The following is a 243,650-nucleotide window of genomic DNA, read 5'->3' on the forward strand; positions in this document are numbered from 1 at the left end:
TATGTTCTCTACATAGGCCATGGGATTCCCTAACGATGACCAGGTATCCCTGATTCACTGATGCTAACCTGGGGACCTGATTTGAGGAACAGGATATTGCTTGTAACCCAGAATCGTGAATCTGCTAAACTCATTCATAAAGATTTCTCTTATGACCATTGCCCCTCGCCTGGGCTTCTACAGGTTGACCTCCCTTTGAGGAGATGGTCATTGAATCTGGGTTTCTAGGAAAACCATGTTTTCCTTGGTGACTACATGTGCCATCCATTCCACCTGGACCAGAGCCAGTGAGTAAGATACACTTGGGCCCTAATGTTTTCAGAAGAGCACCAAGTCCCATGGGGCTGGGCTTAAGATGGGAGAGGGCCTTCTGCATACCCTGTCCCCCTCTTGAAGAACAAAGATGCTTATTAATTAGCATATGAAAGAAAGGCTCTGATAAAGCCTACAGTAAATGGTATTTAAGTCTTCTGAATGCAGTGCTTCCCAAACATATTTTTCCATGGGACCGTTTTTTTGTCCACCCACCCACTATCATCCAGGGGCACATCACCCTAACCGTAAAGTCCAGAACTTATGACTGGCATTTGGGGCCCACCCTACAGATTTCACTGGTCAACCTCTCTCCTCTCCTGCCACCAGTCCTCTCCACATCTTGCATGTTCTCCTCCAAGGCATAGCCCACAGCTGTCTCCACCTGCTGGAGCCACCTATGCTCTTAAACACCCAAAGACCCCTTTTCCCACCTCATACCCACTGTTGGCTACTGCTTCCAACCTTGAGTATCCTTGAGTACCCCTGGATGCCTGTCCTCTCTCCCTCCTCCTTTCCAGGTCATTCCTTGCTGCGTCCTGAGTTGCCCTTGTGAGGTTATGGGCATGGGATACCACACCTGACAACAAACCAAGGGGGCAGGACTGGGTCTAGAAGAGTTCTCAGAACCTGAGCCCCCTCACTCAACTTCCTACCCCACAGGGACTCTGCCTCAGGCAGCAGAAGAGCAGAGGGCAGGATCGGAGGTGAGATGGGGGTGGGGTGACAACCCAGTACCAGCTTCTCCCCTGGGCAGGGACCAGATGCTGTCCCCATGCCTGAATTTGACACTTGGTGAATGAACGATCAACGATGGTTCTTAGAGGGAAACCCCTACCCCCATTTCGGACACATTTCCCACGTTGGAACTGGCCAACTTCCCCAAACTCAAGACACATCCTGGCTGGAGCTGGCTATGGGCCGGGCACCTCCGGGGTTAGCGGGTCAGGGCGGGGTGTCCTGGAGAGCCGCGGATGGGCCTCACACCCAGCCTGGGCCAGGACACCCAGTCCTTGGCGGAGGCCCAAACCAGCTCTGTTTACAGAATCTGTCAGCTCTGTTTCCCCCTCCCCCTCCCACCACTTCCCCTAGAGTCCAGGGGGCTGGGAGATGGCAGGCGGGGCCTGAGGGAGCCTAGGAGGCAGCCAAGTCCCAGGCCGGCCTCTCAGTACTCCTCCCCTTCTTGGCTCCTAGGGTCTATCCGCCCCGTTCTCCAGTCTTCTGGTTTCCCCTTTAAAGCATTGAGTGGGAATGCGCATTTTAAAAGAGAAATCTGTAGAAGACAATGCTTACTCCCAAGGCAAGTTTAGCTACTGGTGGAAAGAAAGGAACAGTGCCTGTAGGCACAGGGAGACTTTTCTAGGCAAGGGGCTTCCTGGATACCTCCAGACAGCCTGGAAGGAGGTTCCCTCCTTCCTCAGGACCCCAAACCTATGGGACCCTGGGAGTTTTTCCAGAACTGCCGGAGGGACTTGGTGCAAATTAGCTGTAGCCGGGCGGGTAGGCCGGGGGCTTTCGAGGGGCAGACACGTCTTGAGATAAGGCCAACGGCCGGCCGGGCCGCAGTGACTCAGCTGCGGCGGCTGCAAAGAAGCTCTGCGGGCCCTGAGGAACGGGACACAGGAGGCGGGGCCCAACCCGGGACGCCCCGCCCAGCCCCAGGGCTCCGGGAAGTTCCGGCCCACCACCCCCAGCTTCCCAGAGGCGCCCGGATTTCCCACGGGTTTCCCCATCTGCTGCAAATAGTAACAAAGGCTGGCACTTTCAGAGCGCTCACTAAGTGTTAGGCACTTTGCTGGCATCGTGTCTTGTTACCTCCATCAGGGCTCTGAAGCAGGCGCCACTATTACCTCCATTAAGAGACATGGAATCTGAGGTTAAGAGATGCCCAGCGACTTGCTCAAGGTCACACAGCTACTGAATGGTAAGGGCTACAGTTTCCAAACCCCCAGACACCTCTTGCCCCTTCCCAGCTCCCATGTCTCCTATGTCTTGCCCCTCCAGGTGCTAGCAGGTCCCCTGGGGGGTGCCTCCCTAGGCAAAACCAGAAACCTGGACATCCCCTGGCCTGGGGCTAACTCAGTTGAAATATTTATCATTTTGAGGCAATTGCAGTGGTCTTGATTACGTGTCTGCTGAACTCCCAGCCTGGTTTCAGGTGGCGGCAAAGTTTCCCAGCCCTAAGTTTCCCTTTGACCTCCACTTTGAGGGGAAACTCCTAGGAACAGGGCTATCCCCGGGGAACACTGCCGTGACAGCACCCAGCTCTGTCCTCTGGAGAGACACAGTCTCCAGAAAGCCCCTGCCTTGCTCACAGATTAGCTCCCCAAACCTGGGACCTTGCCAAGTGAGAAGCTGCTGGCTGACCCCTGCCTGTGTGGGGTCAGGGCCAGGACTGTGCCACAGAAAGCCAAGTCTGAGCCCCAGAAGGGGTGGAGGAACAAAGAGCACCCTGGGGCTGCCCTGGAAGGTAGTGAGCTCCCCGTTATCTAGGGTGGGGGAGCACCTGTGGAAGAAATGATTCAAAAAGAGGGTGGGATGAGATGACCTTTAAAACCCCGAATTTCTCTATTCTATGAGTCAGGCAGTGTCCAAGTGAATGGCTTGTTCTGACAGCTGCTTAAATGGAAACTTTCCCAGACTCTCCCACTTCCTTCCCCTTTGACCTCTTTCTGCTGCGCTCCATGATCTTCCTTCTGGAGACTCGGAGAATATTGGAAAGAAGATGACGCCCATGCATCCCTGCCTCAGTTTGCCACTCTGTCCCAGTGGCCATTGTGTGGGCTCTGGGAGGCTCTGATTCATGGGAGAAAGGAAGGAGGAAAGGAAGGAAGGAAGGATGGAAAGAAGGATGTATTTTAAAATGAATGACTGCCTCTGGTTGAGCTGGTTTGACCTGGGCCCTAGTCCCAGCTCCAACCTCTTCTCCCAGATATGTGACCTTGAACAGTGTCACTTTACCTCCCAGGTCCTCTGCAAAATGAGTGTATTTTAACATCAACTAACCTTCCTGTGAGGGTAGTTGGTAGCAACAATGAGTGACCACCGTGGGTAAAGTCTTCCCAAGCACAATTGTGTGATGGCGCTCAGCGGGCAGCCCAGCTCTACAGGCAAACGTCATTCTTCGTGATTCTGTTTGAGAAGGTAAGTCCGCAAGGACAGGCAAGTTTTGGTGGGAGAGAAGGGAGAGAGAAGGGGGCCTGAGCAAGGGCTGCAGGGGATGGGTATCCTCTAGTGGGAAGAGCTGTCCTAAAGATGCTACTGTGTATCACCTCTGTGTGCCATGCTTGGTGCTAGGGGCTTCACACACATTGTCACATTTAGTTCTATCTATACGGTAGGTACTAGTATTATCTCATTTTACAGATAGCAGTATCAAGGCTTAGAGAGGTTAAGACACTTGCCAGTAGAGAAGCCAGAATTCACAGCCAGGCTGGCTGACTTTGGAGCCCTGTCCTACCCAAGTCCTGACTTGGGTCTCTTGCCCCTTCCCCACAGTTGTCTTGGAGGCTGGTACCCAGTGGCCTGTCTGATTGTGCCTAGTCCTCCAAGATCCCTCCCCTTGCCTGGCACCCTCCTCTGCCAGCTGTCCTGTCCAGTCAGAGTAGCTTTGGCCAATGATGCCAGAGACAGTCTGGCATCATGGCTGTGTTGGACCTTGTACAGAGAGACAAGCGTTGATAGGGGCTAGGATCAAAGCCCCAAATTACAGGAGATAAATAAGATGTGAGGCATGGGTCCTGGCTGGTGCTGAATCTTGCATAGCAAAGGAAGAAAGGAAGACTGGGAGGCAGGCAGCCACCTCCGCCTACCCTGCACCCAGAACTAAGAAGTGACCTTGGGCACCTGAAACCAGCTCTGGTTCCATAAGGGTTGAGGAAGGTTTTAGACAGTTATTTAGGAAAGCTGTAAGACTTGAGGCTGCCCTAACTATAAGATGATATTGGAGGACCCCAAGATCTTCCCCAAACACTCCTGCACACATATACACACACTCTCCTGTCAGAGTCAAGTCTGGCCTGGGGCATCCCCTGGTCAAAGTGCTGCACTGCAGTCCTCCTGGCCATCCTGGAAAATCTCTGTCCAGTGGCAAAGAGCCCCCAAAGGGGGCCCCCTTCCCCTTTAGTAGAAGAGTCCCCTCCTTGCCCTCTCACCTCCACTCCCAGTCAACTCTTCATCTTTTCTTGGAAACAAATCGCTCCCAACTTCAAAGCATCATAATTCCCCCCAAAGAGCAACCTCAAGAATGTCAAGAGGAAATTATTGAATTATCCTGGTTGACAGAAAAATCTAATTTATAGCAAAGCATTTCTCCTGAAATTTTAATAGATTTTTTTTCTTCCAATGGATTTTAATGCTCATTTGTTTCCCGGGCTTGGAAATTTAGTTTGAAGCACTGACATAGCTTTTCAGTTCTTGATTTATTGCCAGCTCCCTGCTTTTGAGCCTGATAGTAAACCCAACATCCTATTTTCTCTTAAATGTGAGAGGACTGCTCTCTCTGTTCAGCCTGCTGGACCAGACATCTTATGGCACTGCCACTTCATTAAGGGTGTGAGGGGGTCTGGAGACCTGGCTGAACCTTCCCTGCCCTCCTTGACTGGCTCTCAGGGGCAAGTCCCCACCTTGAGGATTTTGCTAGCATGGAACCTCAATGCCATGTGTATGAGGATACCACTGGTGTCTGGGGACCAGTCGGGGCAATGGAATGGCTAACCTTCCTCTCTGCCCACTCCCTGCCTCCTAGCCTATCAAGGTGCCTGGCGCAAAATAAGGACTCAGCCAACAGGTGTCAATTGAAATAGAGGGTGGCATGGCTGAGTGTCAGAGTCCTGCTTGGGCCAATGACAGCTTAGGCTCCCATTAGCAAAGGAATGTTGTGTTGACATCTTTGCCCAGGCTGCAGTCCATTAGATTGGAATCATCTGGGCATAGCACAGGGTGCTGGCAAGGGTGCTGCCTAGAGGTCTCAATTTATGGGGGCATGGTCAGCACTGGGGAAAGGGGCTAGAAGGCCCAACGGCATCAGAAAAATGCATCCTCCCCAAAAGATGAGAAACTCACTGTGCCCCCAACCACCTTTCAAGAGTATTTGACTACATGGGGCTTCCCTGGTGGCGCAGTGGTTGAGAGTCCGCCTGCCGATGCAGGGGACCCGGGTTCGTGCCCCGGTCTGGGAAGATCCCACATGCCCAGAGCGGCTGGGCCCGTGAGCCATGCCCGCCGGGTCTGCGTGTCCGGAGCCTGTGCTCCGCAACGGGAGAGGCCACAACAGTGAGAGGCCCGCATACCGCAAAAAAAAAAAAAAAAAAAAAAAAGAGTATCTGACTACAGCAATGCTTAACCAGAACTCGCTAATAAGGAGAGCGGGCTTTTGGAATGAATGACTGGCAGAGAAGGGAGATATTTAGGAACAAAGCCAACTTCTTTTGAGCCCTTGGAATGATAATATCGATTTTACAGATGCAGAAACTGAGGCTCTCAGAGAGGGGCAGAAGCTCACGAAGCTCTGGCAAGTAGCCAAAGTGACACTGAAGCCCAGATGTTTGACTCCCTGAGGGTTCATCTAACAGCGTGGGAGGCTGTACCAGGGTTAGTAGCCTGACACTACAGGACCTAGCAAAGATCAGGATCCTTTGGGAGGGCAGGGGTTCCTCAGGCCCCTATGGAGGCTGCCCCCCATCCAGTTTTAGAGCAAGCTGACAGGCCCATGAGGACTCCATCCTAGGTCATGGTTGTTCTCTGGAGGTTACTTCTAGCAGTCCTCCTATCTCTGACCCCATCTTTCCAAATATCCAGAGACCCTAGAGACTTCAGCCTCTTTCCTCCCAGAGATTGCTGTGGTGGCAAGTGGGAGAATCACCTGGCCAGAGAAGGGTGGTGAACAAGGGGCAAGAAGAAGAGGGTCTGCACCTTTCTACTCACTCCTCTCGGTAATGTGCCCTTCTCCATCTCTCCCTGACTGCCTGACCTTCTGTCCTCAGGGAATTTGGGTTTCCTTTCCCAGGGCATTGCCAGGAACAGAGAGACAAATGGCATGGCCCCTGAAAAGCTCTGAGGGGTTCCCTAGGCATGGAGGGCACACCCTGGCCAGGGTCTGGACATGGAAGTAGGGGGAGCACTAATGCCCCCAGGAGAGCCACAGGACACAGTCTCATGGGCAGAAGGGGCCTGGCATGTGGGTTACGTTGTTTACCACACAGAGTAGGATGGCAAGCAGGGATGGGCACTTCTGTCCCATGCCCAGAACCTGAGGCAGAAGGGTGGTGGGAAGGGAGGGGGCAGTCCTGACTTCGCTAGCTCACCTACTGGCTCACCCTTGAGAGACCAGGGCTCTTGGCAGTGGCTGAGAATGGAGATGAAGGTGACAGTAGGATTTAGGGCAGCCCTTGGAGCCGTCAGAGGTGGCTGCTGGGAGAGCACACTGGCTGAGTCTCCCCTGATGGCCCACCCCTCTAGCCATCAGCCCCTCTCTTGGCACCTCTCACGGGTCCTGGGCCGGCCTCACTGCAGAACACTTCTGCACACGGCCAGGCCCAGCCCCTGCCTGAAGTGGACCCTGGACACTTAGTGAGGCCCCTCCTACCCTGTCCAGCCCTCTGGAGCAAATCTAGGAGCCCAGCCAGGAGTGCGTGGTTTGAGGGAGCTCACAGGATTGTGGGGAGGAAGATTGGGGGCAGGCGTTTCTGTGTGGCTTCAGGGCAGTACCAGGCCTGAGGCTGAGCATCCTGGAGACCCTGCTCCCATGGGGAGGCGTCCTCACCACTCAAGCTGCAAAAGCACAGAACAGGAGGCATCATGGGGAAAGAACACCCTGCCAAAGGGCTCCTCCCCTAGAGGCCTGCCTCTCAAGGCTACACCACACAAGCTTCTGCTCAGGAGAGGGGGAGCTACCACCCGGGTGAATCTACTCTGTTCCTCCAGATTTAATGGCTCCCAAAATGTCATCTCTGCTGGGACAACTCCCTGGCTCTCTCCCAGCCAGGTGGAGCCCCGGTCACCTCTTCCCTCCCCAGTGCTCATCCCTTTACCCTTTGGCAGGCCTTAACACCAGACATGGCTGTGAGCCAGGCCCAGGAGAGCTAAGCGGTGGGTGGGTGGACAGGAGAAGGAAACCTGAGTAGGCTGGTCATCTGATCCCAGCCCCTGGGAATGGGAAGCTCATGAGAGGCCAATACTGGGACCCTTCCCTGAGGGTGTCAGGGAGCAGGCTTCCAGGATGGGGGCCGCTGCAGCACTGATAGACACTTTCCAGAAGGGCACGATAGGGATCGGGGATAAGGAAGCCACTGATGGGACCCCAAACACATGGCAAGTCAGTCTTGGGTAGGTCTGGGGGCTTTGAGGGTCCCAACTGGTCAGCTGGGGGGCAGATCCAAGGGGGGTTCTGCCTATGGCTCCCTGGTCGCAGTTGTAGTTTGGTAAGATGAGGTGTAGGGCAGCCCAGCTCTGGAAGGAGCTGTGCCCGGTCAGGGCCTTGGCCCCAACCTTGAAAGCCCCCTGTGCCACAGCCCCTGCTGACCAGCTATTCCGATCAGACTGGGGCAGGGCCCTTTTCCGGCGGTTCTGAAGCTTTGAACTCTGATGAGTAATTTCTTGGAGTTTGTCTGGCATCAAGATCAGAGGTTTTGCCCTCCACCTTCTATTTCTGAAGGAATCATGAAGAAGAGCCCTTCTTGAGGGCCCTGGGGGATGCTTCTGATCTGAGAGAGGGCTCCAGAGGCAGGATGAGGGGCATGTACCGACCTGAAGTGCTTGGGGCAGGAGGCTCCTGTACCGGGTACTCCAGCCCACGCACCTTGGCATGGGCTCCCTGGGTCTGAGTCTGACAGGCACCACAGGTTGATATGCTTAATAGCGGTCATGCAAAAGGCACACCTGCCACCCAAGCCCTTGGCCGCTAGCCCATGCCTCAGTCCCACCACCTCTCAGCACCGAGAAGACTCACCAAGGGCAACCTGGAATGGCTGGAGCTCCAGTTGCAGCTGGAAGGTCAGGGTTAGACTCGAAGAACTTTCTGAATATAAGAGCTGTGATGTGTAACCAGCAAAGGTGAACTGACCACTCATTTCTCAGCAACCAGGTGCCAGACTTGTCCCTTCAACCTGTCCCACCACTGGTTAGAGCTCAGTAAATGGTATTACCATCCACCTATCCACCCAAGACCCCTGGGCAGCAAGCCCCTCAGCCCCATGTCCAATCTAGCCACAGGCCTTGGCATCTCTTCCTCCCAACACCTCAAGAATCTGTCCATAGCCCTCCACCTCCACTACCACCACCCAGGCCAAGCCACCACCACCTCTCCTCTGGATGCCTGCAGCAGCCTCTCACTGTCTGCCTGCTCCTACCCATGCCCCCTGCTGTCCATTCTTCACCCAACAGCCAGGGTGAGCATCTCAAAATGTAAGTCAAATGGATCTCTTTCCTACTGCAAACCCTCCAGGGCGCTATGATCCCCTTGGGTAAATGTCCTGCCCAATCTGACTCCAGCCCCATCTCCTGCTACCTTGACCACAGAACTCAGCTACAGTGGCCTCATTCTGTGTGCCCCTAGCTTGACTATGACCGTCCCATCTCTCTGGCCTCTTAACTGTCACTTACTCCTCTTTTAAGACTAGGAAGACTTTTCAATCTGCCAACCCCCTCCAAGGCTCTGAGAATCCCTGCTGAACCTGAATCTATCCCCCCAACACCTGTCACCTCTTGCTGTCATATTTCTTTATTCTTGAGTCTACCTACTTGAGAATGACAGTCACAATCTAGACAACACACATAGAACAAGACATGTGATATGACCACAAGTTAGAGAGGCAGAAATAAAGGGAGGTTGGTGGTAGAGGTGGGGAACAGACAGCCCCCTTCCTTTGCCCCCATCCCGCCCACTATCTCCTAGGGTCATGAGTAAGCTCTCAGGAGAGGACACTTACAGATTCAGGTGCCTACTCCCATTCAACTTTTTCTTTTTTTATTGTGGTAAAATATACATAACATAAAATTTACCACTTTAACTATTTTTAAGTGTATAGTTTAGTGGCATTAAGTAAATCCACATTGTTGTACAGCAATCATCACCATCCATCTCCAGGACTTTTTCATCATCCCCAAATGAAACTCTGTATCCATTAAACAACAATTCCCCATACCTTTCTCCCCCTAGCCCACAACCACCATTCTACTTTCTGTCTCTATGAGCTCTACTCTACATACCTCATACAAGTGGAATCGTACAGTTTTTGTCTTTTTGTGTCTGGTTTATTTCACCTAGCATAATGTCTTCAAAGTTCATGTATAGTGTAGTATATATGAGAATTTCCTTCCTTTTTAAGGCTGAATAATATTCCATTTTATGTATACACCTCATTTTGTTTGTCCATTCATCCACTGATGTACATTTGAGTTATTACCACTATTTGCCTATTGTGAATTATGCTGCTATGAACACAAGTGTACAAACATCTGTTCAAGTCCTTACTTTCAGTTCTTTTAGGTACATACCCAGAACTAAAATCACTGGATCATATGGTAATTCTTTTTAATTTTTTGAAGAACTGCCATATCATTTCCCACAGCAGCTGCATCATTTTACATTCTCACTGGCAATGCACAAGTGTTCCAATTTCTCCACATCCTTACCAACACATGTTATTTTCTGTTCAGTTTAGTTTTTTGTTTTTTAATAGTAGTCATCCAAATGGGTGTCAATTAGTATCTCATAGTGATTTTAATTTTGAATTTCCTAATAATTAGTGATGTTGAACACCTTTTCATGTGTTTATGGGCCATCTGCCTATCTTCTTTGGAGAAGTGTCTGTTCAAGTCCTTTGTCCAATGTTAAATTTGGTTGTTTGTTTTTTGCTGTTGAGTTGTGGGAGTTCTTTATATATTCTGGATTTTAACCCCTTATATGATTTGCAAATATTTCTCCCATTCCATGGGTTTCCTTTTCACTCTATTGGTATTGTCCTTCGATGCACAAAAGTTTTTAACTTTGATGAAGCCCAATTTATCTATTTTTCCTTTTGTCGCCTGTGCTTTTGGTGTCATTTGCAAGAAATCATTGCCAAATCCAAAGACATGACATGGAGATTTTCCCTTATGTTCTCTTTTAAGAGTTTTATAGTTTAGCTCTTATGTTTAGGTCTTTGATCCATTTTTGAGTTAATATTTGTATATGGTGTAAAGTAAAGATCCAACTTCATTCTTTTGCGTGTAGATATCCAGTTTTCCCAATACTGTTTGTTGAAAAGACTGTTCTTTCCTCGCTAAATTGTCTTGGCACCTTTGTCAAAAACCATTTGACTATATATGTGAGGATTTATTTCTTGTATTTCTTGTATTATATTTCTATTATATTTCATTTGTCTATATGTCTGTATGTCCATCTCTATGCCAGTGCCACACTCTTTTGATTACTATAGCTTTGAAGTAAGTTTTGAAATCAGGTGATATGAGACCTCCAAGTTTGTTCTTTTTCAAGATCGTTTTGGCTATTCAGGGTCCCTTGAGATTCCATATGAACTTTAAGATGGATTTTTCTATATCTGAAAAAAACATTGTTGGGATTTTGATAGTGATTGTATTGACTCTTGTGAGTTTGTTTAAGGAGGACCTGGGCCAGCTAGGGTGTCCCAAGGTGACCAGGAACCAGCAGTGCAGTAAGGATGAATGGTGGTCTGAGCAGAAGGAGAAGGCACAGAGCTAGCACATTGAAGAGTGGGGGCAAGGGGCTACCCTTCTTTAAAATACTGAAAGCTTTGGCTCTTCCCAGGTCTCCATCAGAGACAGGTCTCCATGGCAGGAGTTTACCCATTTGTATAATGGGCATTGCATTCCTAAGCCACTGAAAAGGCTCCTCCAGAATCAGATGCCTCCTCCTTTTCCTCGTTTAGGTTTTTCAGCTCTTGAAGAACCTTATTGATTTATTAGGACCTGGTACTCCCCATCCTGGCTAGGGATATTAGCGCAAATTTTGATGTGGCTGAGATTCTGTCTCACTCCAACCCCTGACCAGGTCATCCTTCCAGTCCAGCCAGCTACCCCTTCCAGGAGGAGCAAGTTCCCTCAAGACTGTGGGGAATAGGAATGTGTAGTTATGGGCCCTCAGGGAGAGGATGGCTGGGCAGAATCTCTTCGTGAAGATTATAAAGATGGTGTCCTCATCCTGGTGCATCTTATAAGCAGATCTGGACCTCAGCAGGTGAGGTCCACCTGCAGCAGTGAAAGCAATGGTGGACACAGGCAGCCTTCTTGTGCAGCCTAGACTCTTGGGAGATGATTCACTGGGCCCTAAGCCATACCTCTTGCTTTGCCTCAGAAAAACTCCTACACTCAGTCCATCACTGAAGACAGACAGAAGGATAAATGAGTAGACTCTGAGCCCCTGATGGGGCACCATTCCCAGTTCTGAGCTGTGACACTCATCCACCCTGCCTGCCGGGCCATGGGAACACAGGAGAGCCTTAACCACCCTAACTCTAGGAGGCATGGCTGGGGCTTCTGGCCACTCATCCTTCTCTGAAAGGGGCTGTCTAACTCCAACTCTGACAGAGGGCCCTGGGGTTTCTGGCACAGCCTGAATTTCTCTCTCAATATTCATATATATGTGACTAGGGGCCAGAAAATAAGGTCCTTGAGCCAAATAGGAACCTTTATCCCAGTTGTTTTTAAAGCATCCCAAACTTTATCAGACTAACTGGAGTCATTTTAGATACAGAAGTAAAGCAGCCAGCAGGGAACATTCTTCCTATTTCAGAGATGAAACGGTAGAGGCCTAGAAGGTTACGTCAATCCTGGGAAGGGTCTCATCCAATTGAGCTTTTGTTTTACCAAGTGAAATCTATCCATCTGTTCATTCATGCATTCATTCAGTACTTACTACTGGACAGGTCCCTTGCCAGGGCCTGGGGATACAACAGTGAGTAGGACAGAACCTCTCTCTCATGGAAGTCTGCTGGGGGAGGCAGATGGTAGCAAACAAACAAATAAACAAAAACCCCTAATGAAGGGAAAGAAGTAATGGAACATGGGTCTATGGGAATATTTAACTAAAGAATCTGACCTGGATCAGGAAGTCAGTGAGATGCCGCAGAGCAACTAAGCCCATGTGCTACAACTACTGAGCCTGCGCTCTAGAGCCCACGAACCACAACTACTGAGCCCTTGTGCCACAACTACTGAGCCTGCGCTCTAGAGCCCACGAACCACAACTACTGAGCCCTTGTGCCACAACTACTGAAGCCCACGTGCCTAGAGCCCGTGCTCCGAAACAAGAGAAGTCACCACGATGAGAAGCCCACGCACCGCAACGAAGAGTGGCCCCCGCCTACTGCAACTAGAGAAAGCCCACGCAGCAACGAAGAGCCAACACAGCCAAAAATAAATAAAACAAAAACATAAATTTATTAAAAAAAAAAAAAAGGTGTTCCCCGAGAAAGCAGAGATCTGAAGGACGAGTCAGACAGACAAAGGGGAAGGGGAAGAGTATTCCAGGCAGAGGGAACAGCATGTGCAAAGGCCTGGGGGCTGGAGGGACAGGCCCAAAGAGGAAAGGTCACCTGGGGAGCTGGAGACCATAACCAAGGGTTTGGGATTCCTACCTGTATTCTTCCACCATACCCCACAGCCCAATGCCCCCATGTTTCATGGCCTCAGATAACACCCTCAGCCCCTATTGGGCTGCTCACTGCACCCGCAGGTGCCCAGGAGAGCTCAAAGAAGGACCACAGAGTATAGAATATCAGAATTGTGCGAAGAACATATAAGGTGTATCCAACTTTGTTGAAGCCCCTTCAGGCCCTGTGGCTGGTGGAGGCCTCTGGCTTGAGTTAAGACTAGAGGCCAAAGATTGAGTGCTGAGTAGAAAAGTTTTACTGCCAAACAAACACTGTTCCAGCAGAGAGTCTAGGTTGGGGAAGGGGGAGAAATGGGGTTGGTCATGAACTATCTCTGTTCTGTATTCAAAAAACAAAGTTTCTGAGCGTTGCTGATTGACTAGGGATATTTGGCTTGTAGGTCAGGGGAGCACTGGGTTGGCTGAGAGTGGTCGGCTGTGGACCTGGGGTGTCTGCTTCAGGATTATGGTGTCTAGCAGCCTCTCTGTGTACATGATATGCCTGAATCAAGATTTGGGTGCCCAATCAGGTCTGCACTGATGTCAGCAGGCTAGATGGCCAGATTGGGGCTTATCACTGGCCACTGGCCTTCAATTCTTTACGTATGAAAGTATGTGGGGACCTCCAGATCCCTACACCCTGAGTCCAGTCCAGTTAATAATTGTTTGCTGAATGTGACTGTCGATCTGTGATCTATATCCTCAACACCTAAGCCAGGGTCACCTTCCTCTTCCTCACCCCCTTATGCTGTGTTGAATTCTATTTCCTCTCATCTTCCACTGTGCCTGCCCTAGTCTAGGTACCATTATTGCTCACCCAAAGGCATTCGTTTCCTCCAAACTTATCACCTCCAGCTCATGGTCTATGAGTCATCTGTCTGAAATGTCACTTATCTTCTTAAAACCTTTCCTTGACTCCCTTTGGCCACTGGGACAAAGCCCTGAGGTTTGCACACCCAAGCAGTCGACCTCTCCAAGCCCACCCCCTCCATGTCCCCCTCACACACTAGGCTCAGCCACAGTGAATTTCCAGTTTCTCCAAAGTCATGCTCCCTCTCACCGTTAGGCCTTTGCCAGTGGTGTTTCTTCTGTGTGGAATGCTGTTCTCACCTTCACCTGGCCACACCCTGCTTATTTTTTAAGTGTCAGTGTGTATGCCAATACCTGGGAGCCTTCCCTGACATCTCTAAATTGGGGTTAGGTGTTCCCACCTTGGTGTACCACAGTCCCTTCTCTTCCTTAAATATTTTATTTGAATTGGAGTATGGGGGAGAGATGTGGTACCTTGGGTTATTTAGGGAAGACATCTATCCCCTGTTGCTCAAACTGCCTAGAAACGTGGGCTGGAACCTCTGGAGAAGGAGATGCCAGCACAGCCCCGCTTCTTCCTCTAGTTCCTACTCTAAGGAGGGTGAGTAGTCCCTTGGGCAGATTATTCTCCTGAGCCATGCTGTAAGGAGACTCACTGCTTCGCCAGCAGGGCACACGGCGAGTAGAGGGCTCCAGGCTGACCAGCCAGAACATTGGACCTACAGGGGCCAGGCAAGGGCCCAGGCTGGAGAAAGGCAGGCCAGCGTTCAAACTCTGCATCTCTCCATCTGACCGAGTGACCGTGCCGTTAAAGCTGCGTGACTTCCCGCTCAGCTCAGCCGGGGCTTATAGTGGGGGTTGTGCTAGGCCAAGAGGATTCTCAAGCAGCCTGGCTGCCTTTTGAACTTGAGTTTCTGGCTCTTGGGTGAACAGAATGAATATCTTCCTGTGAACTAGAAATGCCTCCCTGGGGCTCTGTTCTTTGAAAGGAATCAAGGGGTCCCACAGACTGACCTCGAGGCCAGTGATTTTTTCCAAAGTCAACACAAGTCACAAACTCTGCTCCCCACCACCACCACCCTGCCACCACCATGTCAAGTGGTGATGGAAAGTTCTCAAGGGTCCCCTCTCCTGTTGTGTAAAACGGGCACCCATGTGCATGCCTGACTGTTGACTGGGGTGAGTTCTAGGGAAAGGAGAGCTGGGATGACACAGTCATTTTACTGTGTATGCTTCTATAATGTGGGAATGTTTTTACAAGCATGTATCACTCCTATAATTAACGATACAAATCTAGTAAAAAGTTCTATCTTGTAGGCCATAGGGTCGGAGGGCAGAGGGTGACAAGGAAGACTTGATAGGTGAGACGGCACTGGAGCTGGGCCTGGTCAGGAGGGCATCAGTGGCAAGGGGACCTTTGGGCCCCGTAAAGGCAAGATCCAGGGCTCAAAGATGAGAGAGCTATAGGGGAAGAGGGCAAAAAGGATGGGCACACACTGGGCTGGAGGAGGAGTTTATGGAAGACTGGTGAGAGGTGAGTTAGTACTGTAGTGGGTAGGGCCTTGGATGCCAGACCAAGGAGTTTATATTAAGGGGTTTTTGAACCAGAGAGATGTGACCTGAGCTAGGCCCTGGGGCTGGAGCTGGCATAGGTGAGAGAAACGCCAGGCCTGCCATGAGGCTGTTTGCATATCCCAGTGAGAAGAGCAACAGTCAGGGGAAAGGGGTTCCTGGATGAATGAACTGGGCTGGCCAGGACATCAGCACTGATGACCCACCCTCCACCTGCACCACAAATCCTCCCAAAGCCTCGCTGGGCACTGGCGGCTCTGCCTGAGGTTCCTGGTCCACCTGTAGCCAGAGACAGGGTGACATCCCAGTGTAACTCTGGTTCAGTCTCACTTGCCCACCTTGACCCAGAAAGGAGGTGGACCTCTTGGGGCCTCCAGTTCCTTTTGCCTTCACAGAAGAACTCCAGAGCAGCTGTTTGATTTTGGGTCACCTGGTGATTCACTTGCATATCACGTTTTCCTGGGTCCTAGAGGAAAAGCAAGCCTGTACACCACCAAAAAAGTTACTAGGATGTGTCAGCATGAGCCAGATGACGATTCTCACACTGTAGGGCCAACTGCAAGATGCAGGACGGTGCTTTGGCAATGCTGGGGGTTCCCAAGGGTTCCAGAGAGGGCCAGATACCTCAACGGACTGGGTCTGACAGCAGGGAGGGTAGGTTAGAGTGCCCCACCCGGTGCACCTCCCAGCCTTGCCTCCTGCCCCACAGAGGCTGCTGGGGACAGTCATGCCTAAGGGACCATCCAAGGTCACTTGAGGACCTACATAGAGATGGACTGGGCCTTGGGCAGGTTCTTCAAGATCAAAGAACCCTTCTCCTCTTCATAATTATGGTTCCCCCGCCCTGTTATGACCAGCTACCAAGGACTCAAAGTTGAAAGAAAACCCAACAAGCAGGGAGGGAGCATCTTCTCCCCTCTCTGACTCCTCTGAGTTGTTTAATGGAAAGAGATCAAGGCTACTGCACCTTGAAAGGGCCCAGAAATTTCAGAGTCTAATGAACACATCAGGCAAGGAAAATCTCTTCCTCTACCGCTGGTGGTCTCACAGCTAAGAGCTCTGGGGCTTGCTGTTCCCTTTGCCTAGATTCCCTTCCTCACCTGGCCCCATCGCGGCTGAGGAAGTCCTGTTCTTTCTTGCAGGTACCACCTCTTCTGTGAAGTGAAGCTTCCCTTTACCACTCTACCAGCACATTCCCCTCCTCCATTGTTTCTGTGTCTTGTATTTAACCTATCACTGCATATTGCACCCTCTACTGTTTTGCTTTACTTATGGTCTGGTGTGATGTCATATGAGCCTTCCTCTGCTCCGTGTACCCAGGGGGTAGCCAAGTGTCTGCCTCATTGAGCAGGTGCTCACTAAGCATTGCTGCAACAGAGCCAACAAAGCACAGTCCTGGATTTCCCAAGCCAATTCCAGGCCACTTTGGGATGCTCTACCCTTCCTAACTAGCCCCTACCAGCCCACCCTTAGCTTCCAACACCCCCCTACCCCCACCTGAGGTTGGAGCCCGATGTCAGCCACACCTGGAGGTGTCTTTCTTGAAAGGGTCCTCAAACTAGCAGTCTGTAGAGGTCCCCCAAATTCTCGGTGACCTTGGCACTCAGGCCAAGGCAGAGTGGGGAAGGCTGGAGCTGTGGTGATCCCTTACTGCTCTGGAGGTTGACCCTGGTGCACAGCAATGTGGTGATGATTGACAACCCACGTACAATAAGGGGCATGGGCTGTGACCCGAGTGAGTGAGCATCCTGCCTACCCAGGGTGTCCTGACACCCCATCTGGAGATGGCCCGGTGTGGACTCAGGACCCAGGACGTTACCCAGATTGGGCTACGGGCAGGGCACACGAGGCTAGCCAGGCAGGTAGGAGACTGTAGTCACCCTCCATGAAGCGAGCACCTCTGAATCCTCAGTCCACCTCTTCCACCCTCAAGATAAGGATCCAAGGTCTAGGCAGGCCTTGGCAATGAAGAGAAAGCCAGCTCCTGCCACAGGGGCCTTGGCAGTACCAGCTGCCCCCTTGGATGCCCCAGCTGTAGGCCTCTTGCTCCAGACTTTGCATTCCTCTAGGCTGACAGTGCCCTCTGTCACCAGCCACTCAGCCAAGTCAGAGCCTTGCCCTCCTTCTGCCAGGGCAGCTTTTCTGTGGGCTTCTCAAGCCTTAGAATCCTCTGGCTGGCTGATGGCTCATCTCCTGCTTAGCTAGGCTCCAATGTCGGGCTCACTCCCAGCTTGAGTCAGCACCCAGCTGGCTGCTCAAGCCTTGGCTCTGGTCTCTAAGAGGTCTGGGCGAATCTGCAGCTCGGCTCTAAACACTTTTGCATTTGGTCTCCTTGGTTCATTGATCAGGAATCATGCGATCTTTTAAAAACACAGCTGGTAGAGTTGCCCATCTGGGCTTCTGCATTGGGGTCATAAGTTGGGCTACCTAGAATTATTTAAACCTGCATGTCTGGGTGCAGAATGAGGCTGCTCTCACAGTGTCTCCTGCGATGGTCTTCTCATTTTCTGGATCATCTTAATTCTTGGGACCACTCTTGGCTGGGTTTCTAGGACTCAGTCTGTTTTTAATGTTCATTTGTCTCCTGAGTTCTTCTAAGGACTATTTTCTCTTGACACTGAGATTCACTAATTACAGGATAAAGCACTTATCTGCACTCCTCCCCTGTCCCTGCAACACACACACACACACACACACACACACACACACACACACACACACACACACACACGTTTCCCAGACAAGATGGGCCAGAAGTCCTTAGCCAGGTCAGTAACCCAAGATAGTGATGTCCTCTGTGCTCCCCTCCCCACACCATCCTTTGAAATATACACAGGGACATTGCTGATGTGTCAGAGACTGCCAAGTGTCCCCCAATATCTGGTCTAGCTGAGTACATGGCACCCAAAATAAATACTAAATTTCCCAGCCTCCTTTCCAGCTATGTGACTGTTTTGGTCAATAAGCTATAAGTAGGATAGTGTATGCAACTTCTTGAAAGGCATGCCTTCTTCCTTTCTTCTTTTTTCATGCCAGCCAGAAAGTACCTTCTGTGATGTGACAGCTGGAGTTAGAGCAGCCATATTAGAATATTGGGATGAAGCCACTCTCTGAAGATGGCAGATATGGTAGCCCAACTTCCAAGATGGCCTCCAGTAATTCTCAACTACTGGAAGGTCCTTGTTTCATTCTCTCCCGTATTCAACAGGACTGACCCGTGTAACCGACAGGATATTGCAGAAATGATAGTGTGATTTCTGAGACTACTTCATAAAGGACACTGCAGCTTCTGCACTTGCTCTAGGCTAGTGGAAGCCAGCTGCCATGTTGTAAGCACACTCAAGCAACCCTACGGAGGATTATAGGTGGTGAGGAACTGAGGCTTCCTGCCATCAGCCAGAACCAATGTTGCAGTGCCATTCAAGCCATCAAGTGACCACAGCTCCATTCTGACATCCTGACTGCAACCTCATGAGAGAGCTTAAGCCAGAATCACCTAGAAAATTACTCCTAAATTCCTGACGCACAGAAAGTGTGAGGTAAGAAAAGCTTATTGTTGTTATAAGCCACTGAGTTTTGAGGTAATTTGCTACACAACAATAGAGGGAAAAAAACAAAATAGAAGGAGCCTTGACCCTCTGAAATTGTGGAGGGCCATAGCAGCCCTTACATTTACATCAGACTTTTTTTTTTTTTTTTACATCAGACTCTTTTTTAAGAGACATAAACTTCTCTTATTTTCACAACTATTATTTTGAGTTTTCTGTCATTCCTATTCCTAGTCTTATTTTGGAACTACTCATTCAGAAACTCTTAAGAATTGCTAGCTGGAAGTGCCTTTGGAGGCCATCCCCGTCATTCCTGCTGCCAGGGGTGTGTTGAGGCCTAAATCTCCCCAAGATGATGGGTAGTTAATGTCTAAAAATGTCTGTAAAAGGGATTTTATAATGAGGACCACTGGCCAAGGATCAGGAGACCTTGGTTCCACTCCCTTCTGAGTGCTATCATTTATTTAACACTTTGGTGACCTTACCTGGCACAGAGGGACACTGTCTTTAATATGGGATGTCCATGAGGCTCAAACAGACGTGTAAACAAGCAATTTGGAGAGTGCCAAGCTTCTCTACCAACTGAAGAAAGCACTCTTGCTGTGGGTCTGGCTGTTTCTGTTGCTGGATGGAGTTAGCCTGCCTCAGCATTTACAGGTGTTCCTTTTCATGGACCAGCTTTCAGGTGTGCATCTCTGTGGCCTAATGAACAAATCCTCACCAATGATGAGACACCCTGCTCAGATCCATTCAGCCATGGCAGCTGACGGGGCTTAGTGATGGCAGTCCTGATGGTTAGTCTAGTTTTTAACTAAAGCACTTCTTCCCATTGCCCTGGTTGCAAGACAGTGGCCAGACCTCTGACACTCTCTCTCCACCCCATGTCCTGCTTTGTCACAGACCACAATTTCCAAGTGGACTAACCATCCAACATGATTCCTGACCCCCAGCATCACAGTTCCTGGACCTGCTTAATGTTCCTTACCTTTTCCCATTGGCTCTTGCCACACTGCAGGATAGCCCCTCTCTGAAATGTTAGCCTCCTGAATTCTACCAGAGGCCTTGACCTCCTGCTTTCTAGATATTTCCAGTCTGCTCTCCACTCCTGCTCTTGCACTTCAACAAAGACTTTCTGTCCCAAGAGGCTTCAATTGATTCTCCAGTCTGGCCACATCAGAATCATCTGAAGAACCAACAACTTTCTTAAACCCTGTATTAGTCAGGGTAGTGCTAGATGCTGTAACAAACAAATCCCCAAATGTATATTGGCTCAGACAATATAGCTGATTTCTTGTTCACAAACAACTCACGTGGGTGTTCCTGATCAGTGGTGTGTGTCCTCCAAGGGATGATTTAGGGACCGGGATCCTTCCACCTTGTGGCTCTGCCATCTCCAACATGTGGTTTCCAAGGGGGCCTTAAACTAGAAGAGGAAAAGAAGGGTGGAGAAGGCACATCTGCTTCTTAACTATTTGGGGCTGGAAAATACATGTCATCCCTGATCAACATTCCATTGGCAAGAACGTGTCACTTGACTCCTCTCAGATGTAACAGATGTGAGAGGAGGGGTATATGCTGGGAAATGTAGCCTCTGCTGGGACGCCCCTTCCTAGCCTCAACTCTGTTCTATGGCAGGGCAAGGGATACACTTTTTTTTTTTGGTGAACAGTTAGCTGTCTCTGCTACACACTCAAAAGGAAATGAACCTTCTGCCACAATTGTCTTGTAAGACTGCAGCCCAAGTACTACAGGCCGACCAACCTTCCTGCCTTCTATGTCCTGGAGAAGACCCTGAGGAGGACAGGTCAGTGCTAATGCAGATTTATGACCTCCAAAGCCACCAGGGCCCCTGTATTGTTAGGCCTAGGTCAGATTCTCTGGTATTTCCCCTAACGGGTGTTCCAAGCATCCTCTCCTTGCCCTTAGCCCCTTCCCCACCCTCATTCTCAGCAGGTGAGAATTTTAGGGCCGAAGGGCATGATGCCCCTCCACTTCTTCCCCTGCCCTCTCCTCCCCAACCACACTCATGTAAATTTGTCTGTGCCCACATTCCCTCCAGCTTCACAGCCTGAACTGCTCCCTAGATTTCAGACCTGTGTGTCCATCTGCCTCAGAATGCTTCCACCTGCATGTGCATAGGTCCTTCATACTCACCATGTCTCAAACTGAACTCACCATTGTCCAGCCCATCCCCCTCCCCCAAACCTGCTTCTCCTCCTGGGGTTTCTTTCTCCTGTGATGGCAACACCCTAACCACATGGTTGTCCTTGCTTAAAAACTGACGGTCATCATTGTCTCGTTTCTCAGGTTAAATCCTGGCCCAAACATTTCTTGAATCAGTTCCCTCCACTTGTTTTACTAAGTTCAGGTCATCACTTCCTGCTCAGATGCCTGTAGCCACCTCCTAACAGGTCTTTATGCCTCTAGTCTGTTCCCCTCCAACCACTCTTCACGGGCAGCCAGAGTAACAGTTCTACAGTACAAAACTGGCCACAGCACTCAGTTTCTTGAGTGAAGTATGGACTTTCTCCTGAGGCCCCCGAGTCCCCACATGACTGGCCCCACTGCAGCCAGCCCCTTACTTTCCATGGCACTCCAGCAACACTAGACTTTCCTCTGGCCATGCCCTGAGGATCCTTGATGCCACACTGGGGTCATGGGTGAGTGCTGCTAGAATATCCTTTGTTTTCCTCTCTCTGTTCTTATCACACTCCTTGGTAAAGCTCGTTTTGTATGTCTGCTTCCCAACACTGCAAGGGCAGGAGCTAACTCTTTGTCTCATGATTTCAGTGTCTGGGACAGTGCTCATCATACAGTAGGTGCTCAGTACATGCTCAGTGAATGAATGAAGATGGTGGAAAGGAACCCGTTGAAGGTATGGAAAATCTTGATTTAGATACGCTTGCCTTATGCTGAATGAACATTTCCTTCTCAAGAGAGCCAAAGCGTGTGTGTGTGTGTGTGTGTGTGTGTGTGTGTGTGTGTGTATTTATCTATGAAATCTGATCCTTTGCCTGAGAGCCTCCCATCAATTAATCATGACTGGCCATTCTGCACAAAACCTCTTCTCCCAAAGCACTTTGCACAGAGGGGCTGAGCTCTCCCACCCTGCCAGTGCTGTGGGCTTAGTTCCTACCACATGACTGGCCTGGGCAGTAGACTCACACCCATGCCTCCCACTGGACCTCCATGGGGACCAGGGAAGAAGCCAGAAAGGAGCATGGTGCCCCATTTTTAAGATAAGAAAACCTGTTCATAGGAGATGAGGTGATTGTACAAGGATGCAGATCACTCTACTGTATCATAGAGTGTACTATGTATCATAGACCCACTCTGCCCCCTGCTCTCTGCAGCTGACATAATGCCCCGTGGTGCCAACACAGACCCTGGGCTCTGTGGGAAACTGCCTCAGACACCACCCCAGCTCCTTAGGTCATAATACATCTTGCATGTCAGCTACTCCCTTGGGTAAGGAATTATTGGAACAGACACCACCCAAGCTGACGCCAGCATAAAGAGGACTCTCACAGAATCCAAATGCACAAAGTCATCCCAGGAACTGGAAGCTCATTAGACAAACGTTTTGTCTTTTGTGCTGGACTACAGGCCCTTTCCCCCTGCATTTCTAATTTCTTCCCTTTTTCACAAAACCCTTAACCATCTTTTACAAGGCCCAACATGACTGCCAGTCCTGAGTCACCATGACTCACAACTCCAGGGCCCACAACCAAAGAAGCAGAGCGTCAGGGCCTTGGGAGCACTTGGCTGGCTCAGCCTGGGTGATTGTTGGTTCTCCCAGGCTAGGCTTTCAGCCCTGGCCCATCACCTGGAACATGTACAGCATGTCAACTGGTACAAACAGGGCAGCAGGGGTTGTCGGCAGGGGAATTCCAAGGAGGGATGTAGGTAGGGAGCCAATTACAAGTGTAGGGAAAACTGTGAAAGATGTTGAAATTTAGTGGTTGTCCTGAATAACTTACCCACCTAGGTTCTTTCTGCCTTTTGTGTCTTTGACTAGGTATTTCTCAGCTCTAAAGATGGAAGTGAAGCTGTAACACCTTAATAGTAATGCAAATAATTCCTGTTCACAGTTACACAGATTGTGTCTAGTGGAAGGCAACTGACTATTGCTGTGTGGATTCTGACCAATTTTGCATCCATTTCTGAAATGATTTCAGCATTCCTTATCTGACTATCATGTGTGATAGTTTTGAGTTCTCCTTTGAATTGGTTGTAACGTTTTAGTGGTTCTCTCGTTAATTAATGAGTTAAACTAAATCTTTGACACATATTCATTTTATATCTTGGGACAGACATGAGTATATCCTCTTTTAAAATTGTTAAATACAGACAAATCTTGTGTGATCACATACTCCAGAAATATTATTGATGCAGAGAAAAAAATTTAGGATACACCAGAAACTGTTAGTGTTCACCTGTGGGGCAGAGGGATGGAGGAGGCACTTACTTTTCATTTTATATCTTTTTGTACTATTTTAATTTTTAAACTATGTTAAAAGAATTTCAGTGGAGGTTGGCCAGGCAGAGGTTTAAGGGCCATCTGTTTTCTTTTTTTTCTCTATAAAAAAAATAACATTAACTTTATAATTATTTGTTACGTTGTACATATGGTTGTTTGGACTTTTCTGATTGTATATTATATTAAAAAAAAACCTGATACATGTTAAAATTTAAAGGAAAAAGCAAACCAAATAGGAAAAACTACAGCTTGGCATATTGCTCCAAGCCAGCCCAGGGCAGTCAGTGGTGGTTACGATGTGCTGCCTGTCCTCGGGGAAGAGGATAAGGTTCAGGCTCCACCCACAGGCCAAAGGGTTCCAGGCACCCTCCCTCCACACCCACCTTGTGTCAGGGGCTGTGCAGGTGAGGGACCTTCCTCACTGTTCAGTAGCTGTCGCATCCCCTCCCTTCTGCCTTCCTGGCAGCCCAACTCAGGGAACACTGATGGAAGATCATTCCAGAATGGGAACATTCCTTCCCCCTTCCCTTCCTCTCCTGACAGCTGAGAGGCATCCCTCCCTCCCTGGCTTGCAGCTGAAAGGGAATAATGACTGCCAAACCACTGCTTACACAACAATGCACTTCTGAGCAGGGTACACACAATTTTTGTCAGTTGAATCCTGTCTTCCTCCTGACTTACATGATGGTCTAGATATGCTCTGGCTCCCATGCTCATGGGTGGTTCAACCACTAGTAATGGCTCCCAACACTTCATATTCTCTGTCTTCATTAACCAACCTATGAACTGGCAGATTTTTAAGTTCATTAGGATAGAACCTTCCTTCTAGGGAATTTCCCCAAGCTTGGGTATTTGTCTCTGCTGTTTTCTTAGTGTGTGTGTGGTGAGGGAGGCAACACCCACAGGCAGTGGGACCGTTTCTCAGCCCCAGGAGCCTCCCCTGACCTTTGGCATGAGTGTGTGCAGTCCCTTGCATTTGGCACATCTGCACACAGGTGCCTCATTAATGAACTCTGGCCTAGGAGGACCAAGGAATAAGGCAGGCATGAGCCTCCTCTCACGTGCTGAACACCTGCAGCTAGCCTGACCAGAGCTGACCCTTCCCACACTTACCCACTAAGCACAGAGTCAGTCAGCCCTGAAATCCTGGGGCTGCTGCCCCACGCACTCCAGAACACCCTCCTACGCAGCACACCACTGCCGTGGGGAGGGGGGGTCTTTACGCCTAGTGCCACTACTTTGGATGTTTGAGCGCAGACGCTCAATGTCGTATGACTACATCACTCTCTCCCTTAAGTACTTCAGTGGCTCCCCGTTACCTGCAGGATCAAGTCCGAGCTCCATGGCCTGGCCTTCAAGCCCCTTGCTTCACAATCTGGCCCTAGGTATACCTCTGGCACCATCTCCCTACACCGTGTACCCCACTGTCTAACTACTCATTCAGCCCAGGCACACTGGAGTCCAACTTCCGTGTAAGTCTAAAGGCTGTTTTCCAAGCCCTTGTAGCTGCCCGAAATGCCTCATTTCAGAACTGCGTGATGCAGATGCAGATGTAGGCGTGCCAGGGTCTGTTCTAATGCAGGGCCTTACCCTGGTGCACACACCACCCCTAAGGCTGCACCTGGCTGAACACTGCACAGGTCACTTTCCGGAACGGCTCTCTCCACGGGAGCAGCTGCAGATTCCTCCCACCTCCCCAGAGCTCACTGCCATGGAGCAGAGGCAGTGGTACTAGGACACATCACAGCGTCTTGCTGCCAAAGTGACAGCTACAATTATGTTTTGGCTGACAGCTAGAGAGGAGAGAATGTACAAACAGCCAAGGCCTCGTGGGCCTTCATGATTCAGCAGTTTGTGCTGTATGCCCAGCTGGTAGGTGAGGTGGGCCCAACCTGTCTGCTGTCCAGGCCCCCCCTTGGTAGGCAACCTGCTGGCTACAGACCTCAAGTTAATACCTGGGGCCCTCAGGTGAAGTCCTCCACTGGGCGGTGATAGTTAATGCCCCCAAGGGCCACCCCAGGCCCAGAGGAGTGGAAGAGTAGAGTGGTCAAGCCCAGGCAAGGCCCAACCCAAAAGATAGGCACTTGCTTCCTAGGCAAGGGCAGGGGCAGGCAGCGCAAAGGGCCAAGCTGCCCAGGGGTGGACTCCATCATGCTGGGCAGCCTGATGCGGGCTGTGCTTGTGAGGGACAGACGGTCTCTCTTGAGGCTCAGGGCACCACCTCCATGAGGAGCCTCAGGGCCACAGGCTATGGTGTCAGTGTAGGGGCCAAGACGCTGCACCAAGAACAAGCACGCAGCAGCGGCAGCTCCCACTTACTGAGTCCTTCCATGTGCCAGGCACTGCGCTGACCGCTTCACATACATTTCTTCTTTTCATCTTCCCCACAACCCACTGAGGTAAGTTCTGTTATTGCCGCCACTTTACCAGGGAGGAAACTGGGTCTAAGAGAAGAATGTGATGGTGGCCACGTGGCTGGCAAGTGTGGAGATGGAATTTGAGCCCAGACAGTCTGGCTCCAGAGTTCAGTTATGCCTCCTTATCCTGGTTCGACCCTTTCAATCCAGTCTTGGTTGACAAAGCTAAGAGACCCCCCAGCACATTCCTCACCGAGTGTGAGTTGAGTTGGGGCCTCCAAGTATCCTTTGGCCTGGAAGCCAAGATATTACCAAGGAAAATAAACAACAGCTATTTCAGGTGACAGGTACTGGGCTATGGAATTGGGGGGGAAAATTTAAAAACTACCAGGATTTCCTCATTGTACGTATTTGTATGTTCGGCAGAACAAGCGTCATCAGGAAGCTGCTGTGTGGCCAGTGTTGCCCCTGGAGACAGGGGGCAGGAGCAGGAACAGTCCTTTCTCTCTGACCTGCAGGCCTCCTGAGCCCAGGGCTTGCCTCTTACTCAGCCCTGACCTGGGCTCTGGCTGAGGCCCTGGGAGGGGTGGGCTCAGGGTCTTGGGGTTCTCTGAGGAGCATTGCTGCCCTTCTTAGGTCCCTTGTGAGGCAGAACCTGCCTGTCCTCGCATCCTGTCCAAAGGCATGAAGATTGGAGACGGTAGGCTTCCAAAGTGGGCGTCTGAAAGGCCAGCGGGGCTGGGACGCGGGAGCGTTTGTACTTCAAGTGGCTGCTGCCCATGAATCACCAGTTTCATTCTGTGCTCTCAGCTCCACAGAGGCATCATTTCCACCCAGCCTCACATGGAGCTGGCGGCCAGAGCCTCTTAGTGGGGCTATAAATAGCATATCATCAACTCACCTCTCCTGAGCTCATCACAGGCTCCTAGGTTTACTGTGTGTCTTCCTGCTGCCTGCACGTCACCATCACTCAGATTTCCCAGGTGAGGCCTGGCTGAGAGACCCAGGGCACACTCTGGGGGCTGCAGGGTTTGGGTTCTCAGAGCTGTTCAGGGTGACAGTGAGGGCAAGGGCAGACTTTTGAAGAGCTCGGCATTTAACGTGTCATAATTATAATCTCGGGTCTCTGAGATCCTCTCCAATTAAACGCAGCAGCAAGGGACTGTCATTTCTCCAGGAGTCCTAGAAATAAAAGGCAAAGGACTCATCAAGACACACCCAGAGAAAGCCACCCGGAGTGGATAGCAACAAATGAGAGGTTTCATGCCTTCCCGTGGACTTGTCTCCGAACACTGAATGAAATACTTTATGACTCTCTGGCTTCTGAAGTGAGATACACTGAATGAAATACTTTATGGCTCCTTGGCTTCAGAAGTCAGATCACATTTTTTTAGTATTACTCAGAGCTACCATTATGGAGTGTTCCCTGCGTGCCAGGCTCTGTGCCCAGACTTGGCATACAGCATCTCATCAAGTCATCACAACAACCATATCGAGTTAACTGCTAGCGTCATTGGCTTTCTGTCAGTGAGGAGGCTGAGGCTCCCAGAGTCACAGGGACAGGGCTGCTGGATTCCAGAGCCCAATCTCTGAACCACCACACTTTCTGCCTCCTGCTGAAGACGACTGTCTGTGTGTCCATGTCCGTGTCCACATGTAGCCATGCATGTGTCCATGTGCGTGTGCAACTGGAGGGATCTGAACCGTAGTCTCCTTTTCCCAGCTTCACATACCAAGTGGGAGCCAGATGCTTGCAGTCATCTTCCCCCAAGTCCCAGGCCCCTTTGGCATCCTAAATGTCCCCTGTCGCTATCTTCTCCTGCATCTGATCTGCTTCTAGGTTCTTCTGCAGGAGGGGCCCAGCCTCCATTTGGCTCTCCAGGCCCAACCTGATGGTCTTTCTCATGCCTCCCTCCGCTCAGGTCCTGAAACAGGCAGGGGTCAGGTGAGACTCCCTCTCTCCCCTTTGCCCTCCCCCCACTTCCCACCCTGAAGGCAGCCTGCCTCCAATCTGTGTCCTCCTTTGCCTCCCAGAGCCACAGTCCCGTGTTTGAGGTCTGGAGCCCTTTACTGGCATGTCTCAATAGCCTTCTAGGGCTTCCCTGGTGGCGCAGTGGTTGAGAATCCGCCTGCCAATGCAGAGGACACGGGTTCGATCCCTGGTCCAGGAAGATCCCACATGCCGCAGAGCAACTAAGGCCCACGCGCCACAACTACTGAGCCTGTGCTCTAGAGCCCGTGAGCCACAACTACTGAGCCCACGTGCCACAACTACAGAAGCCCACACACCTGGAGCCCATGCTCCACAACTAGAGAAGCCACCGCAATGAGAAGCCCGCACATTGCAACGGAGAGTAGCCCCTGCTCGCTGCAACTAGAGAAAGCCCGCGTGCAGCAACGAAGACCCAACACAGCCAAAAATAAATAAATTAAATAAAAATTAAAAAAAAATAGCCATCTAGCTCACTGCTGCACCTGATGAATGTATTAGAACACAGATTCTTGGTCCCTTCCCCAGAAACCTGAAACAATCTAGCAGGGTGGAGGCCAGGGTCTGGATTTTTAAAAAGCTCTCCCAGTGGTCTATGAAGCCAGGATTAAGAGCCACTTTGTCTAACTGGCCACCTAGACTCCAGCCTCTCCCTGTTCCAAACCCTCCCACCCACAGCTATCAGCTTAATTTTCTTAAAGCACAGTTTATCTCAGGTCACTGTCCTGCTCAAGATTCCTTGGTGGCTCCCCACTGCCTGTAGGCTGGTGCAAAGTCCTTAGTGTGGCATTCAAGGCCCTCTCCATCCTGATCTACTCATCCTGCTAACCCCTTGCCCCACCCACAGAGCCACGTTTCCCTGTGACAGCCTCCTGGCCCTGCTCTCTCTCCTTAGCTTGTCTGGACTTTAGATGTCAATTGAAACAGCAGTGATCCTTCCCTAAGACTTTGAGCCCTTCAATAAGAGGAATGAGGAATTATTGCTAAAATGCCCTCTTAATTCAAGAGACATGTGTGCAGCTTTAAATGAAGAGGGCTTGTGTGGCTGTAGATGAAAGGAGATCCGCCAGCAGATACAACACAATAGCAGTAATGTGTAAACACAGGATAGCAGGAGAGGTGGGGCTCATGATTAATTCAAAGAAGATGGTATTTCAGCATTCTCCCTGCTTTTATTCAAGCCCAAAAGACAGAGCAGGTCTGGTAAGCATTGGGGCCCGGGACCATGTTTCAAAGTGCCTCTCATGCTTTTCTGTCCCTGTTCCTAGACAAAAGCAGAGAAACCCATTTGGATCTTGTTCAAAAGGTCAGAAGTGTTTTACTAATATGATTAAACAATGTGTGTGTTTGGACTTTGCTCCATTTCCCACAAAGAAACACCTAGCCCCAAACACAATAAAAAGTGTGTTGATTGACAACAGGAGTTATTTCAGAACGTGGCCTGGAAATTGTTCCCCTCAAGTACTTCAGAGTGAAAGTGGACTCTAAAGAACTTCTGGCTAAATGTGACAAAAGAGCCTCTCATGAAGCTCCATCTGCTCCCTCCCAAAGCCCTACTACAAACAACCATAAAGGAGTAAAAAGAGTTACAAATCCACAAGGTTTATGCAGATAAGGGAGGACATGGCAGCAGATGAAGTATGTCAGCACATTTTTGGAAGGCAGGAAGCAGAGGAAGGAGTGGCGAGTCACATGGCAGCAAGGGGGAGGCTGAAGGCCTGATGCCTACAGAGGGCTTATGGGTGAGAAGTGAGCAGACTGCTGGGACAGGGAGGGCAGAGCTGCACATGGAGTGCGGAGCGGGGAACTGGTGGAGACTGCATGAGAGCACGGTCCCTGTGGGCAGTGGGGTCGCCACACCTCGCTGGCTCCTGCAGGAGACTTCAAGTGCCCATGGGGAATTTGGGTCAGCTCATCAGGCACTATGGAGGGTGAGTATGGAGTACAGAACTGAAAATATGGGTAATAAATGGAAACCCTGATACTAGGAGGTAAACTTGCAGCCCCTTTTCCTCACCCTGCTTCTAGGAAGCCTGGCAACCAGGCACACCGCAGGCTGAAGACTCAAGAACTCTTCTGAAGAAACCGAGCAGACTCAAGGGGAAGGCCTACAGATAAAGACATGATCCTGTTACAGACGCCCAATAGAAGAGCCAGCTCACCCTCTACAGGGCAATCCACTGGTAGACAAGCTCTACCCAAGCATGCTGACCATCCAGTCATCTCTTCAGCACATGACTCTTAAATATGATCTGAGAGCCAAGATCCCCAGACATTTAAGGGAAGCCTCAGGCATGAGAGATAGGTGTTGGGGAGGGAGAAAGAATGCATAAGTTTAGAGAGGAGAAGAAAGCTTTACAAATGCTATGAAATCTTCAGGGAAAGAAAAGAAGATTTCTCTCTCAAGTTTCATTTTCATGAAATGTCAGAACACCAGGGATAAAGAAAAGACCCCAAAAGGACTCAGAAAGGAAATACAGGTCAATTGAGAGGATCAGGAAAAGATCAGAAAGACACCAGACTTCTCAGCAGCAACACTGGAAGCTGGAAGATAATGGAGTCAGGACCTCAGAATTCTGAGTGAGAATTATTTATAGCTTAGAAATCCAAACCTAAACCATTAAGAGAAAGGGTAGAATAAAAGACACTTGAAGACATGGGAGATCACAAGTAATTTGCCTCTCATGCTCCCTTTCTCAGGAAGCTCTCCACCCAAATAAGAGAATAATCCAAGAATGAGGAAGACATACCCAGGAGAGGGCATAGGGATTCCCAGGATGATGGTAAAGGAGACCTGGATGCCAGGGGGGCAGTAGGCCTAGGGATGTCCCCCTTTGAGCCAGAGAACAGAGGACTCAGGATAGAGATGGGCCAGATGGATTACCTAACAGGTGTGACTAGGTGGAAAATTATGTTGAGGGGCTATTAGATGGTTGTGAGAATTAGTTGTGAGAATAAGTTTGTGAGAAAAAGTTTACCAAAAACTGAGTCAATAAAATATCTGAGGCAATTGCTACCTACAGAAAACCCCACAACACAAAAACTGTAAAAGAAGATAAAGGCAACACAAAAAAATTTACAGAGCCATAATAATGTTAACACAGATTATTGATTTAACCAAAGGCTGTGATACAGTGATGGGAAGCTGGAGGAAAGGGAAGGAGGATGTAGGTGGAAGAAGGTAAAAGAAACCAATCCTCATCTCCCATGATTGCAAGAAAATGGGTAATGTTTAAAATTGACAAATCAACAAAAGAACACTATAAATATATGATTTAGAAAGATGGGAGAGGAGGTTAAAACTGGGAGAAACAGCTGAAAGCGTTTAACTGGGTACCTCTGAGCATCAAACAGGGAGCTGGGGTTGGGTGGGATAAGAGACTGCTATTTTCACCATGTCTCTTTCAGTACTATTTAACTTTTTAATTTTGGGGGTATATATGTTATTTTTATGAAAATTTAAAAATTAAGAAAAATTAATAGAAAATATTTTAAATTGACAAAAACAAAAATTTTAAAAGTGTTAGACATGCATTAATTACACCTCTGTGATTTGTTTCTGTCCTATTGATCTTCCTCACCATTCATTCATTCATTTTTCTAAGTCTTAAATATTGATTGGAAAAATGTGGCAGATTGCCAGAGAAAACACATTCTGGATATACTTACACTAAAAAATTATTTGTTTATCTGAAATTCAAATTTAAGCTAGCTTCCAGTATTTTTGTGTGTGTACTAAATCTGGCACACTAAAATGTAGTTCTCTTTTCACTAGCCCCACAGGTTAATCCTGTGGCTAAAGAGATGGCAGAAGCAGAAAGTTTGTCTGCAATTAATATTCACAGTGTGGGAGAGTGTATAACAGGTGACAGAACTTCCTGGTTAGATGCTGAGAAGTGATCTGTTATCTAGTCGTGGTGTGGTGCCAACCAGTCCCTGGCCAGTCTTGGTGAGTCCAAAAGTATTAGAAAAGTGCAGTTCTTGCCCTGTGACTGGCAGCAGTGTCCACCCCAGGGCCCAATGCCTGGCTGCTTCCCTCCATCTGTTCCTCAGAGCACAGGAGATGAGCCCAGGCCTCTTGCCAGTCATCACCATCCCTTTGCTGCATTTTCTTTCTTGAGAAGGGGAGGGGCAAGATAAAAAATAAACTTAGCTAAATTCAGGAGTGGGACCACATCCATATCACCTCTTCTTGCTTTTTTAAAAACCCAAACCCCCAAAATTGCTAGTTTATTTTTTTTTTGGCTGGGCTGTATGGCTTGCAGGATCTCAATTCCCTGACCAGGGATTGAATTTGGGCCCAGCAGTGAAAGTGCTGAGTCCCAACCACTGTACCACCAGGGAATTCCCCTTCTTGCTTTTTATTGAAAAACTATCTCTCTCTCTCTTTTTTTTAATTGAAGTATAGTTGATTTACAATGTTGTGCTGGTTTCAGGTGTACAGCAAAGTGATCAAGTTATACATATATATGTGTGTGTATATATATATATATATTCTTTTCCATTATAGGTTATTACAAGATATTGAATATAGTTCCTTGTGCTCCTTGTTGTTTATCTGTTTTATATACAGCAGTGTGTATCTGTTAATCCCAAACTCCTAATTTATCCCTCCCCCTCCCCTTCCCCTTTGGTAACCATAAGTTTGTTTTCTATATCTGTGAGTCTGTTTCTGTTTTGTAAATAAGTTCATTTGTATCATTTTTTTAGATTCCACATATGAGTGATGTCTTGTGATATTTGTCTTTCTCTGTCTGACTTACTCAGTATGATAATCTCTAGGTCCATTCATGTTGCTGTAAATGGCATTATTTCATTCTTTTTTATGGCTGAGTAATATTCCATTGTACCATATTCCATATCTTTATCCATTTATCTGTCAGTGGACACTTAGGTTGCTTCCATGTCTTGGCTATTGTAAACAGTATTGCTATGAACATTGGGGTGCATATATTTTTTCGAATTAGAGTTTTCATCTTTTCTGAATATATGCCTAAGAGTGGGATTGCTGTATCATATGGTAACTCTATTTTTAGTTTTTTAAGGAACCTCCATACTGTTCTCCATAGTGGCTGTTCCAATTTACATTCCCACCAAAGGTGTAGGAGGGTTCCCTTTTCTCCACCCTCTCCAGCATTTAATATTTGTAGACTTTTTGATGATGGCCATTCTGACTGGTGTGAGGTGGTACCTCACTGTAGTTTTGATTTGCATTTCTCTTATAATTAGTGATGTTGAGCATCTTTTCATGCCTGTTGGCCATCTGGATGTCTTCTTTGGAGAAATGTCTATTGAGGTCGTCTGCCCATTTTTTGTTTGGGTTTTTGGAAGAACTAGCTCCTTAAGCAAATTTCTTACACAAAAAGTGTACTGTGTGCTTACTTAAGAGTTTCACTCTCAAGGGAGGATTTTGTTCTTGAACTGTGGGAAAATCCTCTACCACCACTGACTAACAGTAGGAATGTAATAATTTTCTCCCTTTTGTGCTGGGGAAACTGTTCTTTGGGGTTAATAGAATTAATACAAAGGATATGTGAGTCCTCCTGAAAGCTAAAATTATTTCTGGAATATATAAATACATAATTTGGAAATACATATACATAAATGTATATAGAGAAAGAGAAACAGCTAAAATTTAGATATTTAAAAATGAGGGAGGGGCTTCCCTGGGGGCGCAGTGGTTGAGAGTCCGCCTGCCGATGCAGGGGACACGGGTTCGTGCCCCGGTCTGGGAGGATCCCACATGCCGCAGAGCGGCTGGGCCCGTGAGCCATGGCCGCTGAACCTGCGCGTCCGGAGCCTGTGCTCCGCAACGGGAGAGCCCGTAGCAGTGAGAGGCCTGCGTACCAAAAAAAAAAAAAAAAAAAAAAGAGGAAGCATACAAATATAAAGCATTTTTGTTGTTTTGCTATTAATTATTCCTTATGTGAGTAGATGTCAAAGGCAGCCAGGCAGGCAACAGGTTTCAGAACTCCAATTGGGATTAAGATGACCAGCCACAGGGTCCTATTCAGCAAAACTAATAGAATAACAAAAGACTTTGCTTTTCTTAAACATTTTCAGGTCTTCCTAAAAACAAATAGCTGTGGCCACATTTTTTTTTTTTCTTTTTTTTGCGGTACGCGGGCCTCTCACTTTTGTGGCCTCTCCCGCTGCGGAGCACAGGCTCCGGACGCGCAGGCTTAGCGGCGATGGCTCACGGGCCCAACCGCTCCGCGGCATGTGGGATCTTCCCGGACCAGGGCACAAACTCGTGTCCCCTGCATCGGCAGGCGTACTCTCAACCACTGAGCCACCAGGGAAGCCCCCATATTTTTTTAATCATAAAATATTTAATTATGTATCTAGTTCAATCATGAATTTATGGTAGATGTGAGATGACTGGAAGCTCGGTTCAACCCAACGAAGCATTTTGTATTTTTCTGACATCTCTAATTGTTTAAAGTTCTTTTATTTAAAGATTAAACCTAATTGTATAGAGGTCTCACTCTTTGGCCTTATGCCTGCCTTGGAAAGCAACGAAGAATGAGCCGTATTCTAGAAAACAGCCCTTCCAAGATCTGAAGACAGTCCTAGGGCCTCTCCACTGTGTCCTTTGCTCCCATGTAACCTGGTCTCTGATTCCCCTCCTCCATCTCCTTCCCTGTGAGCACTTCAGTTCATCAGTGCTGCGCTTAAAATAAGGCACTCAGACTCAACTCCTGGTATGGCCCGAGGCGTACAAAATAGCGAAGAACTAGAACTTTCTGTGATCTGAGCGCTGAATATCCATTCAGTTAGGTTAAAGCAGCCGCTCAACTGCTGTTATAAGAATATCAATTTTAACGTTTCTGGCAAAGAGAAGACTTGTCTAATTCAACAGAAAACACTTAAGCTTAACATTTACAACAGGTTAAAACATTCATGCATTTTGATACAAAACACCATCTTATATGAATATAAATGATGGATTAACAAACTTTTGCAAAACAGAGGCTAACCTAATTTTAATCTTTACTACCTTTGCAGTAAGGAGCAGGGTAACTTCCTGCAGTAGGAAGCCTTTGGGGAATGTAATTTCCACTGCCTTGTGATGTTAATTTGAGACAATTATCATAAGCAGACTAAAAAAAGTTGTGCATATTATTTGTCCCTGTGAGAGCCCTCTGCTGTTGGCTAGTCGGGATATGGGAGAAGCCCTAGGAGAGGAATATCTAGCATTTAGATACTTCTTTAATAGCCATGGATCCCAGGGTTTCAAAACTTTTAATGTTTCCCACCTTTGGCTGGGAAAACCTGTACAAAGGCTTGAGAAGCCGGATCCAAGAGCTCTCTCCACTTGGTATTTTTAATGCACCTGCATTTTCAACTTTTCCAAAGCAGGATAGGCAAGAATAAAACCGCTTCTCCAGTCCATTTGGCTATTTTGAAATAGTTTTGTCATGTATGGAGGGGAACTAGGTATTTTTTTCCCTTTGAAACCTCCAGGACCGCTATGAATTTAGGTTATTTGCTGAGAAAAAGGAAATCCTGGGGGTCCATGGTTCAGTGCTCTCATCTGACCACCCACTAGGAGGCCTTCTAGAGCCATTTCCAGGAGTGTTTTCACCTGTTGGATTGACCCCCGCCCCCCCCCTTCTCAAGACCAAAATCCGAAGAGAAGAGCTGAAAGTGCTGGAAGGTAAATAATGACAAGCTCTTTTTCCAGCCTCAGGCCTCCATGCCACGGCCTCTGGGTGGGGGACTTCTACAGAGTGTCAGCCACAAAGTAGGGGCCTGCACAAAGAGAAGGAAAGTTTTGCTCAAGACAGTCTGGAAATATTAGAATGTTCGAGCAGTGATTGCAGTAACTGTTCACCGGCTTTAAAGAAGAAGCCTGTGGCTGGTAGATATGGAAACTTAGGTATAAACTTTCTAGGGGGTACTTTGGCAAAACATAGTAAAAGCTTTAAAAGTGTGCATGCCCTTCTGAACCAGGAATTTCACCTTTAGGAGTTTCTCAGAAGGAAAAAAAAAAAGACCCTGATGTCCATTGAGGTTTAGTTGAAAGGATGTTTTAGTGGCATGAAGATTTTTTATTATAATTTTAAAATAGGAAAATGTTCCATTTCAGAAGGAACATGGCAGCAGTTTAGTTCTGAACTGTCTCACACTCAACAAGGATGACAACAAACCTGCCAACTACACATGTGGTGAAACCAGGAGAAAAATGCAACCTCAAAGTGTTGTTCAGAGCAGCCAGAGGTGAAAATGAGCAGCAAAGCTGGTGAAAAACCTTGAGTGAGGAGGGGATGTAGAGCCTCAGAGAGCAGAAATCTCCAGCAATGATTCCCTTCTGGAAGGGAATGACCCTATTCTGAAAGGAAACTATGAGAACAAGGTCATTTTGAACAAAGCAAGATTACTGGGGACAGTGGAAAGTCTTGGAAAGCACTGGAAAAAAAGAAAACTTTTAAAAGTGGGTCCATTTTCCTAGAGACAAAGGCTGTAAAGAAATCTGGGAAACAGAGAAGCTCTCCTCAACCAAGCTCTGAAATCCAGAGAACAGGTGACTTCTCAAGGAGTCCATGTCAGAAGTCCAAGACTGTGGCACCGGAGAGGTCCCCCCCCCCCCACCGGCCCCACCTCTCCACCCTTCCACCACTTCTCCAGGGCAACAATCACTACCACAAACAGTGGAGCCACACCTCAAGACCAAGAATTCTATCCATCCGAACTGATCTTCAGGTGTAAAGCCTGCAGACAAACATTTAAAAATCTGTAAGAAGTCAGGATATCATTCTCATGAGCTCTTTCAGAGGAACCTGCTAGAACCATGGGAGAGCAGTCTCAGCACCCCTAAGCAAGCCTGGGGAGATCAGGGTAAAAGGACCTTCCTTGAGCACTGAATGTATTAAACTAGAAATAAAACAAATATAGAGATTAGGGTGACAGATCAGGAGGCAGACGTTACATGCCTTACTTAATATTGTAGACATTTCTCATTACTAATAAAAAATTGAAGAAGAAAGAGAGAAGATAGGAATAAGAATGAGTTTACTGATCACCTCAAATTACTTGATTCAAAGGATAGTATTTAAAGTTTCCAAATCAAGTAGAAGCTTAATCACATGCAACATAAACACTAAGATTGTTAATTCTATTGACTAAATGATGGAGGAGGGGTGAGGCAGAGAGGATGAAATTAAAAGATAATTTTATTGTTGCTCATAGTAGGGAATCAAGATACAGTCCCCAAAAAGAGTGGATTGAGGGTATTTTATAAAGGTAACTTTTAGACCAAAAATACAAACCTTCCTAAATATCAAAACTACATTAATAAAAAGGGCAAATTCAAAAATATATAATGAAAACACAACATAAAATAATATGACAGAGTTGAAACCAAATATATCTGTCAATTCAATAAATATAAGTGGGTTTAACTCATCTATTTTAAAAATGGTCTTCAAAGTAGATTGCAAAGCTTAATCCAACTCTAGGTTATATACACAAAATGATTCAGAAAGGTTAATAATGAAAGGATGGGCAAAGAAAAGCATACCAGAAAAATACAAACATTAAAAGTCTTAATATCTAACAACACAGAATTCAGGACAAAAAGCTTTAAACAAGGTAAAGAGAAGTACTTTTAAATGCTAAAGGCTATAATTCATCATGAAAATTTAAATTATGAATATCTATGTACCAAATAACACAGCAGGAACTTTCACATAATAGAACTATAGAGATACAAGGAGATTTAGACAAAGACACACTGTGGTAGGGCCCAGCGGTAAGGCTAGGTAAGAACACAGGACTGGAGATGTATGAAACAGCCAATACTCAATGCATAATCACTTGGTCTACTGCACACAATTAATGCACAACACAGGTTAGTCAAAGTAGTGAAAATAAAAAAGGGGTAATGAACCACTCCAAGCGGAAGTCCTCAGAAGGAGGCATCTCAGCAGTGGTCCCCAGTCCCTCAACAGGTCTCACAACAAGCCTGAGTGAGAAGTTGCCCTCTGCTCTGACAGTCTCTGGCAGTGTCAGTCTAGAACAGCTCTCAGCAGCCTGGAGTTGGGTCCTCCAGCAAAGAGCCTTCAGGTCACCTGACTAAAGGGTCTTATTTTAAGGAGTCCACCAGTAGGGTATAATGGTTACACTACAGGGAGTCTAGTCTCTATCTGATGTACCTTCTGTCCCAGTGAAGTCTTTCCAAAGATGTTACCAAACAAATTTCTTATCTAAAGTAACACTCTTAGTTTCTAACACTAAGACACTCACAATCCTACATCAGATGTTTCAAAACAACTAATATGGAAATTCACATTGGCCACTGTGACTCCATTTTGAACTACTTAACACAGCTTAAATTCTATGAGTTTCTCACAAGATGAGTAGGAATCATAACACAAAAGAAATCCCACCACAACACACAATAATAATAGAAGGCTTTGATTTCACCTTTCTCAATCCAAAACAGATCAAGTGGTCAAAATTAAATGAAGATCTAGAAGTCCAACAAACACAATAAAAAATGTAGATGTTATTGATATGCATCAAATATTGTGCCCTGAGAATAGAGAACATACTTTTTTCTCAAGTGCTCTGGGATATTCCTGCATACACACAAGATTATAAATAGGCCACAAACCAAACCTCATTAAATTCCCACTGTAAAAAGAATATAGATAACATCCTATAATAGCAACTCAATAAACACTGACATGTATAACATATTCAGAAAACAAACAAAAAGTGCCCTTCTATTTGGGGGTGTGTGGGAGGTCTAAAATAATTCCATGATCAAAGGGAAAATACAAATTCAAAACAGTAGAATTTCTAGAAAACAATAATAATGAACATATCATATTGAAGAATCTATGAATATAGCTAAAGTAGTACTCAAAGGAAAATTAATAGCCTCCAATGTTTATATCAACATAAATGAAAGAATTAAACAGCTGATTCAAAAATCTAGAAAAATAATTTAAAAGTAAACCAAAGGAAAGCAAAAGGAAAGTTAAGACAAATACAGAAATTAATTAGTTAATATAACAAAAATAAAGTAGAACTTATAAATAAATAAACTTGTTCTTAGAAAAAAAATCTGTAAATTAGGTCAGTCTCAAGCGAATTTAATCATTTAAATAAGGAGAGGAAATATACAAATACCTCAAGTAAGAAATTACAGGTGGGAAATAGTCAAACAAACATTAGAAAGTAAAAAACAAAACAAAAAACCATAACAGAATACATTATACAATTTTATGCAAATAAAGTTGAAAATCTATATGAAATGTACAATTTTATCAGAAAACTAAAGATAGAAAACCAAAATACACCAATCTGCATAAAATAATTTGTCAAAACAATTTCAATGAAATAAATATAGTATGGATAAATATAAGTATACAGATGTAATATATAATTTATAATAAATAATTTATTAGATAATTTGTCAAAGTAAATTGATAAAACTTGTCAAATACTTACCCTTCACCACCCCCAAAAAAACCCCAAGAAACACCAGGCTCATTGTTGCACAGGGGAATTCTAACAAACCTAATCTTTAAAGAACAAATGATTCCAATGGATTCTAAAAAAAGAAGAAAAGCTTACAAATTATTTTCATAAAGCAAATATAAGTACATTAATACCAAAATATAAAGATTATAAGAATAAAGAAAAAAAGGCCAATCTCACTCACAAATATTAATGGAAAAACCCTAAATAAAATTTTAGCAAACAGAATCCAGAGAAACACACTGAAAGAATATATACAGCAGCCAAATGGAGTTTATTCTAGAAATGGAAATAAGGTTCAATATTAGAAAATCTATCAATTCAAATCATCATATTAATAGTTCTAAATAGAAAATCATGTAATTACTTTATAAATACTGAAAATGCATTTGATAAAATCAAATATATATATATATATATATTTTTTTTTTTTTTTTTTTTTTGCGGCACGCGGGCCTCTCACTGCTGTGGCCCCTCCCGTTGCGGAGCACAGGCTCTGGACGCGCAGGCCCAGTGGCCATGGCTCACGGGCCCAGCCGCTCCGCGGCACGTGGGATCCTCCCGGACCGGGGCACGAACCCGCATCCCCTGCATCGGCAGGCGGACTCTCAACCACTGCGCCACCAGGGAAGCCCCCAAATACTTATTCTTGATTAAAAACAAGACATTCAGTAAACTGGGAATCAACGGATACTTCCTCAAAATGGAAAAATAGGTTTTTCTTTCAGCAGAAAAGCAAAACTTTACTTAACAAGGAAATACTAGAGACACTAATATTTAGGTTCTGCTATACTTACTAACCAATGCAATGTAGACATGAGAAATAAATTTGTGGTAAAAGAATTGAATAGAAGTATTCTAGAGTATTTTCTAAAGTATCTTCTAGAATTCTCTCAAGGTTTCCAGGCCCACGATTAAAAGAATTGGTGAGGAATGTTCTAGAAGATCACCTTAGGAGGAGGAGGAAAGAGGAGGGGTAGAAAGAGGAAGAAGAGGAAGGAGGAGAAGAAAGAAGAGGAAAGAAGAGAAGAGAAAAAAATGTTTTAAATAAAAGAAGATGTGGTAGTTTAAAATCCATTCACAGGGCTTCCCTGGTGGCATAGTGGTTAAGAATCCGCCTGCCAATGCAGGGGACATGGGTTCGAGTCCTGGTCCAGGAAGATCCCACATGCCACGGAGCAACTAAGCCCGTGCACCACAACTACTGAGCCTGCGCTCTAGAGCCCGTGAGCCACAGCTACTGAGCCTGTGTGCCACAACTACTGAAGCCCGCTTGCCTAGAACCCATGCTCTGCAGCAAGAGAAGCCACTGCAACAAGAAGCCTGTGCACCACAACAAAGAGTAGCCCCCACTCGCTGCAATTGGAGAGAGCCCGCGTGCAGCAATGAAGAACCAACGCAGCCAAAAATAAACTAAATAAATAAATTTATAAAATCCATTCACAAGTTCTTTGACGCTCTATTTAAAAGGTGGAGCCTAAAACACCTTGCCCTCAAATGTGTACTGGACTCAGTGATTTACTTCTTTTTTTTAAAAAAAGATTTTTTTGATGTGGACCATTTTTAAAGTCTTTATTGAATTTGTTACAATATTGCTTCTGTTTTATGTTTTGGTCTTTGGGTCGTGAGGCATATGGGATCTTAGTTCCCTGACCAGGGATTGAACCCGCACCCCTCCATTGGAAGGTGAAGTCTTAACCACCAGACCACCAGGGAAGTCCCTGGAGTTAGTGATTTACTTCTAATGAACAGAATAAGTTAGAGTGATGGTATGTTACCGATGAGTCCATGTCATACAAGATACTGTGGCTCTGCCTTACTCTTTCTTCGTTCACTTACTCTGAAGGAAGACCTCTGCCATGTGAGGACACTCAAGCAGCCCTGCGGAGAGGTCCATGTAGTAAGAAACTGAGAACTGAGACAAACAACCATGTAATTGAGCCATCTTGGAGGTGGCTCCTGTGGCCCTAAACAAGCCTTCACATAACTAAAGTACTCACCAGCAAATGTACTGAAAACTCAGCAGAGACCCTGAACCAGAACCACCCAGCTAAGTCATACCTGAATTCCTAATTCACAGAAACTGTGAGGGACTTCCCTGGTGGTTCAGCGGGCAAGACTCTGCACTCCCATTGCAGGGGTCCTGGGTTTGATCCATGGCCAGGGAACTAGATCGTGCATGCTGCAACTATAGAGCCTGCATGCCACAACTAAAGATCCTGCATGCCACAACTAAGACCTGGAGCAGCTAAATAAATAATTTTTTTTTTTTTTAAAAAAGGAGAAACTGTGAGATAATAAATGGTTACTGTTTTAAGACACTAAGCTTTGGGGTAGTTTGTTATGCAGTCATACAACTAATACAGAAGGCAAAATAAAGTCATTTTAAGTTTGACAAAAAGTGAGCTTGCCACTAACAGACCTGTACTAAAGGAAATGTTAACAAATTTTTCAGGTAGAAGAAAAATGATACAGATGGAAAGTAAGAAGTAGAGAATGAAGGAAGACCAAATAAAGTGGCAAATGTGTTTTAAATCTAATATTTCATCGGACTTTAAAATATACCATAACAATAAGACCTAAATACATGGAGATATACCATGTTTATGAATTGGAAGATTCAATATTGTTAAGATGCTAATTCTCCCCCAGTTGATCTATAGATTCAATACAATCCCAGTTAAAATCCTAGCAGCTTTGTTTTTCTAAAAATTGAGAAACTAATGCCAAAATTTGTATTGAAAAGCAATAAATTAAAATAGCCAAAACAATTTTGTGTAAGAACACAGCTGGAGAACTCAAATGATCTGATCTTTTTTTTTTTATAAACTTATTTATTTATTCATTTATTTTTGGCTGTGTTGGGTCTTCACTGCTGCATGCGGGCTTTCTCTAGTTGTGGTGAGCAGGGGCTATTCTTCGTTGAAGTGCACAATCTTCTCATTGCGGTGGCTTCTCTTGTTGCGGAGCATGGGCTCTAGGTGCACAGGCTTCAGTCGTTGTGGCATGCAGGCTCAGTAGTTGTGGCTCGCGGGCTCTAGAGCACAGGCTCAGTAGCTGTGGTGTATGGGCCTTAGTTGCTCCGTGGCATGTGGGATCTTCCTAGACCAGGGATTGAACCCATGTCCCCCTGCATTGGCAGGAGGATTCTTTAAGGGAAGTCCTTAAACGACCTGATCTTAAGACTGTATAGGGACTTCCCTGGTGGTGCAGTGGATAAGACTCTGCACTCCCAATGCAGGGTGCCCGGGTTCAACATGCATGCTGCAAATGAGAGTTCACATACCACAACTAAGGAGCCCGCGTGCCGCAACTAAGACCCGGTGCAACCAAATAAATAATAAATAAATAAATATTAAAAAAAAAAGAAAGACTATAAAGCTACAGCATGGGCCAAATTAGCCTGCAGCCTATTTCTGTAAGGCCCATAAGCTACAATGCTTTTTATGTTTTTAAATGGCTGAAAAAAGAAACAAGAAAAGTATACACACTAGTATGTATAAAATGGACAACTAATAAGAACCTGCTGTATAAAAAAATAAATAAAATTCTACAATTCAAAAAAGAAAGTATACAACAGGAATTATATGTAGCCCACCCTTAACAGAAGAAGCTTGCTAACTCTTGAGCTACAGTAATCAAGACACTATGGTATTGGTACAAAGATAGACACATAGATCAATGAAGCAGAAATGAGAGTCCATAAATAGATTCACACATATATGGTCAATTAATTCTTGACAACGGTATCAAAGTAATTGAATGGAAAAAAGGTAATCTTTCCAACAAATTGTACTGGACCAGTTAGACAACCATATGCAGAAAAAAAAAAATCTCAACCTATGCTGGGAAATAATTTTCCATGGGTTTCTCACGTATCTGCACATCTTAAGAGTTAGACACTAACTGCCCTTTTGTTCCAGACTGTCTTTTCAAGGATGTTTTGTCCATGAAGCATCCTAGGGATAGTGTCTACCTTCAGAGCAAAGGGTAAATTTGTTTACCATCCAGATAAAAAAGATAATGTATTGCTCTGGGGCAAAGGTTGAGCAGGTTTGCTTACAGTCCTTTATAAAAGACTGATGTTCCCTGGGACTTCCCTGGTGGTCCAGTGGCTAAGACCCCATGCTCCCAATGCAGGGGGCTCGGGTTCGATCCCTGGTCAGGGAACTAGATCCCACATGTCGCAACTGAAGATCCTGTATGCCACAACTAAGACCCGGCGTAGCCAAAAAAAAAAAAAGATTGATGTTCCTTAAACTTGAGGTTCCTCAGTGGTCATATAAACCCACTGTGTGTACCTGTTTGTACCTTATCTACCTGGGCCCTTTGGCATAGCCCCTGTGGGACTTACGGGACAAGGGGAACCAATACAAACATGAAACTCATGTTTGCTGTGCTCTGAGTCACAAAGTTCTTTGTCTCTGTTTTAAGAGTCTTAAGTATTTTGCCAGCACCCACTGAAACTGTGGAAGCGTAACCTATTAGCTTGTAAGTGGGATAAAATCTTATATTCTTTGTTGCTCTTGACAACTCATACCTTGCATCATATACAAAAATTAACTTGAAATGAATCACAGACCTAAAAGTATAATCACCAACCTATAACATAAAACTATAAAACTTCCAGAAGAAAACAAATTTTTAGGTCACTGAGTTAGACAAAGATTTCTTAGATAGGACAAAGATTTGTCCTTAGGACAAAGATTTCTTAGATAGGACAAAAAAGCATGGCTCATAAAAAAAATAATAGATTTGATTTCATCAAAATTAAAAACTTTTGCTCTTCAGAAAACACTGACAGGATTTTTAGGGCAGTAAAACTGTTCCGAATGTTAGTATGATGATGGACACATGTCATTATGCATTTGTCAAAACCCACAGAATGTACAACACCAAGTGTGAACTCTAACATAAACTGCGGACTTCGATGAGAATGATGTGTCAACGTAACAGATGTGTCTCTGGTGAGAGCAGTTGGTAGTGCAGGAGGCTGTGTGTGGTGGGGGTCAGGGGAGGATGGGATATATGGAAACTCTCTGTACTTTCCATTCAATTTTGTTGTAAACCAAAAACTGCTCTAAAAAATAAAGTCTTTTTTTTTTTTTTTTTAAAAAAGGGCAAGGGAACATTCCTGCACTGTTGGTGGGAATGTAAATTGATGCAGGCACTATGGAGAAGAGTTCCTTAAAAAACTGAAAATAGAACTACCATATGACCCAGCAATCCCACTACTGGGCATATACCCTGAGAAAACCATAATTCAAAAAGAGTCATGTACCACAATGTTCATTGCAGCACTATTTACAATAGCCAGGACATGGAAGCAACCTAAGTGTCCATCAACAGATGAATGGATAAAGAAGATGTGGCACATGTATACAAGGGAATATTACTCAGCCATAAAAAGGAACGAAACTGAGTTATTTGTAATGAGGTGGATGGACCTAGAGTCTGTCATATAGAGTGAAGTAAGTCAGAAAGAGAAAAACAAATACCGTATGCTAATGTACATATATGGAATCTAAAAAAACGGTACTGATGAACCTAGCGGCAGGGCAGGTATAAAGACGCAGATGTAGAGAACGGACTTGAGGACACAGAGGGGAAGGGGAAGCTGGGACGAAGTGAGAGAGTGGCACTGACATATATACACTACCAAATGTAAAATGGATGGCTAGTGGGAAGCTGCTGCATAGCACAGGGAGATCAGCTTGATGCTTTGTGTCCACCTAGAGGGGTGGGATAGGGAGGGTGGGAGGGAGGCTCAAGAGGGAGGGGATATGGGGATATCATACATATAGCTGATTCACTTTGTTGTACAGTGGAAACTAACACAACATTGTAAAACAATTATACTCCAATAAAGATATTAAAAAAAAACAGGGGCAAGGGATCTCAATAGACATATCTACAAAGAAGATATACAAATGGCCAATAAACACATGAAAGATGCTCAACATCATACAAAACAAAACCACAATGTGATACAGCCTTGTACCCACTAAGATGGCTATAATCAAAAAAAGGGAAAACAATAAGAATTGACAAGGATGTAGAAAAATCGGAACCCTCATACATTGCTGGTTGGAATGTAGAATGGTGCAGACACTGTGGAAAACAATCTGTTAGTTCCTCAGAAAGCTAAACCTAGACCTAGCAATCCACTATATACCAAGAAAATTGAAAATATATGTCCACGTAAAAACTTGTACATGAATGTTCACAGCAGCATTATTCATAATAGCCAAGACGTAGAAAAAACCCAAATGTCTAGCAACTGATGAAAAGATAAACAAAATGAAGTATATTCATACAATGGAAGGTTACTCAGCCATAAAAAAGGAATGAAGTACTGACACATGCTACAACATGGATGAATCTTGAAAACATTCCGTAAGTGAAAGAGCTAGTCACAAGAAACCATTACGTTAAACGTCCAGCATAGGAAATCCATAGAGATAAAAAGTTCATTAGTTGTTGCCAGGGGCTTGAGGGAGTGGGGAGCAATTGCTAATGGGTATGGAGTTTCTTTTTGGGGTAAGGAAAATGTTCTATATTCGTGTTGATGGCTGCACAAATCTGTGAATATACTAGAACCATTGAGTATTTTAAATTGGTGAATTTTATAGTATGTGAGTTATATATCAATAATGATGTTTTTAAATGAAGATGAAGTAGGAAAACTGATCCTTGTCTATATAAGTAAGTAACTTTAAGAAAACCTGAATCACAGAAACGAGTTAGAAACAATAAACTGGGCAGTAATTGGACTTGCCGCAGGGGCTGGTAAAATGTTAATATTATCTAATCATTTTAGGCTACTTTACGTTTTGAAAGTATAATGTTAACAAGATCATATTATAAAAAAAGAATACCTATTTGTGTACTTTTGAGTTGTTATAACCTGCATGCATGTCTGAATATGTTTGTATGTAGGTACACATATTCATGTCTCATCATTATCAAAGATGATGCTAAATGAGCCAGTTGCTGGATGACCTCTTAGCTTTTTCACACCCTAGGGGGCGGAGTTAGCTGTGTAGCTGCAGCTGTTGGTCACAAAGCCCAGGTTCCTATTTCTGGGTCAACCTCTCCACCATACAGTCAGGTGACCCAGAATTTGGTTCCAAGAACCCTCATCAACATTTTTCAAAGTTTGGCCAGCTGCAGATGGAATCAATTACCTGGAGCCTAGACTCAACATCCAGTGATGGGCCTGGGAGTCCACCATTTTTTTTTTTTTTTTTTGCCACATAATGCAGCTTGTGGAATCTCAGTTCCCCAACCAGGGACTGAATCTGGGCCACAGCAGTGAAAGCGCCGAATCCTAACCATTAGACCACCAGGAAACTCCCTGGGAATCTGCTATTTTAACAAGGCCCTCAGGAGATATAATGTGCACTCACTTTTGGGAGCCCCAGCTCTGGGCACCTCTTCCCGGCTGATGTAGAGTAGCTGAGTTTGTCTTTGGTTTCACAGCCCTGTTCACATTCTTCCTGTTCACCAGGGTGAGAGTAGTGTGCCTCCCTATTTTTAACCACAATGGGATGTCACTGAGCCTGATGCTGGTTCTACAGGCACAGTCTACTCATAAGACTGCCTGATGTTTCCATTCTATATGGGGTTTCTGCCTGTTGGAGACCCTGATGTCTCATCAGAAGCTGCAGAAGCAGCAGACAACACATAGGTGGCTCTGCCCCTTCGCCTCATTCACAATATAGGACCTACACTGGAATCCTGGATCCTGGATTCTAGGCTCAGCTCTGTACTCTGCCCCACATTTGATGGGGGATGATGGGGAAGCCTATTAGGTCAATAATTTCCCAAGGCTGATGGAGGCTCAAGTGGTTTCCCAGTTATTGTACTTGAATGGGATGGGAAATGCACCTCTTATGAGGAAGCTCTTCTGTTTGTCGATGGGTATCCCTGACCCTAGGACAGACGGCAGAGTTAGGCCAACTCACCTGCTCATCTCCTCTTGACACATCCATTTTGGCTCCTCCCAGCATCTTTTGGATACACCTGGTTAAAATCCTTCAGTGGCTCCCCATTCCTTTTAGGGTCTAGACCACAACTCCTTCCATGACCTACTGTTCTTGGTGATCTTTGCAGCCTCATCTCCTCCACTGTCCCCCACTCTAGGATCTGTCATACAGATCTTACAGTTCTCTCACCAGGCCAGGCTCTCTTGCAGTGCCCTACTCTTTTTCATGTAATTAACTCTTGTTCATCTCTCTGCTCTCCAGCATCATTTCCCTGACCTCCAAGTCTGGATCAGGTCTCTTGCTTATTCATGGTCCTAGCACTCAGGGCCTTTCTTTATTAAAAGTTGTCAACTTTGAAAAGTTACCCTTGAGCAATTAAATTTTCACGACTGTAAAGTTCGTTAGAGCAGCGCTCTGAATTTGCTCTCACTGCATCTCCAGCACGTAGCAAAGGGTCTGGCAGGTATTCAGTTGGATGGATTACTGGCTCCAGGAAGGCGGGCCACAACCTGGGTGGAGTGTCGAGACCTCTGGGAATCGATAAAAGTAGATCCAGAGCAGCTACACCTATACGTCCTCAGAACTGGGGTCATCGGTTTGCGGGCCGGGTGTCTGGGGAATTCCCAGGCCAAGGACACAGTACAGTCCTGGCTGGCATCCGGCTGCCGAATTGGAGAGGGCCGCCCTTACTCTGTGCTTGGGAGGGCCTCGGTTTCCCTACTGGTTCCCCGCGGGGTGGGCCGAGAACTGCCCCTGAGGCCCCGGGGAAGACCCAGTCCGGGGGCCGCCGCAGCTGCAGAAGTCTGAGGGGCCGGGCCGGGTGAGTCCGCCGCGCCCGCCGAGGGCGCTCCAGACCAGTCTTCCTGAGCAGTCGCTCGCAGCTGCGGCCCCTCTAGCTGCGGGGAGGTGGCGCAGTGCGTGTACGGAAGGCGGTGGGCGGGTCCGGCCCTCAGCGGCGGAGAGCGCCATGGTGGGTGGCGAGGCGGCTGCAGCCGTGGAGGAGCTGGTTTCTGGTGTGCGGCAGGCGACCGACTTCGCTGAGCAGTTCCGCTCCTACTCGGAGAGCGAGAAGCAATGGAAGGCCCGCATGGAATTCATCCTGCGCCACCTGCCCGATTACCGCGACCCGCCAGACGGCGGCGGCCGCCTGGACCAGCTGCTGTCCCTCTCCATGGTCTGGGCCAACCACCTCTTCCTGGGTTGCAGGTGCGGACCCCTGGCGGCTGGCTGACCCTGTCCCGATCCGCAGTCCTCCCGCAGGGCTGACCCCTGCCCAAGGCTGACCCTGCCCCCAAACTCCAACCGTACTAGACAGGCCTAAGGCAGGTTTCCACCGTAGCCAATCCTTTGGAAAGATACTTAATCTCTCTGAGCTTTAGTTTTCTCATGTGGAAAATTAGTTGTGATGACTACAGTCTTAAAGGGTGAAAAGCACTTAGCACAGGCTATCATCTCTCAAGAGCTCTATAAATACTAGGCGTTCGAGTTGCCATTGTTATTTATGTTATTATTATTACTTCAAACTGTCACCTTTGCAGAGAGCATTTTAAGTTCATTAGCTCCTTTCTCCCACATGGCAAACGTGCAGGGACAGAAACAGATCTCCAGTTTACATCTACGAAGCTGAGAGGGAAAGAGACATACCTAGGGTCATGCAGCATCTATCAGGATTGGTGGATTTTACCATTTATGGCAGGATGTAGTCTGCGGCCCTTGTCTTTTTCTCCCCGTGTCCTAGTCTGCTGGACCCTGTAGCAAGAAGCAGTCTTTGCCTTTCTGCCTTTCCTTTTATCAAAATAACAAATGCCTTCAAGGGACTTTTTGAAATGGCGCTCCCTCTGCCGCTCCATGTAGCAGGTGGCAAATCTTGAGGCTCCCATATCCTTTTATTTAGCATTTCCTGAAATTGTGTTAGGATAATGAGATGACTTGGCTTAGTCCTGGTTTCTGTGCTCCTTATGGCTGTCTGGTCACATGGTCCCTCCAGCCCTAAGCTGCTTGGTGGTGTTTTCAAATTTGGGGAGTTATTAGAACTGGATATGGGGAAGCAGTGCCTGCTGTATCCCTCCCTTTTCTCTGACTTCCAGGTTCCTCTAGTAAATTCTCGTTAACAGGATCCAAGATTAGGCAAATGTCAGAAAATTGGACAAATGAACAAATAATGTTATTTCGTTAGACCAATACTCCACATGTTCAAAAAAATAAGAATTTTGGCCCTCATATCATATCCGTGAATATATACTGCCAGAGGTACACTGCCTCTATTTTTGTAAGTCTTGTTTGTTTTGTAAATCTTAAAACACCTGCTCCATTGGCATCCCTAGTGCTGCTTCTGTATCCACACGCGCAAGAACTATTTTCTGACTTGATACTGAACATCTGTCAGTTTCCCCAGTAGTATCAAATCGTTCCTCTGAGAGTTGAGTTTATAGTCCAGCTACCTGCAATTTCTTTTTAGCCCACAGTGACAATAATTCTTCCACGGTTTTTATCTTACTACTTTTTATCGTGCAGTTACAACAAAGACCTTTTAGACAAGGTGATGGAAATGGCTGATGGGATTGAAGTGGAAGACCTGCCACAATTTACTACCAGAAGTGAATTAATGAAAAAGGTAAACAGGATTTCCAAGTGCATTTGAAATGGTATAGAGCTAACGGCCCCTGCCTTTATGATGATGTATTAGAGTATATTGTTTTCTGAATGCTCTTGTTTACTACCCCAATCTAAGCCCTTTCATTTTATTTCTCTGTAATTGGTATAAGCCTTTTCATAACTAGAGAACAACTCAGTAGATAAAGTATGCATTGTTGGTAGAGTAACACATAAACTCAACCTCTTCAGTTACTTTAGGAAAATTCTGTTTTGAGCTTTTTGCTTGAATTTTAAGAAAATGTTGGTTAGAGTGCTACAGTTGCCCACTTATTAAAAAATCTTGTTGGTAACATTAACTCAACCTTACCCCAATCGTTGAGGACCCCACCAGACCTGTTTGGACCCTCTGACTTGCTGATGGAAATGTAGATGGAGTAATATCGTCATAGCTTTTCCCTATTCTGCCAGGCTTCTTCTGATCTGAGGCTGTGGATTTTTTACATGGTGAGCTGCTGCCTGTCAAGCCTTGTATCTGGGTCCTTTGGCTGGGGCCATGGAGAGTGTGGCAGAAGGAAGCTCAGAAGATGGGGCTGGGCGTCCCAACTGCTTTTCACAATCTCCCAAGATATGGTTTTTCTCATTTGCCCTGGTCTTCTCAGGCAACAAAATTAATTGCTTCCTCATCTCCCATAGTTTATTTCCTTAGCACTTTACCCAGACCTTTTTAAGAGCAGATTGTAAGCTTCTTGAGGGAAGAGATGGTGCTTAAGATATTAGTCCTTCTAATTCCAAAACCTAGTATAGGCATAATCCAGAGAAGATGCTCAGAAAATGCTTACAAAATTGACCAAAGCAAAAGAGTAAAGACTGCTGGCCTCTCTTATAGTTCTATTGTCAGAAACATAGGTAAGCCCTTGCTTCACCCTAGTTGGTCTTTTTTGGGAAGCTGGGCATATAAAAAGGTTCCCTTTAGTGTGAGTGTCAGGAGCTAATCAAATCCTCAGCTGCCCAGAAAGTACTTCAGCCCCAAACAGCACACCCTGCATGATTTCAGATATTTTTCTTTAAAAAAGTATTGTTTTTTAATTGAACCTGGAATCAAAAGTTCAGGTTGTGTTCAAGGGCCTATTTTGTTTTTAAAATCTGGTAACAGGGCTATTGTTTGTAGCCCGGGAGCCGTTGTGAATTGGGAGTTTGTGACTTTTTGGATTCTCTTATATAATATTTTTTAAAAACCTCTAGGAAGTCCTTCAGTATCCTAGCGGTGAGGTTCCTGGGGCCCAGGCATGGGGCGTCTAGATAATTTCCGGCCACCTGATTGCACCCCATTCGTCAGGGCAGGCAGGGAATAGGATGAGCCTTTACTTCCTGAGTGCTCATGGCCGATTCTTTCCTCGGCCTTTTGGTCTTAAGAGGTATTCTGCTCTCCGTAAGATCCATTTTCACATAAATTTTGTTATACTTCTCTGTCTCTTTCCAGTCATACTGGGATATTAGAGGTCAGAACACTTCACGATATTTGGGCTTCAGACTCCAGAAGAGACTAAGGAGGTTTTGTAATTAATATGCATGTCCCTAACATTATCCATAGGCTAGTGTGAAGAAGTATATGTATGTGTGTTGAGGAGAAGAGTTTCTAAACTGTTATAAACATTGTAAAGGGGTCTTGAACCTCAGAAATATAGGGAGCCCTGTCCTGGGATGTTCATTTTTTTTTTTTGGATGTTCATTTTTGACACTTTAATTGCAGTGTCAGTCTCCAGAGAAGAGTCTTCAGAAATGAACTTTGGCATTCCTGAAACCAGTTCTGCCATCAGACTAATTAATGATTTGGCACCTGGCTACCTGGAAGAAGCCTACAGGGAGCCTGTATTTCTATAGCACTTGTTGATTATATATGTTTGAACTTCCTTCAAATAAGACTTATGTTTTCTTAGTAACCAAGTTTTAGACTGTTGATGTCACTGAAAATGAAGCTAAGTTGATCCTGAAAAGTGAGACAGAGGATGTGTAGAGTTTTGCCAGTTGGTAAGAGTCTTTTAGATAAGCTTGTCCTGAGAACAAGTCATCTGGTCTGTGTGCCGTGACAGAACTGTGTAGTGTTGAAGGCTGTCCCTTCTCTATTGAAGGCTGCCCTGAGAGCCCACTGGAAAGAGCGCCCTGGGAGCTTTGCAGCAGTTTTTTTTGTCTTCTTGCTGAGGTTTTTGCATGTAATAGAGGCTGGCAAACATTAAGCAACATTGCCAGCCCAGAAACAAAAAACAAAAACAAAAAAACTGATGTTGAGCCATGCACCTGAAAAGGTCAGTTATAGTTCTTTGATCCTTAGCTCTAAAATTATTTTAGTTGGGTTTTGAAGCTAGCTAGCAAGTGGAAATGAATCGCCTGGCATTATTGGTATCCTGAGACTGAATAGTGAAGATAACTTAGGGACATAAGTTCTTTAAAGTAAGATTTTAAAAATACTTTATGGTTATTCTGCGGTTTTAAGGCCAGTACACCTCTGTGGTCTGTCCAACTCTCTTTTTTTTGGCAGGGGAAGGGGGATGTGGAATCTGAGAAAAGAAATGAGCATTGGTCTCTGACAGGTGGTATTTGTCAGATATTTGCAGTGTATGATTTCTTTTTGAAAAAGGGAGATTCAGACACAAATATATTGAACAGTCTCAGTTATCTAACAGCCCTCCCTAGGTACCTACTAGCAGACTTTGTGATTAACCAACCAGCTTTACCCATTAATGAGCAATAATTAACAAAGAGCAGCAGCTCACTCAGGAATGATGTTATTACTAAGACTGTCAGAGTTTATATTTCCAAGGCATTGTCTTAAGGAGAAAGAGGAGTGATTGACTAAGAAGCTATCATTATTGGCTCAAAAAATCTGTCCACTTAATTACTTCATTTTTCCTAAGAACATTTTTTTAATATAAATTTATTTTTATTTATTTTTGGCCGCGTTGAGTCTTCGTTGCCATGCGCAGGCTTTCTCTAGTTGCGGCAAGCAGAGGCTGCTCTCCATTGTGGTGCATGGGCTTCTAATTGCCGTGGCTTGTTTTGCAGAGCACGGGCTCTAGGCGCACAGGCTTCAGTAGTTGTGGCACACGGGCTCTAGACTGCAGGCTTAGTAGTTGTGGCGCATGGGCTTAGTTGCTCCGCGGCATGTGGGATCTTCCCAGACCAGGGCTGGAACCTGGGTCCCCTGCATTGGCAGGTGGATTCTTAACCACTGTGCCACCAGGGAAGTCCCCCCTAAGAACATTTTTGTCCAAGAGGGAAAGTGGCAGTATGGAAAGTGACTAAATATGAAATGTGAAAGAAGTTGGAAACACAAGTGTGCCTGCCTTTCAAGAGGCTTTTTGTGCATTATATACGGTCTTGGCGAGCTCTAAAGTAATGGAGCAGCCACTCCATTGGTGGAAAGAGACGTGATTCTCATAAGATGGCAACTATTTGTGAGTATTCAAAAAAATTTTTTTTCAGCTTATCAGATTAGTTAAATCAGGTTTTGTCTTGTATCCTAAGATAAATGCTCCATGGAGCTACCTTTTCCCTTTATCCACAGAAATAGAAGAAGCCAGAAAAGCTCTGTCTGACCCCACAGGCCAGTCTGTTGCCTGGTGCCCAGGCTGAGTGAATCACCTGCCAGCACCTTGAGTCAAAGACCATACTTGCAGCAGCCAAAGCCAGTGGCAACTCTTCTGCTATAGCCTTGGTCTATCCTATTGGAAATTTGAGAGATGGCTTAGGGGTTTCTCTTTCCTTTTGGACTAAAGATGGTTTCTTTAGGTGATACTGCATTCTCCTAAAAAGAGACAGCCCTCTTATATTTTGCTTTTGCTGAGGAATTTCGCTTCTTCACTTCTCAAAGACTGGAGTGACAGGCTTAAGCTAGGAAATAGGTCATACCTTGAAAACTCTGCTTACTAAAAAGAGTCTCAGACTGATTCACTTGCACTGCTAAATGTTAAGGAAATCCATTCAAATAGAAGGTGACAGACAAAATGATTTCTTTGCACCCTGCTTAAAAGTTGTCTAAAGCCAAGTTTAAATTTACCAATGGTGCTAGAGAGTACCCAGAAAGAATATATCTGCTTCAGTTCACCACTTTTAGAAGACATGCAGTTTCTGTAGTTTCTAACAGTGTGAAATCCAGAAACCTATAACCTTCACATCTCCTAAATATCCTGACTCAATGTGAAATGTTGTAAATTACTATCTGGATTTAACTGATTTTAATTTAGAACAATAAGTGTTTATGTGATTCTGTTTTTAGAAGCCTTCACTGCAGAGCATGCCATGGAAAAAGCTATTTTTTAAGTATTTCTGTTATCACTTTAAATTGTGAACATTTATAGATCACAAGTGACAAGACAAAAAAATTAGACTCTGGCTTCCAAATGGATAGTATGGTCAGTGTTTTGCTGAATTTTCTGTATGTAGTAAAATCTTAATAATTTCTGAGTCTGCCTACCATCTGGGTAGTACATAAATATTGCATCACTGCTGTATTTTAATTTATGAATTTGATTCATTAGACTACATGGTTACTAACTTTGTCTTTTTTTCCTAGCATCAAAGCTAAGGCAGAAGATTCATCACATTTTCATCATTAGTTACAGGCTTGGAAAGGAGGCTGGAATGAACATGACATTGACCTCAGCAGCTCTCTTAAGACTCTTGATATTAACATGTAGGAAAGAGGCAATTGGAATGAAAGGGAATCTTGTCTAGATTGGCGTTTTAAAAGTTCTCATTCTTCTAGTAGCTATCATTGTAAAAGTATGCATGGATATTTATGTATTTATAAATCATGCCCTCTTTTTTATTTTCAGGTTTTGAATGTTGGTCAAAATGTCAAAAATGCCTATTTTTTTTTTAATGTTGATGTAATAATGGCAGGTAGTGAATTTTACACTTTGGATTTTTCAACAGTGTACCTTTATGTGTGATTCTGCTTTATGGTCTTTTTTTCCCCGCCGACTGAGGTAAACCATATCCCTTATTTCTACCTGAAGTTTACACCATCCATGTACCCTATTGCCACACACACTTCATCTTTTTTTAAAGAGTTGAGTGAAAATCAAATCATAGGCTTCAGGTATCTACCAGCTCATGGGAAGAGGCAGCCTATAAAAAAAGCCTTATTTTAAAACTCATTGACACAAGATTCCACAGCTTGTTCCAGGCAGCCAGTTGATTGTAGGTTCTCTACAAAGCCTTCCAGGCCGCTGAATAAAGCCCATATTCTCTTTTTCTGCAGGGAGCCTGAGGCTTCAGTATTCTAGGCTTGAGGAATTGCCTTGTACAAAGTCCCTCAAGAAATACTTGCTTATTAGTGCAGTGCTGCTTTGCTCTGAAATTCTGGTTTTATTAATTTCCCCCTTTCAGTTGATGTATGTTTCTTACCCCCTCCCTGTTCCTCTTTCTTATTTAGTACCCACTCTTAAGTACTTATCTCCAGGCATAAATACAGAGAGGGACTTCATTTGGGGGGGCAACAAGGTAACAATCACAGCAGGATTCACTTATCACTGTACCGGACAGGGTGGCAGAATACAACAGTGGACCTGCCTTAGCTTAATCTACTGGTAAACTCAGGTCACTGAAGTGCTGAAGAGGAGAGCAACTGTGGGAGTGTGGTATCTGGGAGCAGAGAAGTAGGATGACTCTCACCCATGGCTCAAGGTTAAGGCCAAACAGCATACCACATCTCTGTGCAGCTTCTAGCTCTAATCTGTAGTGACCACTAGGATGGGCCAAGTGAAGACCTCAGGACCTCTGACAGGCCACTTTTCTCCTATGGCCTTTCCTGGAAAATTAAGATCATAGAAATACCTACCACAAAGACCTATGGCAAGGATTAAGATGTTAGAGGGCCAATCACGGTGCTCAGTGAGCCTTGGCCTCTCTGTAAGATATAAAATAAAATGTCCTATCAGGAACATATCCATTGCAAAGTCTTTATATAGTTTTTGAAGACTTCTCTAGTTAATCAAATTTTCTGGTGCCATTTTCTAGTGAGTTTTCTCTATTTCCTCAGTTTAAGCTGCCCTTTTTAAAAAAACTTTTTAGAAATAAGCTTTTATTTAGAACAATTCTAGATTTACAGGAAGTCTGCAAAGATAGTTCAGAGTTCCCACATACTCTGCACAGTTTCCCCTATTACTAGCATCTTACATTAGTATGGTACATTTGTTATAATTAATGAACCAATATTGATACACTATTAACTAATGTCCACACTTCATTGAGACTCCCTTAGTTTTCACTTAATATCCTTTTTCTGTTTCAGGATCCCATTACTCTTCCCAGGATAAGCTGCCTGTTTTTCATCTTACCTTCACAACCTCTGTGGCTATCTCACCTATAAAATTAATCAGTATTTTAGAATTTTATCCTTTGTTTTTTCTGGAGTGGAAAGTGGCATAGAAATCTAAAATTTGCATTGCAGCACTCCTTGTGCAAGTAAAATGGCCCTCTCTTAGATCTGAAACTGGAGCTCACACCAGATATAAGCTGCAAGCTACTGGTCTCTTCATATATACAGCCCTCCCCAAGATGGGGTGAGGATCAAGTGAGATCACAGGAAGGGACATGGTAAAGTATTACTGCAAGTAATGACTAGGAGAGGATCTTAGCTGTTAAAAGACATGTCTCAAGACCTTTTGAGAAGCAAGTACTGTTGATCCTTGAACAACCCATGGATTCAACCAACTGCAGATCCTGTACATATTTATTGAAAACAATTTACATATAAATGGACCTGTGCATTTCAGACCTGTGTTTGGGTGACCTATACTAACAGTACAGTTTAGGGTTCTCAGTTAATAGTGATGCCCTTTCATGTTATCCAGAAAGTTGCTTTTTGAAACATTCCTCAGAGTCTGTGGCCCACCTGATCAATACTCTCTACCTTTGCAAAGGAAAGGATTCCCTTTGAACTTTTCCAGGATCCATTCGGACCTGTGGCTTACCTATTCTGTGGGCACTGGGAGGAATCACATTAACTACCACTGCCCGTCCTCTGTTGCTTTGCTATCTGTAGTAAGTGGCAGTGAAAATACAAATTGTTGTATCTGACATGAGATATATATACCCTAACCATCAGGTGACTTGTGTTTCCCAGCTGTCCAGCTCTAAAGTCACTGCCTGGGTACCCTTATGTCTGGAAGGAGACTGTCAACTTCTGGGGTCTGAGGCCTGTCATCTAGTTATCTTGTCATCTAGTCCTGGCTCTCATTCTTGACTAGTTTAGGGATACCTTTCAGTTCAGTAGGAATAAGAGTAAACATAATCCTTAAGAGGCGAGAATTTTAGAACTTAAACAGGTTGGTGGTCGTATGGAAATTGCTTCCTTCAACAAATAAATGCATGCTCTCCCTCTCCCTCTTAAGAAACAGAACCTCGCCTGGCTTGCTTTTCATTAAAATAAATAGCCAGAGAACCTATTTATTTAAATGAAAGGCAAGCCTGCTAATTTCTTTCCCAAAGTTTACTCTGTCCCTTCTAAGTTATGACACCCAGGGCAAGGGGTGGCAGTAGACTGCCTTTCTCATTTTGGTTTGGAAGGTTTTTTTTCACACCGCCAGCAGTAGAGGCACAGTCCTTTGCATGTGCTCCTATCAGAGATGGAGGTGGGCCTGAAGCCTTGCTCACAGACAAGAGTACCATCTGAGGAGGTGGGGTAACAAAGACTTCATCACCTGAACAGATTCCCTCGGAAATCAAACAAAGTAAAAGTTGAGACTCTTAAGCTCCTATTAGAAAGGAGCTAATTCCTACCTGTTCTAGACCTGGGTGTGTGAACCAGAGCTTTTTTTCCTTGATAGTGCTGTCAGACAAGGGTTACCTCTTTAGAACATAATCCAGGTAGTCACAGCCCAAGTCCCATCCTCCTTTCCCAGCCTAGTAAAAAAAAAAAAAAAAAGGCCAGTGAAGCAAAAGTATCCTTGAATATGGCCCTTCAACTTATTTGCCTAGGAGAAAGAAGCTGTTAGGGGCCTGAGGCGGGTCTTTTTTTTTTTTTTTTTTAATATTTTTGGCTGTATCGGGTCTTAGTTATGGCACGTAAGCTCAATAGTTGCAGCGCGTGGGCTTAGCTGCCCTGCAGCACGTGGGATCTTGGTTCCCTGACCAGGGATCAATCCTGCGTCTCCTGCATTGCAAGGTGGATTCTTAACCACTAGACCACCAGGCAAGTCCACTGAGGCAGCTCTTGGTCCACCCCTGCTTTAGTGGAGGGGCAATTAACAGTAAGGTCAACTTTGAACTGCATGGGCCTAGTGATTAAAGCCCTTGCTTTGCTGTGAATGCTAGCACCAAAATCTCATGCTGTTAGGGCTGCATTTTTCCTTCCCTTCGGCATTTTCTCTTAAGAATGTCTAATTATCCCCAGTAGTTGTGAACTGGTAGTGATTCCTTCCTCTTGAGTTCCTCGGTGTAGGGATCTGCACTGTGTGGATGATTCCTACCTTATTGGAGGATTCCGTAGAAAAACCAATGTCTGTATAAGTACCTGGCACTTAGTGAATTGCTTCATTTCTGCCCTACTTTCCCTTTGAGGCCACGCTGGGAAGATATGAAATGTTTCAACTAAAATTTACATAAAATAAAAATGACCACCCATAAACACCCCAGCAGACCAGTCTCCATTCCCAAAGCTGCAAAAGGGTGGACCTAACATGCAGCTTGGCACCCATTAGGTGCCAAGGTATCAGTAGTTATGTTGACAGAACAAATGGCAGCAGGCACTGAACAATGCAGCACAAATTAAATGCCAGGCTCTTTGGGACAGGGGGCAGAAGCAGGATGGGGAAAGGGGTCAGCACGTGGCCAGCCTTGGAATCCCTACCTCTAGGGGTCTGGGGCTTGCAAAGGCTGTGGGTATGCTCCTTTCTCCATGAACATAGCTGCCTGGCAGAAGGCTTACCCTGGAGTCTCATACTGTAAACTGACTGGATTCCTTATCACTTTGGGTGTGAATTTTGGGCCCCAGACTATTGGAAACATTTGGGCTTGGACCAACACCTACAGTTCTCACTTCCCCTTAAACCAGCTGTTCTCAACTTCTCAGGTGGTGAGAATGACTCATGCTTCCTTCTACCTTTGTGCTTACCAAATTTATTATGACTGGGTTCTACTTTTATAACAAAAAACAAAGCCGCTAATTAAAAAGTGTCCCCAGAGGATTCAGAGCTTGGACCCTTGGAGGTCCACTGCTGTCCTGTTGGCCTCCTCCCTAGGCCTGTGCATATACTGCCAGAGGTTATCTGGAAAGCAGTTCCCAGTGTTTGGCTCCAATCTTTGGTACTTATATTGTTGCTCTTACAGCCTGATCCCTCAAACTTAGGTCTTGAGAGGGTGCCATGGTGACTGCAGTCTGTTCTCAAGCTGCTCTGTGCACAATACCCAGCCCCTGCCAAAGAACCAATGTGTAAGGGCTAACGAAAGCTAGGAAGGAAACTTTCTCCCTAACAGATGGTATCATCAACTTACCACCAGGCCTCAGTACTGCCCTCGCTGATCTTTCTGGCTTGCGAGAGATCTCTTGTACCCACCTCTGGGATTGACAGTCTTCATTCTAAAGGCAGCTTTCCAGCGGATGTTCCAGGGAGTCTCCACCTGAAACCACAGTCTTATGTGTTCATGCAGGTACAGTCCTATGGCTGAGGCCCACTACAATACAGCAAGGTCACTAATCTAGATTTTCTTTGGAGGCGATATTCTAGGCCTTTAGCTGAAGCTGAAGCCATGAGCTAGCCTCTGGATTCTTTTCTATTCTCTGCTCAGGACAGTTATAAGAACAAGAAGCTTCCTGTTCCTGTTGTCTTTCTACTAGCACCAACACAAAAACATAAAACATAAAAGCTCCCAACTCAAGTTTTGTAGAATGACTTTATGCAGATGCCAGCCAAAGAGCTGCAAACCTCTCGGCATGTGACATTCTTCTGTTCAAGAGTGCTGCTAGTCCAATTTAGCTGGTGGGCTACAGTATTCTTGGCACAAGGCCTTGTTTGTAAAGGGGGAAGGGAAGAGGGCTTCAGACAGGAAGCAGCATTAAGAGGTCTGCCTTAAGTGTGCTTACATTTGCACTTTGGCAGCCCTCAAGACACCACAAAAGCCCTCCTGCATTCCAGGAAGAATGACAACTAAATGATTCAGGTTGGTGGCGCCTGAGGTCAGCTCTAATATCCCCCCAAAGGACTACAGAAGCATCACACTTGTAACCAAACGAAGACCATCACCACAAAAAGACCTAACCAGCTAAAAGGTTACTTGCTTTTACTCAGCAAAGTACACTCTATATTTAGTCTTTCCAAATATATGATTCCAGAAGTCAATGGTAAACAAAGCATCTTGTGGCCAAGCTTTAGCACTAAGTCAACGGCAGAGTTCCTGACAGTCCATGCAGGCTTCTAGCCCAAGTCTGAGTCCTCCATATGCCAAAGGGGAAACTTGGAGCTTTTCCTTCCAGGGCTCTTGATTTCAACCAGCAAGGAACTAATGTTGCTGAACTAAGAGAGTTTTGTATAGGGTGCACCTTGTTCATCTTTTGGGCCCATCTAAAAGAAAGCCCTAGTCCATGCAATGAACAGAAAACTTAAAAAACCTCAGGTTATTATTGACCAAAGTTGTTTAAAAACCTGTAGTGATGGTGGGGAGAAATTACTGAAAAAACAGCACACACATCTGTGTGTGTGTTTCTAATATATCTTTGTGCTCTATATCATATGTTAGAACAAGATAACTAGAATTTCCCCATATCAGACAACAGTTCAGTTTTTCCCCAACTAGATGGGAACTGAAGTACCATCTTTGCACAAGGCCCCTGTCCTATGGACAATTTCATTTACCTTTAATAGCTTTCCACCTATGACTTTTCTGTTTACATACATAATCCCCACATACCAGATTCCTTGGGGACTCTGCATTGCTGAATGCACTAGAAAGGAATTGTAATAACACCAAGACCTAAAAACTTGATCTCTCTTAAAACCTGGGAGAATTGGTTACCTTAGACATAACTCTAAATTGTTTTTGAGCCCCAGGCTTCTGTCTTTTAAAGAGCACTAAATGGGGCTTCCCTGGTGGTGCAGTGGTTGAGAGTCTGCTGCCGATCGATGCAGAGGACACGGGTTCGTGCCCTGGTCCGGGAAGATCCCACATGCCACGGAGTGGCTGGGGCCCATGAGCCATGGCCGCTGAGCCTGCGCTCCGCAACGGGGAGAGGCCACAACAGTGAGAGGCCCGTGTACCGCAATCAATCCAATCAATCAATCAAGAGTACTAAATGAATAAATTAAGACAGGTACCCTCGTTTACTGGGCACACAACAGACTTACTAAATAAGCCACCTTCAATAGCTTTCCTCTCCATTACCTTCCACTACATGAGGAAGAATTTTTAGATCAGTTTCAGAAGTCACTCATATTCATGGAACTTTTAAATTTTGCGGTGTGTGTGTGTGTCTGTACAGACTCAAGGATACGTCTAGGAAGGGGGAAAAAAATTGGTGTATAGTCAAGAGTGCTTTCTATCAGAGATCAGAGTGTTCCTATATCCAGACTTCACTTGTTTACATTACAAAAAAAAAGTGGAAAATGGTGAAAACCTCTTCACTGGATAGATTACAAGTCTATATAAACTCATCAACATGATATTTTCACAAAGTGGGATGAATATTTAAGTTCAGTAGAATTTTAAAACTAAACTCAATCCCTTAACATCTCTTAAGGGATAGTATAGTTATTGGCTAAAAGACCAGAATGCTTGGGTTCAAATCCCAGCTCTATCAGATACTGGCTGGTTGACCTTGAGAAAGTTACTTGATCTGTACCTAGTTTCCTCATCTGTAATATGGTGGTACCCACCTCATAAGATTACTCTGAGTTTGAAATGTGATCATGTTAAAGTGCTTAGAATAGTGCCTTGCACAGAGTTATGTTAGAAGTACTGTTACAGAGGAATTGCACATCACAAATGCACTTAATCTTTAACATAAATCCAAATTTGTACCAAAATAAATTAGTTCTGGCCTCTTGCCGTACCATACATTTATAAAATTTATGTAGTAAATTTTAGAGTAAACATTCTTTGCATGACATGACTTTGTAAATTGAAGTGCACCTGGTATTCAACCAAAGAAATAGGAATCTGTTCCAAGGTTGAAGAAAAAAATTGTGAAGAGTAATTGAGAGATGGAACATTCCTAAGAATTTTCTCCAATAGGAATGGGGGCTAGATATGAGTTTTATGCATGTGTTGAATTTAGGAATTAGAGCTCATTAACTCCCTGCGAAGTAAGATGTAACTTCCTTATAATTATCTATCAATACTTGAAATATTTCAGTTTTAAATAGGGAAAACAGGTTAAAGATAAAAATAGATTTTGAAGTAGTATCCAAATAACATTTAATGAAATAAGAGGGGAGACTTTCATAGCTACTGTATATTTAATCTAAGAGACAGTCACTGGAGTACATGTCTAAAGAAACTGTTTTAGGGCTGAATATAGAAGTATCACACATTTGATATGACCAAAAAGTACCTTTAAATAAAGCATCTTTTTTGGGGGGTGTGGGAGCATAATTCCAGTGAGTTAACTCTCAATTGTATCAAAAGTTCCCTAAGATCATACTTACCCCCAAATTTCCCAAGTATTAACTTTTAAAGGGAAACATCAGCACTTATCCTTTCTAAAATTTGCTTAATAAATAGAACCTATAGATATTGCCATCCTACAGTCTTCCAGTAGAGGAATCAGTCTTTCAATAGTAAGCTGTTAGCTTACTAAGCTAGTATGAATGTGTAAGAAACTCTTGGGGTTAATGAAATAGCTCTTTTAACTACTAGAAAGATTACACAGGTGGTTCAACAGAATTTACTTGTATATTTTCCATTTTCTATACTATCTGAAGGCATAGGATAGCTTTGTTATTAGCTTTCTTCACTATTGTGTTTTGTTTATCCAGTAAATGAAAATGCAGTACAAATTTTTTACAACTTAGGAGATTAAAAAAAAAAAATCTCCACAAGAGAAAGCAACTCAGCAGGCCCTGGTGTTAAAACATTTTTCCAGAATAAAAAGATAGGCAATTGCATTAAAAGGCAGTTTTCAAATATTTAAATTACACCAAGATTCCTTCCAAATATCTGCCTTGTTCAAACCAATGCAACAAGTTCTTATTTATTGTTAATAGTGGGGCATGAGTTTTTGGTAAATGTTGACAGTTTACTTTTTTTCATTATCAAAAATCTTTTAAAGTGCTATCAAGCAGCAAAATAAGTTGCATCAGCTCTCTGCTCATGGTAGAGGTGCCAATTCCTCGTGGTGGAGGTACAAATTGTGAAATCCCAAAAGGTAGAGTTTAACAGTAAGTAGTGCATGAAGAAACAGTAACAAGTGGCCTAAATACAGAGTTGGACAGAATCAAACCAGTTATGTCTATAATTGCTCAACTGAAACTAATATAGGTACATTCAAAATAAAGTTTGAGATTATAATTGGTGTTTAGAATCAAATTTGAAGAATTTCTTGATAAAATATAAATCTGTTCTTTTGAAATTAGAAATGAAACTATCAATTGATGGAGAGCTAGAGACTTATTAACCCCTCCTACTCAGATAAGGAAATAAGTGACAAAGTCTCTTGCACTGAAGTTATGTATTTTAACAGCTTTACATGTAATATTCATATATAAAAAACTTTAAGTGCTTTTCTCCAATTTAAAAATCTAAAGAATTCAAAAATAAGGCATTCAATATTTGAAAAAAGTACAGATTTACAAAATGTGTATATTCTGTCATGAAAACTCCACACCAACATTATACACTTGGAAAAAAATACAAACAGGATATATTACAAATTTATGTAAGCAATAACTTAGTTCACACCATGCAATAAAAAGTACATTAATCAAGATACACAAGCTTTTGTAGGTTCTAAACCGAAGGGTTTTTTTTCTGCAGAATCCTTAAAACCTGTGGCACTTAAAATTTGTTAGCCTTTCTACTGAGAGGTAAATTATACACAAAAATGATGAAAAAGATTAACAGACCAGTTGTCTATTATGAATCATTCCAGCTTTGTTCAACAATGGCCGAAACTCTTTTCTCATACTCTCGTTTGTTTTCCTGATAAAGCTGTGCTGCCTGGCTATTGGCTGGACTATTTGGATTTGGTTCATCCAGCAGAGACTAGAAGGAAAGACAGAGATAAAACATATTTGTGGAGTTATTCTTTATATTAACATGGGTCCGATATGGAGCACAGAAGTTGTATAAAGCAGAAATTATTCTATGAAGAAAGACAGAAATTAGTACGTCTTACATATTTTTAGATCTAAGTACTTTCAGAAATGGTTTGATAAATACAGTAAGAAGTTTCCTGCTGCTAGAAAACTTAAGCTTTCAAAACGGATAGTTCTTAATTGCCTTAAGCGCTCTAATCTCAAAGAAATTGGAAAAGAACAGTATTCTTCAGCATACTGAGGCATTAACCAGGAAATAAACAACTTGATTTGGTTAATACACAATATCTATAAAATAGCTTAGCAACTAACATTTTCCAAAGTTAAACTCTATTACTGAGGTAAGTTTGCAAATTTCTGACAGTAAGTTGGGTGGTGTACCTTGTTTCCTTTAATCAACAAAACATATGCACCTAGCAGCAAGGGAATGAAACAGGAAAGCCGAAAACACTTTATAAGATGACCTGAATTAAAGCAGAAGTGTGACAGAAAAAACTTTAAAAAGGTCATAAACCAAAAACGTTACTTCTGCTCCTCTCAAATCCATATAACTAAAACATCACTCACCCCCCACCCCTCCCTCAAACTGTCATTCAAGGTCAACTCTGAAATATTCTGCCAGAGTACTTTGGCAAATAGTTATTTACTTTCGTTTAAAATAGAATTTCTTGGATGGGGCAACATACTCAATGCTTCTCTGCACTTCTGCAGTTTCTTGAGGTCCCTATGTTTTTTTCTAAACAATCATCTTTATCTCTCCCCAAGAAGACTCTTCTTTTTGGGCACGAATAATACTTGACCCGTGAGGGAATTCCCTGGTGGTCCAGTGGTTAGGACGCTGCACCTTCACTGCAGGGGGCATGGGTTCAATCCCTGGTCAGGGAACTAAGATTCCACAAGCCTTGTGGTGTGGCAAAAAAAAAAAAAACCCAAAAAACCCAAACGAAACAAAACAAACACCTGACCTGTGAGAACACTTTATACTTAAATTTGATCAGAATGTTTGTGTATTTGATCCAATGTGGTCACGAATGAAAAAGCAGATTGGTTGTATAAAAATCATGAGGAAAAAAAAAAAAAAAAATCATGAGGGTTTTGTCCAAGCTCTGCCACTGGTTACCTTAGTGTTGGGAAGGTTAGTTTGCTCATTTGGGCTTTAAATTGATCCTAAAAGAGCCAATTATATCCCATAGAATCTTGAAAAGTTAAGATGCACCCTAACACATGCTTACCTGAATTGATGTTAAGATAGAAGATACATCGTATGTTGGACTCCATCTATTCTGAAGGATATCTAAACATATGCTACCATCAGCATACACTGCAAAGACAACACTAAAATTGGTTACATATTAACTTTGTCATTTCTAACAATTAAAGAGAAATTTTTACCACAAACTGAATGCTTGGCTCAGTCAGAAATCTTGAACATTAGTCAATAACTAAAACTTTTTGTCTCACAGGAAAATCAGTCTCAAACTAAGGACTCTTTACGTGCCTTTTGATCAGGAGGCTGAGTGAGAGTTAAATTTTTTCATCACATACCATATAGCAAATCTGTTTAAATTCTACATTTCCAAATATTCCTAAATAAAATTCTTGAGGGGATAAAAAAGCTGAATTTTTGACATAGCAATTCTACTCTAAAAGTAATAATCATGGACATGCAAAGTTTTATTTACAGGATGTTCACTATAATACTCTTCATAGAAGTGACAAACTGGAAACTACCTTTGGTCCACAGTGAGGGGACTGGCTAAATAATGGTACATTATTAACGGTACATACCAATACTGCCGCCAGAAATGATATACATCTACCATATATTAATTAATGTAGAATGACACCCCCAATATGTTACATTAATAAGTTTCCAATTACTTATTTAGGATAATTCCATTTTTTATAAAGAATTATTTATAAATATTTTCATCTGAAGTATATGCAGTCACAAAAACATTTGTAAGACTAAATGCCAAAATGTAAATATCTGTAAATAGTAGGATTATGAAGGGTATTATCTTCTTTACCTTTCCTTGTACTTTATGATTTGTTTTTCCAATAAGTATGCATTCCTTTCATAATAAAAATAAAAATCAAGTGATTACCGTTTTAAAAGTCTAACATTTGAGAGGCTTTTCCCCCCTCCTGAACTGATTATGTGAGAATACAATAAACATAAATTTTTATCCAGAACTTGCCAGATTATTTATCTCTACAATAAATTTCCAGAAGCAGAATCGCTGTGTTGACAAATGATAAATGCATTTAAATGTTATAGATACTGCCAAACTGTGGAATGCAGAACAAGCCAGACCACTCTGCATCCAACAGGAATAAGTGAGGCCTTTTTGGGGAGAGGAGGCAAATTACACTTAAGTACTGTCGTTCCTCAGGGCTCTATCCTCGGTCCTCTTCCTTCTTACCCTTTACACACCCTCTGGGCAATTTTATTCATGGCCTCAATTATTACTATCTATGTGCTAGGTACTTCCAATTGTTAGCATTAGACCAGATTTAACTCTCAGCTTTAAAGCAGCATACTCAACCGCTTACTGTGTATCCCATAGGAACATCAAACTTAGCAAGTCCAAAGCAAAAATCATCACCTCTGTAAAACCCATACAACTAAAATGATTTTAAAGTTTTGAACTAGTAACTATTTTTGAGAAGTAATCCAAAAGTAAACTAGAAACTGAACATCCATCAACTGATGAATGAACAAAATGTAGTCTATCTATACAATGGATTATCATTCAGCAATAAAAGGAAGTGAAGTACAGGTATGTGTTACAACATAGATGAATCTGAAAACTGTGTCAGCTGAAAGAAATCAATCACAAAGGACCACATATATTAAATGATTCCATTTATATGAAATGTCCAGAATAAGCAAACCTGTAGAGTGAAAATACATCAGTGGTTGCCTATGGCTGGGAGGCGGGGGGGATGGGGATGGGGAGTGACTGCTAATAGGCATGGGATTTTGGGGGGAGGGTGATAAAAATGTTCTAAAATTGATAATGGTGATGGTTGCACAACTCAGTGAAGATACTAAAAACCACTGAATTGTACAACTTAAATGGGTGAGTAGCACAGTATGTGAATCTTTTAATAAAGATGTTTCAAAAAAGCAAACTAGGAAGTTAACTAAATAAGGTACTGATAGTGGAAAAAAGGGAAACCATGTTATTAATATGAAGGGATAAAAATCAAATACGCTGTTTCCTTATAAATTTGTTAAGGCTGAAAATCTTAAACCTATACACATATACTCCTTGCACATTCCACGGTCTTTTTTACCTTGATTTACAGAGCTCCCTTACTACAGTTTGGGTCGATTCACTAACAAGTCTAAGCTAGTAAAGCTACAGTAGAATAAATGATAATAAGTGACTTGAAAATTTCCTCAGAACAGAAACAGAAAATAAAATTAAAGCTGCCTTGCCTCTGGGTGGGGGAAGACCTTGAAAGAAAAAGCAACTTCACAGCAATAAAGCACAAAGGCTGAATCTATGATCTAATCTATTATTGGGAGGTCACCTTGATTCCAGACACACAAACACACCTCTCTCCTATGAGTAGGGAGATCCCTATCTGCCTGCAGTTTTCTCACGTAGTCTGTAGTTCTAGACTAGATGCACAATCAAGAGGACCTCTGAAAATATTCCTCCTGAAAGTACGTTAACTGATGGAAAACCACATTTAAATGTGCAAAGGATATAAAAGGGAAAGAGAACTTAAATATTCTGGAAAATAAGTCTTTCATACAGTAATTTATAATCCAGGAATACAAATTTATTAGAAATAAAGAGCAATAAGTCAGGAAGAGCAAATTTAATTACAAAAGTCACTTAGCAATCATTTATGGAAAATAGTAATAAACTGCTAAAAGTAAAAATAGTAACAAGGGAGGAAAACTGTATTTAAAAAAAACCCTTAAAAACATACAAACCTTTGACCTAGTAATCCTACTTCTAAAAACTTATTCATGGGTATTTGAGAAGATTTATTTTCAAGAAAAATGTGCTGTTTAAAACTGTAAACAATTAAAAATCACCAACTGGACAATGATTAAATAAATAATGAAAAACTCATATAACAGAACATTTTGCAGCCATTAAGAATGATATAGGGAATTCCCTGGTGGTCCAGTGGTTAGGACTCTGTGCTCTCCCTGCCGGGGGTCCGGGTTCGATCCCTCATCGGGGAACTAAGACCCCAAAGCCGCGTGGCGCGGCCAAAGGAGGAGAAAAAAAAAGATACAAAAGAATGTTTAATAAGTGAAAATGTTCATGTTATATATAATTACTTAACCTTACATACAACATGATCTTAATTTTGTACAAATTAAGCAAGCTAAATTTTAAGCTATAAATCTTTAGTATCTTTCACATTTTGATAAATAAATAGATATTACTTTAAAATCAGAAGTTATTAAAACAAAACTTTATCTCAAATCTGGAACCTTGATAAGATTCCAGACTACAAAAGTATGGTTAATATTGACATAGAAGCAACATCTAGAAGTGGGCCCTAATAACGAGAAGTATGGGCAAGACCTAAAAGGATGAAACAACTCTTTTTTCCTCCTATCATTTGCAAAGGCTAATAAATTGCTACTTACCATTTGGATGAAACATTTTGGATAAAAACCTAACAGTTGGCGGTTTATTTGGATATTCTTCAGAAAATTCTATTACTAGTTTAAAAGTACCTAGATAGAAACAAACCAAAATAATTACAGTAAAGACAAGCATAACTTTTCTCTCTCTTCATCAATGAACTCCCAAGCCCATGCTGGCTTTTGCACGACCATACAAAAATTAATGTCAATTTTGGTTTAGCGCATAAAACATACTAAATATACTATTTATGTACTGATAACATACAGCATTGGCAAGCACTTGGGGGGTACAGCACTTACATGTGCTACTGGTGGGAACATTAACTGTCATATTGTTGGAAAGCAATTTTGCCCTAGCTACCAAAATTTTAAATGCACATTTGAGGAACTACAAATAACTTATTGTAACTTAGAAGGGGGTGCCAAATGATTTTGAGATGGGCTCACCACCACATGACAAAGCACTCAGATTGGAGGCATGGCCACTAATGTGAAAAGTCTGCTCTGTCCCTATCACTTAAGTATGCCAAGAATCAGTTAAGCATTAGTGTAACTGCCTACTGTTGGTTATAGACCAATACAGTACATTTTGGTCAGTCTAAATCATTATCTTATGGTCAAAAGAGACAGGCATTTTAAAAAAAATATGCATTTATAATAAAGTCTATCTGTTCAGAGTGTACAAAGAAGAGCTCTTAACTCAAATTCCAAATCTATTTAGCAGAAACAACCACTGTTAATAGTTTCGTGTTTGTCTTTCTAGCCTCCTTTTGCATTTATTCACTATCCAGAGTCCTTTTATTTTGAGGAAATCTACCTGAAGGTTGGATACGTGCTCCAACCACAACACCTTGGGCATAGTAAGTTGAGGCTTATTCCTAATGAAGTCAATAAAAGTTTAAAACCATTCCAGATGTCTCCACAAGCTTCTTTCCTTATTTCATCAATGCAGTTTAAAAAAAACAAAACAAAAACCCTTTCTCACCCTAAATTCCAAACTCATGACTCTAGTATCAGAGGCATGTGTTCAGTAAAATATTTAATATTTTATTTTCATTAGTCATATATTCAGTATGTAACCTCTACCTCTTTACATTTTTTGTTTGGAAATTTGGGATTAGGGAGGCCAAAGATGATATTTAATTCACATTTTGATATATTAATAGAGATTCTATGAAATGTACAGTTCATTAGCAAAGATAGCCTTATACCTAATTCTATAGTTTTACAGTTTTAATTTTAATTATAAAAATGTACAACATAAACACTTCAGACAAGCACAAATATGAAACAGCGTTTTTTAACCTTTTAAAATTCACATTATGGGGTCTCAGGACCCCTTTATACTCTTACTCCCAACCACACCAAGTTTCCAAAGTGAAGTCACTGAATGTGAAGTTGGGAAGAGATACATGCAACAGCATACCATTTTATGGTATTTCCACCAAAAATTGAAAATAATTTTAAAATATGGGCTCTTTAATAACCAACTTGCAAAAATTCCCCCAAATTTTTAAACAATCTATTCTCATAATCAGTATAAGCTGCCTCCAGCACATCACAGGCTCTATCTATATTTACTATATTAGAAACTATAACTCAAGGAAAACTTAACATATTTATTAACAACTGTATACACATTAACCTAAGTAACATTTAATGAAAATAACTATATTTCCCCCAACCAAGTTAGTGAGAAGTGTAACATTGTTTTACATATTGGCAAATCTCTTAAATGATTAGCTTAATAGAAGACAGCTGCATTCTCTTAGCTGCTTTTGCGTTCAATCTGTTGCAACATGCTGTTTTGGTTGAGGTACATGAAGAAAATCAGGCCTCACACAAATATGTAAATGAAAAAGGAAAAGACTATTTTCATAGCCTTTTCAGATAATTGTAGATATTCTTTGATATTACACCAAAGAAATGGTACGTTTTTAAAGGTTAGCTGCAATGTAGAATCTGAAACCACATAAACTTTCTGCATCAGTTACATTAACAACTGTTGCATACTGCATATATCTTTTATCCATCCATAATTTTCTAATACACTGGCCATTTGGAAAATATTGGTTCACTGAGTTATCCAAATCTTCTAAATGTAGCCATATTTCATTACATATACACTCCAAAAAAAAAATCACAACAGGTAATACCCCCTACTGATCTCATGAGAGAAGTCTTAAAAGTATTGGGAAGCCGTCATTTTATCAGCAGCTACAAATACTGTCAGTCACTTTGCTTGACCTAACAGTTTATTTTGGTAACTTTCAAGAATATGTCAACCAAATACATACTCGAGTCTAAATAACTGGAGTTTGTCTGTCAGTCATTCCTTCAAGTAAAAAATGTTCCACGAGAAGAGCAGTAATTGAAGTTGCAGCTCAAACGACTGCAGAAATGTTTTCCGTCTAGACGACTATCATAGTTTGGTATGCAAGAGAAGTGTTTCATGCATACTTCCAACTTCATCACGCAGAATGTTAAAAAGATGCATACTCAACAGTCAGAATTTAGTAATATTAATAAATTCCGACTTTTTCATGAAGACATTTTAAACTGAAACTGGCATCTTTTAAAATGCAAAAAATACAATGACTCCCAGCAGTTTGGTGCCACTGTCTTGTTTTAACCACTATCCGTTTTAACTGATTTTAAACTACCAGTTTTAACCACTATCGCTTTTGTACCATCAGAGCTAATGTTAATACAATGAAAAAGGCAAATGTTTCACTACTGGTATGAAGACAGTTTTGATCCCATGGAACCCCTGAAAGGGTCACAGGGAACTTAAGGGGTTTATGGATCACCCTTAAGAATCCTCTGGTATAAAGTAAAAAGCTGAACTCCTTGAGTACCTCCCTTCAACTCCTTAACCCCCATTTAGAGGTAACCACTGGTAACAGTATGGTATATAACCCCCTTTAACCACACACACTTGCATGCATGTATTTAGTAAAAATGTGGTATTACAACATACATTCTGCAACTTTTTTGTCTCCTCAGATATATGTCCAGATCTACCTTATTCTTTAATAGGTACATAATATTCTAGAGTCTAGATATATCATAATTTGCTTAACCACTTCTCCTATTGAACATTCAGGTTATCTCCTTAAAAATACTTCTGCAATCATTATTTGTACAAATATCCTTGATGGGTTAATTCTGAAGCCACTGTGATAACTAAGACAAACCTGTTTAACAATTTTTTAAAATCCATGCTATAATTAGGGAAACTAAGTATCTGGTTAAAATCAATTTGAGAAGTTCAACTATAAAAACATGTTAGAAGGAGTTTTCCATTTTCCTCGCTCTTGGTGAAAATACTGAATTTAAGACGCAAAAGGTCCTGCAGAATGGTAACTATTTACGGGTGTCAAATGCTAGCTGTTACGTGAAGCTACTGGCCGCTGTGTATGATTAAGAACAATTTCAGCTCAGCACCTGATCAATATAAAGTTAAAAAAGCATGATTACCCTTCTGATGTTTACCTCAGGGACACTTTTAGCATGATACAAAGCCATTTAAACTATTCTCAACATAGACCCCACCATCTAATCTAGGCTTCGAGTTCTACAGCCAATAACAAAGTAACAGGGAACTAGTAATGAAGGTGATCAAGCTGATTTGAGAAGACAGTCCTTTGTAAAATATAAATTCTCAGTAGCATTATTTAGTTACAATTTAACCTATTAACAATAGAAACTAGTTAACTAGATAGGTTGGTGTAACAATTCCCTACTTAAAAGAAGCCTCTTAATAGAAAACATTGAGAATGACTTACCATCTTCAAAGGGTGTCCCTTCTGGTCTGAAAACAAGAAGATTTCTGATTAAAAGAAGTTTTTCATTCTGCTTTTTCCTGATTTTCACAAGTGGAAAGAATAAACTCAGAGAAAGAGGGGTTCATTCTGGTAATTTGTGGAGTATTTAAGTTATTATTAATTTAGTATCACCATAGCCCTGGATTTTTATTGATGTAGACATAAAGGGTAACTTTAATTTTCAAAGTTTTCCTTTTAGGGTGGCTTTTCAAAAAACAAAACAAAAAAACTTGTCATAATTTTAGCACAAAAAGAATTCAGTTCATAAATACCAACGCTTTTGTAAATATCTGTATTCTTAAGAGGAAAAGTCTTACTTTCAATGTAAGATGGAAATCAATACCCTTTAGTTTAAGACAATTATGACACCATGGACTTCCCTGGTGACGCAGTGGTTAAGAATCCGCCTGCCAATGCAGGGAACAAATGTTCAAGCCCTGGTCCAGGAAGATCCCAACATGCCGCGGAGCAACTAAGCCTGCCTGCCACAACTACTGAAGCCTGCGCACCTAGAGCATGTGCTCTGCAACAAGAGAAGCCTCTGCAATGAGAAGCCTGGGCACTGCAACGAGTAGCCCCCACTCGCTGCAACTAGAGAAAGCCCATGCGCAGCAATGCAACCAAAAATAAATAAATAAATTTATATTAAAAAAAAGAAGGGCTTCCCTGGTGGCGCAGTGGTTGGGAGTCCGCCTGCCGATGCGGAGGATGCTGGTTTGTGGCCTGGTCCGGGAGGATCCCACGTGCCGTGGAGCTGGGCCCGTGAGCCATGGCCGCTGGGCCTGTGCTTCTGGAGCCTGTGCTCCGCAGCAGGAGAGGCCACAGCGGTGAGAGGCCCGCGTACCACAAAAAAAAAAATAAAATAAAATAATTATGACACCAAAGTGTCCTGCTTTTCAAAAGAGCTATAGCTCTTGTTCAAATCGACTGGATTTATCTGATGTCACCAAGAAAGCCAGTTTCTTTTGCCCAAATCTTTTTCTTGCTACCACATTCCAATTTCATCTTTCCTAAGCAGCAACATGAAGTTTAATTACCACTTGCAAGGCACATTCAGGATCTCAAAGAAACATGCTAACAGCCTGAATTAGAAGTGTAAACTACCCTCATTTTTCCACTAGTCTTTAACGTAGACTCTCATAACTGATTTAAGAGCAATTCAGAATTCTGTTTACAAAAAGTATTCCTTTAAAGTTTTAGTGCAAAACCCTAGTTTAAAAAGAGTGAAAGAAAATAAAATCCAGTTCTAGAAAACTAAAGAAAAACATATGGAAAATTTAAATTAAAAAGCATATATAAAATATATACTATCTGTAAAAGGTAAAAATGCATCTCAAAAGGCTCCATTCAGTTATTTCACACTGAGGTGTGAAACATTTTTCATTTAAATCCTTACCATGGTGGAAGTTCTAGTATTTTTGGTTCCTAGCCTTTTTACAGTTCTAGTAGAATGCAAGCATAAGAATGTGCTTGGCACATTTTCCACAAAATAATTTATCTTTCTCCTTTAGTCTCAAATGACATTTTGATCAAGTAAAGCCCAAAGTGATCATAAAATCATAAATTTTATGTAACTGCCGAAACTCTTCTCAGAATTCTTTTTTACCTTGCAGTTTTTGTAAGATCGCTGATCCCTCAGCTTCCTTTCCTACTTGTTATACATTCACTTTTCTTAAAAGAATCACCACACCTACCATTTGTCATTTCTTTCAACTCACCCAAATATAACTGCATTCCACTGCATGATGTTGTTTTCAGATGGTGCACCACTGACACCCACAGGTGGGTCCTCTTGCAATCTAGAAATGCAGAGTAGAAATTTTAGAGTTGAATATTAAGGCCACTAAGAACGCCAAACGGAACACCTATGGACTGTACACCATCTACTTTGAGAAACAAAGTAAATCAATTTCCTTGTTCTTGTGCTGGGCTGGAATAAACCATGACTTAAAAGCGCCTTGGAGGCATCCCTCTTCAAATATCACCAAAGTTATCTGTTCAAGAACTGCCTTCAACAGTAACAACAAAGTAAAAACCTCAAATGAAAAAATGATTTTACTGTTGTGAACATGCAAAGACTTCGTGAGTCCTAACCACAGCTACTTGTGCAACAGGCCACCAACTATTCTTCCCCCCAAAACCAAAACAAAAAAACCCCCACCTCAGTGTAAACACTAAATGACTGAAAACACACGTATATCCAATTTAATTAGGAAACTAGTTTTAGGCAGTAGAGTTACTTTATCCCATTTGCTTCAATTGGCAATAGGTTTTAAAGTAATCAAAGCTTTGGTTAGGTTTTCCCCTCAGTCCCTATTTTAAAAGCTCTGCACCAACACTAAATCTAATCTCTCAGATCATGCAACTCAATACAAAGCTACCTTCCAACATTTGTCATAATCAAATTCTTGCAACCGAAGACCCTTGCAAACTACCAAAGATGCCAAGTATACAACTCAGAATTAAGCAGAGAATTGCAGTAAGAAACCAGGGTAACAATGGCCACGAACTGGGAAGTTTTAATATTTGAATTTCACTCACGGGAGCTAATCTGAAATCTACTGGTTTCAAGCTGTAGAAAGTGAGTTCTGCACCAAAATGAGCATCTCCTTTTAAAGACTGTCATCTCAGTAAAAAAATAAATGCTACATTTTATATATATATATATATATATATATATATATATATACAGACTGCCATGTGGTATGATACTTGATATTAGTCACCCCCCAGAATGGCTTTTTAGTCAACCTCAAGCAGAATAGGCCACAACGAACAGAAGCGTTAGAGGATATGCTGCTTGAAGCCCGCCCACCAAAGATAAAGGCTAAGTTACGAATACACTCAATGATAACTGGCCAAGCCCCAAACAATGGTTTCCAAGTGCCTCATTTAAGAGTTTATAATGAAGTTGAGAGATTACTTCCTGGGCCGCCGTTCTAAGTTTTTACACTAGGTATTTTGCCTCAAGCAGGGCGGGTCTCCCTAGAAAAACACTTAAAAATGCGCAGAGGTGCGTAGCGCTAAGTTTTCTCGGTCATTTTTCTCCCCGTACCTCCAAGCATTCAATCAACGGGAAACAACTGTAAAAAAGTCACTTCCTCCTCACTAACCCCAACACCTCCTAACAAAACCCTACTTTACAAAAGGAGGCCCAGGGAGTATCAGGTTAGCGCCAGTCTCCAAGGCGGCATTTCCCCAGGCTTTGGAGGCTATAGATAGGGCTTTTATACACCAGGCCACAGAGCTGAGTTCCAGAAAGCACTGGCAGCTGGGGTTGCCAGCCCGAGTCCCAGCCCTCTAAGCCAGTTCTCAAGGTCCTTTCAGGAGGGCGGGGAGAGAGTCGGGTTTCGGAGGATCGGTTAACCCCCGGCCCCAGAGCATCAGACCCCACCCTCACTGCAGAAAGAATGGGGAGGGAGGGAGGGTTTCGCCCCAACCCTGGCCCTCGAAGGAGACCGCAAGGCCATCGAACAAAGCTAACTGGTGCATCTAGCGAGGGGAAAGGCTTCTGCAAGGGCCTGCTTTTAAGGCAGAGAGGAGGTACCGCAAGGTGCAGGGGCGGGGGATGAGGTTTGAACGCCAGGGCGAGACACCGGGCAACTGGGACAAGTGGGCAGCAGGGAATCCTAGGACAGCCCATGGCCATCTTTTTACTTTTTGAGGGGGAAGGGGTGGCGAGAAGGTATCGAAATTTCTTACGTCGGACGAATGAACAGGCAAGGACAAGAGTGCTAACAGGGGCTAGGACTGGGCTTCCATCCGTCCCGCTGGGCCCACAGCGGCCCTCTTAGGGTCATGAGAGGAAGGCTCCCGGATCCCCGCCCTGCAGTCCCGTAGCTTTGGGGAGGAGCCGTCATCCAGACGAAGATGAAGGCCCTTACCGCTTGAAATCCCGCATAAGTCTCCTCCGGGCCGGGGTCGACATGCTCCCCAGCTGCCCCACGGTCAGTCTGAAAAAAAAGAGTCCCGCGCAGCCCCCCCCACCCCCCGGCGCGGCGGTCGAATCACTGTGGGTCACTGCCTCAGCCGAGGTTGCACAAACAACCCTGCAATGACGTCTCCCTCCGCCGCCTCCAGATCCCTCCGCCCTCCGCCAGTACCATGGAGTGAGGGATGGGGAGAAGGGGACGGGACGTAGGAGAGCTCGTTATGGGAGCCCTTTAGCAAGGACGCTACCCATTTTGGCTTCCTGAACGAATCGACCAATTATTGTTCTCTGTGCTCAGGCTGGAGATTGTGATTAAGAAATACCGAAACCGAAACACCAACCAGTTTCCCCCTCTTTTACTAGTTTAGGCTCAACCGGGTGGGGAGAGAGGGACGCATCCGGGGCCAGAGATATCAGGGAAAGGAGGTAGGATGACGTAAGGTCACGTGACTGCCGGCGGTGTTGTCAACAATCCACGCCTGAGAGGGAGGGGACGAAGTATCTAGAACCACGTGTCCCTATGACGCGATTAGAACGGATCACGTGAGAGCGTCGCCTGGGTCCGAGTTTCTGCCAGGTCTTTGAACCGGGTAGTTAAATTTACGGGGCTGAGGGCGGGTATACACCTTTATTAGTTTTCCGTCCAGTTTGTCCAATGAACGGCAATTGATGAGGTGGTGTCGGAAGCAAAAGTTTGTTTTGCTTCTTAAATCTTTAAAATAGAGCCAAAAATAATTTGAACTTAAAATGCCCCCTAGTTGGCTCAATGGCTTATCAAATCTGGTATGTGGGGAACACTGAAGGGACCTCCGTTTTCCCCAGCTCAATGCTGAGGCCCATACTAAGTAAAATCCCCTGAAATGCTTCCTTAGGGCCACCAAAAATCCTGCATGTGCATTGCAGTGGGTTTCCAGGGTTGGAAATTCTGGGCAGAGATAAAAGAACGCGTTTATACATTATCTTTGTTTACAATCCCCATAGAATTACGGAATTGTTTTTCCTTTATGGGTCTCCTCTTATTTGAGGTTTTGTGTGAGTCCGTGGATTTGTGTACAATAGGGTACCGTCGTATTAGTCAGGAAATGGGTTGATCGCAAGAGAGTGTTATCAATAGGTGGTTGGTTGTCAGAGAAACCTAATATTGTGATTCAGATCTGGGGCAGAGAGCATGCAAACGTGGGTGGGGGTTATGTATCTAGCCTGAGTAACTTATTTCAGGTTTTCTACACTAGCAAGTAAATGACCTGAAATGTCCCCCCCCCCGCCCCGCCTCTAGGGGGCTCAGGGATGTTGACCATTGGGATTCTGACATTACTTCTAGTCATTGAGTTCCTTTCCTCTATTGCCGCCAATTTCTGTTCTTCAGGGCTTTGCTGGTCTGAACTCTGAGCTCTTTTAACCCATTGGGGCAATTCCTCAGCCCAAGGTGTTACAGGAAGATAGAATGAGGAATTTAGTGTTGCCCATACTTTCATGGAACCAGAAAGGGTTAACGTTCTCTACTTTTCTGGTACCTCCCTTTCTTCAATCGCTGAATTCTGTCTCTTGTTTTTATAACTGCCTTGGTAATCAAGTTAGCCAGGCCTAACTCTTGATAGACACGCATTCACAAATGTAGTTCGCTAATAAGGTGAATATTCTAATTTTTTTTGCCTTCCTGCCACAGCAACCCTTATACTCCCTATAACTAAGGATGAAGACACACTGGTAGGGTTACCTACAGTGAAATGCCAAAGAGAAACTTTTATTTTAAAATCCGTTATGTCATTTGTCTAGCAATTTATTATAATTGTTTTGGAAATCTACAGATTATGATTTTCCAAAATGAAGAAACGCTTTTGAGAAAATCAAGTGAGGAGATTTCATTTAAGTCCTAGAGCTTTACTGTATAAGAAAGAATCATAGGCTGTCCTGGTTACCAGGCCTGCTATAACCTATTTGTAGAAAGAATAGTTTTAAAGCTATAAGTTTATACCGTAGAGACTGTAGCTTTAGATTGTGAGCTCACTGACAGCAGGTACTCTGATTCATGCTTTGTCCCTTGTCAATATTAAGCCAACAACAAATATTTAATAAATGTGCTTTACAGTAAGTCTGGGTCCACTGTAAGATTTACTATGATATTCTTTTTTTTTTAAAGAATTCTATTCTTAATTTATTTATTTTTGGCTGTGTTGGGTCTTCGTTTCTGTGCAAGGGCTTTCTCTAGTTGTGGCAAGCGGGGGCCACTCTTCATCGGGGTGCGCGGGCCTCTCACTATTGCGGCCTCTCTTGTTGCGGAGCACAGGCTCCAGACGTGCAGGCTCGGTAGTTGTGGCTCACGGGCCTAGTTGTTCCGCGGCATGTGCGATCTTCCCAGACCAGGGATCGAACCCGTGTCCCCTGCATTAGCAGGCAGATTCTCAACCACTGCGCCACCAGGGAAGCCCTACTATGATATTCTTATACATAGATAGAAAGTATTTTATAACATGGTTGAATAACTTTTCAAAAGGAAAGACAATTCTGAATATTTTGGTGGTGATAAGCAAAAAACCATGACCACCCCTCCTTCCTCCCCCACACGTCTCTCAGTATAAACCTTAGCAGCATAGAAAACACTTAGGAAGGTTTTAAAATACCAGTTCCTTTACCCTAACTCATTTAAATCAGGATCTCTGGGGATGGGACCTTTTAAAAAGCTCTGTAGGTGTGATTTTAACGTGCATGGTGGGGTGAGACCAACTGGATTAGCATTTACCGGATAGTAATAGTGCTTTATCTTATTTCCGAGCAGCACAGTGAGATTTGGCCTCTTACACTTAACTTCTTTTTACAGAAAAAAGAAATGAAAGCCCTAACAAAGACAGCACTCCTTGGGCGCTTCCAGTGATATTCAGTTTATTCATTGGAGGCTGGCACTCCAGCAGAACCTCATGTCTAGTTCTTAAGCAATTAGATTAAGGCCTCTTTTGCGGGGGTGGGGGAGGTGGAGCCCTCTGAATTATTTGCTTTTCAAGAGGGACTTTTAGAGTTTTGACATGTAGGAAGGGAGTTTTTTAAAAGGAGGATTACTATGAGTTCAAAAAAATGTTTTAAGCATATAAGAGGTGTTCAAGAAATGTTCTTGATTGATGAATCGTTTTATCCCTGTTTTAAGGATGAATGTCAACAACTGAGGTCGAAATCAGATCTATGGAATATTAACGTAACTAGGTAACTTAGAAAACTATAATTACACAAGACTTCCTTGGAAGTCTCGTTTTACAAGAAATCTCTGCCTGGTGACACCAGGCATCCTTTTAGGATCCGACACAAGTGGCAAGTGTTCACGGGCCTGGGGACATATAAGACGCAGGTCGGATAAACTTCCACGCCGGTTCCCCTTCCCTAGAGGATCTGCAGTCACTCAAGCTGCGGTCAAAATGCGACCCTCCCCCATCGCCGCTCAAAACCAACCTTGTGTAGTGGCCCCAGTTTGATCGACAGCAGCTCGTATTCGCCACTTACACCCTCAAGGAGGCTTCCAGTTAGTGCCCGCCAGGAATCCTTTTCTGCTTGTTCCCTCTTTTTCCTTCCGGTTCGGGCCTGGCCGGTGTTCCGGTCTTGCGCCCTAGGCCCCGAGCGAGAGGCCCGGTGCACCGTTGCCATGGCAGCAGGCCGTTGGGAGCTGACTGGATAGGTAGGGTCGGTGTCTGGTTCCCGGCTGAGACTGCGCGGAGCCGGGCCGGCGGGACTGCAGAATGGGCTGAGGCTGAGGCGGCGGCGGCTGTCCGGACGAGGTCGACTGAGGGGCAAAGGGCGCGGCACTGGTCCAGAACCCTAAGACGCCTGGTTTGAGGAGCGGGTGGGACCGAGGTTTTCTTGGGCCCCAAGGATTGACCTGTTGGCGACTGCAGCTTTGCGGGAACCTCATATTTGACGCGGGCATGACTGGACGTGTTGGGGACCCCACTCATGATGAATAGGTGACATGTAGTGAGTGAATCTTAACTCTTGGTGGGAATGATCTTGACAGCAGGAAGCTCCCCAAGTTCTGGTGGGGGCCAGAGCCCCACAAGGACCCTTACTGCCGAACTGGCAGAGTTCCCAAAGACAAACAGAATCTGTGAAAAGATTCCTACTTTTCCTGTTTCCGTACTTTTAAGTATAGGTTTATTGTGGAAATGCATTATCCGCCTTGAATAAATAAAGGTATAAATGTTTAACCTTCTTTCTCCCCCCCCTTTCTTTTTATAAAGAAGAAGCTGGGCTTGAAAATGGAGATGTATGAAACCCTTGGAAAAGTGGGAGAGGGAAGTTATGGAACAGTCATGAAATGTAAACATAAGGATACTGGGCAGATAGTGGCCATTAAGATATTTTATGAGAAACCAGAAAAGTCTGTCAACAAAATTGCAACGAGAGAAATAAAGTTGCTAAAGGTTTGCTTCTTTTGCCTTAATTGCTCTGTGTAAGTCAAAAGGGGAGTTGTTATGGAATAAAAAATTATATAATGAATATTTCAGTTAACATGTATTTGGACATATAATAGAAAAACAAGTGTCATAGCTTACCTTACTGTGTACGTTTTGTAATTTTACAGTGATACTAGATATATGTTCTTATGTATAATGTAACAAAAACTATGCCAAATATTGTGAAATAATTATTCAGAAATATCCAGGTATAATACTTAGTAAAAATGTCTGCTTTGTGCAGTGTTTTGTGCCAGATGCTGTGACTATAATGATGTAAAAGACAGTACCTGCTCTTCAGGACTTTTATTAATTAGAAAGACAAGAGGGCATATACAAATAATACTGACTATTAAGTGGCTGATAATAAAAGCCAAGTGATTAACACAAAGTCCTGTTGGGTAGGGAATGTTTCTTGGAGGAAATGGAACATGAATTTGGCCTTAAAGGGTATGTAGAATTTAGGAAAGAGGGAGAGACTGTTGTATTCCAGGTTAGGGGAACAGCATAAGCTCAGAGAGGCTGAAGGCAGGACAAAGAGCAGAGCAGAAAGGACAAAGTGCATTTGCCTGTAGAGTTTCTTATATGGAATAGAAGGAGGTGATTTTAGAGAAGTAAGCTGGAGGTAGGTTTTGAAGTCTTGTCTTTTAGGCTAAGGAATCAAAACTTGATTTTGTGAGAGGCGCGAGGTTTTGAATTCAGAGTAAAGAAACTGTAAATATTAATCTAGCAGTATTTTTTAGAATAGATTGGAGGACTGAGAAAGTAAAAATAGGGAGATCTGTTGTGTTTTTAATTCAGGAATCCTGTTATATGTGAGGGTCCTTGCTAGAATGCAGCAATTTGAATGGAAAGTAGAGTTAGAACATAATATATTACTAAAGAAGACATGAAAGTGTAGAAGGAAACAGAAGGGGAATCAAAGGTATCTTTGAGGTTCAGTGATTGCTACCATTGATGGAAATATGAAAGACCCAAAAGAGACATGGTTTGGGAACTAGTTCGGTTTTAGAAATGTTGAATTTGAGGTGACAGGAATACAGTGCAGTAAAGATGATAGGTAGGCGTTTAGAGGTGGAGAACAATAACAGGAGAGATCAGGGGACAAGATAGAATTTCACGTAGGTATGATTGGTCCACTGAGTGGAAAGACCTCAGGAGTGTAAAGAAAGGAGCATTAAGATTCATTGGCAATAGGGTACAAAACTAGTGATTTTAAAAATAAATATACATATGTATTTTGTTTATTGGCATTTATCTAGATGCTTTAAGGTTCATTGCCTAGATGTTTTTACATGTGATGAAGAAAACAGATACTATTCTTGTTCTTTTTTATCTGATACAAAAGTAATATTCTCTTCTTTCTTTGTAAGTCTGTATTAGATATGATGGATCAATTTGCTTTCTAAATAGAAGAAATATATTAGGCATGTGTAGATTGTTGGAACTGCTCTATTTCTAGACAATGGAAAAGAAAGTTAAAGTCAGTAAAGATGTTATGATTTTGTGAGCGATACCTGTCCTTATCCTGATGACCTAAAGCATAATAATACTGTAAGGCAACTTGTGCACTGTAAGTGAAAATCTGACTAGAAGGAGACATTTCCCAGGCAATATCTTTTGCTCTTTCTTCACCTTTGTTGCATTTAAGCTAATTATTTTTTCTTCTTAATTGTTTTGTAAAAATAACCAATATGTGGCAAGAACACAGAGATGAATTTGAAAATGTACTATTACAACTATTATGCAAACTATTTAGGGATAGCTTAACTATTTTTTCTCATTGGCTTATTTCTTGTAGAATTTTTAGTTTCATCAGATCTAATTCCACAAGAGATTTCTTAGATTAGTTAACATTCTTAGTCTAAAAACACTGCCATAATGACTTAATTAGAACTAAAGTTTTATCTACTGGAATTTCATTAAATAAATTACAGTTAGAGTAATTAGTGAGAATATCTGTAGAAAAGTTTTCTATTTATAAAGGAAAACAAAAGTAAACAACCTGAAAAAGGATAATGGAGTATTTCTAGTGGTTTTATGGTTTATCTGAGAAAGTCACTGATTCCTTACCCCTGGATGGATGTTCCTTAATGCTTGTTAACTTGCATTCATCCTTATCTGCTTTTGCCTTTAAAATTAAGACTGGTCAAGAAACCAGTAATTTTCCTTAGTTGAAGGATTAATATTATAATGTCTAAAGGCAGTCTTTTTTTTTTTTTGCTACTGCCAGCATGTTGTTGCTGCAGCACTCTGGCACCCCACCAACCAGAGAAATTGGATTGGGAGCAAAGATAGGAAAGGAATCTGGCATTATATTTTGGCATGTTTTTCTATTAGTCATGTCTTGAGGAATTTAGTCTATATATTAGTACAGATAAGTAGAAAAATGGATGTTGTGCCATTGAAATAAAGGCAAACTTTTTTTCTTACAAGTATAGCTTTTTGATGAATCCAACATCAAAAATATACCCCTTAATTTTTAGCCAAATGAATAAATATTTTTGGTAATTTGAGAAAGTTAAATATTTGAGAATTGATTATAATTAAGTCAGTGTGTTAAAAAATAGAATTAGCAGCATAAAATGATAAACCTCTTTTGTTTTCTAAGCTGATACATGCCATTTTGAAATTATCTTGACAGTGAGTGCTTACCATTCTAAAAATGTGTTTGGTTGCTTAATAGAATATTACAGACAATGAACAAAAATATACCCACAAATAATTGTATATTTATGTAGAGTTCCTATGGATATAAATTGGTATCTCACATATATGAAAAGTTTCTGGATATTTTGATACCCTTTTGTTACAGTGTGGTGAATTTATAACGTCCACCTGGAACTTATATTTCACTCTTGAGAATTCAGGACAAATCTCAGAGAGTAATTAACTTCTGTAAATTCAGATTACATGCTCAGTGGCACTGGAATCCATGCTCATTTGAAATCATAAGGACCTTTTAATCACAAACCAATTTAGAAGATAGGAAGATATCTCTTAGCAGAATACCAAGTTACATTTTAGTACATTAACTCTGAATTGTTTTAGTAGGCAACCAAATGTCAACTTGAAGTAAAGCAATACATCTCCCTCTTTTCTATAAATATTAATTATTAAATAAATTAACATAAAAAAAATAGGAATGTAAGCAAACCAGTTGAGAAATTTTTATTGAAATGCATGGAGGAAAAGAAGCAGAGAATATTTCTTCTTTTAAAAATTATATGGGTCTTATATGTGCAAATTATGGTGCATGAAATACTAAAAATCCATTTCTCTTGTTAATAGCAATTTCGTCATGAAAACCTGGTCAATCTGATTGAAGTTTTTAGACAGAAAAAGAAAATTCATTTGGTGTTTGAATTTATTGACCACACAGTATTAGATGAGTTACAACATTATTGTCATGGACTAGAGAGTAAACGACTTAGAAAATACCTCTTCCAGATTCTTCGAGCAATTGAATATCTTCACAATAATAATGTAAGTGCTTCTGGGACGAAGTGAGAGAGTGGCATTGACATATATACACTACCAAATGTAAAATAGATAGCTAGTGGGAAGCAGCCGCGTAGCACAGGGAGATCAGCTCCGTGCTTTGTGACCACCTAGAGGGGTGGGATAGGGAGGGTGGGAGAGAGACGCAAGAGGGAGGGGATATGGGGGTATATGTATACGTATAGCTGATTCACTTTGTTATACAGCAGAAACTAACACAACAATGTAAAGCTATTATACTCCAATAAAGATGTTAAAAAAAATAATGTAAGTGCTTAAAAATAAGCCAAACTGTAGGATGAATATGAATTGTAAGTGCCCTTTAAACATTGTTCTGTTTTTATGAAAGTTGTTAAAATTATTTTTCTGGACAATATTAATTGACATCCTGAAAATGGAGAGGTCAGGGGAGTTACTACCTTATAATTCAGTTGCAGAACCAAAAAACGTATTGAACGCATAATATAACTATAGGGCAGACCAACTATGGGATGCTCAAGGAGGTATAGAGGAATCAACAGTCAACTGGGGCATCTTTTATTAATGAAAGTACATTAAAACATCGAAAGTCAAGCCAGCTCAGATGAAGGGAGGTTTGGAGGTAGGAACTGGAAACTAGGCCAGGGGAATGGCAAGAGAAGGTGGATGCCTTTAGGGAAAGAACAGAGAGAAATAAAGTGGCTGAGGGGTGTAGAACCGTGTCATTTAAGTCAAGAAAGGAAAGAAGATCAACTGTTGATTTTTAGTGCTGCCTTTTAGCATTGTTTAGTTAATGTTTATCTCAGCAGGTTTTTATGGACATACTTTGTTCGCAACATGAGCTCTACTTTCTGTAAAGTTAGATGTATGTTTGTGAAATAACAGTACAAGCTTCAAAAATAGTTTTATTAGTAAGTGATATAGGCATAACATCTATATACCCTAGGCTTTTTCAGATACCTTAATGTTTAATTTGCTGTCTTGGTAATAGTGCATCTCATGTTGCAGCTTTGAAAAATATGGTTGTGATAGCAACTGGAAATTCAGATTGTAATTTCCTTGCTGACTGGATCCATGGGGGGGCAGTATAATGTAATAGTTAAGAGCATACAGTCCTTGGAATCAGACTGTCCTGGATTTTCACCCACCAGTTTATGTATGGATAACCACACAACTTGTGGAGTTCACACTTGCACAATGAAAGGTGGTAGTCCCATTACTCTGTGGCCCCAGGAAGTTATCTAACCTCTCTGAACTTCATTTTCCTCATCTGTAAAATGATACTGTAGTACCTCACAGATTTTTTATAAAAATCAAATTAGGTAGTAGGTAGTGTTTAACACTAGGTGTGTTTTAAGTGCTTATTAAATAGTGCAGATAAGGAGTCAGGAATAGTTATATGTTATCTGTATCCCTATAGTGTCTTGCCTGTAGTAGACTTTAAAAATATTTGTTGAATAATGGAAGACACCAGTATGGTCTAGACTGAGAGTAGAAAACTTCAAAGAGGAGGTAAAACTAAAGTAACAATTTTCAACTTATATGGGTGTTTAAATTCAAGCACATAGGGAAACAACCCAAGTGTCTATCGACAGATGATTGGTTTAGGCAGATGATATATCTATATCTAAAAAGATATATATATATATAATATTATTAAGCCATAAAAAGGATGAGGTATTTGCCATTTGCAGCAACATGGATGGACCTAGAGAATATACTAAGTTAAATCAGAGAAAGACAAATACATGATATCACTTGTGTGTGGGATCTAAAAAATAATACTAATGAATCTATATACAAAACAGAAACAGGCTCACAGACATAGAAAACATACTATGGTTACCAAAGGGGAAAGGGAGGGAGGGATAAATTGGGAGTATGGGATTGACAGATAACAAACTACTATAAAATAGATAAACAACAAAGATTTACTGTATAGCACAGGGAACTATATTCAATATCTTGTAATAACCTATAATGGAAAATAATCAGAAAAAAAAGTATGTAACTGAATCACTTCGCTGTACATCTGAAGCTAACACAATATTGTAAGTCAACAATAGTTCACTAAAACAAACAAAAATGCCTTAATGGAATCCAAATGGAAAAAAATATAAATGATCTTAAAACTAACAAAGAAAGTGAATCAATAGTCAAAAAAATTCAAGGGGAATTCCCTGGTGGTCCAGTGGTTAGAACTCTGTGCTTTCACTGCCAAGGGCCAGGGTTCGATCCCTGGTCAGGGAACTAAGATGCCACAAGCTGCATGGTGCAGCGGAAAAAAAAAAATTAAACAAAAATATTCAAGCATATGGAGCAGAGTTATTATAAATCATTGTAATATGGAGTTCTATGTAGTTTTGGAGCATTTCACTACAAAATAAAGGAGAATTAAACTCATTGAATCCAAAGTCTGATAGTTCACACCATATACAAAAATTAAGTTGAAATGGATCAAAAGCCTAAACATAAGAGCTAAAACTCAGAAGAAAACATAGGTGTAAATCTGTGTGTGATCATGTATTAATGCATCAAAAACAATCAAAGAAAAAGACAAATTGGACTTCATGAAAATTAAAAACTTTGTGCATCAAAGGGCACCATCAAGAAAGTAAAAAGACAGTTCACACAATGGGAGAAAATATTTGCAAATCATGTATCTGATAAGCAACTAGTATCCAGGATATATAAAATACGATTCAACATAAAAAGACAGCCCAATTTAAAAATGGGCAAAGGACTCAATAGACATTTCTCCAAAGAAGATATAAAAATGGCTGATAGCACATGAAATGATGCTCAATATCCTGAGTCATTATGGTAATGCATATCAAAATCACAATGAGGTACCATTTCACACCCAGTAGTCTAGCTGTAATTTAAAAAACAGACAAGAATGAATGCTGGCAAGGAAGTAGAGAAATTGGAACCCTCATACACTGCTGGTGGTAATGTAAAATGGTGCAGCTGCTATGGAAAACAGCTTGGCAGTTCCTCGAAAAGTTAAACATAGAATTACCATATGACCCAGCACATTTACTCCTAGGTATCTACCCAAGAGAATTGATAACATATGTTCACATAGAAACCTGCCCAGGAATGTTCATAGCAGCATTATGCAAAGTAGTCAAAAAGTAGAAACAACTCAAATGTATATTAGCTGATGAATGGATAAACAAAATGCAGTACAACCCTACAGTGGGATTTATTCAAACACAAAAAGGAATGAAGTACTGATACGTGCTACAAAATGAGTGAACCTTGAGAACATTATGTTGAATGAAAAAAGTCAAAATGCAAAAGACATAAGTATAAATTCCATTTAAATGAAAAATCCAGAATAGGCAAGTTTATATTTGTATATCTTCTTTGAAGAAATGTCTCTTCAAGTCCTTTGCCCATATTTAAATTGGATTATTTGTTTTTCTATTGTCGAGTTGTATTTTCTGTATTTTGGATACTAGATCCTTATCAGATATGTGATTTGCAAATATTTTCTCCCATTCTGTGGATTGCCTTTTTGCCTTCTCGATAGTGGTTTTTTTAAAAATCATTTCTTTCTCTTTATTGATATCCTTTATGTGGTGAGATGTGTTCATACTTTAGTTCTTTAGACATGGTTTCCTTTAACCTTGAACATATTTAAAATAGCCAATTATAGTCTTTGTCTAGTGGCTTCAATGTTTGGGCTTCTTCAGGGAAAGCTTCTTATTGACTGCTTTTTTTTTTTTTTCCTGTGCATGGCCATATTTGTTTCTTTGCACACCTATTTGGGGGGATTTTTTTTGGACATTTAATTTTTTGTTAAAAACTGGACATTTAAAATAATATGTGTTAACTCTGGAAGTCAGAATTTCCCATCTCTCAGGGTTTGTAGTTTTTGCTATTTGTTTAGTTACTTTGCTGAACTAATTCTGTGAAGTCTGAATTGTTTATCACGTGTGACCACTAAAATCTCTGCTCATTTAGTTTAGTGGTCAGCTAAGGTTTGGACAGAAATTTCCTTCAATTCTTGAAACCAGTAAATCTCTCAGCCATATTTACTGAGGGCTCTTTATCTGTGTTGGGCCATGTCTTCAATGTTCAGGCAGGCAGTTTACAATTCTGCCTTAGCCTTACCTTCCTGCTTGTGTAGAACCTTAAAGTCCGCCAGTCTTGAGAGCTTAGGGACAATCTCAGGTCTTCCCTGGGTGTGTGCACAGCTGTGCATGTACCCTTCATGATTCTCAGGAATATGTTGGAACTTTTCAAACCCTTTACGGACATCTCACTCCCAGCTTTTCTTTCTTTCTTTTCTCTTGTTTTACACACATATTTTGTTTTAACTTAACATTATATCTTGGAGGTCACACCATGTCAGAATACAGAGAATGTCTTCAATTCTTTTTTACAGAAGAATCATAATAGTAATCAACATTTTTATGGCAGCATGCATGAGGCGCTATTTTAAACGTTTTCAGTGTTTTACAGATATTAAGGCATACGTAATGGCATATTCTTCAAAACCACACTAGGAAATATGTATTTATTTCACCCCCATTTATAGATGAAGAAGCCATGTTTATGAATCTTGCCCCACTCTCACAATATCAAGGGGTAAAGTAGGGATTTGAACCTGTTAGTCTCACCACAATTTGTGCTTAAACTTTATAATACCTTTCAACTCCAGCCTTTCTTTTGTTTTTTAATTGAAGTATAGTTGATTTACAATGTTGCGGCAATCTCTGCTGTGCAGCAAAGTGACTCAGTTATACGCATAGAGACATGCTTTTTTATATTCTTTTCCATTATGGTTTATCATGCAAGATATTGAATATACATTAGGACCTTGTTGTTTATCCATTCTAAACAGCCTTTCTTTTTAATTAAGTATTTTGGTCAGCTTGTTGTTTGTCCTGTTATAGCTTCCTCAGGTGGCTATAATGTTATATAGTGGCTGCTAAGAAGGCTGATTGCTTGGGCCAGCTCTGAGTTAGGTCAGTAAAGACAAGACTTCTAGTGCGATTTTTCCAGTGATCTGCCAGACATGTCAAATAATGACTATTACCTGGGGATGGCGCTTTGGAGGAGATACAGCCCTATTCTACTCCCTCTGGTGGCTGCTAGGCTGCTAGTTTTCACCATGATTTGGCGGGCTGTTGGTTTACAAAGCTACCAGAAGCTGGGGAGAGAGCAATAGAAATAGGACAAGCTAAGAATACTACTGCATCACATGGTTAGTTTATGTTTCAACTTTTTAAAGAAATTACCAAACTTTTTCCAAAGTGGTTGTACCATTTTACATCCCCATCAACAATGTATTCCAGTTTTTCTGCATCTTCCTGTTATTGTCTTTCGATCATAGCTATTCCAGTGGGTGTGAAGTGGTATCTTTTTTTTTTTTTGTAGTAAAACTGTCTTTATTCACAGATGACATGATCATCTATGTAGGAAATTCTATGGAATCTACAACAAAATTAAGAGAACTAACTTGTAAGTTTATCAAGGTTGTAGGATACAAATCAATGTACTGAAATTAATTGTATTTCTGTGTATTAGCAACAATCAGAAATTGAAATTAAAAATACCATTGTAACAGCATCAAAAATATAAAATACTTAGAGAAAATCTGACAAAAGGTATATAAGACCTATACATTGAAAACTATTAAACGTTGATGAGAGAAATTAAAGAAGATCTAGACACATAGAAAGAAATACTGTGTTTATAGAGGTCTCAGTGATTGTGGAAGACCAAGGAGGATGTTGTCAAAACACAGAATTTTAAAAGTTGGGATTCAGAGAGTGCTTGATTCTCAAGGATAGAGTTCTGCATGTAGTCATGGTGTTAGTTGTTAAAACGAGCGAGAACATCAGGGCATCAACTGAGTGAATCTTTCTCCCCCATGTTTAGAGCACTGAGGAAGAGGGTGATGGATGTGTAGTAGGCAGAATATGTGAAGTGGTATCTTAATGTGCTTTTCCATGTCTATTTTTTCTCATGTTATATCCTCAGATCTTGGTATAGTGCCTGGCATATAGTAGTCACTCAATAAAAGTTGTAGAAGTAAAACAGGACTAATGTAGTTTTATAGATGTCTCCTTTAAGGTGACTCATTACCCTAAATTAATTATTTGGCCGTTTAGGAGGAAGAGTGAGGCAGAACAAGAGCCAACCCCAAAGGCTAATAGCAGCAAGTTGTATAAAAAAGGAAAGATCCCAGATTTCTGTCACCAAGATATTTTCACTCGTGTTATGATACTTTTCTGGTGATGAGAATATGCTTAATACATTTGATAAAGATTTTAAATGCCTTCTTTGTTTTAGGCATTGTACTGGGCCCTGGCGATATAGCCTGAACAAAACAGACATACATCTTGCCCTCATGGAACTTACAGTCTAACGGGAGTGCCAAAAAAGTAAATAGGCAATTAATAATAAGCATGACAAATGCTGTGAAGGGAGAAGTGCAGAATAATGTGAGAACATATAGAAGGAACATCTAATAGGAACATCTCAGCTGAGACCTGAGGAAATAGTTGGCCAAGCAAAGTGTTCTAGGCGGTTAGAACAGCATTAGCAAATGCAAAAAATGATGACACAAACCTGGAGAATTGGGAAGCTAATATTCAATAGGCTAGCGAAGGGACATTGAGAATGTGAGCAGAGACCAAATCCTATAAGGCCTTACCAGCCATTTTACATAGCTTCAAATTTATCCTGTCGGGTAGGGAATCCTTGAAGGAGTGACATAATCATACATGTGATTTTAAAATAGTACTGTGATTTCACTGTGGACAATGGATTGGAGGGGATTAGAGTGAATTCAGGGAGACCATTTGGTAAGCTAGTAATTTTGATGAGAGAACTGAGGGAACTTGAACTAGGGAGAGAAGTAGACAGGTTGAGAGAGTATGGAACCTGAGGGAGAAAAGTGCCTTGATTTCTGGCTTGAGCCATGGGATCTATGTTGGTCCCATTTGCTGAGCTAAAGGACTGTTGAGAACAAATGAGTTTGGGAGAAAAGATGATGCGTTTAGTTTTGGATTTGCTGAGTTTGTGGGATGTGTGGTTCAGCCCTGTGGGACTTCTTGTGGACTTCCATTCCTTGTGGAAACCAGGAAAGATAGAAATACGGAAGTCATCAGTTTATGGATAGTTACTAAGGCTGTAATAGTAGGTGAGATTGAGATGGAACAGCCAATAGATGGGAAGAAGCCCAAAAGAATATGGTGTTCCCATAACCAAGTGAAGAAAGTGCTAAAAAAAAAAAAAAAAAGTAGTTGAGATTGTGCAGGAAACAAGATGTAAGAGAAGAAAAGCCTAAGACCAGAACCCTACATTTACAGACAGATAGAGAAAAAGGAACTGCCATAGGAGGAGACTGGGGAATTTTAGGTCCCAGAAGTCAGGAATGGAAGACTGGTTGATATCTTTTACACTAAGATACCAAGTAAGGTATGTATTGAGGGGTGTGTGTTGGATGTAGCAACAAGGATGTTGATGACTTTGGCTAGGGCAGTTTGAATGTGGGAGCAGAAGACAGATTGCATTACCTTGAGGAGTGAATGAGTGGTCAGACAGAAAGTGAAGACAGTAAAAATAATGTCTTCGAGAAGTTTAGCTGCGAAGGAAATGAGAGAAAGAGCAGTACTTGGAGTGTGGCATTGGGTTAAAGGAAAGTTAAACTTTTTCCATTAAGTTCTTTTAATTACTTTTCCTTTTACGAATGTGATTTACCTTTTCAGTATTATGTCTGTTTTCTTGGCTTTGGAGATGATGGATGGGGCAAGAACTGAAAGTATGTAACTATTTAGCTTTTGCATTGTGTACTTAATCATTTGCATTTGGTAAGAAAATAGCTTTCCTGTCTTAATTAGCTAGATTTTCTCTATGTAATTGTTGGGAGATTTTCTAGATAATGAAACCTCATTTTAATCTATTGCATCTTCTGTTTGTTTTTAGATCATTCATCGAGATATAAAACCTGAGAATATTTTAGTATCCCAGTCAGGAATTACTAAACTCTGTGATTTTGGTTTTGCACGAACGCTAGCAGCTCCTGGAGACATTTATACGGACTATGTGGCCACACGCTGGTATAGAGCTCCAGAATTAGTATTAAAAGATACATCTTATGGAAAGTAAGTATATTTGGGAATCCTGCTTGGCCTTTCCTAGCCGTCTCTTTTTTTCCCTTGGTGTATCTGTCACCCATACTACTGACACCCTCTGCCTTCTGCATCTGGGTTTGGGCTAGAAAAGGGACACCCCAAAATAGAGCAGAGAGACCCTAGGCACCTGCCCTGCTATTGACGTTACCACGCTTGCCCTCTGGGGCTGAGTGGCCCCAGCCCCAGAAGACCTATGCAGTCACCCCTCAGGCTGTATCCATGCTTGCTTTAAGCTGTGCCCCACTCTTAACAGAGTTGCCTTCTCTGCTTATCTGTAGGCTCTACATTTACTATACTCTGCCAGTGTTACCACAGGATCTGCCAGATTTCCTGCTTCTTGAATACGGCACAATCTTTGCAAAGACTGGCAAATAATTTTTAAATTGAACTGTTCTAGATGCCTCAAAAAGTAGAAAGGTCTCAGTCTATTGCGAAACAGTATAGGAAACAACAATCTAATAAACAAATAATGAATCTTGAAGACCAAAGGGACCAAGTTGTACAACTGAATACAAGAAATGGGAGTGGGGATAATTCTCACATGCTTTTCCTAGAAACCGTTGTTCTGTTATTATAATAATGTCTAACATCGGGGCTTCCCTGGTGGTGCAGTGGTTAAGAATCCACCTGCCAATACAGGGAACACGGGTTCAAGCCCTGGTCCGGGAAGATCCCACATGCCGCAGAGCAACTAAGCCTGTGCACCACAACTACCGAGCCTGTGCTCTAGAGCCTGTGAGCCACAACTACTGAGCCCACGTGCCACACTACTGAAACCCACACTCCTAGAGCCTGTGCTCTGCAGCAAGAGAAGCCACCGCCATGAGAAGCCCGTGTACGGCAATGAAGAGTAGCCCTCGCTCACCGCAACTAGAGAGAAAGCCCACGCGGAGCAACAAAGACCCAATGCAGCCATAAATAAGTAAATAAATAAATAATTTTTTAAAAATCTAATATCATTAAGTACTTATTTTAAAGCTAGAGACTGTTCTAAATGCTTTACATGCATTAAATTATCTAATTTTCACAACAACCCTCGGATGAAGGTGCTAGTATTTTATCCCCATTTCAAATAAGATGACACACTAAGGCAGGTAGTGAGTAAGACACTAAAAAAGTAAGAAAGTGAGTAAGTTTACTAAGAAAAGTAAACTAATTTACCCAAAGTCTATCCAGGGTATGTTTTCAACTGTACTTATCACTGATACCATATGCAGACCACCTCTGTGCCTCAGTTACTTTATCTGTATAATGGAAATAATAATGGAACAAGTTTCATAGGTTTATTGTGAGGATTAAATGATTTAATGAATGAGAAAAATGAAAAAACAGTAAATGCTCAATCAATGTAGCCTCTGTAAGATCTCTCCCAGTTTTACCTGTTGGTGATATTTACTTAAATTCCTTTCCTGATGTACCCCCTTATTCCTATCCCTTGCCCCCAAATCATATCCTTCTCTAAATCCTGTTGTACATTATATGTAGATTTTGTGCCAGTTAATATTTAATATGGCCTAGTTCTATCTATCTCTTTTTAAAATATTCTTCTTGCTGAAAGATAAATTCCTTGAGGATAGGTGTAATCTCTTGTATTCTAGAGAGCCAAAATTGATGCCTTGTATATAGTCAGTTTAGATTCTAATGCAAGGCTTCACATTGAGTTTGAAATAAATTTGCTAGTGAGTTTTTAAAACATGTTAAATTTTAACATCTTTACATTTTAAAACATGTAAGATAAAACACAGATACAAGAAAAGCTCACACAACAAATGTATACTTCCATCACCAGATGGAAAAATAGAATTTTGCAGGCTACCCCAGAAAACCTTCTATGTGCCCTATTCCACTTACAATACTCCTTCTAACCTCAAAAGTAGCCATGATATTGACTTAAAAAAAAAAGATTTATTTATTTATTTTTGGCTGTGTTGGGTCTTCATGGCTGTGTTGGGTCTTCATGGCTGCGCACGGGCTTTCTCTAGTTGCAGTGAGCGGGTGCTACTCTTCATCTCAGTGCACGGGCTTCTCATTGCGGTGGCTTCTCTTGTTGCAGAGCACGGGCTCTAGGAGCATGGGCTCAGTAGTTGTGGCTCACAGGCTGTAGAGCGCAGGCTCAGTAGTTGTGGCGTACGGGCTTCACTGCTCCACGGCATGTGGGATCTTCCCGGACCAGGGCTCGAACCTGTGTCCCCTGCCTTGGCAGGCAGATTCTTAGCCACTGCGCCACCAGGGAAGTCCCTTGAATTTTATTATAATCAGTTTCTTGCATTTTTAATAGTTTTATTACACAAAAGTGTATCTACTTAGTTTAATCTAGCCTTTTTAAATGACAGCTCTTTTAAAGATATGATTCACATACCATACAATTGACAGATTTAAAGTGTACAATTCAGTGGTTTTTAGTATATTTAGAGTCATGCAACCATTACCACATTCAATTTTAGAACATTTTCATCACCCCAAAAAGAAATCCTGTGCTCATTAGCAGTCACTCCCCATTTCCTCCCAACCCTTCCAGGCCTAGGCAAACACCAATCTACTTTCATTTTCTCTGGATTTGCCTATTCTGGACATTTCATATAAGTGGAATTATACAATATCTGGTCCTTTGGGACTGATTTATCTCACTTAACTATTTTTAAGATTCATCCGTGTTGCAGCATGTATCGGTACTTTAGCTTTTTTGGCTGTATAATATCCACATTTTATTTACCCATTCATTAGTTGATGGACATTTTGATTGTTTCCACTTTTTGTCTATTATGAATAATACTGCTGTGAACATTTGTATACACATTTTACTGTGGACATGTGTCTTTATTTCTTTTGGGTATGTACCTAGGATTTGAAATTGTGGGTCATATGGTAACTCCATGTCGAATTTTTTTTGTTTTTATTTTTTGCGGTACGCGGGTCTCTCACTGTCGTGGCCTCTCCCGTTGCGGAGCACAGGCTCCGGACGCGCAGGCTCAGCGGCCATGGCTCACGGGCCCAGCCGCTCCGCGGCATGTGGGATCTTCCCGGACCGGGGCACGAACCCGTGTCCCCTGCATCGGCAGGTGGACTCTCAACCACTGTGCCACCAGGGAAGCCCCATGTCGAGTTTTTTAAGGAAATGCCGGACTGTTTTTCAAAGTGTCTGCATCATTTTACTTTCCCACCAGCAGAGTATGAGGGTTACAAATTTCTCCACATCCTCACCAAGACTTGTTATTATCTGACTTTTGGATTCTGGTTATCCTAATGGGTGTGAAGTGGTATCTCATTATGGGTTTAATTTGCATTTCTTTGATGACTAATGATTGTTGAATTTCATTGTTGATCTTTTATGTGTTTATTGGACATTTATATATCTTCCTTGGAGAAATGTCTGTTCAGATCCATAGCCCATTTTTAAATTACATTGGCTTTTATTATTAAATTGTAAGAATTCTTCATACTCTAGATACAAATTCCTTATCAGGTATATATTTGCAAGTATTTTCTCTCACTCTGTAGTTGTCTCTTCATTTTCTTAATGGTGTCTTTTGTCACACAAATTTTTTTATTTTGATGAAGTCCATTCTATCTGTTTTTTCCATTTGTTGCCTATGCTTTTGGTGTCATATTTAGGAATCCTTTGCCAAATCCAAGGTTGTGAAGATTTACCCCTCTGTTTTGTTTTAAGAGGTTTATACTTCTAGTTCTTACATTTAAGTATTTCATCTGTTTTGAGTTAATTTTTAATTAAATGTGAAGTTAATTTAATTAATTTAATGAAGTTAATTTAAATGAAGTTAATTAACCTCATTCTTTTGCATGTGTTTAGCCAGTTGTTCCAGCACCATTTGTTGGAGAGATGATTTTTTTTCCCCTATTAAATGGTCTTGGCACCCTTGATGAAAATCAGATGGTTTATTTATGGACTTCTGATTCTGTTCCATTGATCTGTATCTCTATCCTTGTTCTAGAACCACACTGTCTTGATTACCATTGCTTTGTAGCTAGTTTGAAATCAGGAAGTGTGAGTGCTGCAACTTTGTTCTTCTTTTTTAAGATTGTTTTGGCTGTTACGGGACCCTTGCAATTCCATGTGAATTTTAGGATCAGATTTATCAGTTTTGTGGGGTTTTTGGCCAATAAGACAGCTAGGATTCTGGTAGGGATTGCATATCTATAAATCGGTTTGGAGAATATTGCTGTCTTAATGTTAAGTCTGCTCATCTATGAACGTAAGATGTTTTCAGATCTTTAATTTCTTTCAACAATGCTTTATAGCTTTTAGCACATACATTTTACATTTTTTCATGGTAAGGCATTTTATTTTAAATATAGCAGTGTGTACATGTCAATCCCAAACTCCCAATATATCCCTCCCCACCACCCTTCCACCTGGTAACCACAAGTTCCTTCTCTTAGCCTGTGAGTCTGTTTTGTAAATAAGTTCAATTGTACCATTTTTTTTAGATTCCACATATACGTGATATCATGATATTTGTCTTTCTCTGTCTGATTTACTTCACTTAGTATGATAATATTCAGGTCCATCCATGTTGCTGCAAATGGCATTATTTCATTCTTTTTAATGGCTGAGTAATATTCCACTATATATATGTACCATATCTTCATTATCCATTCATCTGTTGATAGACATTTATGTCTTCCATGTCTTGGGTATTGTAAACAGTGCTGCAGTGAACACTGGGGTGCATGTATCCTTTCAAACCATGTTTTTCTCCGGATGTATGCCCAAGAGTGGGATTGTTGGATCATATGGTAGCTCTATTTTTAGTTTTTTAAGGAACCTCCATACTGTTCTCCATAGTGGCTTTACCAATTTACATTCCCACTAATAGTGTAGGAGGGTTCCCTTTCCTCTACACCCTCTCCAGCATTTATGTTTGTCAACTTTTTGATGATGGCCATTCTGACTGGTGTGAGGTGATATCTTATTGTAGTTTTGATGTGCATTTCTCTAATAATTAATGATGTTGAACATCTTTTCATGTGCCTGTTGGCTATCTGTATGTCTTCTTTGGAGAAATGGGTCTTCCACCCATTTTCTGATTGGGTTTTCTGTTTTTCTGGTATTGAGCTGCATGAGATGTTTATAAATTTTGGAGACTAATCCCTTGTTGGTTGCATCATTTGCAAATATTTTCTCTCATTCTGTGGGTTGTCTTTTTGTTTTGTTTATGGTTTCCTTTGCTAGGCGAAAGCTTTTGAGTTTAATTAGGCCCCATTTGTTACATTTTACATTATTTTGTTAAATTTATTCCTAAGTATTTTATTCTTTTATTTTTTATTTTCTTTTATTTTTTTTTTTGCGGTATGCAGGCCTCTCACTGTTGTGGCCTCTCCCGTTGTGGAGCACAGGCTCTGGGCGCGCAGGCTCAGCGGCCATGGCTCACGGGCCCAGCCGCTCCGCGGCATGTGGGATCTTCCCGGACCGGGGCATGAACTCGTGTCCCCTGCATCGGCAGGCAGACTCTCAACCACTGCGCCACCAGGGAAGCCCTCTTTTATTTTTTTAATTAAAAAAATTTTTTTATTTTTGGCCACACAGCATGGCATGTGTGATCTTAGTTCCCTGACCAGGGATCGAACCCACACCCCCTGCAGTGGAAGTGCAGAGTCTTAACCACTGGACCGCCAGGAGAGTCCCAGTATTTTATTCTTTTTGATGCTAGTGTAAAGCAAATTTTCTTAATTTCATTTTCAGATTGTTCATTGCAAGTGTAAAATAATTCAAGGGATTTTTGTGTATTGATCTTGTATCTTGCAACCTTGCTGAACTTATTAGTTCTAATAATTGTTTAGTGGATTTATACTTTCTGTATAAAAGATCATTATCTTTGGGTAGAGATAATTTTACTTCTTTTCTGGTCTGGATGCCTTCCATTTCTTTTTCCTGCCTAATTTCTTTGACCAGAACCTCCAGCCCAATGTTGAATAGAAGTTGTAAGAGCAGACATCCTTGTCTTATTCCAAATCTTAGGAGAAAAGCTCCCCATCTTTTCACTATTAAGTATGATGTTAGCTGTGGGTTTTTCATAGGTACCCTTTATTGTGTTGACAAAGTTTCCTTTTAATTCCTAGTTTATTGAGGGTTTTTATCATGGAAGGGTATTGGTCAAATGCTTTTTCTGCACCTGCTGAGATGATCATGTGAATTTTTGTTTTTTAACCTATTGATATAATGTATTACATTAATTGATTTTTCCATGTTGAGCTAACCTGTGTTCCTGGGATAAATCCCACTTAATCATGGTGTATAATTCTTTTTATATGTTGCTAGATTCAATTTGCTAGTATTTTGTTGAGAATTTTTGTGTCCATATGTGTAAAAGATATTGGTGTGTAGTTTTCTTTTCTAGTGATGTTTTTGTCTGATTTTGGTATCGCGATAATACTGGTTTCTAAAAAGGAGTTGGGAACTGTTCATACTTCTATTTTTTGAAAAGTTTGTGAAGAATTCACATGATCATCTTCTTTAAATGTTTGGTGGAATTCAGTAGTGAAGCCTTCTGGGCCTGTGCTTTCCTTTGTGTGTAGTTTTTTGATTACTAATTCAAAATTTTCACTTGCTATGGGTTTATTTAGATTGTCTTTTTATTTTTTATTTTTTCTGACTGCACCACACAGCATGTGGGATCTTAGTTCCCCAACCAGGGACCAAACTCGTGCCCCTTGCAGTGGAAGCGTGGAGTCTTAACCAATGGGCCACCAAGGAAGTACCTGTCGACTTCTTCCTGAACCAATTTCAGTAGTTTGTGTTTTTTTCAGAAACTATCCTTTAATCTGAATTCTCTAATTTGTTGGTATACAGTTATTCATTGTATTTTTAAAATATTTTATTTATTTATTTATTTGGCTGTGCCAGGTCTTAGTTGCAGCAGGCAGACTCCTTAGTTGAGGCTCACCGGCTCCTAAGTTGTGGCATGCGAACTCTTAGTTGGGGCATGCATGTGGGATATAGTTCCCTGACCAGGGATCGAACCCAGGCCCCCTTCATTGGGAGCTTGGAGTCTTAACCACTGTGCCACCAGGGAAGTCCCTGTTCATTGTATTTTTTGATAGTACTTTTTATGTTTGTAAGGTTGGTAGTTGTGTTACTTCTTTCATTTCTGATTCCAGTAATTTGAGTCTTCACTCTTTTCTTCTTACTCATTCTAGCTAAATGTCGATTCTGTTGATTTTTACAGAGAACCAGCTTTTGGTTTCATTGATTTTCTCTATTTTAAAAAATTCTGTTACATTAGTTTTCACTCTAATCTAATCTAATAATGTTCCTTCCTTCTGGTTGCTGTAGTTTTAGTTTGCTCTGTTTTTTCCAGTGTCTTATAATGGAAGGTTAGGTTGTAGATTTGATGTCTGTCTTAATTCTTTTTTTAAAAAATTAGGGCTTCCCTGGTGGCGCAGTGGTTGAGAGTCCGCCTGCCGATGCAGGGGACACGGGTTCGTGCCCCGGTCCGGGAAGATCCCACATGCCGCGGAGCGGCTGGGCCCGTAAGCCATGGCCGCTGAGCCTGCGCGTCCGAAGCCTGTGCTCCGCAGCGGGAGAGGCCACAACAGTGAGAGGCCCGCGTACCGAAAATAAATAAATAAATAAATAAATAATTTTATTGAAGGGTATTTGATTTACAATGTTGTGTTAATTTCTGCTGTACAGCAAAGTGATTCAGTTATATTGATACATGGATATATATTCTTTTTCATATTGTTTTCTATTACGGTTTCTTATAGAATATTGAATATAGTTCCCTGGGCTATACAGTACCACCTTGTTGTTTATCCATTCTATATATAATAGTTTGCATCTGCTCATCCCAAACTCCCAATCCATCCCTCCCCCACCCCACCAGCCTCTTGGGCAGCCACAAGTCTGTTCTCTATAACCTGTGAGTCTGTTTCTGTTTCTGTTTCATAGGTAAGTTGATTTATGTCGTATTTTAGATTCCACATATAAGGGATGTCATGTGGTGTCTGTCTTTCTCTTTCTAACTTACTTCACTAGTGTGATAATCTCTAGGTCCATCTGTATTGCTGCAAATGGCATTATTTCATTTTTTTTTATGGCTGAGTAGTATTCCATTGTATATGTATACCACATCTTTATCCATTCATCTGTCAATGGACATTTAAGTTGTTTCCATGTCTTGGCTATTGTATATAGTGCTGCTGTGTAGATAGGGATAGGTGTGTTGTCTGTCTTAATTCTTAATATAAGCATTTATAGTTGTAAATTTCTCTCTAAGCACTGCTTTACCTACATACCCTAAATTTTGTTTTGTTTCTTCATTTTCATTCATCTCAAAGTATTTTCTGTTTTCCCTTTTGATTTCTTCTTTGATACATTTGTTATTTAGTAATGTGTCATTTCCCAAATTTTCCTACTACTTATATCTAATTGTATTCTATTGTGATAGGAGAATATACTTTGTATCATTTCTGTCTTTTTAAATTTATTGAGGTTTGTTTATGGCCTACCATATAGTCTATCTTGGTGAATGTTCCATGTGACTTGAGAGAATGTGTATTCTGTTATTGGATGAAGTATTCGATAGATGTCTATTAGGTCTAACTGGTTTATAGTGTTATTCAAGTCTTCTATTTCCTTGTTGATCTTCTGTCCAGTTGTTCTCAACATGTTTATGTTGTTATAGCTTTCTGATGAATTGACACTTTTATCATTATAACATTATCTCTAGTAACATTTTCTGTTTGAAGTCTACTTTGTCCAGTTTTCTTGTGCTTGTTGTTTGCATGATGTAGCTTTTTCATTCCTTTTACTTTCAATCTGTTTGTATCTTTGAATAAATGTGTAAAATTTATTAAATGTGTCTCCTGTAAACAGCATATAGTTGAATTATGTTTTTTTGAAATTCAGGCTGACAATCTCTGCCTTTTAAGTAGATTGTTGAATCTATTCACATTTAATGTTATTAGTGATATAGTTGGATTTACACCTGCTTTTTTTTAATATATCCTTTTTTTAAAAAAAAATAAATTTATTTATGTATTTATTTTATTTTTGGCTGTGTTGGGTCTTTGTTGCTGTGCACGGGCTTTCTCTAGTTGTGGTGAGCGGGGGCTACTCTTCATTGTGGTGCGCGGACTTCTCATTGCGGTGGATTCTCTTGTTGTGGAGCACAGGCTCTAGGCACGCAGGCTTCAGTAGTTGTGGCATGTGGGCTCAGTAGTTGTGGCTTGCGGGCTCTAGAGCACAGGCTCAGTAGTTGTGGTGCACAGGCTTAGTTGCTCCACGGCATGTGGGATGTTCCCAGACGAGGGCTCGAACCTGTGTCCCCTGCATTGGCAGGCAGATTCTTAACCACTGCACCACCAGGGAAGTCCATACATCTGCTTTATTTCTTTATTTGTGTCTCATGTCCTTTTTGTTCCTCTGTTCCCATTTTACTGCTTTCTTTTTTCATTAAGTGAATATCTTGTAATGTATCAATTCAATTTCTTTTTTTCTTTTTTTGGCCACGCTGTGCGGCATGTGGGAATCTTAGCTCCCCAACCAGGGTTCGAACCTGTGCCCCCTGCATTGGAAGTGTGGAGTCTTACCCACTGGACAGCCAGGGAAGTCCCTCAATTCAATTTCTTTAATGATTTTTTTTTTACTATAGGTTTTGGGGATTTGTTTAGTGGTGGCTCTAGTGTTTATTATGTGCACCTTAAATTATCATAATCAGCTTCAGATTTATATTAGCTTAATTCCAGGGATATATACATAGAAAACTTACTCCTATATAGCTTTATTCCCTTTTCTGTCTTTTTGTGGTATTTTTGCTGTGTATAATAATTTATTAATGTTACAAACCCAAAAATACCTTGTTGTAATTATTACTTTATAATCTATAGTAATTTCCTTAGCCAAAACAGTTTTGCTCTCTCTTACCTCCTTTTTGCTGTTATTGGCAAATAATGTTACACATACATTACATTTCTATATGTTATAGGCCCAACAATATACTATATGCATAGTATTTTATACAATTGCTTTTAAAATAAATCAAGAGAATAAAAGAGAAAAATAAGAATTTATACTGCCTTTTTTTCTTCTGGTTTTATTGAGATGTAATCGACGTACAGCACTATATAAGTTTAAGGTATACAGCATAATGATTTGACTCACACACATCATGAAATGATTATCACAGTAAGTTTGGTAAACATCTATCATCTCACACAGATACAAAATTAAGGAAGTAGAAACTAATTTTTCTGTGTGATGAGAATTCTTAAGATTTACTCTCTTACAACTTTTATATGTAACATACAGCAGTGTTAATTATATTTATCATTATCCCTTGTCCTTATTTATCTTATATCTGGAAGTTTATACTTTTTGACTACCTTCATCCATTTTACCCTCCCCCCACATCCCCCTGCCTCTGCTGTAACCACAAATCTAATCTCATTTTCTATGAGTTTGTTTGTTTCTAAAGTATTGGATTGGCCAAAAAGTTCGTTCGGGTTTTTCATAACATCTTACAGACAAACCCGAACGAACTTTTTGGCCAACCCAATGTAATTGACCTATAACCCTCTGTGATGTGATATTTCTATACATTTCAAATAATCACCATGATAAATTTAGTTATGATAATGTCATCATACAAAAATATTGCATAGTGACTATGTTCACCATACTGTATGTTTCATCCCTTTGGTGCATTTATTTTGTAACTGGAAGTTTGTACCTTTTAACTCCCCTCACCTAGTTCTCTTCCCCCACCCACTTCCCCTCTGGCAACCACGTTTGTTCTCTGTATCTATAATTCTGTTTCTGTTTTGCTATGTTTGTTCATTTGTCTTATTTTTTTTTTTTTTTTTTTTGCCGTACGCGGGCCTCTCACTGTTGTGGCCTCTCCCGTTGCGGAGCACAGGCTCCGGACGTGCAGGCTCAGCAGCCATGGCTCACGGGCCCAGCCGCTCCGCGGCATGTGGGATCCTCCCGGACCGGGGCACGAACCCGTGTCCCCTGCATCGGCAGGCGGACTCTCAACCACTGTGCCACCAGGGAAGCCCCTGTCTTATTTTTTAAATTCCACATATAAGCGATATCATACACTATTTGTCTTTCTCTGTCTGAATTATTTCACTTAGCATACCGTCTAGGTCCATCCATGTTGTCGCAAATGGCAAAATTTCATTCTTTTTTACGGTTAAGTAATGTACAGTCTTTTATAATAACATAAGTACCTTTACTTGGGCTCATTGTTTTTTGTGTGGACTTGAATTACTGTCTGGGGTCACTTGTTTTTAGCCTGAAAAACTTCCTTTAGTATTTCCTGTTACACAGGCGTGCTGGTAACAAATTCTCTTAGTTTTTGTTTATCTGGGGAAGTCTTTATTTCACCTTCATTTTTAAAAGATAACTTTGCTGGATATAGGATTTTTAGTTAATAATTTTTTCTTTGAGCAGCTTGAATATGTTGTTCCACTGCCTTCTGGCCTAGATTGTTTTTTTAAAATATTTATTTATTTTTATTTATCTGTTTTGGCTGTGCTGGGTCTTAGTTGCAGCATGCGGGATCTCCTTAGTTGCGGCATGTGGACCCTTGGTTACATCATATAAACTCTTAGTTGCAGCATGCATGCAGGGTCTAGTTCCCCAACCAGGGATCGAACCCAGGCCCCCTGCACTGAGAGTGTGGAGTCTTACCCAGTGGACCACCAGGGAAGTCCCCGGCCTAGATTGTTTTTATTGGGAAGTCAACTGTTAATCTTAAGGAGATTCTTCTGTAAGTGATGAATTATTTTTCTCTTGCTGCTTTGAAGTTTTTCTCCACACTCACCCAGGACTTAGCCTCAGGAACAGGTAACTGGGGGAAATATGAGAAATACTGAAGTTTTCCTCTTGGGAATAAAGCCCTCTGACTGGGAGCTAGGGAAAAAGGAAGCCTGAAGTTCTTGGCTGGAACTGTGTAGGGTAGTGTCTTTGCCTTACTGAGCTAGAGTGGAGGAGGGAGAGAGTGGTCTTGATTCAAATACCACAGACTCATCTTTTTAAACAAATTTTCATAGATTCTCTCTTTTTTTAAATATTTAATTAATTAATTAGGTTGCACCAGGTTTTAGTTGCGGCACTTGGGTTCCTTAATTGCAGCTTGTCAGCTCCTTAGTTGGGCATGTGAACTCTTAGTTGCAGCATGCATGTGGGATATAGTTCCCTGACCAGGGATTGAACCTGGGCCCCCTGCATTGGGAGCTTGGAGTCTTAACCACTGTGCCACCAGGGAAGTCCCTTCATAGATTTTCTTGAATAGATATTTCTTCATTTGCTGTTTGCCCTTAGGACTATTTCTAGAGGTTTTAATTGTTGTGGGGGTTTTTTCATAATTTTCACCAGTTTCACTGGAGAGTAGGTCAGCAGATCTCCAAGTCCTTCCCCCACTGTTTGCCCTTAGGACTATTTCTAGAGGTTTTAATTATTGTGGGTTTTTTTTCATAATTTTCAGCAGTTTCACTGGAGAGTAGGTCAGCAGATCTCCAAGTTCTTCCCCCATGTGATTCTTTTTAATCCTCCTCTTATTCCTGCATGTTATCCTAGGATTTATTCATACTTCAGATAATAGGGGAGCCCATTAAGATTAGCACTGCAGTGACAATCAACTATATGTATTTTGTCTCCTATTGCTCTTTGAAAGGCCTGCCTAGATAATTCTTTACAGTTTGCAGATAATGCCTTACCTTACCAAACTGAACTGTGAAAGTTCAGAACAAGCTGGGAAAAAGTGAACTTATTTGTGTAGGAGTGTTTTTAGTGCCTCTGTTAGAAGTGGAGGAGGTGAGTAGGAATTTCATACTGTAGGGAGAGTGCCTAAAAATAATTTACTTAAAACTTTGAAGGCAATAAGTTGGTCTTAATTTTAGTGTTTCTCACTAAAACTTATAAATTTCTATTAAGTTCTTTTCTTTTCTTTTTTTCTTATTGGAGTATAACTGCTTTACAATGTTGTGTTAGTTTCTGCTGTAAGTTCTTAAAACTTGTGAAGTAAGCAAGCTTTTAAGTTCCTATTATCCAGTTTTTGTTGTAATGTGGGCTTAACAAATTGTATACACCACAGTTAAGTCGTTTGTTCCTTAAAATCATTATCTAGCAATACACACAGACACACAAACAGACACACATCTCCTTCCTTTTAAACAGAAATACGAACATACTATATATATTGTATAGAATCTTGCTTTTTTTCTCTCTTTTAATTTTTTAAATTAATATACTTTACTTTTTTAGAACAGTTTTAGGTTTATAGAAAAATTGAACAGAAAGTACAGGGTTTCCCTATATCCCCTCTACCCCCACCCACACAGCACAGTTTCCCTATTATTAACATCTAACATTAGTTTGGTACATTTGTTAGAATTGATAAACCAATATTTATACATTATCATTAATTAAAGTCCATAGTTTATATTAATATTCAGTCTTTGTATTGTGTTTCCTATGGGTCTTGACAAATATATAATGTCATGTATCTACCATTATGGTATCATACAGAATAGTTTCACAGCCCAAAAAATCCTCTGTGCTCTACCATTTTATCTTTCCCTCCTTTTCCCTGGACCCCTGGCAACCACTGATCTTTTAAATCTCTCTATACACTTGCCTTTTCCGGACTGTCGTATAATTGGAGTCATACATTATGCAACCTTTTCAGACAGCTTCTTTCACTTAGCAATGTGTATTTAAGGTTCCTTCATATTTTTTATGGCTTGATAACTCATTTCTTTGTAATCACTTAATATTCCATCGTATGTATGTCTGACAGTTTGTTTATCCATTCACCTGATGAAAGATATCTTACCTGCTTTCAAGTTTTGGCACTTATGGATAAAGCTGCTATGAGCATTCATCTGCAGGTTTTTTATGGACATAAGTTTTTCAACTCATTTGGCTAAATACCAAGGAGTGCAATTTTTGCTGGATTTTATGATAAGACTATGTTTGCTTTGTTAGAATCTGTCAAACTGTCTTCCAAAGTGGCTGTATCATTTTGCATTCTCAACAGCAATGAGTGAGAATTCTGTTGCTCCACATCCTTACCAGCATTTGGTATTGTCAGTGTTTTAGATTTTAGCCATTCTAATAGGTGTTTGGTGGTATCTATCTCACTGTTTTAATTTACAGTTCCCTGATGACATATGATTTTGAACATTTTTTCATATGCTTATTTGCCATGTGTATATCTTCTTTGGTGAGGTGTGTGTTCAGATATTTTGCCCAATTTTTAATTTGATTGTTTTCTTTTTTTCTTTATTTATTTGGTGGCACAGGGTCTTAGTTGTGGCCAGTGGGTGCCTTAGTTGCAGCTCAGCAGCTCCTTAGTTGCGGCTCAGCAGCTCCTTAATCGCAGCACGTTGCCTCCTTAGCTGTACCATGCAAACTCTTAGTTGCGGCATGCATGTGGGATCTAGTTCCCTGACCAAGGATCGAACCCGGGCCCCCTGCATTGGGAGTGTGGAGTCTTATTCACTGTGCCACCAGGGAAGTCCCTGATTGTTTTCTTATTGAGTTTTAAGAGTGCTTTGTATATTTTGGATGCAGTTCATTTATCAGCTATGGGTTTTGCAAATATTTTCTCCAACTGTGTGGCTTCTCTTTTCAGTCTCTTAACAGTGTCTTTCACAGAGCAAAAGTTTTAAATTTTAATGATGTACTTCTTAGCCATTTTTTCTTTTGTGGATTATGCTTTTAGTATTGTATCTAAAAACTCATCACCAAACACAAGGTCATCTAGATTTTCTCCTATATTATTGTCTAGAAGTTTATAGTTTTGCATATTACATTTAGGTCTATGATCCATTTTGAGTTAATTTTTGTGAAAAGTGTAAGCTCTATGTCTAGGTTCATTTCTTCTTGCATATGGATTTCTAGTTGTTCCAGTATCACTTATTAGAAGGACTTTCTTTCCTGAATTGCCTTTGCTCCTTTGTCAAAGATCAGTTGAAGGGCTTCCCTGGTGGCGCAGTGTTGAGAGTCCACCTGCCGATGCAGGGGACATGGGTTCGTGCTCCGGTCCGGGAAGATCCCACATGCTGTGGAGCGGCTAGGCCCGTGAGCCATGGCCGCTGAGCCTGTGCGTCCGGAGCCTGTGCTCCGCAATGGGAGAGGCCACGACAGTGAGAGGCCCGCGTACCGCAAAAAAAAAAAAAAAAAAAAAGATCAGTTGAGTATATTTCTGGGCACTCTATACTGTTCTCTTGATCTTTTTGTCTGTTTTTTCACCAATATCACACTGTCTCACATACTGTAGCTTTATAGTACATTTTGAAGTCAGATAGTGTCTTTCTTCTGACTTTGTTCTTGTTCAACATCATGTTGGCTTTTCTGGTTCTATTGCCTTTCCATATAAACTTTAGAATCAATTTATTGATATCCAAATTGGATTTTTTAAAATAAATGTATTAATTTTGGCTATGTTGGGTCTTCATTGCTGCGTGCGGGCTTTCTCTAGTTGCGGTGAGCGGGGGCTACTCTTTGTTGCGGTGCGTGGGCTTCTCATTGCGGTGGCTTCTCTTGTTGTGGAGCACGGGCTCCAGGCACGCAGGCTTCAGTAGTTGTGGCTTGCGTGCTGTAGAGCGCAGGCTCAGTAGTTGTGGTGCACGGGCTTAGTTGTTCCACGGCATGTGGGATCTTCCCAGACCAGGGCTTGAACCCGTGTCCCCTGCATTGGCAGGTGGATTCTTAACCACTGCGCCACCAAGGAAGTCCCCTCCAAATTGGATTTTGATTGGGATTGCGTTGAATCTATAGATCAAGTTGGGAAGAACTGACATCTTGACAATATTGAGTTTTCCTATACATGAACGTGGAATGTCTCTCCATTTATTATATTTAGATCTCCTCTGATTTCTTTAATGAATTTTGCTTTTTTTTTACTTGAGAGTTTATCTCAGAGATCACTTTATATTAACACATGCAGATAGACCTACCTATTCTTTTTAACAACTGAGTAATATTTCATTGTGTGGTTGTACAAAAACTTACATAGCTATTCCCGTATTGATGGATGTCTAGGTTGTTCCCAATCTTTCTACTACAAACAGTGCTGCAGTGAAATTCTCTTATAATTTATCTTTGTGCACATGTGTGAGTAGATCTTTGGATAAGTTCTTAAGAATAAAGGTGTTTAGTCAAAAGTATGTACATATAAAATTTTAGTAGCTTTTGCCAATTTTCCTCCAAAGAAGTTGTTTAAATTTATACTCCCAGAGCAGTACATGTGAGTGTTCATTTTCCATAGCCTCACTAACATAGCAGTTATCAAATTTTATAATTTTTGTCAGTTGGATCAGTGAAAAATGGATCTCATTATAGTGTTTATTTATAATTTCTTCTGAATGTAAGTTTGGGCATCTTTTTATCTATTTAAAAAACTGATTAGGGGCTTCCCTGGTGGCGCAGTGGTTGAGAATCTGCCTGCCAATGCAGGGGACATGGGTTCGAGCCCTGGTCTGGGAAGATCCCACATGCCATGGAGCAACTGGGCCCGTGAGCCACAATTACTGAGCCTGCGCGTCTGGAGCCTGTGCTCCACAACAAGAGAGACCGCGATAGTGAGAGGCCCGCGCACCGCGATGAAGAGTGGCGCCCACTTGCCGCAACTAGAGAAAGCCCTCGCACAGAAACGAAGACCCAACACAGCCATAAATAAATAAATAAAATTTAAAAAAAAACTGATTATGTGGGAAAAAAAGCTTGAATTATGGATGACTCACAATGCATTAAGATAAATAAATGAAAGTAAGTGGTAAAATATTTAAGATTTTTACTTTCTAAGTACAAGATGATTTTAGTATTCAGCTATTCTACATCATAAACCATTTATCATAATGTCCTTATATAAGTATTTGAAACAATTTTAGAATTATAATTAATTATTTTGGACTGCTACATGGCTTCTCATGCAATTTAAATATAAACTATTTAAGTTACTAATAAAACATGATAATATTTAATATATATCCTAAAGTTGCTATATGATATTGTAGTGAAAATTGATAAATGATACCACTTAACCATTCTGTTTTCTTTAGCCTTAACTTATTTTAAAAGTTCTTTTTTAGGGACTTCCCTGGTGATCCAGTGGTTAGGACTCTGTGCTTCCACTTCAGGGGGCATGGGTTTGATCCCTGGTTGGGGAACTAAGATCCTGCAAGCCCCACAGTGCAGCCAAAAAAAAAAAAAAAAAAAAGTTTTTTCAGAAAAGATGTTTTATATGTTTTTCTATGAAAAGTGATTTATTCTTGTCTGTTTCAGACCTGTGGATATCTGGGCTTTGGGCTGTATGATCATTGAGATGGCCACTGGAAATCCCTATCTTCCTAGCAGCTCTGATTTGGATTTACTTCATAAAATTGTTTTAAAAGTAGGTAGGTATTACTGAAATATACTGTTAAATGCCTCAAATAAGTGTTTCCAGATCAATTCTGCTTGATTTTCAAATTTAGTGTTTTCTTTATAAGAACAGGGAAGCGTATTTTTTTGATAGATGGGAGTAGATGGATGCTTTGGGCTGATAAAAAAGGTAGAAAATTCTCCTCCGTTTTTTTTTTCTTAATATAAATTTATTTATTTATGGCTGCATTGGGTCTTTGTTGCTGCACACAGGCTTTCTCTAGTTGTGGTGAGCGGGGGCTGCTCTTCATGGCAGTGCTCGAGCTTCTCATTGCAGTGGCTTCTCTTGTTGTGGAGCATGGGCTCTAGACACATGGGCTTCAGTAGTTGTGGCACACGGGCTCTAGAGCACAGGCTCAGTAGTTGTGGTACACTGGCTTAGTTGCTCCGTAGTGTGTGGGATCTTCCTGGACCAGGGATCGAACCAGTGTCCCCTGCATTGGCAGGTGGATTCTTAACCACTGCACCGCCAGGGAAGTCCCTCTCCTCTGTTCTTGAAAATAATGTTTTTCTTTACCAGGATGCAAATAGCTATGCCATGTTTTGATGTTGATACTAAGAAAAATAGTAAAATAGGAACCTACTTCAATTTGTCTGAAAGTTGTTTTAAAATTTTGGCTTCTACAAATATTTGCTTCTTTCAAAGAGGACTTTTAAGTAATAGAGTTGATTTTGATGTTTTTTAAAAGTGCTTGGAGGACTTCCCTGTTGGCACAGTGGTTAAGAATCTGCCTGCCAATGCAGAGGACACGGGTTCGAGCCCTCATCTGGGACGATCCCACATGCCATAGAGCAACTAAGCCTGTGCACCACAACTACTGAGACTGCGCTCTAGAGCCCACGAGCCACAACTACTGAGCCCTGACACCACAACTACTGAAACCCACGCACCTAGGGCCCGTGCTCCACAACAAGAGAAGCCACCACAATGAGAAGCCCGTGCACCACAACAAAGAGTAGCCCCCACTCGCCACAACTAGAGAAAGCCCACGTACAGCAATGAAGACCCAACACAGCCAAAATAAATAAATTTATAATAAATAAATAAATAAAGTGCTTGGAAATAGAAAACTAATTATTTACTGAGAAAACTTCTTTTTAAACCACAGTAGATAAGCAGAGAGCTGATCTGCTTTGACTACCAAAACATTTTCATGGTTAGCATTGCTCATGGAGTTTCAAGGATTTTATATATATATACCTCTGAATGAGGAGCTTGAGGAGCCTTTTTTGTGGTGAGGAAGCTATACATAAACATGTAATTACAGGATCATGAGAAAGGTACTGTGAACAACTATAAAAACCGTGAATCTGGGTAAATATTCATTAAAGATACAGTTCAGAGCCTTAAAGCATCATACTTTTTTCTGTCATCTTTAAAGTTCTGGTTATGAGATTAATGTTAGAAGGACCTCTAGAGACGGTGGGATCAATTTTGTTATTTTACAAATGAGGAAACCAAGGCACAGAAAAGGAAGATTTGCCCAAGATCACAGAATTAGTTATAGCAGAACTAGTGCTAGAATTTAGCTCTCTCCATTCCTATTTATAGTTCTTTCCATTCTACTACTACTCTATAGCCTTGTTTCTTCTTTGCAGGATTCCTATTTCTATATAACTAGTATTTTAGCTGTTTTGAGTAAGGCTTTGCTGATGAACACTTGCTAGTTAAACCATTTATGTACCCTTATAGAAATATGTAAAAGTTTGAATGTGCCTTTTCTAATGGCATTATATGTCTTGTATTTTGGGAAAAGAATATGCACATGTGGTTTTATATTTTCTACTGCCTATGTACTATCAATAGATTACTGGGGAAACTCACATTTTTTTATGCTATATTCAGATAGTTCCTTGTTCAACTTTAAAAAATTAAAAGAACTTAACTGTTATTCTCCCTTTTTAGTAATTTAATGCAGACTACGTAACAATTTATTATTTTGATTGTAGAATAATTTCCCGGTTTTCTTAGGTATATATTTTTTCTCTTTTCAGGCAATTTGACACCTCACTTGCAGAATATCTTTTCCAAGAATCCCATTTTTGCTGGGGTGGTCCTTCCTCAAGTTCAACACCCCAAAAATGCAAGAAAAAAATACCCAAAGCTAAATGGATTGTTGGCAGATATTGTTCATGTATGTTAAGAGATTAAGGACTTATACTGGGAAATTTGCATAAATTATAATACAGTTTTAGGATATTACTTTAATGAGATTCCAAAAGGATTCATGAAGTAATGTTATCTGTTAAAAGTTACTATATTCCTCTGTCTTTATGTCTTAAGTTCAGAGAAATTAAAAGTCACAGACTGTTAGAAATGAAAGGCCCCTGGGGTAATCCTGTCTATTATTTTTTGTTTATCCCAATTTTATTGATAATTAGGGATAAACTGAAAAATTTTAAGGACTTACCGTGTTTATCAACACCTCTTAACAGCCAGTCTTCCTAGCAGTCTACCCAAGGGATTTGTTCCTTGTACAGTGGTATTCTAAGGTATGCACAAGGCGTTCGCAGCTGCAGTTTTAATGTTGTTTGAGGACACACCAGTACCAAAATTCAGGTTGAATCGGAGGAAGCAAAACATTATATAGCACTTTTAAGTTAGTTTAAAATTTAAATTTTATTTTGAACTACATAATAAATATACCAGCATACTTAGTACAAAATTCAAAATGTGAGAGAGTTATTTGCTTCTATTTATTTTCTCTTTCCAGCCAATTTCCTTTCCCAGGGTCAACTAAACAACTTGTTTCCAATGTACAGCCCTTACAAAAAGTGGTTACCTAAATTTCAAAGCAAGTATAGTGTGGTGTTTATAAGAAGGGGCTCTGGATTCACATGAACTTTGTTTAAAACTCAGCTCTGTCACTAATTAGCTCTGTAAACTTGAGCAAGTCAATCTCCATGCCTCAGTTTACTGGGCTATAAAACAACATTAACAATATTTATTTTCTGGAGCTGGAGGATTAAATGAGGTAATGGTAGAAGTATTCTCAGTGCAGAGCCTTGAATAAGCTATCAACAAATGTTAATGTTAACTGTTGTTATTTAGATAAAACTAAACATATGACATGTAACATCTAAAGACTATTATCAAAGGAAGAAGGTTGTTTCTTTGGTACTTGGAAAGAACTAAAGTTTATTAAAGGATAAGACTTGTTTACTACATTTTCACTTCAGTTTCTTTCTTTTTTCATGTCATAGTTTTGATCATACAAAGAATACATAATGATCATAAGAAAAATAGGAATACTTGATAAACAAAGAGGAGAAGTTAAGATTTTCCCAACCCCACAATCCAGGAAAAATTACTATTAACATTTTGGTTTATATACTTCTGGGCTTTTCCCAACCAACTACAAGCATAGAAATTTATGCTATTTAAAAGGTATCATACTTTACACACTGCTATGTAATCTGTTTATTTTCACTTAGCAGCATATTTAAGCATACTACCATGTCAGTAAGTATGGAGCTACATCATAATTTTAGGGCTTACATAGTGTTTCATTTTTATAGTTTATTTAACTGATCTTGCAATTTGGACATTTGTTTTCAGGTTTTTTCTCTCACTATTGGTAAAGTTGCTACAGTGAACATCTTTTTGTTTTTGTTTTTGTTTTGTGGTACGCGGGCCTCTCACTGTTGTGGCCTCTCCCGTTGCGGAGCACAGGCTCCGGACGCACAGGCTCAGCGACCATGGCTCACGGGCCCAGCCGCTCCGCGGCATGTGGGATCTTCCCAGACCAGGGCACGAACCCGTGTCCCCGGCATCGGCAGGCGGACTCTCAACCACTGCGCCACCAGGGAAGCCCAGTGGACATCTTTTATATGTCTTTATGAACTTGTATTGTTGGGATAAATTCCTAGAAGTGTGACTAGTGGACCAAAGTGTTTACACTTTTTAGGACTTTTGATATATTTTGCTGTTTTTTTCTCCAGAAAGGTTTCATTAATTTATACTCAAGTAGCATTGGATATAAATCTCCATTCTCAATCTAACATTGAATATTATAATTTTTTTATTTTTAAATTTTATTTATTTACTTTTGGCAGCATTGGGTCTTCGTTGCTGTGTGCAGGCTTTTCTCTAGTTGTGGCAAGTGGGGCTACTCTTCATTGTTGTGCATGGGCTTCTCATTGCGGTGGCTTCTCTTGTTGAGGAGCACGGGCTCTAGGCGTGTGGGCTTCAGTAGTTGTGGTGCATGGGCTCAGTAGTTGTGGCTCTCGGGCTCTAGAGCACAGGCTCAGTAGTTGTGGCTCACGGGCTTAGTTGCTCCTCAGCATGTGGGATCTTCCTGGACCAGGGCTCGAACCTGTGTCCCCTGCATTGGCAGGCGGATTCTTAACCACTGCACCACCAAGGAAGTCCCAGAATATTATAATTTAAAAAATATTTGCCAACTTAATAAACTAGAAATAAAATACCTTTCTTAAAATTGCACTTAGGTCGTTACAGGAAAGTTGGACATTTTACTAATATTAATTGGTCATTTGTATTTCTTATTTTAAGAATCCTTAACCTATTTGTCATTTCAAGTATCTTTTTATATTGATTTGCAAAATAATAAACATATTAGTCTTTTGTTGTATATGTTGTAACTACTTTTTTTCAACTTGAATAATCTGGTGATTTGGAATGCCACATTTATCGTAGACAAAATGCTTATACATGCTTGGGTCTGTTTCTATTTTGTTGATTTCTCTCTTTATTCTAGTACAGATACAGTTTTGATTGATTAGTGTAACTTTAAAATACATCTTTTTGTCTTTTGGCCACACCGCATGGCTTGTGGAATTTTGGTTCCCCGACCAGAGATTGAACCCTGGCCCTGGCAGTGAAAGCGCCTAGTCCTAACCACTGGACCACCAGGGAATTCCCTAAAATACATCTTAATACCTGGTGTAGAGCATGTAATTGTTTCCTAGATTAAAATTTTTAAAACAATTTTATTGTGGTATAATTTCTGTACAGTAAACTATATGTACTTCAGGTGTATAATTTGATGAGTTGATAGATGTATACACCTGTGAAACCACCACTGCAACAAAGATACCTAACATTTCCATCACTCCCCAAAATGTCCTTGCGTCCTTTTGTAATCCATCTTTCCCTTCATTCCTATCCCCAGATAACCACTGATTTACTTTGTAACTATAGTTTACATTTTCTAGAATAGTCTACAAATGGAATCAAACAGTATATACTCTTTTATGTCAGGCTTCTTTATCAGCATTGTAATCTAGAGATTCAGTTCATGTTTTTGTGTGTATCGGTAGTTTGTTCCTTTTTATTGCTGAGTAGTATTACATTGTATGGATATATCACAATTTTTTATCTATTCTCCTGTTTTGGGTTGTTTCCTCTTTTTGGCTTTTACAAATAAAATTGCTATTAACGTTCACTTATAAGTCTTTGTATAGATGTGTATTTTTATTTTCAGGGGGAACTGCCAGTCTGTTTCTCAAAGTGTGGTATTTTACATTTTCCAAACTAGGGCAAGTATTTAAATTTTGTGAATTATATTATTCACAGAAAGAATATTTATCTGCTTCTAATAGGCTATGACCTTTTGGCATTTTTCTTCCTAAGTTTTGTGGTTGGATAACTATTATGTACTAAAATAAGCACGTATTTTGAGCTAGTTGCAGTCTTAAGGATCAGAATATTCCCACATCATAAAGATAATGGACTCAGTTTTACTTTGTGAGTCAACTTTTTTTAAATTGTGGTAAAAAACACATAGCATGTAATCTATCCTCTTACCAAATTTTAATATGTACAGTACAGTGTTGTTAACTATATTCACATTGTCGTATAGCAGATCTCTACAACTTTTTCTGTGAATCAATTTAAACGTACACCTTTTGAAATAAACAAAAGTGTAATATTGTATGCAATTACTTTGGATATTCTGGACTTTAACTATCTTTTATATTTATGAGATCTTAGACAAATTACTTGTCCTCTCTGGGCCTTAGTCTTCTCATCTGTACAATGAGGATAGTAATACTACCCACCTTGTAGGATTGTTGTTGGGATCAAGTAATAGGAAAAGGCTAGATTGTTGTATGGCACATAGTAAGCATAAATAAAAGTTAACTATTATTAGTATGTTTTGTCTTCTTTTAGAGGAAGAATGAATATTATAAGGTAAATAGCTTTTATTCAAATTCTATCTAATATTTTGATTAAAGAAATGTGTTCTATTTATAATTATATCATTTAATTATATATAGATTCCTTATGTGCATCTTATTATCCAAAACTCTTTTTTAAAATAATTTTAAATTATTTATTTATTTATTTTTAAAGGCTGCATTGGGTCTTCGTTGCTGTGCGCAGGCCCTCTCTAGTTGCAGCGAGCGGGGGCCACTCCTCGCTGTGGTGTGCGGGCCTCTCACCGTGGTCGCCTCTCCTGCTGCGGAGCACAGGGTCTAGGTGGGTGGGCTTCAGTAGCTGTGGCACATGGGCTTTAGCAGCTGTGGCACGCGGGCTTCAGTAGCTGTGGCACGCGGGCTTCAGTAGCTGTGGCACACGGGCTTTAGTAGCTGTGGCACGTGGGTTCAGCTGCTCCGCAGCATGTGGGATATTCCTGGACCAGGGCTCGAACCCACATCCCCTGCATTGGCAGGCAGACTGTTAACCACTGCGCCACCAGGGAAGCCCCTTATCCAAAACTCTTACTTCCATTGTCTCTTTTTGTTTTGTGGGGTTTTTTTGGTTCTCAATTCAGTTGAAGTCCTCCCAAGTTAGGGAAACAGAAAAGAGCTGTTCTGATACTGGGTTATTGAAAGATTTGGGGGCTTGGATATTTGTGAAACTGTTTTATGCCATAGAAAGAGCACCAGATTAGTAATCAGACAATATGGATTAAAATTCTAGTTTGGCAAATCACTAATCATGCTTCTAGTTCTGTAAAATGGAAATGATAATCCATGAACTTTCCACCTTACAGGGCTGATAAGAGGATCAAAATGAGCTAATTAATTCCTGCTAATTCCAGCAGAAATAGACCGACTTCTGTTTTGGCTAGAATCACAGATCATTTAACCTGTAATAATGCCTTACAAGTACAAATTTCTTAGGGAAATAAGTGGTCAGAACTCACTGTCGGAAATTCCTGAGGTCTAATTCCATCTTTTCAAGAACTATTTTAGCTCTGGGTAATTAATTACACCTACATTTGTGAAATAAATTTAACATTTACCTTTAGGAGCCCTGTTAAGAGTTTGTTTAACATAGAATCTTTTTTCATCTTCTAGGCTTGTTTACAAATTGATCCTGCTGAGAGGATATCATCTACTGATCTTCTGCATCATGAGTATTTTACTAGAGATGGATTTATTGAAAAGTAAGCATTTTGAGTGAGTGTGGACTTTTTCATATTAGGATGTTTTGCTAGCATGAAAATTGCTATGTAGGTTAATGTTACACAACAGAAGAATTCAATTTATCAAAAACTTACTGAGTTTCTGTATTGACTAAGTATATGATAGATTTACAGGTGTCATGGTAAAAATTCTAATAATAAAAAAAAGTGTACATAACATTCATTACACAGTTACTATGTCCTAGGCAGTGTGCTAAGCTCTTCACATGCATTTTCAATTCTCATTATAGGCCAGAGATAACATTAAATAAACAATAAATACTTTCTAGCTTTCTTTCCATTTAGACCTCTGACTCAGAATAGTCCAGTTTTTCCTCTCTGATAGCATCTCTGATCTATATACTACAATTAGCATTCATTTCCCAGATGATTTTTTTTCTCTGCTTTACTTATTCTCTGTTGCAGTTCCTGTTGTTTTATTCTCCCCAGCAAACTGGAGGTTCCTTGAAGACAGGGACCATGCCTCTTAAAGCCTGTCTCTGTCTCACATTGTATCTAAAATATATAATGACAATGTAGATTCATAAGTCAGCCATGCTTTTTAAAAAAACACACCATTTTCTATTTGGGCTTTGAAAGAAACAGGAAAGGTTTCTCATTAATTGCAAAATCATTCAGTTTGCCTTTGGATACGAGGTCACAAACATGAATATTAATTAAAAATGTGATGGAGTTAAGATCATGCATAGAAAAGACCAGGACCTCCATTGAAGATAGACCAAAAAAGAAAAAGGCAAAGAAAAGGGAATCTTTGAGAGTAACTAGAACTTCAGGCATTTCAGGAATTTTAATCTAAAAAAATGAGAAGATATATTAAAAGTGCCATTTAGGGCTTCCCTGGTGGCGCAGTGGTTGAAAGTCCGCCTGCCGATGCAGGGGACTCAGGTTCGTGTCCCGGTCCAGAAAGATCCCACATGCTGTGGAGCGGCTGGGCCCGTGAGCCATGGCCACTGAGCCTGCGCGTCCGGAGCCTGTGCTCCGCAATGGGAGAGACCACAACAGTGAGAGGCCCGTGTACCGCAAAAAAAAAAAAAGTGCCATTGATAAGAAGTGTCAGTTATTGAATAAAAAAATCGTTTCCTATCAATTCTACATAGACTGATTTCTCTTGGGTATTTAGATATTAGGATTTTACTATTATGGGGTGAAAGTTCTTGAGTTCCAATAATAGAAGCCTCAGAAAATGTTTGGGGGAAGACCTTTTAATTGGATAAGAGACCTCTTTTTTTCATGGACCTTCTACAATGCAAGGAAGTTTTAACAGAAATGTGCATTTTCTTATTCAGCCAAACTAATGATACTGGTTGCTTTCTTCATCTCCTCACACTACCCTTTACTATAATTCTAGGGAAGAATTCATTCATGGTAGAATTCATTCAGTCCCAAACTGATGGCAGTAGCTGCTTCAAGGAGGGAAACTGTGCAACTCCGGGAGAGGGGTGGGAAAGAGATTTTTCGGTATAACCTTTTGAGTTTTAAGCCATGTGAATGGATTTTCTATTAAAAAATAAATAACTTTAAAAAAGCCTAACTAAAACCAAAACAATCTCCCTTCAATATTGATGTATTCTATTACATTTTGTTCTGAAAATATTTGTCTAGAGTAAGATTTTAGAAACTAGTTCATCTTTTAAGTCCTGTTACTTTGAAGAACTACAAAAGGGACAAAGTGGCCTGAGTCTTCCTTGAAAATAATAGTATATTTATCAAAATAAAAAACGATGCTTTTATTAAGTAAACTTTGTATCACAAAAGGAATCTAATTCATATAAGCCTATCTTGTAAAAGTTTTATTAATAGTAGATTACCATGGAAAAATTTTAGAAAGATGTATCTTTACCAGGAAACAATTTGTATTAGGTAAATATTGTGCCATCTCTTGGCATGCATTACTGATAACTTATTTATGCTGTAGCTCAAATGCAAATTAATTGATTAGAAAGTCTTTTAAAGATAAAATACTCTATCAACATAAATAAAAGTGTTTGATATTGCTTGTTTTATCAGATTCATACCAGAACTGAGAGCTAAATTGCTACAAGAAGGAAAAGTCAATTCATTCATAAAGCCAAAAGAGAATTCTAAAGAAAATGAATTTATGAAAGATGATAGAAAAACAATTTATACCAATACACTGCTAAGTACTTCAGTTTTGGGAAAGGTAAAAATTGGTCTTCTTTTTAGCCAGTATAACTATTTTATAGTTAGTACTCTAATGATAAAAATAACTGTTCTCCTGACTCAGATTTTGGATGTATTTTTTCTAGAAAATGGAAAAAGAGAAAAAGCCCAAGGAGATCAAAGTCAGAGTCATTAAAGTTAAAGGAGGAAAAGGAGATATCTTAGAACCAAAACAGATGGAGTGTGAAGGTGGACATTTTCAACAGGATGCAGTTGAAATTGCTCATACTGTGTCTCAAGATATAAAACCTGTAATCAGTGAACCACCAAACCTTGTCAATCCCAGCACTAACTCTATGGGCATGAAAGACGATCCACATGCTGGAAGTAGTATGGTGATGCCACCCATCAATCTAACTAGCAGGAATTTGATGGCTTCAAATCTCTTCCACTACAATTCAAGGTGAGTTTTAACAGAAAAGAAACAGAAGGTAATGGACCTAAGTAATACAGTGTTTTTATATAATGGTATTTCAAAGAATCAACTTCATAGTATCTATATATAAACTGAATTTGAAGGTATATTGAAATTATAATCATATAATGGGCCATTACTAAGTGCTTCGTATGAATGCTACAGAAGAAATTAACTTTTCTTGGCTCTCTAGGTGTTTAGTTTTTCACTAATGCTGTTTGGAAAAACCTCATTTAAAAAAAAAAGTCTCTCAGAAAAATTACTTCCCATTTGAAGAGAAAAATGTAGTGTGACCTCAGTTTTGGTATTGATGTGCCTTTGAATAATAAAGTAAGCTTTATTTTCGTATCATAGCAAATTGTCTAAATGGAGAAAAGATAGTTGAAAATAATCATGTGTAGTCAAGTAGCTTTTCAAGGTCAAATTTTGGGATAAAAACAGCATATTGGACCAATTTTAGATTTAACTACTAATACAGATTGAGAGACTGGTACCATGAGTCTGGTTAATCAAGGGAAGTGTAATGGATGACAAGGGTCTGCCTAGCAAGGCATCAGGGCCCATTCTAAATTTAGGGAAATTACTATGGCTGTAGTTGGGGAAGGAGGCTTAGTTCAGTTATCCTAAGCCAATCCTAACAGACTGATTTGGGCTATAAGTTATGAAGCTTAGTGGTCTGCAGAGGTGGCAAGTGGACATGTCTGTACAACAGAATATAGACAGCAGGTGTCCAATCGTTCTTGAGGTGACTCCTAAACCATGGTTGCAATAACCATAGTTACAAACTAGCCTTGGTCAGAGAGCTCGGAAGGTCATGAACCCAGTAGTTAAGAGATCCAGGTTCAGAACAGACAGAAGGGACCAAGTAGGCCAGCTGGAGTAACCTGACAACATGGTTGTCACCACTGATGTTAGCCATGAGTGAGTTGTTCTCAGCACTGTTTTCGCCTCTTTACTTAGAGCAATTGGTACTTAAGGACTAACAGTTGCATTTTCGCACTTATTGTTCAAATAGTAGACTACCATGGTATAACATCATTATTGAAGCTAAAACAGAAGCAATTCTGGGAAGTTCTAATAACTTCTCATTTTTTTAAATAATAGGTTAACCGAAAGAGCAAAAAAGAGACGTACTTCTTCACAATCTTTTGGACAAGTTATATCTAATAGGCATGAGGATACAGGTCCCACTCAAGTAAGGCAAGAAGCTCATCATTAAAATGTGGCCTCTTTCAACATTATCCCCCCACCTTCTGTCATTTTCTCTATGTTTGGGGCTCTAACATTTTTTTTAACATGCTTTTGGTTTCCTTTTTTTTTTCCTGAGGTGAAAATAGGTCATCGTTTCCTTAGTGCTTTCACAATTTTAATTTCTTATAACTTTATTTGTGTATTTAATGTGTGACTTGGGAAAAGAAGTTAAGATTTTCACCTTTAAAAGTCACAAGACTGAGTCAGAATCCGAAAGTCACAAGACTGGACTTCCCTGGTGGTCCAGTGGTTAAGACTCCACTCTCCCAGTGCAGGGGCCTGGGTTCAATCCCTGGCTAGGGAACTAGATCCTGTATGCTGCAACTGAAAAAAAAAAAAAAAGATCCCGCATGCCGCAATGAAGACCTGGCGCAGCCAAATAAATAAATAAATATTAAAAAAAAAAAAAGTCACAAGACTTTTTGGTTTTTCACTTCCAAGAAATGATTTTAATATCTTACTTTTTAGATTAAGAGCAATTACCAAATAGATACATCTTTTCACAAGAAAACATAGTCAATGTAGTTCATTTCCTCATTTTTCACATAGGAAAATAGTTCAATTAAAAATTGAAGCACACAGGCTTCCCTGGTGGCGCAGTGGTTGAGAGTCCGCCTGCCCATGCAGGGGACGCAGGTTTGTGCCCCGGTCAGGGAAGATTCCACATGCCGCGGAGCGGCTGGGCCCGTGAGCCATGGCCGCTGAACCTGCGCGTCCGGAGCCTGTGCTCTGCAACGGAAGAGGCCGCAACAGTGAGAGGCCCGCGTACCGCAAAAAAAAAAAAAAGGAAAAAAAAAAATTGAAGCACAGTGTTATTTATAATAATAAAACATTGAAAACAACACAAATCCATCCAAGAGCAAGTGACTGGTTAAGTACGTTAAAGTACATCCACACAGTGGGATACTATGCATTACATTGTGGAAGTGTTCATTAACCTAGGAAAGTTTCTATCATCTGTTGTCAAGTGAGCAAAAACAGGTAACACAAAAGTTTTTCCAGAATGCTGAGTTCACAAGTAATTTTTTCCTTTGGGTTTTCCCAGTGTCCAGAGCACATCATTTTGTAAATAGAAAAATAAGTTATTAATAAAACGAACTGAAGCAGTTTGTCCAAAGTCAAAATGCAATGAATAGGATCAAAAATTAAAAGTTGAGACTGTGGTTCTCGTGATCAAGACTATTCTCAACGTATTGAATATGCTAGAAAAAGTTTACTTTATAAAATTTTTATTGGAGTTTGATCTGTTTATATGTTTGATGGTATTCTCTTCTACTTCTTACTTATTAAAATAACCTTGCAAAGATAGTTATTTGTATGCCTATCTTATACCATCCAAATGCCTGGCATTTGTAGGCTTGTCATTCAATTAGTAGTTACATACCTTTCTTCAAATTAACTCTTGTTCATTTGGTTTTTTTAGAGCCAAGTGGAGAAGGGTGTGTTTAATGAGCGAACAGGTCAAAGTGACCAAATGGCAAATGGAAACAAAAGGAAGCTGAATTTTTCCAGAACTAACAGGAAAGAATTCCATTTCCCAGAATTGCCTTTCACAATACAGTCAAAGGAGATGAAAGGAATGGAAGGTACACATTTGTTGCATAGCTTTGGAAATCTACAAACTTAATCTTTTACAAGACCTTTTTTGGTAATATCACTTAGATGTTATAATGTGATTTAGGTAGAAAGGAGTATATTGCTATGCAAAATATTTTCAGCTGATGAAAAATTTTTTCCCATAGTCAAATAATGGGTAAGACTTAAAGGAGATAACTTTAAAAAAGGGTTAAGAAAACTTTAAAAAGTAAAATTTTCATTAGCTCAATTTTGTTGGAATGTTAGAACAGTATTTGAGGAAGGTGTTTTTGGTTTAATATGTGACCTGGGGTAAATCAGTTTCCTCTGTTTCTCTGTGATAACTTGCGCATATAATAGGAGGAATGATATGTGTGCTTCAGGCATCCAAGGATTTAGTAGATTAAGATTTATAACATGTACTGAGCTCATAAAATGAAACTCATTTTTTTGCAGTGTTATTATTATGTTTCTTTGAAGAACAGTGACACCTTGTGAAAAGATAATATAAGAGCAAGAAAATAGTACTTGCATAGCTCAAGAGGAATTATCTGATCCACTTAACAGTTATACTCAGAATTTTATAAATAAATGTCCTCTTTATTTAGAGGACAGACTAGTAGACTGTTAGTAAAATTATATAGCAAATCATTTATGTTTGGCACATAATACCATTACAACTCATGATTTGTTCAGTTCCTTTATAATAAACTCAGAAACTGACTTTAGCGTATATCAGAATTTCCATTTAAAACTCTTGAAAAGGAAAGTAAAATTTCAAGGTAGGAGTAACAAGTTCTCATTGTTGTATATATTTTTGCAAAAGTTAAACAGATAAAAGTGCTGAAGAGGGAATCAAAGAAAACAGATTCATCTAAAATACCAACTTAATGCAGATCAATATCAAGAAAAACAAGAGGTAAGACTTTTTTATTTATAGCTTTTACTAAGTAATGCTGTTTAGAGCCCTTGACTTAGTATATAATTTTAGTTACTACTGTTGGAAAGTCAGATAAAAATTCATAATTCTGTAATCTTTGACCTCTAGAAACAGAACTAAAATTTCCTAGAATAACCAATTACAAAAGATTTTTAAAAGTTATTTTTTGAGGGTAGTAAATACGAACTCTCATTTGAATGTTGAGTGATTGAATATTTGGTACCCAGGGAAAATAGTATGTGTGTTATGTATACTACCTGGTGGTGGGTAAACCATGCCAGAGGAAAGGAATAATGGTATAAACATAGGATTATACTGGCCACAAGAACATATGTATTTTGTCTTTAGACTTTTTCTTCCTGTTTTTTTGTATAATTTACTCCCCCATCTCTGCTCTCCACCTACTGTCCTATTTTCAAAGATTTGCTCTCAGCTATCAGATAATCTTGAATTTTATTTGGGAATCTTGAAGCCATCAACATCTAAATGAATACTCTTTAAAGGTACTCTTTTAAGGGAAAGGGATTATGCTGAGCACCCACTGAATTAAATTATATTGACAGCCTTCTATCCTGTACACCTGTGAGGTCATTAACTTTGTTATCTCAGTTTCTTATTTTCTAAATAAAATTGACTACATTTTTATTCATGATAAAATTAGTACATACTTCCTAAGGAAATTTGAAGAAATTAGAAGATAGAAACTTTGATCTGAAATTATGTAAGGATGTATTTTAACTAAGTCTATTGAATCTCTACAACATTCAGGTAAGAGTTATCAGACACTGTTAGATATATTTTCACAGTGACATTTATGCCTTATTCCTGGCCTAGAACTTGTTAACAACTCCACAGTCAACTTTGCAGAAAAGAAATATTTTCTAGGTAGAACAAGAAAGGCATTAATGGTCATCTTTTAGTTTGTTATAAAAAGTAATAAGGTGGCTTTAAACTTTTAAACCTGCGTCACAGCATGTTGAACAGCACACCATTTGCACAGTTTTTGAATGATTGGGTGAGTTAGGGCTCTTAAGTTTGGGCAGACTAGTAATGTGCTACATGTGTTTATCCTACTGTCCTATGAGAGCCCCCAGAACGAAAATTACATTTTAATGCAGAAAGAAAGGAACTCTTAAGACAGTTCTGTCATTTTAAAAATACAAAAGTAAGTAGGAAAGGAAAACCCCTTTTTGTACATATGGTGTAGAACTCCTGAAAAGACGCTCTTTTTAAGAGTAACGTTGAGGGCTTCCCTGGTGGCGCAGTGGTTGAGAGTCCGCCTGCCGATGCAGGGGACATGGGTCGGTGCCCCGGTCCGGGAAGATCCCACATGCCGCGGAGCCATGGCCGCTGAGCCTGCGTGTCCGGAGCCAGTGCTCCGCAATGGGAGAGGCCACAGCAGTGAGAGGCCCGCGTACCACACACACACAAAAAAAAGAGTAACGTTGAAACAGTTGTAGGTGTTAGGAATATCCAGAAGTCGTCAATGATGGTCGTAGTTTATTTGTACTAATCATTCAAATGCAGTTCTGACAAGCTACTGAAATTGCATATGACTGGTTCAAATGCTTTCAATAAATTAACGTCAGAATTAAGAAAATTTCGAGTTGGTAGTTTGCTAATTTAGAGCATGAGAGACTATGACATGTTTTAAAAAACTAAGATAGGGAATGGCAACTTATTTGTTCTATTCATTGATTTCTTTTTGAATTACCAAATCACATCCAGGCACTTCCCAGTTAATAGTGTATACATGAACTGAATAGACTCTGTGACCTAGAGAGAAATTCTAATTACTGCTGATGAGTGAGTTAGGCAAGAGAGAAGAGTCCCTAGAAAAGCCACCTTCAGTTTTGTCTCATGATGATAATAAGGAATACTTTGCTAAATAGTCTTCCTGTACCTTATAAAATAACCCCCAGGTGCAAATTACAAGTACTTATCTGTGGCTGTATTTCCTTAGCCAAAGACTCACCATTTCCCCAATTAAGGTCCTGTTTCTATTTACTTTTTAGAATACAGGAAATGCACAAACTGAAAGGAAGAAGAACCTGCCAGATGTAGAGTAGAAAATGCAGCAGCTGAAAATTCAGGGAATCCCAGAATCACTATATGGTTAAAAAAAAATCCTTTTTATTAATATTACATACACAAAAATGCTGAGTAGAGAATTCTACAGATATATCGTAAATCCTGTATAGTTATGTGTATACTCACCTAAATTTGTTTTAAAATTTATTAATCTTTAAATTATTCATGTTTTCTTAATTTGAACATTAATTTATAAAAACTTCCTGACTGGTACATCCTGATAAAACTACAACTTACGTTAAGTCATATAATTTTATTTGATGACCTGTTATCTCAGTCATGTTTGATCAGTGGTCATTCTTAGCTTTGGTTCAGAACTTTATAATTATAGATGGAAGAGTTTCTAAATGTGTAATAATGTGAGATCCCAATGTCTGGGAGCACCAAACATTTCTGAGCAAACAAATACACTTGATAAACATGAAATGTGGGTTTGGTTTCACACTGGACATTCTGGAGCAGTATTTAAACATCATGAAGGTTGTTTAAAAGGATGGAAATTGAGCAAAGCATTGAAGCAAATCTTTTGGCTTGACCAGCATGTTTATCATTTAGTAGTTTATATAGAATATATTGTTACATATAATTTAACATTAATACAGGCAAGGTTTTGGCAACATGTATTTACATTCTTATCCCACTTATTGGCTTGGTTTCTAATTTTAGGGTGGAGATGGCCATTGTAAGGGGAAGAATTTGAAGAGGAACAGATTTTTTTTTTTTGGTAGTGTCTTTTCTTTTAAATCTTAAAAATACAAATTGGCAAGTCTCCTCTGGTCTGGGGTCTGGGAGGGCCCCTCCCACCTGCCTCTCCTGATCCCCCCCCCACTTCCCCCTTCCCTCCTATGCCCCCAGGACCAATGCGGCCGGGGTGGGGGGAGGGCTAAGGGCGGTCTTGGAGGGCAGGGGACCAGCTCAGCAGGCTCCCTGGGCCCAAGTGGGTGGGGCAATCACCCTCCGCTCCTCTCCTGCTCTTCCTGGAGAGTCTCTCCCATCTGCCTCTCCTGATCTCCCCAGCCTCAGGGATGCCGATCTTGTGTGGCCTCCACTTCTCCTCCCCCCTTGGTCCCCCTACATCCTACCGGTTCACTCTGGGCTTCCTCCCATCTTCTTGGGGGTCAGAGTCCCCTACCAGCGGCCAGCAGGAGCCCTAGTTGTGGGGAGACACTAACTCTGTGTCTTCCCACACTGCCACCTTGACTCCTCCCCCTGCCTGAGTATTCTTAATAAAACATAAATCAGATGATGTCATTGCTCTGCTCAAAACCCCCCATTCTTCCCACTTCACACAAAGTAAAAGCACAGACATTACAATAACCTCCACGACCCTACACAGTATGCCTCTACCCTCTCTTTGACGCTATTTGCTACTTCTCTTCTCTATTGCTCGTTCTGTTCCAGGCCCACTGGCCTCCTTGCTGTTCCTGACTATGCTTCTGCCTCAGAACCTTTGTTTTTGCTGTTTCCTCTGCTGAGAAATATCTTTCCTCAGGTCACTGCATGGTTCCCTCCTTTACCTTCTTCTGTTGTTCAGGACAACCTCCTTTTACTCGTATATGAAGCTTTCTCTACCATGTTACTTAAAATGACAACTTTCCCCATTCCCATTTCTGTTTCCTGTTTTACTTCTTCATATAGCATTTCTCTATCTGACAAGCTTTATTTATTAATGGTGTCCCTCCAACAAACTATGAACTACATGAGGGCAGGGAATTTAGTGTTTTGTTTGTTGCGATATTCCCCAGCATAGAATAGTGCCTAGCATATATTGACACTCAGCATTTTCTTTGTGAATGAATGAATGAACTTATTAAGCACCTACATAGTAATCACTTGAAAAAAACCAAAGAATAAAATATGAAATAATTTTATTGGTGTGGTAGAATGTGCTTCCTATAGCATGCTAATATTCATTGTTCAAGTAGCTGAACAAGGAATGAATAGCAGTCATTCAGCATGGAGTTTAAAGGTGAAGTAGACAAGGTGAACTTACAGTTTGTTAGTATTTTAATGGAGGAATTGAAACTTAGTTACATTTATAGGTAAAACTGAAAGATGCTTTTTAGGAACAGAATTTAGAGGAATCTCAGATAAGTTAGAAAAATTGTATCTCAAAATTCATAAAGAGACAAGGAAATTCAGGTAAGACAAGTGAAAGGGTAAAAAAAAATAATGCTCTACTAAGTGAGTTACAGTATCTGGGTCAGAATTTTAGATTATCCACTGCAAGTCACCACATTTCTGTTTCTTTAGTGACTGCGTGTCAGGAGACCAGGCAAGTCCTAAATTAGTACCCTTAGTACTTGTCATAGAGTGAGAAATTATGTGAGTATTGTCTCAGTGTTATGAAGGTCTCTTAGTTAACTCTCTTGGCTTAGAATAAGTGAAGTAATTTGCTTGCTTAATTGGATAGTATCGAAAGAATAAACGAAATATATAACTCAAAGAGGTACATAAAATGAACTTTGCTTCCGATTGACTTTCAGACTAACTTTGGGTTAAGGTGCTTGCTCTTCACAATTGGCTTTTCATTTAGTGGATAGCAGTATAGAGATTCCAGCTATCCAGGGGCTATTACATGGTCTCTGTGGCCCTCTTGCCAAAGAGAAAAGGTGATTCTGAAGTTCTCTTTGAAGTCACTTAGTCCTAATCTCCTCCAGAGGGAGCTCAATGTCCAGCATTTTCAGGACCTGGAGCTAGTGTCTGCCCTGATATAACAGGACTAGCCATTCAGTTCCCTGTTGGACTGAACTAGTGTATGAAGATGGGATCCTAATGAGGCAGTGCTTTTTGCTCTAAATCAGTGGTTTTTACTCCCTGAGATGAGAAATGTAATAAAAATGCATGCTAGGATTTGGGTTTCCTCAGGTGAATGACTCCAAAGTCTTAGGACCTTTCAAACCAAGCCCTAGATTATTTATATACATTTCAGGCAGCATCTCTTGGGCATCTCTGAATAATTTCTTTGTGGCTACTAATTATTACATTGAACAGTATTATTAAAATGTTTAAAGCATCTGCTGCCTCATGAAAACCTTAAAACCCAGATTTATAATGGAATAATCTGCCATCAATAGACTTCCTTGGATTGTTGTTTGATAGATTTGAGTTTAGAAAATTGGTTCCTTTTAATTGCTCTCCTTTAAACAGAATATCTAGTGGTATCAGAATATTTATTGAAACTATACCTATAAATTTCTGGGGCTTTTTTCTTTTTAAAAATATTTGTTGAATGAACATTCAATTTTTATTAAAAGCCATGTGGTATGGGACTTCCTTGGCTGTCCAGTGGTTGAGATTTCTCCTTCCAATGCAGTGGGTGAGGTGGTTTGATCCCTGGTCAGGGAGCTGGGATCCCACATGCCTCGGGGCCAAAAAGCCAAAACGCCAAAACGTAAAACAGCAGCAATGTTGTAACAAATTCAGTAAAGACTTTAAAAATGGTCCACATGAAAAAAAATCTTAAAAAAAAAAGCCACATAGTATAACAGAATCCAGATTATAATCAGATTGCTTAAATTAAAATCATGGCTTTTACTACTTCTTCACTGGGGAGTATGTGTGTGGTATTTTGTTGCCTCAGTTTTCCTCAGTTGGAAAATGGGGACAAGAATAGCTTATCTCTTAGACATTTTGTGAGGACTTACTGAGATAAAGTTTAATACACACAGGACATAGTGAGTTTGTACTGTACTGATGAAATTTAGTTGTCTCCTTCAAAGATGCAGAATTATGGTTTTGTTTGTTTGGCCACGCCCATGGCTTGTGGGATCTTAGTTGCCTGACCAGGGATTGAACCCAGGCCACAGCAGTGAAAGTACAGAGTCCTAACCATTGGACCACCAGGGAATTCCCCAGAATTATGGTCTTTAATCTTAGTTCTTTTGTCCAAGTTGTCCGAGTTTATCCTGACTTCATTCACTTTGGTAATAAATTAGGTCTACGGGTGCCCTTTACTGTTGTTGTACACTGCCTGTGAAATTCTGAGGGGATCTGTGCCTTGGTCTCTATTTGTTTAGATGTGAAGTTGGCATGGATAACAAATACATGTCTGCTCTACATGTATAAAATGTTACATTCCTTTTTTTTCAATAAATGTATTTATTTTTGGCTGCGTTGGGTCTTTGTTGCCGTGCTCAGGCTTTCTCTAGTTTTGGCGAGCGGGGGCTACTCTTTGTTGCAGTGCGCGGGCTTTTTGTGGTGGCTTCCCTTGTTGCAGAGCACGGGCTCTAGGCGTGCGGGCTTCGGTAGTTGTGGCTCGTGAGCTCTAGAGCGCAGGCTCAGTAGTTGTGGTGCACGGGCTTAGTTGCTCCGCGGCATGTGGGATCTTCCCGGACCAGGGCTGATGGGATTGCCATCACTTGGTTCTCTGTGGCTACCAAAAGTCATGCAGAGAAGTGGGAACGGCAGAGGCAGTGGCAGCTGAATTGGCAGTCAACCAGGTCAAGTTCTGAAATCTGTTGGGTAGATATTCATGTGATGATTAGGAGTCCTGGTTTCAATCCTTTGGCCAAGTGGAGTTGTTGTAAGTGGAAGGGGTTACAACTGGTAGCTCAGTAGGTTGCTGCTATGTGACACTCATTTCCTTTCATTTGGAAGAAGGAACATAGAATATAGTCACAGTGATAGGAAGTACCCTGATGCATTTAACACCTTGAAGAATAAAATTAGACTACCGTTTTTTATTGTTTAATATAATACTATATATTATATATAAACAAATTTATATGTTTCACATCCTGCTTTATGATGCTAGTTACTTACCTCTTAATTTATATCTTTGTACCTTTACATCCTACCCCCCAGTACCTTCATATAATTATGTACCTTGATATGTATGGAACAAATAATTTAAATTCAGAATGACCTTAGTAGTTTGAAGACTTGCTGAAGAATCAATGAATGATGTTAAAAATGATCAGTAAGAATCTGAGGCATGGATGTCACAGACCAAGCTTCTCAGAAGAGATCTTGGGTTGGCAGTTAGTGGTGTCACGTTGCAGTTCTTTAAAACTTCAGAGCACTCACAATTCTGTGTGCCTTTAGGAGGGCTTAGTTGAAGTTTTTATCACGTTTCAGCTTTCTCAGATCAAAAGCAATTCTACTTTTTCTTGGCAATACGTGTACTAGATATCTGACTGTATGTGTTGGATATCCTGAAAAATTCCAATTATGAAACTTCTCATTAATGGCCAAAAGTTACTGGTGGTTTAGAGCATTGGAGATAAAGTCTAGGGCCTAAGCAAGGTAAGAAGTTGTATTGGAAACTACACATAAAGCTGAGTCCTTAAAAAGTGATACCCTTAGTAAAGAGTGAATTAGACAAAATATACTCCTCAAAGAGTGATTATAGAGAAATTTGTTTGTCTTGTCCTTGTCTCTGGATGGAAAAAAAAATCAAACCAACAACCTTTCCCCTGAGAACTCATAACCATCCTTCATACAGGTTTGGTGTCACATTTCAACTACACGTGTGATCCAAAAAACCCAAGATTAGAATGTGGTTTAAAGTGCTAATGGGTAAAAAAAAAAAACAAAAAAAAGTGCCAATGGGTAAATAATGAATCCAGTTACCTATCAGAATCAATCAAACACAAATACTCTCTGGAGGAATGCACTTTATTTTTTTAATTTTTAAAAAAATGTTATTTATTTTGATGTTTGAGTTTTTTTTTTTTTTTTTTGGCTGCATTGGGTCTTCATTGCTGCGTGCGGGCTTTTCGCTAGTTGCAGAGAGTGGGGGCTTCTATTATTGTGGAGCACGGACTCTAGGCACGGGGGCTTAATAGTTGTGGCACATGTGATTAGTTGCTCTGTGGCATGTGGGATCTTCCTGGACCAGGGATCAAACCTGTGTTCCCTGCATTGGCAGGTGGATTCTAACCACTGCACCACCAGGGAAGTCCCAAGAATGTACTTTAAATGAAGGTCTTAAATAATTTCCACAGATACTTATACTGTGAACATGGGCTCACTATTAAAAATCACAAACACACAAAAAATAAGCCAACATGAATGAGAGTTTGCAGAAACAGCAAACAGAAGCAAATCTGCTAAGACTTTATAAATTAAACTAGTCAGATACACACAGAGGCTTATTTACTACATATAAAGAAATAAAGAGAATATTGATTATATGATTAAAAAAAACAAGAGACCATAAAAGATAACCAGGCAGATTTGGAAAAAGAAAAAATGGAACATCCATCTAGAAATAAATATATAATAATAGAAATTAGAATCCTAGTGGATTGGTCAAATGTTAATTAGCGCTGAAGAGAGAATTAGTGAACTTTAAAATAGATCTAAAAACTAGGGTGCCTTCCAGCTGCTGGTGGGGGACCCTGATGCCCAAGGACACAGGAGGGACCCCCAGGTGAACTGGTAGGACGTGGGGGGACTGAGGGGGAAGGAGAAGTGGAGGCCAGATAGGATCAGAACCCTGAGGCCAGGGAGCTCAGGAGCTGCAGGTGGGAGGGGACCTCTGGGAGGAGCAGGAGAGGAGGGCGTTTGCCCCGCCCACTCAAGCCCACAAAGCCTGCTGGGCTTCCAGGTGAGGTCCCCCGCCCTCTGACACCAGGGGTGGGGGGCACACCTGGCCCCTTCTGTTGAGCCTAGGCCCCATCCCCACAGCCACTGGGGCTTTTTCCAGCCCTGTGGGTTCTGAGCATTGGCCCCGCCCACCACCCAAACTTCACCTTTTCTTAGGCCCCACCCTCCACAACCAAGACCTTCCCCCCCATTTTCTTTTTTTTTGTGGTACACGGGCCTCTCACTGTTATGGCCTCTCCCGTTGCAGAGCACAGGCTCTGGACGCGCAGGCTCAGCGGCCATGGCTCACGGGCCCAGCCGCTCTGCAGCATGTGGGATCATCCCGGACCAGGGCACGAACCCATGTCCCCTGCATCGGCAGGCGGACTCTCAACCACTGTGCCACCAGGGAAGCCCTCCCCACCTTTTTCTTTTCCCTCCTCCTCTTTTTTACTATTGTGGTACTGTTGTACCTTCCAGTTGTTGATTCATCTATATTTTTATATGCTTTCTAACATATCTGTTAGTTTCCTAGTCTAATTTTATTTTTTACTTTGTTATTGTCCTTTTCTTTTTTTGTCACCCCACGCAATTTGTGGGATCTTGGCTCATGAGCCAGGGGTCAGGCCAAAGCTCCTGCAGTGGGAGCTCCAAGTCCAAACCACTGGGCTGACAGAGAACCTCAGACCCAAGGGAATATTCATCAGAGTGAGGTCTCACAGAGTTCCTCATCTCAGCACCCAAACCCAGCTCTACCCAACAGCCTACAAACTCCAGTTTTGGAAGCCTCAGGCCAAATAACCAGTAAGACAGGAACACAATTCCACTCATAAAAATTAAAAAAAAAAAAAAGAGACGGCAAAAAAATATGTCACAGATGAAGGAGCAAGGTAAAAACCTACAAGAGCAAATAAATGTAGAGGAAGTAGGCAGTCTATCTGAAAAAGAATTCAGAGTAATCATAGTAAAGATGATCCAGAATCTTGGAAATAGAATGGAGGCACGGATTGAGAAAATACAAGAAATGTTTAACAGAGATATAGGAGAACTAAAGAACAAACGGATGAACAACACAATAACTGAACTGGAATGAAAAATACACTACAAGGAATCAATAACAGAATAATGGAGGCAGAAGAACAAATAAATGAGCTGGAAGAAAAAATAGTAGAAATAACTGCCAAGGAGCAGAATAAAGAAAAAATGAAAAGAAATGAAGACAATCTCAGAGATCTCTGGGACAACACTAAGTGTACCAACATTCAAATTATAGGGATCCCAGAAGAAGAAGAGACAAAGAAAGAGTCTGAGAAAATATTTGTAGAGATTATAGTGGAAAACTTCCCTAACATGGGAAAGGAAATAGTCACCCGAGTCCAGGAAGCACAGAGAGTCCCATATAGGATAAACCCTAGGAAAAACACACCAAGACACCTATTAATCAAACTAACAAAAATTAAATTCAAAGAAAAAAATATTAAAACCAGCAAGGGAAAAATAACATACAAAGGAATCTCCAAAAGGTTATCAGCTGATTTTTCAGCAGAAACTCTGCAGGCCAGAAGGGAGTGGCAGGATATACTTAAAGTGATGAAAGAGAAGAACCTATTAGCAAGATTATTCTACCCAGCAAAGATCTCTTTCGGATTTGATGGAGAGATCAAAAGCTTTTCAGATAAGCAAAAGCTAAGAGAATTCAGCACCACCAAACCAGCTTTACAACAAATGCTAAAGAAACTTCTCTAAGCAGGAAACACAAGCTACGAAAAAGACCCACAAAAACAAACTCAAAACAATTAAGAAAATGTAATAGGAACATATATATTGATAATAAACTTGAATGTAAATGGATTAAATACCCCAATGAAAAGACACAGACTGGCTGAATGGATACAAAAATAAGACCCATATGTATCCTGTCTACAAGAGACCCACTTCAGACGTAGGGACACATATAGACTGACAGTGAAGGGATGGAAAAAGATATTCCATGCAAATGGAAATCAAAAGAAAGTGGGAGTAGCAATACTTGTATCAAATAAAATAGACTTTAAAATAAAGACTGTTACAAGAGATAAGGAGGGACACTACATAATGATCAAGGGATCAATCCAAGAAGGTATAACAATTATAAATGTTTATGCACCCAACATAGGAGCACTTCAATACATAAGGCAAATGCTAACAGCTATAGAAGAGGATATTGACAGTAGCACAATAATAGTGGGGGTCTTTAACACCTCACTTATACCAATGGACAGATCATCCAGACAGGAAATTAATAAGCTTTAAATGATACAATAGGCCAGATCTATTTGATATTTATAGAACATTCCACCCCAAAGTGGCAGAATACACTTTCTTCTCAAGTGCACACAGAACATTCTCCAGGATAGACCATATCTTGGGTCACAAATCAAGCCTTGGAAAACTTCAGAAAATTGAAATCGTATCAAGTATCTTTTCTGACTACAACACTATGAGATTGGAAATCAATTACAGGAAAAAAAAACTGTAAAAAACACAAATACATGGAGGCTAAACAGTGTGCAACTAAATAACCAAGAGATCACTGAAGAAATCAAAGAAGAAATAAAAAAAATGCATAGAAACAAATGACAATGAAAACACAGTAACCCAAAACATATGGGACGCAGCAAAAGCAGTTCTAAGAGGGAATTTTATAGCAATTCAGTCTCACCTCAAGAAGCCAGAAAAAACTCAAATAAACAACAAGAGAAAGAAAACCCAAAGTCAGTAGAAGGAAAGAATCATAAAGATCAGAGCAGAAATAAATGGAAACAATAGCAAAGATCCATAAAACTAAAAGCTGGTTCTTTGAGAAGATAAAAAAATTGATAAATCCATACCCAGATTCATCAAGAAAAAAAGAGAGAGTATGCAAATCAATAAAATTAGAAATGAAAAAGGAGAAATCACAACGGACACTGCAGAAATACAAAGGATTATAAGAGACCACTACAAACAACTATATGCCAATAAAATGGACAACCATGAAGAAATGGACAAATTCTTGGAAAGGTACAATTTTCCAAGACTGAACCAGGAAGAATTAGAAAATATAAACAGACCTATCACAAGTAATGAAATTGAAACCATAATTAAAAATCTTCCAAGAAAAAAAAGTCCAGGACCAGATAGCTTCACAGGCGAATTCTATCAAACATTTAGAGAAGAGCTAACACCGATCTTTCTCCAACTCTTCCAAAAAATTGCAGAGGGAGAAACACTCCCAAATTCCTTCTATGAAGCCACCATCACCCTGATACCAAAACCAGAAAAACATACCACAAAAAAATAAAATTATAGACCAGTATCACTGATGAACATAGATGCAAAAATCCTGAACAAAATATTAGCAAACAGAATCCAACAACACATTAAAAGGATCATACAGGGCTTCCCTGGTGGCACAGTGGTTGAGAGTCTGCCTTCCAATGCAGGGAACACGGGTTCGTGCCCCGGTCCGGGAAGATCCCACATGCCGCGGAGCAGCTGGGCCCGTGAGCCATGGCCACTGAGCCTGCACGTCTGGAGCCTGTGCTCCACAATGGGAGAGGCCACAACAGTGAGAGGCCCACGTACTGCAAAAAAAAAAAAGGATCATACACCATGATCAAGTGAGATTTATCCCAGGGATGCAGGGATTCTTCAATATATGCAATTCAATCAGTGTGATACACCACATTAACAAATTAAGGAATAAAAACCATATGATCATCTCAATAGATGCAGAAAAAGCTTTTAACCAAATTCAACACCGATTTATGATAAAAACTCTCCAGAAAATGGGCATAGAGGGAACCTACCTCAACATAATAAAGGCCATGTATGACAAACCCACAGCAAACATCATACCCAATGGTGAAAAACTGAAAACATTTCCTCTAAGATCAGGAACAAGACAAGGATGTCCACTCTCGCCAGTCTTATTCAACATAGTTTTGGAAGTCCTAGCCACGGCAATCAGAGAAGTAAAAGAAATAAAAGAAATACAAATTGAAAAAGAAGAAGTAAAACTGTCACTGTTTGCTGATGACATGATACTATTCATAGAAAATCTGAAAGATGCCACCAGAAAACTACTAGAACTAATAAGTGAATTTGGTAAGGTTGCAGGATGCAAAATTAATGCACTGAAATCTCTGGCATTCCTATACACCAACAACGAAAAATCCGAAAGCAAAATTAAGGAAAGAGTCTCATCTACCACTGCAACATAAAGAATAAAATACCTAAGAATAAACCTGCCTAAGGAGGCGAAAGACTTGTACTCAGAAAACTATAAAACACTGATGAAAGAAATCAAAGATGACATAAACAGATGGAGAAATATACCATGTTCTTGGATTGGAAAAATCAATATTGTGAAAATGACTATACTACCCAAAGCAATCTACAGATTCAATGCAATCCCTAACAAACTACCAATGGCATTCTTCACAGAATTAGAACAAAAAATTTTACAATTCATATGGAAACACAAAAGACCCCAAATAGCCAAAGAAGTCTTGAGAAAAAAAAAAAAAAAATGGAGGTGGAGGATTCAGGCTCCCTGGCTTCAAACTATACCACAAAGCTACAGTAATCAAGACAGTATGGTACTGGCACAAAAACAGAAATATAGATCAATGGTACAGGATAGAATGCCCAGAGATAAACCCACGCACATATGGACACCTAATTTACAACAGAGGAGGTAAGAACATACAATGGAAAAAAGACAGCCTCTTCAATAAGTGGTGCTGGGAAAACTGTAACGCTATATGTAAAAGAATGAAATTAGAACACTACCTAACACCATACACAAAAATAAACTCCAAATAGATTAAAGACCTAAATGTAACACCAGACACTATAAAACTTTTAGAGGAAAACATAGGAAAAACACTCTTTGACATAAACCACAGCAAGATCTTTTTTGACCCACCTCCTAGAGTAATGGAAATACAAACAAAAATAAAAACTTGGGACTTCATTAAACTTAAAAGCTTTTGCACAGCAAAGGAAACCATAAACAAGATGAAAAGACAACCCTCAGAATGGGAGAAAATATTTGCAAAAGCAACAACGGATAAAGGATTAATCTCCAAAATATACAAACAGCTCATGGAGCTCAATATCAGAAAAACAAACAATCCAATTATAAAATGGGTAGGGCTTCCTGGTGGCACAGTGGGTAAGAATCTGCCTGCCAGTGCAGAGGACATGGGTTCAAGCCCTTGTCTGGGAAGATCCCACATGCTGCGGAGCAACTAAGCCCATGTGCCACAACTACTGAGCTCATGCCCTACAGCCTGTGCTCCACAAGAGAAGCCACTGCAATGAGAAGCCCATGAACTGCAACGAAAAGTAGCCCCTGCTCACCGCAACTAGAGAAAGCCTCGCACAGCAATGAAAAACCCAAAGCAGCCAAAAATAAAATAAAAAAGGGCCGGAGACCTAAATAGACATTCCACCAAGGAAGACATACAGATGGCCGATAGGCACGTGAAAGGCTGCTCAACAGCACTTATTATTAGAGAAATGCAAATCAAAACTACAATGAGGTATCACCTCATGCTAGTCAGAATGGCCATTATCAAAAAATCTAGAAACAATAAATGCTGGAGAGGGTGTGGAGAAAAGGGAACCCTCCCGCACTGTTGGTGGGAATGTAAATTGGTACAGCCACTATGGAAAACAGTATGGAGGTTCCTTAAAAAACTAAAAATAGAACTGCCATATGACCCAGCAATCCCACTACTGGACGTATACCCTGCGAAAACCATAATTCAAAAAGAGACATGTACCACAATGTTCATTCCAGCACTATTTATGATAATAGCCAGGACATGGAACCAACCTAAATGTCCATTGACAGATGAATGGATAAAGAAGACATGGCACATATATACAATGGAATCTTACTCATCCATAAAAAGAAACGAAATTGAGTTATTTGTAGTGAAGTGGATGGACCTCACTCTCTGACTGTCATACCGGGAGAAGTAAGTAAGAAAGAGAAAAACAAATACCGTATGCTAACACATATATATGGAATCTAAAAAAAAAAATGGTACTGATGAACCTAGTTGTGGGGCAGGAATAAAGATGTAGACATAGAGAATGGACTTGAGGACACGGGGTGGGAGGGGGAAGCTGGGGTGAAGCGAGAGTAGCGTTGACATATATACACTACCAAATGTAAAACAGATAGCTAGTGGGAAGCAGCAGCATAGCACAGGGAGATCGGCTCTGTGCTTTGCGTTGACCTAGAGGGGTGGGATAGGGAGGATAGGAGGGAGGCTCAAGAGGGAGGGCATAGGGGGACATGTGTATACATATGACTGATTCACTTTGGTGTACAACAGAAACTAACACAGTATTGTGAAGCAATTATACTCCAATAAAGATCTATTAATAAAAATAATAAAATAGGGCTTCCCTGGTGGCGCAGTGGTTGAGAGTCCACCTGCCGATGCAGGGGACACGGGTTCGTGCCCCGGTCCGGGAAGATCCCACATGCCGGGGAGCGGCTGGGCCTGTGAGCCATGGCCGCTGAGCCTGCGCGTCCGGAGCCTGTGCTCCGCAACGGGAGAGGCCACAACAGTGAGAGGCCCGCATACCGCAAAAAATAAATAAATAAAATAAAATAGATCTAAAGAAACTACCCAGAGTATAGCCTAGAAAGGCAAAGAGGTAGAAAAGATAAAATAGAAGTTAAGAGACATGGATGAAGTATGAGAAGGTCTAACATAATACTAATCAGAATTCCAAAAGGAAGAAATAGAAAGAATGAGGAAATGCAATATTCAAAGAAATAATAGCTGATAATTTTTCCAGAATTGTGTAAAAAAACCCAAGAATCCTCAAATTCAGGAATCCCAGTGAATCCAAGAATAACTAAAATGAAACCCACTCTCAGATACATCATCATGAAAGTGCAGAACACCAAAGAAGTGAAAAAAAGATTAAAAGTAGTCAAAGACTGATAACTACAAATGAATGATGGGTAATGACAGTAACTTTTCAACAGCACAATGAAAGTCAGAAGAAAGTTGGAATAATATTTTCTAAGGATGGAGAGAAAATAGCTGTAAACTTGGAATACTGAGGCAGGTTATTAATAGTCATCTACAAATATCTGTTCTTTGCTTCTTCTTTTGTAATAAAATCCCTGATTTTTAACTGAGCACATGAATGCCTGGAATAAAATCTACTTTTCCCAACTTTCCTTACAGTTAGCGCTATCAAAGAAGTAGTGAAAGTGGTAATTTGTATTAAACTCTAACAAGTCAAAGGTTTTGCTTTATTGCTGCCAACTTCTGAGATAATAGAAAAAAATATGAAACAACTGTCTTGGACACTGGGCAACAAGCAGCCCAGGACACTGATCTCTGAGAGAAGAAAAATGAGTTGAAGCAATCATTATGATCCCAGAGGCTTTCTTCAATTTCTGGATCACTAAACAGGGAGGTGGTGATTCACCGATAGCCTGGCACATTTGGTGAGTTTATGCGGTAGGGATATAAGTTTGGGGAGGTCAAGGTGGCTAGAGTTTGCAAGGCAAAATACAAGAGAAGAGAAAGCTATGTAGGGAAGGAACTTAGAAATCTGCGTGGCTTCCCCTCCAATCTTTGGCTGAGTAGTAATCTGTGCATGTGTTGCAGCCATCAAAATGCACCTCCCAGAGCTCCAACTGCAGGGAGTGTAATTTAACTTAAACCAAAAGAATTAGAAAAATTATCTAGGGGCTGCTCTGGTGGTGCAGTGGTTAAGAATCACCTGCCAGGGGTTTCCCTGGTGGCGCAGTGGTTGAGAGTCTGCCTGCTAATGCAGGGGACACGGGTTCGAGCCCTGGTCTGGGAGGATCCCACATGCCGCAGAGCAGCTAGGCCCGTGAGCCACAACTACTGAGCCTGCGCGTCTGGAGCCTGTGCTCTGCAACAAGAGAGGCCGCGACAGTGAGAGGCCTGCGCACCGCGATGAAGAGTGACTCCCGCTCACCACAACTAGAGAAAGCCCTCACACAGAAACAAAGACCCAACACAGCCAAAAATAAATAAATTAATTAAAAAACTCCTACTCCCAACATCTTCTAAAAAAAAAGAATCACCTGCCAATGCAGGGGACACAGGTTCAAGCCCTGGTCCAGGAAGATCCCACATGCTGCAGAGCAACTAAGCCTGTGCACCACAACTCTGAGCCCGCATGCCTAGAGCCCATGCTCCACAACAAGAGAAGCCACCACAATGAGAAGCTTGAGCACCGCAACAAAGAGTAGCCCCCGCTCGCTGCAACTAGAGAAAGCCTGTGTGCAGCAACAAAGACCCAATGCAGCCAAAAATAAATAAAACAAATAAATTTTGTTTTGTTTTTTGTTTTGTTTTGAGGTATGCGGGCCTCTCACTGTTGTGGCCTCTCCCGTTGCGGAGCACAGGCTCTGGACGCACAGGCTCAGTGGCCATGGCTCACGGGCCTAGCCGCTCCGTGGCATGTGGGATCTTCCCGGACCAGGACACGAACCCGTGCCCCCTGCATCGGCAGGCGGACTCTCAACCACTGCGCCACCAGGGAAGCCCCAACAAATAAATTTTTTAAACAAAGGACTTGATCTTTTAAAAAGAAGAAAAAAAACAAGAAAAATTAGCTAGCTTACTGGGAGGATTCAGGAATATATCCCTGGAATTAGATTTTTGGGTGTTTGATCAAGGTGACTGGAATATAAGCCTAGATAAGCAAGAATTCATTGACTTGAGGGAACCTTCTCAGGACACGAGATTTAACACCCTAGCAAGGACCTTAGGGGTTATAGAAAATACACTGCTGTGCTTGCTCTTAAGCCTGGGGAAAACTGTGGCCAACACTCACGGAAGTAGAAATGTCTAAATTGCCCTTACAGTGACAAAGGAAGAAATAAATAGACTGAGGGAAGTGGGCATGCTACAATAAATGTATTATATAAGACCAGAAGACAACCAGAGAATAATGTTCCATGGGAGGACCCAGGGGACCCGTCATTCACCAAGTCCATTAAGAATACCCTGGTGATAAATCAACTCTACTTCAATTTAAAAAAAAAAAAAGAATACCCTAGTGAAAGGAAGTGCAAGACTTATATACTGAAATCTCCAGCAAAGAGACTAATGCTGAGCCCCTGGCATGGCATTATTTTTTGAGGAGACTAACTGGCTGCTTGGTGGCAAGTCAAATATATCAGGCTCTTTCCATCCTTGAAGAGCTAGGGTTTCATCCTCCCTGAAATAGGTACCCATTCTGAATATGGCTATGCTTTCCTGCCTGCAGATTCTTAGTAGCCTGGAACTTACAGAAAACCTGATCCACAAGCATGGAAATACACACAGCATAGCATCCAACCACTTCACATTGAAGGAGGTGTGGGTGTGGTCCCATAACCATCACAGAACACTGGATGCTTTATAAGGTGCAGCTGAAGTGACACCTCAGGGGCAATCTTATAAAAGGATGATATGCCACTCTTCAGGATGCAGAACATGTGTTAAATCAGAGGAATTTTATAGAGTGCTGTATCCCTAGTAGGAATAATAGGGTGCTAGATCCCCATGGATTTGGGGACCAAGGCATGGAAGGAGGATTAGTTCCATTTAACATCACTCCTAATGACCTACTTTGGGATTTTGTACTTTCCATCCCTGGCAACCCAGGGCTTTGGCAGAATTGGAGTTCCTCGTCTCCAGAAGGGGCACACTCTTGCTAGGGGCCACAGCGAGAGTCCCATTGAACTAAAAATTTGAGTTGTCACCATGGAATTCTGGATTCCTTGTGCCCATGGCAAGCAAGAAGAGGAGTCACCATATTGGTAGGGGTAATTGGCCCTGAGCAGCAGGAGGTAGGATTACTGCTACACGAAGGGGGCAAGGTGGGATATGTGTTAAACCCAAGATATCCATCTGAGTACCCCGTGTTACTCCCTCATACTACTGTAACTGTGAATGGACTCATGTAGCAACTTCTGACTGAGGACGGTATGATTACCAAGGGTTCAGACTGCCCAGGAATGTAAGTTTGGGTCACGCTACCAGGTAAGCCACCAAGACCTGCTAAAATGATGACTTGTAGGTGAGGAAAATGCAAAATGAATGGTGGAGGAGGATAAGTACCAGTTGCAGCCCTGAGATCAACTGCAGTGATGAGGGCTGTAATTTGTCTCATTGTTCTCCATCCTCTGAATTTCCTTTCAAGAAGGGTAACAGGGGGCTTCCCTGGTGGCGCAGTGGTTGGGAGTCCGCCTGCCGATGCAGGGGACACGGGTTCGTGCCCTGGTCCGGGAGGGTCCCATGTGCTGTGGGGCGGCTGGGCCCGTGGGCCGTGGCCGCTGGGCCTGCGCGTCCGGAGCCTGTGCTCCGCAGCGGGAGAGGCCACAACAGTGAGAGGCCCGCGTACTGCAAAAAAAAAAAAAAAAAAAAAAAAGAAGGGTAACAGGAATCATGGAGGAACCTCTCTCCAAATTGTGAGAAGGAGATATATGTGGTGCAATGGGTGAATCTCTGGTGGCCACAAAAATGTACCTCTTAGATCTCTGACTGTGGAGAGCATAAGTGAGCCCCAGCTGCTGCACTCTGAAATCTGGCACCGCATTTGCACTAAAGCTACACTTCCCACATGTTAATCCCAGTTAATGACTGAGCTCATCAGGGATATAAGGCAGGCCTGTTCCTGAGAAATGCAGTTTTCCTGATGGGAGGCTAAAGCTTGAGGATTCCACATCAGCTTCCCAAACTTCCTTGGAGCTACAGTGCAGTGTAAGTGTTTTCCACTCAGTCTTACTTTCATTCCTCTCCCCTTCACAAGGGTTAGACCTGCATTGCAATCTTATGACTCTCTTAGCTACCCCTGGCTCCCTTCCCATTTTTCCTTATAGATGTTTACGTCCATAAATCTCTTTCATGTCAAATCCTCTTCTTGGCATCTGCTTCTTGGAGTAACCAGACTGACAAAGCATGCATAGAGGAAATTTATGAGGCCAGTCAAAGAATATCTGCCAGGGAGCTATAAGCTGAATACTTCTTAGAGATCACACTGAGCTGGGAGAAACTCAAGTTTCTGACAGCCAGTGTGGAACGATGTTGTTGAATAGCTGCATATTCAGTAGAGATCCTAGAAGAATCATACGTTAGGTCATAGAATAAAGGTCAATTTAGATCTTCTCTTAAAAACAAGCTCTAACAGACAAGGCTGATCTGAAAGTAACTCGAATGACTGTCAAAACAAATTTCAACCTCTCTGAAGGAAAAAAAAATACTAATACTCAACCCTGTAATGATCATAACACCTCCCATTCAAACTAAAATTACTAGACTTGAAAACAACTCAAAAAAGTGACCCATAATGAAAATTAAAAATCAGTCAATAGAAAGAGATAAAGTAATGATGATGGGGGACTTCCCTGGTGGTCCAGTGGTTAAGACTCTGTGCTTCCACTGCAGGGGGCACAGGTTCAATCCCTGGTTGGGAAACTAAGAACCTGCATGCCATGTGGTGAGGCCAGAAAAAAAAAAAAAGCTGATGGATTAGCAGACAAGGACTTGAGAACAGCTATTATAAAATGCTCAAATATTTAGAGGAAAACAGAAACATATTGAAGAAAGAAGTAGAATATTTTAAAAGATCCAAATGGAACTTCTAGAGCTAAAAAATACATTATATGAAGTGAAATGAAAATTCACTGAATTGAGTCCAAAGCAAATTAGATACTGTAAAAGAAAATATCAGTGTCTTTAAGACATAGCAATAGAAACCATCCAAATTGAAGCATAGAGGAAGATGGAAATAAAATGAAACAAAACTGAAATAAAAGCAAAATGACTCTGGTACAATATCAATCATTGTGACATACATGTAATTGTGTTCCTAGAAAAATAGAGGAAAGGGCAGAAAAAATATTTGAAGAAGAATAACCGAAATGTTTTCAAATGCATTGAAAACTATAAGTCCTCAGATCCAGGGAGGTAAATAAATCCCAAGCAGGATAAACACAAAATTTCAGCAAGGCACATAGTAATCAAATTGCTAAAACTCAGGGTGTATTAAACACAGGTTTTATTATTATTCTGGTATGGTGAGGCCAACGGATCAGGAGAAAACTACCACTGAAAAGATTGTTGTTATACTCAACAGATCTCAACAGAAGGAGGCACAACATGCCACAGAGGGCCACAAGGGGAAACATCAGCGTTGGTCAGGAGGCAGAGGGAATGAGGGGGAAACCTGGGAAAGAGCTTTTATTGTGGCTTCCACAGGGATGAATGTGCTAAGCAGGTAAGCAGTCTTAGGAATGGCTAGTTTGAATAATTTCAGCAGGCTCTGCGGGGTAGGGGCTGTCCTTAGTTGTCCTGTACCTGGCCCTGGGGTGATTAGGGCAGGGGAAGAGTGGCCTGGAGTGTAAGAGCCTGATAAAAAAGTTATTTGGCGTATGGACACATATGGATTGACTGCATATGAAAGACATGTTTACAGGTGAGTTCTATTTCTAGGCATTGACTAGCCCTAGGAGGAGGCAGTCCCTCAAGGGTCAGCAAGACTTCAAGATGCCAAAGTATAGAAATACAGAAAATTAAAACATATGATCAATATGCAGGGATATGGAGAAAATGTAAAAGTGGAGGACATGCATGCTTCAGTAGTTGTGGCACACAGGCTCAGTAGCTGTGGCTTGTGGGCTCTAAGCGCAGGCTCAGTAGTTGTGGCATTCGGGCTTAGTTGTTCCACAGCATGTGGGATCTTCCCAGACCAGGGCTCGAACCCATGTCCCCTGCATTGGCAGATGGATTTTTAACCACTGCGCCACCAGGGAAGTCCTATTTATTTAATTTTGCTGCTGCTGCTTGTGTCAATTTTGTAAGTTATGTTTTTCTAGGAGTTTGTCCATTTCATTTAAAATTTCAAATTTGTCAGCATAAAGCTGTTTATAATATCCCTTATAAAAGTCTGTAGGATTTGTAGTGAAGTCTCAGTTTTCGTTATCAATGTTGGTCATTTGTGGTTTCTCTCATTTTCTTCTTGATAAGTTTTGACGGCAATTTATCAGTTTCAGAGTCTTTTCAATGAAGTTGATCCACTCTATGTATGTTTGTTTTCTGTGTCTGCTTCTGTATTATTTTTTTCCTTCTCCTTTCTTCCAGTTAAATTTTATGTTCATTTTCTAATTTAAGTCATTGATTATCAGCCATTATTCTTTTCCTAATAAGCAATTTTAAAGTTATAAATTTACCTCCAAGCACAGCTTTAACTGTACTGAAAGTTTCTATATGCAGTATTTTCATTATTATTCAGTAAAAGATATTTTCTAATTTCCTTTGTGATATCTGCTTTGACCCATGAGCTATGTAGAAATGTACTTCTCGGTTTCCAAACATGTGAATATCTTTGAAGTTGGAATTTAGCTTAATTAGAGTGTGGTCAGAGAACACGCTGTATTATTTCGGCGCTTTTAAATGTATTTACTTGTTTTATACACCAGCATATAGTAAATTTGGGTGCACTGTTCTATAGATGTCAATTAGGTCAAGAGCGTTAATTATAGTGCTTAAATCTTTATACCATTTCTGCTTCTTTGGCATGTGCCTATTCTACCAGCTATTGAGGGGTGTGTGTTAAAATCTCTGACTATGATTGTGGATTTGTCTATTTGTTCTTTTTGATTCTATCAATTTTTTATTTATATACATTTAAGGCTATGTTTTTAGGTACATAAAATTTAGATTTGTTATATTTTCCTGGTAAAGTGTACCATATTTCATTATGAAATATATCTTATCTCTAGTAATGCTTCTTGCCATAAAGTCTTCATCTGTTATCAGTACAGCTACACTAGCTTTTTTGTATGGTACATATTTTTATTTCCTTTTACTTTCAGTATTGCTATATATTTCATATAAATAGTTTTTTTTTAAGCAGCAGTTGGTGCTGGCCATTTAAAATTTTTTTTTTTTTTTTTTTTTGTGGTACGCGGTCCTCTCACTGTTGTGGCCTCTCCCGTTGTGGAGCACAGGCTCCGGACGCGCAGGCTTAGCGGCCATGGCTCACGGGCCCAGCCGCTCCGCGGCATGTGGAATCTTCTTGGACCGGGGCACGAGCCCGTGTCCCCTGCATCGGCAGGCGGACTCTCAACCACTGCGCCACCAGGGAAGCCCTGGAGTATCATTTTGATACATGCACGATGATCCCCCATGTACTCATCACCCAGATTTAACAATTATCAACTCATGGCCAATTCTGTTTCATCTATTCCGCCACTTATTTCCTCCCCTCTTGTATTAATTTGGAGCAAATCCTAGACATCAGTATAATTCTTTCCTAAATATTTCAATGTGTATATCTAAAAGCTAAGTCCTCTTTTTATAAAGACATAATTACATCTTTACAACAGTTATTAAGTTTTTTTTAATATATAAATTTATTTTATTTTTGACTGTGTTGGGTCTTCATTGCTGCGTGGGCTGTCTCTAGTTGTGGTGAGCAGGGGCAACTCTTCATTGTGGTGCACGGGCTTCTCATTGCAGTGGCTTCTCTTGTTGCGGAGCATGGGCTATAGGCACACGGGCTTCAGTAGTTGTGGCTCGTGGGCTCTAGAGCGCAGGCTCAGTAGTTGTGGCTCACGGGCCTAGTTGCTCCACGGCATGTGGGATCTTCCCGGACTAGGGCTTGAATCCATGTCCCCTGCACTGGCAGGCGGACTGTTAACCACTGTGCCACCAGGGAAGCCCTATTAAGTTTCTTAATGTTATCAATATCCAATCAGTGTTCACATTCCATATTTCTCCTGATTTTACATTTTGTTTGAATCAAGGCTCTCTTTTAATTTTTTTAACTGCTGATGGGCTACCCTGTGCAAGGGTAGCCCATCTTGAGTGAAGTTCTATTGAAAATATGTGGGGCTGAAGATCTCACTCTGAGTGAAGGGCAGCTCACTCACTCCATTGATGGGCTCAGAATCTAGACTTCTTCAGGTGGCTTGTGGAAACCAGCAGCCATTTCCACAGATGCCTGGTTTGTTCATCACTGATAATCATTTAACTCTGTGATAATGTTGTTTTTTGTCCTTTTTATAGACCTTGGGTAAAGAACTCCTGTAACATATCTTTCTTCTTAGCACCCTATTAGATGGTTATGCAGTTACTCAATATTTACCATATCAAGGAAAGATATAAATAATACTTTTCTGTTTACTAATAATCCATGCTAAACAAATACTTACTTCCATCATCCTACCATCCTTGTTCTTCCTTGAAAATGAAGGAAGGGTTGTGGGATGAGATGAAAGAGTGAGGTGATGGCCAAATGAGATAATGTACCTGGAAGTAGATTGTAACCCATCAGGTGCTATCTGTGCACATGTTGTGGGGTTTTTTTGTTTGTTTTCTTTTAATTTTTATAAATTTATTTATTTTTTTAATTTATCTATTTTTGGTTGTGTTGGGTCTTCGTTGCTGGGCATGGGCTTTCTCTACTTGCGGCGAGCAAGGGCTACTCTTCGTTGCAGTGTGCGGGCTTCTCATTGCAGTGGCCTCTCTCGTTGCGGAGCACGGGCTCTAGGCACGTGGGCTTCAGTAGTTGCAGCACGTGGGCTCAGTAGTTGTGGCGTGCGGGCTCAGTTGCTCTGCGGCATATGGGATCTTGCCGGACCAGGGATCGAACCCCCATCCGCTGCATTGGCAGACAGATTCCCAACCACTGCGCCACCAGGGAAGCCCCACAGGTTGTTTTAACAGAACAAGCAGCATCCTCTCTCAAACATTTTACTTTTGTACTCACTGTAATCCCAGCTTCTCCTTAGTTCACCTGTCTTATATTCAGGCTCTCATCCATCATTTGGGCTACTGCAGTCTAGTATCCTCTGCCAGGTCCATGGTGCAGTCTTGAAAGTGCTGCTCTCATTGTTGGCACAGTGGTGCTTATGTGACAATTTGAATATTTTACTTTTTTTGGGTAAAAATGAAAATTATTTGCAGTAGAAAAATGAGATTGCTGATGCTAGTGATTAGAAGCCTCACTCCTCACACACACAAAAAAAAGAAACCTCACTCTCATGAATGTGATCGCATTAAGACAAAGATGAGCTCCTTGGGGGTGCTAAGAGGGTGCTAATTAATCTTAAGCCTCATCTGGACTCTTACATGCCAGATGTCACATGTCAGATGACGTATTCAGTTGTGAAGGAAAGGAAAAAAAGAAAGAATATCTGTAAGTGCTGGAAATATATTGTTTGACACTGTGATTGAAATGTGAGACATAATTGGGGATTTTAATAATGTTTTTAGCTTTCTGGGAATGAACTGTCCTTAAAACATTTAAACAAAATGTATGTTTGACCATACACCTGACTTTTGAATATGTTTTCAGAAACACGAAACTGCCTGTAGTTGAATAGGCTTCCTTTCCCACAGTTACCCACAGAGCTAGAACTCTGGAGATAGAGGGAGAAAACCAGCCTAGCTCTGCGCCTGGTCGTAGGACTCAGGCAGTCTAGGAAAAGGGGGAGGTGAGCTCTGCCTGGGACAAGAAGACACTCCTCTTTTTCTGGCAATCCAGAGCAATTACTTCATGAGATGCCATCGTGATGACATGTGCCCAGTTTAATGCCCCCAATATGCTGTCCAACTGCATTGTTTCCTGCTATAGTAGGCGCTCTAGGAGTCATCTTCTGGTATTTGGGTGAGGCAGGGACCTGAGCGAGTCTCACTTCAAGTCATGTTGACACTGAGAACCTGGCACTGACATAAAGCATCATTTAGTACAAGGCAGAGGACCCTTTCTGCAGCTAAAACTCAATGGTAATCACTGACCTCATGGTCTTGACAATCTATAGGGTTAGAGGATGCAGCATGGATATGCAGCCTTCACCATCTGTTCTGCTCTCAAATTACAAACACACCACGAATACACATCACAACTGCATCATCAGGAAAAGGAGGCTGAAAGTGCTTCTAGCCCTGTACCATATTTTAGGTCCAACACTTTGTGCACTTATTTTGGAAAAAGCTTTGGGGGCAGAGGAAGTTATAGTTTGATCATATCGTTTGAATCTGACAACATCACTGATAGAACTTTTCCCTTGATATTCCCCTAAACTCAGCTATGTTCAATTGTATTTCACTGTATTTGCTCTCAAGAGGTAAATTCTGCTTGGTAGTAGGGGAAATGGTCATGGTCCTTGGGTTAAAATCTAGCTTATACTTGGAGATTATTCTGTACAAGAGGACCTCAGGGAAACAGAGTATCACAGTAATGATAATGAGCCACAGCTTTATTCAACAATCATTGTATTTGAGTGAATTGTATTGAGTTACCAATGTCTGTTTACTAACTAGATTGTGAACAGTTGTATGGCAAAGAACAAAGTTTTCTTCATCCTTTCTTCCCTATGGCACTTAGTACATGGCAGGGATTCAGTAAAGTAAAGCAGAGAAGATATGTATCTAAATAATAATAATTATGTAAGGCAGAAAGTAGTTAGTGTGGAGAAAGAGGTATGAATGATCTATGGGATCCTAGAAGGAGAGATGAGACTGGGGGAACTAAAAATGCTTCAAGGGGTAGTGTTTCTTGACAGATAGATGGACCTTAATAGACTGAAATAAAGGCTATCATATATTGGATGTTTATTATGTGCTGGGCACTGTGCTAAGCATTTTGCTTGCATAATCCAACAGAATCCTCCAAGCAACTCTATGAGAAAAGCACTATCATTATCCCCATTTTAGAGATGAAGAAATTGTGGCTCAGGCAGATTAAGTGATTTTATCAAAGTCACACAGCTGGAAGGTGACAGAGTCAGGATTGGATCTAGTCTGACATGATGGGTATGCTCTTAAACACTGGGCTATACTGTTCTTTTTTTTTAAATTAAAAAAATGTTTTAATTATTTATTTTTGGCTGCGACTGTTCCTTTTCCTAGGAAGTGAAATAAGTCTTTTAGGGTTTGGAAAAACATGGACCATGTTCTAAAAATATTTACTAGTTGATGTGGCTGGAGGATAGAATATGTGGAGATTGGAGAACAGTGGGAGATAAGGTTGTTCCAATAAGTCACGGACACATCTCAGAGAACTTGGAAGGCTATCCTAAGGAATCAGGGATTTTTGGAAGGTGATGGAAGCATTAAATACCTATTATTGAAGCGGCACGATTAGATATGTGCTTTAGGAGATGTGAAGGGGCAGGATGAGAAGCAGAAAAACCAGTTAGGTGGCTCTTGTAGTAGTGGTACAGGAGTGAAAAGGCATGCAGAGCCCCAAGAATATGTGATTTCCTCTTGCAAGCCTAGTTGAGATTGTTTCATTTTAAGAAAAACAAAAACATGTTTAAAAATCTAGACTCAAAAAGAACATAGGGACTTCCCTGGTGGCACAGCGGTTAGGACTCGTGCTCCCAATGCAGGGGGCCGGGGTTCGATCCCTGGTCAGGCAACTAGATCCCACATGCATGCCGCAACCAAGAGTTCGCCTGCCACAACTAAGGAGCCCATGTGCCGCAACTAAAGGAGCCCATGAGCCACAACTAAGGAGCATGCCTGCTGTAACTAGCACAACTCTATGAGAAAAGCACTATCATTATCCCCATTTTAGAGATGAAGAAATTGTGGCTCAGGCAGATTAAGTGATTAAGTGACCCAGCACAACCAAATAAATAAAAATAAATAAATATTAAAAAAATAATAATAATAAAAAAAGCCCTTAAAAAAGAACATAATTTAGGAAATAATTTTTAGCTTTACAAAATGTGTTCCCTTTGAGAGCTTTTAAAATAGGATTTGGTTTACAGAATTTTTTGCATATCTTGGGGAACTATGTAAACCAACCTGTATTTTTTTTTGAATTTCTGAATTTTATTTATTTTTTATATAGCAGGTTCTTATTAGTTATTTATTTTATACATATTAGTGATTAGTGTATACATGTCAATCCTAATCTCCCAGTTCATCACACCACCACCAACCACCCTGCGACTTTCTCCCCTCGGTGTCCATACATTTGTTTTATACCTCTGTGTCTCTATTTCTGCCCTGCAAACCGGTTCATCTGTACCATTTTTCTAGATTCCACATATATGTGTTAATATATGATACTTTTTTAAATTTATTTTTTTATACAGCAAGTCCTTTTTAGTTATCCATTTTATACATATTATTATACTACATTTGTTTTTATCTTTCTGACTTACTTCACTCTGTATGACAGTCTCTAGATCCATCCACGTCTCTACAAATGACCCAGTTTCGTTCCCTATTATGGCTCAGTAATATTCCATTATATATATATGCCACATCTTCTTTATCCATTTGTCTGTTGATGGGCATTTAGGTTGCTTCCATGACCTGGCTATTGTAAATAGTGCTGCAATGAACATTGGGGTGCATGTGTTTTTTTGAATTATGGTTTTCTCTGGGTATATGCCCAGTAGTGGGATTGCTGGGTCATATGGTAATTCTATTTTTAGTTTTTTAAGGAACCTCCATACTGATCTCCATAGTGGCGGTATCAATTTACATTCCCACAAACAGTGCAAGAGGGTTCCCTTTTCTCCACACCCTCTCGAGTATTTCTTGTTTGTAGATTTCCTGATGATGCCCTTTCTAACTGGTGTGAGGTGATACCTCACTGTAGTTTTGATTTGCATTTCTCTAATAATTAGTGACGTTGAGTAGCTTTTCATGTGCTTCTTGGCCATCTGTATATCTTCTTTGGAGAAATGTCTATTTAGGTCTTCTGCCCATTTTTTGATTGGGTTGTTTGTTTTTTTTAATATTGAGCTGTTTATATATTTTGGAGACTAATCCTTTGTCCACTGATTCATTTGCAAATACTTTCTCCCATTCTGAGGGTTGTCTTTTCGTCTTGTTTGTAGTTTCCTTTGTTTTGCAAAAGCTTTTAAGTTTCATTAGATCCCATTTGTTTATTTTTGTTTTTATTTCCATTACTCTAGGAGGTGGATCAAAAAAGATCTTGCTGTGATTTATGTCAAAGAGTGTTCTTCCTATGTTTTCCTCTAAGAGTTTTATAGTGTCTGGTGTTACGTTTAGGTCTTTAATCCATTTTGAGTTTATTTTTGTGTATGGTGTTAGGGAGTGTTCTTATATCAATCTTTTACATGTAGCTGTCCAGTTTTCCCAGCACCACTTATTGAAGAGACCATCTTTTCTCCATTGTATATCCTTGCCTCCTTTGTCATAGATTAGTTGACCATAGGTGCATGGGTTTATTTCTGGGCTTTCTATCCTATTCCATTGATCTATATTTCTGTTTTTGTGCCAGTACCATATTGTCTTGATTACTGTAGCTTTGTTGTATAGTCTGAAGTCAGGGAGTCTGATTCCTCCAGCTCCGTTTTTTTCCCTCAAGATTGCTTTGGCTATTCGGGGTCTTTTGTGTCTGCTTACAAATTTTAAGATTTTTTGTTCTAGTTCTGTAAAAAATGTCACTGGTAATTTGATAGGGATTGCACTGAATCTGTAGATTGCTTTGGGTAGTATAGTTATTATCACAATGTTGATTCTTCCAATCCAAGAACATGGTATATCTCTCCATCTGTTTGTGTCATCTTTGATTTCTTTCATCAGTGTCTTATAGTTTTCTGAGTACAGGTCTTTTACCTCCTTAAGTAGGTTTATTCTCAGGTATTTTATTCTTTTTATTGCAATGATGGATGGGATTGTTTCCTTAATTTCTCTTTCTGATCCTTTGTTGTTAGTGTATAGGAATGCAAGAGATTTCTGTGCATTAATTTTGTATTCTGCAACTTTACCAAATTCACTGATCAGCTCTAGTAGTTTTCTGGTGGCATCTTTAGGGTTCTCTATGTATAGTATCATGTCATCTGCAAACAGTGACAGTTTTACTTCTTCTTTTCCAATTTTTATTCCTTTTATTTCTTTTCCTTCTCTGATTGCCGTGGCTGGGACTTGCAAACCTATGTTGAATGATAGTGACGAGAGTGGACATACTTGTCTTGTTCCTGATCTTAGAGGAAATGCTTTCAGTTTTTCACCATTGAGTATGATGTTTGCTATGGGTTTGTCATATATGGCCTTTATTATGTTGAGGTAGGTTCCCTCTTTGCCCACTTTCTAGAAAGTTTTTATCATAAATGGGTGTTGAATTTTGTCAAAAGCTTTTCCCACATCTATTGAGATGATCATATGGTTTTTATTCCTCAGTTTGTTAATATGGTGTATCACATTGATTAATTTGCATATATTGAAGAATCCCTGCATCCCTGGGATAAATCCCACTTGATCATGTTGTTTGGTCCTTTTAATGTATTGTTGGATTCTCTTTGCTATTATTTTGTTGAGGACTTTTGCATCTATATTCATCAGTGATATCAGTCTGTAATTTTCTTTTTTTGTAGTGTCTTTGTCTAGTTTTGGTATTAGGGTGATGCTGGCCTCATAATTGAGTTTGGGAGTGTTCCTTCCTCTGCAATTTTTTGGAAGGGTTTGAGAAGGATGGGTGTTAGCTCTTCTCTAAATGTTCGATAGAATTCACCTGTGGAGCCATCTGGTCCTGGACTTTTGTTTGTTGGAAGATTTTAATCACAGTTTCAATTTCATTACTTGTGATTGGTCTGTTCATATTTTCTATTTCTTCCTGGTTCAGTCTTGGAAGGTTACACCTTTCTAAGAATTTGTCCATTTCTTCCAGGTTGTCCATTTCATTGGCATAGTGTTGCTTGTGGTAGTCTCTTAGGATGCTTTGTATTTCTGCGGTGTCTGTTGTAACCTCTCCTTTTTCACTTATAATTTTATTGATTTGAGTCCTCTCCCTTTTTTTCTTGTTGATTCTGGCTAAAGGTTTATCAATTTTGTTTATCTTCTCAAAGAACCAGCTTTTAGTTTTATTGATCTTTGCTATTGTTTTCTTTGTTTCTATTTCATTTATTTCTGCTCTGATCTTTATGAGTTCTTTCCTTCTACTAACTTTGGATTTTGTTTGCTCTTCTTTATCTAGTTCCTTTAGGCGTAAAGTTAGATTGTTTATTTGAGAATTTTCTTGTTTCTTTCTCTTTTTTTAACATCTTTATTGGAGTATAATTGCTTTACAATGGTGTGTTACTTTCTGCTTTATAACAAAGTGAATCAGCTATACATATATCCCCATATCTCCTCCCTCTTGCATCTCCCTCCCATCCTCCCTATCCCACCCATCTAGGTGGTCTCAGAGCACCGGGTTGATCTCCCTGTGCTGTGTGGCTGCTTCCCACTAGCTATCTATTTTACATTTGGTAGTGTATATATGTCCATGGCACTCTCTCACTTCGTCCCAGCTTACCCTTCCCCCTCCCCATGTACTCAAGCCCATTCTCTACGTCTGTGTCTTTATTCCTGTCCTGCCCCTAGGTTCTTCAGAACCTTTTTTTTTTTTTTTAGATTCCATATCTATATGTTGTAGCATACAATATTTGTTTTTCTCTTTCTGACTTAACTTTACTCTGTATGACAGACTCTAGGTCCATCCACCTCACTACAAATAACTCAATTTCGTTTCCTTTTATGGCTGAGTAATATTCCATTGTATATCTGTGCCACATCTTCTTTATCCATTCCTCTGTCGATGTACACTTAGGTTGCTTCCATGTCCTGGCTATTGTAAATAGAGCTGCAATGAACATTGTGCTACATTACTCTTTTTGAATTATGGTTTTCTCAGGGTATATGCCCAGTAGTGGGATTGCTGGGTCGTATGGTAGTTCTATTTTTAGTTTTTTAAGGAACCTCCATACTGTTCTCCATAGTGGCTGTATCAATTTACATTCCCACGAACCGTGCAAGAGGGTTCACTTTTCTCCACACCCTCTCCAGCATTTACTGTTTGTAGTTTTTTTTGATGATGGCCATTCTGACTGGTGTGAGGTGATACCTCACTGTAGTTTTGATTTGTATTTCTCTAATAATTAGTGATGTTGAGCAGCTTTTCATGTGCCTCTTGGCCATCTATATGTCTTCTTTTTTTTTTTTTTTTTTTTTTTTTTTGCAGTACACAGACCTCTCACTGCTGTGGCCTCTCCCGTTGCGGAGCACAGGCTCTGGATGCGCAGGCCCAGTGGCCATGGCTCACAGGCCCAGCCACTCCACGGCATGTGGGATCCTCCCGGACCGGGGCACGAACCCGCGTCCCCTGCATCGGCAGGCGGACTCTCGATCACTGCGCCACCTGGGAAGCCCTATATGTCTTCTTTGGAGAAATGTCTATTTAGGTCTTCTGCCCATTTTTGGATTGGGTGGTTTGTTTTTTTTGATATTGAGCTGCATGAGAGCTGCTTGTAAATTTTGAAGATTAATTCTTTGTCTGTTGCTTCATCCATTCTGAGGGTTGTCTTTTCGTCTTGTTTATGTTTTCCTTTGCTGTGCAAAAGCTTTGAAGTTTTATTAGGTCCCATTTGTTTATTTTTGTTTTTATTTCCATTTCTCGAGGAGGTGGGTCAAAAAGGATCTTGCTGTGATTTATGTCATAGTATGTTCTGCCTATGTTTTCCTCTAAGAGTTTGATAGTGTCTGGCCTTACATTTAGGTCTTTAATCCATTTTGAGCTTATTTTTGTGTATGGTGTTAGGGAGTGTTCTAATCTCATACTTTTACATGTACCTGTCCAGTTTGCCCAGCACCACTTATTGAAGAGGCTGTCTTTCTCCACTGTATATTCTTGTCTGCTTTATCAAAGATAAGGTGACCATATGTGCGTGGGTTTATCTCTGGGCTTTCTATCCTGTTCCATTGATCTATATTTCTGTTTTTGTGCCAGTACCATAGTGTCTTGATTACTGTAGCTTTGTAATATAGTCTGAAGTCAGGGAGCCTGCTCCTCCAGCTCTGTTTTTCTTTCTCAAGATTGCTTTGACTATTCGGGGTTTTTTTGTGTTTCCATACAAATTGTGAAATTTTTTGTTCTAGTTCTTTGAAAAATGCCATTGGTAGTTTGATAAGGATTGCACTGAATCTGTAGATTGCTTTAGGTAGTATAGTCATTTTCACAATATTTATTCTTCCAATCCAAGAACATGGTATATCTCTCCATCTGTTGGTATCACCTTTTATTTCTTTCATCAGTGTCTTATTGTTTTCTGCCTATAGGTCTTTTGTCTCCTTAGGTAGGTTTATTCCTAGGTATTTTACTCTTTTTGTTGCAATGGTAAATGGGAGTGTTTCCTTAATTTCTCTTTCACATATTTCATCATTATTGTATAGGAATGCAAGAGATTTCTGTGCATTAATTTTGTATCCTGCTTCTTTACCAAATTGATTGAATAGCTCAAGTTGTCTTCTGGTCGAGTCTTTAGGATTCCCTATGTAAAGTATCATGTCATCTGCAAACAGTGACAGCTTTACTTCTTCTTTTCCGATTTGTATTCCTTTCATTTCTTTTTCTTCTCTGATTGCTGTGGGTAAAACTTCCAAAACTATGTTGAATAATAGTGGTGACAGTGGACAACCTTGTCTTGTTCCTGATCTTAGAGGAAATGGTTTCAGTTTTTCACCATTGAGAACAATGCTGGCTGTGGGTTTGTCATATATGGCCTTTATTATGTTGAGGTAAATTCCCTCTATGCCTACTTTCTGGAGGGTTTTTATCATAAATGGGTGTTGAATTTTGTCAAAAGCTTTTTCTGCATCTGTTGAGATGATCATATGATTTTTCTCCTTCAATTTGTTAATATGGTGTATCACATTGATTGATTTGTGTATATTGAAGAATCCTTGCATTCCTGGGATAAACCCCACTTCATCATGGTGTATGATCCTTTTAATGTGCTATTGGAGTCTGTTTGCTAGTATTTGGTTGAGGATTTTTCCATCTGTGTTCATCAGTGATATTGGCCTGTAGTGTTCTCTCTTTGTGACATCTTTGTCTGGGTTTTGTATCAGGGTGATGTTAGCCTTGTAGAATGAGTTTGGGAGTGTTCCTCCCTCTGCTATATTTTGGAAGTGTTTGAGAAGGATAGGTGTTAGCTCTTCTCTAAATGTTTGATAGAATTCACCTGTGAAGCCATCTGGTCCTGGGCTTTTTTTTGTTTCGAAGATTTTTAATCACAGTCTGAATTTCAGTGCTTGTGATTGTTCTGTTTATATTTTCTATTTCTTCCTGGTTCAGTCTCTGAAGGTTGTGCTTTTCTAAGAGTTTGTCCATTTCTTCCACGTTGTCTATTTTATTGGCATACAGTTGCTTGTAGTAATCTCTAATGAGATTTTATTTTATTTTTTTTCTGCAGTGTCAGTTGTTACTCCTCCTTTTTCGTTTCTAATTCTATTGATTTGAGTCTTCTCCCTGTTTTTCTGATGAGTCTGGCTAATGGTTTATCCATTTTGTTTATCTTCTCAATGAGCCAGCTTTTAGTTTTATTGATCTTTGCTATTGTTTCCTTCATTTCTTTTTCATTTATTTCTGATCTGATCTTTCTGATTTCTTTCCTTCTGCTAACTTTGGGGGGGTTTTGTTCTTTCTCTAATTGCTTTAGGTGTAAGTTTAGGTTGTTTATTTGAGATGTTTCTTGTTTCTTGAGGTAGGTTTGTATTGCTATAAACTTCCCTCTTAGAACTGCTTTTGCTGCATCCCATAGGTTTTGGATTGTTGTGTTTTCATTCTAATTTGTCTCTAGGTATTTTCTGATTTCCTCTTTGATTCCTTCAGTGATCTCTTGGTTATTTAGTAACGTATTGGTTTAGCCTCCATGTGTTTGTTGTTTTTACGTTTTTTTCCCTGTAATTGATTTCTAATCTCATACATAGTGTTGTGGTCAGAAAAGATGCTTGATATGATTTCTGTCTTCTTAATATACTGAGGCTTGATTTGTGACCCAAGATTTGATCTATCCTGGAGAATGTTCCATGTGCACTTGAGGAGACAGTGTAATCTTCTGTTTTTGGATGGAATGTCCTATAAATATCAATTAAATCTATCTGGTCTATTATGTCATTTAAAGCTTGTGTTTCCTTATTAATTTTCTGTCTGGAGGATCTGTCCATTGGTGTAAGTGAGGTGTTAAAGTCCCCCACTATTATTGTGTTACTGTCGATTTCCTCTTGTACAGCTGTTAGCACTTGCCTTATGTATTGAGGTGCTCTTATGTTGGGTGCATATATATTTATAATTTTTATATCCTCTTCTTGGATTGATTCCTTGATCATCATGTAGTGTCCTTCCTTGTCTCTTGTAACATTCTTTATCTTAAAGTCTATTTTATCTGATATGAGTATTGCTACTCCAGCTTTCTTTTGATTTCCATTTGCATGGAATATCTTTCTCCATACTCTCACTTTCAGTCTGTATGTGTCCCTAGGTCTGAAGTGGGTCTCTTGTAGACAGCATATATATGGGTCTTGTTCTTGTATCCATTCAGCGAGCCTGTGTCTTTTGGTTGGAGCATTTAATCCATTAACGTTTAAGTTAATTATCGATATGTATGTTCCTATTACCATTTTCTTAATTGTTATGGGTTTGTTTTTGTAGGTCCTTTTCTTCTCTTGCATTTCCCACTTAGAGAAGTTCCTTTAGCATTTGTTGTAGAGCTGGTTTGGTGGTGCTGAATTCTCTTAGCTTTTGCTTCTCTGTAAAGCTTTTGATTTCTCTGTCAAATCTGAATGAGATCCTTGCCAGGTAGAGTAATCTTCGTTGTAGGTTCTTCCTTTTCATCACTTAAAATATATTGTGCCACTTCCTTCTGGCCTGGAGAGTTTCTGCTGAGAAATCAGTTGTTAATCTTATGGGAGTTCCCTTATATGTTATTTGTTGTTTTTCCCTTGTTGCTTTCAATAATTTTTCTTTGTCTTTAATTTTTGTCAATTTGGTTACTATGTATCTCGGCGTTTATACTGTTGGGACTCTCTGTGTTTCCTGGACTTGGGTGGCTATTTCCTTTCCCATGTTAGGGAAGGTTTTGACTATAATCTCTTCTAATATTTTCTTGGGTTCTCACTCTCTCTTCTCCTTCTTGGACCCTTATAATGTGAATGTTGTTACACTTAATGTCGTCCCAGAGGTCTATTAGGCTGTCTTCATTTCTTTTCATTCTTTTCTCTTTATTCTGTTCTGCAGCAGTGAATTCCACCATTCTGTCTGCCAGGTCACTTATCCGTTCTTCTGCATCAGTTATTCTGCTATTGATTCCTTCTAGTGTATTTTTCATTTCAGTTATTGTATTGTTCATCTCTGTTTGTTTGTTCTTTAATTCTTCTAGGTGTTCTTTAATTCTTCTAGGTCTTTGCTAAACATTTCTTGCATCTTCTCGATCTTTGCCTCCATTCTTTTTCTGAGGTCCTGGATCATCTTCACTATCATTATTCTGAAGTCTTTTTCTTGAAGGTTGCCTATCTCCACTTCATTTAGTTGTTTTTCTGGGGTTCTATCTTGTTCCTTCATCTGGTACAAAGTCCTCTGCCTTTTCATTTTGTCTATCTTTCTGTGAATGTGTAAACCAACCTGTATTAATGTAACATTCTTAAAGGAACATTTGTGAATCAATCATTACAAAGGAATATAGGGAATATGTATATATCTCTTAAAACAAACCCCCCTTTTTTACAGGACTCTGCTTTCTCTTCTAACCCTTATGAATGCCACTAAATGTTATTATATCTCCAATAAATTCCTGAAATATTTCCAAAGAAATAGAAACCAGTAGAATTAGGCATTGGAAAACTCTCTGACTGTTGCTTCTGGGCTGTGCTCTGGATCTACAAGTAATTCTATGGCTTAAGATGCTTGCTCACATTCCTGAGCTGTATGTGTAGTTCTGAGGCAATGTGTGACACAGTGACATGGGCTAATTACACAGTCTCCACTTGTCCAAAGGGAATCACGCATGAGAAGGCAGGCTCTCTCATCTTCCTTTCAGGAGGATTTCATCCCATGATTCCCCACCCAGAAGTGCAGAGTAAACAAGTAACAACAATTAGGTTGACTGTGAGACCTCATAACCCACTTTCTGGGTCTTATCAGCAAAGCTAGAAGCATGTCCTATTTAACCACAGAGCCTGTGGCAATGACTATTTCACATCTCTATGGCTATGGGGATATTTCACCTCTTTCCACTGTTCAACATTTTTTACTTGCTCCCTAAAAGATAATCACCTGTATAGTATGGAATTATTAATTTCAAATGTGGGAACAATTATGTTAAAATGAGTTTTTGTCTTTTAGAGATACATAATGAATATTTATTGATGAAACTGTACGATGCCTAGAATTTGCTTCAAAATGGCACAGGATGGGGGAAGTCAGTGGAGGGGTGTAGATAAAATAATAATGGCCATGAGTTGATGATTGTCGAAGCTGGATACTGGGTGCATGGGGGATCATACTATTCACTATATGTTAGTGAATAATTATTAGCTTTATAAAAGGTCTACTTTTTATATGTTTTAAATTATACATAACTTTAAAATGAGCACTCTTTAGGTAGAGGGCAGAATTAGCAATGTTTAGATTTTGGGTTGAGTATTGTAGTGAAAAAGGAGAAATGTTGATGAATTGGTTCTAGAAAAATGTGCAAGTCCAGTAATTTCTCTTTGTAATGCATTATACACTATTCTGTCCATCACCTGCCTCCAAGGCTACACTAACTCTGTAGAGCTATGATTAATGTCCTATGCATTTGCCTGCCTTTTATCTGTATTCCTAGAGTTTTTTCACCTTTGCCTTGTCTCTTGCATTAGATTAGTAATCTCATCATGTCAGGACATTCCATGTAATCAGCCCTTCACTCCATAGCACTGAGTACTATGACTTTCCAAGAATGATAAAATTTAAAAGGATAAAATAGGAGATCAAACAGTGTAAACCAATATTTTTCAAAAGATTTGCAAAAGGATGGTGATTATCTAAATGTTGGTTTATGTGTCAGAAACAGCTGAGTTCACTTAGTCACCAACAGTGATTCTCTTTGAAACTAAGGGGAATCCATTACACTTTTTCTTCCTGTAAAACAGAAATAATCTAGTCTCAGAATGGGAAAGGGAGAGGAGGGGAAAAGGAGGGAAACAGGGGTGAGAATGGCAGCAATGTTCTCCAGTCACCCAGTGGTTGTTCCAAAATTCATTCCTAAGTGGTAGGGACAATGGACCTGTCCCCAGGTGGCTGTGCCCACAACCCTGGGTCTTGTTTCTTATTGGTATGTCTCCAACACAGCTTTAACTCTTCTGAGTAGGTGAAATTGCTTCCAGAAATCTTCTGTAGCAACTGCAGCCTCTTTTCCTCTTTTAGCATAGAGTTCTAGAAAATTTTACTGCTGTGAAAGGCCACAGCATTATTTTTAAGGTTATCCAAAGACCCTGAATGTGCAGGGTCTTGCGCCAGGTATATACAGCACGGCTGATACCAGAAGCCGGGTCTCAGTTCCACCAGCCAACTTCCCACCTCCACCTAGGTCCTAGAGATCTACCTTGGAGGTTTGTTTTGAAAATTTTAGTCTGATAGGATTCAAGGGATAGACTGAGTGCCCCATTTAAGAGCTATAATCTCTAGTTCTGGCTTTCAAAAGGAAGTTTGAAGAGGGTGACTTTCCTCTTAAGCAATGTGCTAAGATAACGGAGTGAGCTGCTGTGGGGAAGTGGTGATGTCGTCAGCCCTTTCTGGCTTCCACACTGATACTGCTACTCTTGGTTAGGAAGTAAAAGAGGAAGTGAAGCAGATTCGTCATTGCTTAAGGAGCCTGGTATGTGCAGCTAGGATTTCCTAGCTGTTGGCTGAAGCAACAGGGGGAAACTTTTTCATACACTTGCTGGGCCCCAGCTGAGAAGGGCTGGGGAGCCGCTGGCTCTTAGGATGGACCTGCTCATATGTGTTCTCCAAGGAACTCATTAGGAACTGCTGTGATCTCATTTTTTCTGTGTATGACATTGTTCAATACCTGCAGGAAGTTTTCTTTAGGAGAAACCTTTTATAGCAGCTCTACATGGATAATTGGTAAATATGGCTGTGATACAACAGGAAAGATTCGATTATTTGAACGTTTCTTCCACTAAATGGACATTAACTTTTAAGATTCCCCTTCCCTTGGCCCTGTAAAAGTGGTTAAGAAAATGAATAGTGACTAGGCCCATGCTCCAGGGGTTCCAGAGAGCAGACAGAGCAGGTAGTCTGAGCTCTTGGACTCCTAGCCAGGCTCTCAGCCCTCCTTTATCCTCTAGGAATAGGTTCTTGGTCAGTTGTTAAGAATGAAAAATCCAGCTTGCTAGAGTATCTAGCCACTCTGCAGAAGTGTTAACAGATCTGAAAGGCACCTTGGCCTTCCCCTGCTTGTAGACAGGCATGCCTCAAGTCTAGACTAGGCAAGGTCTCCTGCTCTTTCTGTTCCTTGAAGGGCTCTGGAATGAGATGACATTTCCATCTTCCTGCCCATGGCCTAGTCCAGCCTGTGTTTCCTCTTTTGTGAAATACTTTATCAGGAGCCAAATTAAATCTCCCTTGCCTTAATTTGAGCCCATTTCTTCTTCTTTTTTAAAAAAATTTATTTATTTATTTATTTATTTTTTGGCTGCATTGGGTCCTTGTTGCTGTGCGCGGGCTTTCTCTAGTTGCGGTGAGTGGGGGCTACTCTTCGATGCGGTGTATGGGCTTCTCATTGTGGTGGCTTCTCTTGTTATGGAGCACGGGCTCTAGGCACGTGGGCTTCAGTAGTTGTGGCTCTCGGGCTCTAGAGCACAGGCTCAGTAGTTTTGGCGCGTGGGCTTATTTGCTCTGTGGTATGTGGGATCCTCCCAGACCAAGGCTCAAACCCGTGTCCCCTGCAATAGCAGGCAGATTCTTAACCACTGTGCTACCAGGGAAGTCCCCGGCCCATTTCTTCTTGATTAGTCATCTGAGATGACACAATAACTTCTTTTTTAGAAAAAATTTATTTTATTGAAGTATAGTTGACTTACAGTGTTGTGTAGTTTCTGCTGTATAGCAAAGTGATTCAGTTATACACATGTATATATTTTCATATTCTTTTCCATTATGATATATCACAGGATATTGAATATAGTTCCCTGTGCTACACAGTAGGACCTTGTTGTTTATCCATTCTATATATAATAATTTGCATCTGCTAATTCCAAACTCCCAAGTCATTCCTCCCCTACCCCTCTCTCCCTTGCCAACCACAAATCTGTTCTCTATGTCTGTGAGTCTGTTTCTGTTCCATGGAAGTTCATTTATGTCATATTTTAGATTCCACATATAAGTGATATCATATATGTATAATATCTGTCTTTCTCTTTCTGACTTCATTTAGTATGATACTCTCTAGGTCCATCGATGTTGCTGCAAATGGCATTGTTTCATTCTTTTTTGTAGCTGAGTAGTATTCCATTGTTTATATGTACCACATCTTTATCTATTCATCTGTCGATGGACATTTAGGTTGCTACCATGTCTTGGCTATTGTGAATAGTGCTGCTATGAACATAGGGATGCATGTATCTTTCCAAATTATAGTTTTGTCTGGATATATGTCCAGGAGTAGGATTGCTGGATCATATGGCAACTCTATTTTTAGTTTTTTGAGGAACCTCCATACAGTTTTCCATAGTGGCTGGACCAATTTACATTCCCACCAACAGTGTAGGAGGATTCCCTTTTCTCTATGCCCTCTTCAGCAATTGTTATTTGTAGACTTTTTAATGATGGCCATTCTGACCTATGTGAGGTGGTACCTTGTTGTAGTTTTGACTTGCATTTTCCTAATAATTAGTGATGATGAGCATCTTTTCATGTGTCTATTGGCCATCTGTGTGTCTTCCTTGGAAAAATGTCTATTTAGGTCTTCTGCCCAGTTTTTGATTGGCTTTTTTTTCCTAATTAATTAATTAATTAATTTTTGGCTGTGTTGGGTCTTCGTTGCTGTGCATGGGCTTTCTCTAGTTGTGGCGAGCGGGGGCTACTCTTCCATGCGGCGTGTGGGCTTCTCATTGTGGTGGCTTCTCTTGTTGCAGAGCACAGGCTCTAAGCATGCGGGCATCAGTAGTTGTGGCTCACAGGCTCTAGAGCGCAGGCTCAGTAATTTTGGCACATGGGCTTAGTAGTTCCGCAGCATGTGAGATCTTCCCAGACCAGGGCTCGAACCCATGTCCCCTGCATTGGCAGGCGGATTCTTAACCACTGTGCCACCAGGGAAGCCCTGACCCAGACCTCTTTAAAGGGAACATCAATAAGCCAAAGATATGAGTTAGTAACTCCTAGAATGTAAGGTTGGCGAGCTAACCAAGAGACACTGAGGCAAGAGGCAGGCTCCGGGGCACTGAGGTGGCAGTGTGTCACAGGTTTGAGGTATGGAAGGGGATGAAGCATGCTGGAGCCATTTGAGAAGGATAACTGTGTACAGCCCAAGTATACAGTGCTCGAGCAATATGGCACTACTTGGTCACATTAAGTATACACATATCCTATGATGAGATTTCTGCAGTCTGTTAACACCCTCCCCTTCCTGCAACAATCAGGAGTGTTGTTCAAAAGAGTGGAAACCTGGTGGAAGTGAGGATGGGGGAAATGATTTTTGTCAGAGCCACCTCCTACAGTTGTGCGGATTGTGTCCTGAGCAAGGCTTCTACTGAGGGGGCCAGTAGGGGCTGAAACCAAGCCTGAGCTCCACCTTGCCAAGCCTTGTGCAAGGGCTGTGTCCTCCAGGAGGAAGAGGTGCCTTTTCTGATGCATAAAAAGACACCACATGGATGAGAAATTGTCTAAAAAGATTGCTACATGGGGCCAAAATTGGACACACATGAGGCTGCTCATGGCAGCATTGTTTTGGGTGGCACCGGGAGTGCTCATTACTGGGGAGCAGAGAGGCCACATGCCGTGTGTACATGGTGGAGTCCTCTGCAGCCGTCAGGAATGGTGGACTGGAGTGCACATGGCATTGTGGATTGGTCTTAAAAACAAAGTGCACAGTGGAAAAAGTAAGACACAGTGAGATCTATATCACAAGGCTATGGATGTAAATTAAAATGCATGCAAACCAGACAACAACACACACTCCCTTGAACACATGCAAGCCAAAAAATGGAATTAAAGATTAAAACAGTTGCCAGGGATTTCCCTGGGGGTCCAGTGGTTAAGACTTCATGCTTCTACTGCAGGGGGCACGGGTTTGATCCCTGGTTGGGATCCTGCATGCCACGCAGTGCAGTAAATAAATAAATAAACAAACAAACAAATAAAATGGTTGCTTGTGGAAAGGACAGGAGGAGTGGGCATAAGAGGAAATACATGCGTACATACATAAAAGCGCAGCATGAACTGAAAATTGATTAATTTAACACTCTGCACCTGAGGCCTAATAAGTAAAAAATAAGTAAATAAAATTAAATTAAGTGCCCTGAGCCTTGTGGTTTGAGGCTTTCTGTGGACCACCAGCATGGCTTGATCAGCATGATCACAGCTTTTTTATTATCTCATTTACAGAGATTTATATCTGGACTTGGGTGAGCTGCCTTATAACACACCTGCCTTTGTCAAACTCAGAGGTGTCTGATACTGTCCTGGTCCTTCAAGTCCTTGGAAATTCCTTGTCTTACCTATATTATTTTATTTTCCTGTTAGCCATAAACAGAAATGAAAGCATCTACTTCCCTGGGGATTTAATCAAACTATAAAAACTATATGAATGAAGAATAGGGGCTGCAAAGAAGAAAAGAAAATCCTCAGTTCTTTTTGGCCTGGTTCCTTATAAATCCTGCATCCACTTTTTTCATCCAGCGAAGGCTGGCAGCTGATGGGTCAGACTGGGCCCTCAGTCATTGGAATACAGTGTCTTGGCTTCTTCAAAGATAGGTCTAGATCATTCTAGACCAATGCAGTCATAAAGTACCTAGTGCTAAAAACTTTCACCGTTTAAAAAATATAATTTTTATTTTTGAGATATTTCTTTGCCAAGTGTGTGTGCAACTTAAACCAAAAGAAGACCTAATATTCTCCAAGTTAGCATGTGTTCAATCAATAGGTACCCAATAAGCATAAGTTAGATTGAGTGATCTTTCAAACCTGCGCCCTCTGCAGTGAAAGTGCAGGGTCCTAACCACTGGACTGCCAGGGAATTCCCAGGTTGAGTGATCTTTTACCATCCATTCAGGGACACCTCTTCCCCATATGGAGTCTTATGTGTATTAGAAATGTGCCTCTTCTTCCTGAAGACACAACCCCGTAGTCAGGTACAGGTGTGGCAAGTGGAGCTGCGTTGCAGCCCCACTCACCCCCTCTGCTGTTCAGGGCACAATCCACACAACGGTAGGAAGTAGCCCTGCAAACAAATAAACTCCCCTCTTCTCTCTTCCACTAGGTTTCCACTGTTTGTAACATCTTTGCTTGTTGGTCTAGGAAAGGCAGGCCTTACTGACCATCCTAATTGCCAGGTGGAGCAACAGTATCTCCCATCCCACATGCTCTTGTGGAATTTTGCTCCTGCCTCTATAAAGGTGGAGACTAATTCCACTTTCCTTGAGTCTGGGTGAGCTTGTTGACTTACTCTCAACCAACAGGACACAGCAAAAGTTGACACTGTGATTTCTGAGGTTAGGTCATAAAGAGTGATACAGCATCCACCTTGTTGGCTGGAACGCTTACTTGCACTTGGAGCCCTCAGCTGCCATGTAAGAAGTCTGACTATGCTGAGGAAAGCCAGGCTCTGAGGAAGCCATGCCATATGGAGAGGCCGCGTGTGGGTGCCCTGGTCAGCAGTCCTAGTTTTTGAGTGCTCCAGGCTCTGACATCAGACATGTGAGAAAACAATCCTTCGATGCTTCTAGCTCCCAGCTGTGAAGTCATCATCAGACTTTGAATCCTTCCAGCTGAGGCCCCAGACAGCTAAGAGCAGAGAGAAGCCATCCCCACCGTGCCCTTTCTGAATTCCTGACACATAGAATCCATGAGCACAATAAATTGGTGGTGTTCTATGCCAGTAAGTCTGGGGTGGTTTGTTACACAGCATTAGTAACTAAAATCATTATTTTCAACAACACCAAAATGCAGAGCAGTAAAAGGGAAACTGTTATAAATTAAATATTAAAAAATTATCAACTAAAAGAGACAGAAGAGACATATCAACAAAGACAAATGACATTGCTTGGCTCCTGATTAGAATAAAGTATTACAGAAAGATACTTGGGAAAATCAGGGCAGTTTGACTTTTGACTGGATACTAGATGTATGAAGGAATTATTGATTTTTTAATAAAAGAAGGAATTATTGATAATTTTTAAAATGTGATGCAGTGGTTATTGAAAAAAAGTCTTATTTGTTACAGATAAATACAGAAATATTTAAATATGAAAATATCCGTGATTTGCTTTAAATTGGTTTTAAAATAGAGATGGGAGGTACAGATGAAACGAGATCGCCATATGTTGATAATTGTTGAAGCCAGGTGATAGGTACATGGGGGTTTATTACATTATTATCTCTAGTTTTGTACATATTTGAAAACTCCCATAAGAAAAAGTTTGACAAAAGAGAGGATGGTAGGTCCTCTGTCCTATTCTTCCAGGCTGTGGTTTTGTGCTAACAGGTGCCAATGGTTTAAATAGATTGCTCCTCTTATAAACATGATCTCTGTGTACTTCTGGGGGCTTCTTGAGACCCAGGACCCTACACTAATGTGGAGGTTTCAGGCAGAGAAACGGACTAGCAGAGGAAAGCATATTCTTAGGTAAATGTTTAGGCTCTCCTCAAATTAGTGTAATTTTTGGTGGCTAGAATTCCCCTTAAAGACAGAATTCTCTTCCCTGACGATACCCAGTGCAGCACTAGGTACACAGAGGAGAGCCTATCAAATTGATTTGAATTAAGAAACCTGATTGTTCAGGCTTAATCCATCAGCTTACTCCAAAAGTTAGGTAGTGTTCAATTTTGAACCTTGAAATATATGTCAGCAGAAAAGCAGGCAACAAGGCTGCATGTTGCTATACAGATGACATATCTTGGAAGGTCCTTCTGTTTGCATGTGAGTTCTCTTCTTGAAGAAAGACTATTAACTCATGCTGCAGCTTGCTGCTCTCTGCTTGGTTTTGGCTATGTCACTAAGCCCAAAATAGAAAGTTCTTTTACTGCAAAGCAGGGAAAGAGGTTTAAATTTATCAATTCAAATAACAAAGGGCAGCATTATACTGGCTTTTCTTGGGTGGGGGTGGGGAGAGAGAATGCCTGCTTCATCAAGGAGAAAGAGTGATCTGACACTGGCAGAGGCCGGGACCAGGAGACAAGCATACACTGTGGTGAGTTGGGCTTGTTTCCCATCCTGGCCCCCCTCACTCTTTGCAACTGTGTCACCTCTTTTAGGACATGGGAAAGCAGCTGAGCCACTGGGGATTCAGTCCCAGAAATGTCACTGAAGTTATCAGACTGGAAACAGTTCTCTGAGCCAAACCCCTTCTCTCTCAGCTTTTAGTGGGGTCAGTACCTTGCCACAGAGTTAAACAGCAGGGAGATATTTTTTCTTGTCAAATGGTCAAACATTTTAAATGATCTCTAGGGTTGGAAAGAATTTGGGGAAATTGGCATTCTCATACATTGCTGGAAGGAGGTAGATTGATCCACCCGTCTGGAAAGCAACCTGACAAGATGGATTCATGGTGTAGCAGAGAATATAGACTCAGAGGCTCTCCCACCTACAGCTGGTGGAAGTATAAACCGGCTCCATAGACAAACTCTTGTGCAAGTACAACAGGGGACATTTACAGTAATGTTCATAGCAGCAATGTGAACAAGAGCTAAATCCTAGAAACAATGCAGTTGCCCATGAGTGGAAGAGTGGATGGTAAACTGTGGTGTATTTACGCACTGGGGTATTTTACACCAGTCAAAATGAACTACAGTAAAATGTAATGATATGGATGAATTTTTAGCAAAGTAATATTAAGTGAAAAAAAAATCCTGAAAGATTACGTGCAACATGATATCCTTTTTATAAAGCTAAGAACAATTTTAAAAAATTACTCTTTAGGAATATATACAAATACAGTAAAACCATATAAAAGGAAAAGCACAGAAATGAACATCTGATGGCAGGTTCCCTTGGTTGGGGAGTGCAGGGAAATGAGGGGGAAGCCCTTATGGGTTAAATATTGGTTATTGTTGAAGTCCTAGCTTTTGTTTGAGGTTGTGGATTCACAGGTACTGATTACATTATTGAAATGAATTTACCACCTAAATTAACAAAATCAGGCCATCCAGTAACAATTATGATAATGTCATGAACCAAAGATTGTGGTTAATTCAATTCTGAGAACCTGACATTAAAACAAAACAAAATAAAATAAAAACAGTCCCAGAAATGTCACTGAAGTTATTGATACTTGGCACAGTTATTCTATTTCTAAACCTTTATCTTAAGGAATAAACAGAGATGCACACAAAAATTTATGAACAAGGACATTTATCACAGTATTTACAAATATAAAAATAGGAAGCAATCTAACTACCAAACTAAGGGATTAGTTACCTAAGTTGGGTTACATCGATATGCTTGAAAAAAAGGTAGTCTTTTTAAAATATTGTAAGAGTATTTAAGTACCAATGTATGGAAAATACTATATATCAGTTGAATAAAATGGGTTACAGAATAGACGTACACAATATGAACCCAGTTTTTTAATTTCCTGTAAGTATATATATACACACACACAGAATAACTGGGAAGACTATACATCAGAATGATTATATCACTCTTGCCTAGATGTTATGATTATTTTTTTCCTTAAACTCTTCAGTAGTTCAAAAATTTTCTACAGTGATCATTAATTCTTTTACAATCAGAAATAATTTTATTATAAATTTAGATGTTAATAGTAGTAGCTAATGTAGATGCAGTATTTGTCATGTGCTAAGAGCTTTACTTGGGTTAATTTATTTAATGCTTAAAATAGCCCAGTGAGGATGGTACTATTATGATCCCTATCTTACAGATGAAGATACTGAAGTTTAGGGGCTTAAATAACTTGCATGAGGACACAGAAGTCCTAAGAAATGGTGCCTTGAATCAGGCTTCTAGGGGGCTCTTCAAAGAGTGGGCCTGATGGAAGGGTCTTGGTCTCCCTGGCTCAGGGATGGCTCCACCAGAGAGAATGATCTTCTGAAAACAGCACTGGGAACTAAACAGCCTGATGTGGACCTGAAATCCACACAGAGAAAGAGACCCCAAGGGATGCCTGAGCCAGAGCCCATACAAGGGAGCCAAACATTGAACGTGGGGAGGGCAGACATGGGGGAACCAGGGCACCCAGCCCTGAGGATTTCTGATGAGCCCTTGTGGAAAAGGAGATCCCATTTATTGAAGAATTGACTGGAGAGCAGAGATGTTTTTACTCATGGTTCTGGCCAGCTCTAACTCCCACCAGCCATTGCACTAGGATTGGTATCCGGAGCCTTCGGTAGAGAGAAGAGGGTGCTCTAGGCATGGGACAGAGCCAGGGACTTGGCTGCGGTCTCTTCTCATCACTCATGCTTTAAATATAAGCTCTGATGTGATCAAGGCGTCAGAGATAAAATACCTTTCTCAAGCTCAGTCAGCAGGATATGGTATCCAATTTGGACAAGACAGTGGAAAGTAGACTCAGGGGGAAAAAATCCCTTGGTCTCAACACCAACACACGGGAGGTGAAGAATTTGACACCTTAACATTGTAGAATAAACAAATGTAGGCATGTTTTCTTCAAAACAGCTAGAACAGATATGATTTAAGAGGAATGAATTTTAACAGTTAGTTCTTCTCTTCTCAGCTGAAGAATTCTGGACTATCTTTCAAGATGTAGCTCAAGCATCAGCTTCTGTGGAAATACTTCCCAAGCTGCCTGAAGCAACAAGGCCATCCCTCTTCTATAAATGTTTAATAAATGACTTGTTTACCTGTCGGACTGTCTGTCTTCCCCTGCTGTAGCATAGCTCAGTGGACTGTGTTATACACCTCTAGGTTTTCCCTGCTTTCCCTGTATCTCTTTCCATCAACTCTCCCCACCAAGCATCCCTGTGCATGCCATGCGGTAAGTGCTAATTAGCAATTTCTTTTGGAATTTTTTTTTTTTTTTAGGCCGCACCATTGCAGCATGCGGGATCTTAGTTCCCCACCAGGGATCGAACCCGTGCCCCTTGCATTGGGAGCTCAGAGTCTTAACCACTGGACCGCCAGGGAAGTCCCTGGTAAGTGCTAATTAAATATTGCTGTTGGAACAGAGAGCTGTAGAGGTTTGTGGTGTGGTCTTCTAGAATTCTCAGAGCTGGGATCCAATCCCCTTTTTGCATCTCTGATACTGGAGAGAATCTGATGAAGGCTAAGAACCCTTCTCCAGAAAACACATGCAAAAGAAAATTCCCAATTGTATAGCAGTAAATACACACACACACACACACACACACACCAACAAATACACAAATGAGTGCGTGTAAAACTGGGGAAATCTGAATAAAATAGGTGGACTTTACCAATATCAGTATCCCAGTTGTGTACTGCTATAGTGCAACATGTTACCACTGGGAAATTGGGATCTCTGTTATTTCTTACAACTGCATATGAATCTAAAATTATCTCAATAAAATTTTCAATAAAAAAGAAAAATCCTGTACATTATCCTTTAGGAATTGATATATCCCCTTGAATTCACCCATGGTTCCTAATTTGAGAGCTCCCCAATATAGTCTAATCTCTACATTGTTGGAGGGGAAACTGATGGGAAATGATGTGCTCAAAGTCATACAGATTGTTGGTGGAAGAAGAGGAAATGAGCCCAGCTTTCTTTTCCTTACACTACAGCTGGCTCCTGAGAGGAAGAGAGTGCTGTCCACATTGTGCTATTTTCTTGACTTAAAGGCAAGACAAACCAATCAGGGCAACTGATATTCCCTGACATGGGGGCAAGCTGGGTAATTCGTTTGCAGAATTATTTGGTCTTTTTTTTCTTCTCATTGCTTTTTAGGCTGCCTGTACTCAGCCTATGGATGGGAAGGATCTCATTCCCAAAGAAGGTGGCTTAGAAAGGTGTGGCTTAGGGACCAGCAGCCTTTTTGGTTCTGAGTGCCATAAGGGGAGCCAAACTGTGCCTATGGGTTATCCCAATAGGGTAGAAATGGAGGAGTAGGAGAGAAAAAAAGAGAAGAAAAAGAGGGGACATCAGGAGGAAAGAGAGCAGAAAGGCATGGTAGGAGGAGAAGACAGTGGAGTAGGGGATGGGATAGGTGTATTTAGGGAGTAGGATTGATGGGGTGGGATGGACCACAGGCTACTCACTAAGCTGCAGCCTTTAAGGACACCAGTTATTGTTCTATTCTTGGAGATTGCTAGGCATTGAAAGTGTCAGATGGTCAAGTGGTCAAGATATTCCTTTTATGAAAATCGCTTGTGATCTGATGCTAAAGGCTCTCCAGTAGTTAAGAGTTCAGGTACTCTGTATACTAGTTATTTTACAAGTTACTTAATCCCTTTGTGCCTCAGTTTCATCATCTGTAAAAGGAGGATAATAATGGTACCTACCTCATGAGTGGTGAGGAATAAATTATATAAAAATGTAAAGCATTTAGAAGAGTACCTGACACATAGTAAGTAATTAATGCTGGCCTTATAATTGTTACTACTTGACAGAGGCTCATTTCCTCTTGCTTGTTCCTCCAAAGACAGAGACAGTGATTAGCATCTTTCCTCTAAGAAACAACCATCAACATGTAGGCACTAAATTATCCACCGGTTCTCTCTTTTCTGCACACACTGTCCCTTCTTCTGTTTGTGGACCCAATTCCACTATCATCCACCACAATGAGAACTTAAAGAGGAGCACATAAGTACCTGGTAATCAAGGGGTCTCCCTGTCTGGTGTTCCCTCTAATGGCTTAGGGAACAAACACTCTGATGAGGGGAAAGTTTGTTTCTTTCCATCTGACAGGAGTGCAGTATGGTCCTATCTTTCTATTTTTACAAATGAACTTCAAAGCACTGTTTAAATGCCTCTGTGCTTGCAAATTCACCTTCTTTGGGGGATCTGATTTTTAAATCTTTCCTAGCATCAAGTTAGAGCGGTGGTGAACTGATTAATCTGGAAAATAAAGAACAAAATATGAACAGATTTTTCACTCCTGCCTCCGGCAAAATGTCCCCCTCCTCAGCAGTGTTTCTGGGAGTCTTTAGGGAACACCTCCCATGGGTTCACCAATAAGTCCTCCATTCATAGCTCTCTGCTCTGACAAGTGCCAGGTCTCTCTGAGGTTCCACTAGATTCTGGAGCTAGGCGCTCCCAATCAGGAGAGAACTAGTGTCATCAGGGAAGACTGTTCAGAGGGTGTGGGGCTTGAATGACAAGTAGGGTTCATGTAGATACAAGGGGCTATCTGGGAAGCAGGGACAGGCTGAGCAAAGAGGTGAAAGTAGGAATGGAACGGATGAGGATAGCTTTGGTCTGGGAGATTTAGGGGCCCACTGAGCTGAGTGGAAGAGCTTTTAGTGAGAGGTAAGGCAGGAGAAAAGGCCATATTGAAATGCTTTGTGAGGAGACCGTTTGAGAAGACCACAGGAGAGGTGAGACTTCTTTTCTCAAGAAAGTGAGGGCCCTTGAGTAATATTCCAGGGCATAGTGGAATATTTACTAGAACTGTTGGCTACATGTTCTTTGGGCCTGTGACTCCCCTAAAATATGCCGTGTCATATTTACTTAGGTATTCTGAAGATTTTTTTTTCCCAATAATAAAAGCAGTCAATTATAAAAGCAATATGTTTTGTTACAGAAGTAAAAAGAAAATAAAAAACAATCCCACTCACCAGAAGCAACTGCTGTCAACACCTCACTGTGTATCTTTCTAAAGTCTCTTATAAACATATATTTTATAATATATATTTAATAAAATTAGGGTTATATCATACATGCTGTTTTTTTTTTTTTTTTTGCAGTATGCGGGCCTCTCACTGTTGTGGCCTCTCGCGTTGCAGAGCACAGGCTCTGCACGCGCAGGCTCAGCGGCCATGGCTCACGGGCCCAGCCGCTCCGCAGCATCATACATGCTGTTTTTTAAGGCCCGTGGTAATTTTTACAATTACTTTATCTCATAAATGGTAACATTCCAAATTTCAGTTAATACAAGATCACCGAAGGAATTTTTGCCCAACTACTTAATATAGATGTTAGCTCATACATGTTTAAAACTTCCTATATAGTTCCACAGAGAACTTCCCATTGGTGGCACTGTGCTGAGCCTAGCACAAGCCCAGGAAGACAAGAAGAACAGAAAATTCCAGGTGTTTTGTTTGTCCAGGTGTTTTCATTGTTGGAACGTAGGACTCCCCTTACAATGCAAATGATTTTTTTTCCTTGTCTATAAATAATGTTTTATTGAAACACAGTTGTACTCCTTTATTTACATTTTACTGTGGCTGCTTTTTGGCTACAATGACTGAGCTGAGTAGATACAACAGAGATCATATGGCAAATCTAAAATATTCACTCTCTGTCCCTTTACACAAGTTTGCCAACCCCAGTGCAAATGATTTTTTTAAACCCCATGTTATAATAAGATTCTGCTGCAATAAATTTATATCTCGATATACATAATATCTTTAAAACTGAAGGGAAAGTTTCTTTCTGTGCTCCCCATCACCGCTCCATACCCCAGCCACTACTATTGGCTCCCAACTTTCCTGTGTCATCTGCCCCATAAACTAGGAGTATCTCCAGCCTAACCACTGTACATTCATAGTTTGAATTACACTGGGATTAATGGAATATTTATATTCACTAAGAGGCCTCATTTGGAGATTGTACAGTTAGGTGATGTAGGCATGAGCTTGCTGCCACATGGTACAAGTTTATTATGTTAAAGTCATATCTAAATTGGAATAATCTGACCCAGTAGAGTTTGGATGGGGTAAAAGAGCCAACTTTCTGAAGTTGTAAAACCACTCTTAGATGATGCCAGCATTTAAATCGAATTAAAACTGTGGTTAAAGTTTGGGAACTTTTGACCTTATCTCTTTAACTGTGGTACATAACTGAGTGATTCCAGTACCTAATTTCTATAAACACCTGCTCTCAGTTTTTAGTACTACTTCATACATGCTGTTTTATAAAGGTATTTTTTTCACTTAAAATATATTGCAAATAGGGCTTCCCTGGTGGTGCAGTGGTTGAGAGTCCGCCTGCCGATGCAGGGGACACGGGATCGTGCCCCGGTCCGGGAAGATCCCACATGCCGTGGAGCGGCTGGTCCTGTGAGCCATGGCCGCTGAGCCTGCATGTCCAGAGCCTGTGCTCCGCAACGGGAGAGGCCACAGTGGTGAGAGGGCCGCATACCGCAAAAAAAAACGAACAAAACACACACACACACACACACACACACATATATATATATATATATATATATATATGTTATATAATATATATATATATTGCAAATAATGTTCTATGTCATAAACATATTTCTATGATAAGATTTTTTTTTTTTTTTTTTTTTTTTTTTTTTTGTGGTACGCGGGCCCTCACTGTCGTGGCCTCTCCCGTTGCGGAGCACAGGCTCCGGACGCGCAGGCTCAGCGGCCATGGCTCACAGGCCTAGCCGCTCCGCGGCATGGGGGATCTTCCCGGACCGGGGCACAAACCCGTGTCCCCTGCATTGGCAGGCGGACTCTCAACCACTGCACCACCACGGAAGCCCTATGATAAGATTTTTAACAGCTGCAAAGTTGGTGACAGTATTCTTAAGGTTTACCCAGCCTTCCCGAGTGATGAACTTTGCTTTCCATTTCAGATTTCTTTTTCCTTTAACAGAAAAGAATATGCCCTCTGTAACTGACAATGTCATGGACATTACTAGGGGACATGGTCATATTTTCTTTAGCCAAACTGCCGAGCTAAAGGAAAGGGCTGATTTATATCTGTGGCAAAGCTCCTGGTCACAAAATTTTGATCACATCTATAAAATTCTTATTTCAGGTGAAAGGGAAGTATACATTTATTTTTTCTGAAAACCACAAAGGAAAGGAACAGGGATAGATACCAATGAGTTGCAAGCATCATCGCGTATCGTGAGTGCAAAAATCTTCTGGGAGTTGGGCAGGCCCAGTTGATCAGAGCACGGCAGGGTTCTCATGGGCAGAGCCACTAAGATGTTGACTGCTCAGGTCTGTTTTTGGGTTTCTGGGGCATATATGGCCTTGCCGCAAAGAGTGTGTTATCAGATATGGCACCTTTTTCAGAGAGGAGACAGTGTAAGACTGACCAACTGAATTAATTTTTGGATTTATTGCTAAGTGACTTACTCTCTGTACAGCAAACCTTCTGAATGTTTGCTTGATGGCAAAGGAAGAGAGAGGGTGTTCTTTTTGTTCCATCTCTACTCTCTTTCCTTGAATATCCTCCCCCTTCCCCGCTTGATCCAATGGCTTTATGTCTATATGATGTTTTTTTTGCTGGGGGTGGAAATCTTAGTTCCCCAACCAGGGATCGAACCTGGACCCCCTGCCGTGGAAGCACAGAGTCCTAACCATTGGACAGCCAGGGAATTCCCTATATAATGTTTCTGATAGTTACGTTTTGTTTCCAAAGACCACTATGTATTTCATGGCAGACACTGAGGGGCTCCAACTGGCATTAAAGCATATTTAGAATCAGAGACCACTTAGAAATAATAATACTTACTGGACATTTATGATATACTCTTTGGTGTGTTACATTTATAATTTCATTTAATTCTCAGAAGAGCCCTTTTATTGGCTATTATAATGATCCTCACTTTATAGATGAGAAAACTCAGAAAAGTTAGGTAACTTGCCAAACCTCACACATCTAGGCAGTTGCAGAACTGGAATTCAAAGCTGGTCCATCTGACTCCAGATGCCATTTCTTACCTACACAGCCCTACTTTCTGTCTCAGTAAGTTTAGAAGTCAGGAAACTAGAAGAAACAACAAAATATACCTAACATAAGGCAAAGAGAATTGCTGACAAATAAAATACATCTCATTCCTTCTCCACGTTTAATGTCAATTTTTATACCTTGGCTAAGAGTGCCCTTTATAAAGCTATTTGCGCAAGATTATCTTCCTCATACCCCGCCCCCATCATCAGATGATTTTTATTTATACCTATGTTTAAACATCATAGGCAACCCTCAGACTCACTGTATACTGAATTTGCCACCTGAGCAAAGATTCTTTTTCGAAGCATATTTCCTTTATTCATTCTCTGGTTTTTGCCAAGAAAAAAAAAAGGACAATTCTTTTTTTTTTTTAAATAAATAAATTTATTTATTTATTTATTTTTGGCTGCATTGGGTCTTCGTTGCTGTACGCAGTCTTTCTCTAGTTGTGGTGAGCCAGGGCTACTTTTCCTTGCAGTGCACGGGCTTCTCATTGCAGTGGCTTGTCTTATTGCAGAGCACAGGCTCTAGGGGCGCAGGCTTCAGTAGTTGTGGCATGCAGGCTCAGTAGTTGTGGCTCATGGGCTCTAGAGAGCAGGCTCAGTAGTTGTGGCACACGGGCTTAGTTGCTCCGCGGCATGGGGATCTTCCCGGACCAGGGCTCAAACCCGTGTCTCCTGCATTGGCAGGTGGATTCTTAACCACTGCGCCACCAGGGAAGTCCAAAAAAGAACAATTCTTTTTGGCTTGCTTTTAACTTTTTTTTTTTTTAAATTTATCTATCTTTTTGGCTGCATTGGGTGTTCACTGCTGCGCGCAGGCCCTCTCCAGTTGCGGCGAGCAGGGGCCACTCTCTGCCATGGTGCGTGGGCCTCTCACTGCGGTGGCCTCTCCTGCTGTGGAGCACAGGCTCCAGGCACACAAGCTTCAGCAGTTGTGGCCCCCGGGCCCCAGAGCACAGGCTCAGCAGCTGCGGCACACAGGCCTGTCCCCCGCATCAGCAGGTGAACTCCCAACCACCCACGCCACCAGGGAAGTCCCACTTTTAACTTTTTGTTCCAGGTATTCCTCAGCTCTAGAATTGAGACAGTCAGGTCTAATTAGCCAAGACCAGATAAATCAAACTGAATTTTCAGATCCGTTGGTTATTTTGGGTTCTACAGAGTAAAAAAAAAATTCTAGATTTCTTCTAAAGGAAACGATATTCTGATTTAGTTCTGTACTGTTTATAATCATATATGCTTTACTTCACGGCTTGAATGCTAATAAGAGCTTCCTAGAATTCATTCCTTAAGAAGTTAAGTCATGGCATCTAATTATTTGGCAGGATTTTTTAAGTATATATAATTATAGCTTCCATTTTTGTGGTGGTGGAGAGCCAAGTCATCTGCATCAAGAGAAAATAATACCTGCATTAATGCTACCAGCTAGGATCTCACAGCATTTTGGAAAAACCCACTCATTATAATCTAGGAGTATACTGAGTACTCAATACTTTTTAATCTGCCAAACTAACATCACCCCCACCTTTTTAGATAAGAGAACTCAGGCAAAGGGAAATTATACTGAGCCTACTCCATATTTCAGTCCTTTGAGGTCTGAAAGGGCTCAAAGTTGTGTGAGTATGGCTGAGACCTTGCACTTGAGAGTATGAAGTTTTAAATCCTGACTACTACCTTGGGCAACTCCCTTCTCTTTTCTGAGTGCCTGTCTGCTTCTTGCCTGATGAGAAAGGACCACTTCTCACAGGTACAGGGCAATGGTGAATAAGATAGCACACTGGGCATAGCTTTATTTGTTTTTGTTTTTTTTGGCGGTACGCGGGCCTCTCACTGCCGTGGCCTCTCCCGTTGCGGAGCACAGGCTCCAGACGCGCAGGCCTGGCGGCCATGGTTCATGGGCCCAGCCGCTCCGCGGCACGTGGGATCCTCCCGGACCGGGGCACGAACCCGTGTCCCCTGCATCGGCAGGCGGACTCTCAACCACTGCGTCACCAGGGAAGCCCTGGGCATAGCTTTATAATGACGGGCACCAAGTGATGATTTTCTTCCTCATTCATTCCACATAGTCTTAACTCCTATTCCTCTGTGTTTGGGGACGTTAACTGCAAAACATAGTCAGAAATTGAGAAAGTGGAATTGCAATTTCCAGCCCGGGTAGACCACGCCAGTCAGCCTCGTCAAGCAGGTTGTCTTGGATGTAGGAGAATTTTCAGTCCCACCATTGGCTTATTCTGGCCTCTAGGGCCTTCTTCAGCCAGGATGATGGTCAGGATGATGTGGTCAAGGCTGCAGAGTGAGAGCTCTCCTCCAGCACACTGCTGAGTAGTTGGGTTGGCTGCTATTGCGGGTAAGGAGTCTAGAAGACAGGGACCAGGTTCACCTCTTGCCTTGCCCTTTAAGGTTTAATGTCTTTTGTAAAGCTTCTATCTCTCAGGTCCTGTGGGCATCATAATCGCTCTTCTGCCTACATATCCGCAGACCATACTAGGAAGTACTGTTGGGAGAATACAAGCTCCACCAGGGTAGGGTACCATGTCTGTTTGGATGACCCTTCTGTATCCTAGTCATGGATCTAGCACATAGTTGGCACTCTATGGAGCCAAATATTTCTGTGAAGGGAAGGACGACGAAATGTGAAAACAGTTCACAAATCTCAAAGAGATTCACAGCCAGACAGAGGTCCGATCCTAGGGTATCCGAGCTTTATTTAAAGCGCAGACCACTGCCGCTTCTAACACGACCGGGTCCCGGGCAGGACGGGTGCATCTATCTCCTTGCGGTCTTCCCTTGAGAAAGTAGGCCCGAGTGGGCAGGGGTTGGGGGAGGAGAGCGTTTCTCCCCAGGAGGAACCGGAGTAGGAGGAAGGCGCACACCTTGGGTACAAGGGGTGAGGCTGCGCAGGGCGTGCGTAAGCCAGGAGAGCTACGAGGCCCCAGCCATCGCGCCGGAAGAGACATCTAGGCCTGGGGACAGGTGTGTGCCGGGGGAGTCAGGTGCACTGCGCGGCCGTCCCCCGACAGGTACACCCTCCTCCGCCTGCGAGTGACCTAATTACAAGGTGCCGGCCGCGCCCGGAGGCGAAGGTGGCCACTCCAACCAGGCTACCACTCGGCGCCCGTTCTTGCCCCCAAGATGCAGGAATCCCACGCAATTCCAGTGTTGTATCACGGAGGAGGCATGGGGTCGCATTTCTAATTTCCGTGATTTGATTTCAGTCGCCACGTGAAGAGCCGAACCGTATCGCCTTAGAGAAAGTCTCCAGCAGCAAGGAGCCACCCTCCCACCCCGACTGCGCCTGCGCCACGTCCGCGCCTCAGCCGCGCAGGACGTACTGCTCTGGGATTAGCCTACTTCCCAGCTGCAAGCCTGGCCTCTGCTCGGTCTCGGTCTTCCCTTCCCCCTCGGCCTCTCCCTTCTGGAGGACAACGCCCTAAAGGCTAAGGTGTCTGTTACCAGCCTGCTACGTTGCGCCTGCGCCTCGGTCCCTAGCACTCCAGTCTGGCGGCTGATCCGGGCTGGCGCTGCAGTTGCGCAGCTCTGGTCCCGGCCCATCTACCCCTCCGCCTCCTGACGCCGGGCGTGACGTCACCACGCCGGCGGCCGCCATTACAGAGAGCAGAGCTTTGGGGCTAGAGTGAGCGGAGGACGGCCGCGGCCGGTGGCCGAGCACGGAGGGGCGAGCCAGCGGGCCAGCGCTAGTGCCGAGCAACCGCCAGTACCCGCACAAGTGCCCCGGGAACCGGCGGCGGCGTGTGTGTGTGGCCCGTGTGCGGGCGGCGGCGCGGGAGGAGCGCGGAGCGGCAGCCGTTTCGGGCGGGTGGCATCATGGACGAGAAGGTGTTCACCAAGGAGCTGGACCAGTGGGTCGAGCAGCTGAACGAGTGCAAGCAGCTCTCCGAGTCCCAGGTCAAGAGCCTCTGCGAGAAGGTGAGCTGCACCTCGGATGCGGAAGCCGCGGCGGGCCGAGCCCGCAAAGAAGAAGGCGGCCATGGGGAGGGTGCAACATGGCGGAGGCCCCGGCCCCCCGAGCCTCCCAGACCGGCGCCCGGCGCGGCCCGGCGGCGGCTCCCGGGCGACCCGGCGCCCTCTGCCTCCCGCGCAGGAATTGGTTGTCGTTACCACCGCCGCCTAAAATGGCGCCGTTGCCCCAACTCCGGGGCTTCAGAGCTTCGCGGTCTTGGCGCGGGGCGAGGTGGCTGTGGGGAGCGGAGACCCTGTGGGTCAGGGTTGGGGACGGTTTTGAGATGTGGGTAAGAGGACTTGAGTTCTATGGCCTGGGAGTGGGGCCTGGGACTCAGGTGAGTAAGAGGCTTTTTACTTGTACTCGGACCTAATTCTTAGGTCCAAAGCTGTCCAGAAGCTCCCCGAACGGCCCTTGTAGACCAGATCCTAGGATTTCTCTAAAGGTCACACAGCTTTAGCACTATCTTGGGTGGTTTGTGTTAAATTCACCGAGATATCTTTTCCAGAGACTTATTTGAAGCGTGTTTTTAAAGAATGTTAAAATGAATTTCTAACCTAGTTTCTACGAATGTCATGGTGGTAGTCATAGGGAGGAGTATAACTTATTTTTCATAGTTGGAAGAATGGAGAATTTGGTGAGTCATACTACATAAGGAGCTTTGGGATTGGAAATCAAGTGTCAGTTTATGATTTATATGCCGACTCAAATTGGGTAGTGTGAAACGCTTCTCTAAGTCTAACGTACTTGGCATTTTGCCATTTCTTTTTAAAACGAGCAACAAACTGTAAGAGCAAATTTTGTATCCTGGCTCTTCCTTGGAAAAGTTGTTTGTATATTTGTGACTTTAAATAGTGGTAGTAATGATAAGAATAGCTGTCGATTGAGCTTTTACAGTATCCCAGATATTGTGCTTAGTGTTTAAATAATTTATCTCACAGGTGTTGAAAATGGAATGTTGTAGTCTATTTTAGTAAGGCCGTTTTAAATTACCTATTTCTGATTTGTTTTTTCCAAGGAATTGGGGAAACAGATAGCCTGTTGGGTTTGTCTTATAATTCAGTTTCCTAAGTAGAGAAAATGATGAGCTCCACCATGAATGTTTCAATTTACCTTTTCAAAATTAACTTTGCAGCATTTCTTTTTAGTTCCACAGAATTGTGGAATATCATATTAGCATTTGTATTAGTGAAGAGTTATTAGAAAGCAATTATGCTGACTTGTTTGTGGCCTGATGTGAAAATTATGTTCATGAGTTTGATGTATATGCCCCTAAAACCGGCTTTTTCAGAAACTATTCTGTGAATAATTGCAATTTAAGTGAGTCTAACTCAGATTCATTTATCCCATGCTTCGACAAAACTCTCCTATTAGTTGATGAGGTGGCACATAATCTCTTGGAGCTGAATTTTAATGGTAGCATTGTAGTCTTTTGTTGCTTCTTGATCCTTAATTTGCTTCCATCAAATGAGGATAATACTTGTTTTAAAAGTTTAGAAATAGGCTTTTAAAAATTATTTAATGTATAGTGTTAGGTCTTAGTTTCTAGGTACTATAAGTGATGATTTTAATGACTTTTAAGCTTGAGTTTTTACTCTGTATAAGACTTTGAGTCAGTAGTTGGCTAGATGACTAGTCATTTGTGTAGAAAATATCACAAGAGAGCAGTGATGTAATTGGAAGACCACTGGACTGTGAGTTAGAACGGGACACTAGTCCTTTTTCTGCCACTAACTAATTGTGATTGACCTTGAGGCAACTACTTCACTTGGTCCACATTTTCCTGTCTATAAACTAGAATTAAAATAGATGTTCCAAGTTTCCTTCTAATCTTAGATTATACAGTTCCATTTTAAATTAGTACTCTGTGTTTAAACATTGAATACTTACTGGATATCCAAGATTGCTTACTTTTATGAGATGAATGAAAAGCAATGAAAAATAATCATGCTTATTTTCAAGGAGCCTGAATCTAGTTGGAAGTCAGTAGTAGATGGAACACAGAAGTAGAGGGTCTGTGTTGGAGACAATAGAAGATAATACTGGAGTTACAGTGGAGTGGCTGAAGCTTGATCCATCTGGTAAATGGTCGTTGTTTGCCACCTGTTTGTAAAACTAAGATGTAGTGAGGTTAATCAATTTATGCTTAACTCTCCATTGCTCATCTACTGTGTCAAGATTTTAATTCTTAGAGCCAAAAAAAGGGAGAAAATATTTGAAGCTAGATTTCTAAAACATGAATCCTTTTGGGGGGCTATCACACAGCCTTCAAACTTTTTAACTTGTAAGTATTCCAACTTTTGGAGCATTATTAACCTTCCAAACTAAGTTAATTTGAAGGCAGCTCTTTAGGTTTATGGGATAAGTTAGGGTGCATGACTTGAAACATCTTTTGTACAAATCTTTTTAGTGAAGCAAAAGTTCTCATTAGTATAATAGTTTTTTTTATTTCTTTTGTTCCTTTTAAAGAAGTGATACTTGGTGGAGATAGCTATTTGATAATAGTTGATTATTTTTTGATTATAAGAAGGAAAGTGTGTTTATAGACAAGGGTGAATATGGTTTTTATGTTATTAATTAGTTAAGCTTTTTTCCCCCAAGATGTGATGAAAGTCTATATCAAAGACAGGGTTGTTGTGTGTGCGATATACCTTGTCATTTTGGGGATCATAATTTGTTGGTTGTTTAAAAATTTGCTGTGAGTGAAGCAGTTTTGCCTATAGTCACAGGTCTGTAGTCATTTACTACACCTGTATAACTGGACTGGTATGTTTCCATCTACCTATTGGAAGAAGTAAATAGTATCAGCTTGCTTTTGCTTTAACTATAGTAAACAGTCTTTTGTTATGTTCAGCAGTGGCTTCATTTAGGTATGATTTTTGGCTTTGTGCTTTCTTGTCTTACCAAACTTGTGGAGAATGTTGTTTGATAGCCAGATTTTTTTTCCAAAGGAGTTCTTTACCTAGGTATGCTGTTTTCCATTGCTGTACAAGCACTATAAATAAAATGCAGCATGAGTCTTCCTGCTAGTTGGATGACCTGCAAGTACTTGGCCAAGGTTAAATTCCTATATGAAATGGGTAATATATTTTTGTGAGTCTGTATGTGTGTTTAATTTAAAAGGTGGTTTGGCTTATTTCCATAAAGGTAATTTGAATATTGAGAACAAGCAGTTGTGGGGGGAGCATGATACAGAATATTGTTGTCATCATACTTTCACATACACAGTTCTCTTAACAGGTTTATGAGACAGTTATCCTCAGTTAGAGATGGAAACCACAGCTCAGAAAGATAAAGTGACTTGACTACAGGGGCTAAATTGAGATTGCCTAGGTTTATGGTTTGTGAGCCCAATGTTTTAGTCTTGCTTCACAGCCCCCTTCTCTTTTCTGAGTTAGTGTTAATAATGAAGACACAGATGAATTGGGGCCAGACTGAATTGTAGAATTAACAGCTCTGTAAAAGAAAGCATAATTTTTGTTCTTTAAAGCTTCCTATTCATGTCACATACTGTTGTCCCACTCTCTCCTGGAGGAGGAGACAGTAATTATTTTTCAATTTGGACGTGGCTAACTGCATTTGCCTCGCAGATAAGATTAGTAAGATGAAAACCCCAGTTAATTTTCTATGTATTCTCAGATAGTGTAAATCATGATCCAGAGACCAAGCTCTAAAATACTCTAATAAAGTGTAACTGTATTTAAATTTTTCATTAAGCTTGTTAAAATGCCTTTCTTTTTATCCTCATAGCTTCCACAGTCAAGGCTGTTTGCCTGTGTGTATTCTGTGATCTCCCAGGCATGAAGCGGTAGTGCAGTTGGTTTTGAGTTGACTTAATGAGGAAACACCAAAAAGGTGAACAGTTCTTCTCTTCAGACACACAAGTTCCCCCCACCCCCTGTCCCATTCTGCCTTTGTTTTCTCTATCAGAGCCAAGAGTTTTGTGTCTGCAAATATGGGCAGTAGGACTAAGGCGAAACTCATGCTATAGAAAGAATGATGGGCACTGGGACAGCATTTGAGTTAACAGTAGTCTGTTGTTCTTTTTTTCCGCTATCTCATTGTAAGTCAGGTTTGTAAGTTACCTGTGGAGTATTGCTTGTTTAGTTTGGAGGAGATAAGCTAGGAAAACCAGGAGACATTGGGTTTGGGTTGACGCATGGTAGACAGGGTTGGTGTTTTTTGTTTCTTTGTTTTTGTAAATTTATTTATTTATTTTTGGCTGCGTTGGGTCTTTGCTGCTACACGTGGGCTTTCTCTAGTTGCAGCGAGTGGGGGCTATTCTTTGTTGTGGTGTGCGGGCTTCTCATTGTGGTGGCTTCTCTTGTTGCAGAGCACGGGCTTTGGACGCGCGGGCTTCAGTAGTTGTGGTGCACTCACGGACTTAGTTACTCCGCGGCATGTGGGATCTCCCCAGACCAGGGCTCGAACTCATGTCCCCTGCAATGGCAGGTGAATTCTTAACCACTGCGCCACCAGAGAAGTCCCAGAGAGGGGTCTTTTTTGAGGGCTCTGAGGAGAGGTAGGAAAAGTTATGTGAGGCGTAGAACCACCCCCCACCCCTTACCGTTTTCTTTATACTTTGACCTGTTTCTCTTATTTTCACCTTTTTCCTTACCCATTTCACATTGCCATCCTTTTCTGAAAAAACCCTCAACCTGCCCTCTCCTACACAAGTGAGATCTGAAATGGAGTAGAACTGGGAAGGGGAAAGATTTTGTTTGTTGTTTAAAATAGGTTTTCTTTCAGCTTCTGGAGCAGAAGTTGTAGAAGAGGCTGACAGAGAGAGGTCTGGTTGCCAGTAAATGGCTGGGGGTGGGGGTGGGGTCTGAAAAAACTGAAGAGCAGTCTGGGGTTAACAGCTTAATTTCTTCACAGTACAAGGTTGCTGTTGCCACTGATATATTGGTATTGTGGTTTGGAATGGATAGACAAAGCAGTGACAGAGACGTATGTATCTGCATCTGGGTGTTTTCTAAACTGTACATGACCAGCTGGCCAGTCACTCTGGCACACCCTGTCCCCACCTCTGCCTTAGTCATTCAGTTACTACCACCAATGGGAATTTTTACCTTTCTGTTGTTGAGGGGCCTGAAAGAAGGTTGAGAACCTTTGTTCTAGAGTGCACCTGGAAGACAAACATTACCTAGATGGTCATGCAAAGTGTAGTTCACACAGGTTATGGAGTGTCAGTATTATTATTAACTGTGACAGCGTGCATTTGTTTTTGGAATACATTCAACCAAAATTTTTTTATATATATAAATTTATTTATTTTTGTGGTACGCGGGCTTCTCACTGTTGTGGCCTCTCCCATTGCGGAGCACAGGCTCTGGACGCGCAGGCTCAGCGGCCATGGCTCACGGGCCCAGCCACTCCACGGCATGTGGGATCTTCCCGGACCAGGGCACGAACCCGTATCCCCTGCATTGGCAGGTGGACTCTCAGCCACTGTGCCACCAGGGAAGCCCTAAATTTATTTTTTATTTATTTCTCTTTGGCTGTGTTGGGTCTTCTTTGCTGCGCACGGGCTTTCTCTAGTTGCGGCGAGCGGGGGCTACTCTTTGTTGCGGTGTGCGGGCTTCTTGTTGCGGGTCACGGGCTTCTCATTGCGGTGGCTTCTCTTGTTGTGGAACATGGGCTCTAGGCACATGGGCTTCAGTAGTTGTAGCTCGCGGGCTCTAGAGCACAGGCTCGGTAGTTGTGGCGCATGGGCTTAGTTGCTCCGTGGCATGTGGGATCTTCCCAGACCAGGGCTTGACCCCGTGTCCCCTGCCTTGGCAGGCAGGTTCTTAATCACTGCGCCACCAGGGAAGTCCATTCAAGCAAAATTTATTATGCTTCCTTTATATGTACTATTTTCACTATTTGTTGAGCTTTGTCTAAATAGTATAATTGTAGGGATCTGTTAGTTGTTTTGCTCTAGTAGCAGGGTTTTGGATTAGTCAGGAGGTTGAACTTGTAGTAAACTCCAGATAGGAAAGATTTTAGAATTTTTGTGCTAGTGGTGATCAAGTTAATTGTCTTTCTCTGGTACCCATCATCTGTAAACTAGCAGTAATGCCTGCTATCTCTGTTGGGTGGCTTTGATTTTCATTAAAAAGGCTTAAGAAGTGAAGTGCTTTAGGATGTGTAGAATTTTAGTAATGAAAAAAAAAACCCTCAAAGATCCTCTAGGCCAAGTCACCTTTCACAGATGAGGGAGGAGACTGAGACCCAGAGTGGTTGAATCTCAATTCAACCTGGGTTGTTATGGTGAAAATTTTTAAACAACTGTGTATATAGCAACATTTCTCAGTTCAGTAGATTAACATTTTTTCCCTATGCAGGAATGATTGAGACTGTTTAATTCATGCACATGGGTATGTTCGTTGGTAAAGATGGAGGCCAGTCTGTTGCACGTGAGACACACAGCTTTAAAGAAAGCAGTCATTCATTTTGGTCAGAGGTGAAGATGGTTGTTTTACAGAAACAGATGGGAAAACATCACCTTACATATTTTCTCTTAATATAAATTTAGAATTATCCCTCATCCCTGACCTTTTCTTTCCATTAGGCCCTAAACCAAATAGTAGATACTTGTTTGCAGAACATTATGTGGAGGGTTATGATACTTTGAAAGTATTATAATCATACAGATTTTAATCAAAGAAGACAAATATTTCATAAAATATTAGAGGCATCTGATCAGTATAATTAATGCAAGACAAGTGGTATGAAGAAAGATTTGATAGTTGAAGACAATTAACTAAAGACTCATTTGCTTCCAGGGCTAGTAATATGTCCTACCCTATGTATCACACCAAAATAAAAATCTAGCCACATATACTAATTTATCATGAACCTTAAATTTTTTTCCACAGTTATGAAAATCAAAGAAACCTACCATTGATTCATAAAAGCAGTATGAAGCAAAATGGAATTCTCTTAGGATATTGAAAAGCTTGATTCTTGCTTGCAAATTTAATTATTTTGCCTTTTATTTTATTTTAAAAAATATTTTTCCATGCCTAATCAGGATGTGTGTCATGGTTGCTTGACCCTACAGGTATTTTATATTTTTTGGCTGTGCCATGCGGCATGTGGGATCTTAGTTCCCTGACCAGGGATTGAACCTGTGCCCCTGAAGTGGAAGCACAGAGTCTTAACTCCTGGACTGCCAGGGAAGTCCCAATTATTTTGCTTTTTAAAAAAGTTTTCAAATGTCGTCAGTTTTTACTTGAACTGAGAAGTAAAATTCAAAGATTAATTATTGCTTTTTTTTGTTTTTTGTTTCTCTTCTCTTATGTCTTTATGGCTCTCTTGGTAGAAGATGTATTCAACTGGGATTAGAGTATGAAATGTTAAATTTACTTAACTAGAGTTCTAATGAACATTATAATTAATAATCAGATTTTTAATAGAAAAATATCTAAGAACATTTGGCTCCCTATGAATAATCAAAGAATGTGTGTGGACACGTTGTACAAGAGGAAAAATAACTGATACTGTATAAACATGGAATAAAAAGTTCAAACTCTGAAATTAAAAGTGCCAGTTAAATTAGAAGATAACACTTTATATCTGAAATAGCTGAGAATGGATACAGTCTTACATTTATTACTGCACAAGTTAGGCATAGGTCCAGTGGTACATAGGGAACAAAAATTGTTAATATTGTTTTGCTCTGTAATCCCACAATTGAAATTTTCCTGAAAGAAAATAATTCAAATAAACATTAATACGTGTGTAGATCTGTTCAGGAGCTATTATATAGTGGTTTACAATGATCACTGTAATGCTATAGGAAATTGGGTCAGTGAATATGAAAATTTAGGACACAGAATGAGATGTTGACCAGTTGTAAACTGGAAGGGAATACAAAGAAATGAGAATAGTTTTTGCTGGTGTGGCAGAATTGAGAAAGCATTCTTACAGTCTCACCGTTGAAATAAACAATCTGTTAAGATTTTATTGTTTTCCAGTCATTTTACACAAAGAATTTTTACCTTGTAATTTTGTATTTTAAAATGGTTCCTTGATTTAATAAAAATGCATAAATACGTTTTTTTCTTTTAATAATTAAAAATGCATAAATGCATTGCGTGGCTTTTTCTACTGTGTAAGTTATGTAGGAATGATATCAGTGTTGCATATCCTTAAGGAAATTAATAGATATATATAAGTGGTTGGTAAATCTGTTGTTGGTTCATGTTTTTTTCTTTTGTCTTCCTTGAAAAATCTTGGATTGGATGATCTGTTGGTCTTTTGGTCTGTTTTAAATCTGATTTGTTTGTAATTTCATGTTATTATGGTGGTTAGGTATGGTCCATATCTAAGACTTACTTAAGTCTATAGATCATTGGCCTTATTACCTGATGTTTTTATAGGAGGTTGAAAATAGAGTGAGATTTCTGAATCCGAACTCAGAATGCTGAGAGGATGTTTATAATAAATTAATGCTCCTGAAGGTTGCTGGTCTTTGGGTGAATCTAAATTTCAGGAAGGTGTAAAAATTTTTAACTTTCCACAGTTACTTGTGATAAGCTCTTATTAATGGAATTGCTTGTTCCAGTTTTAACCTTGTTCTAGGAAGGTTCTTCCCTTGAATTCATTCCAGTCTGTATCATTTGCCTGAATTTCAGTAGGGTTCCGATAAATAAATCAGTATGGTGCTAGTTACACTGTTTCTTAAAACTTGATCTTAATTCTTTTTTCAAATATGAATTATATTAGCTGAGACATTTGAAGTCCCTGAAAAATATTTTAGGGGAAACAAAAGTTTGAAGTGTGTGTGTTACTTTTGCTTCTCTGCATGGTTCAGGTGACATGAGGCTTTAAATTATGGGAGTCAGAATACCAGAGAGTGAAAAGGTAGTTACTAAAAATTTTTTAGTCTCTAATGTTAACTAAGTTACCTTGAGAGTCTGGTTGTACCATTTACTTTGAGTATTAAACCAGAGATTTGAAGTTGTATAGCTGTCTTTGAAACTGATGGTTGGTGAAGGCCTGGAGGCACTAAAGGTGACTCATTAGAGGTCCCATTGGGTGACCCATAGAGGGGGTTCTATTAGGTGCTTCTGGGATTTATAAGGCCTGACTCCTGTGATAGAAAAAGAGATGTCTTAGAGAAGCTATGCTGTGATTAGTTTTCCTGACTAGAATAATCTTTAATAAGGACGTCTACAGTCTTCTTTGTTGTGGTGTTCTGGGACTAGTGTATTTTGTGTAGTGATCATCTGAGAGCTGATAAGTTGAGACAAAACCCCCAAAAGTACGTTTTTAAAAAAAATTTTTTTTAATAAACTTATTTTATTTTTACTTTTGGCTGTGTTGGGTCTTTGTTGCTGCGTGCGGGCTCTCTCTAGTTGTGGCGAGCGGGGGCTACTCTTGGTTGCGGTGCGTGGGCTTCTCATTGCAGGGGTTCTCTTGTTGTGGAGCACGGGCTTAGTTGCTCCACGTCATGTGGGATCTTCCTGGACCAGAGCTCGAACCCGTGTCCCCTGTATTGACAGGTGGATTCTTAACCACTGAGCCACCAGGGGAGTCCTGCAAATTTCTTTTAAGTAGGACCTATCATTTCATTCATAGCTGTTTTTATTAGTATGTAGTAGGTGCTGAAAACATCAGGCCTGGTATTAATTCCAAACAGGTTTAGTAATGGAATATGCCTAGTGAACTTCCACTTTTTAGTAATAATAAATTGGGAAGTTGGAATTACTGTAGAGAGATGGATTATATGTATTTCTTAAGAAATACCTCTTTTTGAAACACAGTGGAAATTTTTTCTAAATTTAAAAATGTTAGATGAAATTAATAACTAACATTGTGATGTCAGTGGTTGGTAAATGTCCTGAAATAGGCTTCCCAAAATGTTTGGAGACTTGAAAATAGTGGTTCTTAAACTTGGCAGCACCTAAGAAAGCACTAGTGTAGGGTAGGGAGGGGAGACTTAAAAAAATTATTGACGCTTGGATCCCACAGACAAAGATTCTGACTTAATTGGGAGAGGAGTAGTTTGGGCATCCAGATATTTTTAAAGAGCTTCCCAGGTCATTTTTTAATGTGCCGCTAAGGTTGCATACCACTACCTTAAAAACAGTCCTTGACATCCTTGGTTGTCACTCAAAATGTAATGAGCAATGGCTCATTAGCAACAATTCTCTTATGATAGTTTCACCCGCATATTGCTGTGTGTTGCTTTCCCTTGACCCAGCCTCGCACTGTACATTCTGGGACACCATTCCATACTGCTGATCCCAAATAGAAGATGCTCAATAAATGTTGATTGGATATATGAAGTAAAACACTTTAAACCCATTCTCAGAACAAATTACTTTTACCTTCTTGGCTTAACTGACTCCCTGAGGAAGTCTTGTACCTTCTCTAGTAGCCCTCCCAGGTGGATGGGTTCTGCGTCCTTCTATTTGAGGATAAAATTCCCTGTGTTTTTCAGGCTTCTGTCCTCTACCTAGATACCTGGACATTTTTCCTTACGGTTATTACCTGCTATTTCTTCATTCTCCAGAGAACTTGGTACCACTTTCCAGGTTTGTACTTATGCTGTTGTCCTGGCAGACATCCATGGCTCTCCCTAAAGATGACCTGTCTCAGTTTAAGTTCTTGATTTCCTCAAAATAGATATTAAGTGCGTGGGGCATTGTTCTAGCGAGGTGCTGTGTAGACAATGGTGGATAAAATGAATCTGGTGATAATTTTTTAAACTGTCACTTTGATTGTTGCATGGAAATTAAATTGGAGGCAGGAAGACTAGAAACAGGGAGTTTTTTGTGGAGGCTAGCACAGTAATCCAGGTTAGTTGATGGTGTCTTGGACCAGGGTATTGGCAAAAAAGATAGAAGCATAAGGATTTAGATGTTTTGGAAGGAGACTAGGCAAGACTTGTCGGTGGGTTGGTCCCTGAATACTGGTGGGTGGCCTTTAAGCTCTACAACACCTCAGATATCCATATCCACAGCCCTACCTCTGAAATCCTTAATTCACTAATCAAATTTTCTGCCAGTGGATCTTTGTTTTAATACTACTTTGATTAGACTTGTTTTCAGTCCAGATCCATGCTCCATTCTCCTCCTACATTTCCTAGCTGGGTGACCAACTGTCATCATGGTTTGCCTGGGTACAACTGAGGCATTTCCTGGGAAGCAGGACTATCGGTGCTAAAAACCAGGGTAGTTTGTCAACCTGACCCCACCCCAGTCTGCTCTCTTCTCTACTCTTGCATGCTATGCTTTAGCCATGTTAACCTTTTCTGCTTAACTCCTTGGACTTTATACGCATGATTACATCTGCCGGTGTTTGATGTCCTCCAGTTTCCTATTCCCATCCCATTTCTGTAGCTCCCGCCCATTATTTGCACCTCAGGCAGTTTTCATAGCTCTCAGTTTTTGTGAGCCCGGAACACTGCTGCTTACTCTAGCATGTCTTAGCACTTGGCCCTTTCTTTTGTAATGATCTTTTATTTATAGTCTGCCTCTCCTGCTCCACTGTGTGCGTTTATGGGCTGTCTTGTTTGTTGTGATATCTTAAAAAGTGGCCTCCACCAGTTACTCTCTCCCTTTCTTCCATGGCACTTAATACAGTCTGTACTTTGTTACTTGATTACTTGTTTGTGGTCGTTCCCCTATACCCCCTCCCCAGCCGTGGTGTGGGAATGATCTATCTTTATCTTGTTCAGTATACCTCCAGGAGCTAGCACAGGGCCTGGCACAAAGTATCACTCATGGTTGAGCAAATGAATGATTATCTCCCAGTTCTCTTCACAGTTTTTGGCATACAATAAATGATCAATAAATGTGTGTTGAAATGAATAAAAGAGTTTCTACTGAGTGGAATATTATGTTGCTCTTAAAAATGATGTTTGAATTTGTGGTTACATGGGGGAATGCATAGGATGCCAAATGGTTTTCTGAAAGCAACATAAAAACCATGTATATTGAATAGTCACAGTTGTAAAATAAGTTGTTTATGTTTTGATATAAAGAGGATAAAAAACCCAAAATACAGACAAAATTTTAATGTCTTCCAAAAGTCTTTTTTTTAAAGTAGGACTAAGAAACCTCTCCTCGTAGCCTGGAATCCTAGAGTGCATTGTAGTTAGAACTCTAAAGCTCAGGAACTAGGTACCTGAGTGTCTTGCTCCATTTTCATTGATTGTATATGGCTGCTAATCATGATCTCTTTAGCACTTAGATGGCAACTGATAGATCTAAAACTCATGATACTGATGAGAGGAATGGGACTATGTATCTTGATACATTTTTTTTTTCTAGGTATCAGAGGTGAGATAGCTGGTGGATAGGTTCCAGGCATGTCTTGCCCCCTTATTTTAATGGGATCGTAATTGTCTGCAGTTTCATCTTATGCTGAGTCTACCCTTTAAAGCTATATTAAGGGTAACTTAAACATATCTTATGTGTAATTAAACATATCTTTGTTAATGTTTTTAATGTGAAATGTCTTGGTTTATTTTTCTCTATCTGTAGGCTAAAGAAATTCTGACAAAAGAATCCAATGTGCAAGAAGTTCGATGTCCAGTCACTGTCTGTGGAGATGTGCATGGGCAATTTCATGATCTCATGGAACTGTTTAGAATTGGTGGCAAATCACCAGATACAAATTACTTGTTTATGGGAGATTATGTTGACAGAGGATATTACTCAGTTGAAACAGTTACTCTGCTTGTAGCTCTTAAGGTAATTTCAATTTTATGTTTGAGCATTTTGAACTGGGTATGGCAGTCTTCTTGAATGTCCTTTTTTACCCAGTGATTTGTAGTTTGCTCCATCTGCGTGTTAGCTTTTAGAATAAATCCCCACATTTAGGAATTTAGATATTCAGGTTTGGGACTTAATAAATCATAGGTCTATCTTCATTCTGAATGAGGGAATGGTACAGAATAAAAACAAGAAGGTTATTTTCTAAGGAAGAAAATGCCTCATGATTTAAAAATGCTAGAAGGCTGATTAAATAGAAATTTTAGTTCAGTAATTTGGGATATGAGAGGTAATATAATTACCTTTCTAGGTATTTTTGAAGTATTTTAAAGGAGCAAAATATTTCAAATATTGGCATGTTTATATCCGTTGACACAATAATCATATAATTAAAATTGTACAGAGGAAGAAGTTTAAGAGGAAAAGAGCTTTACTTACATGAAAACATAAATTGTAGCATCTTAAATGTCAGAAAGAATTGATATAAATATCTAATGGTAAGTGAATTTCTAAATTATGGCTTACCTCAATGGAATAGTTTGCAGCCATTAAACATGACATAATCTAGAACAATAGAAGTGATAATTAAAGAAAGCATGTTGTTTTATACCAGTTGTAGCTTTGGGAAATATACAAAGATCTGAAGGTGAAACACAAAATGGTAAAAAGCTTTTTTGAGATGACCTTTCTCCCTTAAAAGAAATTATTTGACTTTACTTTGGGGGAGATGATTTTATTTTAAAGAATATGTAGAATGGTAAGATGGCTGCCAGCATCTTCTAGTACTGGAGAAGCAGTGAGATGTGGTTTTGGCAAGAGCTGAAGTTTAGGCAATTAACAAAGTATAAGTGTTCATGAAGCTGCAGGTCTGAATCATGTAAAGTGCTACAAAACATTTTTGGAGGTCATTATGTTCTGCATTTGTAAATTGAAGGAGTTGAATTAAATGATGGAAAGTTTCTGCAGTGACTCTAGATGCCGTGAAAGTAGCCTTGCAAGCTAACCTGCACTTAAAGCCCAGGATGAATCCCAGTGCTCAGAGGAGGAATAAATATGCTACCTTTAAGAGTTCATGTTTGTGTTATGCGCTGAATTGTGCCACCGCCACCCCTTCCCCAAATTCATATGTTACAGTCCTAACTCCCAGTACCTCAGAATGTGACTGTATTGGAGGTAGGGCCTTTAAAGAGGTAATTAAGGTAAAATAAGGTCATACAGGTGACCCCTAATCCAATATGACTGGTGTCCTTATAAGAAGAGATTAGGACACATACAGAGGGAAGATGAGAAGACACATGGAGAAGATGGCCGTTACCTAGCCAAAGAAGAGAGGCCTTCAGAAGGAACCAACCCTGCTGACACCTTGATCTTGATCTTGGACTTCTAGCCTCTAGAACTGTGAGGAAATGAATTTCTGTTCTTCAAGCCTTCCATTCTGTGGTACCTCGTATGGTAGCCCTAGCAGACTTAATACAGGGGAAAGGAAACTTAAGCAAATAGTGCTGGAATAGTTGGGCATCCATATGCAAAAAATGAGCTTAGCTACCTCATACCTTACAAATGGATCAACGTCAGTCATAGATCTAAATATGAGTGCTAAAACTGTGAAACTTCTAAAATAAAACATAGAAAATCTTTGTAACCTTGGGTTTGGCAAAGATGTCTTAGATATGATACCAAAAACACAAGCCATTAAAAAACTGATTAAATTAGACTTCATAAAAATTGATTTTTCCTTCAAAAGACATCACTAAGAAAAAAGTACTTGTATTCATATATATATTTTTAAAACCTATAAGAAGACATAAGTTTTAAGTGGACAAAATATTTGAATAGATGTTTCACCCAAGAAGATATATGAATGGTCATTAAGCACATGAAAAGATGCTCAAACTTTAGTCATCAGGGAAATGCAAATTAAAGTCAGAATCAGGCCCATTAGAATGGCTTTCATCAATAAGGCTAGTAATAACCGTATGTTAGTGAGTTTGTTGGAGAGATTAGAAACTTAGGAATCTCTCCGAGAAAAATGAAAGCATATATGCGTACAGAAACTTCTTATATGTGGTATGATCATAAGAACATTATTCATAATAGCCCAAAACTGCAGACAATCCAAATGTTCAGTCTACTGGTGAATAAAAAACCAAAATATGGCTATATATGGTATAGCCATACAATGGAATACTGTGCAGAGCAGTAAAATGAGACAAACCACTGATCCATTCACAGATGAGTCTAAAAAATATTCTAAGTGAAAGAAGCCAGACACACAAAAAAACTACATATTGTATTGATTCCATTTATATGAAATTTCTAGAGAAAGCAAATCTTAAGAGACAAAGTATCGGTAGTTGCTGAGAGTGGGAGTCGGGAGTGATTGCAGACAGGCACGAGGGATCTTTTTGGGTTAATGGAACGGTTCTAAAACTGGATTGCAATGGTGGTTGTATAATGTAATAAAAAAAACTCATGGATGGAGTTTTGCAGCTGGTGATTATGCGTGGGATAAAGTTAGTGGTAGTGAGAGTTTGATTTTAGTTGAAATGGGGTTGGCAGATACCCCATGGGATAAATGATCTGTAGGTGTGATTTCACTTTTGTGTGATGTAGGGGCGTGGGATGTTTTTTCCAGCAAAGTTGGAATTCTGTATTTACCTGTAGAATGTTTGCTGGATTTTTATTTGGTTTTTGAAGGAGCCAGCCGTTCATGTTTTCACATTTGTTGTTTCAGGTTCGTTACCGTGAACGCATCACCATTCTTCGAGGAAATCATGAGAGCAGACAGATCACACAAGTATATGGTTTCTATGATGAGTGTTTACGGAAGTATGGAAATGCAAATGTTTGGAAATATTTTACAGATCTTTTTGACTATCTTCCTCTCACTGCCTTGGTGGATGGGCAGGTATGTAGGTCTTCTTGAAACTTACATTGCTGATTATTTTCAAGAATCTGCTTTCTTACATTTAGGTGCCAGTAACTTGTTTTTCCATCCTCACATCCCTTTGGGGTTTTTCTTTGAAGTGCAGTCTTTGTGAGGGGCACTGAACTATATGTTGGGACCACAGGGGGATGGAAGATGTAGCCCGTCCATCCTTTCGGGCTGTTTCTGGACATGTCGGGGAGATGTAATTAACTATTTACTGGTCCCAGTAGAGCAGCAGTGCACAGAAGAAACTGCAAGAAAATTCTGTGAGAAGGAAGATAATTGTCTATGATGGAGGGTAAGGTCAGAGAAATGTTTTCTTAGAAGAGCTGATTGGGGTTTGGGTGCAGTAGGGATGGTTTATCAGGAAGAAAGGGAGTGTATTCCATAGTTTAGAGTGGGAGGCAAGAAAGAAAGATCTGCAGAAACAAGCCTGGTTCTGGCAGAACACAGAAACACCAACAGGGCCGAGTGATGTGGGCTACAGCCTGCAGCTTAGTGCAGAATGTTTGTAGTTTATTTTAAATGAGGGTAATGTTGTAAACCACTCTTTTCAGATCTTCTGTCTACATGGTGGCCTCTCACCATCCATAGATACACTGGATCACATCAGAGCACTTGATCGCCTACAAGAAGTTCCCCATGAGGTATTGACCTTATTTTTGGTAATAAAATCTTTTCAAAAAACTTTTTAGAGAGAGGAAATATTTAATTGTAACTTAGTTCATTGTATGTATTTTCTTGTTTAATTCTCAAAAATGATCATGTGGTATGAGCACTCTTGTTGACCCCATTCTTAAGAAGCTAAGGTTAAGAAACCTACCAAGATCACAACAGCTCTGGGACTGGGTTTAGGACCTAGGTGTTGGTTGTCTTAAGAGCTGCCTTAGTTACTAAACTCTACTGCCTAACATTGAAATTTGCATACACTAGGCAGATTAATTAGTTAGGGCTTGTTGCTATTGGGACTCATTGATGTAGGCTCTGCCTCTTAAAGACATCTGGAAATAGTTTATTTATTTGACTCTATCTGCAAAACCTTTTACCATTTTCAGCAAACACCATTCAAAAAGTGACGTAGTAGGTGCTGCTTCTGGTGAATTACTCAGATCACATATTAACCAATTTTGCAAAAGGCAATCTAAAATATAACTTGCTTTTTAGGGTCCAATGTGTGACTTGCTATGGTCAGATCCAGATGACCGTGGAGGTTGGGGTATATCTCCTCGAGGAGCTGGTTACACCTTTGGGCAAGATATTTCTGAGACATTTAATCATGCCAATGGCCTCACGTTGGTGTCTAGAGCTCATCAGCTGGTGATGGAGGTATGTTCTGTTCTTTGATTTGATTTTTAAGTAAACTTAATGAAGGAAGATCTTAGGGAATTTTAAATTATATGATATAGTGAGAACATGCCATGATTAATTTGCCATTATAGCCTGAGCCTTTTTAGTAGATGCAGACTAGAATTAAAATCTCAAACTTTTGATCCAAATGAAATTCATAGGTAAAATGTTTTCAGAGAATTCTTAATGACTGAGTAGTGCTTGGGGTTTAAGGCTGGGAAAGTAAGATGGGGGAGAGTGAAAAATAATATTTTATGGTCTCAGTTTTATTTCATGTATTTAACATGTGTATATATGGAAGAGAGTTTAGGAAGAAATACACCAAAATGTTTAAGTGGTCCTTTGGATGATAGGATTACAGGTGATTTGAAAGAAGAAGCTAAAGGGAAATGGGCTAAATTCTTAGCATAGAACATTGATTAACATACTTATAAAATTAGGGTCCTGTTTAGATTAATACTAATACAACTGTATTGTGATTATCAATAAAGTCTGACTTTGCTAGAGATAGGGAAAGAAATTTGTGAATAATACTTGAAAAGTAACTCATGCATTCAGATGGGCTTTGAGAGAATGAGGCTGGAGTTCCTAGAGGTGCCTCTCCTTTATACCTTGGGCAGTACAGGTAATACCTGTACTGACTGAGGACAGAATTAATAAGGTTCTGGTCTCCAGGAGTCTGTGTCTGCCTCTACAAGGAATGGCCATAAACTCATTCTTGTATCATGTTTAGGGCTACTGCAATAAGAGAGGCTGAAGAAATGCTGTTATTTACTGAAAGTCGGATATATAAGAAGTAGCTTATCCTTTTCTTATCGGTGATTTTTTTTAGGGATTTTCTTTTTATAGTAGACAACTTTTGTACTTTTGGGAAAAAATAAATACATGTTTGGTTCTTTTTTAAGTTGTGCAGAAGGAGTTCCCTGGTGGTCTAGTGGTTAGGATTCAGTGCTTTCACTGCCATGGCCTGGGTTCATTCCCTGGTCGGGGAACTGAGATCTGAGATCCCACAAGCTGCATGGCACAGCAAAAAGAAAAAAAAAAGTTGTGTGGAGTACAGAAAATTATTGAATCATCCAGAAACAAAGCAATACTTTTTTTTTTTTTTTTTTGCGGTACACAGGCCTCTCACCGCTGTGGCCTCGCCCGTTGCGGAGCACAGCCTCCGGACGCGCAGGCCCAGCGGCCATGGCTCACGGGCCCAGCCACTCCGCGGCATGCGGGATCCTCCCGTACCGGGGCACGAACCCGTGTCCCCTGCATCGGCAGGCGGACTCTCAACCACTGCGCCACCAGGGAAGCCCAAAGCAATACTTTTTAAAAAGCCTTTTGGGCAGAAGGGGAGATATTTTTTTCCCCTCTTGAGAGAAGTCACATTTAGTTGTGTAAATAAGGGAGTAAAATAGGGGATTATTTTCTGTTCTTTTCCTTGTAGGGATATAACTGGTGCCATGACCGAAATGTAGTAACGATTTTCAGTGCTCCAAACTATTGTTATCGTTGCGGTAACCAAGCTGCAATCATGGAACTTGATGATACTCTAAAATACTCTTTGTAAGTATATACACTTGAGTCATTGGTTACCATTACTTGAATATATTAGTTTTAATGTGAAGTTGAACAGTTCAAGAGCTTATGCTAAATCCGGATTCCAATTGGATTTTTTAAGTTTCCTTTGAAACACATCAACAGAAACCTAGATCCTAATATGAATTATTAGGGATTTAACTTTTAAATCCATGTTTTTATTGTAGAGTTAATAAAATATATCCTGAGGATGAGATAATAGATAACAGTACCTTAGGTTCTTTAAACTTTATTTATTTAGTAGAATCCTCCTTTCAAATGGTCTTAGAAGGAACTACAGATATACAGAAGCATATCCTCTAGCTGAAGTTGCCTTGGTTCTTTGAGGAGGCGTGCAGCCAGAAGACCCTTATTAAATGCATGATTAGGGTTCTCTTAATACATTAAGTTAATGGATGGGGGGAAATATGTAAAAATCTGCACGGGGATGAAATGTACAACATGGGGAATATAGTAATATTGTAATAACTGTATGGTGACAGGTGGTAACTAGACTTATCTAGATCATATTATAATTAATGTATAGAAATTTCAAAACACTGTTGTACATTTGGAACTAAAACAGTGCTGTAAGTCAATTATACTTCAGTTTTTAAAAAAACAAACTATTAAAAAATGTGTAGAGTCAAAGACTAATATTCTTGATTTTAATTGTCAGTACATTGATGTCTTGGAGTATGAACAACAAATATGTCTTGTTTTTCAGCTTGCAGTTTGACCCAGCACCTCGCAGAGGCGAGCCACATGTTACTCGTCGTACCCCAGACTACTTCCTGTAACGAAATTTTAAACTTGTACAGTATTGCCATGAACCATATATTGACCTAACGGAAATGGGAAGAGCAACAGTAACTCCACAAAGTGTCAGAGAATACTTAACATTCAAAAAACTTGTTTTCACACGGACCAAAAAGATGTGCCATATAAAAATACAAAGCCTCTTGTCATCAACAGCCATGACCACTTTAGAATGAACCAGTTCATTGCATGCTGAAGCGACATTGTTGGTCAAGAAACCAGTTTCTGGCATAGCGCTATTTGTAGTTACTTTGCTTTCTCTGAGAGACTGCAGATAATAAGATGTAAACATTAACACCTCGTGAATACAATTTAACTTCCATTTAGCTATAGCTTTACTCAGCATGACTGTAGATAAGAATAGCAGCAAACAATCATTGGAGCTTAATGAACATTTTTAAAATTAAGTACCAAGGCCTCCCCTCTACTTGTGAGTTTTGAAATCGTTTTGTTTATTTTCAGGGATACTGTTTAATTTAATTGTATGATTTGTCTGCACTCAGTTTATTTCCCCTTCTCAAATCTCAGCCTCATGTTGTTCTTTGTTACCGTCAGATCCTGGTGAGTTGTTCTGAACAGAACTGTTTTTTTTCCCTCCCTCCTGTAAGACGATGTTACTGCACAAGAGCACTGCAGTGTTTTTCATAATAAACTTGTGAACTAAGAACTGAGAAAGTCAAATTTTAATTGTATCAATGGGCAAGACTGGTGCTGTTTATTTAAAAGATACATCAATTGATAAATTTTAGAATTTGTAGAATTCTAGGTAAAGAAAAATAAAAATCAAGGCCACTACATAATCTCTCTCGTAACTCCTTGACATTCTTCAAATGAATTTCAGGACTTAATTGTAGTCCAGATAGTACAATATGTCAGATTGCCAGCATGCTCTTTGTGTGGGTTCTTCTTCCTGCATATTGTCTGCAAGAAAGGAAATGAAGTTTCTGCTGCTTCAGTAAGACCTGATTGTAAAACCATATAAATCGAGATTTATGTTTTTCGGGTTTTGTTTTTTAATGAAAAAAGCATGTTTTCAGGTAGAGGTTAACAAACTAAATAATGTATCTACTTATCAGTCACTGCAGTTTCTGGTTATAAATATTGCTATGTAATGTGGACACTATAAGATGATTGACAGAGTGGTAAGTTCTTAACGAATATTTGTACATTACTTGTCACGTGATCTTAAATTTGTCTCAGATAAGATATAGCTGTTAAAGCATTATCCTGTATTATGCTCTTTAAATGATACTAGTTAAACCAAATAGAAAACTGTTGCTGGATCATGGCTTAGTGTTATGTACATTCACCCAAGGACAAAAATGGCATTTGAAATGAAGTGGCGGTGATAAGCACATACTGAGTTTTTCCCCTCCCTTTTATTCTTTGAATAGGATTAGAAAGTTAAAACAGGTTTTCTATGGAAACTAATACTTCATTGTCTTAGGCTACCAGGGTAGACTTTAAGACACTTAATCATTAATTGTGTGGGTATAGTAATAAAAGTTTCTTTGCTTTGTACTGTGTTGAACTTGGAACTGATGAGGAAATTTTTGCATTTCTCTTTCTAAGATGCTTGAAGAAAATACATACACAATATATATATTTTTTAAGTGGTCCACTTTCTTTTTTTTGGTAGCTCGTGGAGTCGATTGTCCAAAAGCCCTTAGTTTTTCCGCATTTCTCCCTTTCAATTTTACTCTTTTATGCTTTCATAAGAAATACGTCCCTCTGTCTCTTTTTTGTTTTGTCAGTTTATGCGTTTTCTTTCTCACTGAACAAATAGTTTATTAATGTGCAGTACATAATCCAGTTTCCAACTGATCTATTGATACCAAGCAGTGATTTTTCAGGTCCTGTGATCAAAATTGACTCCAAAAGAACGAGTATCTTGTAATTGGTGTGTTATTGTCATCCAGGTACAACCTCTCTAAAGTAGACCTTGTGGTTAACAGAAAAGGGCTTGTGGAGACTTCCCTGGTGGTCCAGTGGTTAAGACTCAACTTCCACTGCAGGGGGTAGGGGTTCAGTCCCTGGTTGGGGAAGTAAGATAATGCATGCCATGTGGCATGACCAAAAAAAAAGGGGGTGGGGTGGGGCTTGTGGCCAGACTGGCTTGGGTTTAGAATGATTACCAGGGTTTAAATGAATTGGCTAATTGTAGAGAATAATTGGACTTTGGCCATCTAAGCTAGAAAGTGTTAGTAACCTACCTGATTATGAAATGGGTAAAGAAAATGCATTGGTGTAACATTGTAAATCAACTATACTTCAATAAAAAATAAATTTTTTAAAAAAGAAGGTGCATTGGTAAGTATAGTAATTTCCTTTAAAAATATATAATTGCTGTTGCTGATTTCTCAATTAGTAACAGATTAAAATAGAATTTTCAGTTTTACAAAGCTTGTTCAAAAAAATGAATGTTTTTGAGTGTTCTAGGCTGAGGACTTGGAGAAATTTGCTTTGGAACTTAATTTTATAAGGATAAAATGAATTGATAAAATGATGTGCTCATTTCTTAGGTTGAATATCCTAAGCAAACATAGATGACTCTTCCTTTTCTTGGTTGCAGTAGGTGTGTTTTAAAAAGAAGTGTAGCGTGTCAGTATTGGATAATTTTTCAGAAAGACCTAGCTTTAGCTTAATAGGGAACGGATTTTTTTTTACTGTGGTTCTTAACGTTGATGCCCACAGCGGTTATGATTTAAATTATTTGGAGGAAGGCCCAGGCGTAAGTATTTTTAAGTTTCCCAAGTGGTTTTAATTTACATCTAGATTTAAGAACCACTGCTCAGTTTCCCAACTACAAATTTAAGAATATTGGCTTTTGTGCTAATTGATGGTTGTTGTGGGTTTTAGTGAACAACTAAAATATACCACGTGATTATTTTCTTTCAGTAGTGACTTTTACCTGTCCTGTATACTAAGTAGTCCCTTACTTTCAACTATAATGTGTCACTAGAAATGGACCTTAAAGTTTAATAATAGGCTTGCTTGTTATGAGGTAGATTCTGTTCCCATGAGCTAAAACTTTTTTTCATTAAAGCCTTAATCTGTTCTCACATGTTCTTTGACATACTTCTAGCTTTTATGAACTTTCTGTGTGGGGGGAGGAGATGGGGGGAGCGCCTTGTAGCTTGTGGGATCTTAGTTCCCGACCAAGGATTGAACCGGAGTCCTAACCTCTGGACCGCCAGGGAATATGAACTTTTTTAAGTTAGGTTTTTTCCCCTTCACAGTTATATATTCTGTTGAATAACGTTATGCAGGTCGTAGATGTATTATTTAGGACACACCTAATGTTCTCCATATTTGTTTCAATTATAGTTTAAGCCTTATGTCTTAGGGCTATAAGTACATTATACTTCTGTTTCTTGTAATATATTTTTAACTGCACAGGCTACTGCCATGTAGACAGAAGTAGAATGTTGCAGAAACAGTAGTATTGGCTTGAAGTCCTAGTGCTATCCAGTAAATAGGTTACAGTGTTCACTTATCAGCTGGTATATAAATTTGAGGGAAGGAAAATGGATTATGGATATTTATAATGTACAAATTTGTTTGAAAGTTGAACATACAAAGATGATAACTAAGAGTAAGTGGACTGGATGACAAACCCCAGATTCAAGGTTCCTGTCATACCTGGAATGAGAATTCCTCTCCCAGGAATTGATAAGGGAGGAGGTTATAGCTAGTGATTGAATGCTGAAAAAAAGGCTGTGGTTGTGTTTTGGTTATTTTTGTTTCATTTTTTCATTTGTTTTTATTTTTTCTTTAGGCAAAACACAGATTTTCATGGCTGCAATTTAATTGTAAGTAGTTTGTATCCTCAACAGGTTTGGGATAAGTGGGTGGGCTGTTAAGTTTTCTCTGCCTAAAATGCTGCTAATGGAGCAGACCACTTCATATGAATACTTAGCCACCTTAGGAGTCGCTTCAGATAGCCTCAGCCATCCAGATATTGTCATTGGGAAAGTCCATTTAGGCTTTAATGGACAATACCAGGTACGTTCTTCCAAGAGATGATTTAGCAGACTTTTTTTTTTTTGGCTGCGCTGAGCGGCATGTGGAATCTTAGTTCCCCAACCAGGGATTGAATCTGCACCGCCTGCGTTGAAACTGCGGAAGTCTTAACCACTGGTCCGCCAGGGAAGTTCTTAGCTGACTTATTAGTGTAGTGTTAGGTTATGGCCACCATCCAGTCTGTTGCCCATTGGTGGAAGTGAAAGACCAGAATTGTGTGATAGAAAAGGAAGTTAAGAGTGCTTGCTCTGCAGACGCTAGGAAGACCAAAGTGAAAGGTCTAATTAAAGCTTTTGGAAATGCCAGAGTCTGTTGAGCACTTCTGCTTCAAGGCTTAGCATGTCTTCTGAGCTGTAAGGAGATTCCATGGTCTATTATGGTTAAGGTTTTTGCAGTAGATCAAACAGCAGTGTCACCTCCAGGGCAGGGGCAAGGACTAGTAGTTAGGTTTTGTAAAGCCTGGTCAAGGGTGGGCCTCATGACTCTAAGGTCAGGTATGTCCAAGAGTGTTTCAGGAGAGAGCCAGTTTACAAGGTGTGGTGAAATATGCCAGATGTAAAAATGTGTGTAGAAGTTACCCTTGCTGTTAGGTCCAGCTTTCGTTTCAAGGTAAGTCCCTTGCCAGCAGCAGTGAGGATCTGAGTGTGTGTTGAATGTAGCAAGCAAGAGGAATGGGAGGAGAAGCTATATGATGTATTTGGTCTTGAGCAATCTTTGTTGCCCGTAATCACGTGCAAAAGAAGAGTGATCTCTGCATAGCTTCAAATAAAAGTACCTCTAATTTTAATCCTTTCAATGACCTGTGATTAAAAGACCACAAAGACAATAAGCCCTAGCTCACTACTCCCACCCCATAGCTACACCAGAGCTGGTTGTAGAGAAAAGGGCTGGAGGGACTTCCCTGGTGGCGCAGTGGTTAAGAATCTGCCTGCCAATGCAGGGGACGTGGGTTCGAGCCCTGGTCTGCGAGGATCCCACATGCTGTGGAGCACCTAAGCCCGTGCGCCACAACTACAGTAGCCCGCACACTCCAGGGCCCGAATGCAGGAACTGCTGAAGCCCGCATCCCTAGATCCTGTGCTCCACAGCAAGAGAAGTCACTGCAATGAGAAGCCCGTGTGCAGCAACGCAGACTCAATGCAGCCAAGGAAGGAAAGGGAAGAGGGAGGGGAGGGAAGGGATGGAGAGAGAGGATGATCAAATATGGACCAAGATCTCTGGGGTGGTAGTACAGTAGCTCTCATGTCCTCTGAAAAGCTCAAGGTGATAAGGGATCTGGTCATGGCCTCTTCTGGTGCCACTGCTGCATATTTTGTCCTTTGCTCTGGATTTTTTTTTTTAATTGATTTACAATATTGCATTAGTTTCAGGTGTTGGATTTCTTCAAAGCAGAATCTTAATGATTGCACTGTAGGCCTGTGGGTGTTTCCAACTTCACCTCAGATCCTAGGGAAAATGCCCTACTCCAGTAATCAGGAGGCAGGATTTTAAAAGTAGGGCTGGGAACCTGGATAGATGACTTGGGTGAGAGTATCTGTTTAAGCCATCTCTTGGAAGCACTTTGACATTTCTGCTTTCAACCTGAAATGGCAGATGGCCTGCATCATTAGGTATGTTTGAAGAGTGCAGAGTAAGTAGTCTGTGGCTTCTGAAATACATAATTTTGATGCTGCAGTCCTCAGAGCAGTAGCTGATGTTCTGAACTAAGTAAGGGTTCTGTTGTCATTTGTGAATAAGGAGAATAGAGTGCTGAAATGACCATTACTGTAAAGGGGTTAGTTGAATTCAGAGTGGTCAGGAGAGCATTAGGCATTGGACCTTCAGGCCTTAAAAATGGCAGAAATAGCTAATAGTGAATAATGTCTAACACAGCATTTCCCATGTGTCAGACATTTTACATGGATTATTTTATTGAGTTGTCTCAACAGTTCAGGAGGGGTGGGACGGTAAAGCTATTCAGGCAGTGTTACCCCAGAGTCCTTGACTTTCAGAAAGTATTGCCAAAATCTTGGCTGTGCAACGATGCCAAACATAAAGAAGGAGACAGTTACGGAGAAAAAAGAAAAAGTGGCTTTATTTCTTTGCCAGGCAGAGAGGGAACACAGTAGGCTAGCGCCCCACTAGTAGGCTAGCTGGAACTGTGCCCCACTCCCTGGGGAATAGGGAGAGGTTATATAATCAGGACTGTGGTCAGAGGTATGTAATAAAGGAATAGGCAGTAACAGTCTTGCATTCTCCTGCAAAGTGTCAGAAGGGTGGGTTGCTGACAAGATTAGGGTGTGTGTGTGGGGGGGGTCTCAGGTGGACCCTTTAATCTTGCCTCAGGTGGTTTCTGGCTGCTCCTCCCTTGATTAGCAACTGTTCAGATCTGCCCTTTGGAACTCAGGGAAGGTCCTTTGGAGGCTGGACTCTTGCCTACAAGAAATGGGCAAAAATCCTCCATGCCCAGGAGACCCACAGGGCCCTGCTCGGCATCAAAAGCATTAGAGTTCGCTTTCCTTTGCTGAAATTTGTATTTAGTGGCCTTTGAAGTGTGGGTAAGAGCCTACACAGCTTTTGGGTCTAGAGAAAGTGACTTGTGTGTGTGCCTGACCCCGCTTCAGGTAAGCCAAATATGTGGCAGGCCCTTTGGGAAGCATAGTCAAGGAGGTTTGGCCCTCTTGAGTGTTGGCCCAAGTCAAGTATCCTGGTCACTGTGCTCCTGAAGCTTATGGAATGACTTGACTGTGTGTCTCAAAGACACTTACATGGACTAGATTATGAAAGAGCTGAGTCTGATCAAGAAAATTATCTTCGACTCACCACCTGCCACCACAGCCTAATGGTTATTCCTGAGGATAAAGGAGCTTTCACAGTGGACTTGGCTTGACAAATATATTAAAAATGAAAAGGAAAACCTGTGGTTTATTTTAAGGAGGTATATATGGAGTGGGATATTCCATCCAATTTTTTTTTTTAAGATTTAAAAAACAAATTTTGGGGTTCACAGCAAAATTGAGAAAGTACAGAGGTTTCCTATATGTCCCCTACCCCCAAATATGCATAACCTCCCCCATTGTCAGCATGCCCTACCAGAGTGGTACATTTGTTAAAATTGATGAACCTACATTGACATAATCATCTGGAGTCTACATTAGGGTACACTCTTGGTGTCCATTCTATGGTTTTGGACATGTATAATGACATGTCTCCACCATTGTATACAGAGTATTCTCACTGCCCTAAAAGTCCTCTGCTCCACCTATTCACCGCTCCCTCACCCCACCCCAGTCTGTTGCATCTGAGTGAAATAATTCCTCCTCTTCTCCCTGATAGCCGGAAATGATTTTTTAGTATTTCTGTATGTGAGAAATGTCCCTGGTATTTTACTCTTTGATTAAACATCCGGTATTTTGTATAAGACTTGGAAACTAGTCAGTTGTTTAGGCTTTAACAACGAGAGTAAATGGAAGCTTCTGCTAGCTTTTCATCACCTGACAATCTCCCCACTTTTCTGAAGACCATTAATTTGTCATCTTTGGGAGGAGCCAGAAGCCAAGAGCAAATTACTTTCTTGTCTGGTCTCCTGGTGCCAGTTAACCATCCACAAATTCTGATAGGGAAGACCTGGCTCTACAAATACTGCCCACCTCTGATCTGTATGGGTGCTCCGGCTTGGTTTTTTTTTTTTTTTAGTTGATCTTTTATTATAAAATAATACTTGTAGTAAAGTCAAGCAATAAGAGATGTATACAAAAAAATGATCTCCCCCACCTTATGCCTGTGAAGTTCTGTTAATGATTTGTGGATACCTTCACAGTCATACATACCAGCACATAAAGCATGCCTTTGGTATGGTGGTCATGCTCTATCATACTTACCTCATGATCGTGAAAAGTAAATTGCCTCCCTGGGAGCAACCTAGGTTAATTTTACATGTGTCAGCACATAGGTACTCTGTGTGTGTGTTACTCCTGGCCCCTTTACAACAAATGATAGCCGACACTGTTCTGTACATGGTTGGCACGGTATCCAAGCATCTTGGATACCGTGCCAACCAGTATGAGCTTTTAATTATTTTACAAATAACAGCAGTGAGTTGGCAAAAGTATGCTGGGCCCCTAAAGTAGCTAAATTTTAAACAGGGAGGCAAAACAAAGTTAACTCACAGGGTTGTTTGAGTGTGGTCATAGTTGTGCACAGCTCCAACGTGGGGTGACGATCGTCTCGGCTCGCCAAGTACTTAAGGGTTTCCCAGGAAGCAGAGCTTTCAATTCTCAAACTGGGACAGTTAGTCCCCCCAGCATGGGGTTCTGTGCCTTCCTCTTGTAGGTACAGAAAGCCTTTCCCACCCTCACCAACTTGGCAGAATCGAGGCTCTGCTTTGGCTCTCATCTGAGTTTTTGGTGGAGGAGTGCCGGAGGTTGTAGCTGGATGAATCGATTCACACCTGAGTCCTAAGTCCTTCTGTTGCTTGGACTGGTCAGCAGGAACCAGTCTGCATTGAAAAGCCTATGACTCAGGACTTCCCTGGTGGCGCAGTAGTTAAGAATCCGCCTGCCAATGCAGGGGTCATGGGTTCGATCCCTGGTCCGGGAAGATCCCGTATGCCGCGGAGCAACTAAGCTCATGCGCCACAACTACTGAGCCTGCGCTCTAGAGCCCGTGAGCCACAGCTACTGAAGGCCGTGTACCGAGAGCCCGTGCTCTGCAACAAGAGAAGCCACCGCAGTGAGAAGCGAAGCCCGCGCACTGCAACGAAGAGTAGTCCCTGCTCGCCACAACTAGAAAAAGCCTGCGTGCAGCAACGAAGACCCAACACAGCCAAAAATAAATAAATTTATATTTTTTAAAGAAGTTTTTAAAACTATTTTTATTTATTTAATTTATTTATTTTTGGCTGTGTTGGGTCTTCATTGCTGCGTGCCGGCTTTCTCTAGTTGTGGTGAGTGGGGGCTACTCTTCGTTGCAGTGTGCGGGCTTCTCATTGCAGTGGCTTCTCTTGTTGTGGAGCATGGGCTCTAGGCTGGCAGGCTTCAGTGGTTGTGGCACGCGGGCTCAGCAGTTGTGGCTCACAGGCTCTAGAGCGCAGGCTCAGTAGATGTGGCGCACAGGCTTAGCCGCTCTGCGGCATGTGGGATCTTCCTGGATCAGGGCTCGAACCCATGTCCCCTGCATTGGCAAAGAAGTTTTTTAAAAAAAGCTTATGACTCTATTATTTGTAGTGAGGTGTTTGGACCTAGAATCTGTTGTACAGAGTGAAGTAAGAAAGAAAAATACTGTATGCTAACGCATGTATATGGAATCTAAAAAAACGATACTGGTGAACCTAGTGACAGGGCAGGGATAAAGACGCAGACGCGGAGAACGGACTTGAGGACACAGTGGGGGGAAGGGGAAGCTGGGACGAAGTGACAGAGTGGCATGGACATATATACACTACCAAATGTAAAATAGTGGGAAGCAGCCACATAGCACAGGGAGATCAGCTCGGTGCTTCGTGTCCACCTAGAGGGGTGGGATAGGGAGGGCGGGAGGGAGATGCAAGACCGAGGGGATGTGGGGGTATATGTATGCATATAGCTGATTCACTTTGTTGTACAGCAGAAACTAACACAACATTGTAAAGCATTTATACTTCAATGAAGATGGGAAAAAAGGCCTGTGACTCTAGGGCTTGCTGACTCCCCAACATTCCAAGCCTTGTGCTTTATTGATGCTCTTGTTTTATGAGAGAATTTCAAGGCTTTCCAAGTCTTGAGGCAAAGGACAGAGATATTTGTCTAAGGGGGAGATCAGAGGTAGGAATAAATCGACAAAAATGGGAAGAAAGGGGGAAAGCAAGGATGAGTGTGTGCTGTGGGGTGGAATAAGGTATATTGATACTAGCAAGAGGGTTTCGTTCTCTCAGAGTGTAGTAAGGGGTTGCTGCCATTTGGGGGAGCATAGCAATGGGGAGTGAAACAAAAAGAGATGTTGCCATAGTGTTTGAGTAAAGCTCACGGGGTAGGTAAGCCACTGCCAAACACTAGCTGGACTGAGTGGTCTGGTAGAGTGCGGCTAGTGGCTGGTTCAGGTGGTGTATCACAGGTACCTTGGGTGAGACAAGTGACAGGATGGCCTGGGCGGGCTTGGGAGCCATTTTGACTTTGTTGCAGCACCGGACTGTGTCCTATCCTCATAAGACAACTGCATGGTGAAGGAAGTGGAAGGGTATAGTGAGGACCCCGATGCTAGGTGTGTTGTCTGGAGTAACTGCAGCTTTCAAGTTTCTTCATTAGATACTTCTCAGTGTTAGGAGCCTTTTAAAATGGAACAGCATTTGAAAGGGCAAGCAGAAGGAAAGAGATTTAAACACTCATTCAGTAGTGAGTTCAGTAGTGCTTACATGTCAGGTGTTATTAGGCACAACACCAAGTGTCTATCCTTCGAAGCTGACACTTAATGAGAGACAAATATCAAAGTCAGATAGGATGCATGTGCTATGAAGAGAAAGGAGACAGGAGGGTAAAAACAGGTGCCCTTTTAGCTAGAGCCTGCATATACTTTTGTGCAGGTTGTCTGTTGCACGACTCAAGTTTATGAATTAGGACAGTTTTCCTTGTACTAAGACATTTTGATGTAGTGGCTTTTAAATTTTTTGATGTAGATAAATTTTCATTAAATTTAACTGCACTGATTGGGCTAGTAATGAGGCTGGTGGTTTCTGAGGAAGTGACTGAGCTGAGACCTAAAGGATGGCAGGAACTATCCCTTCTTACCAGTCTGTATTAGACACTATCTCAAGATGACACTTATTTTAAATAAGAAAACTGCAGTGTGGTTTGTAGAGCAGCACTGCCCATGACCTGACAACATCCCCAGAAATTTCTCTCTTCACCTGCTGGGGTGGGGAGGTCGGGGGCAGCAGGAGGGAAGCTGCTGGATGGGAACCTGTTGTAGTCTAGCCTGGGATTTTCTGACCAGAGCCTGGGGCTGCACCTGAGCAGCAGGACATGGCTAGAGAAATTGACACAACTATACTGGTAGGGACCATAGTTGCCACCAGACAATCCCCTTCGCTTCCTGAGATTTTGTTCTCAGCCATCAAAAGGACTCATGCAGGTTGCCAGCATCTCCCTTCCAGAACTCTGATGACCTTGCCTATTAACACTGCAGAGTCCAGTCAAGACAAGATCTCTCTCTTCCTCCTGCTACCACCTCCATCAACCTCTCTGTCTCTCGTGTTGATCTCCTCAATTGGATTATTCCCAGCAGCATAAACAAACATGGCTCCAGTATCTTCAATCCTAAAAACAAACTTCTTTGACCTCATAGCCCCCTTAAGTGTCTCCCCCTTTTCTATACTCTTCTTAGCAAAACTCCTTAAAAGAACTGTTCTCTATTCTGTCCACCTTTTCATATTACATTCCCTTCTCAGCACACCACTCCACTGAAATCATTGGCTTTATTAAGATTATTTTCATATTGCCAAGTATAGTAGATATTTTTTGAATATTAAATTCCAGTTTCTAGCATTTGAAGCAATTGACCAAAACAATTTCCTGGAAATAATTTATTCTTCCACCATTACTAGCATAGGGCAAATCTAGTGATTTGCTTGTTTTCCTCCTATCTTTTTGCTACTTCCCAGGTTCCTTTGCAATTTCTTCCTGTGCTCTAAACGTTAGGATGATTAAATGCTTAGGTTTCTGTTTCTCCTCTACCTAGGTGATTTTATCTAGTCCCATCTATATGCGGAAGAGCCCTAAATTTATATCCTCAGCCCAACTTCTCCCCTGAGCTCCAGAGTTACATTTCCAATCGCCTCCTTGATGTGACTCAATCTCTAACATACATCTCAAGCTGAATTCTGATCTCCTCCCACACCAACTCCTGGTGTTCCCTTACCTCAGTAAACAGTACCACCATTCATGCAGCTATCCCTCACATGTACTTCATTAGCTATACCTGCAAATACATCTTTCTCCTCAACTCCATTGCCCCTGCGCTAGTTCAAGCCTGCTAAAAAATCTTACAACTTCCCTTCTTTCCCCCACTACAATCCATCCTCCATATAGTCACAAGAGTGATCTTTTTGGGGCTTCCCTGGTGGCGCAGTGGTTAAGAATCCGCCTGCCAATGCCGGGGACACGGGTTGGATCGCTGGTCTGGGAAGATCCCACATGCCGCGGAGCAACTGGGCCCGTGCGCCACAACTACTGAGCCTGCGCTCTAGAGCCCGCGAGCCACAGCTACTGAGCCCACGTGCCTCAACTACTGAGCCCACGCGCCTAGAGTCCGTGCTCTGCAACAAGAGAAGCCACTGCAATGAGAAGCCTGTGCACTGCAACGAAGAGTAGCCCCTGCTCCCTTGCAGCTGGAGAAAGCCCGCGCACAGCAACGAAGACCCAACACAGCCAAAAAAAAAAAAAGTGATCTTTGTAAACTGTAGATCCCATCATGCCACTTGCTGCTTACCCTCCCTCCCCTGAGGTTGCTAAACGCAAATAGAAGAAAATCCAACTTTCTTATAATGTCTTCCCTGCAAAGCTCTTCATGTTCTGCCCCTTCTCTGCCTTCATCTCTTTGCACTCTCCCCCCATTCATTAAGCTCTAAGGATGCTGGCCTTGTTGTTCCTGGAATATGCCAAACTCAGTCTTACCTTAGAGCCTTTGCGCATGCTCTACTTGAACACTTCTCCCACTTTTTTCCATAGCTGGTACTTTCTTCAGCGGGTTTCTGCTTAAATGTATCGCTGCCCCCCCTCTCCCCAACTTCAACTCTTATTTTCTTCACAGTACTTATCTATTTAACATTCCCTTAATTGTGCTGGTCACATCTAACCCATTAGAAGAGAAACTCCCTGAGGGCAGAAATCCTTTATCTTTCTCGTTTACCACTGCCTGCTGATGACATGGGGGTGGGGGGGGGTGGTTGAAGAGAGAGGGTACTAGATAAATACTCATTGATTAATTGACTGACACAGTCCACACACTGGCAGCTTTCTGGGCCAGTTAGTGAGTGGCTCAGTCATTGACTAAGTCACAGATTCTCCTGGGGAAATCCTTGCTACTCAGTGGCCCCTTGGCTGACTGGCCTTCCTGCCTGGGCACTCAGTAGTCACAAACTGACACTTGCCTTGCAGGACATAATCAAGCTGCACTTGGCTTCACCTCACTGATGTCTCCCTGAGTCTGGCTCCTGGAATGTTCAGCATCTCAGGGCCTGGCCTGGAGCTCCACAGGCAGACAGCTGGCAGGCTAGGCTGCACACCTTTCGGACAGATTACCCTGCCTGGTGGTCTCTGCCCCGGTGTGCTGGCTCCAGATGTGCCACGTTGGTACTGGGGTCTTCTGATCTCCTACGGAGGCAGACAGTGGGAAGACACAGCTGGAGATTATAGGTCATACCTGTCATGGTTTTGTCATCTGCAAAAGAGCCCTCGATGCACTGCAGTGCCCTGCTCCTCACTGAGCCTACTTGACTCCTGCTGCCAGGACTTCCTGTGTGTGAATTCGATTTCACAGAAGGACGCTGTGGCCCACAGGGTTGGAGTCTCCAACCACGGTGTGTGTGAAAAATCTGCACTGGCATTCATTCTCTGATGGCCAGACCAGGGATCTGGACAGGATTCTGGGTCCTGGAGAGGAGAGAGGGCAGCTTCTGGAGGCATCTCAGTGAGAGGGCAGGGCAAAGAGGGCGAACCTGGGAGGGGGAAAGCCTCCTTGGACAGCCATCTGGCCCTCTGGCACCATCTGCTGGCTAAAACCGATCAGTGTTGGTAGTTCTTGGGGATTGGCCAGGACCAACCTGTAGGGCAACCCCATACCTGTGCCTGCCTTTGCTGGGTCCATCCTGGCCACTCTGAGCCCACAGGGGGCACCCATGTATCTCCATAGACCTTCCCTCTGGGAGAGGGGGTGGAACAGAGAATAGCCCAAGTTCTTCTGGGAAGCTTTGATTCTTCTGTCAGCGACTTTGAGTCGGTCAGATCTAGGTTCAAATCCCACCTCCCCACTTCCCTGCTATGTGGCTGGGGCAGGTTGCATAACCAATCTCCATCTCGTGGGCAGGTCACTCTGGCTTGACAACCCTCCAATCTAGCCTGGGCCCACAGCTGTCTGATGGTGCTGGGTACAGATATGGGTCAGGAAGTTTTCTCCTGCACTGTTTAGGTTGGATGCCCCTTCTGCCAAGAGCTTCCATGGCAGCTTTCAGAGGGTGGGTCCATAGTCCACCAGGGGTGGGGGGTGCAGTGCACTGGCTGGCTGTGATAGAAGCAAGGAAGCTGATGAGGGGCCCTTTCTGCAGTGTTGTCTAAGGCCTCAGTTAGACTCTTCTTCCCTGAGCAGATAAGGCTCAGGGGCCTTGCAACAATACCCCGCCTTCCCTCCCAATGTCTTTACTCCTGCAGCCTTGGCTGTGGAGGGTTGGGCAGCCATGTGAAGGAGAGGCTACAGGGGCTCAAAGTTCCTTCTGGAATTGACCCTGGAATCATGCTAATTAAGTAACATCCATTTTTACACTCCCTGCTTTTTTTTTTTTTTTTTTTGCAGTACGCGGGCCTCTCACTGTTGTGGCCTCTCCCGTTGCAGAGCGCAGGCTCAGTGACCATGGCTCACGGGCCTAGCCGCTCCGCGGCATGTGGGATCTTCCCGGACCGGGGCATGAACCCGTGTCCCCTGCATCGGCAGGTGGACTCTCAACCACTGTGCCACCAGGGAAGCCCTACACTCCCTGCTTTTTAAACTGAGTTATGACTTGTAGGCAGTACACAAATATGATTATAGCTCAGTGAACTTTTATATGTGCATACACCCGTGAAACTACCACCTGGATCAAGATAGGGAATCGCCAGCATCCCAGAGCGTCCCTCTTTGATACCTGCCTCCCTGGCAAAGGGAACTATTATTCTATCTTCTCTAACCTACACTAGTTTTTGGTCTTAATTTCAATGGACTCATAAGTACTCTTGTGTCTACCTTCTTTCACTCAACATTGTGAGATACATCCATGGTCATATCCGTAGTTTCCTTTTCATTGCTGTTTAGTATGCCATTGTATGAATATATGACAATTTATTTTTTCATTTTACATTTGATGGATTTGTTACTTCTAGTTTTTTTCTCTTATGAATAAAGTTACTGGGAACATTCTTAAACATATTTTATGGACATGAGGACTTATCCCTGTTGGGGATTATTCCAGAGTTGGGATTACTGAGCCACTGGGTATATGCATGTTTAGTTTTAGTAGATACTGTCAATTTTCTGAAATATACCAATTTGTACTCCCACCAGCAACATGTGAGAGTTTCAGTTGTTCCGCATCCTTGTCAACACTTGGTATTATCACTCTTAAGTTTAGCCAGTCTAGTGATTGAAATAATTTTCACAAAAATCCTGTGAGGTAGGTATTGCTATAAGCCCCATTCTACAGACAAAGAGACTGGGGTTAGAGAGGGGAAGCCACACATCCCACCCAGATCACACAGATGTGAGCAGCAAGTGGGCAGCAGCAGGTCTATATGATTCCTTTGCACCATGGCTGTATGAAATTTTAAAGTCAGAAAATTCGGGTGTGTGAAAATTATAGCTCTTTTACTTTCTATAGTACCTATTTCCAGATGATAGCAAAAACATAATCTGGTCACTTCAATCAAGTGGTTGTATGATCACTGTCATTTCAGGGGTACACTCAGTCAAGTTGAGGGTTTTGTCCCTCTTCTGCTATCCAGGGTCAAAACTACAGTCTGAGCTTATATGATCATGGCATGGAGTGGGAGTTGAGGGGGCTGGAGATTGTCTGGCTCTTGGTTATCATCCATCTTCCTCTACTGCTCAAGAAGGCAGGTAGACTTGACCCCTGCCAGTTGTGAACTGTCATCCTTGATTTCTGCTGTGCCCACGGATGTCCGTGTTTGTGCCATAGTCTCTGGCTTGGACTGTCCAGATTCTTCTAGGTTCATTTGGTTCCGTTTATTACATCCCACAAGCCCCTTGCTGCTTATCTAGCCCCTCTTTGAGCAACTTCCATGCTGTTTTAGGGTCTCAGGACATACTTCAATGCTCCTCACCAGCCTGAGATGCTCCCAGGCCCACTTGCCTAGGCACACCCAGGTGCCATTTCTACTTCACTGCTGCCATACTTTCTCATCATGGAAGACTTTAGACCTTATTCACAGACCAAGGCACAGATTCTCTTCACTCTCAGAGCTCCCAAACCTTTCTGGAGGTCCTAATCTCTCCGTATTCCTGGGTAGAGGGGATCGGGGGAGGGAGTGAGAGAGAGTCCCTTCTAAGAGGCCCACCGCAGTAGCTAACTGCAATGCTCACTTTGCCTTGATTTTTTTCCCCACCCCCAGTGTTTTAGAAAACTAGCTCTGGTGTCATCATACTTTCTTCCTGACTATGCTGTTGCTGATGTAAAATTTAAGATATGAGTCCTTCAGCCTCTTGGACTTTCATTGCTCAAAAAAACTTGCATTAAAAATCTTTGGGGGACCTCCCTGGTGGCGCAGTGGTTAAGAATCCGCCTGCCAATGCAGTGGACACGGGTTTGATCCCTGGTCTGGGAAGAGCCCACATGCCACGGAGCAACAAAGCCCGTGTGCCACAACTACTGAGCCTGTGTGCCATAACTACCGAAGCCCGCGCACCTAGAGCCTGTGCTCCCCAACAAGAGAAGCCACCGCAATGAGAAGCCCATGCACCGCAACGAAGAGTAGCCCCCTCTCGCCACAACTAGAGAAAGTCCGCGTGCAGCAATGAAGACCCAATGCAGCCAAGATAAATAAAATAAATAAATTTATTTTTAAAAACAAAACAGCTTTGGGTTTCAAGAGAGCATTTTGCTAATCAAGATCCAAGAATTTCACTCTTTATTCTTTGCATTCAGCACTCTCTCCTCTGGAGTAATAGGTAGTCTGATTTTAGATGGAAGGCTTAGAGTTTGACAAAAGGGAAGAAGGAGTGGCTAAGCAGAGGAACGTGAGGCTCAGAGAGGTGAAATAAGTTGCCCAAGATCATATAACAGTCACTGTGCTTACCACTGTATCAGGGGAGAAAGAGTGAGAAAGTTGACACAGCAGGAGAGTACAGCCAGGAGATCTCTGACCATGTAGACTGGATTACTTCTTAGCTTACATGCTGTCCTATGGGCTGGAACACACATCCAGAGCCTGAGGTCTTTTCCATGGGTAAGCACCTGACAAACGGAGTGTGACTGAATTCTGGGCAGCAAAGTTTGATTTTAGATCCACCGAGAGGGCCGGTCCTCATAGGAATGCTCCTGTGAGCCCTTTACATCAGTGAAACTCTATTTACAAAGGGTGATCATCTCTGGAAATGAATTCACCATAAAAACCAGATTTTCCCACCTGGACTGCTTGAATCCCAGGAGTTTAGCTCCCCTGGAGGTAGTATGCTAGGAATAGTTAATCAGAAAATATTCCTGGGCATTTGAGGGATGGGGCTAAAATCAGTATCTGGGCTGTGGTTGCAGAAGCAGAGCTGGGGCTGGAACCTCAGTCCTGCTCTGCAATGGTTTTGTGACACTGGAAAAGTCCCTTCTCTTTGGTTTTATTTTCTTCCTCTATAGCACAAGGAGTTTGATCACATGGTGTGTGGAGTGACTGAAGTAAGGATGAGACCTCAGCCTTCTTAGGGCTAGCTCCAGGATCAGTAGAACCACCGCCTCCCCACACCCTCAAAAAACACACTCACACCCACATACCAAGAGGACTCTGTCGGGGCCAGTCCTTTTTGACCTGGGCTGGTGATTACGGATAAATGAGTGGGGATGCATGTTCCCCAGCCCGCACCCTGCAGTCTTGCAACTGTCTTGTGTCTCCTGAGTGGAGGGTATGGTGGATTCAGAAAGTGTGAATCTATATGAGTCACCTTTGACAGACACTGCTGGCCCCTTCTTGGCAGTGCTTCATCAGTAAGTCCCTACTATAGTGGTTTCTCAACTTACCCTGGGTTTAAGAATCACTTGGGGGAACCTGTTCAAAGGTAGAAAAGCCTGCCCCCAGGGAGTCTGATTCATTACATCAAGAGCGGACCCGGGAATCTGTATTTTTCTTGAACTGATGCCCATTTTTTTGAAGTAAAGAAAATTTTGAATATGTAATACATACATATGGATCAAAATCCAAAAGGTAGAAAGGGTATAAAGCGAAAAATCACCCCAACCCTCTTCTCCAGTCACCTAGTTCCCCTCCCCTGTGGCCAAAAATTACTTGTGTATCTTTCCTGAGATAATCTATGCGTACAATAGCTGCATGAGTAAATAAAATGTACTTTTTAAAAACAAGAAGCTCTTGGTGACTCTAATATTGGGGGACCACAGACGTGTGGAAAAAACATACACCTAGTTTATGCCAGGCCCCGTGCTAGATCCTCAGGCTAGATGTGTGATGTGGCACTGCTTACGATGCTCAGCAAGACTTTACAAGGTGCCACCTTGTATGCCATGGGCTGGGGAGCAAAGGGGCTCCAGTGGGTCTTGAGGAGGAGACCTGAAGCTTGAGCTGCTGAGGGCAGGGCGGTGTTGTGAGACAAAGTCTGAGAGCTGTAGGTCCTTTCATCTTCCTGTCATCAGCTGTGGCACCTGGCAGACACTGGATACCACAGCTAGTAGACAAAGACCTGGTAACCCAAGGAGCTGCTTGGCCTCCCTGCCCAGTCCCTTCCCAGAAGAGCTGTAGGCCTCTGATTTCTTTAGGGGGCCCTCTGTGGAAGTGTCTTTTGTTTCTTTGGCGTCAGGAATACCATCACGTGCCTGTTGGTTAGCTGAGCCTGGCGCCTTCGTCTCCTAGGGAGGGGTGGCGATGTTCCCTAAGCAGAGCAGGGTAGAGCTGGTCAGTCTCTGACTGGAGAGGATGGGGCGGGGGAGGGCGGGGTCGGAATTTTCAGACTAACCCCTTTCCCTTAATGGTTGGCTTCATCCTAGGGAGACTATCACACAGCCCTCAGGAAGCATCCCATACAAGAGTTCTGTGCAGGCTGGATCCTGGCTGCCTGGTTCGCTGCAGGATCTCGCCCGGTGGCTCTTCACCGCCCCGCTCCCCTCCATGCCCCCACCCCCGTCCCCAGTACACTTCTGCTGAATGAATGGATATTCACTGGCAGAGCGAGGCCTCCTCTATACACTTGGGGTTTCTCTGCAACAATGGTTACTTTGGACTGGAGGCCTCTTCAGAAGTCAACGATAGGCAATAGGGGTTAAGAATACCAAAAAATCCTTGCTCTGCCACTGAACCGTTCTGAACCTGTTCCCTTACAAATAAAAAAGGGTAACGATACTTCACCGCATGGATTATTGTGGAGAGTGAGCTAACTCCTATTAGGTTCAGGGGAGGATACTGAGACCCTGAGCAGAATCTCACAGCGCTGACTGGAAAGGCCAACTCCCATTCTTTCTCGGAGTCCCAGTTTCCCCGTCCTGAAAGGGAGCCGTAGCCCCTCCCAAACACCACCCTCAACACACACGCGGAAGAACACCTCTCCCCTCCCTCCCCTCCCCCCTCCTCCCCTCCCCCCCCCCCCCTCCTCCCCTCCCCCCTCCTCCCCTCCCCCCTCCTCCCCTCCCCCCTCCCCCTCCTCCCCCCTCCCCCTCCTCCCCCTTCCTCCTCCTCCTCCTGCGCTCGCGGCTTCCAGGCTTTTCAGGTCTGGGGTCTTTAGTTCAGCTTAGGACAGCCTCCGCCTGAAGGACCCTCGCAGGCCGTGAAGTACCACAGCCAGTCCTCCGTTCCCGCTTTGAGGAGACCGAGCCTAGCTTTCGAGGGAGGGGGTGAGAATCAAGGCCCGCCTTGCCTCGCCTTGCCTCGCCCCGCCCTGCCGCGTCTCCGCCTGGCCCGCCCGGCCTGCCTCCGCCTGTCGTCAGGCGATCTCGGCGGCCAGCCCCGCCGGCTCTGTGACGTTGACGGGCGCAAGGGTCCTCGGCGCCTGCGCCCGTTCATATATAGGTAGACGCCGCGCCGCTCCGCAGTGTTGGCCTCGTTCTCCGCTTTTCTGTGTTTTTTTTTTGCAGACGCCGCCCTGCTCTCCTCAGCCTCTGGCCCGCCATCTCCTTGAATCCTAACACTGTGAGTAGCCGCCGACGGAGCTGGGAGGGGCCGTGGCGCCGCGGGTTGCGAGCTGGTGGCAGCACCGCTGGTGCTTTGGCCCTGCTGGAGGCGGGAGGCACCTGGGCCTGGCCTTCCCTCAGGCTCTTTGGAACCCGTTGTCGGCCTTGTTCTCCCACCCCGCCCCTCGACTCGGCGAGGCCTCCTCTAGCCTCGCGTCTTCACGGCGCCCCGTGGGTGCCCGGGCGGGCGGGCGGGAGGGAGAAGGTGCGAGCCGAACCCGAGGTTAGGCCTTCTTTTCACGGGGCGACCGTCAGCCGTGGCGGAGCTCGACTGAGGGCCCAGGCTGGGGCCGGGGGCCTCGCTTGGCGTTGAGCCTGCCAGCCACTGGCACCCAGGGCGAGGGTGGCGGCGGGGCTTTTAATGGAGTTCCCGGGGCTGTCGTGAGCGTGGGCGTGTGTCCGTGTTTGTTGTTTTGGTGTCCGGAGGAAGCGTGGCGGTGGTAGTCCGGGAGCGCAGGATTCTTGGCACCCATCCTTTTCTCGCCCCTGTATCGAGCGTCGCTAGTCACCGGTCCTGGCTAACTGTGCTGGGTCCGAATCTTGGCAGAGAGCCGCCTGCTCCTTCGGAATATTTCTCTCCCATTACTTTGCCACAGCCTGGGCTTGCTGAAACCATTGTCGTAATAGCAGATGCCATAGTCATAGTGGTGTGGCTTTTAGGTGCTCTGAGTCCTAACTCGAGGTGCCTGGTTTTTGAAGGGGTAGGACATTCACCTGCTTCGGTTTACTTTTTAGTGGAGACTTCAAGTTTAGGTTTTGGGTCATGATTTTTTTCATCAGAGCGTTACAGTAGAATGTTTCTCTGTCATAGAGCAACGCAGATTTCACTCTACCCTCTAAAAAGAGGTGTCAGAATTTCGGGTCACTTAAAACAGGTTTTTTCCTTTATGGTGTTGATAGAACCCACTCAGAGTGATTTACAAGTACTGGAGCATAAGGAATTGAAGGAATGGTCTTGAAAGCATGTCAAACAAAATTTCACCCATCATTATACGAAAAATTTGCTCTGAATTCCAGCTGTATAACACTAAAAAAGTTGTCTTTGAGTACCAAGTTTAGCGTTACAAAGTGCATCGAATTACAGATTAACCGATGGTTTCTCTGCTGTTTATTAAGATCTCAGCTCCCATAGGAGTAACCTAATAGACGAATTTGACTATGACTAAGCAGATCTTGCTGTTTATCAAAAGTTATTTGAAATATGAAATGTTTGTCTTGCTTAAAAGTAATTTTATCAACTGTGTTGCCAGACTCTTGATTCTATAATGTTCACTCCAGTACTGTGGAACATAAAAAGATCATAGAATGTTTTGTAATTAAAAATTGAGCTCACGTTAAAATATTTCTTTTGGGGATACTTTTTGTTATTGCCTTGTCACAGAGAAGGTCCTCTGCTCTGGGTCTTTCTCCATGGAGCAGGACAACTGCATTATTGGCAAGTACTGAGCAACACGGAAAAGCAGACATATTTGTGAACTGTAAAATGAGATGTGATTCTCTCCACCCATGGATGGGTGAGAGCTGGATATTTCAATGGCTGATTTTAAAACAGCTTTACCTTTTTGCTTCCTTGCCTTAACAACTTGTTGTTTGGGAAATGGAGACAATTGTCTGGGGAAAGCGGAATGAATATTTTAGCTGATTTAATGGGTCTTAAGTCTTGGGACCTAAAAAGGTTCGATCAGTGTTTTAAATGCCAGATTCTATGTTTTTAAGTTATAACGACATCGCAGGATTATGATGGACCTTTAAAAAATCTATATTTGAAATTTAAAGAGGTTTTGAATTTTTACAGTCAGGTATTGTTGCCATTCCCCCCTCCCCTGCGCCACTCCCCCAAGAATCTGAATATGGTAATAAATTGCTGGCTTAGAAGCTTAGAACTTTTAATTTTAAAGAGGTGTTTTTTTGTTTTTATGTTTTGTTTTTTTTTGCCAAAACTCAAGTCTTTTGAAATTAATTGCTTAATTAACTTTTATGTAAGAGGTGTCTTTTTCCTAATGACTCATAATTAATCTGAGTTAATAAATACATTTTTGGCGCAAGTAATAGGTTATTACTATGAGGACTTTGGCAGGAGATCTCAAACTTGGACACCTGGACAGTCAGTAATGAAAGGTAAAAAGGACTCTGAAATTTACTAGGTTTACAACATGTGCTTATCCTTAAAATATTTTATTCTTTTGTGTATGGTCTTGCATTGATCCAAACATAAATAAGTATATCCTGATCTACTCTTTGGATTTGAACTCATTTTTCACTGGTAAGTCTCACTGTGGGAAAATTACTATCTTATCTGGGTAGCTTTGTTTATTTTGGGCTCACCTCCCTCAGGTTTGCAGGTGGAGTAGTCAGTGTTCAGTGAGAGCAGAAAGGCAGGCAAAGAGTAAGTCCATTTTAGATACATTTTGCATCAAAAATATAAAGTGTTAATTCTAAAACTTACATTAGTAATGAATTCAGTAGGGCAGGCTTTAAAAGCTTCTGTTCCTAGGAGTTATACTTTCACAAAATTTTTATAGAAACACTTGTGTGCTAGCCTGTGAATAATCACTTAGTGTTTTATAGGGTTATATACTATAGGTCCTTAGGGTTTTACGGTTAATAAGTTAGAAGGTGTCTAACAGACTGTAGTTTGAAATGTAGTTTGTATAGAAGTAATATCTCTTAAATTTCAAATTCAATATAATACCTTTTTTTAGATGCCTTCAATTAAGTTGCAGAGTTCTGATGGAGAGATATTTGAAGTTGATGTTGAAATTGCGAAACAATCTGTGACTATTAAGACCATGTTGGAAGGTAAGTTTATTAGAAAACGTGGGTCAGAGGAAAGGGAAAGAAATGAGTAGCTTGATATAACCTGTGAACATCAAATCTACAGAAGTAACAGTGTCAGAAAACTCTCAGGGGTATGAAGGGGTAAAGTTTACTTTTTTTTCTTTAAAGTATTAACTGCATTTCTTTTGGTACAGGTCAGTTTTTTCTGCATTTTCTGAATTACTGACTTTTTTCCCTTATTAGGTAGATAATACCATAAGCTAATACTGAAATGACTTCCAAGCCTCAGACAATGGCCCATTTCTCTTTCAAGTAAATTTGCGTTCGTAATTTCTAATGACAAAAGTAAAGCCTTTGGAAAAGAGATACCTTATATATGGTAGCTAAATAGAACACCTTGTTTCAACAGCCGGAGTAAGCTGAGTAGATTGTAAACTGAGTAGATGTCTGTTTCTTTCTTTTTTTTTTTTTTTAACCAAGTCTTCCTTTTTGTCTGTTTTGTCATTGCTCTGAAACTGCTGCAAAGCATGTATGCAGTGCATCAAAGGAGGAAGGCAAGAAAATAGGTCCTGAAATGTTCTGGAACTTTTACTAGTTAACATGGATCTCTCTCTCCTTTTTTTTTAATTAATTAATTACTTTTTGGCTCAGTTGGGTCTTCGTTGCTGCGCGCGGGCTTTCTCTGGTTGTGGCGAGTGGGGGCTACTTTTCCTTGTGGTGCGCGGGCTTCTCATTGCGGTGGCTTCTCTTGTTGCAGAGCACAGGCTCTCGGCGCACAGGCTTCAGAAGTCGTGGCTCGTGGGCTCTAGAGCGCAGGCTCAGTGGTTGTGGCGCACGGGCTTAGTTGCTCCGCGGCATGTGGGATCTTTCTGGACCAGGACTCAAACCCACGTTCCCTGCGTTGGCAGGCGGATTCTTAACCACTGCACCACAAGGGAAGCCCTGGCTCTCTAATAGTATTATCAGTGGGTTGGTAGACATTAATAGTATATGGAGACTTACAAATCAGTTTCTAGAATTGGTGGGAAAAAAACAGTAGTAATAAGAATGTTCTTCAGTACATTTGTCTCTATATCTGCAGGGGATTGGTTCCAGGACCCCCTATGGATACCAAAATCCATGGATACGCAAATAACTTACATAAAATGGTGTAGTATTTGCATATAACCTACATACATTCTCCCTTATACTTTATGTCTAGATATTTATACCTAATAACATCATAAATGCTGTGTAAATTCAAATTTTAGCTTTTTGGAACTTTCTGGAATTTAAAAATTTTTATTTTTTAATACTTTCTATCCATGGTTTGAATCCGAGGATGTGGGACCTGCAGATACGGAGGGCTGAGTGCATTCAAATATCAAAAGTTTTTGTTTATCTGTAGCTTATAGATATTTAATTAAAGAGTTGTATGCCAAGCATTAGCAGGAGATATAGTAGTCAGTGTTCAGTGAGAGCAGAAAGGCAGGCAAAGAATAAGTCCTGGTGCTGGTGAAAAGAAGGTAAGTGAGAAGTGGTCTTTGCTCTTGAAGGATTTATAAACTAGGCAGGGAGATAGACACCAAACAAGGCTAATGGTCACATGGTATAATTAGTGCATTAATAAAATTGTGCCAAGTGGGGTGCTATGGGAACTTGTTGGCTGATGTTATTCTTTAGGCTTGTGGAGAGAGTGCAGTGTGTAGTACTAGTGAGGTGATATTTCAAATCTAGTAAAATTAAGATGTTTTGGGAGATCATTCTGAGGTAAAGTAGACAGGATGTATTTTAAAAAAAATTGAGGTTTTTAGTTGGGGTTGTGATTGTGATACTTGTAGTTGATAGAGCTGAGCAACAAGTTTGAGGGGAATGGAAAGAAAATGACTTTGAGCTTGAACATGTTGTGTATGTTAGAGATTCTCTCAAAAGATCTTTGTAATAAGCTACTAGTCAGTTGAGTATGTGGATCTTGGTCCCTGAGTTGTAGGCTGCCGGGGATAGACTGACTTTGTATGGTGGGTTATAGGAGTATATATATATATATATATATAATATATCTGTGGAAGTAAATGAGCTTGGCAGGTAGCCATGTTGGGGCAGGATGGGCTGTTAAGAGTGAAGTCAGAAGTAGAGAATATGTGGAGTAGGAAGCCAAGGGAAAAGGGAGGCATTTTGAAGTGACCAGAGTGATTATCAGATTCATATACTACAGACTGGTCACTTAGGATTTCAGGGATAATAAGTTAGAAGACTTCTAACAGCAAGTATTAGGTGTGGTAGAGGCAGAAACTGAGCTGCAGGTTTGTCTTCTGTTTTCTAATAGAAAATAAAAGCTGAACATATTCTTTTCGGTTTTCTTTTTAGTTTTTTTCCTGGTTTCTAATAGAAAATAAAAGCTGAACATAAAGTTGTTTTGGGTAATTGACACCAGTTATATGGCACTTACAGTCCTGCACCCTGGTGACTTACATAGATTACTTTTATTAAGTTGTAAACCCCTTGGTACAACCCACAGTCACTGTTCATCAAGTACGTGTTGAATGAAGAACTATAGTATGGTCACTGATAAAAGAGTGAAAGTTATCCAGGTGTCCCTAAAGGCAGGTGAATAAGGCTTTATCTAGAAGATGTAGAAACTGATAACAAAATTGCTGCCTGAATACTTGCTTTATTTCGTCTTAGTTGGTGCCTGGCACACCAGTCTCTCCTGTGCTGCTTCAAAGAAGCATTTGCCAGTGTAGGAACATAGGACTGCTTGAAGGTTTTCTGCCAACTTTGATCACTGAAGCAAGTGGATGATAGACAGCAACAATTAAAATGTTTCTTTCCTTTCATAGCTTTGGGCATCAGAGGTGAATGGCTTTATCTTAAGTACCAGTGGTTTATATAGAATTCTAGCCTCTTGAAGACTGGAGTGTATTGAAATAAAATCTTCTAATCAGTGGACAATCAGAAGTGAAAATCTTGGCATGTGTACACATGGATTGACTCATTTCTTCAGGTCCAGGTTGTGGTATCAGGATACAGGTGTCTTTCAGAAGTCCTTGAAACTAAATAGCTTAAAGGAATGACTGTTGGTACTTGTGCATTTAGTCTAAAAGCAAAAACCATTTCAAATCCTCGGTTTAAATGCTGGAGAAGTGATCCTTTACAACTGTAAGGCCCTTATTTTTAATGTGACTTAAGCCTTCTTCCAAATAACATTTGTATCTAAACAAGCTGGTCTCTGTATTTCATTTCCTCTAATCTGTCCATTTCCCCAAACACATGTATTTTCCATAGTATAACTTCTTTTTCTCCCCTCTGAGTTAAAAATACTTCATACTAGTTCAAGAAAAGCATAAGTGGCTTGATCCAAATTGAAATATTGTCATTTTATAGTTTTACTCTCAGCAAAGATGGGATCAGGTAAAGGCATTGGTGGGGAGGAATAGAGGGGAGATGAGTGAATGTACCCATACAGGAAAATAGAATACTTTTTGAATATACTCTCATATTTACCACTCCACTGGAGAAGCTTGTTAAACTCATTGATCTCCATGTTGTCAAGTGCATTGTTTCATTTCTCATCTAGACTTATTGATAGCCTTTGACAGTAGATCAGTCCCTTCTGCATTTGGCTTTCAGGATACTTAATACTTAGCTCACTGACAACCTGTCTCCCCATCTTTAAAGCCTTCAGTTCCTGGGAGTTTGCTTAATCATTGTACCTCTTCACTGTATCAATACTCAGTCAGTCCCTCAGCTAGACTCATAGTGTTATAAATCATTTATACATCATTTCCCAAACTTACCTACAGTTCTATTCTCTTCTTTTGATTTTTAGACTTGCATATTTAACTTCTTGGTCAACCATTGAATATCTAATAGGTATCTCAAACTTATTAAACTAGAATTGTTTTCTTTTTTTAATTTATTTTTGGCTGCATTGGGTCTTTGTTGCTGCGTGCGAGCTTTCTCTAGTTGCAGCAGACGGGGGCTACTCTTCTTGTGGTGCACAGGCTTCTCATTGCAATGGCTTCTCGTTGCAGAGCACGGGCTCTAGGTGCGTGGGCTTCAGTAGTTGTGGCGCGCGGGCTCAGTAGTTGTGGCACATGGGCTTAGTTGCTCCGCGGCATGTGGGATCTTCCTGGACCAGGGCTTGAACCTGTGTTCCCTGCACCGGCAGGTGGATTCTTAACCACTGTGCCACTAAGGAAGTCCCCAAACTAGAATTCTTGATTCCCTGCCCTCTAAAACAAGTTCTCTGACAACTTTCCCCATATCAATTAGTGGCAACTCCAATGGCAGCTCCATCCGTCTGGTTCCTCGTGTTATAAGCCTTAGCTGTCGGTAACTCCTTTCACATTCTGCTTTCCATCTGTTGGCAAATCCTGTTGCCTCTCACTTCAAAATGCATACAGAATTGGACTATTTCTTCTTCCATAGCTATATACCTTGTACAAGCCACTTGTACTTGCCTGGGTCATTGCTAGCCTCATAATTGGTTTCCCTCTTTCCCCTCCTGCTCTCTGCTATCTCTTACCAATATAGTAGCCAAATTGCAGAAGGCCCTATTAGGGCCCTGTCTTCTCCTTTCAACCTGGCTAACTCTGCTCTTGTAACACTAGATTCCTTAGTGTTTTTAGGACACTATCAGAAGGCCTTTGCATTTGTCATTTCCTCTGCTTAGGTGTTCTCTCCTTTAGGATTTTAATTAAAATGTCATCTTCTCTGTGAGGCATCCTGAGCAACTCTATCTAAAGTTGCAACAGTTCCTCCCATCCTCCTGTATTCATTGCTGATTCTTCCCTGCCTAGCACAGCTATATATTAGGGACTCAAATGTATGCCTCAGCACTTAACCATGTCAACATAACTGGTGCTGTGCTGCAACCAGTATAGCAATGCAGTACTTTTGACCTCTGATCTTGGTACTTCTGTTACATAAGTGTCTTTGGCAGCTCTTTTTTAGTCCTGTAGAAACTGAAGGATGGACCCATTTGGTTTGAAAAATACTCTTATTTAGAATCTTTAAGTAACATACGGATTTTAAGTTTTCTCTTTGGAGCTCAGCAACCACTTTGATAGTCTAAAAGTTAGGACTTTTTATTAGAGAAACCTATATATTCAAAATTATAAGTAGTATGTATGTGATGAATAACACTAAAGGGTATATGTTGAAACTACGTCTCTCAACCCATGTTCTCATTAATTACCTTGGACATAATATTAACAATTCCTTGTATATCCTTTTGAAGATATTTTAAATATAAATATAAGTATATTCCCATTTTTATTCAGGTAACATTTATCTTTTATACTTGGCTTTTTAAAAACTTTAATCTTGAAATCATACCAGTATGTATGGAGCTGCCTGCCTTGTTTTCTGTCAGTGGCTGCACGATCTGTTGTGTGTGTCTGTGTGTGTATATATACATTTTTGGGCTTCAAATTTTAATAGATTGAGATTCTGTTACTTCTGCAATACCTCACATTGTTTTATTTTGCTAAGTGCAGTCCATTTAGAGTTTGGTATAAAGAGTAAGGGTAAGCGTCTAGCTTTAATTTTTTCCCAGGTGGTTGCCCAGTTATCTCAATCCCACTTATTAAATCACTTTTCCTCCTAATTAAGAAAACCCTTTTTATATAATCCTGTATTTGTCTTCTCACACATTTTTATATAGTTTTGGGTGGTTCATGGAGCTGTTGCTAGGAACCGCCAGTTTTAAATACTTTCAAGAGAACTATTCTTAGTAAAGTACTTTTTTTAGTCTTCCAGATAACATGTCTTACAAGTTACTTGTTTGAAACAGCCTGGTTGTTATAATGGGGCTAGAAAATAATGGCAACTCTCTTCTGGTTTACTTAGATTTGGGAATGGATGATGAAGGAGATGATGATCCAGTCCCCTTGCCAAATGTTAATGCAGCAATATTAAAAAAGGTAAGGTAGAAAAAAAAAAAAAAAAGGGTAAGGTAGCAACTATACCCTTTTTTATATATATATATATATATATATATATATATATATATGTATATGTATATACCCTTTTTCTCATTAACAATATCCTGGTGATATTTCTAATTGATATATAGATAGCTTCCTTAAAAACAATAACTATATAGTAAGATTATGACTAAGATATTTATTTTAGTTTAACCAGGCCCTTTGAATATTTAAGTTGTCTAGTCTTTTTCATTAACACATTTAAATTATTGAAATATAATGGTATGTGCTTAGCAAAAAGGGGAATTTTTTTGTATTGCTTGTCTACTGAATGGGTATGCCTTAAAAGGAGTTTGAGGGACTTCCCTGGTGGTCAGTGGTTAAGAATCCGCCTGCCAATGCAGGGGACACGGGTTCGAGCCCTGGTCCAGGAAGATCCCACATGCCACAGGGCAACTAAGCCCGTGCACCACAACTGCTGAGCCTGTGCTCTAGAGCTCGCGAGCCACAACTGCTGAGCTCACGCGCCTAGAGCGCATGCTCCGCAACAAGAGAAGCCCGCGCACCACAACAAAGAGTAGCCTCTGCTCGCCGCAAGTGGAGAAAGCCCACACACAGCGACGAAGACCCAATGTAGCCAAAAATGAAAATAATTTTAAAAAAAAGGAGTTTGAGAACAAGATATGTGCTTTTTTTGGTTTGTTTTTTTTTTTTTAGTTGATCACCTTACCCTGTGTCTAAGCATAAACAGTCCTCTACATATTATTATTTTTTTGGCTGCACTGTGCGCGGCTTGCAGGGATCTTAGTTCCCCGACCAGGGATTGAACCTGGGCCCATGGCAGTGAAAGCACCGAGTCCTAACCATTGGACCACCTGGGAATTCCCCAGCCCTCTACATTGAATAGGATTTTAGTGTTTCAGAGCATATGGCTCCTAATAGAGCCAGCTGTTTAACTGAATGCTCTTCTGAAGAAACAGCAGCCAGTTTCCACATTGCGGGGAAAACTGGCTAGGCTTAGAGATGGGAATGGTCGTTTCCAGTTGGCCCCTTCCTGAGGAATTTTCAGAGTCATTGACCATATACAGTTGCATTTTATGCTTTCTCTTGACCCTGGCATGAAATACAGCTGCATTGCATATTTTTCTATATTCTTACCATGATTGGCTATTACCAGTCTTTTTAATATCCCTAATCCGGGTAAAAAGCCCCTTGTAACCACTATTCTGTATTCTGTCTCTGTGACTTTGACTATACTGGGCTATCTTATAAAAAATGGGATCATAGGATATTCTTTTTTGTCTGGCTTATTTCGCTTAGCGTAGTGTTTTCAAGGTTCATCCATTTTGTAGTCTTAATAGGCTTTTTATAGGAGTTCTTTATGTAGTTTTTACCACTTTGCTTGTCTTAGGTCAATTCACAGCTCTATATTTTTATCTAGTTAGATGTCCTTTCTTTTTTTTTATTATTTTTTATTTATTTTTGGCTGCGTTGGGTCTTCGTTGCTGCATGTGGGCTTTCTCTAGTTGTGACGAGCAGGGGCTACTCTTCCTTGCCGTGCATGGGCTTCTCATTGCGGTGGCTTCTCTTGTTGCAGAGCACGGGCTCCAGGCAGGCAGGCTTCGGTAGTTGTGGCTCTCGGGCTCAGTAGTTGTGGCTCGCGGGCTTCAGTAGGTATGGCACACGGGCTCAGTAGTTTTGGCACGCGGGCTCTAGAGTGCAGGCTGAGTAGTTGTGGCACATGAGCTTAGTTGCTCTGCAGCATGTGGGATCCTCCCGTACCAGGGCTCGAACCCATGTCCCCTGTATTGGCAGGTGGATTCTCAACCACTGAGCCACCAGGGAAGCCCAGATCTCCTTTCTGACTTCAGGGTTTTGTGTTGCAAATTAACATTCTATCTTATGCTAATATAATATGCTTCTAAAAGGACTTTTACTTGCATTCATTCAAATTCCAGGCATTTTTTAGGTGCTGGAGGTACGGCAGTGAACTAAAGAGACAAGATCTGTTCTTAGGTAGTTTACATTCTGAAGGTGTGTGGGAAGCATACAACACAAATATGTCAGATGGAAAAGCTGTGGAGTATAAATGGGATGGTAGGGGGGAGTTGGCTATTTGTAAAATAAAGATGGTCAGGAAATGCCTTACTGTGAGAAGTGGATCTTTGAACAGAGACATGAATATGTGGGAGAAGAAAGCTCTGGGCAGTGGGAGTAAGTGCAGTGACCCTAAGATAAGAGCATGTCCTGTCTTTTGAGGTAAGGCAGGGAGGCTAGTGTGGTGGCTAGATCATAGTGAACAGGCAAAGAAGTAGAGGTTAGAGTTAATGGATTGTGTGATACAGGGCCACTTAGAATAATTTTTTTCCAATCTATTGCATTATTACTTATCAATATTTAAACTTAAGTATATTTACTGATTATATGACCCCCAAACTGTAAAAGTGTAAAGTAAAATTTCCCTTCCTTGTCTCTCCTCTGACCAGAAACTCCCATCAGCATTAATTTCTTACATAGCCTTTTTTTTTTTAAAGCTTTTAAAAAAATTTTTTTTTATTTAGTTTTGGCTGTGTTGGGTCTTCGTTGCAGTGTGCAGGCTTCTCATTGTGGAGGCTTCTCTTTTTGTGGAGCACGGGCTCTAGGCGTGCGGGCTTCAGTAGTTGTGGCATGCGGGCTCTCGAGTACAGGCTCAGTAGTTGTGGCGCACCAGCTTAGTTGCTCCGCGGCATGTGGGATCTTCCTGGACCGGGGCACAAACCCGTGTTCCCCGCATCGGCAGGCGGACTCTCAACCACTGCGCCACCAGGGAAGCCCTGGTTTCTTTCTTATACTACTGAAATACTTCTTTTTTTTTTTTTTTTTTTTTTTTTTTTTGCGGTACGCGGGCCTCTCACTGATGTGGCTTCTCCGGTTGTGGAGCACAGGCTCCAGACCTGCAGGCCTAGTGACCATGGCTCACGGGCCTATCCACTCCGCGACATGTGGGATCTTCCCGGACCGGGGCACGAACCCGTGTCCCCTGCATTGGCAGGCGAACTGTCAACCACTGCACCACCAGGGCAGCCCTGGAATACTTCTTAAAAAGCTATTTAATTAAAGCCCTTTATGCTTGGCTTTTTCTTCTAGAAGTAGTTCTTTCCCTTTTTTTGTATCCTTATAGTATAATTTCTCAATTCTCCCATTTTCTCTCAGCATTGTTTATTCCCCCAACATTATAATATTAAAAAAAAAAGTTAAATCATACAGAAAAGTTAAATTATACAGCAAACACCCATTTTCCTACCACCTAGATTCTGTAACTTAACACTTTCAGTGTAGATTGTGGTCTACATGATGGTGCACGGTCTAGCTAATCAGCTTCTGGAAACTTTAATGTGTTCATTCCATTACTAAGGGAACTTTGGACTTTTCCTGCATTGTTCTTATACTGGGTAGTGTTGTGCATGTGTCTAGGGTGTTTAGAATTGCTTGGTGATAGTGTATGCACATATTCAGCTTCCCTAGGTACTCCTAGGTTACTTTTCAAAGGGATTATACCAGTTTACACTCTATAGTAGAAACGTTCATGTTATCCTCACACTGTTGCCAATGATTAGTATCGACATCTTGATTTTTATTTATCTTTTGGGGGTACAGTCTAAAGTAGTATCTGTAGTGATAATTTTGCATTTAATGAGGCTGAGCATTTCCTCCTTTTAGACTATTCATATTCAGATATATTTTGTAAATTGCCTGTTCATATCTTTAGCCCATTTCTGTGTAGAGATTGTTAAGATTTTATATTTTATAAGGTAATCCATTGCTGGCATGTATGTGTTGCAGGTATTTCCCAGTCATTGTCCTGTCTGACTTAATGTGTTTTTTTGCACAGGAGCTTTTTAGTATGGTCAAGTATAGTAATCTGTCTTCATGGTTTGCTGTTATCTAAGATTTTCCATGAACTCTAGGGTTGTGCTTTTCAAGCTGGGCTACTAACTTTACTGTTCAAGTTGACTTACAGTTAGTTCTTAGCCCCGTGTAGGAATAACCTTGCCCCAGCAGTGGAACGAAGTACCTTGTTATAAAGTGCCATATAGGAATGAACTTCTGTTGTTGTAGGTCATTCAGTGGTGCACCCACCACAAGGATGATCCTCCTCCGCCTGAAGATGATGAGAACAAAGAAAAGCGAACAGATGATATCCCTGTTTGGGATCAAGAATTCCTGAAAGTTGACCAAGGAACACTTTTTGAGCTTATACTGGTATGTTTTTAATGCATAGTATAAGATATTTCTAGTCCATACCTTTAGCACTCTTCATAGAGTTAAATTTGTTAAATTCATTGATACTGAATTTTAACTCTAAACTCTGCAATGCTATATTTAAATCCATGTATCAATAACCACGTTAAATGTAAACAGTCTATAAACACCACAATTAAAGGTTAGAGGTCATCACATTGGATAGAAAAGAGTTAGCTATTCTGTCTACAAAAAACTCACTTTAAATATAAAGACACAATTAGGTTTAAAGGGTGGAATAAGATAATATTATGCTAACAATAATAACCAAAAGAAAACTGGAGTGACTATATTAAAGTACATTTCAGAGCGAAGAATATTATCAGGATTAAAGAGGGTCATTGCATAATGATAAAGTGGTCTGTTCATTATTACGAGGACATAAGAATGCTCAATGTTTTTCTACCTAAAAGCAGAACTTCCAGAAAGTGAAGCAAAAACCAATAGAACTCTAAAGGTTAAGTAGGCAAATCCACAATCATAGTTAGAGATTTCAAAACCTGTCTCTAAATAATTGATAAAACAAGTAGACAGAGAATCATAAGGATGTAGAAGACTAATGACAGCAGAATTCATATTCTTTTCAAGTGTATACTTCCAAGATAGACATGTTGTGGGCCTTAAAACAAGTCACAGGGGAACTTCCCTGGTGGTCCAGTGGTTAAGATTCCTGCACTTCCATTGCAGGGGGTGTGGGTTCAATATCTGGTTGGGGAACTAAGATCCCACATGCTGTGTGGCACGGCCAAAGCACAACAAAACAAACAAGTCTCATTTGAAAGGATTCAAGTCACACAAAATATGTTTTCTAATCACAGTGGAATGAAATGAGAAATCAGTAACAGAATGCTATCTGGAAAATCTGCAAATATTTGAAAACTAAGTAACACATTTCTTAGTAATCAAGAATGATTACTGAAGAATGAGTCAATGAAGAAATCACAAGAAAAGTTAGTATTTTAAACTGAATGGAAATGAAACACAACATACGAAAATCTGCGATATTAAGCTAAAGTAGCATTTAGAGGGCAATTGATAGCCCTAAACACCTATATTAGAAAAGAAAGGGGCTTCCCTGGTGGCACAGTGGTTAAGAATCCGCCTGCCAATGCAGGGAACATGGGTTTGATCCCTGGTCCGGGAAGATCCCACATGCCGCAGAGCAACTAAGCCCATGCACCACAACTACTGAGCCTGTGCTCTGCAGCCCGTGAGCCACAACTACTGAGCACTCGTGCCACAGCTACTGAAGCCCACGTGCCTAGAGCCTGTGCTCGGTAACAAGAGAAGCCACCACAATGAGAAGCCCATGCACTGCAACGAAGAGTAGCTCCCACTTGCCGCAACTAGAGAAAGCCCACGTGTAGCAGCAAAGACCCAATGCAGCCAAAAATAAAATAAATAAATAAATATATTAAAAAAAAAGAAAGAAAAGAAAAGTTTCAAATCAGCAGTCTAAGCTTTTTTTTCTTTTTTTTTGTGGCACGTGGGCCTCTCACTGTTGCGGCCTCTCCCGCCATGGAGCACGCGCGCTCCCAGCGGCCCCGGCCCACGGGCCCAGCCGCTCCGCGGCATGTGGGGTCCTCCTGGTCCGGGGCACAAACCCGTGTCCCCTGCATTGGCAGGCGGACTCCTAACCACTGCGCCACCAGGGAAGCCCAGCAGTCTAAGCTTTTACTTTAAGAAACTAATGAAAGATGAATTTCATCCCAAAGAAAGGGAGTAGTAAAGGTAAGAGCAGAAATCAGTAAAATAGAAAACAGGAAAACAATAGAGAAAATCAAAGAAACCAAAAGTTCAATCAGAAGGTCAGTAAAATGTAATGCTATAACTGGTTATGGGATCTTAGTTCCCCGACCAGGGATTGAACCTGGGCCCTTGGCAGTGAGATCGTAGAGTCCTAACCACTGGACCACCAGGAAAATCACTGAATTCTTTAAATATTTTTGTCAAACACAAACTTGTGTTTGTGTGTGTGCACGCGTACACAACTGCCAGTAGTGGCCATTCTTTGACATTTGAGGTAGTGTAGTTTGCTGAATGTAGTGCAAGGACTCAATATTACAGAGGTATAACAAAGAATGGGACATACAATAATCTTTCACAGAAGAATTTGTCTGATTTATTTATTCATTTAATTTCTTAACTAGTATTGTAAGCTAAGTTAGATATGGATTGTTAGTCACTGATTCTGGATTTAATTTAAAGCATCAAGTATACTTTAATGAAAACAACAATTACTTTACAGGCAGCAAACTACTTAGACATCAAAGGTCTGCTTGATGTTACCTGCAAGACTGTTGCCAATATGATCAAGGGGAAAACTCCTGAGGAGATTCGAAAGACATTCAATATCAAAAATGATTTTACTGAAGAAGAGGAAGCCCAGGTAGGTGGCTAACAGCTTGTTCTTGATCAAATGCTTTTCAAGAGAGACTGAAACCCATAGCATGCTAGGAAAAGAGGTATTTATATCAAGGAGTCTTGACTTGAGGGAAAATAGGTGCCTTCTGTATGCTAAAAATATTCTGGTCTGCCTCTTAGTCTAAGCACTTAGATGATACTGTTCTTTTATAAGCATAAGAACAATTAGTTTTCATCCAAAGGTGCTGTTTGATATTTGTTCCTTAGCAGTTACTAGTTTTGGCACCTGGGACCTTACATGTAAGCCATCAATATTTGACTTCAGAAGAGCAGGCCCTATGGATTATGTGCCAGGATACTTCAGAGCAACTTAGTGAATGGGGAAGAAATTAATAGATCAGAATGATTTTGTTGATGCAGGTCATCTCTGGTGACTAAAGCTGTAATTGCCCATTGTCTTTGCTTTTCTTGATAATTTCAGCAGGGCACAATAAAAAACTGGGGAGGGAAAGAATGGTAACCTGGAAGCGTACTGTTAACTGGGTTTTTCCGGTTTTCCATCTATTTCTTTCTGACCCACCTCACAGGCTATTGATGAATCACTAGATAGTAGTCTTAGAAAAGACTACTTAAGGTACTTCCTTATATCTGTCTCTTCTTCTAGGTACGCAAAGAGAACCAGTGGTGTGAGGAGAAGTGAAATTTTGTGTCTGATGCTGTAACACTGTAAGGATTGTTCCAAATACTAGTTGCACTGCTTTGTTTATAATTGTTAATATTAGAAAAACAGTCCACAAATGCAGCAGCAAATCAGTTGTATTAGCAGAATGTTGTCCTCATTGCATGTGTAGTTTCAGTACAGATTGCAAACTTATGGCTCAGTTTCTTCTAGTATGATCAAAAGTTCTTTATTCTTTGCTCTGAATAAAATTAAACTGTGGGTTCTCTATAGAAAGTGGCATTTTGGGCTTTCCCTCTTTTTGTAAAGCAATTTATGCCTAGTTTATTGTCCAGTTAACTTTAGTTTAGTGACTTTTAAAAGTTGGCATTGTAAATAAAACAACTTGCAAAAAAATTTCTGAAATAGAATTAACAACGTATTATCTTTTATTCATGAGTTGGAAACTGGAAAAAGGCTAATTGAGGTAAATGTTACCAGAGTGGGGTTATCAGAATGTCTTCCAGCTTCGTGGAGTCCACTGGTATTGATTAACCTGTATGTAGCAGGGCTCCCTTAATTGGATCTGAGGACTTATTTTTGCATTTTTAATCCTCTCAGCTTTGAATATGTTGGCTAGAGGCTCATTTACCACTCAGTTTGTGGTTTGGGAGGAAACAGAATTAGACAGTTTGCTGGCTTTTCTATTAAAAGAGACACTTAACCCATGTGGTGTGTCATCGTTTTATAATCAGTAATCCTATGTGGGGAAAACCATAAACACTACTTGCATGTAAAAAATAATTTAACCTTTAATGTTAAAATGTATGGCGTTACCCAGAAAGCATCAGTCATGAATGCAAGATACTTTCAATAAAAAGTAAGTTACGTGGTAGGTAGTAAATGGTTTGCTTTTTGTGTATTTAAATGTTTCTCTTCACTTAATATTAAAAGTTAAGTTTACGTATGGTTGTTCAGTTGGAAAAGACTTGCAGGCAGTTCATGTCCTAGCTCACTGGAGGCTGCAACATAACAATAAGGTTCTGGTAGACTCTGTTCTAATTGTCTTCTAATTTTTTTTCTTTCCTCCTTGTGTTCCCTTTTTACTTACCTTCCCAGTTAGAATTAACTATATTCACATGTAGTCTTAATGTGTTCTCTTCATGTTTACTGTGAGCTCTTCTGGCTCAGATTATTACTTGACAGTAGTTTGCTTTTACTTTGACTCTTATTTGTCCCAAATCTACCTTTATAATAAAGTGTGCTGTCTCACATAAATCCCCATTTGTTGTCTGTACCAGAGATAGCAAACTACAGCCTGTGTGTGGGTGAAATCTAGCCTACAACCTGTTTTTGCAGTCTGTGAGTTAAAAATGGTTTTTACATTTTTAAAGGATTGTTAAAAAATAGACACACAAAGAGTGTATTTGACCAAAAAGCCTAAAATATTTACTCTGGCTCTTCACAGAAAAAGATTGCAAACCCTTCGACTACTTCTGAATCCCTGATTCCCTTTACTCAGGAAGTAAGCTTGTTTTTCCATTTGTTCTGGTTTTAGTGGGGAAGGTAGCAGCATTCACTCCTAGCTGGAGTGTCTCTTTTCTGCTATTTCCCAATGGTCAACTCTTGCCAAAAGTTTAACTACCTCAAGTATATCCCTAGCAATATCATAACAAACAAATCTTTCCTAAAAGTTCAGGATTGTTAGCATATGCTCTATTTAGTTTGGAAAGGAAGTATCAGCTTATAGGAAGCGGGAGCCTATTATTATTAGCTGTTGATCTGTAACCTCCAAGAATTGTTACAATTACAGGACTAAATATCATCACTACCCATATTTAAAGGATACTGGGATCTTTCTGAATATGTAAGATTGAGTGGACAGACAATATAGTAGTTTAAAATTTTGTTCTCTTCTTGACTTTCTGTAGACCTTGGCCCTTGTCTTTAAACAAACAAAAAATCCTGATAATCTGAAACTCTCATGTTTAATAGAAATCTGACAGCTCATCCAAGAGAAAATAGGCAATTTGTGGACATTATATACACAAATAAATCATAGGCATATTAAGAGGCCCTTCAAACTGGCTGTAACACTTTCCTACCCTTTTCCCTCTTCCCTGTTATATTCTATTTCTTTAATATGTCTACCAAGAGTTTTCTAGGTTCTCACCTTGTCCAAGGAAAGTGAGTGGCCCTTTCCCATTATCCATAATAGCAAACCTGTCTTCAAAGACACACTCTCTCCTGTCTGCCCTCTCATTTCCCAGTTATTCTGAGCTAATGCTGTAGCATGAAGTCAAACTGAGGCTGGAGTCCTGCCTCTGCCTCTTAGTGCCTACCTCGTCTTGGGTAAGTTGGAAATCGTAGCTACCTGCAGTGTGGTGCTCTTGGTGGTGAAGACTCCTCTGTGACAGTCCTTTGGCTTCTCAGCTTTTCATTGATTCTCTGGGTCACTTGTGATCGAAAGTAAACCAGCCGCCTTCTGAATGTTAGCTTATTACTTTCTCCCTAACATTGTCACGGATTAAGGATGTGTGCTCTCAAACAGTTTCTAATAATTCTTAACCTCTTTTGAGGTGCTGTTATATTTTATTAGCTCACCTTCATAAATCTACTTTTAATATACAAAGTAGATATTGCTTTACAGTTTTTATATTTTTCCAAAGATTCACAGGCATCCCTTTAGGTTACAGATCCCTGAAGTGGCATTATAGCTGTGATTTATTCTACAACTGTTTGAACACATCAGCTGCTGGAATTGATCAAGCAAGATCTATATTGTAATTTGGTAGACTGCTAGGACTGCAGCTCTGTAACATGGTGTCATGGTAATTCTGAGCTTAGTCTGGAACTAGCTGGAGAAGGAGGAGAGTAGCAGTGAGTCACTATAGGCACATGACTCAGGGCAGGCAGATACTCCAAACCACGTGATTTTTTTTTTTTTTTTTTTTTGTGGCTGCGTTGGGTCTTCGTTGCATTGTGCGAGCTTTCTCTGGTTTGCAGCTTGCGGGGCTACTCCTTTTTGTGGTGCGTGGGCTTCTTCCTTGTGGTGGCTTCTCTTGTTGCGGAGCACGGGCTCTAGGCACGCGTGCTTCAGTAGTTGTGGCGCGCGGGCTCTAGAGCACGGGCTCAGTAGTTGTGGTGCATGGGCTTGGTTGCTCCACGGCATGTGGGATCTTCCCGGACCAGGGATTGAACCCGTTTCCTCTGCATTGGCAGGCGGATTCTTATCTACTGTGCCACCGGGGAAGTCCTGCCCAGGCTCTTAATACGGCAGTTTGAACAGGGGAGAACAAAGTGGTTTCCCCAGGGAAAGAGAGCAGCAGACCCTTTGATCTGAGCACAGCCTTTACCTTATCCACATCCATCAGAATCTCATCTTTCAAAGCTTAACTTTTGGTTGCCACCAGTTCCATTTGAAGATGTTTCTGATTATTTTTATAAAGCTCAGTATACATTGAAATGTGAAGGTACCAAATAAATGTTCTCCTATGAGTTGCTTGTGCTTTAAAAAGGTGATAATCTTCAATTGTTTGGATTTGTATGAAAACCAGGAGGGAATAAGGGAGAAGATTGCAAGTAAAGGGTAAGCACATGAAATGGTTAAATCCCTGAAGTGTAGCTCCTGGCTTCTTTGTAGGAAGTATGAGACGTGGTTGCCTTCTTAGGAGATTTTGGTGTAGCTTAGGAGGCAGAGATAAATACTGCTGGGAGGAAATGAATAATAAAAATGTTCTGAGACAGAACATTAGTGAGCAAATTGGGGCTGCAGAGCTGGAAGGGTCTAGGAAAGGTTCCATGAAGAACTTGGTTTCAGAGGTCAAGTTGGATTTGGTTGGGGTGGAGGGATGCCAAGGTGAGGGAGAAAGCAGTGTGCTCAGTCTGGAACTAGTAGCAGAAGTTGGGTGTCATTAGGCCTGCTAGAGAATATAATCTGGAAAGAGATATTAAAGCTGGATTGGTGAAAGAATTTTGGTGACATTGTAGGAAGAGTATTCATCAGACTCATGTTAGGCAGTGCAGTTCTTGAGTGAACCAGAATGTTTTTATTATCATTAAAGTATTCTGAATATTGAGGACTTTACAACTAGAGTCTTGATGCCTTTTTCTTGGTTACTATTGTTAAAAGTCACTACCTTCAAAAAACAGAATGAGTAAGAACTGTATGTGTACACAAGATGAAGAATGATGTAAGTTTATAACATGTCCCTTAGCCCAAGATTTAGCCATTTGAACACCTAAGCAGGTAGGCTGAATGCTACCCTTCCTGTTGAATTGTCAGTGGATATCAGCATTGTTGGTGGCATAACGGTGTTGGTGAAGGGGCTCTTGTTTGAGCGATTTCCAGTATGGGACTTCTTTTGGGTGACAGTTTAACTTATGGATAACATACTTGATTCCTTGCAGTATTTTGCACTGTTGGCTATATCTGGTCTCTGTGCCAATACTGAGAGGCATTTTGTAGGAGGAATATAGTTGCTCACAACAATACCTGCTTCCATGTCTCTAGTTCTCATGACCTTCTGACACTGCTGAACTTGACATGTTCAGGAGTCATTTGCTGAACTTATTAACCTGCTATATGCCGGCCTCTTCTTTCACTCTGAGGATCAGCCTGTTCCATAAAAGTACTCTCACCTTCAGAACCTTCCACCTGTATGTGTTGCAGATTGGTATTTTTCCTTTTGAGTGCTGAATGTGCCATTTCACATCCTCTAACTTTTACCTGCTTCAGATGCTTTGCAGATATTTCTGTCGTAGGAGGCTTATAGGAAGGGTGGGGAAACAGAAGAAACTCAGAGATATATATTCAAGAGGAGTTTTCACTGTGTGTGTGTGTGTGTGTGTGTGTGTGTGTGTGTCTAGAACCTAATTTCTACTCCTCCATTCCCCCCCCCCCCCCCGCTCTGCCATTGACTGCACATGCCTGAAAGAACAAGACTTCAGATAAAGGAATGTGAGAACACCTGAATAAAAAAGGAACATCTGGTCCAGAGCCCCGGGTGAACTTTAAAGAAGTGTCAGCCTGAACTAGTAACTATCTCCCTTATAATTCATAGCTGCTGAAATATCCCTTACTTTAGGTTGCTAGTGACCTAACTCATGGGGACTGCTAGGGATAGGATAGTTCCTACCCCTACCCTAGGACAGAATTATGCCCTTTCCAGTTAACTCTTTGTCCAGTCCCATACTGTTCTTAACAACTTCAAAATGTCTCTTGATCTAAGGTGGGCTTTTATTCGAGGGAATTGACTATGGGAATATCCCCATCTATAGTCTCTGTTGTAAAACTCCCTGCTGTACTCCCTGAGTACATTCAGTTATAGCTCCTCTCAGACCCCCACTGCCCAGTGTGGACAAGCAGACCAGTACAGACTTTGGGAGCCTGAGTTAAAAAGAAGCCCATGGTGATTTGAGATCTGAAACAGAAGGTGATCGCAGTAGTTGGGGTTGGGGGAGTTGACACAACCTAGGAACCACGTTCTGCTTTGGTTGCCAGCTCTGTTTCAAGGACCCTTGGTGGACTCTTAAACTCTCAAGAGACCTGAGAAACAGGCATGCTAAAGCAGCTTTTCTAACCTCACAGAAAAGCCAACTCAGCTTTAATATAATGAATTAGTTTTTGGTCTCAAATCTTATAGGCCTGGCAAGTCTGTGTTACCCTTGCTCCTTCTACGCTGTTTCCCCCCCCCCCCATAGAAATGCATGCAGGAACTGATTCCTTTCTTATTCTTTGGAACAATGTAAAGAACCATTCTGCTTCACTGCACATGTGGCTTTCCCAGCCAGGCTTATGGTACACTGAATAGAGCTTGGGCAGCTTCTGGGCCATCCAGAATGTAGTTACAGTTCAGAAGAGAGTCTAGCCACAGAGCTTCCTGTAAAGGGGGAACACCCTCAAATTGGGAGACCTGGGAAGGCCCTGCTACCTTGTTGGGCTGAGCCCTCACCGTCTTCTGACTTGAGGGCAGGGAGAGCAGCTGTAACAGGGGAGGGATCAAGATCTGCATTTCAAGCAAATCTGCCAGTTGTCTAGGAATGTGTAAGGGAGGTTGGGATGTCTTATGTCTCAGAAAACAGCATGTTTTTGGCTGGAAATCAGGTGGGACTGCTGTGGTATTTGAAGTTGAATTTGGGGCTACACTCTCAAGTCACCCCATGCCCTCACAGGAATGTGCTGGTATGATCTAGGAAGATTTGAGTTTCCTCTTTGAAGTCAGTTTCTTTTAAAAGGCTGGTTTGATTTTAACAAGGTTGCCAAAGCCCCCCTCTTTACCCTCACATACACAAAGAGTGCATTGTTCATGTACCCCCTGTGCTGTAAATAAGACACCAGATCAGATGCAGCAACCCAGTCTTGCATAAGCCTTGGTTAAAATGTTTTTTGAAACAACTAGGCCAGTAGCCAGAGCGGAATTCTTTAAATGGGACAGATGTCAAGAGAATGGCTGGTCTCCTCTAGCACCCTTGCAGAAAAAAGCAAGTCTAGGATTACAACTTTCAGTGGCCTACTTTAAATAGACACTACTCTGGAAGATGACTTTCTTTATATTTTTAAACGTAAAATCCAAAAAACTAACTCTGTTAAGCGAAAATTACAATACATTATGGTGACCCAGCAGCTGGCTGTTGTAATACTTCTTGCTGACCATTTGTACCTAATGGTTGACTGACCTTTTGAGATGGCTTTGTGACACCTTTTACATTCATGATGGGTCTCAAGAAGTTTATACTTAAACATGATGGAAACTGCTGTGGAAAAAGATTGTAGATTTATCAGTCTTCAGTTTTGTATAAGAATATGACTACCTCAAGAAATACTTCATGTACCTTACGGTCTTTGGGAGGAAAGGGTGCTCTTAAAATACCCATCTTTTGGATTTTATGATGATACCAGGTTATAAAAGATCCCTGTGTGTTCATGTTTTCCTCAAAATAGGCTATGTGCTTCTGTCTTTTCTCTCTGCCTTCAGAGGAAAATGGAGCCCAGTGATGATACGTGCCTATTTCTGGCTGGGTTTTCTTAGGGGCTGTGGCGGCAGTTTCCAGCCCATTCTCCTATGAGCAGTGGGGTAGGTTGGCCTGTGCCTGCATCAGGGGTGAGCTCAGAGGACTGGGGGGTTAAGATCAAGGCTTGC

General features: G+C 41.3%; 5 protein-coding genes and 1 long non-coding RNA gene across 13 annotated transcripts; 5 read left to right on the top strand and 1 right to left on the bottom strand.

The window, feature by feature from the left end:
• The first annotated feature begins 1,984 nt into the window (after window positions 1–1,984).
• LOC116751970 lies at window positions 1,985–27,834 on the top strand. 2 transcript variants are annotated; one of them, XR_004349380.1, is made up of 5 exons: window positions 1,985–2,236; window positions 3,281–3,456; window positions 18,513–20,656; window positions 21,643–27,634; window positions 27,724–27,834. It is a non-coding gene; the product is annotated as an uncharacterized LOC116751970 (long non-coding RNA). The 2 variants fall into 2 exon arrangements; XR_004349379.1 differs by lacking the exon at window positions 27,724–27,834 and having other exon boundaries at window positions 21,643–21,727; window positions 22,871–26,597.
• Window positions 27,835–46,258: 18,424 nt separating this feature from the next.
• Window positions 46,259–54,701, top strand: CDKN2AIPNL (CDKN2A interacting protein N-terminal like). 2 transcript variants are annotated; one of them, XM_032625527.1, is made up of 3 exons: window positions 47,708–48,363; window positions 49,672–49,771; window positions 54,323–54,701. In XM_032625527.1, the coding sequence occupies exons 1-3, from the start codon at window positions 48,125–48,127 to the stop codon at window positions 54,332–54,334; spliced, it is 351 nt and encodes a 116-aa protein (XP_032481418.1). In that variant the 5' UTR covers window positions 47,708–48,124; the 3' UTR covers window positions 54,335–54,701. The 2 variants fall into 2 exon arrangements, with proteins under 2 accessions (XP_032481416.1, XP_032481418.1); XM_032625525.1 differs by having other exon boundaries at window positions 46,259–48,363; window positions 49,672–54,701.
• A 7,445-nt stretch (window positions 54,702–62,146) lies between these two features.
• UBE2B (ubiquitin conjugating enzyme E2 B) lies at window positions 62,147–79,955 on the bottom strand. Of its 3 annotated transcripts, none has more exons than XM_032625522.1 (6): window positions 76,340–76,514; window positions 74,174–74,254; window positions 72,417–72,442; window positions 68,629–68,718; window positions 65,234–65,322; window positions 62,147–63,948 (listed from the first exon to the last, which is right to left on the bottom strand). In XM_032625522.1, exons 1-6 carry the CDS (start codon window positions 76,381–76,383, stop codon window positions 63,820–63,822), a joined length of 459 nt encoding a protein of 152 aa, XP_032481413.1. In that variant the 5' UTR covers window positions 76,384–76,514; the 3' UTR covers window positions 62,147–63,819. The 3 variants fall into 3 exon arrangements, with proteins under 3 accessions (XP_032481413.1, XP_032481415.1, XP_032481414.1); XM_032625524.1 differs by lacking the exon at window positions 76,340–76,514 and adding an exon at window positions 79,825–79,955 and having other exon boundaries at window positions 62,622–63,948; XM_032625523.1 differs by lacking the exon at window positions 68,629–68,718 and having other exon boundaries at window positions 62,622–63,948; window positions 76,340–76,497.
• A 76-nt stretch (window positions 79,956–80,031) lies between these two features.
• On the top strand, window positions 80,032–171,119 carry CDKL3 (cyclin dependent kinase like 3). Of its 2 annotated transcripts, XM_032626317.1 has the most exons (12): window positions 80,032–80,343; window positions 80,607–80,789; window positions 84,114–84,308; window positions 92,250–92,428; window positions 109,716–109,824; window positions 117,120–117,208; window positions 119,255–119,408; window positions 119,515–119,831; window positions 120,948–121,038; window positions 122,518–122,680; window positions 123,496–123,588; window positions 170,958–171,119. In XM_032626317.1, exons 2-11 carry the CDS (start codon window positions 80,625–80,627, stop codon window positions 123,558–123,560), a joined length of 1,527 nt encoding a protein of 508 aa, XP_032482208.1. In that variant the 5' UTR covers window positions 80,032–80,343; window positions 80,607–80,624; the 3' UTR covers window positions 123,561–123,588; window positions 170,958–171,119. The 2 variants fall into 2 exon arrangements, 1 of the variants encoding a protein (XP_032482208.1); XR_004349153.1 differs by lacking the exons at window positions 120,948–121,038; window positions 170,958–171,119.
• Window positions 171,120–180,766: 9,647 nt separating this feature from the next.
• Window positions 180,767–202,013, top strand: PPP2CA (protein phosphatase 2 catalytic subunit alpha). The gene is made up of 7 exons (XM_032626319.1): window positions 180,767–180,994; window positions 193,511–193,720; window positions 196,476–196,649; window positions 197,228–197,317; window positions 197,835–197,996; window positions 199,453–199,571; window positions 200,311–202,013. The coding sequence occupies exons 1-7, from the start codon at window positions 180,893–180,895 to the stop codon at window positions 200,381–200,383; spliced, it is 930 nt and encodes a 309-aa protein (XP_032482210.1). The 5' UTR covers window positions 180,767–180,892; the 3' UTR covers window positions 200,384–202,013.
• An 18,307-nt stretch (window positions 202,014–220,320) lies between these two features.
• Window positions 220,321–237,412, top strand: SKP1 (S-phase kinase associated protein 1). 3 transcript variants are annotated; one of them, XM_032628903.1, is made up of 6 exons: window positions 220,321–220,477; window positions 223,221–223,317; window positions 229,129–229,202; window positions 233,304–233,447; window positions 235,735–235,875; window positions 236,515–237,412. In XM_032628903.1, exons 2-6 carry the CDS (start codon window positions 223,221–223,223, stop codon window positions 236,548–236,550), a joined length of 492 nt encoding a protein of 163 aa, XP_032484794.1. In that variant the 5' UTR covers window positions 220,321–220,477; the 3' UTR covers window positions 236,551–237,412. The 3 variants fall into 3 exon arrangements, with proteins under 3 accessions (XP_032484794.1, XP_032484796.1, XP_032484795.1); XM_032628905.1 differs by having other exon boundaries at window positions 220,355–222,636; XM_032628904.1 differs by lacking the exon at window positions 220,321–220,477 and adding an exon at window positions 222,632–222,781.
• Window positions 237,413–243,650: the final 6,238 nt, after the last annotated feature.

This window comes from Phocoena sinus, chromosome 3 (genome assembly GCF_008692025.1).
Source record: "Phocoena sinus isolate mPhoSin1 chromosome 3, mPhoSin1.pri, whole genome shotgun sequence".
Lineage (NCBI taxonomy): Eukaryota > Metazoa > Chordata > Mammalia > Artiodactyla > Phocoenidae > Phocoena > Phocoena sinus.

What these genes read in the sequence shown, in the direction of transcription:
- CDKL3 (XM_032626317.1), top strand. Translation starts at nt 80,625, where the DNA reads ATGGAGATGTATGAAACCCTTGGAAAAGTGGGAGAGGGAAGTTATGGA. An exon ending in GAGAAATAAAGTTGCTAAAG is followed by an intron (nt 80,790 to 84,113) that starts GTTTGCTTCTTT and finishes TCTTGTTAATAG; the next exon opens with CAATTTCGTCATGAAAACCT. An exon ending in GGAGATGAAAGGAATGGAAG is followed by an intron (nt 122,681 to 123,495) that starts GTACACATTTGT and finishes TTTTTGCAAAAG; the next exon opens with TTAAACAGATAAAAGTGCTG.
- UBE2B (XM_032625522.1), bottom strand. Translation starts at nt 76,383, where the DNA reads ATGTCGACCCCGGCCCGGAGGAGACTTATGCGGGATTTCAAGCG. An exon ending in TGGAATGCAGTTATATTTGG is followed by an intron (nt 72,443 to 74,173) that starts GTGAGTTGAAAG and finishes TCTTGTTTTCAG; the next exon opens with ACCAGAAGGGACACCCTTTG. An exon ending in CAAAATGTTTCATCCAAATG is followed by an intron (nt 65,323 to 68,628) that starts GTAAGTAGCAAT and finishes TTGTCTTTGCAG; the next exon opens with TGTATGCTGATGGTAGCATA.
- SKP1 (XM_032628903.1), top strand. Translation starts at nt 223,221, where the DNA reads ATGCCTTCAATTAAGTTGCAGAGTTCTGATGGAGAGATATTTGAAGTT. An exon ending in TATTAAGACCATGTTGGAAG is followed by an intron (nt 223,318 to 229,128) that starts GTAAGTTTATTA and finishes TGGTTTACTTAG; the next exon opens with ATTTGGGAATGGATGATGAA. An exon ending in ATGCAGCAATATTAAAAAAG is followed by an intron (nt 229,203 to 233,303) that starts GTAAGGTAGAAA and finishes CTGTTGTTGTAG; the next exon opens with GTCATTCAGTGGTGCACCCA.
- CDKN2AIPNL (XM_032625525.1), top strand. Translation starts at nt 48,125, where the DNA reads ATGGTGGGTGGCGAGGCGGCTGCAGCCGTGGAGGAGCTGGTTTCTGGT. An exon ending in CACCTCTTCCTGGGTTGCAG is followed by an intron (nt 48,364 to 49,671) that starts GTGCGGACCCCT and finishes TTTATCGTGCAG; the next exon opens with TTACAACAAAGACCTTTTAG.
- PPP2CA (XM_032626319.1), top strand. Translation starts at nt 180,893, where the DNA reads ATGGACGAGAAGGTGTTCACCAAGGAGCTGGACCAGTGGGTCGAGCAG. An exon ending in CTCTGCTTGTAGCTCTTAAG is followed by an intron (nt 193,721 to 196,475) that starts GTAATTTCAATT and finishes TTGTTGTTTCAG; the next exon opens with GTTCGTTACCGTGAACGCAT. An exon ending in CTCATCAGCTGGTGATGGAG is followed by an intron (nt 197,997 to 199,452) that starts GTATGTTCTGTT and finishes TTTTCCTTGTAG; the next exon opens with GGATATAACTGGTGCCATGA.